Here is a 288358-nt window from a genome sequence, read left to right on the forward strand (position 1 = left end):
ACGAATTCGAGTCTTCCCTGGGAAGTCTCTACGATGTAAATATACATGTCAAAAAGTTGTCATTTGTGTGTCAATCTGCCACCCTTTAACACATTTAAAACAACAACAACAGCCGTTGCTCCTCTCTTGGTCTGACCGTCATAATTTTGCCAGCTTAGATGAAAACCAATCTGTTCGTCGTCAAACTTCTTACCACAGACAATTCTTTATTTAGATGTTCTAATAATAATAATTTATTTTTTATTGTTATCGAGTAGCACATGAAACATATCCTTCCTTTCTGGGTTTTCACAAATGCTGTAAACTAAATAAATGGTATCCTGAAATCAGAAAGAGTAAAATATGTTACTTAAATGTGCAGACATGAATTTATTTAATGCATGCAAGATCAATTTAGCACCATCATAAGTGTTGATTGTTTACCATGTTTATTTTTGTCCGGACGAGACAGAAGGCTAAAGATGCATCTAGAGTGTAACAAACAGTCATCGATGCCACCTTTTCCCAGTCGAGAACCATGGCCTAAGATTAAGAGGATCTTGTCTCTGCTTATTGGCGTACACAAAATTCCTGTGTACGCATAAAAATATGTATATTTAATTTTAATTTTACTGTACTTTGTGGCACAGGAGAACGTATACAAATCCTCCAGTCTGGTGGCTCTGAAAATGCCAGAGAAGTTAGCATCAGCTAGCTAGTTTCCAATTCATACCTCAGACTTCCAGCATCTATTCTCACCAATACAGTTTGCTTTCATTCTTTCTACACCTCAGCCTGCTGACATTGATCCTTGTTAGCTCGTTGTCGAAACCCTTCATTTTTCTATGCTCATGCTTTAGCTAGCTATCCTTCTAACTAGCTGCTGTCTTCTTTTCCTTTCCTCTCTTTGTTTTCTTTTTGAGCAGTAAATTAACTGTCTGTTAAGCTACATTGACTTCCGTGATTTCACATACCTACGTATTTTGTTTCGTTCTTTATGCCAGCTTGTCTGTGTTGCATGTCTCAAATATTAGAGGACTTTCTTTAAATTTTATGTTCCCTATTTTTTTTTATTTTACTGTCTTTTCTTGCTCGGGTTTTCTGTGGTTTAATTTGAATTGTACAGGCTCAGTCATTTCTGTCTGCTTTCAGTCAACTCAAAGCCTGTAGTAAATGTTTTGGTGTGTGGGTTATAGCTCTAATAAGACTCTCACTACTTCAATTTATAGATTGATGTCTTTTGTTGCCCAGAAGTGACCAAACACTATATTATTTCAGCTTAAAGTATCATATGTAAGGACAGTGTTGGAGCACGAAAAAAAGAAACAATACAAACCACTGACCCAGTAAAACAACAGTGTGGGTGCAGTCAACAAGCACATGATGAATTGTTTGCAGACAAATCATACCAGTCTGGTGAGGCAGCACTTAAGAGTACCGATACATCAGAAAAGAAAACAGGATGAAAAAAAAAGACCTTATATATCCTGAGTTGAGCAAAGTCAATTTGAGTTTTTTTCACCCCTGAGGAAATAAGTATGGAAGCAGCAACTATTAGAAATTTGAAATGATGATTCCAACCCAGTGGGTACCTGGACACAGCGACCTTCATTGCACACACACACAGGTACTCTCTCTATTTGTCCTTATCTTGATAGGAATTGTTTTTTATGTATCAATCAATAAAATGCAGGGGAAGTCTGGTGGGTTGTTTTCTAGCTGAAACTGACACAGCAGCTCAAAATACAAACTCCTGTGTCTCAAAGGGTCCAAAATCAAACTAATACACTCTTAACCTCCTGGTTTGGCATTGATTTTCTATTGCACTGGGTTCTTCAGGACACCAGGATACATACTGTTAGAGTGGTTACAAAATTCTTCCCTCATGTACCAATGTTAAGTGCACTCAGTCCACCACAGGGGTCAAATTCTCTGCTGCAGAGACTTGTGACTTTTCACGTATATATTCTCACCCTGCAGCCTCCCTCATGTGCTGATTCTTCATATAATCTGAAAGTGTTAAACTGCCCTGTGAAAATATTGAGGTGGACCTCACATTCAACTTATTTTCAGCTTGTTAAATCCTGGTCATGGCATATAAAGATTTGCACTTTTTCTTAACACGGCTCTGTTTTCACCGCCCACCATTTTGTTTTTTTTGCTCATATGTTTTGTGATGTGGCTCAATGTGGAGGTGAACAAGCTGACCTGATTTAAACAGGAGCAGGAGTGTGTTTGTGTGTGGTTTAAAGGCGATGTTCAAACCACACGCCTGAAACTCACTCTGGAGAAATAGGTCCCTTCTGTTAAAGCTGGGAGACTATCTTACCTCTCTATCTCGCCTCTCACTACAGACACACACACACACGGGTTGAAAATTCTAACTGTGTTGTCAGAGGTGGTTTGTGCTGACTCAGATAAGGTACAACTATCTTATCAGCTCCCTTAAAGTGCAAACTTGTCTTGATTCATTGAGTCTGTTCTGATATCTCTCTCTCTCTCTCTCTCGAGCTCAGTCACACACACACACACACACACACACACACTCACATACTTACACACAAACAGTCACGCACACAGGCTTGAAAAAGAATTGACCTTATCGCCTCTCATATTGAAAAGCTGTCATGTCAGGCTCTTGGACCCAGCCTCAAGTGGACACTCGATGAACTGCACAATTTAGCACGTCCACATCGGCTACATTTGTCAACACCGGAGTTTCCTGCATGGTGTGACATGAAGAGATTTACTGCGTCCCTCTGAAACTGTCTTTTTTTTCTTTTTTTTTACATTCTCCACAGAACAGATTCTCAATAGATGATATATTTCACTTAACTATTCAACTAACGCTGACTGACATACTGATAATTTACCAAATTCCAAAGCACTCCATATTGGGCTGTAATACAACCTAAATACAACCATTAACACACCTTTTTCCCCTGAAGATAGATACCATAGGTTATTTAGTTGAGATTTAGTAGAAAATGGCGCCCGAAATACATTGTGGGTGTGTGTGTGTGTGTGGGGGGGGGGGTTATTAGCGTGGTATCTTCTGTGATTCTGAAGGATGTTGCTTTGATGAGTTGCAAATCATGACTTTTTCCTGGGAGCCTCTGTATCGGCGTCCCTGCTGTGCAAACACAGACGCCTCATACAAAATGAACGAGGAAGCTGTGTGTTCTCAAGCAGCGCTATTGTCAGGCTTACTGTGAAAGGAAGGTCGAAACACAGACAGCGAGACACATTTTAAGATTTAAGCTGCAGTGAGGTCAGTTTGAACAGGCGCTCTACTGCATATATGCAAACCTTTTTGTTCCTTGACAAGGACACACACTGATGTGTAAAAAGACAAATCTACATTCAATTTCATCTGAGTCACTGAAAGAGACGTAGACTTAAGTTATATTGTGTCTTTGTCACTTCTGGTTGGGCTTTAATCTCTCCAACACACAGAGGTTTGTTTTTTTAACTTTCCTTTCATCATGTCAGCATTTTTTCACCTACATTCACTTGCTTGGTTTGGTTCCCCACTCTGTTTATCTAGGCTCATTCATTCACAGACGAAAGAAGACTTTCTGATTACTCTGTCTGAGTCGCCGGGCGAGCCGAGGACGTGAGGCCTAAAGTACCTGTCAGCAGTCGGGGAGAGAGATCACCATTAGGAGAGCACACACTTGTTCGGGTGTAATAAGAGGAGAGGAAACGAGGACTGGAAAGGTTGTAGAGAGAGGAAAAGCTCAGACAGGAAGAGTGGGAGAAAAGGTGAAATTCAATTCAATTCAAAAAACGTTATTTGTCCCTGGGGGGGCAATTCAAGGGCACAGTAAATGAACGAAAAGGAAAAAAAAGAGGAGCTCAGACAATGGGGAGTATCGAAGACTTCAAAAAGGCAAAGTGACGAGGAATGGAGTGAGATTAAAAAACAGGTAAAGGGGAAAAAAGGAGGAAGTATCAATATTAAGAACGAAGAGATACATAAGAGTATGGACGAGGAATGAAAAGCAGAGACGAGGACAAAATGAGATGAAAGAAAGGAGGAAGGTATGTAACAAGAATAAATGAGGAAAGAGGAAGGACAGACGAATACAAAAGGGAAGGAAAGGAAGAAAAAAAAAGGACAAAATGAATTTAAAGGTTAAAATGAAGGAGAGAGAAGAAAAAGAAAAAGTAGAAGGAAAGAATGAAGAGGATTGGAAAGGAAAAAGACGAGAGGAAGAATGTGGAGATGGAGACAGCTGTACACATGGTCAGTTGTCTGTGACGCACTGACAGATCAACACACACACTCTATACCCTTTCGTGTCTAGATGCCTTAGACTGTGTTTATGTCTTTTCTCATATCACTGGTGTTTGCATGTGTGTGCACTTCTGCAGAGGGACTGTCTGCACTGTCCGATCAGCCATGCTTCATTAGTCTCTTTGTGTGCTTTTCAATCTGTTTGAAATTTATGCCTGAATTAGCAGCAGCCAGTGATCCGTGCGTGAATCGCCGCCTCCGCCAGGACTCCATTCATCCCTACCTGTCTGCTGTCACCTCACACCAATCGACCGCTAACCTGATACAACAACACACTGATAACAGGGACCGATTAGCAACAACAGGGGAGAGAGAGAGAGAGAGGGAGGGAGAGCAGACAGAGACTTCAAGTGGATCAAAGTCGTTAAAGAAAGCAAGCTAACAGAGCAAAAGCGAGATATACAGTGAATACATGAAGAATGTTGGCGTGCAATCGAGATTGAACAAGACTTAAAAAGCCAACCAGACAAACGCAAGGTGTGAATTTTCATCTGAAATCGTTCATTGTCTGCTGCCCTTCTCTTGTTAAACAACACTGGATCGGAAAATGGAAGCTGCTTCTATCGATTAAATATCCCGCGAGCAAGCTTTTTGTCATCACCGCGCCACCCGACCCTACTTCTCTGTCGCTTGATTTATTCATGTTGATTTTATTTCTGATGAGAGAGCCATTCGCTTCGCTGCGTTTTAAATAAATCCTGATATATTCATCTATTACAAAGACTCACACAGTAAGAGAGTAATTGCAGCACAGCATTTAATGCTCTTTAATTCAGTGTAATCACATTATTCACTACGGCTATGTCTGGGGATCTTTAAGAGGCCATCTTCCCCTTTATTTCAACCGGCTTTTTCTTATTTCTGTGCAAGGAATTAAGTAAAGAAAAGACTGATCCAGAAATCCTATTTATATGGGTTTATATCGCTTTTGTTTTTGGCAACAAACTAAAATTACGAGTATCAAAAACTCTCCACAAGTGATGAAATGTCTAATTTATATGACGATTCTTTTGTTCTGTAGATGTTTCAGATTAAAGTCAAACTTCAACGTGCACTTTTTTTTCACAGCAGTGTTTCTGTCCAACACACCTAACCCACTAAAGAACAGGAGAAACACAAAACAAACAATGTTACACAACAATCAAAAGTTCCCACTCTAGCATGGTCCCCAAGGCCTTTTCTTCAGGGCAATTTGTCAATACGAGACCTGCCTTTAATTATTTTCAATCAAAACTGCACAGCAAAGATGGATAGCACTATACAATTATTAATTTACCCCAGATAACAAATAATTAACTAAATTAGGACATTGTAAACAAGTGATTGGCTGGCCTTTAGAGCTGTGTAAACATACTATCAGAATGTTTGAAGTTGTTTGGTCAAGTTTAAGTCATACTGTTAAAGTTAAGCATGAGAGATGGGGAAAAAAATAGCTTTCGTAATTTCAACATTTATTTCCATCTGTAAGCTAGCACAAGCAGCCGATTCCTTCTCGTCCCTTCTGTCACTCACTGAGATTTACATTTCTTTATTTCTTGACTCTGTCCCGATCATGATGCAGGACTCTCGAGAGGCAGAGCTTGCATTACAAACATGTTCATCTCCATCCGATTTTTAACCTTCTTTCTCACACTGATACACAAACAAGCTGTCTGTCTGTCTGTCTTTCTTGGACAGATGTTGAAGCTCAGCTTTGTTTTTTCTGTGGGTGTTTAATTGAGACGTGCCTTTCTTTGTCAATGCAGGCTCGTGAAAGGGACTGGGCTTCTATTTGAAGTTTCACAGTCATCATTGTACTTCTCTCATTAACCCAATGACCATGTTCCACAAACTGTTCTTTCTGAACCCCCCCCTCCTCCAAAACCTTTCACAAATGTACTATACCTAGGTAGGCTACCAAATAGTATACGAGCACATTCAGCAGATAAAGAGCTGAACCTTTCTCCAGCAGTCTGTAGGGACCAAACATATCTAAAGGAAGATTGGATTTTCAGGTCTATGTGTTTTTGGGGTCAAGAAAAAGAGAGAAACAGCTACAGCACCACCTCATTAAAACTGCTTTAAAACAGTAAAAGTTTGAAGAGGAAACTCTCTGTAGTTTTGCCAACATCTAACTTGTGGTAGGATAGTTCCGTAAGTTCATGCTGTTTTTGGAGACCACTTTGAATCTGACCTTAAATGGGTTAGGCCAATTCCAATCATTCTCTTATATTTTGAAAGATACAGTTGAGGCATTTTCATTAACAACCAAGATGACTGCTGCTGAATAAAATGCTGAATCTGCAAGTTCACTACTATTTTTGTAAGGACCAATATCCACCACTTAAAAACGTTTCAAGACACACGATTACAAAAGTAAAATAATCAAACTTGTGCTGTATTCTAATTCAATTCAACATACCTGTGTACAAACAGCAGGATGTTGTTTCTGTAAGAGTGTGGAAGGTAGGAGGAGAGGAAATGAATATCTCTGTGAGCTTTGTAGACTTTCAGTGAGACTCCCAAACCCACTTTAATGGCTTCATGCTCTACATCCCTCCCCATCTCGTGTGCCCTCCAACCTCAGGAACAAAAAGAAAGAAAAAAAAACAGGTCTGTGCAATAGCTAGAAAATGAAAGTCAAACTAAATCCTGCCCAAGAGGTTTCCTGTGATACACCTGGACATTTCTGTATAAGATTGTGTGTGTGCTCTCTTTCAGGTTATTATAACCAGTTGTCTGGGGACAGCATGTCTAATTGGGTACAAAATTGGTGTCCCCATTTGAATTTCACTGCAGCTACATTCAGCAGAATGTAAAGTGGTTTCTGTCTTAATTGTCAGGTTAAGGTTAGTAATTGGGGTTAAGTTCAGGTTAACTGTCCATGGAGAGAATAAACGTCAGTGCCTTAAAAGTATGGTAAACCAAAGTGAGTATGTGTGTCAGTCTATGTGTGTGTGTGTCTATGTGTGTGTGTGTGTCTATGTGTGTGTGTGTCCATGTGTGTGTCCTCATTTGTTGTGATGCTTTTTTTGGGCATGAAAAAACTAAAGGCTGTGGCTCTATCGTAGAGTTGGTTGTCTCTCAACCCATAGGTTGGAGGTTCTATCCCCAGCTCCTGCAATCAAATGTTGAAGTGTCCTTGGGCAAGACCAAAGCCAGCACTGTAAGAATGCAAATGATTGGAATAGTGCCCATAGGCAATTGGGCACTTCACGCCCTATAGCCTCTGAAATCAGCATGTGAAATGTGGTGAAAAAAAGCCCAACATGACAATTGAGAACAATCATTGAGATCATTTAAACATTTCATGAGGACTAAACAAAGTTAAAGATTAAACTAATCATCCAATTTGCCCATTATTAACCAAAGTAACAGAAGTTGCTGCTTGTGCAGTACGGTACATTTCCTTGTATGTTTACACCTGGGCTATAATGCTGAGTCATTTTTGACCCACACTCATCAGTGATGAAATAAAACACATTTTATTTGCCCCACATCGTTTCTACTGTTGTTTCATTAGTGTGAATGCTTCAAAGCAGCTTACACAATCTCAACTATTTCTGATGATCAGCCTTTGGTCTCTTTTTTTTTAACGTGTCTTTATGTCTACATTGTTTTGTATTTACGCTTTGACAAGGCCATGAAAGTCAGTAATTCAACAGATCGACTTTTCACAAACGGAAATAAACATTTCTGCATAATTGCCTCTAAAAATAATACATCGTTGAAGCTGTTTGACCTCGACATTTCCCGCTTTAAAAGCCCTGTCTGCATGCTGACTGACTGACATGAAAAACCTTCTTTTTTTTCATGAAAATGATCCACTCTCAGGTGTATGTGGCCCCTAAAGAGCTACGTGTCAAGCCAATCAGAAAGGTTTGACAGTATCGCTTGAATCGTTGTCCTTCAAGACGCCTTTCATCCGTGTCGTGTCTTGTCTCTGAACAGGATATCAGAGATGTGAGAAAAAAGGCAATTAATTTCTCACCAGCAGGAGATTTGGATCACAATTTTCTAGCAGATTCATAACATTAAAAAAACAATGTATTCCTACACCTGCTTGAAGACATGACCTGTACTGTGAATGAGGTGTTTGAAATGAAAAAGTCCTCTTATTTTCTAACGTTTTGTCCTCTGGGCAGACCCGAACTAATAGTACTCACCTCTTCTTGTTCGTCCACTAATGTACAGTGGTCTATTACAGCTATTTTCTCTTTTTATTCTCCTCCAGGGCTCAAATGAACAGAGTTATAATGGGAACATCAGTCGTCCATCCTTCTCCTTGCTCTTTATCTTTTGCTTTCTGTTCAGGGAGACAGACTGAGAAAAGGCTAAAGAGAAGGACAATGAGCTGACTGGCTATCTTGTTACATCAACATTCTTTTCACAAACAAGAAGAGCACTTCCACATTTTGGTCGCTCAAACTTGTACAGAGCTTTAGGCTTAGTATCAATAAAGCACCAAAAGTACCTACAAAACATGCATTTGAAAAAAAAATATTAAATTGATATGAACCCTCATTGTGTCTTCAGGAAACCTGCAGAGAATATTCACATCGGCACAGAGGACAGAGTTATAAAACATCATCACAGGTTTTACCTCAGTCAATATTAAAAGACCGCAAACATCCTTTTTGTGATCAAACATGTCCAAAAGTTATAGATGATTATTATGTCAGATTCTGTCATTTGTTCAGAGTGGTTATTAAACTGAGACTTGCATCTGCATAGATGCCTGGTGTTGTGGTAACAAATGCAGTGATGCAGTTTACCAGAATTTGGCAGGTTGGGGATTGTTGATGTTTTCATATCCTGATTGGTAACACTGTCTCTGGGCTCTTCAGTGAAATATTACACGTCTGTATTATTTCTGGAAAAACAACTTACTGCGTTGAGTTTATGTGAAAAAAGCTGTCGGAAGTTAACTTTTGTATGTGGCAGAGAATAAGTGTTTGAATTTGAATGAAATAAATACTGTGTGTGTGTTTATGTGTAATGTATGTATATTGATTCACAAGTCTGAAAAGCTTGATAAAGAACATTTGAATTCAATAGCATTTTGGGAAACTAGCAACATGAGTGTGTTGGTATAAACTGAAAATGTTGCCACTTTTTTAAATGGCAAAAAAATGGTTGAACTTTAAAAAAAATCTCATCCAATAGTTTAAGTTCTGTATGGAAGCTTTAATATCCTCCAATTTCAGGAAAGCTTGGCTGTTGGGGTCATATATATTACTGAGTAAATGTTTTGAATTCATGTTAGCTGCTCTTGCCCTGTGACTGACTGATGAACACATGGCGTACCCAGGCAGTGAATGACAAAAAGTAATAATGATATCAAACTGTAAACTTAATCCTGGATTAAAATGGAATTATTCCTGCTGAAATATACCAAATTCATCACAGTGTACTGGACATCTTAATAAGCATTATACATTTGTGCAGTTATAAAAGGAAGAATATGTGACTTTTTGATTCAGTAGATGTCGCCCTTGAGCAACAGCATGAAACCACATTCTCAGTTCAAAATAGCTTTGAGATCTGTGTAGATGTCAAAGCAGCAGCGAAGTCAAAATGTGTTGTCTTAAGCTCCACAGAGGGTCAAACACATTTATAACGTGTGGATGAACTGCCACAAGGTAGCACTACAGGGACAGCGGCTATGTTTGCAGGAACAGGATTGAAGCGAGATCACAGGCTGGCAGGGTGACGTGAGAGAGGATTTTAAGTGTAAGAGATAAAAGAAGTTGTGGAGTATAGAAGAAGGTGGAGATGATAATGGGTTATTTATAACTCAGCCATTTGGATTTCATGAAGGATAAGAGTTATTCATAATAAGGCCCATGGCTGACCTGAGGATAGGTTTGAGACAGCATTCCCAATATGGCGACCGCCATTCTTGGGCTTCAAGCACCCTTCAGTAACCAATGGGTGACTTTGCTGAGGCTTCATCCATGTTTTTTTTTTTTTTGTTTTTTTAACAGTAAAATCATAATCTGTAAAAAGAATGGACAGCACAAGAGCTGCTAAGAAATGAAGCCAAAAGCTCTGAAGCTCCCCCTGCTGGCTGGTCACAGTACAGGTCGTAAATCCCGTCTCCTACATTTTAAAAAACGGGACGTGGGGCAAACTTTAACATTTTCTGCCATTAGCGTTTTTCATGCTCATTCATGTCAGAATGTTAACTTCCCTGAAAAGTCTAAGTCAAATGAGTTCTTTGACATTTGAAAAACAACAGATGTAATGTCATGATTTACATCTCTGTTGACGAATAGCATTGTTCTTTACCAGATTAGCAGAGTAGGGATCTGACATTTTACCGACAAGTTTAATGTAGTGAAGGGTAAGTTCTTATTTCTCCGTCTCCAACAGACCCATTATCTGTGTTCCTTGACTTCAGACAAAGTCACTAGCGCAATATGTCAACCTGTGTCGCACGGGTATTTTGGCTTCATTTAATTTTCACAGCACAAGGACATGAAGACGTGTTGTCCATATTCATTTACAGTCTCTGGGTACAAACCGCTCAATCCTCACTGAGACATCAGAGACCAGGCAGTGTGTTACCAGTTGCCCAGCTTTCATCTTTGGCAGATCTGCTTTCTACAGACGGCTGAAAGCTAAATTCTTTCCTGTGCTGCCAAAATTAGAACACCGAGTCTGCTCACACAGGACGCAAAACCACGTTTGCAAAGTTCAATATGGGTGTAACATTGTTAATGGTACAGAAAGGTGAGAGAAAAAGGCTCACAATCACAATTACCATTGAGATAGCTAACAAAAGCTTTACAGGATCTGCTCCCAGATGGGACTTTATACTGTATGTGAAAAAAGGTACGAGTACAGCCAGCATGTTACTTTCAATTTTCAGTCGACTCCCAAGAGTCAGTCCCTTGAGGTTGCCTTGCTTGTAGAAAACTAAGCCGTGAGTGGCAGTGGAGGAAAGGTGATTGTATATTATCAAAGGTTTTAGCCTCTTCGGTAGAGAGTTAAGCTCATTAAATGTCATGAACAACTGTGTTTTAGATTAAACATCATGTGTAACAATGGAAAACTCTACCGAGGTGACGCAAGAGGAAAACTAATGGGTGAACCAAACTTTAAAGGGCGTTCTACCAGAGACAATCAAGAAACAAACAGGTTTCTGTATATCCTGAGTTTGTGTCACATTGATGATGACATTAAGTCACTAACTGGTAAGGATCAATTTATTGTGAGTATGGTTATTACCAATTTTTATCCCATTGCCCCACTCATCTCCTGAGACATTTTCTTGACGTGTTAGATCTTGAAGTAACTTTAACGTAATGTGAAAGTCCTTGTTTAAAACAATAATTAACAGCTAAAAGGGTTATTCAAATAAACATGAGGTATTGTTGCAGATCTTTGGACAGCCAGTGATAACAGGTTATACTGCAGATTATGTTTACATACAGACACTCAATGCTCAAACAGATGGAAACCCAAAAGGGGTCTTCATGAGACAGAATCCCCACTGACTGTCCTTATACATGACCTCCAACCTGGAGCGCACCACAGGGCCAATGACTGATTGAAGCAGATGGGAGAGCTTGAAATGCCCATACCGGTGATTTAGCATGTTCCAGCCCAATGACCAACAAATGACATGCTAATCTATGCTACTGCATTATCTTGTGGTTATCTATGTTGCCTGCATTTGTCCATTTTTCTGACTTTGTCCTCCCATCTTGTGCATCGTCCGCTGACTGCACAAGGGGGGGGAGGGGCTGCTCTCTGTGACCCAAAGGCAAACAGGTCAAAATGTACGTCTATCATACAGTGCACCCCAAGGACGGACAGAAAGAAAGTAAATCTCTCACGTTCTCTTTGTCCTTTCATACGTGACATTATAAAGTGATTAATGTAAGACACCAAACCTTGCTGTCCCCAGTGGCCCGAGCGAAATACACCTACACTCGATCACACGTTTACAGCTAGAAGCACAAAAGATAGCGTCGCACAAACACTCACAGGCAAGGTGAAAATGACTGTTTCCTGTTGATAGGACAGGGCAGAGAAGAAAGGCTATACAGACAAAACAGTGATAAAAAAAACCAACAATAATAAAAGCTATAACCGACAAGGGCTGCTCATCCCAGAGGACAGGACTCAATCAGTCAAACTGTAACATACTGCCTCACTGACCTGCTTGGATTGCTTACGTACAAGTTCTAATGCACCAACTTTTAAAGTCCTGACTGATTTTTGTTACTTTCACCATATTTCATGTCACATATGATAATGATGAAAGAACTTAACGGTTTGTGATTGGACACCAAGATGGTTCGGCTCTCCTTTTTTTGTAAAGAAATAGTGAATACACAAGCAGAGTGAATATTGCAGTATATTATATTGCATATTGAGTGAATATTGCACTGTAATGTTGAAAAGGGAAAAAAAAGGACGCAGGGCAAATACAGCAGACTGAGGAGTCTGACATTGTAATTTTGAAAACCAGTTTGGAGGAAGAACCCAGTTTTATCTGATGCACCCAGTCAGTCTACTTTTTATATTCGGGAAGAAGAGGCCCACACGCTCAAATACAACAACATCTTTCCTGTATCATCAGAGGTCTTGTTCAGGTGTTACCTTTCAAAAACTGATCACCTAAATATGACCTCTGGTTGAAACTTTGTGCTCGAGGTGAATTCAAACCTTTTGTGACATTTAAGAAATGTTTAGGCCTCTTCTTGTCTCAGGTATGATACCAGATTTTTTTACAAACTGAAGCCTAGTGTCATGATTGAAAACATTTCCTGGAGCATTAAAGGGTTAAAGGGAAGAATTTTCATTTATCATAAGTGTGTGAGACAGAATTCATTAATGAAGCAAGATCATCAGAAAACAACTATGAGAAAGATCCCAAATAGCTATCTCTTAGCCTTTGAACACAGGTAAAACTCGGACAATTTCAAGGTAAGGACACCCTCTGTTTACTGTAATTACACACTGGAGTCCTAATTCTACACATGGGTGATCTTAGTCAATGTTCTTCCTGCTTTGTAATCTACAATCGCAGCATCAAAGTTCAACCCCACTGTCAGACAGATGGGAATCCAAAGAAGGAGGTCTTCCAAGAACAGCACGCCGTCTACCCCCACCTGTCCCGATACATGACCTGCAACTGGAGCTCAGTAGAGCTGAAAAATGGCTCTGAGACCACGGAGATCTGGATGAGGGAGGTTATAGCAGTAACTCTGCCCGCTTTGCATATTTTAGCACAAATTAAAAAAAAATTGTGCACGTGATATTGAACTTCTGTGCAGGCTGTCGTTTCAGCTCCAGCAGCACAGAATTGAAATACAGAGACCTGAGAACTTCTTGATTTTAACAGGGAGTTATTTATTTTGTTTTTCATGTGTTTTTCATGTGGTAATCCATTTTTGTCCGAGGGCTATTTCAGAAGTATTGCTTTTTTTTTTTATTCTCCAAAGCTCTACCACTACATATTCAAACCTGCTTTGTTTGGCTTTTGGCAACTAGAGGCAGGAATATTTTTCAAAACAAGCAGGCAACATTTTACATTTACTCTGACATGAAGCAATATTAGCCTTAATACTGAGTTGTAGTTCTGACTTTTTAGGGGGCATTTGTCATCTTGGTATATTTGAACCATGCAAAGCCATGTTTCGATGACAGGGAGTGGATACATACAGTGAGGCTTCCATAATGGTTAACAGACCGCCATGGTAGCAACTTGACAAAACAAAATTCTTTTTGTAATAAGTTTGGTATTTGTATTTGTTTGTACAATCTGGCTTTTTCCTGCAAACAGTGGAGTCGCCCCCTGCTGGCTGTTAGAAGATAAGGTTTAAGACACTTTCCACTTCTTATACGCTCTGTGGTCAGATCTGGAAGGCAGCACTAAACATAAACCGTAACAAAAATTGTTCACTTTTGAACAGTGGGTTGAGATTTAGTAATTAACTGGGAAAAACACACTAAAAGACTTGTGCTTTAACAAAGATATGTGAGCATACATGCTAAAGAAACAAGCAAGGAGATGATAAGTGTGGTTAGAGTGGGGCTCATGCATGACAGATGTTTGACACTTGTTGTCATACAGTTCATCCAGGAGAACGATGACTGACTGCAGCTATTCATACATGCCGAAAAGGGGCATCTTCTCTGTGTGCATTCATTTACTCTCACAGATGAGCCCAAGCTGTCAATTCATTCCAAAAGTGAACAGGAAATAAGCCTCAGCTCTATTAGCTGAGACACCTCTGCTGCCTCTATTACGCAGCTCTCTGTTCAGGTCCCACAAGCAGCCGTCAGATAAACAGTCTGTTCGGACGCACAGCGAAGGTCAGGGCGTGACAGCAGGAGATGAGGTGTTGATCAAAGTGGCAGAGTTAAGGAGAGTTGGGTAACAGGGTAGTAGTCCATGAACAAGGAGCTACTAAAGGTGTTTTTTCCAGTTAATTTACCACCAACTAAACCGTGTCTGACTCAGCAGGATTGCTGTAATGATGAAAATTCACAATCTTTAGTCTTAATTCACTCACACAAGACCAGAATACAAAAGTCAGTAAAATGCTGATTTAAATGTATCTTAGGTTCCCCTTTTATCTGTGTTTTTATTGTTCTGTATGCTCTTTTTTTTTTTTAAACATATTTTGCACGGGTTGTTTTGTGCAGTTTCTTGTTGATTTGTTTGTATTTAAATGTCTAACAAGGAAAGGGAATTGCAAACTAGCCCAGACGGTATACAAACTAAGGACAGTCGAAAGTCAAAAACTGAACATGTGTTGTAGCTTTTAGAAACAGGCGGTACAAAAAGTAAGGGTGATCCAAATTTGAACTGCAGTACCAATTTAGAACTCTGAGTCAGAGCTCCTTTAAATATAATAAAGAGGGGCATACAAGTATGAGAAATAAAATACACGGCTATAAAAAATTTTAATTTTGAATGAATAAAGGATTATCTTATATGATAGTTCTCCTTCTACTTCTGGCCATCCTCCTTTTTGAGCTTTAGTCTGTGTCCACCAGGTGCGTATTTGTTGTGCAATAGGCTGCACTTTCAGGTACATTCATGCTCCTCCATGTCCACTGGATGTTTAAAAAGACAGCCAGTATAACTTCTACAACTTTAGTAGCCTAAGGTTGTGAAGTGTCACCATATTTTTTTTTTCAGTTAGTTTTCCAGCCCCAGGCACATCAGGTAATATTCACCTTAACTTACTGATCTGAATATTTCTTCCATCGTTTCCTGCTACAGATATTTAAAAAGCTGTTTACCTCTCACTGCTGCGGGACAACTTTCAAACTCCCCTTCGCTGTGATTAATATTTTTTGTAGAGGTTTTTGTTTTTGCCAAACTCTCCGACATCAAAGCATCACAACAGAACAGTTACTGTAAAGTGGATCTAAAACGAACACAATCTGCTTCTGTGTCGCCTGCACATATACCCTACAGTCTTCTGCATATGGCTGCTGCACCACCTCAGGACATGTTATTCTTTTATGATACTGTTTGTACATGAATATTATACACAAAACATATGCTTAAGAGCGCACGCAGGAATATATTCTCTCTGAATTAATGATGTGTTGTTTTTAGAGGTCTGCACCTGCGTCAGATGAGCTCTGTGGGCTTATTTGACATCTTAAAATTACTCCTTCTCCTGCCATTTTCTGTAAGTTATCCATATTTATTGTGTTACTGTTTAAGTTGCACTTTTACTTCCATAGCACTGCATGGGTTAGTTTGACATTCAGATTGTTTCCCTCTCCATCTCTGACTCTATCCACTTACTTGTCTCTAAAAACAAAAGGCAGCGAGCGCTTCCATTTGAGAAATGTGTTTCTTTACTATATTTGAAAAGGACATGATCCACCGCTCACAAAAGATATTATTCAGTTGTATAAACATTATCAAGCCACTTTTACTTGTCACAGAAATAACTCTAATATTGTATTCCGAACATAAACTCTGATCTAGATAAATAAAAGAACCTGCTTGTGTACTAATTCAAAATCAGCCAGCTTTGCATCGGGGAATAAATATTTCATCCAGCACTGTGTGTCTGTGTTGATATAATGAAGCAAGCTGTGGACATGAATCATTTCCGTCATCGCAAGTATTACAGTTGTGAGCCTCTGGCAGTACGGCGTGATTGATAACTCCGATGATTGCACTTCGCTGATGGGAGAGAGGAAGAGCAGAAGGATGAGAGGAGAGGAAGAGGCATAATGACACTAATGAGAAGTACAGAATTGGTAATACCTGAATCATTAAAGAAGTAGCTGCAGCCTGTAAGAAAGGAAGATAACCTTTAATTTATCTCGATTCTCTATCATCTCAGTCTGATAAATATTTGATAACATGAGAACTATGAATACTGAACAGCGGTTTACTTTCTCTCAGTGTATTTGTTCGTATTAATTTCTTAACAACCAACATTTGGCAAATTGTAAATCTATCTTGTGATGTGACCGTTTAGCTGATGAAACAATTAAACATCACCTGCACCTGCCAGCACCACAATGACTCATTGATTAAACTAATCCTAAATATTTGTATTATTTATTTGTTTGTATCTGTAGTACAGTTGGGCTGTAGCTCCAGCAGTAATGCCATAGTGCCACACTGCTCTATTACCTGGATGCTAACCAGCGCAGTGGACAGAGTGCACCTCGCAGCCACACAGTTTTTTTTGTTGTTTTTTTTTAAATCTGATGTTAGCATCTCTGTCCCAACAGCCTGCTCCTTCAGCAGCTTGCTCATCACTAGTGCAGGGCCTCTCTCTCTCAAACCAGAACGTGACAGTCGTCAGGGACTCACTCAAAACTTCGCCCCAGCTAAAGTATGTAAGACAAAAACCCCTTGGACTGTGCTATTCCTAATAGCATCTCGTTTTGTTTATCGCGTGTACGCTGGCTCCTGTCAACATGTTCAGTAAAGGTGAAAACTGCTCACCCTCAATAAGCTCATGGTTAAACATTTACCTTCTGCCTGGCTGAACGTGGTAACAGAGCAGGTTAGAATGAGCAGACAACAGTGTGTTTGCGTGTGAATGTTTTCATCGCATATTTGTATACAGCCTTGTATGCATTTGTTTTGACCAGTGATTCAACACTGTGAGTATTTAAGGACACACACACCTGCATGTGTTTGCTGCTGTTGCTGTTTCTCTGTGACAACAAGACAAGTAGCTACCTAAAGAGAGAAAGTCCGTCAGTCACAGTCCAGCGCTGATAATCACCTTCTACTTAGCCAGTCTCGAGCCAGACAGCACCCACCTACCCACACACACACATAAAACACACACACACAGACCAATTTCATGAACATTTCATGCTACATCACATTTTTCTGAATTTTATTTCAAACTCCCGTCCCCCAGCTTTAAGGTGTCTCCCAGAGAAAAGAGAGTACAAGGACTTGTTGAGGCGTTTTCAAAGTTTGAATCAAACTGTTTTCCCTCCAGAATTTACAAATCAAGAACAGGCAACTCAAGCGCAACCCTAAATATGCAAATTGAAGCGCAACCAAAAATGTCCTCCTTCGAAATATTAAAATAAGATCTCTGAAAATATGTTAAAAAGCCCTCCACCAACACCCCAACAAGCAAACACACATTTAACATTTAAAAACATCTATTAAGTGAAAACTGGAATATTTTCCACTTATTTTTAATTATAAAACTGCAGATATCTGCAATATCAGATTTGAAAACTGGATCTCCATGATGATTTTTTGCCGCCAGCTAGCACACCTACAAGTCTTTTTGACTTCTGACTTTCCTTAATTTGTATTCCAGAAGCAACCAACGAAGACTGAAATGGAAGAGGATACAGAGAAGACTATTTAATTCTGCAGGTATACTTTAGCACTCGTGGGTGTGCAAAACACCCACAGAAATCCATATTTCTATTGAGATGAATCAATAGAAATACAGTGTTAACCCACCCACCTGTTTAGAGGGTGAGTAGGAGGTATAAAGGGAGTAAATAATAATGTAAATATATAATATGTCACACACATTATAGGCTTATCTATTTACAGTGCGAGTAAAACTGAAACAGAGATCTATAAGTGACAAGAAGAAATAACTGAATGAATGGAGAGGAGAGGATGATGGGAATAGAAAAAAAAACGTTGTTAAAACGAGGTCAACAAGTGAAGTGAGCTGTGTTTTGGACCAGTTTGTGCCAGATTTTCTCAGACCAGTGCCTCTGTTTTGGCTGGCAGATGGGTCCTGTCGAGTTGCCGCCTGAAAGATGGCACGCTACGACGATGAGGTAACACACACACACACACACACACACACACAATGTTCTCATTCAATTTCACTACCTTTCGTGCCAGCGTGGCCGCGGAGCTGACAGATTGAGAGCAAACAGGCAGACAGGCAATCAGCTCAGACACCTGAGAGCGCCCCGAGGACCCCCACTCTCGCTGGCAGGCGGACGGGACTTCTGGCTACGCTGCAAAACACCAATTAAGGCCTCGATAAAAAAAGCTCCATTCACAGACCAATTAAACAGTGATTAGAAAATAATGAGAAGAGTGGTACCTGTTAGGTCTGAATACCAACGACTCTACACCTGAGCGGTGCAGTTTTGGGCAGACACATTCGAGACGTAGCGCTCGGCTTCTCAGGATGTACTAACAGCTGAACTGACATGACAGACAGCCTCAGGTTAACATGCACGTTGACCCATGACATCCCATTCACTTCTAGCTGTATCTATTCTTCAGAAGATGGCAGGTAAAGATGTCAAACCTGTCAATCTGTCAGTTCAACGTTAAAACAACTGGAATGTAGCCTTTTAACTGTGCAGTAAATGATCCTCTGTGCATTTAGTAAGAATCTCATTTTAATCAGCCCAAATCCAAAAGTAAATCTATTGTCTCATTAGTTTCTGTAAACTGTCCTGAAGTTTGGTTGGAATTGGAAGTGGTTATGCTCAGACATTTATTTAGCCAATTTTTCAGGCACCCAATCATAAATATTGCAAGATTCATTTGGCTGTTAGCAATATCAACAGGTGAGTGAGTCAGTCAGTGAGTGGTAACTCGCAGCAACAGATAAGCTTGTGTTGTTGACCCTCTTTTATTGATGCAGAGTGTGGTACATCATTAGAGGGAGTTTAGCTCCATAAACACGTAGCACTAGTTTGTAAAACAAAGCCTCATTCGCAATGCAGAAGAAAAAAAATGGAGGATGTCAGCTAATGTCGCACGCGTATGCTAACTGCTAACTGCTAACAAGACAGCAAATAAATGTTGCACATAATGGTAGACCTCCATATAAATACTGTACAGTACCAAAATCAAGGTGTCAGGAAACACTTCTTTGCTTTGTCAATTAACAGTGGTGGGTGAAGTTCTGCTCATGTAAAGATATAATTAAGCCATATTAATGTTCTTAAAAAATATATAAAAACAGACTAAATCTGCAAAGCTCTGACTATGAAGACAGAAAGACCCCTGGGTGCTGACTCAGTTGGTGGCAAGTAGTTCAGGAAATATTTCTGTGGCTGTCGATGACAGTGAGCTTGCACCATGGCACCATGGGATACAATCTGACATATGAGCATATCTTTTTTTGGGTCGTGACTGTGATGTACCACACAGTAATAAAATCCTTTATCTGCAGTGGATACGAGATAAAACTTGAATACTGGCATCAATAAGTAATCTGGTCCATCCAAAGATGTTTAATCAACATTTTTCAAATATTTAATAGAAAAATGTCATTTTTGAACCAGTTTTCAACATTTTTAGACAAAAAAAAAAAAAAATCTCACAGGATAATATTTTGAGTTGCAATATGCATATTGTCTTACACATCGTTTGTGTATGTGGAGATTTAGTTGTTAATGAAAATTTGATTTCCACTCTCAAGAAAGAGCGGTTTTTGCTACAAATTTGTATTTTTACTCATATTTTTGTGGGTCAGTAATAAGATTCTTGACTTTGAGATCAAATATGCAATTTTGTAGCTTTTTAAATATCAGGAGGCCTTTAAAGGCGGTTTGTAAAATGACCAATTTTGACATATAATAGACTTTATATTCAGAGGAACAAAACTGTTTCCTGCAGAACATTGAGAGCTGCAAAGTGAGCTGCCACTGAATTCCCTTTCAGTCGTTTAAATACAATGGACATTATAAGGGCACGGCAAAGAGTAGTTCTTAAACTGAACACTAAATCGTCTAATCACTTAACTCTGTGATTACTCTCCATTTCTATCCACCAATGTGGCCTCTCTAGACGAGAGTCTGATTCTGCGTGTGGGTGGGAGTGTGTGTGGGAGGGAGAGAGAGAGAGAGAGAGCCAAAGACAGACGGAGACAAGTGTCCTTCTGCTTGATATCTGTGCCCCCATCAGGACCAATCAATACAATCCCTCAGAATTACTGTCACAACAGAATGGATTACCCTGTCATGCACAGAATAAACACACACACACGGACAGACACAACCTCTATATGCCACTCACTTCTACAGCCACACATTTCCATTTAGTAAGCTCATTAAAGCAAACAGCTTGCCCTCACATTTTGTCTTCTGTAATTTCATTTTATTGAACAACAAAATAACTGAATGACAAAATGGACCACAGGGAAGACAAAGCTCATAAAAGGTTTTTTTGTATTTTGTTCATTTGTTTTATAGCTCTGGCCACTGTCCTGACCACACGTTTTAACAGTGTACTTCCCCTTTAAGGAGAATAACTGCTGCTATAACCATATGCTTACCTTCTTAGTACAATGATGGCCAATATCTGAAAATGCCTCTTTTAATACTTTCAGTGACAATGTTAAACACTATCATCAAACATTTAGGAAACATGCTTGAATACCTGTCTGAAAAATCACTTATTATTAAGGAATGTATCTATGGAGCTATTTTTAAAATATTTAAACCACAACTGTTTGAATACATTTTTGGAAATGTGAACTGATCTGTATGGCTTTTGTGGAAGCATTTTACATGTAGTTTTGCAAATATAATGGCTCAGTAGCAGAGTATGTATCATTAGAGGACTGTGGTGTAGAAAATATTTCTGACATTTAGTTTTTTCTATCTTTCTCCCCTTCCCTGTTCTCTGTCTCCACCTCTCTGTCCTTTTCAGTGAGGATCTATCCTCGTTACATGGTAGCAGATTGACTTTGGCCAGGAAATAGATACCCTCGATCCATAGGGTCACATTTGTCTTCATAGATTCCATTTTTGAGACGGACAGAGAGAGAGAAACATAAAGTGACACAGCGATGGTCAATAAGTAATAAATAGAGAGGACAACAAGATTGAAGGAGAGTTGAGGAATAGATAGGATGAAACAGGTGGAGAAATGGGACACAGAAGGACGAGAAGAAAAAATGAAGGAGATAAGTTAAGACATAAAAAATGATTTCTTGGATTTTGGCTGGCTGCTGTGGGCATCTGGGATGGGAGGATGAAATGGAGGGTAGGTGCGAGGTGATTAAAGTATTGTGTCGGCCTGACGAGGACAGACAGACTTATCTCCTCTAAAATTGCCTTCATCCAAAAAACGCCATTGCACACCTCCTCCTTTAGTCTCAATGTCTCAACAGCTGGACTCAATGTCGCCGGTCTGGGATCTGTTGAAGGACACTGCAAGGAGACAGATGCTGACAATGAAGGGCTGTCATTATGTACGCAGTATTTACTCAAGTCTGTGTACAGTATGTTGTAGGATTCAAAATGAAGAGCTTTATCTATACATGCTTTGTGTTTATACATCGCCCCCTGTAGTGAGTGAAAAGTGTAACCGTGTCTTTCAGGTTTTTCCGGAAATTTTGAAATCGGAAAAATCCACAATACACAACCACAAACTTTTTAAAGGGGAGTTTATAACAGACTGTTTATGTCAAGATAGGCTTTATGTGAACACGACATTTTAGTGTTGATTGAAGGGCTGGGAAATGTGTTCAGTTTTTAAAGATATATTGATATATTTTCAATGAGATGTGGAGTAAGACAATATTATTGGTATCCCTATAGTTTGTTGTGTTAGAGAGAAAAGAGCCAGTTCACCTGTATTTATTATATACATGTATGTTATGAATCATATTTTATAAAGGGAGCGTTTTGATTTACAAATAGTTCAAACTGAGCCATGTCAGGGCTATCGTGCTGAAGTATGATGTAGCTACTGTTATTCTGAAAAGCAACATTGATCTCCGTGATCTGTCTTACGTCTTAAATATTCTTCATTACATGAAGTGAGGCGTGGGGCGTGTGGGTGGTGGTGTATTGATGTGGGCTTAAGAGAAGATTGTGTAGCTAATTATGCTTGCACATAAAGTACAAGGCTTAATGAAATAGTTAGCTAGTTGTTTTTTTTTTGTAATAAAAATACATGGTATTGGAGGTTAATAAAACGGATGCACCGACTATACATGTTTAATTGCTTTCGTGCATACAAACCATGAAAACGTACATGAAACTAAATTTGATCAGCACTTCATTTTTCCTCATTGTGAAACAAACCTCAACCACATCCAGTAAAAAAACCCACAGACTATATAAAAGCTCAGCCACACACAGACATGGCTATGTGAGGATACATAAACAGACCAAGGTCACTCAGAGCATCTGTGTGAGCAGCAGTGTTGAATGTTTGGACTGGAAACTGCACTTGATGCCACTTCAAACAGCACACCAAACAATTGTCATCTGTTTGTTGAGTTTTTTTTTTTTTTTTTTCACTTGTTGTCAGAAGAGCTGCTTTTATTGACTGTAGACAAACTGGAGCAGTGACCAGCAGCATATTGTCTTTGTTTACACGAGAATCCTGAGAGCAGTGAAAGATGACAGTGGAGAGATATGATGTAAAGGAAAAGAGGGGAGGAGGAGGACGAGGAGGACGAGGAGGAAGAGCATTTTGGTGAAAATAGATGATTAACTAAGACAGTAGGAAAAAAGGAAAAAGATACACTTAGTCAGCAAAATACATTAAGAATAACCTTGACTACAATATGCTGCTATAAGTACATTACTCCTTAAAAATCAGGTCCAGACCAGTACAAGGGGATTCAATTCTACAGGAACAACATACATAGTGATGCATTAATGCTGTGCTGCATTAAGGTCAGGATTTTATGGATATTGTGTCTTTCTTTTAGAACTTCACTTATCTTTATAACCTAGGAAAAGGTCTGACGTGCATTTATATACAGTAAATGTTGCTGTGGTGGGAGGGGATAGTATGGAAGCCCTAAGAGGACATTTTATTTTACTCTGCTTTTCTAAGCATTTTGATTATTTTCTCGGGTTCAAAACTAACACGTTGTCACAGGGAAAATAGCAACATTATGTCAAGATAACGACATGAGCGAGACAAGATCTCGAAAAAACAACCAGAGATAACTCTTCAGGAGAAAACAGAGTAAAGTAAAATTAATGGCTGCATGTCCCTTTGAGGCTTCCGTAGATGGAAATAATAACAATAAGTAGTAAGTATTAATATTAATCTACGATGATAACTGTTTTGTACCATGCATTGTGTTTGGTGGTTTTCATTTATTGAACCTGACAAATCTGTATCATCTTTCTTGACTCGCATTTAACATCCTTTTCCTTCCTCTTCAAATCGAGAATATATGGACAGTTTTAGTCGACTTCAGGCTCACACAGTTAATTTTATATAAAAACTTGTCTCTTTCAAGAGTCATGCTTCAAACTGGAGTGTGGCTAAGACAGCATGAGGCAGTGTCTGTAACATCTGATTAAAGTAGAGGTGTAATTTTAAAATTCAAGGTCAAACCTGTTCCTGACTATTAAAATCTTTTAAAAACCACCTGTGCTATTGCTAATGACTACGTGAAGGCGGGAGGCTTTTTAATCAGCAGAAATATTCCCCTCATGCTTCCCCTGTTTTAGCAGAAATGGGGCCTCTCCTCATTTGCAGCGTGACGGCTGTGTTGCAGGGGGGTGTCCCTGCCGGCTGCAGATGACGGCTGCAGAGAGGCTGAGGAGTGACTGACGACTCGGAGATAGTCCGTCTGTCAGACAGAGTGATGGCTGGGAGACACTCTCTGACAGATCGGGCGAGACGAGAAGAAATAAAAGGAGAGGAGGAGGAGGACAGGAAGGGTAGGGAAGCCTGGCAGCTTTGTCTTTCAATCCGTGGAGATATGGGAGGCTGGGGACTGCAGGAAAAACAAATTCAGAAGTCCTCAAGTAGATGAGCGGGAGCCGCCTTTACTTGTTTATAATGTTTTTCAAGAGGGATCAAAGACTGAAAAATGGGCTCCATTAAGCTCCATTAGGCTTGTATCTGTCCCATATTGTTCGAAGATATCAAAGATCTTACGCTGCCGGTGTGAAAGCTTTTACCCTGGGCGGACATAATGAACAGCCTCATCAGAAGATTCTGGAATCAGCCGGGTATCTTAATTAGGCTGAAGAGCAGCACTTAGCCTGGCCTTGATCACTCACACTTGGACTGGAACTTATACGATTTATTGATATTTCTTTTTGATTGAAGGCTAAAAACAGAATGGTTTCTCCAGAGCACAAAACGTTTTTGGTCAAAATGACCCTTTTCATAGGAACCATGATTAGAGGGACCCTGCCATTTTATGTTCAAACAGCATAAAGAGAAACAATATTAACTTCTTAATAACACCAAACAACGACACTACTACAAAAACAAACTCTACCAGACAAAAAGGGACACAATGTGCAGTGATTGGTCCAGACACATCTTTAAAAACATGCGTAACAAGTCCCAACGGAGCTTTAAAATCTAACACAGATAAACAGAACAACAGTTAACATTAAGTTTTCAACTTCAATAAACACACAGATCAACAAGATGTACCAGACAATACAATACAAGGCAAAAAGCTACTATTCTTTACAAGGTCATACTGGTACCACACGATTTAATATGTTTCAACGCGGTACAGGGGGGGATAAAAGGGGGTAAAAGACGAGACGATAACAAATAAAACAAAATGTAACCACGCGATAAAAACTTAAAAAGCCGATGCAATGGGACGCGGTTTAATCAGACATAATACAAGGCAAAAGGATGTGGTACATTAGAAATGCTGAAAGATAAGACACGTTACGTTACGTTGCAATACGTTACGATACAATCAACAATCCACAACTGAAAAAGGCCAACAAGATTAAAAAAAAACAACCTTTAAACAATTCCTCTCAAAGAGTGCCCAGAACTCTGCACATTGTTTATGATCTTTTCTATGTATGTGTCTTCAATGTACAGCATTGCTGCGTAAGAGGTGGCACTAACTTTATTTTTCCTTTTAGTAAAATGTATAATCTGATTTTACAAGATTTGGTGAACTTCTGACTTGTTCTCATGTGCCATCACAAGGTTAATGTTTGCGATTTCGAGTGAAGCATCTTGTAAATTTATGGATGATTGCCCTAAAGGAGTTTCTCCCTCAGGATGAATCATCACTTTAGTAACTGCTCACATTATAAATAACTCCAGTCTTTTCATGCTAATTAGCTGATCCGAGTATGCTGATAGAAACTAAACTTTATTATGTTCATGTTATTTCTAATTCTATTTTTTCTTAATATCAGAACGCATAACTGTGCCTCAAGTCTTACAGAGCTTAAAGACTTCTGTAGGCTTAACAATATGGCGCAGGTACTTGTATTTATGTTGAAGAGGTAAAGGTGACTGCTGTCAGACAATAATGGTCACCTTTACCCGAGCATGCAATATTCTGCTGCCAGTCTTGGCCAGGACGTTGTGTAGATCTACATACATATTTAAACATTCACAACAGTATATAATTTAATTAAAATGTTCTGATCTATGTTCTGTGGCATTCTTAAATTCTTTCAAAGCTAATTGTCCAATTTGGTCCAAGTTTAGTTTGAACCATGCACTGTGGAAAAGTTGAAGACATTAGCATATTCTTGGCTGTGGAGCAGTCAATCATCCACGTGTCAGGCAAAGTGCTTCTCAAGGGGTCATGAGTGGGTTTTGCTCTCAGGTTTGCCTCCTCCAGGCCCAAGATAACCAGGACGGGGAGCAGCACTGAGACACATATTAGCATAAACCCTTCCCTTTTACTGCTCCTCTCCCTCTCTCCATCTGCCCTTCACACTCTCACTGACAAATCCTGTTTCCTCCGTGTTGAAGCTAATTGGCCCCCTTCAGAAGCGAGCCTTTACAGTCGATTACCTTTCCCTCCTTTAGTGTAAAATAAAAACACGGTTGGTTTTATGCGCCCTAAGAGACTCTAGCTTCGGTGCTGAACTCCTGGTGAGTCATTCCTAACAGATGTGTGTCAGCTCAGGTTGCTGCATTTAGTTATCAGCTGCTCTGTATGTCTTTGTCAACTGTTTGTTTTGTTCGTCCGGGATAATGTACAAGTAGTAAGTTATCAAATCAAAAATCAATCTTTACATGGTGATGCAGTTCTTGCCTTACTCTGTCAATGGTTTATTTCGGATATAATGGCCTGCTCACTCTACAGTACATTCATACAAACACTTAGCAGAGAGATCAGGGTGGAGGAAATTTGGCCTTGCCCTGATAGATATTTTTAAGATTTACTTCATTTACAACAACTGGCTGCGAAGTCATCTTTTAGAATTTTTCATTGCTCCATACTAATGTTGTGGTACTCAAATGGTCTAATGGCCACGGTTTGTCTCAGTCTCAGACGGGGTGGACGTATGATTTTAAATTAAGACCGGTCAAGACCGCCACTGATAGGCTTCTTTTCCACATCATTAATGCGAAAAGAAGGAAACCCCCCCATGTCATTAAAAAACTAAGAACTTCAATTCATTTGTCTTTTTTTACTCCTTGTTACATCCGCATCGTTCCCGGTGTTACGGTCTAAATGAGTGAGACGCCTGCTAATAGTCATGGACTTGGTCTTGACTTGGTCCCGACCCTAGATGTCTTGGTATTGTGTCAGACTCCGAGCACTGTGGTGTTGGGTATGCCAGTACACTGCTACGATAACAGCCTGTGACTACAGTGGGGACTCTGCGGGGTCTTAACTACGGTGTGCCTAAAGGGACAAAATAACAGGCTGTTAAACAAATCAATGCTTTAATGTCAGACCTTACTCGTAATGGATTAACACGTTAATGCTTTCAGCCCCAATAAAAATACATTCAAATGGTAACTTGGATCCCATTTTGCTCCTCACTCCAGTAAAAGAGAGTTGAGCAGCGTTGAGCCTGTCAGAGGAGCTGGCTGTTGTAATTTTGCAGCAAATTAATATCCATGCTTACAAATGCTGTCATCACAATTCAGCAGAATGACAGTAGCTGATATTGCACTGCAAACACACAGGCTGCACGAAAGAGTGACTCTGTACACTCCTGAAACAGAAGGCAGGAAAGTGAGTTGAGAGACAACATTGTAAATGAAGAGAAAACAGGGGAGCTTGAAAAGAAAGTTCGAGGATCATTTTTGATGTTTTCTTTGTCAAAGTCTCTATTTTCATTCTGTCTCTCTGCTGCTGCTGTCGTCTTATATTCTTTTGTGTTTGTTTTGCGTGTGACTCATCTTACATTCTGCCTCTATCTTTGTCTTTCAGTCTCAGTCTGTAACTGTCTCTTTAGTTGTTTTCCCCTTGTCAGCCTCCCTCACACATGCAAACACACAGACAAGAGACAAACACGCACACACACACACACACACACACTCACTCATTGCTGTCACTTTATCATTGTTTGAAAAACGTCCCAGAGGTCTCAGCCATAATAAGCTCTTTAAACTGTTTATTAAGTCTGCAGTCTGGTGCTCACAGAACTGCCGCTGCACACCTCCGCAGGTCTGGACTGATAAACACACACTAAACGTGTACCTTTACGCATGGACGCAAAACTGAGATTCCTTCACTCGTCTTATGTTGGCCAATTATGGTCCAAAGGTATAATCTGCAAACAAACCCAGAGAACCAGTCCAACAGAAAAAAAGTTGCATGTTGGGTTATCAAAACGTAAGCTGCTCCAGGCCTCTAGGGGGCGCTGACTGCATCAGCGTGATATTTTTTGATGAGAAATGAACCCCATTATAGGGGACAGAACTGGATAAAAGTGTTAACAATATAAAACATTTATGGAAAATTAGTAAACAACAAGCCTTTCTAAAATAACCTCTGCTGCCATGTGTAGCAGCTGTTAGCTAGCTAGCTAGCTCAATAAGGCATACAGCGAGAAGCACTATTAGCTTACTCAAGGGGAATGTGAGTGTTGCACAGGAGCTAAACTCCAAGGAGATAAGACTTTATCAGGCCCAGGGCATGATGGGACACAGCTGGAGTTAAACCGTCTCCGTCAACTGTTCTTTGGACAGGCTTTGTTTGTCAATTTCGTAGCATTTTCTCTTTTGCGTTCATGAGAGGTTTGTTTTTGAATGATTTAGAATACACAATCAAATATTCTGCCGTGTCATTTCTCGCTCTGTTCCTCCCTTCACCAAATCCAAATGCAAAATGACAATATTTCCTCACAACAGCCATCAAACAAAATGGCGAAAGGGAAAACAAAGTCCATCCTGCACTTCGCTCTCTGACACCACCTGTAACCACAACGTCTATGAGATTTCACGTACTTGTGTGTCTGTGGAAAAGGGCCCACCTGTGATGGAGGTAATAAGCCAGGACAGATGGCCTCCTCCTCTCCCACCAACCCGCTTGCGTTTACTGGCTCACACACAAACACACACCAGCCTGAAGTGCAGCCTCAGTGTTTGGTCGCGCTTGTTGTTGCCTGTTCCAGTACTAGCCTTATTCTGTCGCTCAGAGCCGCAGGAGAGAGATACATCTGTGCCGCGTTTGCTTTCTGATGTTGGTACAGAAATAGAACTAAACGCAGGCAGCGTTTGAACCGACCATTCAGCTCGGTGACATCTCCAAGTAAAAATAAGCTGTCTGTCTGGGACGAGCTGGGCTCTTTGGTGTTTGGTGTTGAGTCCATCAGCCCGTCATAACCTGACGCCATATATCCATGATGTGGCAAACCACAGGTGTGCCAGCAATCAGACAATCTGGATGAGATATCGACTGACCTCATGGCTGTCACATTGAGAGGTCGAGTATGATTTAATTTCCTTAATCATGATCACATTTGGCCCCATGAGCTAAACTGTAAAAAAACGAATTCACCGTAAGCAGAAAGTAGAATTGGGTTTGGCAGCACACAAAAAAGTAAGATAAAAACATCACTGTTTTGTATTTAAAATATGAGATGAAAAGCTGCAGGTTGCTGACTAAAAATGATTACTTTTTGTGTATGAAAGGTAAATGAGTCATCAACATGTAGGATTATAGAATCCCTTTGTTGTGCCTTCAATGACATCTGTCTGGCCTTGTGCTATTTTCAGGACAAAAAAACAACAACAAAAAACCCCCAACATAGATGGGTGTGAAGCAGGTGAACGTCATCAAAGCTTTATTCAGGAAGGTAGGAGCCAGGAGAAAAACTACATGATGTGGCAGTTCTTCATCCACCTTTAGTTCTGCCTAGTCAGTCTCAGAATTCAGGCTTTGTGTGAAGAAGGTAAAGGAAACAATGCTTCTGTCTTTCAAGACAATCAGTTAAAATCCAAACAATACGAGGCATCCTCTGGCTTGGCTTCATTAATTACGATCAGTTTTAATAGAACAGGTTGGGTTTTTGTTTTTTGTCAAGGAACATTTTTATCTGCAGGAACATTTTATTATCAGGTTCCCCTCAATGTTTTTTTAAGCAAAATATTTTCTGACGTAGCTCAACGGTCCAATGGGACAGGCTGTTTATTTCACGTCCCACTTGCTTTTCTTACAATCTTTCCCCACTAAGGTCAAGACCACCATTGTCCTCTGCAAGGCTGGCACACAATACAGTCGAGAGGATCGGGCCCAAACACTCAGCAGCACTTGACAAAGGCATCGATTGGTAAATGCTAATCCCGACTCTTGGCCGATGAGAGTTGCCATCGACCTGTGACAGAGGTCGGAGTTTTGGTGGACTGCAGAGAAAAAGTCGAGGGGCTGAGAATCAGGGGGTCCCATTAACTCATCTGTGTGACAATCATAATTTAAAGACAGAATCGGGACACTCTGAGGTAAATCTATCAGAGTAATCATATTTGGTGTTCCTTAAAATGAATCCATACTGTTTTCAGTTTTAGTGTTAGTCTGTGTTGTTATTGAACATTTTCTTTCTCTTTTTTGTGTGTTTCGTTTCTTTGTCCATATCAAAAAGACAAAGATTGTGTTGTGAGTAACTGAGGTAGCTCATTGTTGTCTCTCGCCGGAGCATGCTACAGGCGAAGAATAATGAAGGCCACAATAGAGAAATGACGAAAAGCCGTAATTAGAGCCTGTGTGCTATGAAATCCTAATGCAATTACATGGAGTTGTTTCTGCACAAAACAACAAGAGGATTAAAGTTTAAATGACTCATTTGCAAAGACAAGCAATAAAACCGTCTTCAGCCATGTTATCTGGGATTGAGGGCATATAATGCAGACTTCGCCATGCATTATTAATGAGTGTTATATTAAAAGTAATATATGCAAGCTTCCTGCGTCTCCCATTACAGAGAGGAAGTGAGGCTATTGATTAAAAACTTTGTCTGACGCATCACAGGTTTGTGCAAAGACAGATACAACTAGAATATGTTCTCTTCAGAACGTGACAATACCTTCTGTCCTGAGAAGATCACACTGTCAGACAAAGTTTAACTTTAAACAGTTCAACATTAAGTACAGAACGCACAACACTTGACATTTGAAAAGGTGAAGCGCCCGTAGTTTGCAAACAGTTTGCAAACAATGGGCTGAAGATGCTTGTAGACTCGTATTCGCACAAAATCCTGTAATATCACACCAACCTTGTCAGTCGACTTGGACGTTAAGCTTCAGACGTCTTTGGTGACTTCACACCATCTGCCTGAAAACAAACGCACGTTGTCAGAGTGGTAGGCTTAACGGTGCAGTTGCACTCTGAGACCTTCTGTGGGCGCCAAAGTGCACCAAGCTAAATTCCTACGTATCGTTGCTTTAACAATATTTCTATCAAAAATAGTTACGATAAGATATTTCTCTGCAAGCAGATGATGAAATGTTTTGTACAACTTTGGAAACAAAATATAAGATAGGATGAATAAATCACACGGTTTACTTGGCATGGGCAGCGCGTGACTCGACTTTATGGCCATCATCTTTTTATTAGGAGAAAAGGGCACAGCCAAGTAAACATGTTAAAGTTTTGTCATTTTTATTGGAAGAGCCGGGTGGTTTTTACAAGACTTTTTGCAGACAGAGGCCAAAAGAACTTATTGTTTAAAGACTGACAGACAAAGTGAAAATATCTGGACATGTGGTGCAAGGACATTTTATGAAAAAAACAAAAAAACAAACAAAGGATGAAACTTTGAGAAAAAGTCAATTTACATTTTCACGCAGTGAGTATTAACAAGGACGTTTTTTTTAAACAGGGAAGTATTATTTGTGCTCAACAAACCTTTGAGCTCTGCCTTAACAAGATTCTCACTTCTGGTCACCGTTTCCAGGCCGACTTACAGAAATAAACCTCACCAACTCAAGTGAGTGTTTTTGTACCATTCATTTATCGGCATCACAGACACATACGTTTCATAAGTAGAAGAAAATGGCCAATTTTAGATTCACAAATGCATTACTCACCTCATTCAAAGCCAATATATATAACTGCTGCCTTTAAGGTGGCTTACCATTTTTTATCACTTACAGAAGTGCAGAACACCAGAGGACAATCCGGTTAATCAGAAACAGGTAAGAGTGCCTCTTGTCAACCAGTAAATAATACTAAAGCCTCTTCTCGATCACATGAAATATTTAAGTGGCTCCGGAGAAATAAAGTTAGGATTGATTAGAGGACGACGCCTCGAGCTGAATGGAACCAATAAGAGAGGTAATTAGAGGAAGAGAAATGAAAAACGAGGAGGATACTCTTTTGTCTATCTTGTATTTAACATATAAAGAGTCAAAGGGTAAGAACTCTGTTTAAGTCAACATGCTTCGACCAACCTTTTTAATATCCAACAGTAAACCGATCAGTTAAACTATCTTTGAATATTCGCTGACATGTTAAAGCTTGTTCTGTCCACGTGTGGGCTTGTGCACAAAGCGCACAAAGTCACAATCTGGGGTTGTAAGTCTTTAATGTCACCTTGTACAAAGATTACAGAGGTTTTACAAAACACATCACTGCCATCTAGTGTTGAACTGGAGTAATTAAGGTGGTTCAGCAGACAACGTGTGTGTGTGTGTGTGTGTGTGTGTGTGTGTGTGTAAGTGAAAATAAGACATTTAGGATGTGTTCGCATGTTTGTCACGTGAAGCACATTTAATAATGAATTAGTTAAAGAGGTTAAATCTCCCTCTAACCTTCAGATTTCCCTGGAGCTAAATAAAACCAATTAAACCAGTTTACAGGGCCCAGTTACAGAAGACAGAACTGTGGTGGAGATCAGCAGTTCCAGAAGTCAGGGTAGGAGACGTAAAAAAACAAAAAACAAATGTAAAATCATTAAAAATGATTGTATTTCTAAATATGCAGAGAAGCTCAAATACAAACGAACCATTAAGAGAGAATAAATATAAATAATATGTAAAAATACTTTTAAAAAACAGTTTGCACATGATGAAAAACGTGAAGGTGTTTTCTACCCTTTACACATAAAGATGAACACAACTGTGTCTACATATTTTAAACTACTTGGTGCGAATGTCTAAAAATGGAAATGACTTGTATTCTGCTTCTAGTCTTTCTTACAATCAAATACGAAATGAAAAGCTTGGGAACAATCTGCTCTGAAGTGCTGCTCGTCAATGGGCAAGGCACGCAACCGCTTGAGGTCCCGGACCACTTCGGGGTACCTGAGGGCTGAAAAACATCAAACCACAGCAGTAGCTCAAAATGCGCACATTTTGCAATGACAGTGGAAAACTTCCCTAAAGGGGCCGAATCTGACAGCACTCACCCTCATTGCCCTGCTTAGCATATCATGTATTAGTCTTGACAAAATGTTTGTCACTGAAAATAACTGGAAGAGGAAAAACACTGGCACACTGATAATTCGGCCCTTCATTAATTAATTCATTATTTTTTGCCGAGAGCCCGGCAGATTTTAAAATTGCCACTGCATGTGTTAAGTGTTAATAAACGTTTATTAAAATCTTTGTCAGTGTTCGTGAAAGGCATTTGTGATCTTAAAGGAACAGAATATGAATACAGTTATTATCACACTGAGTTGCTCTAAGACTGTCGGGGATAACGGATATGTTTAACTAGAAAGCATCGATTACACTCTGGGAAATCAAAGGTAATAAAAACTGATGAAAGACTGGTGGATTTATTATTTAAGGGAACTGTCAGATAAATAAAGCCCAGTGTTCAATATAGTTTGGAAAAGCTGAATTTCCAGTAATGGAATCCGCTGCGCTGCTTTGAAGAAAAGCACACGATCAATACTGCTGCCAAGGTTGATGCTTCAAGCACTTGTGAACGAATCGACACTAATGACATCATCATGGCATTTATATTTAAGGTTGTCATGTTTATTCTCAATGATTTATAATATGTTCCTGTAACCCTCTTTCACTTAAAGCTAAAAATGTGGCGAGTATTTCAAGGCCCATGATACCTGGATCTATGAAATGATCTGTGAATGACTGTTGGTGTGGTTGTAAAAATCCTTTGTTAGAATAAAACTGTCCTTTTCTAACAGAGTAAAAAAATGGAAACACACCTTAAACACAAGCACAAGATATAAGAAGATACACAAGAGGCATGTGGGGACATTTGTAGTTTAACGTGTGCACGTACCCATCACAGTTGTGTTTATAGCAGCCATGTTTGCAGAGGTTGAACTGTCAGAGTAAAGTGTGAAACACGCGAGACCTCAGGCTTTCAGTGCGAGGAACTTTCTTCACAGAACACTTGATCACCTTGTACAGATTGGAGAAGCTCCCCAGGCCGGAGAAAAAGAACCACCTGGCTCCCCGCTTGTTACCGTGAAGGCTCCAGAAAGAGGAGGAGCAGCGCTGGATTACCTCGATTTTGACCGCGTATTGACCCGGCGCCCACTGAGACACGCACACCAAAATCCTGGAGGAGGCGAAACCACATGTGTGAGGAGAGACGCCGTGGTAAACGCACTCCCCAGGCTGCATGGACGCACCCCTCTCCCACACCATCCCGGCCTCCTCTGCCACTCCCATGCCACTGACGTTGCACAGGGCCTGAAGGCACGCCTCCTCTAGGGCCTCCTTATCGGGGAAACGGAGCAGAATGGCGACAAGACGAGGAACCACTCCTCGACGTAGCAGCAGCTCCTGCAGCTTAGCTGGAGAAGAAACAAAAAGATGTTAATGGTGTTGAATGCATCAATAGGTTTTTTTTTATTGGACTGGAAGAAAACAACTGAGACCTTATGACAAAAACCTCTCCCTTACAACAAGCAGGACTAATTTAATCTAATGTATGTTGGTTCACATTCAAAATAATTGTAATGGGTTCACTTTACTTACAGCTGTCATAAGACATGCGTGAGACTGCTCTTGCAGCGTAGATCAGAACCTCTTGGTCTGGACTGGTTAGCAAAGACAGAAGAGCCGTGCCCAAACCGGCGTCGCCAAAACCTTTACGAATAACAGCTGCCAGAAAACACACCGTTAAATGAATGAACTTTTTCAGCGCAAAGAAACTCTTTATAACAACTTTAGAAAATCAGTCATCTTTATTGAATCATAAAATACATACACATATTTGAAGATGATATCATGATGATTCATCAATATCTATAAGGGTGAATAACTTACATTCCTTGGCGAGTTCAGCCACCAGTTTGGCCGTCAGTACTGTGAGTGGCCCCCTGCTCCTCAGAGACAGGGCCAGAATCGGCAGGATGCCACTGATCACCACCTGCTCAGCAGCGCCTCTATCTGGACACATGTGGAATGACACATGTTAATAAAACAGTGACATCAATTCAAGACATTTGATATTTATAAATCATTTTATCCACAAACAAGAAATCACATTTTAACAGTAAATCCAGATATGTGGCCCCCTATTGGGCCTTTTAAGTACTGCATCATTTACTTTAATAAAATACTATAATGTAATTTTGCTGCACAAATAAAAATTTGAATTTATTAATTTTCTGCTTTATAAGTTCAGAGTCAGAGAAACACTTGGTTCCTGTATTAAACTGTATTAATGGTTGAGCAGAATGATCCTGAATTGTATATTTAGCGTGATTCAGTCTTTGCTTTTTACAAGATCTCTCTCTAAACCTTCTTTACCTAACCTGCCTCCTGTATCCCGTCGCTCTCTCACAAGGAGACACAAATGCAGCTTAGCCGTCTACGAAGGACTTACCTCTTGACACATACCTGATCCCTTCACAGCCCCCCACCCCCCGCGTTATAATGCAGGTTTTATCGTTTAAAATGAGGAGCCATTTAAATATGCTGCAATAACAGAGCGTACTGTAAGAGGCATGATGTCTTAAGACACACTTGTATGGAAACATAAATATTTAAATAGCATGTGCCAGCAGGGCAGTTAATTTGCAGTTCAAATCACATCAAGTAAAAACCCACTATGACATAAAGTATCTCCCATTAACATCTTATTGTACCATAAATAAAAGGCTTTTAATGTCAAATAGTTGTATTAAAGGTGACTAAAGGATAATATGGCCTGAAGGACTCCAGTTAGACATGAGATATCTTATAGAGGAGTTGAAAGGCACTCACTCCTCTCCTTAATGTTTGTCAGCACTGTGTTCAGATGTGGTTTAAGTTCGTCCTCAATCAGTTCCAAACCAAGGACTCTGATGGCACCCAGTGCAGTGTTCAGGTTATCTGTTTGAGAAATGTGGGGGAAAAAACACAGAGATGTTAGGAGTTGTACATTGGGTACAAATAAACCCAGAAAGTAAGGATGCTTTATGTTCTTAGGAAATATAAAAATCCTTTTAGTTTAGCGAAGAAACTCTGTTGAAAAAGCAGGAGGACATTTTGAACTGAAGTGTTAACTCTTCCAAGCCTACATTAAGGTAAATATTTTGATTAAACGCAGAAAGATAACTTACGCCGAGACTACTTTCAGTAAATCATCATGTTAAGACAGTATAGACTGTATAAAACATGGACATAGTCTCAGTGACATCATTGGTTTTAAAACACATTTTGAAGCCCATCAATGGCAGTTGACATATTGGAAATGTGGTCTCAAACGTTCTTTCAATCAACCTGTTAACATGCATAGAGGTGGAGCTGTTTATTCATGACACTACGTCGAGGGAGTAAGCAAGCTAAACTTTGCTCCAGACCACAAATGTATGATACTGCCAACCTGCCAAGCTCAATGGAAGAGCTTGGGTCATCATCACACTGTGCAGATCGTTGGATTTGTCCTTGGTTTGCCAACTGACACAAACTGATTAATAGCCGAGGTCAATGTTTTACCTGCTTTTGACTTAAGCCAATCGCACCAAATTAACTTAAGGGAGACATTTAACAGGGTGGTTATACCTGTAGTTTCCCATTTGCTACAAGTCTTGACATCACATAGAACCATTTTGAAAACGTTGCTGTACTATTTAGACACCTTTTAGTTCCCCATGTTGCTGATTTCTTTAAGGTTGCTTTTTACCTTTTAGGTAAGAACAAAGGAAATGTAAGAAATCCAAAACAATCGATAATGCATTGAAAATGTTAAGTTACAAAATCGAAGTACACATTTTCAATATAAGGGATAACAGTCTTGTTCTGGTATTATGCACAAATTAACAGCTCAAAAATCACAAGTTGAATCTCTTCAGCTGTTTCAAAAGTGTACAATTAAGGCATTTTCCCTTCATCAAAACTGTCGCCTGAGGAACTTTCAAAACAAGACAGTTGACGTTTGGCCTGTCTACTTAAGCTGCTCAGTAGCCAACAGTGTTCCCATGTGAGGACATGCAGCAATGCTAAAACTTAGTGGTTCAATGAATAATTAGAAGTACAACAACAATAACTACAAAGTAAAAATGTAATAATTACCACATTATAAGACACCAATCATAACTTTTATCCTCTTACCGTTGGGTTGGTAGGGTTCCAGTCGTCCAGATTTGTGTTTTTTCCTTTGTGAATGTGCGTAGGTGTATATGAGAGGCACATTCGGGTGTCCCATTCTGCCCGTCTCCACACAGCTGGTGGTGAAACTTCGTCAGGGAAACATCTTCATGCAAAATACACAAAATTTCTCTCAACTCGCCCCAAATTTCTTGAGTCATTAGCCTTAGTTTTTCAAAGTCGTTCTTCAACCGCAAACCGTTTTAAGTCCACTAATGTATCCCAGATCCATCCTGCACTATTATCTTTTTTTTTGGCAAGAAAAAAACTGTTGTCCGTCTACGCAGGTCTTTCTAACTTGTGCTCCAGCTGGCTCTCGTGTCTCCTCTCAAAGGGTTAATAATCCTTGCTAAAGCTGTTCTCCCTCTCTCTCCACTGCACGTGTGCATGTGCGTAGTAAAGGTATTACTTCTTGGCTGACTCTGCTCAAAGCACTCGAATGTTCCACAATTCACCTCTGAGAAAATCCCTGTCAAAACAACAACACAGACCGATGAGCATCTGGCACACGCACTGTAGTCAAGTGTTTCATTATAAAGCATTTTCGCTAAATGTGGAGCAGTGTTTATCTTTGTGCTGTAAATTATATCAATCTCAATGTCATCGTGATATTCTAAATAGCCAAAAGTGATCTAGTTTTAACTGATCAGAAAAACAACAAGCTAACAAAGAAAAAAATCCATTGAATTTAAAGAGACACGCACATCAAAACGGAGCGTTCTGAGAGGGTTTGTTTATACAGGGTCACAAACCTCTTCTGGTTCTTGATTCATGTTAGATTTGGACCAAAGCACATTACAGACATTTTTATTCAGAGAACATGGCACTGTTTGAAAAGGTGGAGAAGGGAGATAATATGGCCTCTTTAAAGACATGGTTTTATTTTAAATTGTTCATAATAATGGGTAAAATACGCTTCTTTAAATCAAGCATCTCATGACCCCCCCTGCTTAGTGTCTTGGAACACCCCCCCCCCCCCGAGGGTCCTAACCCTCCCTTTGGGAAACACTGACCTAGAACACACAAAAACTGAGTCAAAACAGTTTTGAAAATGACATCTTTATATTTCACTCATCTCACGAGGCTCAAGACAAGACAGACTTCTGACAACAATCTAGTACAGAACAACGTTCAGATGGAAACCTATGTGTGAGTAAATATATAGGAACACCACCAAAAATATAAACTAGACCTCTGATATAATCTGTTCTACATTATTGTCCTGTGTAGGACAAATGTGTGTTTGAGTTCATATAGACAACGGTGAGGGTTTGTGGGACAGCTGAAAACAGTGTAGAAAAATATATGGTTGAGTTAGACGACATTCAACATGAAACCTGCTTCTAGAGAAAAGGGATTCAGGGAAAGGGAATTTGTATAGTGTAAGAGACTGGATTGCTTTCTTGCCAGGCTCAGAGACAGCATAGATACCACTCTTCTGTCAATACAGTAAATCCTGCAGCAGCTTGCTTTACTTACCATACACTAGAAGACAGAAGAAAAACTTGAGAAACACTCTGAGGATTAAAGCCTCACATCCTGTCGCATCACAAGACATGAATCTCAGATTATAAAGTTCTGCAAAGACTGGGTGTTTCAGGTTTGTCTTTCTGCAAATCCACAGCTGGATTCACAGCTGCACTTCTGTGTGTGGTGATTAACTGGTAGGTCATCCAGTGTTGAGTAAAATGAACTTAGAAAAGCATTACAAGCTAGCAAAGGCTTTCCTTTCTGTCAACCTTAAGCTTTCATTCCTCTGTCTAACTTGATCCAGTCTCCTACATCCTCCTCCTTCAGAGGGATCTCACTCAACGTTGATGAAAATCTTTGAACTCATTATATAAACTTTTTGGGAATTGTAGATTTTGGCGACCCCGGTGGACAAAGAAGGAACTCTTCTAACAAAAACTCGCTGCTCTCCTTTAAATGTCAAATGTATCACTGATGCATCTCATGTGGCACAGTCATCTCTCTAATCTTCAGTTCCACTTCTTTGGTTGAGCTTTGCTTGATGCCAGTTAAAAAAGCTAAGAACGTGACAGCTTATCAAAGTCGCTTCGCTCCTCGTACACAGAGCCGGTGGTGGAGAATTAGGTCGATCCAGTTGAGAAAGTTTCAAGGTGTGAAGACGCTACCGTCCATAAAAAAAAACCTAATTTCACACGGAGAGATGACTCTTGTTAAACAAGCTGTCAGGGCAGAATGCTGGTAATCACCTCGTCTGTCATCAACCACTGGAAGCTGTTTGAGACATTGCGAAAACTTCCTCCATCTTCTTCCTGATAGTTTTGTAGTTCATAAAAGAGAGTTTTCATTCTAGTCTGTTTCCTGATAGTCTGAAAGCTCCTCAGTACAGCTGTAACTACAGTGTTTGCATGAGCTAAAACTTCAACACCATAAACAAAACTAAATGGGAGGGATGACCATATTGCACTGAAACTCTAGTGAATCTCTTATCCGTCATTACATACTGTAACACAAATACAGTTTTCACTGTATTTAGATAAAAGTCTGTTTCCTCCTGTGATGAGGCTCTAATATGCAACATAGTCCATTGATCCTGTAGTCACACAAGTCTTTTTAAAAAGAGTAGCGACCGGCTGAGTCGTGTCCTTGTCGCTTTAATTAGGACCATGATTGGTGGCCAGGTATCAAACAGTTCCAGTTGTATTGAGCCCAGTGGAGACGGCTTCATATCCAACAGAAACCAGAGTGAGGACATTACTCTCCGCGTCATCCGGCTTACACTGCTCTGTATGTGTTTCCACAACACCGGTGGATCCGGTTTCCTGTCGTATCTTCTTCCTGACTCTGCGTGCTTTACCTTTTGAAACCTTTCCCTGTGCTTTGACCCCACCGGACACTTTGTGAGGCTTCTCGCCGTCATTCAAACGAGTTTTGCGGTGCCGCCTTCGGATGCGCCGCATCGGCGGACCCGAGTCGGCCGGGTCTGACGCTGCTGCGCCGGACAGGATCCGGATCTGCTGATCTATCACCATGACGACCATGTCCAGTGCGACGTCCAACATTCCCAGACCGAGGCCATGAGTGACGTTATCAAACGCACCACTGTTCACGGGGTCCTTGAAACATTTCCTCATATCCTCAAGGTGGTTTCTAAGAGAAAAGAAGACAGTGATTATCACTCTTTATATGTGTTTAGAAAGATGCAGATCTTAAAGGTCATGATACAACTAGTTCCTGCATTACTTACTTAGTTTCAATAATTTTAGACCAGTGCTGAACTGTATTTATCTCAGGAATGAGCTGTTTCGCCATGTTGCCATAGTCAATGTAGTCATGGGCAAAATCTTTCAGATCGTCGCACAGAGCTCCAGTGTCGCCTTAAACACACAAACGATAAGCAGTTAGTTCATCTCTCTTTTACTTCATCACATCAGAACACGGCATGACTCGATCACCTTCTGTGAGTTTGGAGAAAGACGAGGACACAGAGGTGGTCGTGCTCGGCGTCAGGCCGAGGACACTGAGCGACTCCAGGAGAGTTTTCTTGCTGGCCGGGCCTCTGCTGACCCGAGTGTAGGCCGCCAGGGAGCGCAGGGACATCTTCTCCGGAGCCTGGAGCCGCCGTTTGATCTCATCGTACGAGATGAGATACTTCCCTACGATGAGAGAAAGATACAAACATACGGCTGTGATAGAATTCAGTTGTATTTCATCAGGTCTGATACATAAACTAACTTATCTATGAAATTTGTTTTACTTATTTGGATCTATTTTTTCTTTATTAAGACGCAGATTTTTCCATTTCTTGGCATCCATATACTAATTTTCCATCAAACATAATCCTTTCTTAAATTCCTATAATCACTCCCAACCATGAAGCACTAGACCCCCAGTCAGCAGGTTTGATAGGTTGCTGCTTTGTTTCCGTTTAAACTGTGTCATATCCAACACTATTTTAAATTTTTGGGAATTCCTGAATTTCCCTCGGGATCAATAAAGTATCTATCTATCTATCTATCTATCTATCTATCTATCTATCTATCTATCTATCTATCTATCTGCTACCACTGTAAATGCCTTTCAGTTAAGGTCCCTCCCAAGCTTCCTGGTTCCTGGTTGCAGATTTAATTGCACTGTGCTCGCTGTTTAACGGTACCTTTACTGTATGTCTTAATGTGATACAAACGATAAGACTTACTTGCTTTGGATCCTTTCATGTTTGGATCCAGGAGTGAGGACACCTCCGCAAAAGGCATCTGTGTAGCCGACTCTGTAGTTGCGTTCGAGTTTGGTGGGGGTTCGTGATTCTGAGACACATTCTCGATCTGTTCTGGGGCAGAAACCTGCATCTGGCTCTGAATATGGGCGTGCATGTGAGTCTGTATGGTTTGCATTTCCACCTGGTTGTGGTCCAGCTGTGCCTGTCCTTGCGATTGCGGGATGATTAGTGTGTTTTCAGATAACGTCTGAAGGCCCATGCTGCCTTGCGCAGCACCTCCTGTTTGATCTGAAGACACCTGAAAGATGCCCATTACAGGTTTGACCACAGTGAAAACCATGTTCCCCTGGGCATCCAGACCCACCACCCTGGTTGAAGGGTCCATACCTTCTCTTAAAGTTCACCTGTCCAGCTGAGGGAGGAGGCTTTAATAATCAGGTCAGGTTACCTCAGAGGCCCATGACCGTACACTCCTCTTTTCTTAAATGGTTTTGCCTCGAGATGACCTGACAAAGGGAGAATGTAAGATGACTCTCCCTGTTCGCAGTGAAGGTAAAACACCCCACACTGCCACTGTTAGAACAGCTCACCTTCTTTGTATAGGCTCATAATGAGACATGGCAACAGCACAGAAGAAGTTCATTCTGAAAGAAAGATGAAAAAAAGCAGTCTTCTTAACACTTTAAGACATTTAAACATGTTTAAAAATCTATTGACAACATTATTTCAAACTGTATTAAAGATACATTTAAATAATAAGCATTAAAAATATAGAAAAAAGTCGTGAAAATATGTGTACACGTCTTTACGGTCTATGGTACACATATATTAAACATAAAGTGCAAAAAAAATAAATAGATGTCAGTGCTACTGAACTCTTCAGAGCACTACACTTATAACAACATAATGTAGGTAAGGGTAAATAAAGTTTACATTTTTTATTCAAAAATATTGCAAATGCAGGAAGTAACAGACTTCAACAAAACATATGGTTTCATACTCTGGAGCAAACGTGGTTATCATACTGTCAAATGTGCAAAAATATCCGTTTACAATGATGGTAAAAAAAATCTGGTTTCAGAGTTTTAACTATACAATATGCTCCAAAAGAATTTTTTTTTAATGGTCCACTTACATATGTAGGCTTTAAATAAAATGCCTTTCAAAAATGTAGACATCTACTAGGAATTAGTACAATTTATTGATCAGGGTTTTACGTTTGGACAAATTGTAAGAGTTTCTCTTGGATTTCAAGCACCTGTTATATCTCTGTTATACACAACATAACTAGAATCTGTTATATCTCTGTAAACAACTACACTGAAATTAACTTTTATGGCGGGGTAATACTAACTTGAGGAAAATGACATAAATCACCTGTCATTCTGGAGACATGTACTTATTTAACTTCGAGGTTCCTTTTTTGAAGTCTCGCACTTTATTTTAACTACAGTAAATGTGCCAACACTGCTGCTTTTATAATCACAAACATCCATCATGGCTGCCAGGGACGACCGTTGCTAGGTTTTTCAGTACCAGCAGGCCTAACGCCTTTCACAAAAAACGACAGAGGACCACCACGGGACAAGACTAAACTACACCGCTAACCTTGAAGCAACTAGTGACGGGCTAGTCCCCTACTCACCGAATCCCCGTCAGATTTCTTCTAAAAGGACACTGATCCTAGAACGGTGCGTGTCGGAGTCACCGACATTTTTCCTCCTTCACTGCTGCTGCTTCGACGGGTTGCAAATCAGCCTTACTAACACTACCGCAAGAGTGCTCTTATCCCTTTGCTCATTGGCCTATCGACCCGTCACTCAAGCAGGATGAGTGGTGGATTGGTGAAGGAGGTTGCCTGTAGAATACAGGAGACGGGACTTCCGGATAGGCTTGCCCAAACAGGGTCGGGGTGTAATATCATAGACATAATATAACTATAGTTGGTCATAAAGTTTCTGATGAAGTAAAGTACGGCCCCACAATAGTAAGGGCCTTTAAAGTTTTAAACTTAGGTATTTATGGAAGAGAATAAATGGATTTCCAGGTCCTATAAGATAGCTTCACTAACTTAAACAAAAATTAATTTGTTTAAGGATTGTTCTCCAAATGTGTATTCATGCTAAAGCTATTATTACAAGATGATGATTGTATGTGTGCACAGGAAAGGAAAGACACTTTAAACTTATCCTCTTTGAATTTATTTGAGTACAAATAAAAAAAAGTACAAAATAAAGCATAGAAAGTATCAATTATGAAAACAAAGCCAATAAAAACAAAATAAAATAAAAGGCAACAGTTAAATAATTCCTTAAAATACAGCAAGCTAGTCTGGAAAAACAGTACTCTACATCAACGCAAAAAGAAGTGACCATTGACGGTCACGTTTTGGTAGGAAAAGGCATAGACTGGGGCGTGAGAGATGAAAACATTCAGTTTGAATCCAGAATTGCTTGAAAAGTCAAGACAATGGTGAACTTATGCTGAAAAATGTGTGTAGGCTTTAACTGAAAAATAAAAATAAATAAAAAAATACGTTTGACAATAGGCCTTCTTTATATACAGTTTTTACACAGCCATTTGTGTAATATCCTTACTGAGATTTAATGGGAACGCTTTATTAGATACCCCATAAACATCCCCCATGAGCTTCTTTTTTCAGCTTTTCTCTCAGTAACAAACAGTGAAAATGACCAAATTCACGGTAAAGCACAAACATTAGTACCATGTTGCATTCATGGGGAGCTTGACACCATCCTGACTTAACAATAACATAACTCTGCACGACAGCAAGCTAAAGTGGAAACACTGAACAGCACCCAAACACACACTGTACATCTAGCAATCTTGCCTCCTGCTCAGTGTCCACAACAAAGCACAGAGGAGACCTGTGTGGAGCTCTCCGTCTGTTCCCTCTTTATAATTCTGCCTCACAGTCTTGCCTGATCTCAGTCACTGAGGGTTTTGCTGTTCATTTAAATAATGACGACTTTCCCGTGCAAGTTTGGCTAGTGTGGGTATTAAGAGCTGGTGTTGTGGATAAAGGTGTGTCGTGGCTCAGTGTCGGCGTGTGCGCTGGCCCCCAGTGCCTGATGTGGTGATGTAGAGGAGGGGCTGTGGCTGCCGCAGCTGAGGCCCTCGCTTCAGGTTATTCATGTGGGCTGTAGAGGACTCGACATTTGAGCCTGTAAGCAGGGCACAGTGGGAAACACAAAACAAAGATCAACAAAGCAGTCTTTTAAAGAGGAAGGTGACTTATCCAAACAGGCAGCGACAGCTGTGTTTACCTGTATGCTGGCTGAAGTGGGGAGCCCTGACTTTGGCGAGGGGAGGGACGCCTCTGTACTGGGGGCGGAGCATGGGGGCCTGGGGAAGAGTGTTGTTGTGGAGATGGGGGTCTGACGTGCTGTCCAGAGGGCGAAACCTCTGAGCTGTGGTTGTCTTGGTTTGAGGCAGCTGGAAGTGAGACAAGGATGAAACAAGTCAAATATCTCCATGAACAACCCGACAGGTGCCGCTCCGAGTCCTCGGAACCAGTCATCCTTTGTAATACTGCATCCAGGGTTGAACTCACTATACATTGTTAATTGATAGTTTTCATTACAACATTTAGGTTTCCTACTGATACAGCTGGTTCTATGATGAGGAATGTTTTAGGGACTGTAATAAATATGAATAAAGATGCTCATGCCTTTTTTTAATCTCATGAACATTTTATTTTTATTATTTTAATAGATTTAATATAATTGCATTATCATACCTAACCCTATCTTATGGCATTGAGATATTTTAGAGTACATTGATTTGTGAGTCCTGTGTAATGACTTTTTTCAAAGAGGAATACAAAGGAATGTAATAGGCTGATCAATGTTTTTCTAAAATACTCACTGCTTGCCCCGTGACTTCAAAGGAGCGTGAGCGCCTCTTCTTCCGGCGAGCCTCAAAGTCCACATCCCGTGGCGTCTGGTTCTTGTTGCTGACCTGGCGGTTCCGCGGCCGCGTCCAGGTCACCTGAAGGCTGGACCCCTCCCCTGTGCTGCTGGACAGGTTGTCGTCGGAGGTGGCGTGTCTGAGCTCGGGGCTGGGCTGCCGGCCGCGCCGCGCCGGTAGACCTGCAGCCGGGGGAGCCTCGCTCAGAGAGAGGTTGCTCTTCTGCTTCTTGGGGTCCAGAGGAGAGGGAGGGAGGTGCAACCGTAAGGCATCCACCTCCAGGGCTTTGGAGCGTCTACGGGCCGCTTTCACGACAATGTTCTGGACCCCCTTTAGGATCTGCTGACGCTCTTTAGAGAAACAGAGAAATCAAATGTTTCACCCCAAATGTTCCTGCATCATTTTACACAGCTTACTAACACCCGCTCCCTCTTACCGCGTCTTGAAAGAGGGATTTCAGCCCCGGCCTCGCTGCTCTCCGGCGACGAGTCCAGGTGGCTGCTCACACTGTGGCTGAGGTGGCTGTAGCTCAGGGAGCCTTCAGGAGCCAAAGGCTGCAGCTACAAACACACGATGCGAAGTGTTGAACAACTCGAATCAAACATGCACTTTTAGCCTGGTTCCCTTTTCAGCGTCATCGTTATCAGCTTTGTGTCTCTTTATTCAGCACCCAGAGCTTTTCTTAATTCTGAATGGGCCGATTTTAGAGGTAAATCTCAGCTTATATTATTGAAGGCATTGATGAAGGTTGAATGATCTCTTCAACGTTGAAAGCTGAGCTGAATGCAAGCAGCTGAGAGTTACATTAGCTGTTGTTGGAGGGTCTTTTCAGGAGCTGCGTGAGCTGAAAATGAAACGTACCAAAGAGTCTGATTGAGTCATATTGCTTGAAGCGCCTGACGAGACCGCATCGGCTCACAGCATGAGGCTCCCGTCTCTGGAGAGGGTTTTTGAATCAGAATGTACCAGGCGGAAAAAAACAGTCTATTAAAAATGTCCTCACCTCTCTGTTGCCCTTCCCATTGATGTGAATCGGGGGCGGAGTCATCACAGCCGAGTTTTTCATCTGCCGGGCGTGAGGGCTGTTCTTGAAAACCCTGTTACTGTCCCTGCCACGCACACAGAGACAGAACATCTTATTATTGCTGTGAATGGATTCCTGTTTCGTGGAGATCACAAGAACAAGACGTCCTCTTACAGCTCCGGCTCGTGCAGAATGGGCGGTAAAGTGTGTCTGCGGGTTTTGGTTTGGCCTCGTCTGTTATCAGAATACACGTTACGCACGCTCTCCTGGTCCGAGTCCATGTCCTGTGTGTTATCACGACCCTGACCGGGTAGAGTGATCCTGGGTAGAGAGCCCTCCTAAAGAGCAGAGTTCTTATTAGGTATGATGTGTATTAACTTTCACACACTTTTCTGAATGTGTTTGCTCCTGCAGGGTTTTACCTTGATGGTGTGTCTGGTGGTCACTTTGTCCAGGGCCATGGCTCTGTCCAGTTTCCTCTCCTCCAGCTCCCTCATGTACATATCATACAGCTCCTGGAGGTGTGGAGGCACTAACAGGCTGTGATCTGCAACACGAACACACGCACACAAACAAGTCAGTGCAACCAGAAACTCCCTGAGCTAAAGGTAGATGCAGCCTTCAGTCTCATGACTCATCATGGGTGTCATTCCCCAAACTCGCTCCGTCTTTGGTTGAAGTGCTTTTAGTGTGTTTGCTCCATCATCTGGGTCTGAATTGCAGAGCCATCTTAAACTACATCGTTTATTTGGCTTGGCAGATTTAAAAAAAGCACAATAAAGCATCATTTGACGATGAGGATTTGTGTTAATCTGAAGTCCTTTATTAAAATGGAACCCTGAAAAAGAGTTACCATAGGGAGCTATTTAAAGGTCCCATATTACTTTTCTGGTTTTCATGTTTAGGCACATCTCTAAAAATTCAAAGTCTGCAGAAATGCAGCTTCTCCTGCCTCCCCCTGTTAGCAGTAGCAATAGCTGCATGAAACGCTCGGTCCCTCCTTTTTTTGAACATTAGCGGTTCACTAAAGTATTGTGAACATACTTTAGTAGACACATAAATAAATATACGATATATGAACCCCCAACAAGGCATCATATGGGACCTTTAAAGTATTTCACATGTCACCTCAACGACTCATCTGCCATTCTGTATCTCTGCGGCATCTTTGTCACGTCACATCTACACCCTGCCTCCCTCCCAGAGATCAAAAATCCCATCTATATGAACGCATTTGGGTGTAGAATCTGACAGCCTCACCATCAATGAACTGTCTCTGCTGCTGGATGATCTCGTCGCACAGGTGTCTGTGCTGCTCGAAGCGCTGCACCACAAAGTTTTTGTGTCTGATGACGTTGTCCTTGAGCAGCGCGTGAGACTGCATCTCTGCGTTCTCAATCTCCAGCTCGTGGACTTTGCAGAGGAGGCCCAGCACCTCCCGTTGCTCCTCTGAGCTCACCCGCCGAGGGAGCAGCTCCTCCAGTCGCCGCGCACGATCCCTGAGCTCCAGGAATCTGCGCTCGAGCAACGCCTTGACGGTGACAGGAGCAAGGTTTGAGTTTTTACATGCTACAGGGATAAGCTAAAGTATAAAAAAACCACTAAAAAAACTTTGCTCAAGAATCCTACCTTCTGTTTGTTGATTCTTTTCTGTTCAGCCATGAGAGTAACAAGGTTCTCCCGGGCCATCGCCACCTGCTCTGTCTCTGTGCTGTCCGGAGGAGACTCAGGCGAATCGGAGTCCTTCTCGCTGTCGTCCTTGTTGACACTTTCCTTCCTCCTCTCAGCCCGCCACTTCCTCCTGCGCCTACTCTTCTCCTGCTCCCAGCTAGAAGAAGAAATACACAAAGACTTTTAACTCCAAGGATTATTTACCTCGATGGTATGATCAATCCTCTCAGAGTTTCACAAACTAAGAAGTGAATATCGAAGCATTTTGGATCACTGACTGTTATCCAAAGGATCACAGATTACTGTGACTATGCTGTCGGGCAGGAGAGGAAAAGATAGATTTCATGTAAACACTGACTCTGCGATGGTAAGCAGGTGTTTTGAGGTGTCGATCTGGATCTCCATGTTGCTGTTTTCCAGCTCCATCAGGCTCCTCCTGATCTCCATCTGTTGGCGGAAAGCATCCAGGAGCTGCTCCCTCAACTGGTCCATCTCCGCCCGGCTCTGCTGGCTGGAGTGAGCCTGGACCTCGGCTACAAGAGGAGAATAAAGTGAACATTCACTACCTTAAAAAAACCACAACATAAATACTAGGAAGTTGGCTTCTTATGGTAGATTTGATCCATGTACGGGGGGAGGAGGAGGTGTGGATGAAGATTTACCTTGAACGTGTCGGATGTCCGTGCGGTCAGAGTTGAGCTGGCGGCTCGCCTGATCTGCGATCTTCTGCTTGAGCCGCTGGATCTCGCTGCGCAGGTCAGAGATGATGTTTGTGTACTGAGCAATGTGGTACGACACATTGATAAGGTTCTTCTTTACCTGGAGCGCGACGTGACGAGACAGAGGGAAGAGTTTGAAAGCTGCTCAACAAAGCCATCATCAGAGTTTGAACTTTCAGTGCACCTGGATCTGCTTTCAGTAACGACCAAGTCCAATCAGTTTTCAGAATGTAAATTCATATGTCATAATGTATGTCCTCATGATCTATGTCTGTGTAAGATCCAAACAGAGACATAAGAGGCTTTGAGATGAAGTGTGGTCTGAGCTCACCCGTGTACGGATGCTTTTGGCACGGTCAGCATATGTCAGCGTGTTACGAGACTCCTCAAACGCCATGGAGGCGGGGCTAATGTGGGCGATCATGACCGTCCGGCTGTTCCCGCCTAACGAGTCCTGTCGGTCAAATTCATTCGAGTAAAAATAAAGCATGAATTACATCTCCTTCATAAAACACAGAGTGGGTTATGAAATGTGGAGTTTTTTTTCACCTTCAGCAGTCGAGTCAACTTGCTGTCCCGGTAGTTGACGTACTTGTTGCCGTTTTTGTCGCTCAGGGCGTTGATGCAGTTTCCCAAAGCGAGGAGCGAGCGGTTGATGTGAGCCCCCTCTTTTAACCGCTGACCCCGATTCTGAGTCTAAAAACACAAGCAGAAACACGAGTGAGAAAAGTAGTCAACGATGGACAGCTGAGTGGGAGTAAGGAAACGTACAGAACGGGATGGGTCCTTTACACGTTTGAATTTAATTTCTAAATACTTTATTCTAACAGTTCTCCGCTCCTCTTCTGTCTCTATGATTTGTGGCTGACTTGAGGTTTAACTGTGGCCGTCAGTCAGAGCTTGAATACTAAATGTAAAAGAGCGATAATTGAGAGCTGAAACAAGGTGCTTTAAACACCGTGACAGAATATTGAAACTTTGTTACGGCTGCAGCCGTGCCCCCTCGTCTTTGTGCAGTAATGTGAGGCCGTGTGTAGTTGTGCGTGTGCATATAGGCATGTGTGTAATTTACTGCTGGCAGCGTCCACCTGTGCAGAGTCGCCACCTGAGAGGTCTGATTGGTGAGCATACGGCTGAAACTGAGCAGCCAATCAGAGGAGAGCATCGCCATCATCGCAGTCATCAGTCCTCTTTCTGTTTTCTTTATTTATTGATTAACCCAGCACTCTTCTGCCTCACTTTGTTAATGTTTCACACTTTTAATGTTTTTCTTCATAAATAACTTTATTAGAACATCTGTTGTTATGTTACTTCTTCTTTCCCGAATGAGCTGGGTGGTACTCCCCCCCAAAAAAAAACAAAAAAAGAAGACAAAGAAAAAACAATGCACTTGATTTTTTTTAAATTCCAGAGTAGTTGTCAAATGTGTCCAGCAGATGGCGCTGCCACCCCACCTCTGGTCTATTGACGTTTTTCTGAAGTAAATCATCTTGAGCAGACCCCTTTCCCTCCTTAAATGTCACCTGCTGCTTCTCTGTTGGCTCTGTGTTCTGCTGGATTCCTAACGGAGGCCGTGCTCTGTGTTCGCCGTTTATCGCTCATTTCACTGTGAAGCCTTAAAAACGGTCTCCGTGGTAAATAAGTGCTCGTGCTGCATGTTGTTCGTGGCCGTGTTCCCATGGTCAATAACAACGAGCGCTCCACTTTACAGACAGAAAAAGACTCAACTGTCAAAAGTGCTCCAACAATCTGAACAAAGGCTTTTCAAAATGTGCACTTGCCTGATTCTGTTCAAAGCAAAAAGGAAAACAATGGACTCTCATTCACAGTGTGTCTGTTATGAAGCACTGATGTTCTTCACATTAGTATTGACTGAGCCGACTGGAGCCAATGTTCCAAATAGAGCAGCTGACAGCGTGCAGCTAGCTCTGTTGATGAACCATTTAATGGACTATTATAAAACTGCTTTTCATCTTCATGCTTTTCCATTTTAAATGTGTGTTTCTTAGTGAAGGGCCAGCCGTTTGAAACACTTAATATCTCCTGTGGTTTTCTTTTCATTGTTCCTTTTTGTTGTTCTGTAGCTCGTGAAAGGTGAAGTCAACACAATAATTATCAAAACAATAAGTTTGATATGACTGTTTCTTTTTTGATTCTTCAAGAGACGACAAAAAGAGAGAGAGAGACGAAAGTGACAACGCTTTAAAGATGTACTTTCATCTCACCGATTTGGAGCTTATTCTTCCTGTAAAATGGAATTGATTTTATTTTTGTGCTTTTCGTCCCTTTTATTTTTTAGAGATATGACAGTGGATAAGGGTCAGAAACAGGGGGGAGGGAGAGAGAGAGAGAGAGAGAGAGAGAGAGAGAGAGAGAGAGAGAGAGGGGGAATGACATGTGGGAGAGCAGAATGGAAGCTGGAGGACCACAGCCTCCGTACGTTGGCGCCCCTCCACATGATTTTTTGGCTTGCAAAATCCTTCATTCATACAATGACAGGATACAGACTGCCAAACACAAGTGAAGGAGAGTAAGTCGTAACAGAGACATTCAGGTAAAATGAAGCTCCTCTTCTCAATGTCAGTGTCTCACCTTTGACCTCTCTTTTGTGTTGCACAGTGAGATGATCCTGTTTACCAAAAGGTTGCTGTATTTCTGTAATAAGCTGCACAGTGGGCTGTCATAGCAGATGTAAAGAGGCTTTCATTCAAGTCTCAGCATGTTTATGAGAACCTCAATCCTCCGGTCTGTTGTAAAGATTATCTGCCAAGCATCCGCAGTGAGCCGACCTCGGCTGAGAGCAGACACTCACAGAGCAGAGCTTTTCTCAGTCTATTCTATACGCTGAAAAAATTGTATGAAAAAAAGGACATTGACGAGTTAGCCAAGGCTATAAGCCTGAAGGTGAGTTCGGCAGAAAAGAAGTTGACAAATAAAAGATCCACGTGTCAAACTATCAATCAAACGTCATTCCTTCTATTTAAAATAGAGCAGAACAGCTACACACACACACACACACACACACACCTGTGCAGCTCGTTCGGAGCCGGCGAGGTCAATCATGAAGAGGCGTGCGAAGCGGACCTCCTGCAGGACTTCTCGACAGCGGCTCTGCTGCTTGACGGCCACCTGCAGCACGGCGTGGGAGCGAGACGACGTCTGATTGGCAGCTGTCGGCTCCTGCGTGCGCTGTTTGTTGCCCCTCATGAGTAATTCCATGATCTGAACGAAAAAAAAAGGATTTATGACATCACAATCACGTCATTTTTAAACAAGGAAGAAGTCGTGTTTTTGGTCTTACCTCTTGTGCATTGACGGTAGAAACTTCTGTGATGCCGGCAACCTGGATGACACCTTTGGAGTCTTCTCTCAAGTCCAAGAAACCGGACGACGGGTTCAGCAAGTCCCTGATCATCTCGTTGTAGATCTAAAAGACATAGATAGACATTCAAAAACACCAGCAGAAGCTTGTAAACAGAGTAACAGCCTGACAGAAGCAACGTTTCATGTATCGTCTTCATATCCTAAAGTCATGCCATTTGGAGAAGTTGACATGAACCGACTTGGAAACACTTGATGTGCATTCAAAAGGCTCCATTCAGTTTTTCAGGCCACCTACACAGGCCCAAACACGGTACAAAAACAAAGTTCTATATATTTAAGCAACCTGTCATTTAGAAACCACAGCGAGTTGTGTGGTGACGGTGGTCAGCAGGTGTCAGTGCTTCTCTTTCTCTAAAAGGAAACTCAGCAGTTTGGACTTCTCTGGACCCACATCGAAGCTCAGAGCAGGAAGTGACACCTGGAAAAGTGACCACTGGACGACAAACCACACGGAGGTTTGAGACTTAATGACAGTTTTTACTTTTCAAGTGGACTTCCGGCACGGTCCCTGAAAGCTTTTACAAACACTGACAGTGGGATATTAGTTTTTCCATTTTGACTCTTTCATGCCTGGAGAGAGTTTCAACAAGGCTTCTGTGCCTAAACACACGTTCTAACAATTTCTCTTTTGAGTGCAACACTAAGTTCACTGACAATCACGGAAAAAAGTTTATTCCACCTCTGAACTAAAGGAAACTGTCAAATATTGCCATCATCAACTGTACACCGCTGGTCACATCTCCACATTCGCTCGCGGACGGCAGACGCTGCTACGTAAAGTGTCCATCAGGATTGAAGTTCCTGTCATGCAAAACACACTTTACCATGCTGTTTGGAGATTTTCCCTTTATGACATCACAAAGGGCAGTAACCCCTCCCCCAGGTGGGTGACACACAGCTCAGTGTTTGTTCTACCCTCTGAGTCTGCCTTCACCGTTTAAACAATTGGACATGGCTCAAGAAAGCACAAGCCAGCCAAGCCCTTCCAGAGGGGGGGCGTGGTCAGACACAGCTCATTTACATTTAAAGCTACAGACACATTTGAAGGGTGGATTTTGAGCGACATATTTCACAAACATGTTTTGCGGAGCTCTAAAACTTATTTACACTTGTTGACAAAGAGGCTAATATGTGACCTTTCACTAATTCCATCCATTTACATTAACACACTGAGGAGGCTGCAGGAGCTGAGGATCGAACCCTGACCTTCTGATAGACTTCTCTGTTATCTGCATACACGCTTACAAGTCTTCACGTGTTTTTCTTTTTTTTATCATTGATGTTAGTGAACAGGAGCTAAAACTGTTTCTTCTTCCATAAAGGTAAAATGTGACAGTGATAGAAAATGAAGAAGGTGTTGTTTGTGTCTGTGCGTGTGTTTAAGAGATTGCACACACAAGGGAGAGTTTATTTGAAACAGCAAAAGAGCAGATGTGCATCCATCGCTCAGTCAGGCTGTAAAATGGAGTGTAACCTCTTTGTGGCGAGGCGGTGGTGGCAACCGGTTTACTCCTTGGAAACAGCAAACACACATGTCACACTCAGCCTGCTGTCGGGACTCTTCCTGAAGAGTTCAATGCAGGCCGGAGAGCCGCAGCGCTCTTTGATTGGCAATTTAATAGGATAATGTTCCTCCCACCTCCAGCGCCATTAAAGAGTAAGGCTTCAATAACATTGTCAATTACTGAACATAATTAAAGGGTTTGGAACAGAAAATCACTAAATGTCATATTATAGCCTGATGTGCTTCTCTCTTTGTACCCAAAAAGTGTCTTTTTCAGTCGTTGATTGAATCTTTTTTTCAGATTTAGACTTTTTTTTTTTTTACAAGGTTACATGCATCGATCGTCCGCCTCTTTCCCTCTTCATCTCTGTCTCTTTATTTCCATCTCGTTTCCTGACATGAAGTGCAGTCTGAATAAATGTGACTCACTCCTCGTTATATTCACGCTGCAAAGCAGAAGAAAGCTACGAGGGACCAAATGTTCCTTTGAAATCATGAACACATCCTGGATGCCATTTCAAGGTTCGTCTGATATTTTTCCAGTATTCCAAAAACCAAGTGGCTCCAGGATGCCATATAACAATTGTAGATGTATAAACGCGATTTCCAAATATTTAAAAAAAAATATATATATTAGAAGCTGTATCAGTATCGGTACATATGTATCAGTTCGAAAGTAAATTATTACTATTTTAAAAAAAGCTTTATTGATTCCTCTTCCTCGACACAGACTGTGGGCAGGCGAATCGTTTCCAAAGTGAATTCATCGTGCTTGACAAAAAAAACACAGGAATCATCGTAATGAAACATACACGTGTGGAATCAACGTGTTGAAAAGTCTGCTTGTGTTGCCAGATAAGTTCATTTCGGATGGAAACGAATGCGGGCTAAAGTAAAAGGACACCGGTCGTATCTGTCTGCAATTGGCATCAGCTAACAAGCTGAGATCTTATCGGTGTAAAGAGACGACGCCGAAATCAGAAGTTCTAATTTAACCGCTGACAAACACGCAGATAGAAAAGGAACATTTCAAAGTGAAGAAATAAACTAATGATCAAAGCAAGCAGGAGGGTAAATGGTGACCACCTTTAAAAGCTTCAGGGGAAGAACAGGATGTTGTATTAACACGATGTGATTTGAGACGCGAGTGTGACGATGAAGTTGGAGATGAAACACCGACCTCGAGATAGGACATGGAGACGCTGTACGACATGTCGTCACTCGTCTCCTCGATGGCACGGAACAGGTCGTTCAGCGTCCTGACGTAGATGCCCGGCTCCTTGTCGGTCCCCAACATGGTGTACGTCTTCCCGCACCCTGAGAACAGACGAGGAAATGTAGCCAGAAATAAAACAGTGACAGCCTGCCGTGTTTAAAACACATCGGGTCGGTTAAAGGGAGGAAAGAGACATCCCTTAATCTCTCATTGTGCTACAGAGTGTTGTCACAAAGATGGATAAAAAACACACAGCTTGTTCAATTATATATTCAGGGACTTGGCTGACTTCTTTTAAGACTCATCATCCTATTAGCTGAAATGTGGATGGCTAAGAGCTAATTACATTCTGTGTTTGTATGCATGTATAAAGTTCTATTTTCATTAGTTATTAGACTTCCTGACCAATCCGACAAATAAAGACATAAACACACACACATGCACGCTTGTTTACTTCCTCACAAAAGGAGGAGCCAATGAGCCGACAGACGGCGATGAAGTCAGCGGGACAGATGGGAAAGTTGACGAGCGTTCGACAATCTGTCACTGCCCACTTTTAACGTGGGAGGGAGAGCGTGACTCATTCTTTAATCACACCTGGACTCAAATTAAACAGCAAAGCAGAAGAGAGTAAGATGTCTCACTGTTTTCCCAAAGAGTTCAGAGCTGAGTCAGACAGAGGCTAATGAGAGATAACACACACACACACTCTCTCTCCCTCTCTCGCCCACACAAACCTGTGGGTCCGTAGGCAAACACGGTGGCATTGTAGCCCGATATGAGGCCCTCGATCAGCTCTTTGGTTGTAGCTCGATACACTTCGTCCTGCGCAGGAAGGAGAAAAAACACACTTTAAGGATTTAAGGGACCGATGAGTCTTTTTTTGTTTCGTTCATTCGTTTCTTTTTTTTTTTTTTTTTTCGACTGACCTGACTGGCTAAGTAATCAAACGCAACGTCAAACATGTACGTCTTCTCCCTGGAGCGGTTGGCACGCAGGATGTCGTCAGGGTCCTCCATGGGGTCCATCAGAACCACCATCTGAAGATGGAGAGGAGGGCGATAGAAAACAGGGGAAGAGAGAAGGACATTTAAAGAAGAGTAAAGACTTCAGATAGATTTCACACACAGGGAAAAGGATCAAACCAAAAGCAGACCTCACTCTGGAGCATTAGTTTGATCTTTGCAGAAAAAAAAAATCAAACCAAAACAAAAAGTTTTAGTTATGAGCTTAAAAAAACAAAAAAAATCAGTTAGAAACTTGTAGCTCGTTGAAGCCTGCAGAGACTTTTATTTTGAAGTGAAAACAATTCACTGAGGTGTTTTTAAAACCTGTCAGAGCCCACCTCAAACACAATAAGAGAAAAACTTGAAATATTCTATTTGACAGGCAGCGCGGTGAAAAACAAGCAATTCTCGGCACAATTGTGTCAAATAGTCCATTTCTCGACTTTCATGTAAATGTTTCTCCCTAAACGGTCGTCACCCATAATCGTTTGAAAATGTTTTAGTTTTTTAAGGGGAAAAGTCGATGAAAAGATTAGCATGTATGCTAATGTGAATCCAGACAAGCCATCCATCAGAATGTAAACAGCACTTACAGAAATGAATGAGTGAAGCAAGAGATCACATTTCGAGGACATTCACACTGTGGCATCTGGAGAAGAGACTGAGAAGCATTTAGAGAAAATGTGTTTGTCTGAGCCGTTCTGCTCTTTACGTGCAAACACTGAGGCTGAGAAGACAAAGCTGAAGCTGCCCTGACAATCATCGATAAATTACAGCTCTCTCAGAGGAACATTTCAGGGACACATTGTGAATGGGTGTCAGAGGAAAGTCTCATAATTGTGTTGACAAAGGGCTGAATCGGAGCGGGTGACAGCGGCTCGACAGGCTGTCAATCGCGAAGGGAAAATCATGGCCATCACAGAGTTGTGCGTTTGGATTTCCTCTCTGAGCATTTGGCAGAACGATTACAGCATCTCCACTAAATCTGGCAGAAATGTCTTTGTCATGGGTCAAAATATATGAAGGTTATGACTTGAAATCAACACGTGGCTGACGGATGGGAGAACCCTTTAACATCAGATTGGACCGTGTAGGAGCTGGGTTTGTGCCAAGTCTCTCCGCTGATCGGCTCGGTCCAGAGCAGGGCCTGGAGAGTCCTCTGAGGCCTGAAACACTGGAGCACCCGGCTCGTTTGATGACCCCCTCAACCAGTGAGCGGCTCACTTTGAAGCCTCTCAATTGAAATTCAAGAGGGCAGAAAGGAGGGAGGGGAAAATAAGAGAGGTTGTGGAGATACTGTTAATGCAACATGTCTGTTTTTTACAAGGATTTTATCTTTGCGTGCGTGTTAGAGATACGGAGTGTGGCAGTGCAGTGTCCCGTCCTCTTCACTTCCTGCTTCTCCTCTGACCCCGCATGTCGTCCAGCTTGGGTGACGTGCGACTTCTGATCGCATTTCACAGGAAAGATATCGCGAACAACCCGTTCCTTCTCTTTCTATCAGAAGCACTTGAGGTCGGAGCCACTTAAGCCACTTACACTTGGCAATTCTGTCGACCTTCAGCAGCAAAAAGGAGTCGGAAGAATCAGCTTGCGGAGAAGAGGCAGAGGCACAAAGTGATGTGCAAAGGAGTTTATAGGTTTGTCAACAGGTGTTCCTAAATGTCACATGTTCAATAAAAGAACAGGCTGGTACGGTTTTCTCCATTCAGTTATCCACTTTAAATGTATGTAGACTGAAAGCTTCTTGTATCTTTTAACCATGTTCCAAATTCTGACATAAGTAAGAGACACAGCAACACGAGGTCAGAGCTCAGGAGGAAGTGGACTGGCACCTCTTCAACAAGTCCCTTCAGACTGGTCCGGGTGAGAAATAGTCGAGAGCTTAGTTTAAATCATATAAAATACCTTTGAATCAGATTCTTGTTTGTCTTTACCGAGCACGGGGGATCATGATAAATACATCCACACCCACACTAATAAAGCAGTGTTTGTCTTACTTTGTGATGGAACGAACTGATAGGAAGCGTCAACCTTCATCTGTGTAGCAGGAACTGTTCTCTGAGTAAAACTTGATCATGACGGATAAACTCCATGACGCCGACTGTTTCAGACAAACTGTTGCTGATCATTCATCTGTTTTATTCCGTCACATTATGTTGGTAATATGAAAATATTGGTATTAAGATAAAGAGGGTTTAACCACTTAGACGGCCATCAGTTCAATATTTGATGTTGACTCTGTCCAATGACTTCACGCACATCAATACAAGCAGAGCTGGAAACTACAGAAAAGTAGCGACTTCTGATTTCTACGTAAAATCCAACTGTGACTGTGAATGATGTAAAATGGTTCGTTGGGGTTTTTCTTCAACTCACATGTCGGTGTCGTAGAGGACAGGAATATACCAGAGAGATCATGAAGTACATTCATAGTGTGTGTGTGTGTGTGTGTTCATTGTGTTTCTAAAGAAAGCTGATGAGCCTGCAACACTACTCTTACATAATTGCATGTATGTATAGAAGGTATCAAGTAGTGCATGCATGCGTCCATGCACGGTGTGCTCCGTGCGAATGCTCTTGGGAAAATCATTAAGGCTCGTGGGTGTTGATGACACCTCTTGTCCCATCTGTCGTCTGTGTTTCTTCTGTTACAGTATGAGCGTCCACGCCCGGCAGCTGCCGCTCGGGCAGATTCTGTACCTCTCGTTTTCTTGGAGTCTCCCGATCAGACTGCACGCCGCAGGCTCTGATGACAGCGCGCCGTGTTGATGTCTGGACCTGAGCCTTGGCAAGCGTTCGATGCCAGTAATGGAGTACAGGTAAACCTCGTGACCTCACACTGTGCCAACATGGACTGTCCACTGTCTGTCCAAGTTAATTAAGAGTTTCAGGTCAGTCTGAGCTGTAAAGTGCTGATGTCTACTGTACAGAACAGGTCAAGGAGCATTTGGCAGTCGCGTGGAAACCATTAAATCTCCCACAAACCCTCTCTTACTACAGTGGCATGGAAACATGTAGTCGCATACTGGCATGACTGACCACGCTAACAGAGGCCAGACTCCCACACAGCGTGCCGTGATGAATGCATGAAAAACACTCTTGATCTACATATATCGAGGATAGCAAGGTTTTATTCTCAAACAGTATACGAGCTACACGGTATGTCATGACTACAAACCTTGATGACCATTAGTCCACATGAGCTGCACACCATCACTAACCGAACATCAACAGGTCTGCTGCTGGAATCTACATTATTAGCCTTAATAAAGCTAAACAGCTGATGGAAGTGAGCTCACAGCAACAACTCGACAAACACAAGTGGTGGAAAACAGCAACCAATCCAAACCTTAGAAGATTAACAGGAATAGGAATAGGCTGTTTGTTAAACGGTAGTGGGTCAGCTGTAACTATGCCAATGATGATTAATAACTGGGACAGCGACTCTGACTCACTCCTTTATGAGCGTCGAGTGTTTCTGCGTCTAGAGGCTCTTATTGAATATGGTCCCAATGTTAACGCTCCGATGTCAGCAGGGAGACAATCGATTGACCGATAATGATGTGACTCAGCGTGAGAAGTCCTCGTCACGATGTTGTTCATTCTCTCTGACCTTCAGCTTCATTATCTGCTCTGCTATAAGAGAAGGAGGAGATGGTTCGCTGGTTCCGCTCCTGATCCCCCCCTGAGATCTGGAGGGATTAAGATATGAGTAGACAAAGAGCTCCGTAAACTATAGTCCACTTCAAAAACATGCCATGCGTTAAGCGATGTCACAGTCCAATTTTCCACTGCTGTCTTGTTGCTCTTTCTACTGGAACTAATCAGTTCGGGGTTTTTTGTGTGTTTTTTTTTAAATTCATGGCGACCACTCAAAAGGGACGTCAGTTTTGAAACAAGCTGGACAGAAGCCCAAGAAGAACAACATGGGGTGAAAAGGAAAGCAATTTCCTGGTCGACAGCGCCTGTAAACATGGTGTCATTTTTAGCACTTTTAATCATGCGGTCGTCTTTCACAATGGACACAACAAGCGGCCGTCACTTTTCATCTGGATACAGGGCTTGAACCCATTCAACTTGACTCCCCGTGGCTGACAAAACAAACTGCCTCAGTGTGAATTTACACACTGTGGCTATGGCCAAAAAAAAGGAGCCTCCTGAAATATTAATATCCGCACAAGGATCAGCCAAAGTCAAAACAACAGCTTGCTTATGCGGCGACATGAAACCAATTAGCGTGATGGAGTTATCTAAACACCATAAAAATCAGCAGGGTGTCATGGAGCACTATTGACCGCCGCCTCCTTTGGCTGATGGGTTTTCTCATCAACAGGAGCTGCTGGTGTGGTCGTTAAAGCAGCGGGGTTGTCTCGGTTGGCCATCTCGCTGATTATGGCGCTCTTAGCTCCCACCGTGGATCCATAATTCAAAGCCTGGATGTGGTACTGTTTCACAAGCCGGGCCTGCCCTGTTCGGATCAGGCAGTGACGAACGCTGCCAAGACGGGCAACAAAAGTCAGCAGTCCTGTCGAAATCAGCTGCTTTTATAGGCAGTGGTTTCATTTCACCTGAATAAGCAGCTCATATAACCAGTACAATTACAAAACATAAAGATTAGACATGCTTCCATTCATTTTCATTATCTTACACTGTGAAGGCTGTACTGTTCACCTCTCACACTGGGAGCAAAAGAAGGTGCTATCAAAAGGAAGCTAAAAGAACAAAAATATTTAATTAAATAACTTTGAATCAGAGGAATATGATCACTATCAAAAATAATCCCTTCATAACTGTTATTGCAAGAAATGAGAACATATTATGGTCGCTTGAAAAGAGAATGAGCAGATCAGTTCAGAGTTACAAACTGGCAGCATATCCAAAGCATTTTAAGTGTAATGAACAAAAAGATCAACAGTCAAGAAAGCACATAAATAAAGCCGCAGCTCCAAATAAAGACTGAGAACGAAGCGATGAAACGCACACGGGGTCTGAATGAGAGCGATAGGACGCCAAACGCGTCACAGTACATGTGTACACACTGCTGTCACGTTTTATTGTTTACGTTTGTGTCCCGTCTTTGTTGTTCTGGTTTCAAAGGTCGAAAGGTGACATCCTTTTTTTTTTAATCTCGTACCTCGGGTTGACCACATGTATTGGAGAGATTACAACACAGTTTTTAGTAAGTGTTATATATTAGAGTCAAATCCAGGTTGCATGTCAATCAATGAATATTGTGTTTCTAAGCCACCATCCTCACTTCAGGCTCCATGTGACATTTGTTGTTTCCATGGAGACAATGCTTCCATTCAAATGCTTTGTGAATGTATGTGCAACTGGGGATATAAACCAAGGATTCATTAAGAATGTAAAATACTGATCTTAAAACATGATGGCCATTTCTCAACTCATCTCTGCCTTGATCTTAAATTGTGAAGGTAAATCAGGATATTAGTGATTTGTATTTGGATGAAGAAGTACATAACAAACACAACTATACCTTTGGGCAAACATGTGAACCAAATCCCTCTACAATCCGTATCAGGGTTAGTGGGTTACTTTTTGAAGCTAATCTTGGGGCTGTGTTTTAGGAGAGGAGAACGTCCTTTTCTTTTGACAAAAACACCAGTTTGGTCCCACCTGAAACATCTCAACAAGCATTGGAAGGATTTCCACTAAATGTGTCACAGACTTTCAAGGTCCCCGGTTGAATCCTCCTGAATGAAATTGTACCTTAATCTTCTCTTAGCATCAAGATGTCGACAGGTGAGTTTTGTATTGAAAGCCTAAACAACAACTAGATGACCGCCGTTCGATACTTCTCCTGCTCCCTGGGATGATTTTCATAAACGTCAGATTACTGTACTTTAAAAGCAGCAGTATAATATTTATGGTCAACATAATGGATATTACAGTATACATGGTTTAACAGCGCTTCAGCACTGTCACACTGACCCAGTTAGCATAATCATTTTAGCATTTAGCCAGAGCAGCTATCACGGCTACAGGATGTAGTGATGAAATCATTCTTAATATAATCATTGAACCGTCGACTGATTGTTGCATCACTCACAGACGGCATATCTTCTAAATTACATCATTTCCAGTAAACTGACGAACATATAATAAAGGTACCACATTGCTAATATGTAAACATTTAAACAGAAACAGGATAGTAGTGCTAACAGCTAATCCATCATATGATCTGTGTGTCTGTTTATAGAGAGCAGATAAAAGACAAATGACAGACAAAATATCCTCTTCCTGTTTGGTAGACATGCAGTGAATTTGATCAGTGACTCTGCGATATGTTAAGAGTCTAAAGATGAGAACCTTCAATACTCTCGTTTCCATTTTTGTGCAAATCTAAAGTAACAATCAACCTCAAAGGATCCATACAATTACAGGAGTGTGTGTTTGTGTTTGTGTGTAAACTAAACAGCTTGGCTCTCTTCCCTTATCTTTAGGCTGCACACTGGCAGACGTTTAACAATGACATCAGTGTGTCACGTCGGGAATGAAGCAAAGAACAAAGTATCAAGATCACTAAAAGAAAGCAATCAGGTCCCGGCGCTGACCTTTACGAGGCAACCTTTCAAGCTGCTCTTTCAGAAACGCAACTGAAGCTTTGGAAAGAACCAACGGGCACAATTGAGTCTGGTTATCTGATAGAAAACCTCCGAGCTGCCCTCTCTGCACCCCAACAATGCTACTGTAGATCCGCTTTCAGGGACTCTGGATGATCGCAGGTGTGTGTGTGTGGGATCACAGTGTACTTGATACAGGGTGCTTGATAGCAAGGCCTGCTCTTCATTTGATGTTACATGAGACGTCTGGCTGAAGTGAACATCTACTGTACACAGTGAGACGAAGGTGGCGGTAATTCCGACTCCGACACCCATTGGAGCACCTTCAGACCAAACACACCCGTGGGTGCTTGCAAAAAGAAATCCTCGTGTAGTCGAGTCAGTCTCGCAATACAACGAGAGATCTTGAAACGTCTCTCGAAGAGACGATGATCAAAGATGATTCTTTCTTACCACCTGCCAATTTTTTTTTTTTGTTTATCTCTAAGCTCATGTTCTTCAACATTTCAGCTCTGAGAGCGCACAGCACGGACGGACTCTGTGGGATAGCACAGGCACAGATGGTTACAAAGGATAAGGAGAACAATACAGCAATTTGTCATCCATGAAAGCAAGTCATTGATGCTCCAGATCTCGATTAAGATGTGGAGGGAGTACAGCGCCTATAAATAGCTGCAGTTGTCACCCTCATCGTGAGACTGCAAAAATATTTTAATGTCCAGGTGCCAGATTTAACACATTTTAATAAGACACCAACTTTTAAATGATACAATCTGCGTCATTTTACTGATAAATAGTATCGAAAAGGTATTCTTTAAATGTAAATAAAATAGATGTTCAGTCAATTTATTCACCAAAAGCTGCCTAAGGCTTTTCTCTTTGTTGTACTTCTATAAAAACTGCATGGTCTCATATCTGAGTTTAGATTCTGGTATGGTGATGAAGCTAGATGTCACAGACAGCACACATGTAACTAATGTCATCAGGTCTGAGCTTTTACTACTCTACTTGGCACTATCATCATCCCCAAACGTCCATGGGTAGATCAACACGCTCAGTAGCTGGATGCCAGAGGGCTGTTAAAGGTCAGGGGTAGCCTGGAGGCCGGAGGCCACAGGTCCAGCACTACACACAAAAAGAGGACAGACACCAATTACCCGGACAACAACACACTTACGTGCTCACGTACACACTATCAGCCCTCCGACCTCTGTGGATGAACAGCTACGTGTTTGGGTGCCAGAGGAACAACTTAAGAGTTCCATCTGCGTCTTTGGCATAAAAAATGAGGTCGAAGAAGGAAATCTCTGGATTAAAATCAGAACCCAGGCTTAGAAAAACAGCTTACTTTTTCGCCTCCTGTAGCTGCAGTTTGAAAACAACGGGCGTGTCCAACTGTCTAAAGCCGGACCACCGTGACATTCACACAGTGACTGAATGCTGGTTTTATTCAGAACAAACAATTTAGGAAATTAAGGATTATATCAATTTAAAGCTCCTGTGAGGAAGTCTACGTTTGTGGATTTTGGCGCCCCCTGTGGCCAAAACAGAATCTTTCATCTTTTATTGATCGTGTCTCCTCCCCCTTTCTTCCGAAAGAAAAATATGTCACTCAGTGTGAATCTTTGTTGTGAAAAACGTTAACAAAAGCTGCCACCTACCCAGTGGCACTTGAATTATAGTCAATCTTGTTTCTGATGGTCCCCCCCCCCCCCAGCCCTCAAAATGAATTATAATCACTTTCATAACATGATAATAACTTCCTGTAGGAGCTTTAACAAAATATTAGTTTTACTTAATGTCAATCTTTTGACATAAATGTGTGATTAATAAAGTTCATCTACTCTTCTAGTCATTCTTAATGCTTTAGTTATATAACAGAGAAACAAACATTGCCTGAAAAATCTACTCTGGTTTTAAAACGAAGATGTGGTGTAAACAGTTTCATATGAACAGACTCCAGATAAAACTAAGATCTTCACACAGACACACTGTGTGTACACGATGTCTTGGTTTTACATCCATCCTGCACACAGTTTTGAGTTAAATAACATTTGCAGATTTGAGCCGTCTGTCTCTGATGAGGTTGGGTAAGGCTCCTCGTTTCCATCAGCTCCAGCTTTAAGTGATGCTGTCATTTCCTTTGAAGGCAGTCTCCAGGGTGAGCCTCGGCAGACAAACATGTTGTGACGGGGGTATTACACAGAGTTCGTCCCTGGAGACTTATTCCCTCCACAGTGGAAGACATACGGGAGGTGTTTTTCTCTGTAAACGACGAGTGACACATCGCTCTATCCTCAGTGCTACATCTTCCCTCTGTCCTGAAATTCCCTCGACCCTCCTTAATGCACCTGTTGCTCTTCCAGCTCGCCACATTCCCACATCCCCCCGTCCTTTATATCTCAGTACTGAAGAAAACTGCTTTGACTTTTGACCTGGACTTTGGCTGCTGTGGGAATCAACTCTTCACTGATTATCTACGTTACATGTCTGTACTGTATATTCTGCCAAGAGACAAATCAGACTACACATCGACGGCACTCGACTGCCCTGTACTTCCTGCTTGTGTAAGAGGTATTAAGTAGCCACAGAGCGAACGGGAACATTGGACGTCTGATTGTATTACACAGAACACACACACACACACAGAGACCAATGTGACAAATTAGCATCAAATAATCATAAAGCTAAATATATGAAGAACAAGAAGAAGAAAAACTTTTTCTGCATCAAAACAAAGACCCTGCACACTGACTCAGTGCCACAAAATGTTCACAAGTGGCGACTTTTCATCCCATGGCCTCGCTCAGTTGAGAGTTAAACTATCAGTAAAAACTGTCAGGTTTGCAAACTGGATATTTCTTCTTCTTGTGGCTATTAAAAAAAAACAGTGCTGAGCTAGCACAGAGCCAGGGAAACGTCAGCTATCAGGGTTTGTCATGCTACAATCATGTATTAGTGTTTCCCTTAATATATATATATATATATATATTAGATGTATGTTTGGGCGTTTTGTACCTTTATTGTAAAGATAGCATAGTAGATAGAGTTGAATCAGGGGCAGAGAGTGGGGAATGTCGTGCAGGAAAGGAGCCACAGGTCAGATTTGAACCCAGGCTGCCCGCTGGGAGGACTACAGAAGCCACCACATCACGTTGAGAACAGTGGACACCTGTTCACATATTGAATAATGAAGTCATTGTGATTCCTAGACGCTCCAATCAGGACGCCCTGAGTGCTTCGTGTAGAGGAACAAGTGTTTACTCGAGTACTCCGAGCTGTTTAGGAGAACAAACTGACGGGCCCTTTAGCATCTAGTCTCCTTCAGAGGCCCTTCATGGGGAGCTGCCACGCCCTGCCCTCCTCTCAGTGAGATAAGGAGTGGGAGAGCGCAGTGGCGATGGAGACGGATCACATGCAAGCATGGAAGGACTGACCCACAATAGCCCTCGTTGTAAAAGAGGCTTGAGAGGAGAAGAGAGGGAGGGAGGGAGGAGGAAACAGAGAGAGTGACACTCGGATGCCGTGAAGGAGAAGTGAAGTTGGAGTAAAATAGGGAAAGCGAGGATTATCCACTCCCGGGGGTCAGACAGTCCTATTTGTGTTGACATATTAACCTAGCTTTGAAAAAGTAGGTCTACCTTTCTGTTTGTGCAGCTTAAAATAAACTCGTGAGTGCTTCTCTGTCATGTTTGTGTCTGTCTGCTGTTGTTGTCTCCTCAGGTTCAGATGGCACTCCTGACTCTGTATCCATGGGGAATTAAATCTTCAGAGTAAAAAAAAAGAGAAGAGGACTTGACAGTTTGTATATCTTGTCTGCCCTCTTTGTCTTACTGGAGAGCTATTTAAACACAGCCTCGTAAAAGGCAGCTCTGGATGGACAAAGTGTGCTCTTTGGGCTCCACCCCAAGATGTTCAACTTGTCCCTTATTCTAATGTGCAGCGGTGTTTGAGGGAACATGATCAAGGGTTCAATCATTTAAAAAACAGATTGTAGTATTTCTGATGCATGTTAATCAGAGCACGACCGATAAATTGGCCAGCCGATAATATCGGCCGATATTTGCATATCCAGTGACTATCAGTATCGGCTAGTTTTATCGCAGCTATGTGCCGATATTAATAGATTTAAGTTATCAGCCGATCTATTGATATCAGATCCCCCTCAACCACCACCACCAATATTGAAATTGGTATCAGCTCCAAAAATCCCATATCAGTCTGGCCCTACTGTTTAGGTAGGGCCAGACGAAGGTTGACGGTAATAAGCCAGTCTGTTCTGTTGATGTGAACACAACACATGACATTTTCACAATTAGCCTCTGCTTTTAGTAATTCATTTCTTGAATCACTCAAAAAGGTCATGTCTTTTTTTCCACTACTTTTGAAACCTTTTAAACATGTATCTACTTTGTAAGATTCATGAAACAGGTGTGATTTGAACATCATATGGTACCTTCACTCAATTTAGGGTAATTACTGTATTTACATGGAGGCAATTTCCGATGTGACTACTTCAAGCAGACATCCAGGCATTGATGAAAAACAGAATCGGGGGGGAGGGGGGGTTCTTTTGCAGTTTAAGCCTTGATTTAAATGACGTTTTGTTGTTACCGCACAGTCCTTGATCACAACAGTGTGTTTTCCTGGGGGAGCTGAAGTCGCTGATTCAGGCTAACTAACATGCAGTCTCTGAGGTGAGGCCAATTTGAACCTCCTTTCACTGGCAGAGCATTGTGGAGAGCAGTGGAAACTCTACACTGAGCCCTCGAGGTGAGCTGCTTTGTAGTCCACAAAGACGCAAAATTTGCCCGTTCATGGCACACTGTGATCAAGTGGACTTGTACTTGGACCGAGCTGAATGCAGAGTACTGTCTAAAAAGACTTGACCTTTAGAAAGGAACTGAGAGGCAGAATGCAACATCTTTGTTTGCACAGTGGTTGACATTTTCCGTCTCCAGGTCAAAATGACCCACCTGGCAGAGTTTGGTGTTTTTCAGGTAAAAATATAAATAAATACACCATAGAAAAGACCTTTTTTATAAGGGCTCTGCCTGTATTGTTACGTCCTTCATTATCTACGTACAACAGAAGCTTTCTCTGCAAAAGGCGACCATGAAGTGCCTTCTTTACACCTTTTTGTGATACATTTGTTACCACTTAGAAAAAAGCATGCTACATTGCAGCTAACAAGCCTGCCAACAATCAAGCCGAACAACTGTTCCATGAAAGAGTGTGTTTGTAATAGCCAATTCATCTGACGACACAATAAGAAAAAGAAGAAGAAGAAGAAGAAGAAGAAGAGAGGTCTTGTTGCCCTGCTGGTTTTCCCTTTTTCCTCCATACTGCTGAAGAAGAGGAGTAAAAAAAAAAAGAAAAAGAAAAGAAACACTAAAATAACAAACAATGGCCCTGACCTTGTCTAGGTGTCTCTATGGAGACGAGGCCTCACTATAAAGCATTCCCCACTGTGTGCTGTTGACAGACCAGCCCTATCGGAGACATGCTCAACAAGTTCGAAGGACTGAGCGAGACACTTCCTGCAAGTTATAAACACATTTCTACTTCTCATACACTACAATAAAAAAAAAATTACTGCACTGACTGTATCACAACTGCTATGAAAACAGATTCTCTTGGTATAAGAAACCTGAAATCTCTATGTATAATTAGACCCTCAACATAGTGTAAAGTTGTATTTAATGTTAACAACCATTGGTACCTTTAGTGTTCTGAGCATAGAGTGATTATTGAGAGAAAATAATGCTCTCAGGTGTCTCATTTAGGAGGTAGGGTGACTGTGGTTATTCCCCAGGGGATAAGAATAGTGTTCCCGTGAGCCTCTTAAGGAGGGATGATATCACCTCCCTGGGTTTTTTACTCCAACATGTTAAAGTAAATACTGTCTGAGGCTGCTCTCACTCTGATCTGAGGTCAGGTAGGAACATGAATAAAAACAAACCACATAATCACAAATGAGCATCAGCTCTACATGTTTAATAGATGAAGAGAATCAACGAACCAAGAAAGAAATCTGTGTTGTTGAGACGAGGAATGAAAAGTTCTTTTTTTGGTTTAGCTTTGTTTGAACAGCCATTAAACTGGAACAAAATAAGTCAGAGAAAAGAAACCTTAAAGAGCTGACCTTTAAATGAAACCAATAAACTACAATTAATTAAGTGATAGTAAGGAGTGAATGTCTGGTGATAATGACCATGTCTGACTCAGAGGCAGCAGTTTCAGGCATCAAAAACAACTACACAGAAATAGGCCACCTTCTCCCTGATAGTGTTGTTTGTTTCTGCACCTGTAAATAAAGATGCATCGTTTTGAATGACTCAGGAACACTTTGCATCTCTCTGCAACTCGCCATTCTTTAGCCTCGTTACTGCAAACAGAGGCGGAAATAAAAGCATGGCAGGCTTTAACCGTCACAAGTCCAGTTTGTGTTCCCTGTCAACAAAGCTTTTAGATCTCCTTTGACTGTCAAAAAAAAACTGGCCAAATGACTTTAAAAGAAATCCCAGTTTGCTTTAAGGTGAGATGTTCACAGTCATAAGATTGTTTTTCAGAAGCCACGGTCCTCCTCCTTAAAAACAAACAAACCAAGTTAACTCTCAAACACTGAAGCAGTTGACTTTAGACATCACTGACACTCTCTGCTGGGGCTTTATGGGGCTGCTCGCTGAGCTGCTGCTAACATTATCTCACCTTGTTGTTCTGATAACTTTGAATGAGTCCTTTCATCCCCCCCCACTGTGACATCATCAAGTTAGAGACGATGGTTGCGTGACTAGTGTGACAGGTTTTTAATTTTCTGGCTGACAGCGAGTGTCTCATGAAATCTCTGCTGAGTGTATGTCTTCCAGGTGAGGTACAACAACATCATGGAGCCCAAAATAGACAACCGAGGACACGGATCAGAACATAAAGAAACGATTAGTCAAATCTTGTTACTAAACTGCCAAATCCAACTTGACACAAACAATTATAATTGGGTCCAATCCAAGTGTTCGGAAGTCTCAGGAGGTATAATGTGACATCAAACTGATTGTCCACGTCCAAACAGTATATAGACTCTCTGGGAGTTTTGTTGTTTTATTTGTCCAAAGTGTCCAAGACAACACCGGTCAGGCCTGTTTCTTAATTTCTCCTTCCTGCGTCATTGAAAATCCGTGCGGTACAATTACTCTACTGGCTCTTTGAAGGCTTTCTGAAATTATAAAACTTAAACAACTAATGCTGATGTTATTCTGACATGCATCAGTTTCAAAGCCAACTTTGTATTTTGTACACAGTTTTGAGATAAAAGCTACTTTTTAATGATTTTTTTTACACTTGTTCAAATCCAATGACTGAGTTCATCTAGAGGCTATTCCATATCTCATTCATAAGTCGAGCGCACCACAGTGTACTACTCGCTCAAGTCTAAGAAAAGCCCATTGTATGTACACTGCAGCAGGTGGTCACTGAAAGGCAGCGTCTGACTTTCCAGGGACGGTCTCTTTGAGAGGGGGAAGAGAGCGGAGGAGAGCAGGTGGCAGCAGGCTTAACCTGAACTAAAACCCCTCCACTGAGCTCATCTCCTCAGGCTTAGCTAGCTCTGCGATATCTGCTTTCTGCGAAAACAGCCAGATCTGCAAATACCCACCCAGTCGGCCAAGTCGTCCACCAGCGTCCTCCTAATCTGTCTGAGCGCTACCTCTGAGCCAGATGGTTGGTTGTCTGCCTTAAAAAGCTAAGTGTTAAACTCACTCTTGTATGTATTAATGGAGTGGCTGCGTGAAAGGGTTTGTAGATATTATTTATATGTAGTTAATTTCCTCATATATTTGAGAATTGTTCCAATACCAATCCTGATATCTATCATACTGATACCAACACTGATACTGATAACAGAAACATTATATGTATCAATACAGATATTAGTATTAATACCAATGTCAGCATTAGTAGCGGCTTCAGTGTTTTTCCACCATTATCTTCTTCTTCTTTTATTTAAACCACACTAGTGTCGGAGGGCGGCTGGGTTTCCTGGAATACTCAAGTCTAGGTTTTAGAAGCAGTAACAGGAAGGGAAACGTGGTTTCTGAGATTACTAATCAGTCACTCTCAAGCAACAACACAGTCATCCAGTCTTACAGATGACTTGAGTAGATCCTGCAGTCTGTACACATTCAAAAATAGACTTTGACTCCAGGGATCAATGAATCCAGAATTATTTTGAATCAAATTGTTAGCCAAAGAATTGAAATTTAATTGAATCATGAGACACCCAAAGAGTCCCCGCCCTCATACTTATGTATATGTATGACTTGAGGCTTTGGTTTTCTACTCTGCTCTCTCTTTACAGTATTCAGTATCTGTATTCAAAACTAGGTCTGTATCGACAAGACAGAAAATGGTATCAGTACTTTATTAGTGTCTGTCTTGTGTGAATTATAGCGTAACAGATTCAGCCATGCCGTGCGTTATAATCTCATCAGTGCGTCGATGTATCCGAACTCTCTTCATCCTCTGCATTCATATGAGGGCAACCCCCTCATAAGTCCATCTCACGACATGGGTAAACAGATTCCCTCTGTCTGAATAACAAGGGTGTGTTGTAAGCTCTGCTGATCCCACACGGTGAGTGAACTTTAAATAACCTCATCCAATGATCTTCCACTTTGTAATTGTGTCCACAGACATCACTGAGACAATCCGCAAACTGCAGGTAAAGTTGAACAGGAAACACTGAAGCTCACTTGTTTCAACCAAAACCTCGTCACGGCGGTCGTGTCAACAACATTTCTACCTGCCTGCCTGCCGCTCCGCTCTAATCCCCTGCGTCCACGCCTGCTTTAATTATGTCATGGCACACAGAAGTGCTGATGTTGTCTTTAAGACGGGATGCAACCGAATCACTTTTGAGAAGACAGAAAAACGAGTCAACCCTCAGCATGGTGGGCTATCTGTTTCGGGGGGGGGAGCTGCCTTCAGCTGCAAACACAACCTGAACTAGACACCCTGGTCTATGGACATAATGTTACTATGTCAACTGTTGCTATGCTGTCACTTTATCTGTGCTAATTAAGAAAAGCTGCTCCGTACTAGTCCGCCCACTCCAAGCGTCAATCAGGAGACGGTAAGTGGGGAGACACCTCAGCAGGTTCCCAGTCAAGATGCTCATAATCATTTGCACCACCTTCATCATCATCATCATCATCACACTCTCACTGCAGGTCCCGCTAAATGCTCTCCAAGAGGGACCTCGAGGCCTGCATGGAAAACGCCGTCCTCTATTCGATCTTGTTTCTTTCCATACGTTCAGTTCAGACACATTCCAGTCCTGCTTTTCTCTAACAGAGAACACAGTTAACATAACGGCTCCACTGAATGTCCACAAGTGATGCGTCGCACCCATCGCTGCTGAGAAGCTGGAACCAGAACATGTCTGCATGAGTGAAGATTTCCTGATTCAACACTTTAGAGTCCAGCTCATGTGGTCATAAACCATCAGCTTTAATGAGAATAACACAGTTTGGACCTCGGGCTGAACTGTCTGTGTCAGTGTTGCATTGTGGGTAATGTTGATGGCACATTCAACTCTCTGTTTTTGCTTCATCAATTTTGGAATACTGATTGGACAACATGGACAACCAAAGCGTTGACTGAAAATTACAACATAATTGATAGATGGAATAAACAGAATAGAAATAATTAGTGCTTTGGCTCTCTTAGATACTGATTTACCTCTCAGTGCTTATGTGTTATGGATGTCCAATTAAAACGCAGACATTCACCAGGGCAAACCGTTCTGCCTTTTTGCCTTTGAAAGAATGTGACGCTCTCTGTGAGTGGTTCGAAAGGTCAGTCGTTCTGCTCCACGTCTGAGTCATCCGTAATTCATTTACAAATGAAATGTGACATTTGAGCTTTACAAACGAGTTTGTTTTTAAAAAAAGAGCTTCTGAGGTCCCTGCAGATACCTTATCTGTGCAGCCTCCTGACAGGCAGGAAGAGGCTCCTGAAACAGAGACAACAGCCCTCTCCTGAAGGGCAACACACACACTGACCCCGTCACTCACTCACTCACATGCATGTATACTGTATGTGCACAGAGGCAAACAGTTTACTGACACACACACACACACACAACGGTTCTCACCTGGTCGTCCAGTCTGTGGGCCACAATTGTAGCCGCCTCCTCCTGCTCAGCATCACTGAGGGGTCGGATCCTCAAGGCAACCTGCAGCACACACAATGACTTTAATAATGAAGTGGTCCTTGGATTGAATCCACGCACAGATATTGAACTAGCTGAAATGATAGGTTAGAAAATGAACCGAGCTCGGCCTTTGTCGAGTAGGAACAACTCGCAGCACAATTTCCCTTACTGTGAAAATAAATGAGTTTGTATTTATTGGATGTTTGTGATGACTCTAGACTCTTAAGGGGGTTGTATTTAGAAATGGATTTTTTTTTTTTTATGACACCATTTTCAAGACCATTTTCATGCAATTGTGATTTTCTTTTCTTGGTAATTACAAGCAAATGATGCAAGACTTGTTTTCTATTCAAACAGTGCACGACGCAGTCCGTCCTCATAGCTCGCTGCAGGTGTCTGCCTATCAAAGTGTTTGACTTCATGTGTGGGAGACTGGGGACAAACGTGCGTGCGTGCTGGGGGACCAAAGTGCGTGCGTGCGTCTCTCTGACTGCGATGCACAGGGTTAGAGAACAGATGGATGAATAGATTGATTAACATTTTCGTTCCCACAATCAACCCTTAATCGCTTCACAGCCTGATTAATGATCAGTTGAGAAACAAATTAGAGCGGTGACACTTTCAGCACAATTAGCAACACTCATGTCAAATGTGAAACTAAACCCTGTCGAGGGTGGCCTGTCCTTCCCGAATGAGCCCTGGGTAGCATTCAAACCACTCATTTAAAAGCAATCTCACAAGGGAAATAAAAGTACATACTCCAGGAATATAATATGTTAAAAGTCTAGCTATCCTCACTATTATCAGGTAACTGTGGATAAAACCAGTTTATATGACATCAATTACATAGACGTTAGTGGCAGCTCAGCGAGCAGCCCCCCTCACCAGCAGCCAGTGTCTACTGAAAAGTGCTAGAAACAACTATAAACTTGTATTTTCGCTTGTTTTAACCCATTAAAATACCCAAGCACATCAATTTATTTCCTGTCTTTTTTTTCTGAATCAGCTTCATTGATATTGAATATTCCCTTTCGATCTTTCCTGTAATACTTAACACGTCAAATATTGCTTTTGAAATGCCTGATAGAGAACTTTGGCTTGTGATGGTAAACATAAATCGTGTGCCATCTGTTTACTTCAGGCTTCCTCCTCACTATCAGGACACCCTTTAAACGGCGATATCTTTTGAAGGGAGCCGAACGGGTTCAAAAGAGACGAAAACAATTAAGGCAGAAATATAATTTACAAGTGATTTGAAGGCATTGCTGCCGTGGTTTCGTAATTATAATGGCAAAGGGATCTAACGTAGTTTCAGAGGGAATACATGAGTCACACTCTCTGTCAGCACCCAGAAGAAAGTGTATTAAATGCTGGACAAGAGAGGGGCCATGCGACTGAAACAGCAACTTCAATTATTCAGATATGAGCTGCAGCAGTGAAGGTGGCGTAAGGACAAAAAAAAATAAAAAATCATACAGACAGCATGTGGTGCATGATGTCAGGGTTTAGTAAAAAGCATTCAACATTGTTGATTCAGTACCTTTTTTGGTAAGCCTGTATTAGTTAAGAAATTCTTCTGTGAGAAATTCTTATTCTACAATTTGATGTTACTAGACTTCCTTCTATACAGATGTGATTGCAGGTTAATAGTCCATCCACCTCAAAGTAAAACAGTTACATCAGTCAGTGATAAGGATATGCTGAGTGCATGAAGGTAAAAGAGACAATATGGGCAAAATGTAAAGGGATAATTAGATTGAAAGTAAAACAAACACAAAAGCAAAAAAACATTGTATTGGCATTGTATCATTATGTTTAATAATATAGACTAGATATATTTATATACCATATCAACAAACAATTTTATAGAATAAGATTGTGACAAAGTACAAGTGCTGTAGAAAACTACAATTAGAGTAATGCGCATGCCTGTCACTAAAAAGAAACAGTGAAGACAGTGAAGTAAGTTGAACTCACAGTTAGTTGTTGGTCCTTTGATTCTCCTGTTTCCTTCATGGTCACTTTCTGTGCGCGTGAAGGGGAACTGAGGGAGCGTCAACAGCAGACGGGACACTGCACCAACCTCCTCACTGCACCTACCTGCATGCCTCCTGTCTGTACAAACACACCTCAACTTATTTTTGCTCCTGGCGGGCTCTGTTCAGCGTCCCTTAAAACAAATACCTCTGACTGTTTCTTCAGCACCTTTAAGCGAGCCAACCATGCATTTCCGAGCTCCTCTGTCTTTTTTTTTTTTTCTGTCCTTCAAAAACTGCCTCGACGCTCCGACGCTTGTTCCAGTGTTTCCGCTCAGAAGCAGGTTAGCAACATGGTCCTGAGAATAATTCAGACAACAGAGAGAGAGGTGGGTAACACCACCAGCAGCAGCAGCCCACCTGCAACGCTTACATCCCCGAGTGTCCCTCCTCTTTCTCCGCTGCCCTGCTCTGCATGCGTGTGCGTATGTGTGTGTGTGTGTGTGTGTGTGTGCGCGCGCGCGCGCGGGTTTTGTTTATGTGATATTTGAGCGCGTGAGCGTGCGTTGCCTTTATGTTGTCCTGGGAGACACGCTAGCATAGGTGTTGCTAATCAAGCTAGCTACTGTAAAAACAGAAACAAACATTTACTGTCTCTACCCCTGTTAGAAATCTTGCAACCGTTTTTAAAGTAAAAAAAAAAAAAAAAACGAACTGTGTTACAGTGTTATATTTAAACAAATGTTTTTTCTTCACATTTGAACGCATATTTTTCACAACTTTTTTTTGTTTTCAACACTTTATGTAGGTAGATTACCATTATATATACGTAGCTGATGACTATTAGTCAACAATTTTTAACGTTAAAATGTTTTCATAAAATATAACTAACAATGGTTGTATGTTGTGTGCAGTTGCAGGGTTACTACAGTCTCCATCTGGCAGCATTGTTTTTGATGATACACTGACATCTTGTGGACGAATTCAAAATTGTCTTTATATGCTTTAAAATAAACCAACAAACTCACTTTTGTTCAGTTAAATCAATGTGATGGGGATGTAGGGTAACCCGGATAAAAACTTTAATTTCAAAAATAGAAAACCAAGTATTTTTCAAAGACTATTGTTTTCGCCTTAATGTTGGTAGCCAAGACTGTAGGCAAGCTGAAAGCTCTTCACTTGCAGAGCTATGTACAAGTTCACATCACTGGCTGTGATATGAATTTTACCACATAATGTTTGAAAATCAATCATTTCTGCGGGCAGGCCTGCTTTACACAGAGAAGATGATCAACAAACAGAAGACACATTGAGTTTTACTCAAAACTGATTTATTGAACTCACAGTTAGACCTCATAGTTAAGGTCGCACACAAAATTAAGCACCACAGTTAGTGCCTGTACAATGAAACATGCTGAAAGAAATGACACTTAGAAAAATAATTAATAAACAAAACCTTGTGTATTTAACACCCTTACAGAAAATCATTGTTAGTCAGTACAAACCTGAACTGCTTGATGGTTTGAGTTGATAGAAATATTACCTGAATATTCTAAGTAATCATGGTTAAGAGGAGCACAGCTTCCCAAGTTATGATAGAAACTACATCTTTGTTTGTTTTAGCAGGGTTAGATATGCAGAAAACATGAAATATTTGCCCTTTAGAAAACACAAGAAATAAAAAAAAACAGTGAGCCTATGTGACATTGCCACACAAAACTAGAAAAAAATATATAAAAATGGCACATTTAAATCTTTCTTTTTTAAACCAAATCAAAATAAACCACATCAGAATGAGACACCTGTCTGTTCATTTACATTTTATACACAGAAGCCGAAGTCTCAGGGTGGTGTCGTCTCCAGAAACACAAAGCTTTACTCGAGGCATGCCTGTGTGTGAATGTAAATAAATTATACCTCAACAAAGCCTCCTCTGCCCGCTGTGTGCTGCAACTGCTGGCTTTGTGCCTCATAAATAAAAAAACAAGCACAGGGCACAGAAAACAATATGACGCGTTTACACCACCTGTCATGCTCATGTTTTTCTCTTTGGAGGTTCAAATTAGAAATTTTTGAAAAATTTGTTCCAGAAGAAACAAATTATTTCCTTTTTCATTCTTGAAATCGATTTCGATTTCTCCGCTCGCGAGATGAATAAAGGATTATCTCTTACCTAAGTGAGAAATGAATACTCCAAATTGTCTCCTTTACTTCTTGAATAAAAGTCATTAATCATTGGTTTCATTTTTAATTCAAACGAAAACTAAGGTAGAACTAAGGTATGAGTCAAATGTCCGCCATGTCACCTTCTTTCCCGTTATACTTCGTCAATTGATGACTCGGCCTGTCAAGCCAAATAACACAACACGTTAAGAGCAGGTTAGAGTTCAACGGCGAGTATCAGAAAGATTTAGCGAGGTCCTCCAAATGTGTCTCCATCCATTGTCCTGACACAGAACCGTCCTGGACCAACGACATGTCACACACTGTCCTCTGTGATGCTCGGTACAGCCACACAATCTGTTTGTTGAGTGTGTGTTTATGTGTGTGTGTGTGTGTGTGTGTGTGTGTGTTTGTGTGTGAAGCTGCTTCCATCGCCGGACAGCTTAAGAAGTCTATGCTTGGAAGTCGTTCCCAAAGTGTCTTCTCTGTTCCTCGGTCATGGACAGATAGGTGGCCCTCATACTGGGGGAGTACTGTGGAGGCAGGGGGGGGGGGGGGGGTAAAGACACAGACACACGAACAGAGAATGTTACGAGCTGATTTTGTTTGCTAAAGGTGCTAATCATTAGCTTAAAGGAAAACAAATCGTCACAGGAGGTTTAAAGGAACAGTCCACTGAAAATCTCATTTGCGAGTATCAATATCTCATCACGTGTAGCTTCTGAAAAGATTAAAGAGGAACAGCAGCTGTATTAAGCTTTGATTCACAGAAGTTAAAATCCTTTTCTGCAGCAACCCCAGTAATATTAGTCCAAGGATTATGGGATTTTCAGACTTCCAAGAACCAGTACCTGCAGGAAATTGATTCTTTGTCAAACTAAAATTTAGAAATTTTCGTCATGTTTGACATGATTGTGTTTTGTCCTCAGACAACCTCTACAGTTTCATTTAGCCACTTATTAGCAACCTCCCTTTTTGAAGTCCCTCAAAAACATGACTCACAAGGATGCTAAATGTTGTTAGTCTAAGGCTTAAGGTAAAAAAAAACTTTTTTTTTTTTTTTTACCCTAACAAATAAGCAACCCACTGATATCTGATCCTATCCACTGTCCTGAGCTTTTGAGCTTTAAAGAACATGACAGTAGATGGATGCTTGTTAGCAATTTGTTAGCTCACCGCACCAAGCTGGGCTAGATATCTTCCTTATGTTCTGCTAAGCTAACTGTCTCCTAGCTTTAGCTTCATATTTAAAAGGATTATTAAAGAATCAATCTTTTTATCTAGCATCCACTAAGTAAGAAAAAAAGGTTTGTACAAAAGGTCAAACGCCTTCCCGCCGTTCCCTCCCTTTCCAGTGGTTCATCCCCATGTGTCACAGATTTTCTGTTCTCATCCTGAGCTACACTCACTTTTCCCTCATCAGCTACATTATATTTATACCTGCCCTTACCTACATAGCTTTTCCAATGATTATTTCACCCCCGGTTAAAGGGCAAGTATGGCTTTTGTGCCTTCCTGCCAAAATGTTTTAGCCTTTTTAAGTTCCTGCCTGTTTGGATATTTGCCCATTATGGGGTTGCCAAAGTGATTGCAAAGTCTTGCTTTTTCTGCTTGTTACGAGATGCTGGAGTAGTGATTCAAGAAGGTTTTCATATACTTTACAAAACTTGCAAGTCTTGCCTTTAACGCCGCTGTAATTGCCTTGAATCTTAGCTGACCACAGGTGCAATCTGAGTGTTTTATGATCCATAGATGAGATTTTCTGCGGACTCTTCCTTTACCAGAAACAAGGTTAAAGGCTGCATAAGACAAATGCAATCTTCAATATTTTTAAATGAAATTTAACCATAAGAAAAAGTTACATTTATAGTCAACCTGTTAACTCAAACATAACTGTAACATCCCTCTCAATCTGTCCATACACAGACTGAATTAGTACAACAGAACTACACTGAGCCTGGTGCTTCCACAAGCTGTGAAACTAAATGACTGGAATAGAACTGCATGCACTGGGAGGCTAACAGTGGAACAAAAAAAAAAGAAACCCTGAGACGCAACTACAGTAGCACCCTGTGAACACCAGGGGTAGACAAACCCTAACTAACTCAAACAGACCGTAATAAAGACTAAAAAGTGAGTTTTAAATCCATGCCAACTTAAGGGAAAACTGCACAAAAAATAAACAAAGTGATGTGAGGAGAAGGAGAAGGAGAGGTAAAGACAAGAGATGCAACAGAGGAAAAGTGATAGGAGTTAGTCCTGTTGAAAAGAGTTGAAAAGACTTACTCGGTTTCTATACTGCTGAGAGTATATCTCCAAAAGTTGATTAAAGAAAAGAGGAAATATAGAAAATGAAAAGATACAAACAAACAAACACATGACAAACAAACAAAAAAATACATAAAAGAAGCTGTTAGCCGCAGACTACTGCATGATGCTGTACACTTGTAGTCATGAGGGAGAATGTCATTCAACAGTGCTGCCTGCTTTTAATTAGGAAAGAAGTCATAAGGCAGAGTGCATCACATTTTTTGGTTAACTTAAATTAGAGCTTCAAACTGAATGTTAACGAGAATGATGACTGACAAGAAAAACTGCAAATTACAAATAGAAAAAAATATAGTTTGTAAGCATTTTGGTAAATTTAAGCCTCTTTTTACATTTACAAATAAATAATACAATATTTATATATTAAGTTTTTCTGTCCTGAGTGAATGATCACAATATTGCATTTCCTCTGCATCAAGAAATGAGTAGCCCTAAGAGGAACTGAATGAGTATGTTGTAACAAGCAGTTAGGTTGAGCTACAGCACGATTGGGCCGTTTCATTGGATTACTGTCCTCGTCTCCAAATTCAAGTACCGAGGAAGAATCTTTTTCCACTTGACCTTGCTAACAATTTAGAAAACTGAAACTGGTTGTAAGTCGAACGGTGAAAACATTGCCAACTTTACAGTTCTGTACATATATATATATATATATATCCCTCTTACCCCTTTGGGGTGGGGCTTGCAGCACTGAACATTTGTTTTTGTCTTGTCTGATCGTCACAGGTTTTTGCACCTTGGAAAACGATGGCTGGAGGAACTTTTCAATCCCTAAGAAGAAGCACCTGGAACTCTTGAGAACTTTATTTTGGGGGAGACCGCTTTTTCTCGCTCCAAAAAGAAAGTTACAAAACACTAACTATAGTTTACTTTGAGTGTTTTTGTGTTTATCATTTACTTTTTGAACATTACTACTGTATATAATTGAACTGACAGATACTAAAAGTATTTCACTTTGTATTTTACTATGTCCAAGGATGTATAGTATGTGACTAAAGAGATATATGCATAATGCATTGAATTGCTGCATTTCATCACACACTTGTGTGCCTTGTTATTTCGAGGCTGTGTACGATGAAAAATTAATCCAAAATCTTTCTATTTTTAGCTTCTTGATGTAAAGTAAGAAGGGACAAGTGGCCCAGCAGGGGGACAAATTGTTCATTCCAGAAGAAACCCTTTAGTGTCAACTCTGGAGCCTATGGGTTACGATCTGTGTCAATTCCTCCCGGGAGTCTGGCCCAAGAGAAGCTAAATGATGTTCAGTACATGATGAAATATTAACTTCATTACTTCTCCTCGCCTTGGTTTGGTACTGTAAGTCAACCTCCGGTAAGTTATGGAAAGCAGATGAAGGCACAGGGCACAGCATCTGAGAATGTAGTTAAATATTGAGAAATCAGGTGTTTTAAAAAATTCTTCTTTGGAGGTCTTTTTGGAGCATGGCTTTATATTTTGGAGATATGCAGGTGAAATTTTAGGATTAAAGTGAGCTCTAACACTGAGTGAAGGTTTTATTATGTATTACTGTATTTGGATGGAAGGCATGAACTCTGATATCATGCTCACGGTGGGAGGCTCAAATTTTGTTATATTGATAGACTGCTTTGTTCAAGAATTTTAGATGAATAAATATAAGGAATATGACTGCTACTCTATTGTTTTGCAAAAGACAATGAACATTGAAAATCTGGAGTTAAAAGTGGCAACATTTCCAGAGCAATCAATTCATATATTGATGCTTTAGCTACGTACATACAACGACTAATGATGGCATCAGACACTTCCTCCATACAACCGCAAACATTATATTGAAATTAGTCTGAAAGTGGCTGACAGCTTATATTATCGTTTGGAAGTGTTACATAATGTAAAAGAAAATGCTAACATTCCTAGCTAATGAAAGTGTTAGCAAGGAAAAGTTTGTTGTAGCTGCTTTTTACGCTGTATTATTACAACATATACTCTATGTCCCTCTGGATTTCTCCATCAGCTGTCTTTTCAGTGTGACATTATATCAACAATACTTCAAGTATCAATTTATTCAACCTCAAACCTTGAACACAGCAGCCTATTAGCAGCATTTTAGCTTTTAGCGCAGAGGAAAACGGCCACTGAGTGAGGTGACTTTGAGGTGAGTAGCAGCAGTTTTTCATGATAGGACATTTTTTTCTGTACTTTCAAGGCTAAATCTGTAAGTCTTTACTACAAAAGGAAGTGAGATCATAGGAAGGACTTGGCCTCTGGGACCCAACGCACCGAGGGGGGTGGAGAGCCTCGTCCTATCAGAGGCACATTCTCGTACCGTGGATTTCCCCCAAACAGAACTGTGTGGTTCCTTTAAGAAGAAAGAAAGAATAAAAGAGGCTCAGATGCAGAGATATTAAACACATTAAAATCAGACATCTGATTTCTATTCACTCACATGTACTCAGACATGGGGGCATTTGTGAGAGCCGGGGCGGGCCGGTGCAAGCTGCTCTGACTACCCATGCTGCTGCTGTAGCTGCAAAAGCTTTGCATGTTGGTGAGGTTGGGGTTGTGGGAGCTTATCCTCCTCCGAGGGTTAAATGGGTCCTCCTCGTCGATGTCGTCATAATCTCGTTCCCTAAACAAAAAAACATCAGAGGAGAGGAGCCAGATGATTAGCTTAGGGTGGAGATGTTTAACCTGTGAGCGATCATCCCAGGGTTACTAACACTAGAGTAAAGGAAACGGTCAGTAGAAATGTAATCATTGTAAAAAGACCCATTTTAGATTCAGTGTTACATACATTGTAAAAGGCAGACATTGTCTCTGAATCCACAGCAAAATAATCCATATATAGGCTAACTGAAAAACCAAAGGAAACAAGATTCAGAGATTGCCAGGGAACTATTACCTTCTTAATCTTTTTTGGTCATATCAAAGTAATGTACATATTTACATGGCAGCATTCCAACAGAGGCAAAGCAACACCAGGCTTACGTCATTAGCCACAGCACAAGTCAGAAATCTGTCACAAAACTAGTGTGTGTCTGAAGTTGATGAGTTATTTCAAAATGCATGGGGGAGGTTAACAGTTCAACTTCCTCCCTTCCAAGTAGCAATGTTTTTTCTTTAGAAGTTTCTGAAAAGCAGCTGATTGAGACTTACATGTGATTCATCATAGCTGACAGTAAACCATCTTTTTTTAACATGTGATTGTGATATCATAGCTGTGAGCAGGGACTTTCCTTCAGGGATCTTTTCTATGGGAAAAAAAACAACTTCTGGGTAGATTACATTTGAGGTATCAGTTCATCTTCAGAAGAAGTTTCAAAACAGCCCTTGCTTACATCTTCCTGACTACCAAATGGAAAAGTTACTGACAAAGACATAAAGGTTAAAGATAGTTCATTGTAATGGTTAACCTTTAAAAGTCTCAAAACTCTGCATGATATTATCAGTTGTTTTCTGAAAGAAAAATGTGAAGCTCTGAAGGACAGGTACATAATGTCTTTGATATTATTAAACACTTTATGTTTGTCAGGTGAAAACATGTCAAAGCAGCCTTAACAGTACCTGCTACTCGCGAAGGTATTTTGCCTCTCTGCACTCACATATTAGTATTTTTGCAGTAAAACAGATCGGCATATTTTTTTAAGATATCAAATTATTATCTGTTAGCTCATAGAGGACAAAACGTTGCATGGAGATGGCTGCAGGAGGAAATGAGGCCGCTTGTGCAGGCATGCAGAGAACAAACTCACCTGCAGGCCATTTGTCTCCACGCCCGGGGAATGGCACACAGCATGACAGTGAAGGCACAGGCTGCCAGGGCGGAGAAAAGGCAGAGGTAGAGCATGCCCTCCACCCCATCATAGCACACCCCCACCATTGCATCCAGGTAGTCCTAAAGAGGGCAAACACATGAGGAAAGAAATAATGCTTATAGGAGGACTCTTGCTGCCATATTTGAATTCACAGCAGACAAAATGAAGCAAAAGATGAAATGTACTTGAAGCAGTTGAGCGTGACATCTTCAGGAAGACATATATTTCATGCATATCCAGTGGGAAGTCCCACATTATTCATATGAACTCGCAGCAGTTATGAGCTACACTAGACAACTAAAACTCTGCAGGAAACTAAAAAGAAAGAAAAAATGAAAATAGTTTTAAAAAGTTAATTTCAATTTTGTGTTGAGGATTTCCTTTGCTCGCTTCTAAGTTCCACTTTGGTTTTCCTGCTGTTTTCCTGTATGGCCATTTGCTCCCCTGTTGACACAGTTGTGCTGCTGTGATGCCAATTAGAGAACAAACCTTGTTGAGCCCCCTGCAGTCCAGCAGGGCGGTCAGCTGGTGCAGACTTGCCTCAGAGGAGTTGAGCAAATTCTGGATACCCAGCAGGTCTCTCTGTAGACAATTCAGCATAAGTTGCAGAAAAAGGGCTTATTATACAGTAGAAGGTAATCGATTTCATGCTTCTCCTAAATTTGACACTGTTATACTGTAGCATAAAGTCAAAACATGTGTGTATGTGATACCTCAGCTGTAGGAAAGAGAGGCACAGCAAACTGCAGCAGTCCCTGGATCTGGATCTGCATGGTGGTCAGGGACCTCTGGAAGATGGTTAGAGGCTGCAAACAAGAAAAAGCATTTACATAAAACTCAGAGTAAAGAGCATGCAAATCAAGACAAACTGTGATCTTTATGGAATTTTCTACAACAAGTAAGGGGAGTAAGGAAAAGCTAAGATAGAAAACTATTTTTTAACACTCAAGTCATATGACAGTTGCCTCGTCTTTTCCCAAACTGAAAGCAAATGAATATTAGACAACAAGATACATTATGGATCTAATTTTCAGTTGTTAATTGAGTATAGTTGAAAGGGACGGAAAAAGAAAGAAACTATATGCCAGAGCTAGCTTAGCACAAGCAAGACAGCAAACATCAAATTATGATGGAATTTCCTCTCAAAGTTGAAAAACAGCAAGCCTATGCGCAATACAAGCCTATGCGCAATACAAAAAGCATTTTTACATCAGAGGACTTTTAATGTGAACAGAGACTGTGAACTTGAGACAAAAGAGTTTGAACTGTAAAAGCTGTTTAGGCCATGTGTGTCACAGGTCTATTAAACCTTAAGTACATGCTACTATCCCCCTTCAAAAAAAGAAAACAAGTCATTGTCAGATTAAATAAAAGCTGTTGTCCAGACAATCAAATAGTCAGCTAAGCTAGGCTAATAAGCTTTTAGCGGGATTAGCTAATCAGCTGTCTTCCTTTTCTTGCTCCATAGCAAGTAGTTGTAGCAACTGATTTACGAGAAACATAATTCCCATGTTATTGGAACTTATTTTAAAATGGTTAGTAAGTCTTCTTCAGTTTAGGCTAGCTGGGTGCAGCTTGGCTAAGCTAAAGCCTGAGTTGATTCACTTTATAGAAGGACTGTTGACATTATAACTATACATTATCCAATTCTTAAATGAAAAAACAATACAAATTCTCTACCTGTTTGTGTGTGAAGTATTATCTCAGAAAATGAGTTTCATTTTAGTCCTTTGTTGGTTTAACTGTTGCCATGCCTTGGCTAGTAAATAACTTGACTTAAACTGACTAGCTAGAGTGCAACCTACCAACACTTAAGCTAACATAGTAAACAGACAGATGAACTGGGGTACAGTTTAATATCTCATTTAAAAACTGATTTTTGTAATACTATATGATGTAATACTATAGAAAAAAATTAAACCAAATACGTCACTGAATTATGGCTCTATAGGGCTGTGACCTTACACAAGTTTAGTCTTTTACAGCATGACAACATGCTTCAACATACAGCCTATGGCTTCAACTGGTGTCTCTCAGAGTGGATGTGTACAGAAGGTCTTCCAACCGACCAGGGGAAAAATAAGCCCTCATATTCATTTTAATATAGCCTACAGCCCATTGATAATCACATCTATCTAAAAGAGAGCGGCTTCAGCCACATGACTATTCTTAAATTAACATTTAAGTATAACCATAAATGAATCAGTCTGCGACATCTCAAAAAGAAAATTGTATCTTCACAGTCATTCAACCTAGAGCAATGTCATGGAAACCCCCTGGCCTGCAGCAGGATGTTAAATTGAAACAGGATATGGTCAATTACCCCAACCATCCACAAATGTAATTGCCTTCCTTTGATCTGACATTTCCTTCTGCATCTGCATGAATGTCTGTGGTCAAACTGCTTGCTGATGCACAATCCAAGCAACCTGATCAGATTTTACTTTTTATTTTAGCTTTGGTGAGCTTTTTCCTGAGCCAAATAGAGTAAAAAAAAAGGCAGTAAAAGTGGATGTAGGAGAAAAATAGGATGATGATGATAAAAATAGAAAAAGAGCTGAGGAAAGGGAGCAAAGTTGACGCAAGAGTGATGCCCAAAGAAATACAAGTTAACCACGGGTAGAACTACAGGGCACAGCTTTGTTTCAGGCTGAAAATAAACAGGAGCGAGAACGAGAAACACTGGAGAGATGGAGGAAGAGAGAGAGCTTATATGTTTGCAAATCTATGTGAATTCCTGTATCTGCCAGTTTGCTAGTGAACTTTGCACCTGTTGGGCGTCTGTGTGGCAGAGAAAAGAGAGCTGACTTTGTTTACCAGGCGGGGTGACGGCTGTCAGACCTCTGCTGCTCTGCTCTTGTTATCCTCAGGGTATCTCTACCAGAGCCAGATAATAGGATCTGAGCTCTGCTGAGCCACAGCATGTAGAAATTGACTTTACTGCTGACTGATGTCATCAGCAAAGTCAGTGATATGACCCACAATCTCGACTCTGCTTTTTCTGAACAGATGAATTTCAAAAAATGTTGAAACTATTCTGCAGTTTTATTACACAGGTCTCGGTCTGTATTTTTTTTGGATAGTTTTCTTGAGAACTCCAGAAAAAGTCATCCTGACAGCCTCAGAGATTGCGTTAGAGCGTTCTGCCAGACTCACAAGGTGAAATCAGGATGTCAATCAGACAGATGGGGCTGCATGGAGAGACAAAGATGAGGCTTGAAGGGCAGCATAATGAACCCTCCATTGAGTGCTGATTTAGCAAATCGCAGGTTATAAGATATCCTGACATCAAGTTTAAAATGAGAAAATTGTGGTTGAAAAGAAAAAGTTTTCAAATGTCAAAAGTTATCAACAGCATATTAATGACTATATTTCAATATGTAGAAAATAACTGTTCTCAATGTAAATGCACGGACTGAAATGCTGCTTGAACAAGGAATATATAACCTTAAAGAGGAATCCTTATTTGATGTGATGCAATATTATACACTTTATTGTCCCCTCATGGATTTTTGCCATAGACTCTATTGCTGCACACATAAAGATGCCAATGTAAACCACAAATAGTCAACACAGTAAATTATTTTTGTACAAAAGGTACAAGAAACTACTCTTTTGAAACTTGGACAAATGCACTTCTTGTGACCGGCAGAATATCAGTCAACATTCAAAGGGCTGTGTCCTACCTGCTGGAATGGGTTGGCTATGGTCTGGTTGCAGTACATGTAGTAATGAACTATATCTGTGGAGAACACAAACAGGCAGGTGAACATAATTCAATACATCTCACTTTTACAACTCTATAGTGCACATGTTCACGCTAGAACTCACCAGCACCAATGAAACTCTTTGTTTGGCTCAAGACGAACTTGTCCGGGCACTCACAGAAATCACTCGTGCCCTGAAATGAAAGAGGAGAGCAGTGAGCAGACAACAACAATATGGCAGACAATAAATAAACAGCTCTTGAAATAAGGAGGTTAAACCCATATGTCCTTAAATAAGCATTTAAAGAAGAACAAAATGCTTTTATAATTTGTTAATTATTCAACACATAGTTCGGAACAAGTAACCTGATTGCACAAAATGCATTTACAAGGAGCGCTATTTTTGAATAAATCAGCACTGGGACTTTCAGCTGTACTGTAGACTCAACTCTGCCATTGTCACATATGTAGCTTTTTTTAAACTGGGTAAAATAAGGATGATTGGCCAGCGCTGATAATCATCTTTATTACGTCTAGACAGAAATACTTCTCCATTCTGTCAATCAGACACTTTCCCTCCACTGCCCAGCACTAACAAGGAACCTGTCTTGGCAAAATAACAAAAAGTGAGGAGCGCCGGTCTCCTTCTAGCTGTGCGGTCTGAATGTTAAACGTCTCCCGGGCTCAGGCCAAACACACACTGAGTGAAGTCAAACCTTCTCTGAGGGGGGCACTAATGAGCCCCACGCAGACGAGATAAAACAGGCTGGAGTTGGCTCCTAACCCAAGCTAGTGTGTATTAAACTAGAGACACCAGGAGCTCTAACACACCAGGAGCTCTTCGTTAAAATTCCTGATGGAAGCGCAGCGATTCTCTGAGAACGCACGCCGCTGTCTGTAATGAAGAGTTCTGCAACAACATGGCATTCATTATGCATTAATTCATTCTGATCTGAGGCTGTAATCTAACTGTCGACTTCACGCACACGTGCAATTTAAAGATTCCCCTGCAGACACACAAACATCTGCACTCCGCAATGCACATAAACAACCTACAAACACACTTGACAGCAGCCACACAATCATGCAGATCCTCTGACAAATAGACACTTCCACACACTGATGCAACACACTGAAGGCGCGAAGGTTGTCTGGCATCGTTCTCATCCAAAGTGGCACACAGTCGTTTGGCTGCAGTACCAAATATACAATCAAAACTCCGACCGTCAGTGATTGCAAGAGTGCGGTAGGTCTGACTGTTATTTTCACACATTGGCAGATTGCAGGAGTGAGTCTGGGCTGTAAGGAAGTGGCTATCAAGCCGACAAGTTTCCCAAAGGTCTTTTTATTTCAGCCCGGCTGCAGACTGATGACTTGCTCTGTGTTAGATTCAGTCTGTAGCTCCTGAAAGAAATATCAAAGATGGACGACTTGGGTTTGTGTGACACATCGAGCCTAAGCTGCATATCTGGAATAAAATGAGAGACTTGCCTCGACTGAAGCAACAATCTTTCAGAAGTATTAATAGCACTCCATAAAATATAAAAAAACATCCTTTTTTCATGGATAAAGCATTAACAGGTAAAGGCAGACTTCTTATAATCCCCATTCATAAAATGTATTGGTGGGTCTTTCTTCTATCCTCATTCGTATTAAGATTTCGCCCAATAGTTTAAGGACAGATGTTTTGTTTGCCATTTTCTTATTGCAGACTGCTCATTTATTGGTGGCATAAAATCAGTTTTCGGACGTTTGATTCCAAAGAGATGAAACTTTATCACTAATCTGTGGACAGAGTGTTCTGTCAGCGCCACTCTAGGTCAATTTCTAGAACGTGGGCACAGCTATACACAGGAGAACTACGAGATCTTGCAGGAATAAAGAGAAAAACTTGTAATCAGCACATTATTTTGTCCTCCTGGGGATGATGTGCTGTTGATTCAGTGGCTATTTTGACGTGATGTTTGATGAAATAAACCTATTGGGAGTCTTTATATTTTGTTTTTATTAAAAATAACTGGGTGCTCTTTAAGTTTCCTTGTATGACTTCCTGTCCGGGTCGATCTATTCTGTTCAGCTTGAGTCTTTCTTGCAGATTGCTCAATTGACTTATTTGAAACATTCTCTACTTCTGTCCTCTAACTTAAAACATGTCCCTGAACATGGTGTATGCAGAATCTGATATCTATGTAATGATGTGTGAAAGATTACATTTTATCTCCCCAGTCATACAGCAGCTCACTCCTTCAGGTCTGGGGTTCAAACCCCAGTACTCACCAACGTTTGGGACTGGCAACTGCTTGTGGCCAGAAAGGCTAGAAGATGTCCATATGATCCTGTGTGTGTGTGTGTGTGTGTGTGTGTGTGTGTGTGTGTGTGTATGTGTGTTTTCTCCTGGTCTATTGATTGCATCCTCAGTACCAGTTTGAATTATAAGGATAAGTATGTCTTCTTCTTTTTCAGGTTTTTTTGTAAAATGTTCTACCCTTCTTTATCTTTGGTTACATTTTCAGTATAGCTGCACTGTCGCTCATTTACTGCTCTGTGTGCTTTTGACTTGCCCCCCCCGAATTAACCTATGGTCGTGGTTTCTATATTACTAAACATTCTCCAGACACTGCATATAACAGTATATACTGTCATTCAGGAAAGACATCTTGACCAGAGAAAGTGATAACAAGATGCTTGTTGTCTGCAGTTGATCACTTCTAATGATTTATATGTTGGTTAAGCTAGTTTAGAATTTCCCCTCTGACAAATACCCGGGACATCAGAAATTGATGGTTGCATGAATTCCTTATCGCCCGATGATTGATTGATTTAAATCTTTGATGACCCCCCAGATCTTTAACAGATCTCAATTTTACACAAGTATGATTAAATCTAATGGATAGACTAAAGTGAAATTTGTTGAAAGTCTGCATGCTTCTATAAGGGCCTCCTCTCGCCTGAGCTCCCTTCTTAATAATGACCAGGTAGCTGGTTTTGAAAATTGAAGCCACTGGCAAAAGCCAAGGGATCCTCATTAGGTGCCATGTACAGCAGAAACAAGCTGGTTTACAGCCTGGTTAAAAAATATATATTTTTGGTCTGGGCAGATCATTAATTTATTGTGGGGAAAAAAACTGTATGCGGATGGTGGGCTCAACTCCCCCCCGTTGTTTCAAGATTCACCAAAAGTTCGGTGGAGAAGGCGAGAGAATATTTCCAATGGCAACTACCACCACTCGACTCCCAATCACCTCTTCCAGAACCAGTGGGTAACGTCACTGAGTCTGATTCCATGTTGTACCATATTAAACGGTATTAACTGGGCTGCAGTGACCTTTGCATGAAATATTGTTGCAGAGGAAAAAACGTGATTTTGTCAATCAGATTGCCTCCCCTGGTGTCGTCCTGCACATCCCATACTGTACCTCACCGTGCAGCAGGCTTATTGAAGGGCAGAGCATTTGTATGTTGTTTGTTCAAACTTCTGTTTTCGTGCAGCTCTTTGAACATTTTGTGTGCTCGCAGGGATCTTTCAACTGGAAGTTTTTTTTGTGTGTGTGTTCTTGCTTTGACATCAAAAGGAATCCCGAAGGAGTTCTCCCATTGATTGAGCTCGTGTAGACCACAGAGAGCGGAGTCTTAGCAAAGGACACTTTACACCAGCAGATGAAAAGAGAAAGATGAAGCTGGAGTCTAAAACCTTTTAACGGATCGTGTCCCCCCCCCCCCCCCCCCCCCCCCCCTTTGCTTTCTACCCGATGCTAATTAACTCCAACTTTAAATCGCACACATGTTATCAATCCTCTACTGCCCCGAGTCAGAACACAACATCCTACTAGAAACCTGGAGAGAGAGAAAAATAAAACACAGCCGCACACGCCTGAAGCAGGTGAGTCAAACACTGACGTTCCTCTATCCGATCATCTTTCTTTGTTAAATATCTCTTTATTCCCCCATCCGGCTAAGTGTCACACTCCTCAATATTTCAACACTTTCAGTATTTGGCATATCTGCGTGTGTCAGAACAAAACACTGAGATAATTCACATTTTCTGCCTGATAGGCTTTAACAGCTGCAACTGAATCTCTTTATTTTTCTAATCCTCATCCCTGAATACAGTTATTCAGTCTGAATAATCATTGCTGGTGTGTGGATTTTGATCTGTTATGCTCTTCTCTTGGTCCATTTTTAGAAGCTTGTTGTTTGACAGCAATGATTGTATGTGTATGAGGTGACAGAAAGAAAAATAAAGGGCCTGCGTCCCCCCCAACACTGGCTGGTTCAGTATCAACAGCACTCAGGGTCCCAAGTGTAAAAAAATAAATAAAAAAAACGCCCACAGTGTCAGCTGCTGTTTTCTGTGGCTGTGCTCACAGCACGCTGAGGTTGCGGACACATGGCAAAAATCCAAGTCATCTAGCGACAGGCTGCCCAGCTCCACAGCTCACTTCACTCCACAAGTTAAAACTTAACTTTACACCAAGGTTTTCTTTTTCGGGATGATTTTGACAAAAAGAGGGAAAAAGGCAGCGCCAGGAGCCTGGTACCTCCGCTTCTCATGAAGTCACAATCATGCATTTAAAGGAAACGGTGACTTGTTGTTCAGTAAATAATATATTCTGCTCAGAAGGGTTTTTTTTTTCTTTTTTTTGCTCTGATACTTCATTAAGGAAAACATGCTGAATAAGCAGATAAAAAGCTAATGATGCAGAACTTTGGAGGGAGTAGGCTCAATGTAAGAAATTACACAAACTGAACATTGTTAATGCATGATTTCGCACATGCAGGTCGAAGAACATGCGTAGGTTCATATGCAGCAGTGCATGCAGTGCAGTCATGTCCTGGTGAAGGCATTTCTCAAGCGTAGTGTGCGTGTTGTGAAAGCAATTTATCACCACTGACGAGGGAATGACAAGAACTGATTACAGAGCAGTGGATACTACGGTTGTTATCATGTCAGTTAGAGTGTGAAGAAAGAAGGCCAAGCAGCTCACCACAGCAGTGGCCAGGTCGGCTCCCAGAGAGGTCCAGCTCAGGACCAGCGTCAGCACGCCAAACACCATCATCCTGCAGGGACACAGAGCAGCAGCAGCAGCGGGTTCACAGGACGATCACAATCAATCATGAAACGAGGATGAACAGAAAGCTCGACAACCGCAGGACGATGGCTTGGTGAAGCTGGCCGTCGATCCAAATGAATTAAAGCCTTTCATTTCAAACACAATGATTGATAATGTGCATCAATTGTTCCCAACCTAGAGTATGTGTTTTTTTTTGGGGGGGGGGGGGTGCGGTTTCGCAATTTGAATTGATTATAAATCACATCATTAGAAAACTGGCAGAGAAACTTAAGTTCCTCATTTAAACTCGCAGCACAAAGAAACGAGACGTAAACAAGACACAAGGTCCTTTTTCAAAGTCTGGTGGGATGACTCCAACATTTATCAAGTGATGTTGCTGAGGTTGTGTTTTTTTTTCCCCCACTCAATTGACTGAACACTTAGTCTGTGTTAAAAAAAAACAAACAAAAAAAAACGTTCCTGCCAATAAAGCAATCAAACTGTAATGTAAAAGTTTGCTGGCTGATCTGAGACTGACTCCAATAGTATCTGTGTTTAAAGTGTGTGCAGGGAAGTGTTGGTGTACTTTTATGTATGCATGTTTCATTTCAATGAAATACAAAAGTGGAAATCATGATGAATGTACACTTTGTGGTTATTACAAATAACAAGTCACCCAATATGATGTGCCTCGTACTGCTGTTTTTGTTGCCGTGGTATCGAAACATGTATTCACATCATTTGATTTTACTGGGACTGTATCACTGTTTAAGAGTCTGGGCTTGTGACCATCCTCAAATGCAGCAAAGTGACTCAAATGATTCCTTTAACAACTCCTGCTCTTAAATCTGAGCCCTGCTGTGCAAGAGTGGTGACCTCAGAGGTCTGTCACCAACGACAAGTCGGAGGTCATGTTTTCTTCTTCTGCCGGAGTTAATTCGGCGGCCTCGTCCAGCTGCAGCCCTGTGGCTCCATGACCTGGTGATCAAGTGTGTATACTGTATGATCTGCTAGCACTACATTGGATTACAGTACAGCCCCCCCCCCCGTCCTCCCCCACACCCCTGGGTGGATGACTGTTATGTGCACCCATGAGGAAAACGACCATGTGGTTTGGTTTAACGGTGTGCTCCCAACCCTGATGATGTCATAGCATCTGTAAATTAGATCAGAGTAGTGAGAATAAATGGGGTGGGGGGGGGGATGGAGAGATTTGGGTGATGAATTCTTGCATGCAGAGGTCTAGTGATGGGCCTTTCTATGAGTGTGCAAAAAGGGACTGATGGAGATCAATACCCATTAAAAGATGAACTCTGGTCCCATCAAACCTCATCTCTCATTGGTTAATATATCCAGTAGAAAACTCCTGCTGATTTGACATCAGTGGCACTTTTCCAATAGTCCCAAGTACAGCATGTGTTTCATTATAATCTGCATGTCCAGGCCTTTTCATCACGCTATCTTTTACTCCCTCTCCTCTTTTTCTGGCTTATTCGTATCAGCGTGCAGAGAGGATACTCAACTCACAACATTTAACTTACAAGTCACCACTTGTCCTTTTTATCTTGAAAAAAAAAAAATGCTGTTGTTCAGTCTGTCTCTCTCACCTCTCTCTCTCTCTCTCTCTCTCTCCCCCTCTATCTCCTCTCTGCCTCCTGCTTCCTTCTATATCAGCTCTCGTAGTCTGTCTCCTTCCCCTCTCACAGATACGGAGCCCTCACACTTCACAGAAAGACAGATAGCAAAGAGAGCGAGGGATGCTGCACCGAGTCCTTGTCGAGGTTTATAATCAAAAGAGCAGAACGGATGCAAACGCTGCTTGAGTTGAGTGCTGTTTACCACAACACCGTATACACTGCATACAGTAAAACACAGAAAAATGTATAACTGAGAAATTGGACACTTATATAGAAATTTGGGACCCATTTCGAATATAGACACAGGAAACCACGACATGTAAAACACAACCTTCTGTACCTGCATTGTTACCTCATGTTGGATTCATGTTGGGTCTGTGTAAATGATTTTTTTTAAAGAGTACATTAAGAGCCCCGGACAGCCCACCATGTATGGAGGCGCTCGCTGATTTGTCATGGAAAACTCATACGTGCTAAAATAATCCGCCCGTTACGTTTACTAAAAACACTGTTGTTCAAGTCACACTTGGCCCCTGCATATCCTGTTCCACAGAGGCCTGTGCCTGAGCTTCTGTTTGAACATGAAAACATCTGCATGAACAAGGTTACTGAACCCCCCCCCCCACACACACACACACTTTTTTTTGATTTAACTATCACCTAAGTGTGATGTCTCTTTGTCTCCTTTGAGATTTGTTGCAAACCGTTCTTAACACTTGTTAGCGCTGCCCCGTTCTACTTGCAAAGATCTTCAAACTCCGCGAAGACTACAACTTGACTCAGAATGTTTCATTCAAACAAACTCTTGTGCACAGAAATCTCGATTACAGAAGCAACCCAGGGTTCAAATCTGATCCCTGCCCTTTGCTGCATGCCATCCCACCCCTCTTTCCTCCCAACATTTCCTGTCTCACTTCAGCTGTCCTATCTAATGAAGGCGAAATTATCTATTTATAGGACTATTTATTTATTTTTGTATTTGTATTTAATGTTTTCTATCAATATAATAACGTGGGAAAAAAAGGAAAAAAAAACACCGGTGAATAAATAAATATCACCTTGGAAAGTTTCTAACAATCTGTCAAATACAAGCTGAGCATAATAAATTCCCTCTCTGTTGTCGTTGGTCAACACTTGTGTCCTTCACGAGACAGTGATCAGGAGCACAAGCCCACATTGCGTTGGTCCTACGCCAAAGAGTTTGGTAGCTACTGGCGTGTCCTCCAAGTCATACATATTTGACAGTTTGTAGTTTCAGGGAGCGTGACACTGGACTGTGTGAGCAAACTATGAGGCTGGTTTATTGTCAGGGCCTCCTCAGTGCCAGCAGGTCACATCCAAACCAAGCCAGACTGTTTTCAGTTTTGCGCTCTGATGAGCAAGGGGGGATTCACTGAGCTATAAGGAGAGGCGGGAAATCGGGTGTAAACGTAACGCAGAGCAACTCAAGTGAAATAAGCCACAGAGGCCAATGAGCAGGGCAGATGACAAAGTATGAAGCCTAGTCAGCCTGAACTAAGTCAGTGTGGGAGGAGATTTTCTTACTAAATGTGGAACTGGACTCTTGAGCATTTAACTGCTGTTTTAAAAGTCTATAAAAAAAGTTCTGCTAAAATTACATAAATAAACTTCCATTGACATGGACATTTTTATTTTCTAACTCAGGAGAGAAATAATAATTCAGTTGTATTGTTTTGCTGGTCTTCAGTACAATGATAGTTGTTGTCAAACTAAACAATGGAAATTACGGCTTCTATTCAGTTCTTTACTTTTGATACGTAACTTTATTTTTCCAACACTCTGCTTTTTGTACCTACTGTCGTTGTCTTATTGTTAATTAATTCCATTCATATTTCTATTGATACTTCTGTTTTTGCCACAGACATATTGTGTGTAAAAGGAACTGTAACTTTCCAAAGTTCCCCTCGGGATAAATAAGTTATATCTGATTCTTCAATGTGAATGTCATCTAAACAAATGTTAAGCTTTGATGGTGAACTTCCTCATTAAATTGTACTTCTTTTTTGTCATGAAGAAAACCAACTCTATGATTGATTGTGTCTTTGACGTGCAGAATTTCTTACACTGGGTCGAAGACTTAATGAGGTTTTCAGCTCTTGAGCTGGCTTTCGCCTTTTTTTCCACCTGAACTTGTTCACAGTTGTTTGTGTGCCGACCACATATTCACTCGAGGTAATTGTAAACTTGATAACTCTCGAGCTTTGTGCAATCTCCTTTAAGAGCTTTAGTTTAATGCATCATCAAAGAGCCAAGACGTTTGCCTTGAGTTTGAGTTTCTGCAAATACACAACATCCCATGTGCTGGATTTTAAGAAGGATCCCTTTATTCATTTTTTTACACTGTATACAACTATAAAGATCTGAGTACACGTCCTTGTGGAACACCATAAATACACAGGTCTATGTTGGTCAGGCGAACTTTGAAGTTCAATCTTGAAATCATTGTACTATTAATAGTTTCATATTTTGAATCTTTATTTTTTCATCTATTTTTCTGAAACCCTGAACAAAATGAAGAAAAATCCTTATGTAGCTTACTGCAGCTCATAACTGGGGTGAGTTTGCTGTGATGCAATTGCAGTGAACTGCATCATCATGCCCATTTCTTCATGCTTGGAAAGGCTTGTCTGCAAGATGAGACATGGAAACAACTTTAAGGGGCTTGCTTGTTGAATGGTTCAGAACAGACGTTTGTTTCAGTCTCAGGATGTCAGGGCAATAACCAAAATGAAACGCTTCACTGCACACAAACCTTTAAAATGAAATGGTAAAGTGACTTGAGCTTGTAAAGCCATTCAGGTTTAAGGGGAAGAGAAAAAAAAGCAGGTAAGATAGTTGCATTGCATGACTCATGCACTTAGTGCTGCTGATACAACCCTTCAGTCTTTCATTTGGCTCTCTGAAAAAAAAATCTGTTCTTGAAAGTCTTTGGAAATTATATAAAACTATTTGGTTCTCTTATGGTTTATCATTGACCAGGAAGAATTTTCTCCTAACTCACTTATAATTTCATGATGCTGTGATTTTTGTAGCATCGATATCAACACACATTATATACTCATGTTTGAAACCTCAGTTTCTCACATATCTGCCACCCAGACAAAAACAGAGTATGGAAAATTCATATATGATGTTCAGAGCATAAACAAATTGACAAAAAAGATCAGCGCCAACATCCCCCCGCAGGAACAGAGAACAGACCGAAGAGAAATCCAAATAAAAACAGCTGACAGCGAGGTCTATGGATGTGGGCGTATCTTCATGTCAAAGCTGTAACTGCATGTCATGCTAACACACACTGCAAGCCAGATATAAGAACCAGAAAAAGTCAGCGGGCCCCCAGAGTGTAATCTGCTCCCGAATGCCTTCAACCACTTCCACTCTACTGGAAAGGAGCGCGCTTTGGGAGTGCAAACACTGTTGACACTGACTCATCTTGTGTGAGCGGAGTGGTGGAAGGATGAAGAGTGGGGGGTGGGTTTGTGGTTAGTAGGGCAAGTTTAGCACCCTTCACACCCTAAAACTGAGTGATTACGAGAGACGTGAAGGCTGCATAAATGGAGGCTTGGGTTGGATGTCATGCTTTGTGTACGATCTTTTGCAACAGGAAGAAAAGAAGCAAAAAAATACCAAAGCATCCCATTCTCTCCCTCTGATCCTTCTTGCGAGTGTTGATGTATTTTTTTTTTATCTGTAAAGCACATTTTAAACAGCTGTTTTTTTTCTGCTTAGATGAACATATTTGAAGTAAAGTGCTTGATATACTTTATATATAGTCCATTATCTGGGTTAGGGTCATTTAGTGTGCAATGTGTCAGTCATATCATCTCACAGTTTAACGTAATGATGTTTGGGAGTGTTTTATGCCGTAAGAGCTTATACAGAGTATTTTTATGCTTGCAGTGCCCATGACCTCAATTTCATCGCGCTTCTCACCAGCACTTACTGTTGCTAGGTTACAAAGTATGGTGGTACTTGCGCCTTCCTTCATATTGACCATTAGGTCCTTAAAATTGTTTTGCATGGTTAATGTTTTGTTTCACTCAAGACAATTTTACAAAGTGAATGAAAAAAAGGGAAAGGACTCTTGCAGCAGCTCTACACCCGGAAAAGTGTCTGGTTGCGGGAGATAAACCGTGCAAAGAAGTTCATTAGTCTTTCCTCTGCCGTTTTTGTTGATTCAGTTGATAAAGGGTCCCTCCTTGATTGATTTTCAATTAGGCGGCCGGGAGAAAGGGACATTGACGAGTGTGTCGCTGTTCCAAAAGCCTAACTATTTTCGAGTTACAAAAAAATAACTGAAACTGAGGGAGGTTTTGATCTGTGGAAGCTGATTGTTCAAAAACTGCGCTACATTGGTTTTATACAGAAATAAGGGCTATACAAAATTCTCACATTTTAAATGTATTTAAAATATCGCTAAGTATATGAATTATGTTGCTGTTTCCCATCTAGAAGAAACTGTACATGTTTTTCTTGCACTTAGCTTGTGTCTATTTCTGAGAACCAGAGTCAATGTTCTTGCATTTTACACATCATACTGATAAAGCTGATTCTGATTTTAAAAAAAGTATCATATCTAATATTTCTCAGGTGTTATATTTTGATTTTAACCTGCACTTCTAGTATTTTATGTTTTTTTTATCATGGTTTCTTGTCATTCAAAAGGTCAAATCAATAAAACATTGATCCTAAAAAAAGGTCTTGAAACACAGAGCTGAATAATTAATGACCTTCTACACAAGGGCTCTGAGAGGCAGTACATTGTGTCTGTTATCAAATCTAATTCATGTCTGTGGCCATTTAAAGCAGGTCAAGCGTTAAACTGGAATAACAATCTCCAGGAAGTTATATTGTAGATAACATCGAATGTCTGCGCTCCCATCTCTCCACGGCTCTCCGATCCAATTTGTGGAGCAAAGCTATCGAGACGGCAACACTGAGAGTGAGACCAGCCCAATGCTGGCAGTGCTATGGGCAAATGGTGAAATACAACAGGGCTAGCAGGGCAGTGTTTGTACAAGCAATTTCCCATGGGAAGAAAAAACAATCCTGCCTCCAGCACTCTCAGTCTATACTAACTTATAGTATTTCATCTCATTCTATGTTAAAAGGAATATTTTTTGCAGTTATGTAAAAAATAAAAAAAATAAACCTAAAGGATAGATTTGGATTATTATGACAGGGAAGATTTGGATTATTATGACAGGTAAGAGGTAGAAAATCAAAATTCTAGGATTTTCGGTCTCTTAGATGGAGTTGTTTTTCTACCTACATAAAGATAAGTAAGACATGTAGAACAAACAACAACAAAAAAGATAAAAATGTGATCCAGTTATGAGAAGGAAAAATTATGAATGCAGTGTTTGATTTGTGCCATTAAGTCTATTATTGTGACATCTGGACAAATGGAATCAGCAGCAGCTGTTGCAGCACGAACGTGCCACAAATAAAATGAATGTATTTTGTTTTGATGTTGTCTTCCACTTAGATGTGATTTACTGAGTGTGCTAATCTGCTCCCACATATTCTGCCCCAGGCTTTTCATTCTCTGTCCCTCCTTCTGTTGTAGAGGGTAGAAAGAAATCACACAAATAAATGGAACAGATTGCCTATCCTCTTTGTAAACAAACACACTGCTCTCGTCACTGGAAGGACTTTTAGTGTTAGAGGGCGAATAAGACTCACGTGGTGAGAAGCCAGCGAGACTGCTTGGCCAGCCCCAGGCAGGCCAGCAGGCAGATGATGAGGTCCACGATGAGGAGCAGGAGGTACATGAGCCACCTGCAAACAAACACAGATGGATATAGTTCAACTATATCATTTTTGTTAAGCACTTACATGGACTTTTTTCAATTAAGGCTCTCTCAATCAAAACAACAACTATAAGGACATAACTTTATAATGTCTTGAAGTGAAGTGACACCATGAAACTTGTTTATCTGTAATATTTAATAACCACCGTCACAATGAAAATCTGACCCGACTTACAGAAATCATGTTCATTCATCATGTTGTATATTAAAATATGTTTTTGTCAGTTATACCAAAAAAATGTCCCTCTTTTCTTCGTAAGACATGTGACAAATTCCTTCCTTTAACTGATATTTTGGTTTTGATGATCTTTGCTGGGAACATTTAAGAGAGTGTGTGTAAAGGTCAAGTTGTTTTTAGACATTTGACTTGTGAACTGTTACATGTTATACATTGAAAAATGATACTCCTGTTATGTAAGTGTAGCTCTTGTCTTAACCTCTCCTCCAAAGAGCCTTTAAACACTCACAGTTTGTCAACTTAGCTCATGCTAGCTAGCTAATTAGCTAATTTACAGTAAGCTGCTACATCCAGCATGCTTTGCTAACTAGCTTACATATAACTTAACATCATTTTATAAGTCTTGTCTTTGCAACAAATCCATGGTGGTTTAAGAGTTACAGTAAGACCAACATTAGCAGCCATGTGGTCAGAAAGTTTGACAGTAATTAGCTAAAAATGTGAACCCTGGATTCATCTAACTTTGTCAAAAAAAGACAAGGACCTATTGTTTTAGGAACTTGTGCAGGGTTGCGAGTGGTAATTTTCATCATGATGAGGCTATTTTAACCTTTAAATCTATGGGTCATGCAAGAAGAAAACAATACTGACAGGCATAGCAACAGAAAATGATTACATGAAGCACCGGGTCCATTACATGACTGAGTACAATGTTACGAGTGAAGAAAACTTTGGCTGGACTTTAAGTCCTTCACGACCTTTGACTTGAGAAACATCACTCAGAGAAAACAAGTTGGAAGCAGAAGGAGGAGAGTGTCCCACTTCTTTAAATCTTAAAACAAAATAGCTGTTTTCTGACGTGTGTGTGTGTGTGTGTGTGTGTGTGTGTGATTGTTGCTCTAGTGTACACTCCTGTCCAGTATTGCCTTGTTCATCGTGACCATCTGTTATGCGAGTGGTGGTCAGTCCTGTCCAGATGGTGAAAAATGAATGGACTCCAATCCATATGGCTGGATGTCTTTTGTTTAACCTGTCTCATCACCCTTTCGGTAATATCGATCTATAGCTCGTAAAAGTCAATCTCCCCTTTGTTTGCCGTCAGACCTCTTTTTTTCCTTTATTTCTCCACTCAGCTGGGTTTTCATCACCCTTCATCTTCTTTCCCACATCTCCCTCATCTTTCTCTTTTTTTTCCTCCTCCGCTTTTTTTCCTCTTTCTTTCATCTCCCTCCCCTCGGTGTCTTTGCCTTCAGTCCTCTTTTCCCTGCCTTGCCCTCCTCTCCCTCACCACCACCTCCTTACTGTTTCTTCCTCGTTTCATCTTTCCCCCCTCCTGGCACGCTATGGTACAAGAAGCAGGGACATCAACATGCACATGGATTCTCTGGGGTGACACAGCCACCATGTTTGTCTGTGTTATTTCAACGCAATTAGAGTCAAACCTGAGTGCAGAATAAAGACATGCAGATATGGGGGGGGTTGAATTTATGTATAATAGAAAAGTACATGTCCTCAAGAGCTTGTATCTGTGACAGGAGGAAGCAGTTCCTAATGGGCTGGTTTCAGTTTAAAGGTTGATAATGACCCTTTACTGAACCTCATCAAAGAAAGGTCAGAGATCGCAGTAATCTACAAAATGCAGACATTTGAGTTCATTGTACATTTTTCAAATTATTCCGACGATTAGTATTCAGTAAGGATGATTAGCCGTCTTTTCTTGCAGCAGTGTGGCGTTAAGAGTTTTTCAATGACTTTCTTTCTAAAAGTTAAAATCTCAAGGGTGGTTTATCCACAGTTTAAGTGAAATGACAGCAAATGCTAATTTACCCTTGGTACCATATCTCACCAGACAAAAGTTTCATATTTATTGGTAAAGTTGGAGACGTGGAGAGTCCAAAACCCGAAATCAGATGCAGATCAGTGACATAAACTTGCCATTGGCTTTGCACATTTGTACTAGTTTTTAGCCCCTATTCCAGCAATCCGATGTAAAGTCCTTGTTTTTTAATGCTTCTAAAGGTTATCTTGCAATACTTTCCTACAGAGTGAGGTATGTTGAAATTGATCCAATCTGCTTGGAAGAATGGTGCTGCACTGTTTTTTTAAATTGCAAATACATTTCATGTTATATGGTGTGAATATGTATTTTTTAAATGCTTCTGCATTCTGCACATTTCCATAGGCCGATACTAAAATATACATACTCTGTTTATGGCTCATATCTGTCGAAGAGATCTACTTCCACATGTCTGTCAGGCTCTGTAAAGAACCAAATGTTGGGCTTTCTGGCCAATGTGGCACCATTCCTGGTGCAAAAAATTTTTCCATTCCAATGTCATCTTTGTGATGAAGTTGAGTAACACAAGTAATACTGTGGGCAGGCTTGAAGAGTAAAGGACATTTTCTGTGATGAGTTTTTGATGATGCACAACACAGACAGAACCACCTTAAGCCTTTGATGTATCAAATTGAAAACAGCGGCACACGTGTACTCTCCAACCACACGCGCACACAAACTATTTATTGGAGGGTGACAAGTGATAACAAGTCCATTAACAGCTTTCAATGTCTGGCTGTCTGCTCTCCGTCTGCCTACTTCATTAGTGCTGAGCTTTTGAGGTATTGAATTATCGACAGAGCGGAGGAGTCCCATTACAGATCAATGAAAACACAGCAGCCGTCTGTAACTGCAGACGAAGAAAGACTACACAAGGACAAGAAAAAACTGACAATGGGCCTTGTTCTGCTCTATGATGCTAAGAATAGACGTTTGATAATAATGAGACGATAGAAAGTCTCAACCCACTGTAGTTAAGATGGTTGTTTCTTTGTTGATGCAATTATTGCTAATGTTTTAATAGGATAGCCCTATTTTTCAAAGTCTGCTGTGGACGTCTTTTTTCACACAAGTGGATGATGTACACAGGCAACCACATTACTTCACCTCATCCTTTTAAATACCGTGTGATATATCCAGGTCATCATGTGCAGGATTTAACAACCTACAAACAAATTATCTACTAAACTGGATGCTCAATTAAAGAACCATTCAGTGACTGCAGCTACAAAACAAACGTGACAGTGAAGGTACGTTTGCATCTCCAAGAAGCAAACATATCCTTTTAACCTTTACATTTTGGAGTTCATATACGTTTTAAATAATTGTATTCATCAGTCCTCGTTAGCCAGCATCAATATTTTACTTTAAAGACTCCAAAACAAACTGGATACACCACAGATGGCTCTGCATGCAGACGGGTCTTGTTCTCATGATAAAAATAACTGTGCTTATAAAAAATGTTCTCGTCTGATTTGCACTTAGAAATGCTTGTGTACATTTTTGCCTCCCACAAATATGTGGATGCTCTACATCTTGGAACATATTCATGGCAACAGCAAACAGACTTTAAATGTGAGAGGGGAAAAAAATCCCATATTTTGCCCTCTCTGCTCTTGCTAGGGGTCCATTTCATCTTCCCATAGCATCTTCTCATTAATCCATCAGTGTTGCAGCGTAGCATTGACATAATAACCGTCCAACACCGTACAAGAAAAACACATGTTTAATGCGTCTCTCACCTGTAGTACTCTACTTGTGCTGTTTGATCAGCAATGGCTGCCAGGTCCACTTTAGCGTCCTCCCAGTCGGGCAGCCCCAGCAGCTGTTTGATCACGTTGTCCGCCATCTGCTGCATGAACTGAAGGGTCTGCACGTAGTCGCCCCGCGTGGCGAAGATCTCATCCAACCTTGCGAGGTGCATCTGCAGGCCGCTCTTCATGCTGCCCATGGTGCCAGTCACCTGGAGGGCACAAGAGGAGTGAAGGAGGAGGAGAAGAAGATGAATGTACAATCCTGCTGCACGAAGGACTAGAATATAAACCACAAAAGTCAGAGTAGGAGTTTGGGATTATTCTGGAAATACTGAAAAAAAACAAGGAAATAAATCAAGAAAAGACAGCAGCTCATAAACTCCTTCATGGCTTTATCACATTTATTAGACGCTTATAGTCCCCAACAACATGATTGCATCATCACTTGTCCAGCACTACAGTTGTTCTGATACAACCAGTATTGGTATTAGAGTCCTTTACAGCCTCCAATACAGTTGAATGTATTGCCAAGTATGCCCTTTCAATATTCTGTCAATGCTGATCTAAAACTATGAAAAACTAATCCCCAAAATTCAACAGGTTTCAGTTCAATTGTTGCATGATTATAAATCAAAACAGAATAGTACCAAAGCCATCAAAATGTTGCACGCGAGCTAGTTCGGGCAGATGACTCAAGCTGCATTGACCTGGTCATTCCACACCATCAACGTCTATTAAAACTGACCGATCTCCCACTGCTCTTTCATTGCCAGTGCTGCTCTGAACCAGTACTGCTTTCGCTTTTCAGCTCCACCACCACTCCAGCATCCACCTGTCTGGGCACCTCACGGGTGATTCATTCAGAATCTCATCAATCCTCCAATTTCTGCACGTCAAATGGATCCTTGAGGAGTGGTGAGGTTGAAGCCTGGATGACAAACACAATCTATATTTTGCTAGAATGAACATTTGAAACCATGACACGTTTGTCTGACTGAACCATTTATATGTTTTGTTATGACACTACTTAATGCTAGGTTACGCAAGATTGGCCATCATTGAAGTCTAGGTATCCAAATGTGTTTCACGAAAGGAAAAATGGGCTTAGGATGATAACCAATTACCTGCAAAACTAATGACTACCATCTGCTACAGCTTTGTTCCATCACTCCTTGTTTCAAGCACATGTAAGCATTTTCACAAGCCAATCTAAAAACAATTGCCAGCCATTGTGCAACACAAGCCTCAAGAGCTGGTTCATTTTAAAATAAACCAAAAAAATAAAAAAATAAACTCTTCGCCCGCAAAAAAAGAAGAAGGGGGGGGGGGGGGGGGGATTGAATACGTTTCTGTTTTCTACACACGTATTACGTGAGCTTGGAGTGAAATGCTGTGCAGAATTCTGCTCATGTGTGGATGATTTTGGTTGACTTCTTTCCCCAGAATCAGTGTCCAGAGGTGATATTAACATGAGGCTGCTCTGTGCTGCCAATCAGCAGTAGAGTCGAGACAGTGTGGTGGAGCTTGAATACTGAGAGTGGGTTGTTGGTGAAGAGGGTCCATTTTGAGCAAACAGTTCAGCTTGGAAAACATCCAAAACTTAAGAGCCTGGAGGTGAAATAATGGATTTGCTTTTGCTGGAGTTTTTCCATTCCATCGTTGCTGTTTTTGTGTGTGTGACTTTTATACAAATTGATAGCTCACTAATGAACCGGATAGTTTGTTTACTCATTTCAGCCATGTAATCATATGGTGACTAATCTAGTCCCTGGAGGGCAGATTGGGATTCTCTAAGGCAGACAACAAACCAAAAGAATACAGGCATAGCAATTTATTTTTCAGAATTTTTTTTGACATTTTTCGGTCAAACACAGCAAGTTCAGATTTTACGTTTGGAGTGAACCTTTTCCTGTATGGGCTCTAACCATTTCCTTTGCTTAATTACTCCGTTGTTTTTCTTGAAGGGAGAAGTTGTTTACAAGGGAATGTCGTTCACTGAGATGTCCTGCTATTTGATGATCAAAAAGGCTAATTAATGCTTTCATACAGCTCTGGGTACTTGGCATTCACAGGAGAGAAAACTCATATTGTTGTCGTGTTTGTCAGGGATTGAGTTTGCTGAAGCTGAGGCAAGGAGAGGTTTGGGGGTGGGGGATGGGATGGGGGGGGAGTAATTAGTTGGGTTTGCATTCAGCACACAACAAACGGCCCACGAATAAGCCTGAGAGTCTACAGCCTGTGGAGCGCTATTCTTGGGAACAAATGTCCTTGAGCCGGCGTCGCAGAGCAAAGATGCTCAAAGGGACAATGCTAAGTTTGATGTGAGTGTTGAGTCTTGAATGTTGAGCAAGAAATACTTATCAGGTCCAAGTTCACAGTTGAGTCTGTTGGTATCCACATTATGCTTATCAGCTCTAAATAAGAAGGAAAGTTTGATAGGAATTCCACTGCGGTTTGTAACTACTTTTGGACCCTGGGCACAAATACATAAATGTCACATTTTTTCCCTCCCAGTGTTCAGATATCGGACACAAGACTTTAAACAGGGGGGCTGGCATGTCAAAGGTACAATTAACTTCTAATAGATAGATAGCGAGATTCATTATCGACCCTGAGGGAAATTTATGTAATATACAGAACCTAAGCGTATTGTCTGGTTTTGGTAAAGTGTAGGACATTTCATAGGGGCTTTATAATTGAAGTAAGTGATGACAATTGTACTTTAATAGTCTCCAGAATCACATGAAGAACCTGCACAGAGTGGCTTGTATATTTTTTAAGAAAACAACAGAACCTTACAAAAGCCTTTCACTGAGCTCACGTTCACAGGCCTGGGGTGCTCTGTAGTTTGCTATCTGATCACTCAGTCACTCTCACACTGAGCAGATGAAAACCACAGATGAGAAATGCAGGCTCGTATCTGATATTTGCCTCGTGTGTGAGAATCTTATCTGTAATGCCTGGGGAGACATCCAGTCCTGCTAATCTCTCCTCGTCCTTGCCTGGGTCTGATCCACATCATGTAAGTGATCTGCACAGATCAAGAAGATACGATTCCCAGTCGCAGTCTTTCTTGTCTTTATCTCAAGTCTGATGTTTTGAGGCCATGGAGAAGCATTCTCTGCCTTACAGGTTTTTTTTTCTCCTGAACAAGCAGTAGAATGGGTTTTATGCGTGCGACTATTTTACAGTGGGATATTCTTCTCTTCGTGCCAGAGGGTAATAAACAAACAAAAACCATGACAAATCATGAAAAATGACTGCTGTGACAAATGACAAGAGGCCTTGGGCTGAAAACATGACAGAGTTGTCAAATATCAAATGTGTATTCCAGCTTAAAGAAAGGGTAGCACATACATATCAACGGGAATTATGTAAAGGTTCTGGTTTACACGAGCATGCATTCATTTGTAGGCAGCGTGGGAGTTGGTAAAGTCACGTAGTCTCCCATCTTTCTCCTTGCCTCATTGGCTCCATTATACAATGATTCAAATCTTATCTATAATTACACATACAAATTTGGGATTCATTAATTCTGTCATTCAGAGAGGCTTAAAAAAAGCCACGGCATTAAAACAGACCTGAGTACTGGAATGATGCATGACAACCAATTGAATTATAATTCACATCAGACCATATACTTTGTTCTTAGACTTAATTGTGCAGGAAAAGGGTATTGAGTCTTTGGTCTTTTTTCAGAAAGTCATTATAATACTGTCTCTCAGGCTCTAGAAAATAAAAAGTTTCACATCCTTCTCTGAAATTGGAGCCATTTGGGATTTGTGACATCGTCTTGGGGGGAATGATGATGCTTGAAAAAGATGGATTTGGGAGCAAGAAACAGAGGTGCAAACCTCCTAGAGATTGTCGATCTCAGAGTCAGGACAGGAAACGGCTTGCTAAAGTCTCAGAAAGGCTGCAACAGAGCTATCCATCAACAAGTTCATTAGGGGCTCATTTTAGCGGTTCAGCAAGGATCCAATAATCACTTTCACACTACTATGTACTGTTCTGGTAATTCCTTCATGACTGATAACGAATGTATCATTCAAAAAATAACAAAGGTTTGGACATAGGATTAAGCCTCTTTTCCTGGTCTTAGTCCTTGTCCGTGTTTGACGGTGGAAAGCCTTTCCTTAATTAAAATTGAATGAGGGAGCTAGAGCGTGAAATGGAACATGGATCTGAAGTGCCTCGGCCGCTTATTCAGCCCCAAAGATAGAGACCATCTTTAATGCTGTGTAATGAAGCTCAGCAGAACATCTCTTTAAAAATATATTCTTTCCCCCCTTCTTGTTTCTGTCTTGACTGTCTGGGTTCCCTCAGAACTTTTTTTTGGACTGCAGGGAGACTTACAGGTGTTTATGAGTTTTTTGATGAAACCATTGGTTATCAATAAATAACCATGGGTTATTGTTGTGGAGACTTAAGATATCAAATCAATGAACCTGGTTGGTATAACCGGCCCTGCTTTGATCTGCCATGACAACAGGTTATGTTAAGTAGAACAGTAGCTTTCTCCCGTACACTTCTTTTTGGAGGATCTAAAGGGACTAAATCAAAAGCATCAGCTTCTGTCAAAACATTTTTTTTTTCCTCCATTTCTCCTGAAAACGTAGAAGCTTTGCTTGGTTTAGTTTAACTTCCTGGCTCAGCAGCCAATAGGCAGGTGGTTTGGATGCACTTCACAGCACTCCACGAATTCATACATACATCGCATTCATGACTGATTCATCAGACATACATATTAATGAACATTTTAACTTCCGTCTATAATAAATGAACTTTCTTTAAACCTTGTTTCTTGTGTGATTCCCCTTTTTTGTCACTTACAGTACTTTGAGCCACTTAGTGACATGAAGTATGTTAAGGTGTTACATAACAGTGGAAACACCCATCTATACTGTATCTACATGAAAGCTTCAAGGAGATACTTACATAACTTGTATCCTTCAACAGGGTTCTTCCAACACAACAAATGAATAGTTTTGGGTTAGGGTTAGTGTATAATGGTGCACTCCATGGATGACGCTCAATCCTGCCATGGATATCATGTTCATGCAGTCCCAATATTTCTTATTTTCAGATGATTTTAAACTTTGGAAAGTGTAAGTTTGTGTTAATGCTCTGTTTTGTCATGAAACCCTCCGATGATGTCAAGCGTTGAACCATTAAACTTGAAACTTCGAGGTCACTGTAACCGACATGGGAAGAGAAATAATGCTGAACTTCATATCAAAAAACCTTTGCCGTAGGCAACATGAGCAGAACCCCAATGTAGCCTTTGCAGTGAACATAAATCCAGCAAAGTCTATTTGATCTGATCTCCCACTCATTCTAGGTATATTTAGACACAGACAAGTTAATGAAAAAAGACGCACAGCATGATGGCTCAGCGATTTGTCGCCTCAAAGGAAGAAAGTCTGAACTCCACCTGAGCGAAGTGGGACTGGCTGAAGTTTGAAAAACTCCCAATGTGAAAGCAGGTTTTCTCCAATCGAATCAAATATAATTCCAGCCACATGAGGAATACTTAAATCATTCCAGTATTTAGACAAAGCTCACTATGTTAATGGTGTAGAAACGTGCACGTTTATAATTAGGATATGGGCCGACTTCCAAACCGTGATGGAGTTCTGGCCAAATGCTCAGCGACTGACCCAGACATCGACCCAGTCCGCTGGGTGACTGCTGGCTGCCAAAACTCACACACAACCCGCTTTTCCAAACAATAGAGTTATTATTAGTGTGTCGAAAGACTTCAAATGTCACAACAGTCCCATTACACCATGGATTAAATATCTCAGTTGGCCAGTTTACAGACTTTTGCAGCCCTTTTTTTTTTTTGCATCTCTGTTGAAGGCAACGTGTTGTAATTGCAGCACACTTAGTATTCAAGTGCTTCGTGAAATTCACATGAAAGACTGAGTGTGTTTCTGTGTGAATAGATGTGTGTGTGTGTGTGTGTGTGTGTGCGTAAACACATCATAAGAATATATTCCAGACTGTAACTAATCAAGGCTCAGCAGAGGCAGAGTAAAAAAGCATCTCCTGATAATGAGTCTAACAGCTTTCCTTTCCTGTCTCTTACACTGAGTCTTTAGAGCCGGACTCACTTCTCAGCCATCTCGAATCAAGGCTAAAAGGCATTTGTGTGGGCCAAATGGCAGCGAGGCCTTCATTGTCGACGCTTTCAATACAGATTTCAATCTGGACCCTGCCAATCAGACAGGCCGGCATTGCTGCTTGTCCCTCCCTGTCAAACGGCTTTGTCTCCCGGCCTCATGGTTGATTAGGTGGGGGGAGACTGGGAACTGTGTGTGGCACACTGGGCTCTTTGTCCCACTCAAGAACTAGACTCCTCAACAGTCCATAGATGCCTGCAATGAACTCACTCATGCACATGCACTGACACACACACACACACACACACACACACACACACACACACAAATGTGGGCACTCACACACTGAAATAAAGGCCACCATGTCCAATCATGTGTTTGCATGAGTTCACACATCCTAGAGGGAAACTCTGACAAGCTTTCAAATGAGCCAGAAGTTAATGATTTATTTCCTTTTTGCTAATAAGACTTGAGAGTTGACATTGTTAAATGCTTTAGCAGAATAAAAGGAGACAATTGTTGAATGATTCACACAATCTAGAGACATGTCTGTCCCTTATAATTCAGAAAACCCAACCGTAACTCATTAAAAGGAGTAAATCAAAAAGAATTCTTTGAACGCGATGGTCATGGTTTATGCTAGCTGGTTGATGCACGCCACAGGAGAACTAATCCCAGCTGACAATCTACAGCAGCCCTACAGATCTTACTACATCTGTAATTGCAGACCTCTTACATGTTTCCACTTTAAATCTTTCATAAAGTGCATCAATAAGAGCCTGACAGCTAGGAACTGCTCGCCAGGAAAACCAGAGACAGTTTTCCCTCATCATTAGCGTGTGAAGTCTTAACACAGTCCCGCAGTAAGTGTGCCGTGGTATCTATACTCTCTCAGCAAAGTGTTTATTACTGAGGCCACATTAAGTCACAGCAGTGAGTGGTTCACATACCACCACATTAATCTCCATTAACACAGATGGAGTCTTAATCCCCACTCTCCGACAGAAAGTTAGCCAGAGTTCCCTCCTGTGCTGACACCATCACCGGACACAAACGTTGCTCATCATACATCGGGACAACACACAGCTTATGTTCACCCATATTTCATCACGAAAACCCCACTGAACATCTTTGATTACAGTTTACAAGCAAGTCTCAAGTCATTCAATAAATGTCCCAATTTGAATCCTGACACAGCGAAAAGTGTCCAGAGTCAAGTTTAAAATAAGGCTCTACGAATCTCAAGGTAATCATTCGAAACTTTAAGGTTAGTTTCATGGCAATCTGGAAAGTCCCACATCTGAAACCACTAGTCAATAATCAATGACCTGGTCGATCTAAACTGGTCCAAAGGACACAGCTCAAATCGATGTCTACAAGTCTCAAGATGTTCTTTACAAGTATCAAGACAAGTCTTAAAGGAATCTGTAGAAGTCACCTCTACAATTGAGTATAAAGTCAACTCAAGCCTTAGAAATATATTCTGTGTAGCCTGGAAATCCCTCCAAATCCCCCAGGAGGACCTGGAAGACGCTGTCTGGGCTGACTTACTGCACTCGCTTCCAACGCGACCCGACCTCCGATCAGTGGAAGAAAATGGATGGATGGATGGATGGATGGATGGATGGATGGATGGAGGTCTGAAGTCAAGTTGATCTTCACAAGCTATACAACAAGTCCCAGGTCAAGTATTAGGTCAATCTAAGAAGATCTCAGGCAAGGCTTTGAAGTGACTTCTTTTGTGAACCCGTCTGATTCAAACCAAAACATGGGTACGAGCTAAGTCATATCCGGATTAGTCTCAAATTGCACCAATATTGCTGAAATGTAATTCATTTTTACTATTAATAAAACTTGAAAATATACTTTTTCAAAAATGTTTGACAGAAACATCAAGAGGTAGAAGTAGAAAATCCCACTACTCTTCAAGTAGAAAAAACCGTACCATCATCCGTTTGAAATGTTCCAACAGAGAGAGCTACATTTGGGGGTTGTGTGTGTGTGATGTGTGTCTATTCAGACGGCAGTCGAGGCTGATAAAAATAGAAACAGATCACACACACACACACATACTGAGCTAAAGTGAGCACAAGAAAGACACGGGACGATTCTTTTATTCTGAGGAGGCCACAGCGGGCCCAGGAGAAGGTTGAGCCGAGAGAGAGAGAGAGAGAGAGAGAGAGAGAGAGAGAGAGAGAGAGAGAGAGAGAGAGAGAGAGAGAGAGAGAGAGAGAGAGAGAGAGAGAGAGAGAGAGTGTGTGTTGTCTGTCTGGGGGGAGAAAGACTCGTTGTGTTGAGAAGCTTTCAAATTGTGTGTAGCAGTAAGAAGCCATAAAAGAACCATAAAAAAACATTTAAAGGCATACTAAATTGAGTCCTCGGGGCTTTCCTCCTCTGTTGTGCGTCTGTGTGCATCACAAACAGCTTCTTCTTCTTCTTCTGTTTTCTCTCTGAGCTGTTTGTTTCTACCTAGATGGCTCTATAAACTTCACGTGAAACTGAAAATGATCTGGTTGTAAGCTAGCTTATCGCCCTTCAACTCTTGGACACGTTCATCATCAGACGCTAATGTTCCACCTACCAGACTGTCCACTCCGCCCAGAGTGTGATTGGCGTTGTACAGGGAGTAGGTCAACTGGTACACGCCATCATTGGTCTCACTGTTGCCATAGAAACCCACACCCACTGCGACGCTGCAGAGAGAGAAGAGACATGGGAAGACGGGTGAGCCTTTGTTAAATTAATGAGAGGAGCAGAGCACAACAGCAGCTCTGTGTGGCGTGTAAATCAAATATGTACGAGGTGAGGTCCTCGTCTGTCACCGGACTCAAAGTTTGCCAGCTTTAAAAATAATAATAATATAACCATTGTTTGGAAAGAGAGTCCATCATGAACCTATAAATCAGGGTCGTGGTTCTTCTTCTGTAACATTATGTCATCCTACGAGAGGCACAGAGAGACCAGGAATATGAATGATGAGTGTTGTTCTTCGACACCTTGGTATTTGTGAATTTGCTATCATCATCATGTCCATCAAACTGGACTTTTTTGACAACCAAGAAGAAAAAACAAATGTAATAAAAGCACTTTGGAATTCTCCCTATCCAACGGCACAATTTTTTTTCTTTTTTTTTCTTCCGTCAAGTAAATAGATATTTGTCAAGGTAAACACAGTCATCCAGGCAGAATGAGTGACAGTGGATTGGAAAGGCATGCTTACTCTGTCTTTATGCACAATTAAGGTTGTAGGAGGGATACAATTACAGTTTGTTCTTCCGTGAAATGTTTGCGCTGCCAATTCAAACACCATGTCAAACTCCTCGCTGTAGTTCTCAGAACAATAAGAGACTGAAGGAGAAATCTGCCGACAGCATGTGTGGTAGAAATGTTTACACACCTCAACTGTAAACGGATTTCTGCAGCAGACGAAACCAATAAACTGGATCTATTGAGCTGCCGAGGCTGCAGGAAAACTGTTTCCGTTTCTCTGCTTAATTATGCAAACTAAACTCTTTGAACCGGGAATTATACAACTCGGTGTATTGGAATGCATCGTCTCAGATGTATTTTGCATATTCCCTCATCCGAAGGTTTTATTTGTTCAGCTGGAGCATCGGCACCGCGGGAAACAATCACCCACATAAATTCACACTTTTCAGTAGCCTCTCTGAGCTTCGTGTCATATTGTACTGCCAAAGGATGAAGTTTGAAAACATAGCTTCTAAATGGTTCACACACACACACACACACACACACCAAAAATAAAACCCAGTGAGGACATAAAATGCTTTTATTTAACATGTTCCAACAAAATGTGAAGGTCCTGGGACTCTGGCCAGAGTAAAGAGCTGAAGGTCTCACTGGTAAACAAATAAACAAACAAACTTTCCCAATGCCAAGTTTCCCCGCCTAGAGGCTTCCTCTCCTGGGAGGACAGTGTTAGTGTTATATCAAACAGGAAGAGCAGGACCCTAAAAGCCTACTGCACCCTTCTGGCCAATCACAATCGTTGCTGAGAACTTTGTCACCATGTAACCATGATTTTTACCAAACCATTTTCAAGCTAACAACTTTCTTTCTTTCACTTTCAGCTTCCTATTTCACCTATGTAGCCATTAAGCTAACTGCTTGCTGGTTTTATTAACGTTAGGTACACTGTGTTCATGTGTTAAAGATAACACAAGACAAGTTTCATTTTGTGAGTTCTGACCTATAAACTTTCCACTTATAGGCTGAACCCCAAGTGACAGGTGGGAACCCCCTCGTGGATGCCACAGCTTTCCCATCTTTAAACGAACTCCAGATCAAGGCCAGGGCACGTCAGGTCAGCACCAAAGGGAAAGTAAGCAGGAGTCAGCCTAATTAATACTTTGTAGAACATCTTTAACCTTGTTGATTTCTCCCTGATGTTCTGGATGAGTGTTAAGAAGAGGAGAGAGGATATAAAACCATGGTGAGCAGTGTTGCCTGCTGCCTCTTTACCTGGAAGCCCCAGAGCTGAGAGTCAGAGTGATGCTGATCACAGGAGGCGCATAAACAAAGGGTCTATTTTGCTCATTTGAGGAACAAGGCCACAGTCTCATTAAATGAGCCCCTGCAGGTAAACCACCCACTTTGCAAGTTTTAACACCATTTCTAGGGAGAAGCACAGTAAAAGAGGAGTACATTAAACTTAGAGTTATAAAAAAAAAGAATATCGATGTATATTAGAGACAAGAAAAGAAAAAACTAACTCGTGGATTCGTGGAAACCTTGGCAGAAAAAAAAAAGTAAAAAAAGATTTTTCTTGCTTCATTTAAAATCACACTTTAGACACTTTTGTTAATTCAATAATGTATGTTTCTCTTACATGAGTCTTATTTTTTCTTCAAGAAATGGGCTCTAAACAGACGAAACCTAAAATTGAAAAAACTGGACTCAAACGTAAAAGTCTCCGAAAAATGTGTTTTCTTATTTTAAAACACGTAACATGAAAAAGTTGAAAAAATGTCTTGAAGTTGTTCGGCAGACTCATAGGCTAGTCTGTGGCCTGATTCATGAATAAAACGTGTGTTTTGCTTTAGCTGTGTGAGTGTGATTGATGGTGTACAAACGGATGGTTGTGAAGAAAATACGTGAACGTGTGAATTGTTCTGAATGTAAAGGGAAAAACGAGCGAGTGAATCGCTGTCATTTAGAAACGGCATGTACGCTTGAATGGAGTGATATTTTTTTTTAATGAATCATTATGCAGCTCTAGTTGGAACTAAGAATCATTTCTTTAAACAATGAAAATACTTTCTAGAGTAGAATCTCATTAAAGTAAGAAAAAAGGGGGAACACTGTGACGTGTGCAAAGGGAGAGACTTCCTGCTTTTTTTCCTTTTCTTCCCCTCTTCCTCTTTCGGTGCCTCCACTTCCTCCGTGCTGCTCCCTGAATTATCTACGGTCTAATTCAAAGAGAAAGGACATCATAGATTTGAGCAGGCATGTCCTGAGCAGAGGTCCAAACTGTCACGTTGATAAATGACAAAGTGGATAAAGGACGTTGAGGGGAATTCGGAAAAGGAACCAAAAGCATCAGCCTGCAGCAAATTAAAAAAGAAAAAGGAAAACTGCCCACAGCTACTACAGTGTGAATAGAATCAGACAGGTTTGAATATTTAAGCTTTTGCCCTAAATCGGCAGCAATGACTCTCCTGAGATAACAAATATAGACACATGAATTTTAAATTCTGAATTCTCAGCGAGGACCAAACCAAAAAAAAAAAAAAGCCCTTAAAATAAAACACAACCAGCTGCTTTATAAATGTTTCATAGAAAGACTCCAGGAAAACTTCTAAAAAAGCCTGTTTAAGGCAGAGATGCAAAAACAAGTTATTTATGGTCAATAGCTAAAAATTGTTTACCCCCAAAAAAGTGTATAATGTCTTTCAAACACCCGAGGGCAACTAACAACTTGTGATTTATTATCAGACATCCTACACACACTAAGGCCCAATCCAAAACTGATGCTAAACAGTTTATCCTTCTTTTAGATGCCAAACACACACCTTTACTAGATATTCATTGTGCTTTCACACACACAACACAAAAAATAATTTTTGGGGGGGTGGGCTGCATGTGTGAATTTCTCCTGCTGGCCACCCAGTACATTTTTTCCATGTAACTTGACGGTGAGCTGATGTGTGGACGCAGTAGCTAATATTCAGGAAAACTTCTGGATTTGAAATGACACTGCATCGTTATGTTTTCTGTTCGTTAGCATGTTCTGTTTGTTTAAGCTGTGGATCAGTGAAATGACACATAGCATTGGTATGAAGGCAAACATCGTCACAATAATGCTGCACTCTTTTGTTCTTACGCAAAGTTCCTCTCTGTGAAGTGCACGTGTGAACATCCCTCTCTGGGAAATTTCAGGGGCCTTCGGCTACACATTTTCCATAAATCTAAAAGCAGCTTTTATTTGTCCTGGAGAGGATAATAACTTCCAGTGAGCCACTTGTAACTGAAATAACGTTAGTTAAGCTCCTTTCAAGTATATTGGAGACAATGTCATTGCCTCTTACAATGGAAATATTTTAATCTATCAGTCCAAAGCACGTAGTCCAGGTACTTAATCTAAACTCTGGAATAACAGGAAAAACATAAGACTCCATTGTACAGATTCAAACTGAACAAGTTTGAGTAACACAAACAAACAAACAGCTTCTTGTCTAATTACCAAACTCTATTTGGCCCATTGTGGACTGGCTACTAGCATTGTCATTCAAGTCCTTGTGTCTATTTTATAACTATGTTTACATGCCTTTCTAATTACCTTTAAAAGAAACAAAAGAAAAACCAAAATGTAAACTGTAATCCATGTGCAATCTGTTTCCCAAAAACTACAATATTGTAGGTTTGCAAATTATGCTGAATTGGATTTTAAAAGTGCATTATGTAACTCTCACACCCAGTGTTTAAAATGAGTACTGCAGTCTGAATTCAAACATTGAAGAGAGAAGTCTGCCCCCTCCTTTCGTATAGTGGGTGTGCACACAGGTTCCCACGTCCCTGATACTGTAGCTTCAGTATTTAGCCAGCGAGGTCTCAAAACTTTTCTGTGTTCTAACCTCTCTCCGATGTTCAGAAAAATCTCCAATATTTATTTAGCTTTACCACATTTCTGGTTGTGAAACTTTTTTGGAAAATGCTGAGGCTTTTTAGGTCGGGTCAGATGTATCTGAACCAGTGTGCATGCTGGCTTACATCGCTACAACACCTGTTGGTGGCCTGGCAAAGTCTAGACGTCCTCGGCAGGAGCAGTGAAGTCAGTTACAGTACAGTATAATCACAGTGTAATCACACATGAATGTGCTTCACCAGGCAGCACTCCAAAACACAGCTGAGTGACATCTGTTCTGTTTTCACCAGTGTTAATTGGGATGGACATCACAGCGAATCAGCTTCAGCTTCTGTCAAACATCATTAGAGACGGAGGACGACGGGGAGGAAGAAGGGACTAAGTTTAGAAAGCGAGGGGGTAATAAAGGATACAGGAAGACAGAGTAAGGGTAAACCAGAGGAACAATCTGGACTGATGGGATTAAAATGAAACCCGTTTTCCATTTCCCAGGTTCAATGTAAAAATCTGCTGGGAGATCACTCCGATGTATCCAGTAGATTGACACGATTAAATATCGGAATCCAATGAAGGAGAGCTAATTTCCCGCAGGATGTTTTCCGCCTACCTCATCCATCTCTCAGTATGAAGTCTAACAACTTATCAAGTCCAACCACGTAAGCTCTTCAGATTTACTCCGGACGGCAACATGTCACTCTAATGGGATTTCCATCTATAAATAAACAAAACTGAATTTTCAAATGTAAGCACATGATACCTTTTAAAGCACTGATGGGTTTTTGGGTTGGTTTTTTTTACAGAGTTTAAGACGACAGAAGTTACAACTGAAAGTCTGAGCTGCATCTAAGAAGAGAAAAAGAAACAGACAGAAATAATCTCGTAAAGTAGGAGGGAACTTTGCAGAAGTTGCCAACTGTGACACTGTCAAGGAAGTGAAACTAGATTTAACTTAATTTCCTCTTAGACATAGTAAAGTCTTTGGAAAAATACCCAGCAGAATGTTGTGCGTAATCAAGTTTTTTATTTAGGCTTTTTTGTATTTATTGACGGCTGAGTGAGTGATAAAGGAGCCACAAGTTGGATTCGAACCGAGGCCGCCCGTTGGGAGGAGGACGGCCTCGGGGACCTGCAACCTGCGTTAATGTTTTTATTACTACCTGCTTCTTATGTCTTTGTCTATCCTGTGCATTGTATCGTCATGTCTCCCCGTCTCCTACATAGTATTGTTGCTCTTGCTTTGTTTTTTCTTGATTAGACATTTAAATCAAAGACTTCCTGAAGACGTCATGATTGATCTGCTGCTCAGACTGTCTCTGTTGAGTTTTGTAACATTTTTTTTCAGGTTTAAACTTGTTGTTTGAGCACTGGTCCAATTTAAGAACATTTAATCCTATATTCACAGATTTGCTTTGTGAGATTACAGATATGTACATCAGATTTTTTTGTTTTTAACCTGGCCAATCACAGAACAAAATGGGTACAGACTTTCTAAAAGCTGTAATTTTTATTGAAACTATATCAAACATTAAGGAAAGTCAGCCCGAGGCCATGGACATAAAGCACATCTTGTTCTTATTTACTAAAAATATTTGCCGCTTCTAAACCAAAAGGACTGAAGGCTGAGAGACATTTTTTTCCAAAGGGTTTCAAATCTAATCCCCAAACAATTCAAAAGGGTTTTTAATCCAACAATCTGTCAAAATGCAACAAGACTTCAATGTATTGTTTGTCATTTAGTGTGTGATTACATAACAGTGCCCACGTCCCCTCAGTCGTCAGCTAAGCCATTTTCTCCTCTTCTAATTCTGATCTCACCTCTTTAATCTTTAAAGCGAGGAGGACTGCCACTTTGGAGTCTCTCTGTGTTGTAAGACATGTAAATTATTAATTATAGCGTAATGAAGAAGTTGTGGAGAGCAAAAAGCCATTTGCAGCTGGTGATGGAGAGAAACCTCTGAATAAATGTGACATCTCAGTAAGTGTTTTATCACATTTGCTTTTGCACTCTTTTTTGATTATCAAATCAAATGTATCCTCGTGCTTTTAGCAGTCGGTGTTGAAATTTGAAGACAAATGTGTTATATAAGTATTATTTAAACAAGGCGTTGCTTTTCATTCTTTTCTATTCACACAATTAAACTTAATTTACTTAAAAGTTCAAATAATCCCAGTTCAATTATTGGTTATTAGTTGTTGACTGAATTGAAGTAGTGGGAGGAGTCACTGTGACGTCATCCATTGGTTTGCTGACTACCGTTTGTAGCCGAGGATCTGGCTTTAACGCTGTCAAAATTTTCACCCTGACTTAAAATTTTGGCTTTCTAACATCCAGCTCATTTGAAAGATTTTGGGAAATGTTCAGTAGTTTTGTGCATGTGTGAAAACAGCTCAAGAGTCTACACCCACAGTCCGTATGAAGAAGACAAGCTTTAAGGATAACTTACAAAACCCTGACATGGCTGTGTGCTTCCATTTAAAAATTACCCTCCTCTGAAATAAGATAGATGTACAATAATGCTTGAAGCTTAATCTAATACTGCTCACTGGTTGCTAAACATGACTCGTCACATGGTTGGCAGAAGTATCTACTCCTCTGGCTACAAACTCGATTAGCTACTTTGTGGGGGAGAGCACATCTCATTGACTGACTTAATTTATCCTAATTTGTGATGTAAGCGCTAACACTGCATCAGTCCGGGCGTTTTGAGGAGCTTTAGATCCGGCTGCAAGTGGATCTTTTCCAGTGTTGTTAAAGGGATTTGCTTGTTAATGATTTGAAGTCATATTTAAAGCTCAATGTGAATGTTCGACACATCAGAATACTGTTCCCCGAGTTTCAGAAAATGTTTGATTCGAGTAAAAGTTATGAAATCTGTGTGGCAGCTTGCGGCAACAATACTGCATCATTTATCTTTATTCCAGCTAAATATAATATGACATCAGGATAGTTTCGAGTTCAGCATAAATTTGATAAGATTCAGCAGCCTACAGCCAAAACAAATCACATCTACTGCACCACTCCTCCCCCGATAAATCATAAGGGACATACTGGGTCAGATATCATCTTAAATATCAGGAGATATTTCTCCTCCTCCAACCATTTAAGGGTAATATTCAACAAATGTAGTTCTCTCATACATAAGACATTATATGAGGGCTTGAAAGTCATTCGGAAATCATAATCTCCCGGACACAAGACTGGCCTTAATGAGACGAATAAAAAGTGTCATTTTACTCACCATGAGGAACTACAAACTAGCTAGGAAAACCATAATAAATATGATATAATAATAAATAAATAGGCTATGGTTGATAAGCTTTTTGGTCTGTAAGTATTCAGCCGAGGAAAAATGTTATTTACCAGTGCTGCAAGTATTGGGTTTCAAAAAATCCGTTATAATTTCTGAGCTGTATTAGTTCAATATCCATCTCATAATCCTATGGAGACTTAAAGAGTGTGTGTTAGGGTCCAGTGGCCTTTATTACTTTACGTTTTTTCAATTAAATGTTGTTGATCCGCATTATAAATGAAAACTTTCCATAAACTCACAAGGTTTCTTTCTCCTTTTGTTTTTTATGCTTCTGAAATCCTACATTTAAAAAAAGAGGACTACAGCACAGTCTCAAATTGATTCATTAAATAGTTTGGCTTCTTTTGGCAGACTCAGTCAGGGATGCTTTCCAGAGATCCAACGTCACAAGGTGATAGGATCTGTGTGCTAGTTGGCTGTCATTGGCACTCATGCAAAGTGGTTGTAGCATATTTTTTCTCTCGGTTACTTTAAATATGCCCACAACAAAAATGTTGCTGTAGAGTCAGACTGAACATCAGTGTTTAGTCAGGGCTTGTCACTTATTGGCTGATTGTGCACAATTTCTTCAGCAACTATTCTACAAATATGTCTGGTTTTTAAAACAACTAATCATACAGAAAGTGTAAGTTTTATTAAACAAAGTTGGTCATCAATGTCAGACAAAAGCAGTAAGTCTGAGTTCAGACTGATTTAAGACTGATCTCATCAAAAGGAAAGAAACTAGAATGATGTAGACTAATTGCAAATATAAGCTCAGGGGCTTTCTAACGTGTGATGGACTGAACAGCTAGAAGACAACAAATAGAGACGCCTTAAGAACGCCTTAAGAGTACAAATTAAAAAAAGGTAGTATGGCAGGTAAACAGACGTGCAAATAAACAGAAAGACAAATCACACTAAACTTATACGTTTTGGATTTCAAGAGGGAATACAAAAGTTCAGAGACATATTAAGAAACTTTTCTGTGGAGACGTTGTGCCATTTACAGCTCCCCTTGAGGAATACTGAATGACCAATAAAGAAAATGAGTAAAACAAACAGCACGGCAGACAACAACAGAGACTGTGCACACACTACAATCAGCAGTTAGTCATCTAGTCTACGTCTTGTTTTACTCACCATGTGATGAGTCCAGCTGCGACAGCGGACCAGGTGACGCAGCAGGAGTTGGTTCTCTTGCTCTCCTCCTCTTCTTCCTTGCGGCAGCAGCACAGACAGCTCAGGTAGATGGCCAGGCAGAGCAGGTTAAGGCCAAGCCCTGCAGCTGCCACACAGCCCAGGAATATAAGAGACTGTGGAGAGACAGAGAGAGACAGGAGTGGATGAAATGACATGATGCAGTCACAAACAAAAAGCTTCATCATGTTTTTCTTCAAGCAAAGAACAATCAATTTGACGAGGAATGAAAGGTCACTTATGACTAATGCTTTCCAGAAAGTTCATGTAAATACGTTTAGGAACAGTATTTGCTGTAAGTAAAATTACTCATTACAAAGAAAAAAGCCCCTGTGACAAGTCTGTTTTTTATAGATATCAGCCTTTCATTAGTGATGCATTAATGTGTAATGAGTTTCTAGGAATTGTTACGCTGGAACAAGGAAAGCTTTTTGCAAAGTGAAGTGGAATAAAATTAGCAGGACAAAATTGAACAAGACAAAGAAACAGTGTTTTAGCATTGCTTGAATAAATGTCAGGAAGCTTCAACCACAACATGGCCGACATAATACAAACAATGAAACAATGAAAAACAAAATCAAAAGAGAAGTTAAGAAAAAACAAGAAACACACAAAATCTGTAAATATCTGTAGATATCTTTCATGTGTAATCTATACCTGTATGCAAATAAATACAGGATACATATCTTTTTAATTCATGTTGGCTTTTTTAGCCTCTTTATGATCTTTTTTTAGAAGTGCGCACTTCTTAAGACAGCATCAGAAATATATTTTACAAAACCAGTTTAACCAAAACATTTAAAAGAACCTACTCTGCACTCACCCAAACAAATAACATCTAACTAGCTAACATCTAAGCTAGCAAGTAAAGAAAGTTTTCTCTATTGCTGGGTTTAACGAAAACCGCAGACAATGTTGTATTAACATCTGTTAGCCACAAAAACGACTTGAGATGAATGCTAATCTTGCTCTGTGTCATTTACATTTATAAGTTAACTGTTTTTGGGAAATGTTGTTCATGTTAGCCATAGCAATATTATGTTATTGACTTTGTTTGCTTTTATTGTGCTTTTGAAAGGACAAACTACATCTCAATAACACACCAGAGACCTTCAAATCGGTTTTGCTAAGTGCTAATCTGCTGGTTTTGCTAAGTGCTAATCTGCTGCCATACTAAAATATTTAGGCTAAAAGTGTAAAGGCACATGTTGCACACTATCATTTTGAAATACAGTTGAAGGCTAATGATTGATCTTGATGCATTTTCAATGATTGATTGGGTTATGACAACGTTATTTCCCATGAAGCCCAGTTTCAGACAAAATTTCAAAAACGAAAGTTAAATAAATGCAAAATCTTACTAGCCTGCTTGTCATCCCCAACATTCCCCGTCTCTCTTTAGCTGTCCTATCCAATAAAGGCAAACATGGCCTCAAAATACAGAATATAACTACCAAAAAAGCTGTAAAATCTCTCAAACTAACTTCCAACAATTTCTGTCACAGGTGAAGAAATAGGACAACAACAAATGAATATGTTATCAGGAGATGTAGAGTCAAGAGCAGCTGAATCTACAATCTCCAGTTGAAGAGCATGCACCTCCTCATGCATCTCTGCATCTTCTTCCTCTTTTTCCTCCTTTAGCCCCCTTCCCACCTTCTGTGAGAGATAGAGTGCTGTGACAAAAATAGCAACAAGACTGTCCTGACAGTCTCTAATGAATTCTGCATCTATCTGAGAGCAGATGGGTTTATTCAAGCTTCCCCCCCCTCCCCCCTCCCCACCCTTACGCTTCCTTTTTAGTTTGTTTGAAATCTTCTTGGTGCTGAGCCATCTGCTCTTACGCTGTGAAGTGATGTGTCCCACAAGTCAAGTGGTGGGATTAAATTTTAGAAATGGGAGAATCTGCAGGATTATGTCAATGACTGCCATAAAGAGAAGAGTAAATCGAAAATTGAAAATATCCTGGAGAAGCCTAAAAACAGCTGTTTAAACGAGCTGACAGGATCACATTTCCGTCAACTCTGCTAATAAAAGAGCAAAAATACGTCTTCAAGAATTATTTCTTTCTCGCAACAACATTTCTTTCTGCATTCTCTCCCCATAAAGCTCAATCCGTTGGGTGCAATCATGTTGTTTCATTTCACGGCTACATGCCTTTCACACTGAATGCCAACATCTGCTGACAAATTAAAGAAAAAAAGGAGGTGCAGGAGAGGTGTAAAAGGAAGGACGGGCAAATCTCCAGCCATTGATCTCTGGACTTCTTCGCGTTCTCCAGGTGTGGAAATGAGAGGAAATGCAGCGCCTCATCTTAAGAGATGGGACAGTAAATGTGCTAATGGTCTTGCTGAGACAGATGGATGGCAGTGTGCACCAAGGTGAGACAAAGAGATAGAGGCTGAAGGCTGGATGGTGGGCTGATGAGTGTTGGCATAAACTGGGTGTAATTGAGGTGAGCACAGTAAATGAGATGGAGATGTAGGACGCAGGTGGATCATTTAAAGGGGGGAAGGGTAGGGTTTGAAGACTGCCTCTGATTGTTGGACAGACGGAGAAAAGGGGGGCGGGGGGATCCCGCTGACAGACAAACACAAGGCCACCCAGTCGCTCTTACAGTCATGGTAACATGCAGGTTAGTTGCTGCCCTTGCAATAGGGGAAGGAGATGAGTGAAAGGGCGAGATACAACAGCCTATTTGAATTAAGCAGCCTGCTGACAGGCCTGCTTTAATTGCTGTGCCTGTGTCTTGTGATTCTCCTGCAGCCGGGCAATGTAGTGAAAGAAAGGAATTTCAAGAAAAGGAAAAGATCTAGTAAACAGTTGAAGGATCACGTTTTGGCTCATATGTACCAAAGACGGGAAGAAAACACATTCTTAATCTTTATTACGTAACTATGCTTTTTTTTGGATGCCAGCATACAAACAAAACACAAGTAAAGTTTTTGCAAAAAGGGAGGAGGAGGGACCCCAGAATGGACACGGTGGTTGGCCATCGGCTGTAGTCTTTGAAATGTGTTCAAGTGCAACTTTCTGGCTAAGTCAAATGGCAACTGGTTCTTTGCCCTCTGCTTGGTGTGTCATGGCCTTAAGTTGATACTAAGTGCTTTTGATACAGCCATGATGCATTATCAGGGTACTACAGGCAATTTAATGATCTGATACCAAGATGAATTTGCCTTGGGGTAAAAAAGATGCATCGTCTTGTACACAGAATTTTCTCAGCAAAAGATATTCAAATGGATTAAATTAACAACCGCTATCTTTCAGAGCAGCAACGACTATTAGCTGCTGCTATAGAAGAATATCCTCTTAGCTTAAATTCAGCAATACGTAACTAATAAATGCTTTCTCATTACTTTGGTTAAAAAGTAAATACAGTAAAAAGAGGTAAAAACCCACAAGATGAACAACTTTCTTGTTGTTTTTTCTTCTGCAGACACAGAACATCAGGAGAAACAGTGGGCTAACGCTAATGTTAGCTTGAGGTGCTTCGATGGGTGTTCAGCTTGTTTTCAGACTATAGGTTTCCTTTGGCGTACTGTTCGTAAAGCAAAGATAGAACTTCATATCACAGCCATATAGGACAGGAAAGCTACAGTTATTAAATAATAATGATTTTTTTTCCCGCCCTACTAAGACAGGGGTTCTCAAGGGTAGGTATCTGAAGGGTATCAAAAAAGGAAAGCCTACTGTTGGGTAAAAATCCTATTATTTCAAAACTGTGACTTCCTAAGGAAATAAAAAGTCAATTTCTTTGAGAAACAAATTATTTCAAGGCTACTTTAAAAGTAAATGTGGCCAAGACAACACTCTCCACTCTCTTCCTTTCTTTCACTCTGCTGTACTGGTCTTCTTTTCAGTTGTAGTGTGCGAAAAAAAATGGCTCCTGAATTATGTACAATCCATTCAGCGTGAGGTAGCACACAGATAGTACGTGCACAAAAAGCCACACCACGAACCCATCACTCGCCCAAGTACTCCAACCTTCCATTATGTTTCAAAACACCATTTATTTCTCGCCGACCGGAGTGTGCACACATTCACTCCTTGGTAAAAAAAAATCAAATCGACAGCTCTGACCACTTAACTGCTGACTAAATTAGGTCGGTATAGCTTCTCCACAGAAGTAGGCTCGATGTGTTAACAGCCCTCTTCTTACTTACTCATTCCTAACTCAAGAGGCCCGCTTCATCCACTGTCTTTGCTGTTTTGTTTCCTCTCAATCGTCCCTAAAGATGTGGTTGGGGGGTGGGGAAGGCTTGAGGCGATGACACGGGAAAGAGAGGAAGGAAGATCTAGCAGAGCGGAAAGAAAATCCCTGAGATGTGGAGGGAGGCAGAAAAAAAAATAGAAAATAGGAAGAGGGGGTGAAAGAGTGATGGGAAAAACTGTAGGTTATGAAAACGATGAGACAGCAGGGTACGGAGGAGAGAGTGAAGACATGAAAGAGGAAGACAAAGACCCGGCTGCCTCATCCACATGGCTACCTCAAACAGCCTTGTCATTACTCAAGGTTGGCCCACTTTTCTCCTGTTACAAGTGCATTGTAGATGTCTTTGCCCCCAGGCTTCAACACTGCATAATACTACAACTTTCCCCAAAACAGAGAGCAAAGCTAAGGACCTCACTGTTTAATGTAGGATAATGAACACACACATACAAGCCTTAAGCTCTGCTCCAAAGGATGACTAATGGAGTAGTACAAAGGGAAGTGAAGTCAGCAAAGTTAGCACAGGAGGAGGATTTTTCTGGGGAACTTTGGAGCCATCTGTTACTCTCAATTATTTGTGTCCTGCGTTTGAACCCGAAAGAATCGTCCTGTTCAAGAAGTAAGAAGTCATCTCAAATGTAAACCTGTACATTTAATTACTGTTTGTTATATCTTGGACGCCAGCCCTTTCAAGTCGACTTTTTGGGGGATTTGTGGTGTAGCCAGCAGTGGTGAAAAAGCACTTCAGCACCTTCTTTTTCCTGTGGGTTTGTCTTTGTTTACAGTCGGACTGCAAACTTGGCAAGCAAGAACGGGGTTGGTGTTGAGAAACCACATCCAAGAAGGAATCTATTGGCTGCACTTTATTCATTGGAGCTAAATAGTAGTTAGATGACGGCAGATGGGTTGCTCTCCATGCTGAATCAATGCTTGCTGAAACGCCAGTGGACGATACTTGGATAACAGATGCATACCTGAACACTTCAGATACCAAAATCTAGCTCTGCGCCTGCAGAGTCTGCATATCTTTTACTTACACCAAATCAATGAAGGAGTTTTCTTCATGTATGCAAAATACATATCTACCCAGTTAAATGGTAGAGCCAGGAAGCAGAGAGGAAAGAAATTGACAAAAGAAGATGATGCTAACTCACAAGCATCAAAGCGGTATATAGTTTTTGCCTTATGAAGAGCATCCATTAAAAATCAATTTCTAATTCACAAGAAGTGACCCTGATTAATACATTGAGGCATAAAGCACTTTAATTTGTTACAGCACATCTGCAGAGCAGGACGGAGGTATGTATGAGTGGAATTCCACAGGCTTGGAGATGTGCTAAATGCACACTAAGCGATATGAAATGTCTTCCCCAAGCATGGCTGCTCCACAGCAGGTGGCAGGCAGCTGTGCGGAGGTGGAGAAGGTCTCCAGGCGCAGCGTGCGCACTGGAGTGCAATGTGTGTGAGTGCCTGTGCGGCCTGAAAGGACAGTGACATCCCTCCAACATGATAGGGGTTAAATGTGTGTCAGGACAGATAGAGGAGGTAGAAGAGATATGGCTAGAAGAAGAAGAAGGGAGGTTTTGCCTTTTTCCGTCAGAAGTTGAGAACAGCAGGAGACTCTGTGCTCTGTGTGCAATCAACAGAGAAAGATAATAGTCCAGATTAGCATCAGCACCGGAATGAAGCTCCGCCATCATTGCGCCTTCCTATTTTCATATTGATTTCACCAGGGAGTCCTGGTCTGGGATTGCACATTATGTTTTGACACTGAGGAAGCCCGGCATGTACAAAAACAGAAGTACTCCACATACACACACTCTCAGATATGCACACACACACACACACACACACACACACACACACAACGCTGTCTGCTTTCCAACTATTGTCATTGTCTTTATTTTTTTCTTAAAGGGGCATTTCATACATTTATGATTGCACTGAAGATACGATGTGTCCAAATGATGTCCCAGAATTCCTGGGTTTTAATACGATATAGAATTCAAAAACCTTTTATACTTTTCTTTATCTTAACAAAACCAGAAGTTGTACATCAACGTTAAAGCCACCTCTGAAAGTTCACGCCTTAAAGTTTCTGTAAAAATATCGAATATTCTGGTGTAAGCCGCTCCAAGGCTCGACCAAGATGATACCATCAGAGTTACACGAAACAAAAAAAAAAAGCTCCCACTGATGCAAAGCAACCGGGGAAAAAAAAAAAGCTGCTTTCTTCATGATGAGTAAGCTGATGGCAGTGAGGGGGAAAAATGATGGATTGCACTTTAAAGCACGAAAACAAAACACAGATTCCTTTAAAGAGAACTGTGTTATGATGCCGCTACATCGCAATCCTCTGACATTTCCTTCTCTGAAGCACTTAACATGCTGCGCTGTGAGAGAGCTCACTTCATTTCTACAAGCAGAAAACTTCTTAAATACAGGCTGCTTTGAAAAATGACATTACATAGATCGATGGAGCAGTCGGACTCAGTGTCTCCCCCCCACCCCCGCCCCACGCTGCCCGTCCCTCCCTGACACACGGGTTAACGCCCCAGGGACCAGGACTGTTTCCGGCCGAGTGCACTCGGCTGGGCCTGCTCATGTTCACAGCTGTGACGCCATTAAGTCCCAGTAAAGACTCCCCTGGGTTACGGATGAGAGGAGGAAGGAGAGGGAGAGAAAGGGGCGTCATCGCTCAAGGATCTGTAATACCTGGTGTCCCTCAACACTGAACTGTAACAAACTGAAGATCTCAGGAGCTTTTATGATGCGTGGTGCATGCTGCTCATTCATGCTTTATTTCCATCGTTCTGTGTGTCTTTCATTACTTTCTTACGAGTAACCATTCTTAACAGGACATCTTTGGGGTTGAGCTTGACTGATAAATCAGCTGGCTGATACTATCAGACAGATTTGGGTCTATTACTGCTGAGACTTGAAGCCCAAATTTAATCAAAAGGCTTTCTTGTAGTTTTTATTGATGTTGAATCTTGATATTTTATAGAGTTATCTTCATTTAACCAATATTTTAAGTTCTTCTGGTTTTATTCTACATCTCTTTCTATGTTATTCTTCTTGTTGTGGTCTTATGTTTGGCACAGCTCTTCGTAATGCTCATTTTACACATTATTATTAGCATATCGGTAAAGCTGAATATCTTCTTCCAATATGTGACAAAATAGACTTTTTTTATGAATGAATATAATGCAGACATTTTCTTTATGGTAAGTTTTTAAACACTACACTGTCCCCTGATCCCTCTTTGTACACTCTGGGAGTCTTGAATGTTTTCAGTAAAAGTTGCAGATTTGCATTTGTGCTCACAGGAGGATTACGCTACTGTATTTCAATGTTGGCAATAATGGTGGTACTAGGAGAGCCAAAGCCATTTCTGTGGTGGTACTTATTGTGATAGGTTCGAGAACCAATACTCACTTTATACCTGATACATCACTGTATCAGCTGCAGTATCAGTAAATGATTAAAAATCGGTACCAACCACAAAAAATCCAATATTGATCAGTTTTACTTTGGAGTGCATTGAATCACGCTCTCTCCTGTTTTATCTTGACACCTCCCGTGAACCCAAAGCCCCAACCCTTCCCTGAGGGGAGTCAGGGGTCGTGATTATGACGCTACAACCCCCAACAACAAAAGGAGCCCGACCCCCCTCTCCAACCCCCCAGCTTCAAATGGAGGAGTAGACTCTCATTATGGTTTCTGCTGCAGGGGAACGTGGCCGCTTGAGTCCACTTGTCCCAGTCCCTGCCGCCTTGGAAGGTACAAACATTTGATCTGACCTGCTGAAGATTCTTATTGTGTTCTTCATCACCAAATAAAATTCATAAGAAAACACAACAATTATATTGGATTGCAACAGAGTATGTGGCATTCAATGCTGTCATCTCCTGTTGCAATGTTGTTAGATCAGCGTTAAGGATGGACATATACCGCCTTATTAGCACACACCATGGCCATACCATCCAGCCAATCAGGTGGTGCTAATTATGACTTCAGGCGTAACAGAGACAGATTGGGGTTAATGACCTTCTGGAGAGCCAGAGGGGACAACAAGAGAGCCTCTTTCATATGTGAGCCGGAGACAAACAAAGACTAAGTAGATGGGTTCATTAAAGCCTGTAGAAAAATTGGCATGAAATAAAAGGCAGATAAATATGAATATGATATCAAAGTTAAGAGATTTATTAGGAATCCAGACAAATCTGAAGGAAACAAAACCATTTTCAACTAGAACGCAAAGACACAAAGATAATGAATTTAGACAACGTTTATGACTTTCAGCACAGTGCAGAACTTTTAAGTTGAGATGTCTCAGATAGATTTCAGAGTAGGAAGCAGAAACTTGACATGGGAAAATATTAATTTCAGAGATCCAGGATGCCTTTTAATCCATACCAAAGTTAGCAGCAGTTAGCAACATACACGAGCAAGGTTGGCTAGGACGTCTCTTTCTGTTCTCAAAAAGCTTTGAAAGAAAAGACAGCTCTTCGCTGGTGTGAATATTCAACACCTTACAACTATGGAACAAAATGAGAAACTGGTTCACCACAATTGTAATTAAATGCCAGAGGCAAGAGATACTGCTCAGGTAAACAAAGCTAATGCTAACAGCTTCCATGTTTTATAGAATCGCAAATGAGAGGTAAAGTTTAATGCCAGTGTTTCCATTTTGGATTGAAAACTAGGTCCGATACTTTCTAGATGCTAACTGTTGAATACAAAAGAGCCTCCACTACGAGAAGGCTATTGGGGAGTCGGGTTTCTGCAGATTTAAAAAAAACATAAAAAAAACTAAAGGGAATCATGAAAGCTACAGAGGCCGAGTCGAGATGAATCCCTGTTTTAACAATACTGTTCCAAACTCTTTCACTCCATCGTGGAGACGCTGGGGTCAGACAAGGAGCGTGGAAATCGAGAATAACAGCTTTAAGATTGATTTTCTTCAGGGGGAGGGAATAGGAGTTGGTCAATTTCCAATGCAATCAGAGCAGTTGCTGAACAGATAATGGATTTTCAGCCCTTTGTGTGCATAAATCTCCATTTCCCTCTACACATACTTGACACAGCTTTACACAAAGACATTTGCATTCGGTTGTTGGGATAATCCGTCAAGTTTAGCTGCCTGCGATGATCGGGTGCTGTGGAGACACTATCCAATATTTTACAGCAAAAGAAATTACAATCGGATTCATTAAATGGAATGAAATCTAATAGTATTGAAACACAATAAAAGCATCGCTTGCAGGAATCACTGCTGCAGTAAAATCAGACTGTAAGTATCGATTAAAGGAGAAAATATTTTTCTGCAAGGGGGGAAAACTATTTTATCCTCAAAATGTCATTTAAATTCTCTCCGTTATCCACGCTGGAGCTTCTACTGACAGAATGGCACTTCCATTTATATTGGTACAGGATGGTCTTACATGGATGCACACAGAGGAGAAGGTGAAGAAACTGCTGATGAACCAGAAATGGGGAAAACAAAGACAAAAGGAAAAAAAAAAGAGAAAGAGGAGGAGGAGGAGGATGTGTGTGTGTGTGTGGATGCACCCGGCTGGAACGTTGTTTTCAGGGGATCTCTGTCAGAAACGCCACTGAGGCAGGAGGGGAGTGTGTTCGGAGTTTGAGCTTGTTCCTTTAATTAAATAGTATGACTACTATACTATAAGTTCATTTATCTCACCTCATTCAAGGGCAAGGTAAGAGCAAGTTGACGGCTTTCAATAAAACCTCGTCTGAGCAGCAGATTAAAGTGAGTTAAGAGGAAAGAGGGCGAGTTATCAATAACAAATAAAGCAGCTATGAAGTCATAGAACATATTCCTCTGCTGGGTGATTAACTAATGTCCTTTAATATCTGTAGTTATGCACAAGACGTGTAAAAACTACATTAAAGGTCCCAAATTATAACCTTTTTGGTTATTGTGTCAAGTCTGATCTGATTGGTCGGCCAATCTGCTCTCTCGTAATTGGCCAGTTGTTCGGTTTTGTTCTCGTATATGTCCCGCCCCTTTTACCATATTGGTAATGCAACAGTCAGTCCGAGGGGGAGCTTGTGCTTGCTTCGAGCCAATGGGCTTGAATCAGTGACATCATGGGTTTGTGATGTCGCAAACCCATTTTCAAGGAGCTGGGCGAGGGACCGAGCGTTACATGCAGCTACTGCTACTGCTAACAGGAGGACATAGGTTTTTTGCACATAGGTGTGCCTAAACATGCACAAGACACCTTGAAAACACACTGAAGAGCTTATAAAACACCTTTAATATCCATGTTCACAACATAAAGACAGAATATGTAAGGCTGTTAAACCGTTGAGAGGCTGGAACGAGGCACATTTTTCATCTGCAACGTTACGCCCAAGGCCTTGTTACCATTTTACCACCTTTTACTTTTTCAGAAAAGTGCTGGCTGTGCTATTTGTGTATAAGCTAGAATTATTTTAGAAAGGACTGTTTTGGGGTCTATAATTGGTTCTAATAATGGATACACCACAGCCTGGACCTGTAAGACTGCCATGCACAAAATCAACAACACAAAACAAACAGAAGCGCAAAGGTCAGCGTAATGCACATTTTTCCCACACTCCTCCCACACTCCCAGCAATATACTCTGACTATACTCTGCTCACCGAAACAAGTTCTGACTATACTAAGTCAGAACTTGTTTTGGTGAGCAGGAAGTAGAACGTTAGTAGAACGTAACACACACACACACACATACACACACACACTTACAAGTAAGCTTGCACACAAATATCATAAAAACTAGGCCTTTGTCCTATTTCTGGATGAGCATTTCAGTTTTTAATGTTTTGCCCTCTTTCCTTGCTCCAAGCCTCGGGACAGGGAGACGAGCAGAGAAACACATTTTGAAACGACAGAGAGACCAGGGAGAGGAGATCAGTAACCCACACACAGCATGCCTCCTCAATCCTGGGGTGTCAAACATTAACCACAAGGTCAGTGAAGGCAACTGTATGCTTACAACTTCTAACAGCAACAAGATGTACTTTTGACTGTTTACGTTTGTTTTAATGATTGGCTGATTAATCTTTAAAGTCATAAAATATCAACAAAAAAAAAGAAGTAAAAATGTCATCACAGATATCAAGAACTCAATGAGAGTCAATTTGTTGACGACATACAATGTAAAAACAGACACTAACTTTTTGAAGTTCAAACAACTATATAATTTACTGCAATAAATGTCAGTAAAAGCTGAAAATCCTCACTTTAAAGAGGATGGAACTATCAGATGCTTTCCATGTGTGCTCGACAAAACACCAAAATTATAAATCAGTGGAAATCGTCAGAGATTTCTTTTCAGCCTATATGGAGTGATTGATTGACAGAGTAATAGTTGCAGCTCTATTCTGAGCCGTTGCCTCATAAAAACTATCAACACTTCTCTGATAGCGGGCAACACTTGGCAGTTTTGAGCACAGACCAACAACAACAACACAGAGCTCTCCGGGAGGCAGTGTGATGCAGTCAACAGGAGGCCACAAAAGTTTGATTTTACAAAATCAGGCCCACATGTGGAGTCGGTGCGAACATTTTTTTGCCTTCAGCAGAGATCGTACGTGTCGTACGTCTTACTGTAATTTGTCTCACACAAACAGGACTTTTTACTCAGCATTTTGTTCGAGCTCTTAATAAGATTTAGCTAAATATGTTGAGCATAAAAAAAAACAAAAAAACAAGAAGACTTTGCTTATTGTCAGGGAACAGAAATTACAGGAAAGACTCGAGTCAGGTGATTCAGCTGACATAACAGAGGATACCAATGTCCAATAGAGGGTGAGAAATCTACTACCAACACACACACACACACACACACACACACACACACACACACACAAAGAACAGGGAAAGATCACAACCCCTCACATTCCATTGCACACATTCACTGGCGCACAGCCAGCAGAGGCATTTACCACGACTGCCCGCACTACAGCTCGCCAAATCACCCGCTCATCTGGGACGGCTTACAGAGACGTGACAATCTATTGATTCAGCTATTCCTATACAAAAGAATGGACTCAATATGAATGAATGAAACAGGTTAATTATAAAGCATGAGTGGGACCCAGACTATTAGATTTTAGGTTCAATACAAAGATTTGACTTTTCTTATAATGAAACGCCTCGCCACACATACAGCAATCAATACGAGCATCACATTGGATTCACTCCATTTACGTGACAACGGGCTGATGTCCGGCTGTTTTCTCCCCAGTTAGTGGTGCAAAAGCACAAAAACACACCCAGACACACGCGTCACTAACCTCAATAGTGTTTTTTTCTGAATCATCAGAAAATGTGACCTGTCATCACGAGAAAAATAAGCGAATAAGCAAGTCGAGATCGTCAGACAACAACCACAAAATCAGTTGTTATCAAGAAGCCAAAATGTATGCATACATGTGGGCTCAGGGATTGTTTAATGTGAAATTGCTTTTGGGAGACGGGGAAGCCTCCGCAGATAATTCCGCTTTTCTCATGAAAATGAACACTGAAAGCTCATTTTGATACTTCATTTTTTAAACTTTACTGCCATTCTGTTGCTACTGTAAAGCTCTGTCTAAGCTGATAAGTGACTATTTATGGATAAAGTGTGATTTTAAATGGGCTCTTTTTGACTAATTTTTTTTAATACCTCTATTCATTGGGGGGAACCTTAGTTTATTTACCAGAAAACACTTTTTTTTTGCTTTGAAACAATACAAAATACTCCATGAAATTAAGTGGAGAAAATGTTTGATATTTTGAGGTGACATAAAACACTCAAAGTTCCCAAATTCCCTCGACAGATCTTAATTACCTTACACTACTACCACTGCAACTACAATACACTGTACATGGGGGTCATACTGTATTAAACTGGCTTCTGATCCATGAGTCACCTTATTAGCAGCATGAACACCAGCCTTAAATAATTCACAACTTAACAACTACACAAGCGCACCCAGGGGCAACAAAACACCTGTTTTCTCAGACAGCCTTCCCCTTAATGAATGTACAGCACATTATCACTCCTAACAGGATGTGTTGATCAGAATTAAGCTCGCCAGCCCACAAAGGACAAGAAACGTAATGGCCTAGATAGCGTTGCATTGGCTTGAAATTGTGTCATTAGCTCCGGTGCTTCAAAGGAAATCGTTCTACAAAGTGGGAGCATGAAGGGCTTTGACCTATATCTGTGACAGACACACAAAAGAGGAGCAGGAGGCCGGTGGTGTTGGAGACAAGAAAGTGCGAGAAACCCGAAATAAAAGTCACAGAGCACAAGAGCGGTTGTTGATGGTAGGGATGATAGGGGGTTTCCCACCCCTGACTGGAGGGCCTGTCTGCCTGCGGTTGACAGTTTTCTCAGGAGGAAGCGCCTGCTCTCCCACTGAGACTCACCACCATCTCCCCCCCACCCACCCACCCCACCCCACCCCCCACCCCACACACACACACACACACACACCCTGTGGTCATGACTGTATACTTCCACTGTTCTACGCAGAATGAAAACTGGCAGCATGAGAAGAAGAAGAAAAAAGAAAAACTCTCCTTCACTTTGCCTCAGTCCATCTCTCCCCTGATACCAGCACATCACAGAGCCGCCGTGCTTACGATCTGACATCGAGATCAGACAGGTTTCTCACTTTTCCTGCTGCTGAAGAGATAGAAAGTAAAATCCAAAAAGGGTGATATCACAGCCAGGTGGAAACCTTTTCTTCCACCCATGATCACAGCCATTGGCTTAGTGCATTTAGAGGCTACAGGGTCAAATGGACAGGTCACGGAAAATAATCTGTGTTCAGCTTGTGGCACAGCTTAATTTTTTTCCCCCTGTCGTATGCCACCTCTCTGTACCAAAGAGCAAATTAACACTTTTCTTTCAGGTGCAGATTCTGTTTGTTGAAGGTTTTGCTATGAAACAAAAAACTACTGAAGTCTTTATTTGACATTTCTACTCATTGTAGTGATGTGTTCTACATTAATACCTCCGTTCATACTTTTTAGAGTATTTCTATTCACTATTATAGTTTATATTAAAGTTGGATTTGGCCTGCTTTGAGTACACACTGATTCAGATGTTGGTCAGGATTCATTGAGCCATTCTGGGAAACATTCCCACCTACTTATCCTCACTCTTAATCTTGACGGATGGAAATCACAACCTTTGTTCTCGGCACGTTTTGCAATTTGTTTTTCCTCACAGTCCAAACTGTGAGTGTGAAAGAACTTATTGAACGGGGGAAAAAAAAAATCATCAACAGACTGATCTAGAACTTCAAAACTTTGCAGCCCTAAACATTTTTCAAACTTATGGTGAAATATATTGAGTCAAAGTGAAAACGTTTTTAATAAACTGTTGATTGTCGAACAGAGTCCCCCCCAAAAAAACTGCAAACAAGTTAATGTTACTTTTCTTTAGTTAGCTGATAGACACATACTAAAAAACTGGCTACATTAAAGTCATGAAGCGAACATTAAGCTTTTTACTTCTACATTTACATTAACGCATGAACTGAACACTGCTTTTAAGTAAATACTGTAAAGCTATCAACCTCATGTAAACTAGGCCATCTGTTACATAATAACAGTATTTATCACCATGTTTGTTTAAACATATTTTGCTCCTATTAGCTTGTTATTTTTGTTTGTTTGACTATTGTTTCGTAAAGGTTATACTATCGTACATAGAGTGAACCGTTGATTAAAGTCATTTTCCTTGGATGCCAATAAAGCTGATTCGGAGGTTTCTTGCCTGCTTTACTGCTGTGATCTCCAAAACTAATGATGCATAGTGTGACACTTGACTACTGAAACTGTCACACTTCCACATCTTAAAATATCTCTCTTTGTTTCTCCCTTGCACCCTGAGAGTCCCCTCACCTCACTGTGAAACCCGCTGTGCTTATAGTTAGACACTGCAGCAATGAACTGATCATGTCATCTGTACCGACCTGCACTAACAAGGGCCTAAACCTGTAAGCTTGAAAAATTAATCAGAGAAATACTAAAACATTCATCCAACTTGACATGTGTTCACATGCGGGTCATTAGTCATCCAACTTGTAATCACAGCAGAAGTGTTTCCACCCCTTGGGATTAGAGATGAATTTAAATCCCGAGAGTGAAACTCGTCTACACCAACATCAGCTTCCTGATTCTTCCCTACAAGTTCATATTGTTTTTCCTACCAATGAGCAAGAACCATAAACTCATATTACAACACTGTAAAACAGCTCTGCCTACTCACTTGTAAAATGATTGTGTAAATCTCATCTATTATTAAGTATAATATAAGTAAATATAACACACAGGCGACACCGTTTAGTGCAATACAGTATGTTTTAAAACATTTAGTACTAATACTGTATAACTCAATGATGTATTTCTACAGTGTATGGGGAAAGATGTGCTTTCAGCTAACATGGGTGCATTTTAATCTGTTTGAGAATTAATGAGGATTAATGAATTTAAGAAACACACAGCATGTATTGCCTGTGCAATGACTTGGTTCCCTGATGCTGGATATGGCTCCTTACAATTTTAAAGGTTTTGCACACTGTGATGGCACCTGAAAGCAATCATAATAAACGTGCACAATATCATTGTTATAAGCCAACTCTTTATTTTATAGGCTGGTTTTAATGTGGTCCTTATAGGTGAGCTCCTGATGATGGAGCCCCGTGTCTCCTCTCCCACTGACCTGCTGGTAGTTGGTGTCTTCAGGTTGGAAGGTGTTGTCAATGGGCTGAAACCTCAGGTTGATGTGAGGGAAATTGTGCAGCCAGTAGGTCCACCAGGGCTGAACGTACTCCACCCGAGCCGAAGACATCCCTGCGCCGAGAGGGGAAAAAAGTTCAGCCTAAATTAGCCTCGTTGAAGTGGAAGCGGGCTGCCTTAATCCCGTCTCCTATCAAACAAAGACAATGATAAGAGCATGCTCGTCTGTGGAAGCTGGACTCTCAGCCACGCGTGAGGGGAGTGAACAAGGCGTGCAAGAAAGTCCTGTGGAGACGGGGAAGTTGTCGGGAAGTAAAAGTCCGGATGAGGTTTTTTCATGAAAGAAGAGATAATCACAGTGCGCTCATGTCCACGCGCCTGTGAGGACCCACAGACAGCCGTCCGATAAACTGCTCCAAACGACTCAGTCACAGACATACAGGCCGGGGACGCGCGCAGAAGAGCACGGGAGCGCGCAAGGAATCTCCCCATAAGGAGTTCAGAAATACAAGTCTGCGTGTCTGCGTGAGGTTACACAAATAATCACGCTTTTTGTGTCAAGTTATGCAATTATCATATCAACATGAACGAAGCGTTGTCTAAGTTGTTATTTCAGTCTCTGAGCGAAGCTAGTCACCGCACTGCCATCTAGTGGCCAGCTGAAGTTATTACAACAACCTTCAGTCAATAAGGGGACGTCCAAGCCGAAGTGCGTCTTCATTACTTTGGCTCACATGTAGTTTAAAATAATTTTCACAACCAGTGTGCTTCGTTTCACGTGTTTTCACTTTACATTTTTGAATTTTGAGCACATCACCGTTTACATGTAATTCTTTATGCCAAGCTAAACCTTTTCGTGGTAGTATTGTTAAGCATTTACAGCAAAGAGACTCACTCCATTGACTCATACTATAGTGCTTAAATGAGGGACATTATTTTTACAATAGAAAGTTTTTGGTCAAAATGAACCGATACTCATGAAAGCTTCACAAAAAACTTCTACTCAAGGCTTCAACTATGGAAGGTTTCTAAACTCCTGGTAACGTTTCCACTGTGAATTAACTTATTTCTTTTAATCCATCAACAATATTGTTGTTCATCCAAGTATTAAAATTTACCTTTGCACTCTGACGGACAGGCTGGTTTCAAGAAATTTTACCACCCAAGACGACAAATTCAATTTCCCCTCAGTGATAAACTGATTCAAAGTACTCAACATTTAAGCTAGCAGCAGCAAAGTATACAGCTGAGATGCTTCACACTTCATGATGTAGTTTAAAATTCAATGCTGTTGGGATTTCATTGTGACATGACAAACGACACAACATGAAGGATTTTCCAATTTTTATTACAATAATCTGTACATCACTGGTTTACTTCAGCTCCTTCACAGCCAGACCTGAAAAAAAGGGGGAAAAAAAGGAGGACAGGTTAAGAAAGCTGGCATTAAAACATTACAGCAAGAAAGGGCAGATCAGACCCTGAACCTGGCACCTGTGAATGAAGCTCAAACACTCAACCAGGAACATGAAACACTCATCTGAAAAAGTTTGAAAATCTTTATTCGTCTTCACTTGACAGACAAATTAACATGTTCAGCTTTAGTTGGATGTTGACCCTTGAAAAAGTTAATGGTTATATTTCCATTGAAACAAACCAGTAAGCTCTGAGCTCCTGTATTATTGTTCACTGGCTACAAATCAAATGTAAAAGTTATTTGCTCAACATGTTAAATTTATGACATTTAGAGCATAAAAACGTTGAGTTTTCTGATTGTCTGAAAGATATAAAATACCAAAACCCCTGCGTAAGCCTTCATGTATCAACAGTTATCTTCATTTATTGATAAACCTGTTGGAAACCAGTCCAGCAGCCAAATGGATCCATTCTGTCTGACCAAGACGCCATGCTGAGAACATTTTAAAACCAGTACATTGACTTATTCAAACTCCAGTGTTCCCAGTAACAGCCAGTCTGAAACAAGAATAGCTCTGTGTTTTGAGCATGTCAGTCTTTGGAGTAAAATCCATCCCGTCCAACTTTCCTTCCTCTGGCTCCCTTTAAATCATGGTTATCACTTTGTTGTGTCACTTTAATAGACTAATTGTCTTCATACAATAATGAAAATGTTGGCAAATGTATTCATACATGGTCACTTTCAGCTTCAACCAACCCTAAGCCATCTTTGTACTGTTTATCTTAAAGACCTGTTGACAGTTCTAAGCAGTGAATATTGTTTCCAGGCTGAGTTGTGGCCGTTTCTAACTGATGGATTTGACTTGGACTGAAGGCTCAGTGGTCCTTATTATACCAAAGACATGTGGTTCTCATACTGTATAACACTACCCAGACAAGTTCAACACTTTAAAGGAGCTAAATGTGTTGACGTCTCTCCTGATTGGACAATCTCCAAAGCAACCAAGTCGCTGCTGTAAACAAAGACAGTTTGTATGTTTGTTTCTGCTCCTTACAAATAAAAACATTTATCAGTGAACATTTGTTTGATGTTCTAAGCTGGAGAACACACAAATGCTTTTTATGTTTAAATCCATTCAAGTTATTTTTAAAGTGCATTATAAGCACCAAAACCACTCATGGATCAATAAGTCTGCCTGCCATCCCACATGCACCTGTTTGCACAGAAACAGTCAAACCTCTAAGAGAACACTGTCCAGACTTCTGGGAGTCCGGCTTCTTGCCCCACTTCGTTGTTCATGAAACTGACCTGGAGGAAGGGACTGCTTCAGCTTCTCGGCCTTCTCCTTGTCTGTGATGACCAGGGTGTACAGGTATCTGCTGCAGCGGACCTTGAACTTAACGTTGTCCTTGTTCTTCTTGATCTTTACGGCTGGAGGACAGATGAAAAGACAAGTTAGGTCCGACGTCTTCATGAGGAATTGAGATTGGATTTGAGATCTCAAAACCAGAGACACCAACCGATGGATTTACAAAGAGAGAACGTTAATCAATTCAAACATTTAATTATCTACATACATTACTGTAAACCAGTTTTTGAGGACTTGTATGCCGGCCTAAAAATATTAAGTCAGAACATAAGTGTGATTTGAACACAGATCTCGTGTATAGAAACCCATCTGCTCATTATCACTTATTTTCTCTCATGCATCCTTTGTACATTTTGTTCTTATAAATTATTTTAATATTTGACAGTTTGTGTTCGTAATTGCTTCGCACGTTATTTTATGCGAGTAATTGTTATTTTAGCCTTGTTTTTTCTTACACCAACACAAATTCCTCGTAAATGTACTTGGCGATAGAACAGATCCTGACCGATATGACAATGAAAAGTCAAACTTACACTTGGCATCCTTCCTCCTGGCTGTCAGCAGGAAATCTTTAATTTCTCCTATCATGCGAGGCTGCGAATCAAATAAGAACGGCGATTATTACTCAGGAGAAGCATCAAGCGTCACAGATTCAACAGAAACGGGTTTTGTATGTTAGGGGACCGGTGGAACTGATGTTTCTGTTTAGAAGCGAAACCCAGCACTAGGTCCATCATTATTCTAGCAAGACTGTGATGCATGACGAGCACAGCAGCCTGAGATGCTTGGACGTCTTGCAGAGTAGGAAAAAAAAAACAAACGTGTTCAGACAAAGTTGAAGGCTGTGACTAACATTGGCACCCAACGGTTAACATCGCATACGAAAAAAATGATTCAAGATTTGTATTTGTCACATGCTCATACAGATGTGAAATGTTAGGACTGTTCTGCAAGGTCGTGCAATAACAAGAAACAATATTTAGTAATACACTCATACAGGACAATAGAATACAGAGCATGGTACATCAAGTGTACGTACAGTTATGTTAATGTACAAAATAATACTGTATGAAGTGGCCAGGGTCCAGTAAAATACTGTACAAAAGGCTAAAAGATTATTAAATGTACGAAATCTAGATTAACGTAAACGGTACCACTACCCTACAACTAGGAAAATATACACTACTTTAATTATATTTTAAATGTCGCACATGCAATTAAAAAAACAGCCTAAATTGATTGTTTTAAAGTTATATTTCAAACAGGCAGCCGGATGGCCCACAGTGAGAGGCGTATTGCTAATGCTAAAAAACAATGCTAACCACTCAGAACCGGTCTGCCGATCGATGAGACGAGGATGAATTTCATTTTACAGTTTATAGACAACAATTAGACACAGCTGTGTTCGGGAGAATCTCTGGTTAGTGAAGGTAATGAGAAAAAAGCCTTACCATGTTGCCGGTTCAGCGGACAGAGCGCTGCGGAAGAGCAGAGAAAGATCATCGGTTATAACAACGTGAATGTAAGTGTTATTAAAGAAATAAATTCCTCATTATCGAGGTATCGGTGCGAATATGTCGAGGTTTACTGTCTTAGCGTTTTATTTACGGCTCAAAAGAGGATGGATGATGATTGAAATGTGGATTTTTGTTTGTGTGTAAATGTGACACTCACTCAGTCTGCCAGAGAAGGGGATGAAAGGGGTTGGACTTCCGGTTCAGAAAGTATTTATACAGCGCTACGGGAAGTAGAGAGGGACAATGTTAAGAAAGAAAAGCGCATTGCCGTTATTTATGTTAGAAACGTTTTATAAATCGCTTTCAGTATGTGTGTGTAAAATTCGTTGACTGTGGTTGAATGTAAAATAAGAATAAGATGTTGGAAGACTTTTGGTTTGGTTGCTGAATAGCATGAACTAAAACTAAAAACTAAAAGAGCACAAAACACGAATGTCTGACAATACGGCCTACTTGCAGATTGTGAGTAAGGCAAGTTTAAAGCGCTGCTCAGACCATAGACTGTAAAAGACACAGACACAATTCCCAGTGCTTTACAGACATAAAACAGAAATACATTAAAACAAAGCTTAAGGAAAGAATACTACAGAATTATTTTTTTTTTAAACTGAGCAATAGAAAGATTGTGCATCATTAACAGACAGAATGAAGTAAAAGTACTCAATAAAGGAACCACTATTAAAAACTATTAAGAAAGGAAGAGTGTGTTGCAGTATGACAGAAACTATATTTCTAATGAAAAGGCTGAATGAATAGTTTTAAGGCCTGAAGCGGAGGCCGGAGCTGAATGTGCCAGCAGTCTTCAGGTGTGCATCAGGTGTGGTGTGTTTGCTTGTTTGAGTGCTATGTTACCATAACGGCAACTTAAACCTGCTTCTTTTTAGGCCTCTTAACATGTCAGAGAACATTGACTGGGCAAACAGATTATTAAAATAATTCAGAGTTTGGGCTTTTGTCACTTTACCTCATGACTGAATAGTGATAGGCTATAGTACATAAAGTTGGCATTGACCTTGTTGATTTCCATTTTTATTGGTCTTGAATTTCTCTGCAGCCTGCATTCCCATTACAGTCTCTGCTGCATCAAGGCCTCTGTACAGATATAGAAACCCATGTGATATTCTGTACCACCGGGCTGGTTCAAAAGTCAATAACGGCCTCCTTTGTGTTTTTAATTAAACACATTCAGGAGCGATGCCTTCATCAAGACGCTTTTGTCTGGAACATAAATGAGTCAACAGCAATGAAGGCTGCTGTGAAAGTAAGCGTCAGTCAGTCATAGAATAATCTTTAGTTTTTAACAAATGATTATATACACACACTATGGAGAGATAGGTACAAGTACTCACGTGTAACTTAATACTGAAGAATACTGTCCTACAGACACACCGCAGGAACACGGTGTACCACTGGGAGGTCCAACGTTTTTTTTGGGGGGGGGTTTTATGGCAATGAATATGTAATTAGCAAATGCTCAAGTACTTGTTCTCAAAGTAATGAACATTATTTAGTATTTAGATTACTAATATCCAGGATTGACTGACCCCTGTTCAGCTGCTGTTCCCATGGAGCCCTTCTCCACTTCGGCCTTCACAGTTCTCTTTGAATATTTGCTTTATCATGTTTTGTCCTCTGCTGTTGTTTGTGTGTAAAAGGAAGCCGACTCTCTCACCGCAAAACCAAATCTACCTACAGGTACCAATAAAGCTACCTTACCTTACCTGACATTAAATATTGTCATCGATTGATACGTCGGTCCACTATTCAACCATCCATCTTTCCTTTTCTTTGTAATGTATCTGCCTTTTAATGTCATTTTAGTTTTTATTTAAGCTTTACTAAAAACAAACAATAATGTGAATAAGAGGTAGAATGTAATACAATTTACGATCAATGTAAAACAAAGTTCTCCAAACTTAACAAGTCACACATGAAAAAATCCCACCAAACCTACATTTTAATCGGCACACAAACACAGTTATAAAACTTCCTGTTAAACCTCTTATATAAGCCATTAAAGCCTTCATTGTTGCTGTGGATGATCTCCAGTTTGATGATCATGTTGAGGCAGCAGTCTCTGTCTATGAGTTTTAGCTGCTCTGTAAACTCTATTTATGTTAATTAGCCTGGTCGCTACAATGCAGCCTGTTAAAATTCCATTGATGCATTCAGACTGAAGTAATGGGGGATTCAGAAAGGCTTAAAACCCAGAGGCACGATTACTTACCTTCAGGATGGCGTTGCTCTGAGTTTTACTTCTATGTCTCTCCCCCTCCGCGCTACCTTTAAATTATACCTGCTCAAAGGTTTGCCTGAGACACCTCTGAGACTGCACATAATACAGAGATATACCTGCTGACTTATGGGTTCAATTATCTTTTACAGTGGAGATAGATAAATCCGGAGGGGGGCCTGAATAATAAGCCTGTAAATATATAAATGGTTCACGCCGGGTAAATTCTCATCTATTCTCCACAGAAGTTGACAAAAATAACTCAACAACAGCAAAGGAGAGTTAATGGGACTCTCCTGTTGCAGTCAATTTATGCTCAGTGGTTTGTTGTTTTCCTTAATATACATCTTCACGATTCCATTTTTTTTTTTTATAGATGTTGGTCAGAGAAGTGTGTTCATTATTAACTTGGAAGTCTATTTTAGAATTTAAGTTTCAAAAGAGATGATCCCAGTCAATAATTTACTCCTGGAGCTCCGTGAACGACAAGCATATTTGGCCTTTAAAGTTTGAGTGACACACTCCCTCCTCCGTTTTTTTCCAAGGAGACAACACTTTGACCTGGCATTAATTCCTAAAGACAGGAAACAGCAGATCATTCGATTTTTAATTAACCTCCCGTCTACCTGTCTGCCCGCGTCCACAGGACATCCACCCCCTGATACCCAATCAGTGCTCGAGCTATCGGACATGTTTCACTCCCCATTTTAAATATTCAACGGTGTCATGTCAATCAAAGTGAAAGATGGAGGCTGTTTAGACGACGGAATCAAGAATTCATCCGCAACACAAGTCAAGGCTGAATGAGTCACACTGGAAGTGTCCTGTTTTTTTCATTCCTTGTTGTTTTTATGTACTTGTTTACAGTCAGGAACAATTTCTCCGACAATTAGGGAGGGACTAAATTGGATACTTTAATTCAACTTGGTTTCTAGTCTTTGCCGCCAAGACAATTACACTCTATTTGTCCAACTCAGGCTCACAGTTAGTGTTAAAAGATGAAGGAATATGAAGCAGTCAGCTCCAGTAAATGGATTCTGGTCTTTAATTTACGCTTAAGATCATTGGGGATGTTTCTAATTACTGTTCACACTGCATGGCAGCATGGATCTGCTGGATTTCATTGCTTTCAAAAAGAACAAGCACAATAAGAAATTGGATTTCAAGTGCAGTGAGCAGCTGTAGAAACAAGATGTAATGTAAAATCAGCATGGAGAATTCTTTAAGTTATGAGTATATATCCACCTTCCATCTCTTTTTAAAAACATTTTTTGGAAGAATATTTCATGACATATTTACCATAAAATTGGGTTTTGTCAGCTTTTTAAAAATAAAGAAATAAAATGGAATCATTATTATCCACCCACCCATTACATATCTGTTTACATGTATTCAGGTGAACTCTTCACGAGCTGGCACTGTAGTCCTTTCTGTTTGTCACACCACAAAAACACAAGTGGATGTCTTTAAAAATATATGTTGAGACTGGGGTCAACACCATGTCAAACAAATACACGTTTTCTGATAAACCACAATAACAGAAATACAAAAGTAATTAGTGTAAAAAAAATTCAATCCAAAGCCATCATGAAAATAATCAAAACATGTTTGAGCTCAGGTATCTGAGGCCCCAAAACGAAATAGGATTTTAATGCTCAATTCTCATCAAGAAGTTTTGTGGATCTTCAAACTGAAAGAATTTTGTTTCATGGTTTTCCTTTCGTTGTATTTTACATCTTTGTCATCTGCGCTGAATGACCACATTTATGAGTGTTTACATGTCTGCATCAGCTCTGCCTTTTACTTTACACAACAAATGACTCAGGTAAGGTTTAGAAAAATCTCCTCTGTCCTGGATCCTCTTTATTCCATTTTCTAACTCAGCAACCAAGCTTTAAACATCAGCCCTTTTGACCATTGCAATTCCAGTTTTCTTCCAGCAGAGGTCAGTGAGGAACTGCTAATGATGAATTGAACTTTGTTTTCTCATCCTCGCTGTGACAATTGGAGACGCTGTGCAACAAGGAATGGATTTGTCACCAGTTCTCAGTAACTTGAAAGTGGAGTGATTGCAGAAAAATGGAGTGATTTTGATCAACTTAACCTTTTTATTTAATTAAACTAGCATATCTAATTGCATAGGAGGGGAATTAAATCCCATTATTTCAGGGCTGATGCCTCAAAAATCCAATGTTACTTAGATTTTTACCTCAGGACTGTACTTGTCAATAAATCCAATCTGTGTTTTGATACGATTCTACGTCATGAATCTTCACAAAAAATGACTTTTTCTCTCTTTTTTTCCCTTTATGATTTCCACTTACACATCACAAAGTCTACTCCAACAGAGAGGGAGTCAATAAGCCTGCCTGGGGCAACTCTTTATTTACTCAGCAGTGTTTTTTTGTTGAATCATTCCGCAATCAAAAAAAATCATTGAAAGCCCATCTTTTGGAGACTCATGCAACAACTCTTCCCTCGTCTTTCTGTAAAGGTAATTACTGGAATAGAAAATTGCACCCTCAGGCTGAGGGATTGACGTACTTTGTAACTGTGCATTGGCTTATTATAAAGGCAAAATGGGATCTCCACTCAGAGCTCCTCTTTAACTGTAACAGACACGTAAAGCGTGCATGGTGGAATTTCAGGCGCTCAGGTGAGTAATGTTACACATCATTCTGCCTGCAGCCCTGTGGGGTCGACAGCGGAGCTGCAGATCTACCTGAACTCTAATGAGCGATGCTGCGGCGGCCTTTGTGATTAATCCGGATAAGGTCTATAGATGAGAAGCGAAAAAAAGATTGCCTGAAATACTTTATTCAACTGTCATTATTGGATTTACCTCAGCTGAGAAGTGTGCAAAGACGTTAAGGTTTAAAATACATGTCCAGCGTAAATGTACTGTAAAAATATGATTCGTAAGATTAACTGTATCCAAAAAAACATAGAAGGCAGTCTGGCATGAATGCTGGACTAGCTTTTAAAATCCATGCAAGAGATAATCAAATTCATCTAATTGATTAGAATTCATGTTAGATTTCAGAGTTTGTTGTTTTCATCCCAAATTGTTTCTGCCTACCTGTCAAAAACATTGACCTTTTTACATTGCACTCTATGTTATTTGCAAGATAAACTTTGTTAATGAAAATAAAAAATAAAAAAAACACTGTAAGAAATGATTCACATATATTTTGGAGAGCAACAAATGGGTGAAGAATTTAAAATTAAATAGACATTTTCAGTTTTATTTCCAGTATTAAAGCATTTAAAAAATGGATTTGCAAGAATAACGCTAACTTACTCAGAAAAGATGTAACTTGAAGAAAATAAAAAGGCTAAAAAAAAAGCAGATGTAAAATGAAAGTGAATTTGATTTACTCAGTCTGTGAAGTATGTGAAAAGGTTTTAATTAAAAGGTTACCATATACCGGTATGTTATGATGTGATTTCTAAGGAATTCACTAATTGTAATGTGGAATGAAAAAGAGATGCTTAACAGCCCTTGTGAAAAGAAATTAATTAGATTTCCCTCTGATGTGAAGTTAATAGACGTTTTTAAAAGTCTAGCATGAGTGGACTGTAAGAAAGTGTTTGTGTAAGATTAATTATTTCTGAAAAGTTGTTTTCTCCAGTGAACACCTTCAATGATTTTTGGAAGGCTTAAATATTCATGTGAAATTAAGGAATACCAGTGTCAATAAAGTTGCATTCGAGTTCGCCAGTCATCAGAAATTCAAGAGGAGAGTACTTTAGAATCCTCCAGCACTGCTTACTTAATCTTCCTGTTTATTGAACAGATTGATTGGTCAAGTATTGATCACTTTTTCCCCCGAAGCCTTATCAGAGGCGAACTTAGAGTACATCTGCAGATGAGGGAAGATTATTAGAGAGTGTGAGGGTTTTACTCTGACAGAATCTCAATATGAGTGTGTCGAAGCAACAAGCTGTTGAGGAAAGTTAACTGCAAAGTTTGGGATTTTTCACATCCAAGACCACACGCTTGTTTCTTTGCAAAGTACTGGCCGAAAATAAGTGCCACCTTTGCCATGACTATTGATGCTTCCAGTTACAAATATAAAATACAGGACCCAGTGCTTGAAAGAGGAAGAAGAAGAGCTTCTCTGCAGGTCAGGGAGTTGACCTGTGGTTATGTGTAGATTTGAATGCCACATTCAGAGCTCGTTCCTGTTGTAGAGGTAAAAGTCACAATTACAGTCACGACACAACCGTGAGCTCCCTGAAATCTTGAAGGTTATAGAAGGGGTTTTGTTTTTTTTTTCAGAAGGAAAACTGTCTTTTTGATAATCGAATGACAACGTGTTAAAGACGAATCCATGTGGCCATCAGTCCCTCTCGGTACCCCTTCAGGCCATTTCCACTTTCCCTTCCTTTAGGGCCTCAGGGCTTACCAACTGCCCCTTCCACATGAATTATGAAGACCTTGTGGAGGTGGATGGATACAATTCAAATGGACTGAAGACTGAAAGGCAGGATTTTTTTTTATTTTTATTTTTTTAGTCAAAACAAGGTCAATGATGTAAGCAAGAGCGACTTTATGAAACTAGCAGCTCATGTTTTCTTCCATCCTTAAAGCCTTTTTAAATAGTATTTCAATCAGGAGAGACTAAATTGAGAATGAATATTTATTAACAATGAAATGTGTGACCATTGTAGAATGAAATGTACTAAGTTTTTTTGGGGACTAGAATGCATCATGATGACTTCATGTACTCGGAGGGGTAACATGGTCGATGCAGGAGAAGATGCCCCCTGGAGTCGAGACACTGGTGGTGGTGAACAGGATTGGAGGCTGTGATGAGGAGTGGGTTTCAGTCTGAATCTGTATCGGGGAGAGTTTGAGGTTAAATGAGGAGGTGAATGGATCCGTTAAAGAATTCCAGTCTTACTGCTTTAACTTCACTGAACTCCATTTTAAACTTCGGCCATCTTTCTAAGTATTCTGATCACATAGATTTTTTTGTCCATAGAAAAATATTTCTGCATGTATAGGTGTGTTGTAAAACTCTGCAGATAAGTCTTCACTTCCCTTCTTGAATGGACTGGGATTCTAATCCACTTTGACTCCGTCTTGGTTTGCTCACAGACTCTTCAGGACAATCACGATGTGTGGGTTAAGAAAATGATAATAAAAGATATATCATTTCAGAGATAGCCATAGAATATAGCAGCTGGAGGCCATTTCTCGCAGAGTTTTACAACTGAAGTGTTCTCTATTTTATGAAGGAGAGTTAGAAGAGATAATAGAGGGAATACTGTTACCCATTGACGAAAGCACAAGCAGAATAACAAAAGGGACCTGAGTTGCAACTTGACACATTTTTTCCTCATTCTAAAAGTCTAACTATAAAAAAAAATGTTAATCATTGCAAACTTATTTCATTAAATTGCTTTTTAAAACTTTTTTTTTTTTTTTTTACAATTTTCTCAGATTTTTGGACTGATCAAGACCTTAAGAAAAACCTTTATCATTACCTTTATGAGGTAACTATAAAGATGGATCCATTCTTCACAGCAATTGATGAATCCATCTCACATTTTAAACAGCCTCACAACACACCAAAAGCTTTCCAATAAAATACTAATGGTTGAGTGACCACAAATATGTATGTGGCATATATTTTCATCATCAGATTATTTATTTTAAGTACTAGAAATCATAGTTGTTGTATTTTTGTGAGCTGACGATTGTAAATGGATGCATGATATCAGACCAGTGCACAGGTGCCATAATGTCCAGTATGATGCATTTTTAATACATTTTAGATGAAAAATGCCAATGACAATGAAGGTCCCAAGATTGAAAAACATCAGATTTAATCATGTCAGACTTCAAAATACATGTTTTATTAGTATCAGAGGAATACTCTATATTAGCTAATAACTAGGTCTAGGTATCAGCGTCATTAATGATCGAGACAAAATGTGTTGGAGCATCTCTCATTGTATCTAATGAGACTGTGATATACTGTGCATATCAATGTCTATTTCCTGAAAAAGTCAAGTGGTATCACAAGGTAATTATATTAACATGTTATCTTGTAACAAAGCTGAAGCAGTTCTATTTTGATCTAGGTCTGACTGTACACACCCAGGTACATCCTAAACAGGTCTGTCTGTCCTCTGGTCCATGACTGAGACCTAACACACATGTCACTCAGTGCCTGTACAGCCATCTATTTTCACTTGCTCCCCTCCAGCCAGCCAACCAGCCATCACACACACACACACACACACACACACACACACACACACACACACACACACACACACACACACAGAGATTCATAGACACACCTGCCAGCCTGCAGTGCCAGGATGTCTATCGCCCCACATGCCCTCAGTCACATTGCCCTTGCCTGCACTGCTCTGCACCCACAGCGTCAGTTTTGGTTGACAGCAGGCCTGCATTAGCCAGCTAACAAATTCCTGGCTTCTGTTTGCTCAGCACAGGAAGAGCTGTCGGCTGTGTGCTGTTTAGACGATCACCTCTTAGCATCAGAGCAGCTTACACATGCAGCCATTAGATTGACAAATTTCACTGGTTTCTGGGTTGGTGTTTCTGCCAAAGATTGTGCTCTCTGCAAGGACAAAGATAGGAGTTAGTCCCTCGAGTCTTGGAGAAGACAAACGTTTAGTGATCATTAGTACGTGCATGAAACTTAGCCTGAAGTTGTACATTAGGAGATTTCGGTGTAAGCCTAAGAACCAAGACGAATAACACCTGTTGCTATGGTTTCAATGAGTTACGAACCCTTTAAATGTAATATCCATATGTTGTTATAGAAATGGCAATAACTGCATGTTTTTTTGTTGTATTTGCATCTAGAACAGTCATCTGAATGCAAACTGTCTGCTTAACCCAATAACTGTATTTTATAAATATGGAGGTAAATGCTACAATTGCTCCAAGTATACTGTATGTTCTTAGTCGGACAACAATGCTGTATTTGTTCTACTCCTTTGTGCCTGCATTACCAACATTTTATGTACCTCAATGGAAATGTTAGTCTTGTCTTCTCTTTCACTGACCTCTTCACACACTGATAGCAGACGTTGCTATGTGAAGTGACCATCTGAAGTAAATAATCCCATTTGTGCACAAACGTACGTCCCTGACCAAGCCTGCTGGAGTAACTTGGTGTTATGTGTCTTATCCAAGGACACATCGTACACGTGACTGCATGCAACCTTTCGGTTGAGAGACAACCGACTCTAACAACTGAACCAAAACCTTCCACGGTTTATTATTTTCTCTTCCATTAAGCTTGGGAATTTAGAGATTTAAAATGGGAAAAACAAAGCAGCAGGGCCAACAGAGTCCCGTCCTAAACAACTAGAGTACACATTTGAACATGTGACTCAACACTGTCACTCATTGAGCCTTCCCTGTCTGCCAGTAATAAAGTCTTTCTTTTTTTCTCCTCCTCACTTGACGTTAACTTTAACATAAACTTGGTTTAGGAATATCTGCAGTCTCAACCCCAAAAAATCTGATGACATCATGATCATTATCTTTCTAACTTTTTATAAAGCTACCTTTTAGGATACATAAAACAACAAATAACATTGCAGACATGAGTGTGATCAATGGCGTTCCCATCATCAGATCTAGCTTCATGCTTGTTTCTCAAGCCATTTTACTTTTTTCACTTTAAAGCAATCAATCCAGTGGGTGTTAAAGTAAAATTGTATTTGCAATGGAAACTAACCAATCCTAGATTGATGACATGACTAAAATGGACCCTTTGCAGTACATACACTCCTCCCCCTCAATTGGTTAGACTTCTTTTTTTTTTTCACATACTTGAAACCAGTGTGACCATGACATTGATTCCATTTGGTTAATTAGTATAGTCCCTATCCACATAATGCCTATATCTCATCATTACCATTGGATCATTACTTCCACTAATACCATGTACCTTCCAGCAGCACTTTATCAGCGCTAATTAGGTGATGATCTGTAGAAAAAGATATTAAGATTAACTTTGAGGGCAATCGATGGTGTCAAAGAAACAGATAAGTCCGTCTACAAATGTTCTGAATATGCGAGAAAATTGGATCGAAGCACTCCAGGAAGACGAGTCCCTGGATCTATTTTCAAATTAAAAAAAACCCCAAAACATTCACCCACATTTGCTATTTTTAGAGAATATTGCTGCTTGCTTCATGCTATTGCTTTATGAAGGTACATTGAAATCTGTCACTTTCCACCTATTGCATCACATCGTTGAATATGTATCCGAATCTCCGCCACAATACCATTATGGTTTAGATGAGATATTTATGATCCTAGAAAAAGAAATGAGATGTACTAATCTATTCTGTGACACGGCCTTCTCTCACTTCCAGTCTACACTTTTCTTTGGAAAAGTCGCGGAAAAGCTCTTCCAAGCCCTGCATTAAAATAATCAGTGCGCTTCAGTTGCTTTGACATTCCTAAAATTTCAGACATATTTTCAGCTTTTATAATCATTGCCTTCCGAACAGATATTCAGAGAGGATGTTGCGACAGAATATCACCTTGACAGGCCAAGGAAATGTCTTTACAGGATGATAACTGTCTTCTTTTTTTCCATTACTGACCCAGTCTTGACCTCCTTGCATTGAGCTGTTTTCTCCATGGCAACACAGATGAGGATCGACCTGCAGACACTCCTAAACTCCCACACGTGTTAACAGTGCCAAGTGGCTATAAGCTGGAGAACCTTTAACTTTATTGTGAAAAGACAGGGAAAAAAATATACGTGGATGCAATTCCTTGTCCAATAACTCTTGGTTATGAGGTTGATCCTTTTGATGTTTCTCAAGTATAAATGTCAATGATGCCTTTAACCTGCAGAGCAGAACTCTTTGTGTGCATATGATATATGACCTCTTCTCACCTATGAGGAAAAGCTACACCAATGGTTGTTTGTGGAAATTTTCTGAAAACTAGCATGACTTTGAAAGTAGCATCCTCTCCTTCTCAGTATTCACCCACCCCCTCCTCTTCAATCTCCTCACTTACATGCACTAGCGCCATTGGTCCAGAAGCGGATTTCAGCTTATGCTTTCAATGTGGGCTCATGCATGCATGCATGCGGTAGAAAGGCTTAATTGGTTCATAAAACGTGGTTGAATGCCGACATTGGTTGAAGTTTTTGTGTTTACAACTACAGCAGATGAAGGATTTTTTTCAAATTTTTTTTTTTTCAGCACATGAATTATTAATTATTGTCAGGCCCTAAAGACAATTTCAACCAAAATCCGAAAAAGTGTATCTGGAGTTAAAAATGACCTATACCCTGCCTTTAACATGCTTCTCTATGCTGACTTTTGAAATGCTAATTTTTGGGCCTTATTTAGAGGTAGGACAGTGGACAGCGTTAGAAATTGGGGCGAGAGAGAGTTGGGAGTGACATGCAGGAACAGAGACCCAGTCTTAGAGGTTTTCCTGTGACTCAGAAATGAGATACCTGCTCGAGATATTGTCTTTTTCCATTCCTCCTTCAGGAGTTCATAACGTTCACAGTGAGTTCTCTTACACTTTATCATCAAGAATTGCATGTTTAACATGCATGCACACAAAAAGGCCTGGCTTTGCTTGCACTCCAGCTTGACTTCACGATGCAGACAGGTGAGACACTGAGCAATACTTGGTTCCTGCTGGAAGAAGCATTAAATAGTGTTTGCCATCCACCCATCCCCACTTCTCTTTGTGGAACTCACTATACAGAGTCACTGTGACAAGTGCATGACTCCCACATGAATTATGTATCTTCCCGAGGGGCAAACACTGGGCCAAAAAGCTGTTAGGCCCTGCAGCCCTCTATGTGTGACATCCCTCACTCCATACAAATTCGCTTCCAGTCAAAACTGAAAATGGTTTGTCCTTGGTGATCCAAAGTTAAGGTCCTAACTCTTCACGGTATGTTACCTGTGAGGTTAAATGGTGAAGTACTTTTTGACAGGCGTGACCAGTTAAGAAAGTGCCAAAACAATAGAATATAGAGCAATGAAAGTTATAAACCTAGTTATGAAAGCTTTGACATTATTTTCTTTTATATTATAAACGATATGTTCTCTCCTGAGACTTGTTCCAATATCAGCCAAGGGTATATCTCTAAGCAAACATTTAAAAGTTGGTTATGAGCAAGTACTTTATTGCTTAAAAAAATTAAGATAATGGCAAAAGGACTTCCATGGCCATTCCATTTCTCTATGCAGTTCCATGTGTACCAAGGATACATACTGTACGTATGGCAGGACTCTTAAGGGTAATCAACAATTTTTTGCTGCGCCAAAAACGTACCCAAAACAGAAAATCTGCCTTGGATTGCCACCATAGATGTATAATGACCTCAATCGAAACAGTTTTTTTTAACGTGGAAGGATGGATTTTAAATCATTTAAAATGAGGATATAACAAGAACAGTATTAACAGATAAAAAAGCATACTGTTGACCAGAGCGACACTGAATAGAACAGTGTCCCTTTTTTTTAGCTCCATATTTGATGCAGATAACTTATCCAGGGGGGCAAACAGCTTGGCTCCCACCACCATAAGCTCACATATGTGGGCTGTTCCTGATTTGAGCTACGATTCTTACATCTTTCTATTCGCTCCACACAGAATTGTTATGACCATTTTTTCATTTTTAACAAACTCAGAATTTCAATGTGGAACTGGATAGTTGAAAAAGTCTTTAATGTGTTTGACAGTCACCAATCTGAACTCCTCTTTTGCCGTAAGGTTGCTCTACTACATTGAAGATTCACCTGCTGTTGCTTTGGTTGACACCTGAGCAGTCTCTTTCCTTTCTGAGACTGTAATAAAGGATAACATTGAATCAGCTAAATGTTTTCAGTGAGCACATACTGTATGACACCCTGGATCAAGGCTTCTGGCCCTGTCCCAAACCATGACACTATCTCTTTAATGACTGCAAGGAATTGGCAAATAACTCAGAGCAAAATGGTTCTGCTGCCCAATGATTCATGATGCCAAGACTCTGCAAGCTGCATTCTCAGATACACAAGTTTTACACTAACCGGAGTTGACACTTAAACTGGTGGCATTTTCATGCTTTCGCACTTCCTTCATTACATCTACAATGACATGAGTGAATGAGCATAGTATTTGTTTGTGTAAGAGAGGGAAATGATAGATTAGGAAAGCAGGACGAGGCAGGGGAAGCCTGTGAGCCGTAGCAGTGGGATTAATTCCCTTATTAGTTACTCTCTGCAGTGATGCTACACCATGAAAGTCTAATACCATCTTTTTATGGATTTGACTCAATTTAGATTATCTCCTGTACATGGATCACAGTTTTTCCTTTTGTTTTTATATTTGATTTAAAATACTCCTTTTGGTTTGGCACTAAAGATGTAGACAGACCGGTGAATAATATTGGAGATTGACAAATGCACATGCTTTAAAGGATGAACCGTCCCTATACCCCAAAACAGAAACACACAGACAAAAAAACAATATCATTCCTGTTCTTGAAAGAATTATTAAGTTAAACTGAGAAGTTTTCCTACATGTTAAAGAACGCCAGTTTTTGCAGTGGTTATAGTGATTTCTAAAGTGATTATAAAGCTGTTAGCGGTATGGCTCTCGCAGGTAATTCACAAGGTAGTCATTCAAAACCCAGTTAGCAACCAGAAAGGACTCAGACTGCAGGGATGACTGTTATTACAGAGGATGAAGATAGATCAAATTGGCTGTGTGAGGAAGCTCCCCCACATTCAGCCAAATCATTGTCATTTGGATTGATTGGCCATCATCTCTTTTGGAAATTCTCATCAAAAGTAAAAACGTATTTGTCAGTGAAACCTGAGACAGATTGAATTAAAATCACTGGGTTCAATTCAAGTAATATATGGTCTGTCAGTTTGCTAGACTTGCACATTTAACAGATAAAACAGAGCAAGTTTTAAAAAGTCCAGAGCCGTTCTCAAAATGATTTCTTCTATATAAACATTTGCAGGCATTAAAAAAAAATTAAGCTTTTCTCCCACAGTGGAAATTATTACAGAACTCTAAGAAGCCATTATTTGAGTGTCATTCAGGGGGTGCTTATTGAATTGTATGCAGTTTGCTCTTCTAATGAGTATTTGTACTTAACATTGACCATAAGCTCTGCTTCTATTTTAAATGATAATCACAAAGTCAATCTTTTACTACTCATGGCTTATTGGCTTCCATCCTTTATGCAAAGCTCCATTATTTTTGAGGATTGCTTCTTGCTATTTGATGATAAGAGTTCACTAACCGATAAGCAAGAATTGGAATGTATTCCACAAAAAAAATCAGGAGGTCATTCACACTGAAATTGCTATATTTCCCTTCTCTGCACAAATCAACGTAGTCCATTAATGTGTCCCTCATACCAAAGTTAGGACAATCTCAAGATCCTATTTCTTTCCTCCTTGTGCAGCCTGTTGTTTTGTTTGATCTGTTATCTGTTTTTACTTCAGCAGAAATGGACCAGAATTTTATTTATTTTTTGTCCCCCAGGATCTTTGCTAATTGTTGAGACAAATGAAAGTATACACCTTGACAGACTGACAGCCACGAAATCGAAACTATCGTCCTAATTTGCAACATTTCAGATCAGTCATGCTGTCAAAAAGTTTTCATCTGCCTCTGTTGGCTCTAATTGGTTGAATTCACAGAGCAATTGGCAAAGTCTACTTTTGATATCTCTGTCAAACCTTCCATGCAGAACATTGTGTTTCTCTATTTTGTCTTGCCCAGGCAGAGATGAAGGGAGAGTTGTTAAAATTCACTAGATGTGCTTTTGCAAAATATTTTCAGACATCCATCGCAGTAGATTTCTTTGGCTAGGAGGTTAACTCTGCCAAGCCTTAACTCAGCTTCCATCCTTTAAGTTTGTCTTATCCTTGTATCATGGCCAGGTTTGCACTCTGGGCATGGATGACATCTGACCTCGGCACAGACAGAGGAAAGAGATTTACTTCTGGAAAGCGAAATAGCATTCAGTTGTTATTTCAAGGATGCCAAGTCTTCCTTATATTTTCACAAGACAGGCCAGATTTTTATGTGGATATGTATGTCATGTCTTGGCCTCTGTCCCATAAAGAATTATTTTATTACTCATACAAAGCGTAAGCCTTACGAAGAGTTAATGCCTTGTACCATCTTATGATTTAAGCTGAACCATTTATAACTTATTCCCTTGGCTGCACCATTGCACCAATTGGAAGGTTCTTGGTAATTATTTTAAAGGGGAAAAATTATGAAAAATCCCCTTTTACAATGTTTTTGAACATATATTTGGGTAACCTCAGTGTCTACTGACCCACACAATTTTAAATAAACCCATCTAGTCCTTTGTTTGTAGCCTGAATAGGTCTTGCAACACAGACAAAAATGCCCTCCTTGTGATTTCACAGTGGGATTATTATTATTATTATTATTTTAAAGACTTCCCTCCCTTGGTCTCTCCACCCATGGACTCCACCCCCAGCCTCGGGCAAAGCTTTTGCACAGATCCGCCATTTTTTGTTTCCCTACAGAAGAGTCTACCGGGAAAACTCAAGGGGGGCTCATTGCATTTAAAAAGACACACACACCAAAACGGAGCGTTCTGAGGGAGCTGGTTGATACAGGGTCACAACCCTTTTCTGCTGCTTGATTCATGTTATATTTGGACCAAAGCACAGCACTGATGTTTCATTTAGACCACAGGGGACAGTTTGAAAGGCTGGAGCATGGGGATAATATGTCCTCTTTAAAGACATTTCCTTAAAAGTGTGATCAGACATCTTGGTACCTGAAGAAAAATTGTGTTCATGTCTAGAATTTAAAATAGTTCTTTTGGTCTAAGCAAAGCTTTTGGAGTATGACTTTCTGATGTCTGAGCCAGTGGGTCAGTGCGGTTTAATTAAAATCTCCCAGGCTTATCAGCTTATTTTAATGCTCAATGGTATGGTATCTTTCATTAGATCAGATAGAACTCAATGGCAATGCAAGAGAGAAAAGAGAATACTAAACAACTAAAATGAACTTGTTGTGTTCATGGTACTGTATGTAACTTCCATACAATGATGAACATTTTTTTCTGTCTTTTTAACACCTGTATATTATCACTTATAGGCATAGATCTGCTCCAAGGGCTCAACATCATCCTTTCATGGCACATAAGGGAAACCTTTAGTTTGGGATTTATCTTTTAGCGATTTGTTCCCCTGAGGCCAGTTGTTCCATTGTTCAATATGTTGAAACCACTCATCTGCACGCCTCATTTTCATAATAAAGACATATTCTGGTCACACAACGCTTATCTATTCTTTACATGTCGAGGGTTCTTTCCCGTAGTAGAGGTCCCTTGGTGCTTAAGGACAAGTGCACACATAATATTATAATTTCAAACACAGAGCAGCCAACCATAACAGCTTCGTTGTTAAACTGTAACTTATTCTAACAGTCTCCAGGGCTTTGGGAGATTGAACCCTGTCTGGTTCGAGGAGACAAAACTGTTGATTGAGTTAGTGTTAGATGTGTGTATGATGTATGAACGGCACATAGAGAAAAGACTCAGGATTTTTTTTTTTTTTTTTTGACCGTGGGAGATATATGACCAGAGTGATTCCCCTTAGACTTCCAGTTTTTATTAATGTCCAATTCCAGGTTTTCTCTACGGGACGTATGACCGAAAACCAGGCCCCACTTTCATCTTCCACTTAATGAGAAACGGCCAGATAACCACTGAGCCCCTTTAGGCTTTGGGCACAGATATGGAAGCCCAGCTCTTGTTGTAATCTCCTTCCACAAAGCTTCACACTTCCCTTGCTCTGAGATCTACTGTAGGACCGCTTCAGTAGGTCAATATGTACACATTTAAACATTGTGTAATAGAGATGTCTTTGCTTTTGTACTTCATATCAGATGTTCTGTAAGGGAGTCGGATCACGATGTTCTTGCTAGATTCATTAGAGGAACAACTGGGGAATGACTTTGATTATTTTTTTTGTAGCAGTCACAAACAAATTCAATCTACTTAAAATTAAGCATTTCAGCTTCTTTCAGAAGATTTTTCTTTTAGTGAACTTTCCACAACACACAAAGCCTCAGTCTCAAAACATGACAGAATTATTGGTTAGTCAATGGACCCAAAATTAATTAAAACTGAAAATTCCCGTTGTCATGTCGGCATGAACGCCAGAAAGTGACTCATTGACAGGAGAATTCTGGGGTCTGACATTTTTCTAGAGAAATTTGTTGGAGTTGAATATAGACCATGTTTTGATTGATTCTACTACAGAGTCAGCTCCGTGTGTGCAAAACTGGAATCCAAGACAAACTTCCCCAAGGGGACAATAAAGTGTATTGTATCGTATGGAATGGTATCATGTATTGGACTGCCTCTTAGTGGCCTATTTGAATATAATAGCCCTGACAATACTTGGTTAGGACTTCTGCTTAGAGGAATATTGCATATTATGAAGCTACAGGGTTTTTTATTGAGGCATTTTTTTTGTTGGTTATTGTTCCTTACCCAAACATTTGCTGAGCTCTAGGAATAAAGCACCATTACTATAATGATAACAGATAAAGTAAGAGTCATACAATAAGACATTCAACATCTATCCTGGTGGTATGTTAGAATTGTTTCCTGCACAAGAAGAGATTACCACATTACTTGCCTGAAAAGGTAGCCTACAACAATCTTATTCTGTGAGCACTTTGTCTCTGCCAAATTAGTCCTAGCTTTGCAGTGTTGCCAGTTTGTTTCTCAATGTTTTAATAGTGGTATAAATGATGACTCAAACTTTCCAAACAGTCATCAGACTTCAAATTGAAAGATGTGTCTTTTCTCCCCTAGAGATCACCCAGTACAGAATGATGTATTGAAGAGAACGCCCTTTTCTCTTTGTCATTATTTCAATCTTAATGATTGCTCCTTTTGTGTTGCAAGTGATTTATGGGAGAGCCCTTTGAAAACTTGGTATAAAAATACAAAAAGAAGTACTTTGGATGTAATTTCCACAAACAAATTCATGAATGTCAATTATCCAACAAGCCGGAGGAAGGAAATGTCGCCTATTTCCAAGAACTTCGGATGATTTAAAGGCCATGGCAAAGTCAGATCACAGACTAATCGCTTCTTCAGGCACAGAGAGGGACATTTGGCATTAACATTTAACCACAGACATCATTATCAATTATCAGTTTTCTGACTCACGTCTCCTCTGTATCCCCCCAAACTGCTTCATTTCCAATCTTCCCTCCCATTAATGCTTTCCTGTAATTGCATTAGTAGCGACAAAGAGGAAAGAGATGTGTGAAAGGTATGTTCTAGAAGAAAAGCCATTTCATCCCATCTGCAGGATATTGGATTTTAATTGTTATGCAGAAAGGACATTTTCTATTTAAAGGGTATGTATAAAACATTAACGCAGAACTTGTTCCTGGATTCACCGGGCAGCCTTAGGTACCACATCACAGATTGTTCAAAAACACAATACAGACCTGCCCTTTCATACAGTTACACAACCTTTGCTAGCACAGGCTTGTACATAAACATTAGACAGAAAGATTATTGTGTGGCCTTCTAAAGGAGAGGTGCTAAACATGCATTTATTGTGTGTAAACATGTTTGAGCTGATGAACACATGGCAATACGTTTTGCTGCATTTTAGATATCCAGTTATTAGGTCGAAAAGGCAATCAGCATTGTTCTCAGATGTTAAGCAAGTGTGTAAAAATGTGATGAAGTGCAGAGTTAGGGGAGCTTTGTTGTACAACTATTACCCATTTTCAAATTGCTCGTCTTCAATGGCACGGTAAATAAGCTCAGTCATCATGACGTCTTTGTCTACTGTATGGGTACCCAAGTTGCAAAGCCTCTAGAGTGCAATTTGTACTGCTTCCCATTCTTATGATTTCACTTTTAAATTAAACATGTATTCTATATTGTTTTTTCACTGTCACCTCTATACTATCATCTTGTCCAATAATGGTACAAAAGAAGTTTTATACAAGTTTCTGAGTTTTTGATTCTGCAAATTACCCAGGATGATTACTAATTTAGCATTAATAAAACCAAGTTAACAATGTTTAATACAATTAGGTTATTAACAAAGCCAATAGGGGATATGGAATATAAAATGATGTATATACCATATCTGCCAATATTTCCCCTCAACATTAGTCTGCTATGGTTCTTTAAATCAATGTAGGCTACTTTCCAAAAGCATTCATTTTTTTGTCATTTTCAACTTGCAAAATATGTTGTTGTTTTTTTTCCTTTTGTATTTGCAGTGCCAACAGAAAGCAGTCCCAGTGGAATACTTGCATTCAACCCAAGGTTAAGGTGGGCTTTCTAACAAATTGGTCAACAGCTCAACAAGCAAAGTGAGCTTTCACGGTTGTAAAATCCCTCCTGAGTTGTTCTTATAGCAGTCAAAGCCATGAGTCCACATCAGGGTTCAGTTTTTCATTTATTTCCATGGGCAAAGAGGCCCCAGAGAGTTCAATGAAAAGTTGCTTGAAAGTTGTGTTTTTTTTAACTATTTACTTTTAAATTTCCTGCACTTGACTTGTGTGAAGTCAGAAATAGATGAAAATCATGTGTCTTAAGTACATCCCTATAAAAACCTTTTTTTATTTTCATCATCTTCTCCATCTTAAAACTTCTGTAACTCACACGTTGCTGTGAGTGATACTGTCAAAAACAGACACATATATGCAAAAATGTCGACATTTTTTTAACCATATTTGATATCTTAGATGGTTCTATAGTCTGTATTTACAGATGCAGACTTTCATTTCAAACGTTTCCACTTCATATTTTTTTTATCACCCTGATAATCTTGAAGAAACCGCAGAACATCGAGTGCAAATATAAAATGTTCCAAACTGTGAAATCACTTTGAGAGACAGATAAATATGACTGGCACAAATGTGTAGGTGTTGGTCCAGAAGTTTGTTTGTAAACCTTGACATTTTGTCCTTCATTTTATACTCAGCTCTCCTTCGGTGAAAGCAGAGGTGGCGAGCGGTCAAGTTAAACTGTGTTTTTGTGATGTGTAAAGCGAGAATGAAATATATATAAAAGTTTATTATTCACTCTGAAGTCATGGAACCTGTTTTTTCAGTATACTTTCAAGGATCTTGTGGGATTGTGCGCCTGCTGCTTCATCAGGGGAGTTTGAAAGCGACGGAAAAGAGTCATTTATGACCTGCCAGAAGGAAAACGTATCTGTCTGAAGACTATGATTATATATAGTATGGTATTTATTATTACTGGAATCTACTTAGCTTAATGTCTCTGGACATTTGTTCAAACAAGCGCTGTTTCAATAGGCAGATGATAAACATTTGATGTTTTTCAACATGCATGCTCTGTCTGCAGTTGTGTAGACTGTGTGCACAGTGTTGGGGAATTATTATTGAATTTTCATGTAATGCTATAATTGCTGGTTAAGTATTTTTCTAACATAAGCATGCAGCTACATGAAATGCTACAAAAGCACCCTACGAATACAAAGTTGGCTATGTGGTTTTCTGTCTTATTTGGCGTCATCAAAACTCGTGTTGTGTGTTTCCCCTTTGTGTTAATGTGTCCTGGTGTTGATTGTTTACTTGGTCAGTCTTTAGTGTTACCTGTTTTGTGACATTCTTCAGCTCTCTGTTTTTCTTTATGTGTTTCATGATTTAGATTATGTGTCTTTACTCCTACCTCTGTGCGTTTCCCTGCTGTTGATTGTCCACACCTGTGTCTTGTTGGTCTCGCCTGTGTTTAATTACCCCTGTCTATCTAGTCTCAGTGTTCCTCATGTTGCTAGTTCATTGTTGTATGTTGCAGTTGTTGCTCGTTGTGGATGTCATATATAGTTGTAGTTGCCGTATGTCACATGTAAGTTTTGCTCATTGCTCCCAGTATTTTTGACCCTTTGTGTTTTTTCAGTTTGGAGATTTTCCCATCTTAATTTTGTTTTGCCTTTTTTCCGTCTTTGTTTAATAAATCATTTGCTCGTTCTGCGCTTGGGTCCTCTACGTTGTTTAAGCTCGAACTGTGACAAAACAGACCACCAGAAATGTTTGTGCTCCATCCTCCTCCTCAACCTTATTACTCCCCTGCACCTCTGTCATTCAAACATTCACCTGTTTTGAGAGTCTGGTGTGGACAAATACAACCAGATGTTGGTGAGTCTTTTGGAGCAGCCTACCCTGCCCTCGGGATGAACCAGGCTACAGAGAAAGCCGGAGCTGGATTGCTGCCATTCACTTTCTGCTTATGCTGACCTTCTATTGCTGGGTTGGCCCTACCATTAAGTCAATGATACTGACTTTAAAAAGTAATGAAGTATAACCATGATAGAAAATCAATTGATCCTACAGTGTTCCATCATCGTCAGTCCCAAAACTGCATCCAGTCTGCAAAACACCCCCCCGTTCATAAATGTACCAAGATGAGTAATTCACTATGATTTACAGTTAACCCAAGTACAACCAACACCCATTAGCTTCCCATACAGGACGACCTGGATGCTTTTGTATCTGCATGAGGTGCATCAGGACACCAATTTACTTCAATGTCAACCAACAATGTACAAAATCAGACACTTCCACGTAGTAGAAAGACCAAGTTATCTAGAGATGCCTATAAGGGGGGTAGATGGGTCAGATAACTAAGGTTAGGGTGAGGCGGCCTGTTCATGATCACTGCCCTTAAGATTCCACTTCAGAGTGCTGTTTATGTTCTTGAAGCATGAGGATCACATGGCTTTATGTCTGAGAAGTAGTTTAAGTGTTTGCTTATTTTTAATGTCAGTGTGAGCTTTGGTTAAATGGCACTTACATACAACATTTGATTTGCTTTAATGTCTTAAAGATCTATGATATCAGTAGATTAACTGACTGATAAAATATTCTTTTGTAGCTCTTACGATGCAGAGGCCTTAAATGTATTGCCATTTTGCAAGCCACATAATGAGCACAAGTAAGTGGCCAAGTCCTTTGTGTTGCACTTAATACTTCTGATTCTTAAAAAGAAAAGCTTCTTGAATTGATATAGAAAGGTAAGCAAAAGACCAGTATTTTACCACGAGTGTGGTTTTCTTATCGCCTGGGAACTGACCTTGGAAGACCACTGCTTCACTTTAGCTGTGGCCACCGATATCTAAAGCTCCAATTGGATTACAGACATTGAACCATCGGAGTTGAAATAGCGGGGATAGAGCAGCTATGAAATAGGTTGTATTTCTCAGAAGGCATTAGCCCGGCCCACAGGGAGAAGGGAGTATGCTGCCGGCATGTGGAAGAGATCAGAAAGAGGGGGATCCTCCTCGGCAGCTCCATTGTACTCCAGGTAGCATAGATCAAACAGAGAAATCCCCACAGAGCTCCTCAGAAAGTGCTTACCGGGAGGCAATCTTAGGCAGCCCCAAAAGAGAGGCATGGCATATGGCCTTTTGAAGATAGTGGTTTGAGATTAGAGCATATCCCCGAATCAGGAAGCATTGAAGAGGGGGTTGAACTGCACGCGTGTCAGGAAGAGACGGGATGACAGATAAGGGAAAACTCTTAATGCGGCTGTTTCAAAGTACACAGAAGATACAGTATAGATATTGATCTGTGCCGTCAATAAAGGCTTGAGGCAAAAATGTTGTCAAGAGCTTAATGGAAATCATTAAAATGAGGCCTCAAAGTTTAACATCAGGCCTTTAGAGTTTTCTTATTTTCTTGGTATTTTCACTTCTTCTCCTTTTTCAAATTTGGACTGCCAGAGTCAACTTTAATATTTTTTTAAAGATAACAGTAATGTGAGTTTTCTCCCTTCTCTTAATCTCCATGGACAAAAAAAAACCCCAAACGCTTTAGAAACCCGAATCCTGATTTGTATTAGTTAGCCTTTATTTTAGCTTACTTCCCAACCATGTCCCTGTTACATCTTTTAGTTAACTAATATTGACACATTGTTACAGCTAACAATTTTAAACATGTATGTCTTGCTTAGTACTGAAATAATCCTATACTGCAGCCATTTCCTTACGACTTGTTGCTCCCTCTAACATCCATTAATACAATGATTTGAGGAAACTTTCATTTCTTTTATTAAACTTTTTGAACCATATATCCATAAGGTTCAGCTTAACATGATAAGAAGCACATTTGGTAAGTTGAAAAACATTACATTAGCATTACATTTACACAATTTTAAGAGAGGAACATAACACATTTTCCATTAGGACTCATTTCCTCTGTACTTACATCTAACCTACTGAAATAAAGAATTCAACAGCATCATTTATGACATACTATCACTTTGTGTGCTCGGTCTCTCTCGTCCAGCTCCGTTTGTGAAAGCTCTTCCCTGGGGCTGCCTGGAAAGTCGACCACTGCTGCGATGCCATTTTATCTTCCAAACATCGCAGTAATGTAAAAACTGCATCATTGTACGCTGAGGGGAGCTGATATAAGAAGGCACCTCACTTGACCGAGACTTATTACCACTCTATTTGTGAAGCAATGTCTCGGCGATATTTCGCCTGATAAGATGGCAATTTCAATAAGAGGCTTCACTGGCTTTTGGCCCCTGTGGGCTTTGGCTCCAGTAGGAGGGATATATTTCACAGGGGAGAGCTTGGTGAAATGAGAGCCAAGCATTTGCAGAAGTGAGAAAAAAAATTATCTTTTTTTTCCTGCCAGGGAGTCATAAGTTTGCTCTGTGTTGATTGGAGAGAGAGGCACATTTGCGTCTCAGTGGAACAGTGTGTGGTTGGTGTCCCATCCATTTTCCACTCTGATGAAGATGCTACAGTGGAAGCTATTGGTGGTGGTGGGCTGTGTGTGTGTGTGTGTGTGTGTGTGTGTGTGTGTGTGTGTGTGTGTGTGTGTGATGGTAGGAGGGTGATTTGAGGATGTGCCAAGCCCAAAATTAAGATGACAGCAATGACAAGGCTCGATGCCGAACAGATCTATCCCACTGATTCAAGCCGCAAGCTTAACAACCCATGTTGGCTCAATCTCTGTGTGATGTGTGTGTGTGTGTGTGTGTGTGTGTGTCGAAGTTTGTGCAAGCATGTGTTTGTTTTATGTAGCGTGCAATATGTGCGTCTGTTGACAAGATCACAGAGACTCAGTGTCAAACTAGACAGTTGATTTCAGGCAGGAGTAAACACCTAGGCATGATGCTTGTCTACTGCTGAGGTGACTCACTGCACATGTACGTCTACTGAAATGTCAAAATAAAGGCATACAAAACAATATCTATGAAAGGCCTGGGGGTGGAAATTACGGCATGTGGACAATGTTGTTTCAACACTTTGATTTGTTTGCTTAAGTCCAAAAGTTTCAATTTTATTTCCATTCTCTGAAGCAAAGATTTGAGGGTTACAGTCTTGTCAGATGCACAGGTATCACTGTATCTACACTGCAATGTATATAGTGAATTTGAGCTTTAGGTTTGTACCATTTCACCCAGTATTTTAAGCCACCTAATGGAATAATGTATCCATTGTCAGTTCTTTGTTAGGGTGCTGTTATGTATACATTCCTTTAAGCTAACAATGTGAACGTTTCATTCAGTAACTTTAGCTAACTGTTTTATTATTCCTTGCTAACAATTTCAACCGTTTGCCCATTATTTGAGCGAAGGATCCTGTAGATCCATGGTAGATTCAGTAATCTTTCAGGTAGGGGGTTCGATCCCCAGTTTCTGGTGTCCCTGGACAAGACACTGAACCCCAAATTGCTCCAGCTTATGTGTAAGCAGCATGTGAATGTGAATGCTAACTTCTTTTTTTAAATTGAATTAACACTGATGGACACTTTACATAGCAGGCTCTGCCATCACTTTTTGAATGGTTGAAAAAAAAAACACTTTTCGAGCTCAGGTCTATTCAGCTATTCACTTCAGCTAAATCTATGATACTGAAGTTATTTTTGTATAGAACTATTTCCATTTCTTTTGCAAACTACACAGAACATTTATCAATTACTTTATACTTATTTTTTAATCATTTACCCACATCTTTGACCTCACTATTCCAGCCTTTTATACATTCATAACTAACATTAATCTAAACCACGTCATTTAATTTTAGCTAGCTATATACCACTGATCTAAGACTTTAAGCTAATTATTTATACACTATATGCTTTCCTTTTGGTTCACCTTCAACCCCTTTTTAAGCTTACTATACAGCCATTAGCTGTTTGTCAAACAGGTAAAATTGCTTTTCATTTGAATTATGTATCCAGTGTCTTTTGGCAAAATTTTTATTTAGACATTTCAATGATTTGTTCAATGCTGTTAGGTGATTCATTTAACTTCATATCCATGACCTTTAAATATCCGTTTGAGCCATTTTCAATTATTCACAGCCAACAAATCTATGTTAAAAATTGAAAGCAACTCTCGATCCATCACCTTGAATTATTTTCACCATTTGTCCATCTGTAATGATGTAATCAGACTCATTATACTGTACATCAATCATGATTCATTTTGTTTTTGAAAATCTGTATCGCTGCTCTAGCATCTTGCATGCAGCAGAATGATCATGATTATTTAGACAAGAAAACCTTTCCATACAGCTGAATTTGAAAAAGGGTTATAACTTTGTCTTTGCCGAACATGATGACTTTTATATTATTATCAGCAATTCAGTCTGAGCTATTTCACCTGAGCGGATAATTGACAATCACCTTCAATTCAGCTGAAATTTTCAAGGCTGAAGTCATGCAGACATTGGAATAATATTCATAAATTAACCTGAAAGTTCTTCCATTTTTCATTCTCAAAGTAGTTTTTTTTTCCGAAATGGTTTGACTGAGAGATTAGAATAAAGTGAAAACCAAGTTACCCTTTCTGACCTTCCGCTTGCAGTCTTGAAGATAGAGGTGCGTAAGTTCTTCTAGCTTGGCCTTCCTCGGTTATACATTGTCTCCCATCTCTGCTAATGGAGAATAATTATGCAAAGCTAACAATAGGAAAAGAATTATTAGGGGAAAAATCGCCTCTCTCACTCGAAAAAAAAGACTATTTTTTTATGATAAGAGAGAAGAGCTACTTATTATCTTCACTGGGAGCAAAATGGATGTGAATTACTGATCACATGCCTTTCCCTGACTGTGAGCCACTCGCACTCTCGTCAAATTAACTATACAGTCAGTCCTGCCCTAAGTGAAATGTAGAAACTAATAAATGGGATTTAGAGGAATTTTTAATTAAAAGTGTGTTTCTGTTTCCAAGACATAAAACAGTGTAAAAAAAGAAAAAAGTGTCTGAAAATGTGAGGATCATCATTATAAAGGTGTTACCTGTTGTCATGGGAGGAGGGCACATAAGAGAGTGGCTCTTGTTGATGCAGGTGTTGATGAAAGTAAGACGTGAATGTTAGATAGAAATCATGGAGTGAGAGGTCGGATTTGGACCTGGACTGCCTGTGCCCACCATGACTCAGACCTATTTCGTTTTTTTTTTTGTGTACCAGGCTGTAAAGATTATTTCTGCAGTAAAAACGAGTTTTCCATGGCTGTGTCGGTAAGTGACTTCCGGTGTTCCCTAAAGTCAGCCTCAAGCAGACACTCAACAAACTGCAGGACGCTGCACTTCCACATTCGCTTCATTTTTCAAGACACCTTGAACCTTGAAACCATGAAGTCACGTTTTGTAGTAATCAGGTCTGGATCACGTCTATAGCACTGATGAGGTCAATGCTTTTTTTTTTAATATTTGTTGATTACTGCAGAGAAAAGAGAAAACAATAAATGACAGACATCCATGTTTTTCTGCCGTGAAAGGATAGAGGTCAAGTAGAATTGTACACTGGGGAGACAAACGCAGTGCTGTCATGGGTCGTAGGTCAAACACTAAATCAACGCTGTTGGCGTACAAATCCTGAAAACACGCCGCAGAAGCAGCTGAAGTGACACCTATGAGATTAATTAGTCCCTAGTTCTAAAAGCAGCAGAGTTTACGTGGTCTAGCAGCAATTATTTGCTAAAATACTAGTAGTGTGCTTCGTGGGTCATGTCAATTGGACTCTAAAATGAAAGAAAAATTAATAAGAAAGTTATGGGTGTTGGTTTTCTGAAACTAAAGGGAGTTGAGAGTCCCCTGACAAGTTTTCAAAGCGGTGTACAATTTAAGCATAATGCTGATTTCAAGGGAGCATGCATTTGGAGCTCGCTTAATTGCCTGCTTGACAACAAGGGTATTTAAAAAAAAAAAGAAGAAAAAAAGCCCTATTTACACGATCTACATGAATGAGTTTAGCTTTTGTCCAACTTCTGCACCCTAGTTTTGAGTTCAACTCGCACACACTGCAATACACCCTCTCTTCCTTCGGTGGCTCAGCCGTTTTTCTTCCTCGGCGGTAACAAGGGAGTCTTCAGGTCACGCATCTGCGTAATTATAAATAAAAGAAACTAAAAATGCGGAAAAGTCAAGTGGAGCTGAAACTCCGAATGTAAGTGAGGAGAAGGTCATGGCTGAGGGCGGACAGTTCCTCAGAGGAGATTGGGAGTTCAGCGACAATGAAAAAATAAACCCAATAGATCTTATCGCCCATGCATTGTCTTGTCTTCCATTGTGATAGGGCGAAATCACGTCAGGGATAAACACAGTATGAATTTTTAAGAGGCATCGCTCCTTATTTCTATTCTGTCTTATTTCGCCTCTGCTCAAACGACCTCCAGTAATCTTCAGAGGTGAATATCGCCGCTTCCCAGAAACCTGAATATGAAAGGAGATATTTCAGACCCACCAGGGGAGTTGAAGCACAGGTGTTGAATATTACAGTATATGTGGATTTCATTAGCGTTTGGCGGTTTGAATGACGTGTTTGGAATTATTAAAAGTGGCAGAGGTCTGTTTGCATTGATCTGAATCGTAAAGACCACCTTGGCTGTGAACAGAGGGAAACAAGGAACATGAACATGACACATCCAACATATTGTGAAACTGATCAATGAATATTTGATCAGCAACAGATCTGATGCTATGAAGGATTTTCAGCTGAGATCAGCGATTTCTTTTACATAAAGAGTGAAGAAACTGCATTTGAATGGGGCACAAATAGTGTAATATATGAAAAGGCTTCATGTATATATAGTACATGTATAATGAAACTAATGTATGCATGCAAAGGCTGTCAGATGAACAGGCAATTTGTCACATATTCATGGTGTGATGCCGGGAAAGGCTCATAGGATGAAATATACAAATAGACAAATATGGCTCACTCTGCAGACTATGGCTCTACAACAAACATGTAGCTCACACATCAACCATATTCACAGCATCACCCTCTCAGAAATATAATGAATATTATACTTTTCCTTTTTCATACTTGCTTTTTTAAAATCTGGAGAGATGGTGGAGCTCTGGATTTGTTGAGTTGATAGCTGCCTTGGATGTTTTTCATCGTAGAGCCTGTTGCTCAGAAAGTTCATGTGATGGTACGATTCATCAGCTGATGCCAAGAATTTGAAATTTGTGCATCTGATCATGCAGTTTCTGGGGACCTTTAGAACAGCAATTTTTTCGATTGGTGTTTTGTCCCAAGATGTCTGCCACATTTACACATTTTTCGCTTGAAAAATGAGCGACCATCAACTTGGTTTGATGCTGACTTAAAACAAAGAATGCAGAATATTCCATGTATATAGCAGCCATCTTGGTGGTTGAAATTCCTCAACAGTGCGTCTCTCTATAGCCATTACATGAAACGTGCCCATAATGGATAAGTGGTTTTGATTGGAGGGAACAGGGTCACGTCAGCTGGAAATCCTTCAAATCAGAAGGCTAACATGACACTTCTGTCAGAGTAAATGAGACGTGTGCCTGCTAATTTGTGTAGCTCCTATGCTAGGGTGTGGTAAATCCATCCCATCTTCGTCATCGTCAAAAACGTTGACAAAATAATGTACATTTTTTACAGCCGCTGCATACATTTGTGTCAGGTAATGCCATTTTGTTGCCATTTACATCAATCACAGTGCGCCTTCACATGACATAATTATACTCTGCATTGGTAGCATTGGAAGCAATCAACTATCTGAGCTGACAATTCATAGCATCATGGAAGAACTTCAATAAATCACTCCAAAGAGGAGAGTCGGAGGGACTCAGCGATCCCGAGGAACCTCACGAGACAGCTCAGGATCTCTGAGGAAAAGATGTGGTTACTAAGTACGATTTAAAGATTGTGCCATGTAGTAATATCATGTGAATGTAGAGAGAGAGAGAGAGAGAGAGCGAGAGAGATAAGAGCTCAAGGTGCCGGTTCCCCCGGTAGTCTAAGCCTATAGCAGTCCAATTAGGAGCTGGTCTATACCTGCACCAGCTCTAACTATAAGCTTCATCGAAAAGGATTTTTTTAAAGTCTACTCGTAAAAGTACGGAGTGTGTCTGCCTCCCGGACCCTGACTGGTAGATGATTACAAAGGTGAGGGGCCTGATAACCGAAGGCTCTACCTCCCATGGTACACTTAGAGAGTGCAAGAACAGCAAGCAGACCTGTAATAATGTTCTGAAAGGGTAATACGACACTTTATCATCAGGAATAAAAAAATGTTTTTGTGCTATGTAGCTTTGTTTTAATGCCTTCTTCTGCTGCCACTGGAATGCTGTCGATTCCATTTTGAAGGCAACGATTCAAGGTGGGTGATGTGTAAAAGGGAGCAGGGTGATATAGTTAGTCAGAAAAAGAAAACATGCACAGTTCAATGTTAGCAAAGGTGATAGTGGTACCGCTTTGTCCACGGGAGTCACCAAAATGAACACAAACAAAAATGTATTCTCTGTAGCTGTACAAGTCACAGGCTATATATAAGAAATGACCATGGTGTTTTTGAATCCCCAGTAAGGACATAAAGAAACAAGAAGAAGCATAGTTCTTTGTGTCAATTCTTCCCTTGGTCATACGTCCAGAAAAACAACGAGGAAACAGATCAATAGATCACTAAAATAAGTGTTCAATGGGAGGCAGCAGACACTAATTAAAATGACAGTTTGACTCTGTATCGGCTTGCTGTCTCCAGGTGAAGCACTGAAGACATGACCTCTCCTCGCAGAGTGGAAATGTAATTTCATGGCCTGTTAGACACTGAACTCGGGGAGTAAACAGAGCGGTGTTAGCGCTAAAGTCGGACGGGGGCACGCTCGGACCGCCGCACCACTCAGCTGGAGGCCTTTCACCGGTTCACAGTGAATCCTCCGTGGTTCAGCGGCCTTTTGCATCAGACGTGTAACTAACAGGGCCGTGAACTTTCTTTTAACGCTTACAGTAATTACACTCCTGGAGATACAGCGCGTGGCATGTGTGTTCGTCGGGGGACATGGACGAGGGGTTGGAGAAGCCTGAGAGTGACAGAAACTGGAGACATGCAAAGCAAACTAAAGGTGTTTATAAAAAGGGAAAAAAAAGTCACATGTTTTGTAAGTCACACTTGTGTTTTAATACTTCAATGTCAATAACATAGAATAGGATAAATAAGTGAAATGAGAATTTTTGAAGGTTGTAATCAGGCCGACATTGAACTGTAGCGCTCACATCACTTTCAAGAGGGTAATGAGTCAAGAAAATGATCATTTTTACAAGTATACAAAAGGAGATTTTTAATTGATAGGTTACAGGCAGTGTTCTTGTGGTTATTTAAAGAAACGTATTTATCTTATCAAATAACTTAATCAGTCTGATATAAGTTTCTAAAATGACGTAAATCTGTATATTGTGTGTTCAAAAACTGCACAGAAGCAAAAAAAAAGAAAAGAAAAGGTACCAGTCCAGTGAATTTTAAGTGAAACTTCCAGTTCAGGTTATTCTTGATAAAACCTTGTTTCTGAGTTTGCTTTTCGAGTTCCCACACTACTTATTTGGTCACGTCCTGCGGAAATTGTTCGGGAATATTGTTAAGGAATGATTATTGTGCCTCTAATCCTAATCAATAGGAAGGGTTTTTGTTGGACTCAAATACACACTCTCAGTTTTCTCAGGAGGTTCTTCAGGTTTTTTCTTTGTTGGTATAGACTTTCATTCCTTTGCTGAACACTTTTTTTTTTTTTTTTTGATTATGAATTGATGACAAAAACATCCATCAGCCTTCATCTTCTTTTGGCCGTGTGAAAAGTCTAAATGAACCGACGTCTTGTAAACTGCCTCCAGGATTTCTCTTTTTGTTTCCAAAGAATTGTCGAATGTTAGACTAAGGGAACCTTGAACACAAACATTGTATCATTCAATCTTTGAGCTTAAGGGAGAGTTTGAACCCACTCGTCTAACACCTCCACAGGCCCCTTGGATGTCAAATTCAAAAGAAGACGGAGCACTTCAGTAATTATTTGGGACATTATTGGGGAACACAAAGTTGACCTTGAACTATCCTGATAATGTTTCTGTTATTTAATTTATATCCTGTTCAAGAAATCTCTGGATTGGAACGTTGAACACAATATTTTAATCAGTGTTTTAATGACTCCAAGTGTCAGCCTGTAAGATAAACCAAACTCCATAACACTATTTTAAATTAAGACGAACATCAGGATGAGCAACCCAAAATCAGCACGTCTTTGACCACGACTGTCAACCGCCCAGACATTGTTTTAGATTGTTCAAGGATTTTTTTTTTAACATATATATTTTTGGTAAAAAGAAAAAAAAACAGTAAAATCACTCACACTGCTGCACTGTAAAGCCCATGTCATTCCCACTCCAAGTCTCGCTCCATTTATTATGTATAGATTAGAGATACAAAGCATTGCATACTCAGTGGGTTTGAAGACAGACGCAGCACCTGAAAAACTGCTTGCCTTGTAAAAAATTCATCCAAGAAGTGAAACTAGCATGCGAGCAAAGGGAAATTCAGAGTCTATAATGAGTCTCTCAAGACATCAAAAGTGAGTGAAAAAACACAGCACACACATAAAACAATTGATTCTGCTTCCATCCCGCAGTCTTTCCATCAAAATCGCCAAATTAATCATCTGGTAGGTTGGACTTCCCTCATCTCTCCGATGATGGACTGTGTTACCATGCTGAGATAAAGAGATTAAATAATTCACAGATTTGACCTTTGTTGAACCTTTTCCTTATTCGCTCAGGGAAGGCTGACTTTCATTCCATCTCTTCAAGCCGACCGAGTGCAAGACAATATCTGTCTGAGTGGAAAAGACGAGAAGGCCCCAATCAGAAAGGTCGGCAAAAAAGAGCTCTGAATGAGATGTGCTATCTCCCAACTCTGAACGGAACATTATACAGATATAGATTATTGTATTGATTCCCATTCAGTTCTAAAATAGAAAACAAGGAAGCAAGAATTGATTCAATAAAAAGATAAATCGGGAATAAATAAACCACGTTCTCTGAGGTGCTGCTCGTCACCAGGCAGGCTGGTTGGGGCAGTAGCCCCCCCCCCCTCAGAATTTGCAAATTTTGCAACAACATTAAGAAACCTGCCTAATCTGTAATCTGCAGTATTATGGAATTTTTGATTACTAGCATATATCCGTTTTTTTGGTTGTTTTTTTTAGTTTAAAAGTTGGATTCATGGCTTTTACACTGCTGAAATAATGTTTACTTTATTCTTGATTCTTCTATTCTCCAGCTGTAAAATGTTTATGCCTATCATAGCAGCAGCAATATGTGCACACATTCATGACTTTTGATTCTACTGTATCTATTTCATATGGAAATCAACACCTAAAATAATTCACTTTTGATATTTCTTCTCCCAATAATAGCTTGCGTTTGATTGCTCTGAGTGTGTAATGCTTGAAAGGCTTCTTTGAATCTCTGATTACAAAGACAGACACACTGTACTCGAAGCTAAAATGCATCTGCTTCAGATGAATTTGTTCTTCAAATGAAGCTTATTTAGAGGATAAGGTCAAACACATTTCACAACATTTCCTCACAACAGTCAAAGGATTTCAAATGGATTCATTGTTGACTTACCGTGTTGGAAGCAGTGGGCTTCTTGTTAAACACAAAGTGAATATTTTAGCACTGTGAGTTTTCATACGTGCCTGTAAGAGGAGCTTTTAAAGGAACTCTTCTACTTTAACATACACAGACTGACATAAGAAGGTTAATTTTGAGAGGTCAGTGAATTAAATGTGAGCCTGAATCATATGAAAATGTGTTGTTGTGGATGAAATTACAATCTCAAACAGTACTTGGTGAACAACAGCTGGGCATGGTGATTGTCTGCAGCTGCTCCCAGTTGTTTGATGTTCTTTTTAATATTCTGTGACAAGCAAACCAAAGCAAGAAGCTAAAAGTGTGAAAAGTGTTGATTTATTTCGAAACCAGCAATACTAGCAACCACCCGTTTGCTTGAGCAGTTATTAATACAAACTTGAACTCAGATGTGACCAACAGTCATGGCCGCAGGAAGTGGGGGTGCTGGGGGTGCACCCCCTAGTGGCGAGGGGGCTTTTTAATTTTTATTAAACAATTATTTAAAATATTTTTGCACAATTTATAAATTCCATTTTACCATTCCTTTATGAATGGGAAACGATTTTGACATGCGTAATCTATTACATGTATTTCTTGATTTTGATTCAATTATTTTTAGGCATAATCAACAAGTTCACGGAAGTTCCGTTGTCAACGTGAGGCCGGCTTGTGGTTACAGACGCCGAGTGAAGTGAAAATGTTCCCCGCTCGCTCCATGCTCGGTCTACGAGTGGCACATTTCAAGATGTAGCGTCGTGTTGGACTAAGCTCCAATCACAAAGAACAGCCACGTTTTCAGAGACAGAAACATTGATTGAGTTACGTCTGTGCCTCCCCGTCTCTGTGGCCTCGTCTGAGCGCACTTTCTCAGCCTTGCGTCTTTTGAAGACACGCAGCACCATGATGACCCAGAAAAGACTCACAAACCATTAATTGATGTATGCCAACACAGACATCATGAACTCTCTGTACATTCGTCCCCTCATTAGAGACTTTGTTTCCACGACCCCAGAGCGCACCTGGACATTTGGACACCTGTAACAAGGGCACCCTGTCTGCAGCTCAAAGTAAGATCATGGTGCCGCCGCGCACTTTCATATATGCAGTTTAATGTCACACTATCGTATTTTTGCAAGGTGGTGGGGATTGAGAGTGTTACTTTGATCGTGTGTTCTGTGCGTAATGGATTTGGAGAACTGTTTAATAACGTTTAAATGGTTTGGATTGTTTCCTTGTGGCTTGCGTAAAAAAGGTTGGAGATGGAGAAAAAGGTGTGATTTTGTGCGTATGTTTGCGGAATGAATGTGGAGAGCTATTCAATAATGTGCTTATTGAGATGATTTCTTTGCGCTGTGCGTAAAAGGATTTAGGAGCTGATAGAGTCGTGCTTGACGTAAACGTGGGTGCAGTGACTCAGGTTGATGCCAGCTGATCAAACCTGTTGCATTGTTAAAGTGTTATTGTGAAGTTTAAGTATATGCATATATGTGCATATATTCCTCTGAGAACTGAAGATGTCTGTGTGTGGCCCTGGCTGTGTTCACTGAAGAGTGTAAAACAATGACGTGGTGAATCTTCATCTTTTAAAAAAAATATTTAAATGTATTATAAATGTATTTTAAATAGGCCTATAGGCTCATAGATTATTTTTTTTGTCCAAAAAAGAACAAAAGATTTTTTACAGCACCCCCTGTTCAAAATAACTTCCATCGGCCCTGCCAACAGTGAGGTTTTTCCATCTTGGTATTTTCAACCAAGCTCCCTCTACTGTGCTGTGATTGGCTGGTACACTTAATCTCATAGTTTACCTTCAAAGCTTTCTGTCTGGAATCGTTTTCCCTCTGGAGAACACGAGAGGTTATTTAACCTCCCTGTGAAAGTCCGAGTTGGTTATTATTTTTTTTTCACTCTTAATTCCCAACCTTTTGCTCAAACCTAATGCCTCGAACGTACAAAACTGCAACTTCTTCACCATGTTCACTACTTGGTTTTGGTAAGAACAGATGGTTAAGGGTCGGCATGACACCATAGTGTCAAGAGAGCTTCAGTGGACTGCCAGTCTCACAGTCCTTTCCAGCTACATGGGGGAATTTAATACATATATTTGTCTGTTTTCTAATAATAGCTCACCTTGGTCAATGTGTGGAAAGCGTGGAGTGGAAAGCATTTGATGATCAGTTGATGATGGGCAAATCAGGTTCGACTTTGTAAATCCTTTGTCGGGGGACGGGCCTAGTTTGGGGAACAATCAGCGGTAATTAGGGGAAATATATGATTTTAATGTTCATGCGTGTTCAGGCTGCTGTTCAGTGTATTTATTCCCCTCCATTAGCTCATTTCCACTCTTCCTGTTGTACCTCTTATATCGCTCCTCTGGACACTCCAACACCCATGACCTCATGGGTGGAAGGTATAGGGGATATCAGAGAGCACAAAAGGATTGGCTGCTATTAATTTTGCCCAGGCAACCTTCACAATAATCCGACGAGACAGCCGTTTAATTGCACTAACCCTGAGCCCGCGGCAAGCCTGCCTTTCCCAGCATCTTCCTTTTTCTCACTGAATACCAAGAAGACGTCTGATTTCGCCTTTATTAGAGCGGCGGAGAGAAAGCGGTGGAGGTTGGGTGTGAGGCTGAACTTCTCCTCTGCACTTTTCTTTTGGCATAGTTATCTAAACCCTCCATAGAAGAATGAAACGACATGTCAGTGAAGGTTATCGATGGTTATTGTGACGTTGGTTTATTTCTGGAAAGAAACTCTCGGAGTATTGTTCACTTTCAGCAGTGAGTTACAGCTTGCTGGAGGGAGACATTTTGGAACAAAGGCTGAAAATGACATGCTGTTTTGCCCCAAAGGCTAACTGTGTTAGAGCTGCAGAGGGCATAAAAAAAAAAAAAGCAAGACGGTTACTGGGTCTAAATATGGGTCTGAGTAAATGGAAATAAAAAGTATGGAGTATAATAAGATACAGAGACTTTATTTCATTTGCTCAGACTCAACCAATTAAGCCTTTAAAATGGAGAAATGTCACTTCTATGAAATCAAACACTTTTACTTTTGAACTGCAAATTTGCAGCGTTGACCGATTTGCTTCTTGACCGTAATAACCTTCGAGAGAACAATGAGTTAAGGAAGGAACAATTAAAACAGAGGCTCCTTCTGTATAAACTATTCAAACGTAACATCCAATAAGTGAAACATCTAAGCTAGCTCTGATAGTGAGTTAGCTAACTGAAAGTCAAATTTAAACATAGTGTACAAAGAAGTGTATATTGTGTTTAACAAAAAGCATGGTGGACAAAACGTAAAGACACATGAGGAGTGGATTAAAGGAAAAAGGTAAAAAACCAAAAGTTACATTTTGGAAGCAATAAAATGTGTATGATATTGTGGTTTAATGACTGATAAGTGAGAATAGAAGAAAGCAGAGATTGGAGGCTTGAAATAAAGGATAACTTCACAGGAGCACTTTCTGATGGAGCCATCCTGAACTTTTTAGACTGAGTGATTCCAGTCTGGTTTTATCATTATGAGGGATTATAAAATACATGCGATTTGAGCGGTGGAGTCAAAAGACGTTCTGATTTACGAGCTAAAGAGGGAGTTAGAGTCCTTCACATGGAACTCGCTTCCAGTTGTCCTATAAATAACTTAAAAAGGTCATAAACCTACATCAGATGAATCAGGCCATTTATGAACTCGTACAGGATCCTCCTGCAGGTTCGATGGCTCGACAAGTGCTCCTCCATCCTGTCACTCTTTACCCACATCCCCTCTATCGGCTATTTTTCTGCCCTCTCTCTTTACAGCCTCCCCTTCCCTGCAGGTAATTACACCACGGTCAGTAAGAGGCGAGGCCGACCACTCTAGGGGGAAGAGCGCATGATCCATTAGCTGAGCAGCGGGCTGGACGGCACATTCCTCACCGCCATTTGTCTTTCCCTAAAACCTACCTCTGCTTCCTCCATCCCACAACTCCCCCCCCCCCCCCCCTTCTTCTTCCTGGCCTCCATCAGTGATACGGTGTTGAACTTGTGGAGAGTTTTTTTTTTTTTTTTTACATACCTGGACAAAATTGCAGCCTGATAGCAAGGCAGCCAGCCATTAAGGTTCTATATGCTCTCTAACTGAATCATTTACTGTGAGAGAATTTTGGCAAAACAGGACTCGGCTGCCTTGAAATTCAATAAAAGGCAAATGTAATATATTTTTCATATGCTGATACTGCTCTAGTCCAAATAATACAACTGGCCCACTGAGAGGTGCGGCTTAATGGCTTTGCAAAGTTTTCAATTTCACGTCCTTATTCATTTGGCATAACGACAAAGACGGCGGCAAACACGGTATCAGAAAGCTCCTCCAAGGAAAACCCATAAAATTACACATTCTTTTAGTGTTTGGAGAAATAAAAGTATTTGAATGGAGACTTCAGGGAACGAGTTACGATTACTCCTCCAGCGATGAATCATTCCAATGGCAATTTTCAAAACAATTACACTAAATTTTCCACAACTGTCTGCGCCGCCGCCGCTCAACTGCCTGTCACAGAGAAGCCCATGTAGCCCTTTGTGCTGACGCAAATCTCACTCGTGTAATTCTTGTCATTTTACCACAGGCAGAAGGGAAGAAGAAGGAAAAAAAAAAGAAAAGAAGCTAATTCATGTAATGACCTTCACCAAAACTAATAGGTAGATCCATTAGCAGAGCAAAGACGGGGATTGAAACAAAGCCAGTTAGGCTGCGGCTCTCCGTCACGTAGCACTGTTAACGCCTCTTGTCTGGTTTCATCAGGCGCACATTGTGCACTGATCGATAAGTCTTCCTGCAGGTAAACGACCACGGGATCACATGTTCTATCCCTCTCAGGCTGCTGGCCCTGATTAGCCGCCTTGTCATCAGACTGCAATCTCATTCCAGCTCTGTAATGGCCAATGTAGTTTATTTCCCTTTTGCTATATTGACCTGCATGTGTGCGACTGCTCATAATGTTTCGACACGCCATGTATACAAGTATTACCTTTTTCATAATATAATACAAGAACACTGCACATGAAAACATTAACATTGAAATATGCTGCATTTAACGAGCGTATAAAGCTAACTTTACTGACAGTATTGATGTGCTATATATTTTTTTCTAGAGTTGTTTTGATTATAATACCAGTTTTAAAAATGTCTAATGAGGCATTCGATAACAGCACCTATGACTGATTTACTCATTTAACCGCTGCACAAGTAAAACTGCAGTACTGTTGCTGTGTGTGCTGATGTGATGAAAACGCCACTTACAGTCAACTCTGTGTTTCTTTTAACCAGGGGGGGAAGTATCACACAGAACTCCCATGATTCCCCCGCTAGCCTCGACATCATTTATGTCATCCCTTTGATTGAGAGCCCTCTGGTGGTGGAATTGACAAACGTTGCCTTTTAAGTAAATCGTAATTAAAAGTTGGCAAAAAAAAAAACCTAACAGATCAGTGCAGTGAGAAAAGTTGCTGGCACATGAGAGCGAGTGAAGTCAGCACATAGAGTAAATACAACACATATAATAAGATAAGAAAACAACAACATGGCGTCAGTGCTGTTATAGTCTTCCACAGCCCACATCAGAATCTGATGTCCAACTTTTCAACCAAGGAATGTTATGAGTGGCTCCAAGCGGTGACTTTTTGACCTTCACGTTGTGCTCCATCTCGGGAAAATCAGCAAGTCACCGCTCGAGTGCATGCGGCCCTCTCTTTGTGTCTGGGATGAAGGCAAATGAAAATGCACTGAGATTAAGTTCTCTTTCATGTGAAGGACTACGAACATACATCAGACACACTCGTGGAATTAGTGCTCGTGCTGACGTGGCCCTTTTTATTTCAAAGAGTGTTTCTTTCATAGGAATCCTGAGATCGTTTCCACACCAAGCAAAACACTAAAAGAGCCAATAATTGTTTTTCATGTAGTGAATGGAACGACCTTATTGCATATATTCATACAGTATATGCATTAATGCATGTGAATGAATATTTTCATATGTATGTATCCCACATATGTGACGATGAGAAATGATAGTTGTTGGTGAGCTTTCATCTTCTGCCCAGGTCCCCTCGTTCCTCGTTTCTTATTTCTCTTGCTAACCTGCACAGAAGAAATCAATTCTGCTGACCCTAATCTAAAAGCATGACACCAGGATTAATAACTTGCCTGATATGGAATATGCACAACTTTCTGTCAAACAGATGAATAGGCTGCAGTCCAATTGAAATAACATATGAGGGGCTATTTAATCATTGGGTCAAAGAATGAAACATTTCTCTGCTCCTCTCACCTCAAGTAAGGGACAGAAAAGCCCTGTTCAGGGTCTTACACAAATCAGAAAACAAACAAAAAAAAACCCCCTGCTAAGATTTGATGCTAAATTTGTAAGATTTTCTTATTACGGCTCAGTGTTTGCACTTTCTTCCCGTTTTATAAACACGGGTACCAGCGTGTTTAGGAACAGAAAATGAGCTTTAAAGCTGATAACATTTTGACTCTTGGCCATGTGGAGGCAGCAAAACAAGCTGCAAAGGAGAAACTAACATTTTTAGGATTTAATGATATTATAGTTTCAATGAGAATTTGTTTGTTATTTAGCCAGCCAGCATGGAGGAAGATGCATCAGGAGGCAGGGAACAAGAAAATCAGTTATCTGGTGATTGACTTCCTCACTGTTCAATAAACTCAGCCTACTTTCATTAGTGTGCGTTTAAAGTGCACACAGAAATATTCGGCCTTAAAAAAACACAATTCTGCTGCTACTTTCTAGTCAGCAGTTCAGCACCACGTCCGGTGGACAGCTCCCTTAAACCTCAAGCCCCCAGTGTTGGTTCAGACTCTCAGATCAGTAGGAGGGTTTGAGCTACACTGCCTTCCTCAAACACTCACGGGTTCTCACATGAAGCTGTCCTCTGGGCTTTAGAAGAGATGAGGAAAGTTAGTTTATCCAAAGACTAAAGTTTCCTTTTACTGGTAGCCAACAATTTCCATCTAGCAGAGGAATAAAAATGCCTGAAGTCCATGTGTGCTCAGAGTCCAAAGCATTTCAAATTTAACTTAACCGACCAAAAATGTTATAATGCTTGAACTTTACATATTTAGTTTAAATGAGTGTAACATGCCATGCAAACTTCTAATTAATTTTCATGGAGCATTACAAAGAACCACATTCAGTTATTTTCAGAGGGTTTGCTGTAGTGTCAAGGATGAAACTACACAGTGTTCACTCTCCGTATGAAGCAAAAGGAACATAAATAAAACAAATCCACTACACTGATTACACTTACATATTTTTCCTGAGGCTCACCATCTAGATTGGAAAAAAAATGAGCTCAATGCTGTGCACTGCTTGTCATGCAACATACCTACACAGCACCTGTGTCATCATTTAAGCTAGCTTTTTTTTCCACATCTGTGACCCTGACATGATCATTTGTCACTCTGGCATTCAGACACCTTTGGGCAATTTGTTCAATAACTAATCAGCAACCTGACCATGCCAGCCCACACAGTTACCATTGCAATGCGTGACCATGTTGTTGTGTAATTATGATGCAGCTCGTACCGGACATGTCAGCCTTGAGAGTCTGAAAGCACACACATTAACTTTAAAAATTATCTGTTTATATTTCATACCAGTAAGAGGTCTGTTATAAGTCAATACAAATCTTAGGTTTTAAATCATAATGAAAAGCAATTTCTGTTTAACTTGGTCATAAATTGTTTGACCAGATGAGGTTGTTGGTTAAAAGACATCCCGCATTTTGGATGCCCCTCAGTTTGCCAGGCAAACGACAAACCATCAGGTGTTGCAGCAATGGAAGTGGGCAAGCGAACTGGTGCAGATTTTACTGATTCCACCCGTTGAAAAAAGTCTTGACATTTTCTAATAAGCTCTATGACCAGAAACGTGGTTAAAGGAGGATAAATATTGGGGAAGGAAAAAAGAAAAGAGAACGTTTTACACACTGATGCAGAAGTGGCTAAACACTGAAGCTTCAATGTCTCTCGACTCGGGTGGGGGACAGCTCATGTTTTGAATTGGAACTGCAACACCCATTTTAAACGCGGTGCACAAATGCCTTCTTTAAACATCCTCTACAATGACAGTATTTTTTCTAAGCTTAGCCAAGCCAAATGCTCATGAATTGTGTAAGTGTTTATGGGATTCTGTACATACATATATTTACATTAATAAATGGTTCAAACCAACAACTAGCTCAGAAAGGACCTGAGGGCAACCTGTGACGGTCATGTCTCAAACATTGAAGCCAGTCCAACAGGACAGAGAGGTAACAAACTTGAAAAACCCTTTTGGCAAAAAATGGTCACTTCTGTTTGCAGAATACTAAAATTGGTGACAGCCAACATGTCAGACTCAATAACTGTGTCCCAATTAAGGAGTAGCACCCTTAGAGGACCCAGCCTGTGTAATCTGCATAGACTCAGGCTGAACTGAAACGAGATGGTCCGATGCAGCCGGTGGTTCTTTTTTGGACCATGACAAGTGGGACACATTTGTTGGTTTCATTCGATGGAGACTGTCTCAAAGCTCCAATATAACACAATCGCTCTTCAAATGCGCCCTTAGAAGAATACATTCCCTATATTAGGACACAGCATTTACAACGTACAGCACACATTTTCTTCATTTGTTGAATCATCCCCACACAGATATAGACTCCTACTTCACACTGACGTTTAGAATAATTGGGAGCAAGAGTTCTTTCCCTCACCGCTGTTCAAGGAAATGTCAGTCAGCATTACCATACTCATTTATAGAGTGCTACACCTGTCCCTGGCTGCTAACTTGCCGACCCCCGCTCACTGTGCACCCAGCCAACCCTTTCAAGGAGGGTTATCTTAACGATTATGAAAAATGACTTCTAAAAAAACCTAATGTGACACATTATCTCAACATTAAGGGAGTTTGAGCGAATAATAAGTTTGGCTTATTAATCAAGGTATGAAAGGGTAAGAAGCTGCCTGGGGAAGTTAAATGCCACTGTCAATCTCAGCATGAGTCACTTTTGACTTCAAAGACATTTCACGTCGTGTCAAAGTATCTGAGGACTCGTAACCCTCATGGGAGACGTGTCGAGATTAATGCAGAAAATTCAAGATGGAAAATTGCTGGATGTAATGATCTCGTTCATTCTAAGCAAGCTTGTAAAATGAGATACTTCGGCATACCTGCTCAACATTTTACCTGTGTGCATGTATGAATATTCAGACTTTTCATGGGCTCCGACCGATGCATATACATTTACATTCTAATTTTACCCATGAGCTCATTAGGAACGTCAAACGAGAAGCTGGAGCCAGATAAACCCCCAATCACACGACGAGAATTTTATTATTCCCCATAAGTCCGCTTTAAATAAAAGAGAGAAAAAGCTTTGAATTCCCTGCTCACCTTTCATGAATAAATGATGAATCCATGTCCTTTCTTGGTGTCCTTTCCAAAGTTCCCTAAATGGCAACCACAGTGGTACATTCCCTGCTACGAGCTAGGTGCGCCTAATCTGATGGTGGAGCATCATTAGGCTGTGCTTTTCAATGGATCTCCTCGTTACAAAAGCTTCTTTGTTTGGAGGCTGTTCAAGGTCTCATATCAAACAGGCTAAATCTGAATTGAAGTGCTAGTGTAGCGATTATTCCGAGCTTTCTATGCCACAGGATAGGATGGGAGAAGGACCTCTTAAGCAAACTAAAAGTTAAAACTAGAGCTTATTCATAGAGACACATTTTGGTCTCTTTCACGTTGGTATGATGTACATTGGATAATCTACAGTTCGATCTACACTTGATTATTTTGGTTGTTTATTTTTGCATTCTGGCACTCTAGATTCTTCCGAAAAGCAAGCCTGTTAGGTCAATTGGGGACTAGTAGGTGATTGCCCATAGGTGTGAAAGTGAGTGTGGCTGGTTGGCTGTCTCTATACAGTACATCAGGCCTGTGATTGAATGGAGAACAGTCCACGTTGTACAACGCCTTTCGCCCAATGACGGCATGGGATCGGCTCCATCACTCCCGCGACCCCAAATGGTAAAAGCGTAATTAAAGATAGAAGATGGATGAATTTTTGCTTGCTTCTCGAAGCCCCATGATGCATTAAACAAGCGTCTTGTACGAATGGTGGTTCGCTAACGGGAGGCGGCAACATTGCATGCTCTTCATTCAAAAGGCTGAATAGCAAAATGCTAGCTTGTTACCTGTGCTGTTTTGTTTGAAGCTCCTGTGGGGAAGTTTTGGTAAGTCCATTTTGTGTGAACAAAGCAGTAATTCTTATTTCCTTGCTGATTTTATTTTGTACAAGTGTAATTCTTTTTTTTTTTTTTTTTTTTTTACCCAAAAATTCTCCTCCTGCTTTTTCAACAGCCAAATTAATCTCGAATGAAGAAGTCTACCAAAGGCTGTTTCAGCAGTGTGCTTTTAATCAATATGTCTGACACCTACCCTACAGCAGCGTTTTTAGTTCTGATTAAATAACATGAGAAAATAGAAAGAGTCGATAATTTCTACAGCTGGATTTGTTTGTTTTTGTCGGTAAAAAAGAGGCATCAGTATTAACCATTACCAGTTAAATAACCAGCAGAAAAAAAAGTTTAAACACAGTACTCCTAATGTCAGCTCAAAGGAAACTAAGCGTTTGCAGTAATTTAAATTAATTTGCATTTATTTCACTATTTAGATTCAGAATGTAAAACATTTATTTAAAATACTTCTGTTTAATTATGTTTATGATTTGAACAGCACTCGTTGGCCCTTTCAGTTTGCCTCACCTTCGGTCAGGTTTAACAGTTTGCTTCTGTTGTAATAAATAACTTTTATTTACCAAAAAAAACATCTGGCTTTATGCTGCTTCCCTTTCCCTCCACGAGCCGGCTCGTAACACCTTAGAAAAACAGTATAAAGATAAACCTTTTAACATCTCTTGGACCTTTTTAAAAGCTCGTCTGTGTGAACCATTTCCTTGACACAATTACAATGACATCTGTATTGTCTGTCAATTCCTTTGTCCTATGAAATAGAGCTGTTCTCAATGAGAATATCTGTAACACATCAAGGATTCAGTCCACTTCAGGCTGTTTTTCTATTGCTCGCTTTACTTAAAGGGGAAAAAATGGCGCCCTATAATGAGAGACTGGAGGCTATCTTTACAAAAAAAAAGGTCACCCTTTCACATTTCTCGAGGTAAATCCCCTCCTGTTATTATCCTATAACTTTCGACTTATTCATTTATTGTAGGAATATGACTGGCGTGCACTTCACACATCACATTTAATCAGTGACTGTCATTAAATGCTTAAGAAGCTCAGAGGGGCACATTAGCCCACAGACATCTTTCAGGAAAAGCAAATGAGGACATACAGGGCATGTCTCTGAGCTCCACGGAGTAGACACATGAGCGAAATACAACCAAAGGGTAGTGCCAGTAACAGCTCAAGCCCGAGCCCCGTCACACAAAGTCATAGCCCCGAGCGAAAAGAGAAAAACAGGGCGCTGAGGAGAGAGAAAGAACGACCCGCTCAATGAGAGTCTGGGGCAAAGATAAGAGAAAGAATTAGCACTTAATTTGCAGAGAAATTAATCCGTTTCCAGCGTGAATCAGAGCCTAACTCTGTGGCATTGTTCGAAGTGTTGAGCGCTCCTATCGCGTGTCCCCAGACACTTGCAGGTCACCATAATAGAGGAGAGGATTTCAATTTGGTCACTGATGTGGGATCAAGAGAGGAAAAGAGTCGCAAGAAGAAGTCTTTGTTCCCGCTCTGGAAATGGCAACGTATCATCTCGGGAAGAATTTCACTGCTGCTGCTGCATTTATGTGTCACTTTACACGAAGGCCACACAACAGGCAAAAAAAAAAAAAAAAAAAAAAAAATGCACCGACTGTAATTGGAGCAGCCTCTATTTGATATTGAGCATTTAATTGTGCATCATTAATGCAGTGCCATTTAAAAAGCCTCAGCGTCCCCCAGAATATAGAGAAGGTGACATTTAAAAAGCCCCCGGTTCTCCGCTGACACCAAACATTTTTCACCAGTTACTCAAATTAATTCACTGATGACTCGCCTTTGGATAACAACATCACAATACAGAGGAATTCTCAAATATTATTATACAGCAGGCAAGGTTATGGCTGAAGCACCATGGGCTTCTGTTTTAAACTAAACACTTTAAAATGACACTGCAGCACCCTGGTTAGTATTAGAGAGAGAGAGAGAGAGAGTGTGTGTGTGTGTGTGTCCTTGTGGAATAGTTCTGCAGCTTGATTGACATTCTCTATAGTCCTCTCACCTTCTCCAGCCAATATATGCAGCTTTACCTCATGCATTTTAAGTATATTTTAAGCCTCCACACTGTCCAGACAGAATATAAAGACAGAGATATTATATATCTGAACTGTTGAACTCTGTGTGTGAAAGTCAAAGCCCAGGGCTGCTCTTGTTCACTCATACACACAGAAACAAGATGACATCTGGCCTTTGTGCGACAGCCTCCGTGCAGAGACGCCTTAACAGAATGCTTTTGAGCCGTACTTGTTGTGATGAGTTTTGTGCCGTTTGTTGACTTTTTCATTTCTGCGTGGCGAGCCGGTGACAGCTCGTGACAGAACGAGGCATCTTTTATTTATTTATTTTTTCCCCCCGTAGAGGAGGCGAGCTCTCCCTCAACACCTTCCTGCAACAAGGGGATAGATTTGTGGGAATGAGTAAATTAAATGTCGGAGATAATCTGGGCCAAAAATCTGTGCTGATTTAGGCCCCGCCCAGTTTGTCCTCTGATTGCCAGGAGGGCCGTCATTCTACGTACTTCCCGTAGTCTGAGCCTGACTTTTAAATGTATTTCGTAACACTGAGACGAATGAACCACACAACAAATCGGGATGAATAAACATGTTGATCAGTTCATCCATGTTGCTTCTTGGTGTTTTTTTCTGTAGTTTTTGGACAATGAAAGAGCTCCATTGTAAGATAATAAAGACATAGAATGAAGTTCAGTGTGCATGGTTGTCAACACAAACACACCTTCTACTCATTCAGCCAGGTGGATCAAGCAAAGGGGTGGGAATCCATTAACTTCCATTATCAGAAAACTTTTCCAGTCATCAATTCTCGCTCTCAGTCGATGTTGGCGAAGACGGGCTTTGTTCTCTTTATTACCTACATCTCATTATGACAAAGAACAATGACAAGGCGTCCAAAAGCCAGAGCAAGGTAAAGGCATTAAAATTAATTCGCAGCACCTGCTTGGGAAGACATTAAGCCTCCGTCGACACGCTGCTGAGGATTAAGTAAAATTGATGGCAACAGGTGGAAGACAGTTTAAAAAAACAACATCTGAAACAACTTAGCCTACCTACATTACATACATTCACACAGCTCATTTGCTGGATTTAGTGAGCCCTCCCAGAAAACCTTTCGACAAGGTTTAATTAGCAAGCGTTTTACACCGTTTTTCATGTTTAAAAGGTGATGAATTGTATAATTAAAGGACTCACAATGTAAATCAATGGGGCAGAAAGCGAGAAGGTAATTAAACAGAGCCCTGGCTGGCATCATAATGTTCCAACTTCCATGGGAGACGAGACAAAACCCACCTCCCAACTCAGTCCCAGGCCTGTTGACTGTATAAATGAAAGAATACGCACACGCAGATAATCCCAGAAAGGGAAAGCTAATTAGCGTCTTTTTCATCAGGCTAATAAAAAGGACTACGGGAAGTCCCTTCAGGATTTGGCAGGCGTGGTTGTTAGGGTCTCAATTGCATCATTTCATGGCGGATTTCTATTTGAAAATTGCAAGTTACAATGTTTTTCAGCTTCCCCCCCTTCGAAACCATAACTGTGAGCGACTGGGACAAACACTCCAATGAGAATCAACCATTGGCTGAGGGTGTTTTTTTAATTTATTTTTTATCATGACGTGACATCCTGTCTATGTCCATGGCAAGGTGCTCAATAAAATAGGTTAAAATCCAATTACACTTTACCGAACAGCCATTGGAGGCTAGATCTGTGATTCACGAAAATCTACACATTATTTCTTAACATGTATAGCCTACTGTTCTACTTATGCATACACATATACTCAACAAAAATATAAACGCAACACTTTTGTTTTTGCTCCCATTTGTCATGAGATGGACTCAAAGATCTAAAATTCATTCCAGATACACAATATTACCATTTCTCTCAAACATTGTTCATAAATCTGTCTAAATGTGTGATAGTGAGCACTTTTGCTTTGCTGAGACAATCCATCCCACCTCACAGGTGTGCCACATCAAGATGCTCATCAGACACCATGATTAGTGCATAGGTGTACCTTAGACTGTCCACAATAAAAGGCCACCCTGAAATGTGCAGTTTTTGCTTTATTGAGGGTCTGGGGACTCAGAACCAGTCAGTATCTGGTGTGACCACCATTTGCCTCATGCAGTGCAACACATCTTCTTCGCATAGAGTTTATCAGATTGTCAATTGTGGCCTGTGGAATGTTGGTCCACTCCTCTTCAATGGCTGTGCGAAGTTGCTGGATATTAGTGGGAACTGGTACGCGCTGTCGTATACGCCGGTCAAGCACATCCCAAACATGCTCAATGGGTGACATGTCCGGTGAGTATGCTGGCCATGCAAGAACTGGGACATTTTCAGCTTCCAAGAATTGTGTACAGATCCTTGCAACATGGGGCCGTGCATTATCTTGCTGAAACATGAGGTGATGTTCATGGATGTATGGCACAACAATGGGCCTCAGGATCTCATCACGGTATCTCTGTGCATTCAAAATGCCATCAATAAAATGCACCTGTGTTCTTCGTCCATAACAGATGCCTGCCCATACCATAACCCCACCACCACCATGGGCCACTCGATCCACAACATTGACATCAGCAAAGCGCTCACCCACACGACGCCACACACGCTGTCTGCCATCTGCCCTGAACAATGTAAACCGAGATTCATCCGTGAAGAGAACACCTCTCCAACGTGCCAGACGCCATCGAATGTGAGCATTTGCCCACTCAAGTCTGTTACGGCGACGATCTGGAGTCAGGTTAAGACCCCGATGAGGACGACGAGCATGCAGTTGAGCTTCCCTGAGACGGTTTCTGACAGTTTGTGCAGAAATTCTTTGGTTATGCAAACCAATTGTTTCAGCAGCTGTCTGAGTAGCTGGTCTCAGACGATCTTGGAGGTGAACCTGCTGGATGTGGAGGTCCTGGGCTGGTGTGGTTACACGTGGTCTGCGGTTGTGAGGCCGGTTGGATGTACTGCCATATTCTCTGAAACGCCTTTGGAGACGGCTTATGGTGGAGAAATGAACATTCAATGCCCGAGCGACAGATCTGGTTGACATTCCTGCTGTCAGCATGCCAATTGCACGCTCCCTCAATGCTTGCGCCATCTGTGGCATTTTGCTGTGAGACAAAACTGCACATTTCAGAGTGGCCTTTTATTGTGGGCAGTATAAGGTACACCTGTGCACTAATCATGGTGTCTGATGAGCATCTTGATGTGGCACACCTGTGAGGTGGGATGGATTATCTCAGCAAAGCAAAAGTGCTCACTATCACACATTTAGACAGATTTATGAACAATGTTTGAGAGAAATGGTAATATTGTGTATCTGGAATGAATTTTAGATCTTTGAGTCCATCTCATGACAAATGGGAGCAAAAACAAAAGTGTTGCGTTTATATTTTTGTTGAGTGTATATATATATCACATACTGTGCCAGAAACAAACGGGGGATATTGGTGCAGCAGTGTGCATTCAACATCACAAGCATTGAGGGAAATATTTAAAGAAGAGAGTCCCTGAGTTTTAATGAAAACAGGCACGGGGGAATAGTAGCTGTAATTGAAAAAGAAAAACTGAATACACTGGACTTGGTGGAGTACACATTTATTGCTTCATTTGCGACACGACTTGCAACTTCCTGGAGGGACTGTAAAGTTAAACGACTTGAATCACAGAGCCTTTCTTTTTGGTGGAATTGGATTTATGGTAAACTAATCTTTAACTAACAAAGTTTATATTCGAGCCGCTCTTTCACAGCCGCCATAACTTTCCGGACATATCTAGAGCTACAGAAAAGGTCATCATCTGCGTGCAATTGATTTGATTGGTTGATTTATAATTTATGGAAATCGTTTTCTCTTGGCCTCAAGGCCTCCAAATGAATCCACCAACAGTATCTTCACTGAGGTCGCAGCCTTCAACGTTTCCAATAACAGAGCTGCATATTTGCCTCTGCAGGCTCGAGGGAGGGAAAGAAATCGCTTCAAGACAAGCAAATGTTAGTATTTTGCTCCATGCTCATCCCTCTTCCGGCATGATGAGAATATGTCAAGACTCTGTGCTGTCCTGCTGTGTTATGTGTCCTTCCTTAAACTGCATCTCCCTTTCAAATCAATCTTCCGCTGCGTCTATTCTCCCTGGATTTATGACACTTTTGAGCTATGAAAAGCTGCAAATGCTGATGTGACAGACCTCATTTGCAGTCTCAGTCCCAGCACACAGCAGACTCAAAGCCTTAGGTGTACTGCTACTTGAGCAGCCAAAGATAAAGCCCCCCCCCCCCCCCCCCCCCCCCTCCTTTTTTTTTTTTTTTGGCCAACCATCCCGTAGTTTCCTGGGATTGCCAGGGCTGGCGGCAGGGGTGCAGATGTGTGGTAATTGAGTTTGGGATGGGCTGTTTGAGGTGGAGCTGCTGCCACGCCGCTCAGTCATAGCTATCCTACCAATTTTCTCTCTTTAAGGAGCTCTCGCCCTGGGGAGTTTGTAAAGAAGTGGACTAAAGCTGACTGTTACTGTGTTACAGTTGCACGGCTTTACACAGGATACTCTATGCTCACTGAGACACACATCCTTCTCTCAAATACTGTCGTGAAAAGTGGGCCAATGTGATAACTACTGACTTACATTAAGCAAATCTGATAGTTTCCTCCTTTGGCTATATCGTTTTATATGAATGCTACAATTTTTTTAATTTATTTTTTATGTGTGCATCGTCTGTCCGGAGACAACTAAGACAGGGCATAAACATTAGTTGACATAAAGTCTGAAAGGTTGTAAATAACAGCAAACACCTTTATTTGCACCCATCAATCTTCATTTGGATAGCCCTCATTACAAAGTTATAGACACTTTACAAATGCAGGTAAAAGACCTTACTCATTGCTGTATTACGAAGACCCAACAATAATCCATCTTGAGCACAGCACTTAGCGAGGTTACAGTGCCAAGAAAAGACTTCCTTTTAAGGTGTCACTGAGAAGTAAAGTTTAGAGGACACAAACATACTGAAATGCCAAAGTTTGATCAGTCTTTCCAAAAAAAAGGAAAAAAAAGTGATGGGAACATTTACTTAAAGGTGCACTATGGAGAGTTGGTAGCGAAATATGGAAGTTTTAAAAGTGAAACAATTATATGTGAACTCAATGTACAAACTTTACTGAAACACATAAATGGGTCCCTGGAACATTGTTTGGAGCTATGAAGCTAACAGGAGAGTTCTGGTTGCGCTGTTGTGAGACCACCACATCGTCTCATGTAGCATTTTATCTTCAGACAGTGTTAAAGGGACCACATTTTCCTTTGAGGACAGTTTACATATTTCGTTATGAACACATACCACAGCACGTGTCCACTTCTCCAACTTTCACATTTCTCTACCAAAACTCCATATTCCACCTTTAATTTCCCCAAAAAGTATAGACGGACCCTTTTTTCTGGATTTAGGAAACATCTGAGACCTTGTTAGTTCAATGTATGCAGGACATTTCTGGACTATCTGTGCCAGGGAATAAAAGGACCGTCTGATTTAGAGACCTTTTTTTTAAATTTTCTACTTAATGATCTGTTACATTATGTTACTTACACTTCTCAAGACAGACATGTTCTGCCATGTTCTGAAAACGTGAAATTCCCATTGCACTCGCTGGATGATGGAGATAGTCCTATATGTCGCCCACGTTGAGTGTGGGTGGCTGTCACCTGATGTCAGTTAACAGCAGGTAGGGCCTACATGACCATCTGTCACATGAAGCACAATGTGCATGAATTTATTTATTCAGAATGTGAAACCAATATCCAAACGTAGACATGACACCAGTTACGTTTTACTCCTCAATTAGTAAAACAATACATAGACAATAGTAATACAGTATTAAATAGGGTTCAGATAGCTCTATCTCTAAAGATCGAACATAGATGATATTGGCCTGTATAGTGGTGTCAGATTTATTTCTTTTTTTATTCTTGAATTTGAAACCTAGAAGTGTTACAAAGTAAGGGGCTGTTCACTTCTAGTTTTCACATTGGTGAAGTGTCAGTAACATTCTGTAACGGATAATCATTCATATGCATTTGAGAATGACTGTTTCAACTGGGTCACTTTTGTATTTGTTTGCACTGACACAGTGGAAGTCACGCTGCAGAATCCGGAGGTCACAGCTGTTGGCTGGCTCTTTTAATACGCCTTTGACATCTGAGTTCAATTTGATAGCGCTTAATGGTAGAAATTCAGATATACTCAAACAAGCCTGATGAGGAGGTATATTGTATCCTAATAGAAATAAAAGTATTTCAACAGGTTATTAGGAGTAGCCAGTTAGTTTAGCATAGCATAAACAATGAATGCAGGGGGATACAGCTAGCTAACTGTTACTCTCTTAATTTTAAATACTTTTCGAGTAACAGCTTTAGCAGCAACACCTTTTGAAGAGGCATTCTGTAACTTAATTGGCCCTTTTCCATGTTGCAGCTTCTTTATTTCTGCTTTACGCCAATATAGCTTTGATCTTTGTTCCTTTTTTTAATCTGGCGTTCCTTTTCATTACACTATTGTAGGTGATGTGTCATTCAGACAGCTAAAGGCCAAGCCAATTACAGAACAATCTAAAGATTACACACAGAAACACAAATTGAAGTGATCACTGAGTTAAAGCTCAGCGGAGGTTACATTTTCATGATTTCTGAAGATCTTTCTGTTTGAAAGAAGACAACACTATGAAAATGACTCGCAACCTGACCTTACAAAACAAAAAAACATTTTCCTTTTAAGCAAAGGATGTGGAAAGTTGCCTTTAAGTACCTACATGATAGCGCAGACAAATACAGAACTACAGTTTTTTTTTTCCAACTAGTGCACACACTCTTTGATAAACCAAAGCTCAGATATGACTTTATAACAAAACCACCCACCCTGTCGCCTCTTTATTCTCAGCCAGGTATCTCCCAGAAACATAATGTACAACAGCTGTAAGAAGAGCACAAAGCAGGCGATAACTGTAAACGGAAAACATCAAATGACCTCCAAACTAAAAAAAACTAACTTTTTTTTTATGACAGATGAAGGGAATAAAAAGTGTTTTCAGCACTTGCAATCACTGCAACAGATTATTCTCTGCAAAGTAAACATAATTTGTCCAACACTACAAATCAGCAGGGGCAAAGCTCAGAACTGTGTGCAAATTTGATTCCATATGCTTCAGGGGAAGTAAATTAAGGCTGTTGATGGAAGTGGCGCAGAAGGGGATGGTGGGGTTGGGGTTTAGGGTGTGCAAGAGTAGCCAGCCACCATTTCTTGGAGGGGTTACAATTTAGAGGGTGGAGCAGATGGATGGAACAACAATCAAACAGCTGCTGTAATCATTTCAGCAGGAGAGTTCATCATGAGTCTGTTTGAGAGGGGAGAGTGGGAGTAGGAGCAGAAGCCTCAGAAAGAAATGGACTAAAGGTTTGCTGCACACAAAACAGGTTTCATATGATAGCGTTGTGTAAAATGCAAAACAGCCAAAGACTGACATGAAATTGGCTTTCCATAGGCATGGAGTGCAAGCAGTGAATAGCCTTGTAAAGAATGTCTTCCGGTTATGTCTGGCTGCCAAGAACAATATGGTTATGACCACAGTGGTGTGTTCCATGTTGTAATGGATTCAAACCAAAGGCCAATCGGTAAATCCAGAGAAGCTCCTTTTATTTCTTATATGATCTATAACCCAACCCAACCCCTGCTGTGACCAGGGAAGAACCAGCCAACCATCTAAGTTCCGATACCCCTTTGATAGCTGGGCTTTGGGTGTCTGCCTACATCGTGGAGGGTTACATAACAACCACTAGAGGTGGGGAAAAAAAAGTTATAAATACATTCATAACTTCCAAAAATCTTTTTTTTTTTCTTTGGCTAATATGTCACCCCTTGCTAAGACCTAAGGCTAGCGCTTTAACCCAGTATGCCAAATGAAGCAGCAAGAGCCAGTCTTACAGATGACTAGAATAGATCCTGAAGTATGTACGAAATAAAAAATACACTTCATGTATCATGTATCAAGAATCGTTTTAAATCAAAAATAGATTCTGAATCGAATTGTAATGGTTCCCAGCCCTACCGTTCACCACCTAGACCCCACATGTAACTTATATATGAGGCGCACACACACACCTACACACACACACACACCAGTGGTTCAACGTATAGTGAAATGTTATACCACTTGTGACATTTACCAGTAAGTGTTTGTTTTAAATGGGTGATTATTAAAGGCTCATGGAATAACTATCCACCCTTTTAGCTCATTAATATGGAGTCTAGCCTGCCTCCTGAGGAGTCTGGACAAGTCTACAGTAGACCCATAAAGAACTGGATGGCGACAGCGAGCAAATCCAATATTATGACAGAGGATCAAATGTGGGACGTGCAGAGGATGGGAAAGAGAAAAGAGAGGCTACACACGAGCGAAGCAATGAACAAACAAGAAGAGTGATGTCTTCAGTTAGTGTGCTTTATAGATGATATTCAAAGCATGGCCCTGCATTCATCATCGCTCTGCTGCTGTGGGGGCCCTCGCTGCTGCACATACAGGTAATGGTTGCGAGGAGCATAACGGTGCAGGAGATGACAACTGGAAATGGATGAAATGAGGGAGGAGGGGGGGTACAAATGTATGAGGAAGCAGGCCTTCACATGCAGCCAAATGACAAACATGAATTGTGAGAAAAGATAAATGTGTGAAGTGAGCAAACGTAAGGAGAGCCCCCCCATTCCTTCTAAAATGAATTTTTGCGAGAAATACTGTTAATCCGTAATACTTACACAGTGGCCAGTTGTCTCCGACATGCCTTAGGGTTGGAAGCTCTTAAAACATTGTAAAACATAAAGGAGACTGAAAAGAAACATACAATATTCTATAAACGACACACAGACAAGCTAACATATCATACTGTTAGCTTGGGATACATAATATCTAACTTATTTTCTCGCACGCAGTAAGCTACTTGAATGTTAGCTTGGAGTTAATTTCAATTCAGTCAAAAGGTAGCTAATAGGATAAAATATATCACTTTAAAATATAAGGCAACATTTCCCCTCAGGATTTTACTCTCCAGTGGTTCTTTTCGGTTGCTAATTCATTGAGAAGTGGTCTGTTGCGAAAGTTTGTCTGTACCTCAACACATACAGTCCTGTATAGACGGAGGGAAAGGGTTGCTGTGTGAATATGACCTCCCACTCCGAGACGCTCTCTTCTTCCTCTTCTCTGGAGGATGCAGGCGGGAGCACAGGGACGAGGCCTCTGAAGTGGTAATCATATGAGTAACACACACACACACACACACACACACACACACACACACACACACACACACACACACACACACAAAAAAAAGGTGAAATCAGCTTGATCCACTGGCGTGGGATGACACAGGTGCAGCAGCTCTGGGAGCCTTTCTGTACATGTCATCAGAGCTGGCACCGTGGGAGGTGAGTGTCAAAGAATAGACGTTCTCATTACGGTTTGGCGATGACGAGCCATGCTGTTCAGATGGGCTGTCACTTACAGTGAAGCTCAGGGCCTATAGGAGACTACGAACAAAGAGGATTGATTAGCATTCAAGATGTTCAGGACTGCCAAGAGTTTCAGAGCAAACGGCGTCGTGCTCGACTGCAAAACTTTACTTCCATGATAGTTCTGTTATCTGCATCATTACAACATCACAATAATCATGAATAATCCCTTTCTTGATCAATGATTCAATGTTAATTTAGTTGTTAAAGGTGCTCATTAAATATCCAGTGGTGCCTTTGAAATGCTTCGTTCCCCCCAAAAATCCCTTACCTAAAAACACTCGAGGCAAATAACCAATAATTAAAACCAAAGAACGTTTGACTTCGTTCTCTAGAAATGACATCCATTATAAATTGATTATTTCAACATTTCATACTAACTGGTTAACTTGCGATATTGAAAGAAGTAGACAGAGTCTAAATTGATTTTTTCATTTCAAACTTGATAGAGAAAATCGAGCCTCAACCAGAATTATTCCTCACCAAGTGATTCCCATTTTAACTTGTGTGCGACTACTTCAACTTGTTTACAACCTGTTTACTAGTATGGTCAAAAACAGCTTTTACTGCTCACTGGTTAAGGCTTTCATCATTCCACTGGGGAACTAGAGATTTTATAGATTGAATTATTCCAGGAAATTTCAAGGATATTGAAAAAATGTCAGAATAAATGGATCTGGTCGGATATTTATCGGGTATTGGTCTATATCACATTGTTTCTTTAAACGTTCTAACATTTATATTTATATTTAATCACCTAATGTCAAGTCATTAATATGTCTCGGTGGCCCACCCAAGAGTCTATATGTGGGAATATAGAAAAAGTTATACAGCAAGCTGGCTGCTGCACCAGGTTTCCACAACTCTCATTAAACAGTCACTTGATTTTACGAGCAGTTTTATCCATGCCTCTGAGGTGCCATTGATGTGGCATATATTGCTGTCTCATAAGATATTAATGTGCCCTCTGGCTTTGGTTTCCAGCAAGAAGTACTGTATGTTTGCGTAATTGATCCAATCAAGAAGCCACGCCTCCTGTGAGTAGAGGGAAAAACCTGCGACAGTTTACATTTGATTGACTGAACCTCTTTCTTCCATTGGCTCGAGCAGCAGCTCTGCAGTTCACATGTGGAGTCTCACTGGATTTACAGCTCCAGTCAAACATGTTCTGCAAACATGAGATCTTCCTATGCTGTCACTCAACTGAAAACCAATAAAGCCTGTATGCCATGCTCATATCAAACAGCAGACGGGTTCACACACAACAAAAGCTTCCCCTTGCATTAAGCATGTGACAGACCCCGTTTGAGTCTCCACCCTTAAACCTATCAAACATGACATAAAGCAATTATTGTCAAACACCTTTCTCCACATTTCTTGTGGTTAAACCACTTAGAAGACCAAGCGGATCATTTCCCAACTCAAATCAACACAGCATATGCAGAAATCAGTTTTGTACTAACAGCTGCTGCATGGTGTTCGGAGATCCATGTGTTTCAGTTGAAATAAGAGTGCTATCCTTATTTCATTCTCCTAAATGTACTGATATTTTAAATGGTAGGCAGACATCTGTCTGGATATTACTGGAAAAATGTTTTAAAAATCGAAAACTTGCATCATTATTTTTTTCGTGACGAGGTACTTGGCATGGCCAGACTGTCGATATTGATATAGGTACTGGATACACTGAGTGAATAATGTATTCAAAGGATCTGCAGATAAAACTAACTCAATAAATATCCGATGAGTTAGTCTGCCACACTTGTATATACGGTTCAAATTAAAATGACTTTGATCAACCTTTTTCCATGGAGGGAGGGCTCCAAGTACACCACTGCTCCTGCTTTAAATGTGTCCTCCTGACAATTTGGGGACTGTTTTAGATTCGCTTCTTGAAACTTATTAATGGACCGAAATAACAGGTCAATTATTTCCCTCACAAGTTGCCAATGCTGGCTTTGAGACCCACTAGGATGCCCTGGCTTATTTGGGATTTGGCACACAGACTGGCTGTCCGAGCTTGCCTTCAATTGTGCCCTTTTGTAAAGGGTATGAAAACCTTTGCCTTAAGACATGACTAGAAAATGTGTCTCACAAACTACTTAAGCCACCAATGGCCTTTCTAAGGAGACAGATGGTGGCCATTCAAACCTCTTTGTTGTCAGAATCCTGGCTGGGAAATCGCCAATATGCAGCCATGTGTCCATTTGCCGTTTAGTTTCCATAGTCTGTGCTATTCAGTTTGGACCAACATCATGAACTCCATTTAAGGATTGCTTAAATGTATGTGTGGCTGTTCAAAATTAAGGTAATGGGTTTTTAAATTTTGTCACAACTGATAAACATGCCAGTCACAAAATAACACATTGTGCCCTCTGATCCTAGCTCAGTTTGGGATTACTGCCATCTCCCAAAATGCCGGTTTCAATTACTGACATTCAAATTGCCCAGTAGCCCACCATGTTTTTTCCTTCACCTCCACCGTGAATTAAAATAAATAGAAATCCCTTTCCAAAATGTCCTCAGGATGACTCTACCACAAGACTTGAACTGAAATCAAGCAGTTGATTACGTCATTTAAATAAATTAAGGCTGAAGGTTTGTTCATTATTCCTTGACAGAAATTGTTACACTTATTGGGGAAAAAACAACATACTTGCTAGTTATTCTCTCCTAGGGAAATTTATACTCTGAACACAGTATGAAAGATATTTGAGTGTTGAAAACGACTGAATTTGCCTTTTTATTCAAAGTGCTTACCTTGTGCATAATATGCATTCCTAATGAAAGTGTACCAAGACCCATTACAGGCCGTGATCATAGAAGAAACCTTCAGGGAACAGCAGCTTACAGAACAAAAATCAGGGTTATATTTCGATTCGCTTTCTGACTTGAAAAAGCATTTAGATTTCATCTGATCTGTTCAGCTGTTTCTAGTTTATTTAAAATTCACATTTCTTGGCTTGGATCCATCTCAATACAGCTGCGATTTATCTTAACCTGTGGCCAAGGGAGCAGGAAGAGCGATTACCATCTCCCCCTACCTCACTACCACCTGTGTATCATGCCAGCTTGCAGGTGACAAAGTGTGCCTGATGGTGCAGTAACAGACAGATGCACTGTGTGTGAGTCTGTGTGAGAATCACATAAATTTGCTTCTTTTTCAGACCAGTTGCTGCCACCTTCCCCCCGCCCCTGACAGCTCCATAGATTAAGCCTGTTTAGTATTCAACATGACCAATCTAAGCCGCCTGGGCCACAACCAAAAGGAAACAGTAGCTCAGGTGTTTTCTACCCAAATGAAGAAAAATGTGTTCAAGCTGTTTTTTGAGTTCTGTGAGTAATTAAAGTAATGATACACACTTTATTTCTCTGCCTTGAATAAGAAGTTTCAAAGTTGCTTTCAAACAATGTTTTCGTATTTAGCTTTAACTTTCAATGTTACAAGATTACTTCAATGCTTCAAACAAAAAAACTGAAGTGTTAAAGGGTAACGTCTCTTGGAGCGCCAGTGGCCGAGTGGTTAAAGTAATTTCATGTCCAGTTCTGTAAAAAGTACCTTTTTTAATATCAGTTTTCCTTTTTTAAGCAATATTGAAATTCTTCATACATCTTAGAACATGTCAACAACATACACTAGACTTAATGTACTTACTGTATTCCACCTGGAGCTACAAACGTACAGTTTGCTATTGCATGTAAGTGGCTCTGACTGATGGTTTTTTTTTTGCGTCAGCTTTGTAAAAGAGACTCCTGCAAGAAAAAAAGTTTTTTTTCATTCCACAAGCAGATGGGCTTCTACAAAACAAAAAACAACAACAAAAAACAAAACATGCTTACTGGCCTTGAAAGAGTTGAAACCTACCTACCGCATAGTTACAGGCATATTATCTGAAGGACGCATTAGTAGCGAAAACTTGGTTTTGGGTTTATGCCCAAAAACTCTTTTAATTTATGCCAAGTGGATTCATTTCATGAAAGCTTTTTCATTATTTTTATCAGTGTAAAAACTGAACAAAGAACGTATTTGGGGTTTTTAAAATGTGAAATGCTGTAATCTACTGCAGGTCTGTCGTTAATTAATGTGATCGAACAGAAGCAGAACATACAATCTTTGAAGGACGAAGGAGTCTGATGCTAACCGTTTGATTTCAGACTCGAGCAGTAAAAAAATCAACTTTTTGGTGTTTCCATTAGTGAACTGTAGACGGTGAGTGCTGAAGATCAAAAAAAAAAAAGTGAAGTGAACACATCAGAATCCTCCTGTGGGTGCACAGGCCTCGTGGTTAGGTCGCATCCCATATACAGAGGCTAAACAAAAGCTCTTATTAAATGGCTCTATTGTAAAAAGTTAGCCTACCATTAACGTCCTCCAACATTGTAAGCTTTCTCAGCCACATGAATGATTTTAACACCCTTACAAAATCCATGACTGGTCGTGGCTTTTGGGATTTGAACATCATTGGAGAAAAGTACTTCTACTATCAGACTGGATGAGAGTTTATTTTACATCATTTCTAATATGGACCTTAAAGGTGATTTTTTTTTTTTATAGATAAATGTTCATGGACTGTTTTATGACCTTCCCTTGGCTGGTTTTTGGCTTTTATTGAGCGGTGAGTTAAGGAGGAGAGAGTAAGGAAGCGTTTTTAAAGAGTTGGGGTTTAACATGATGTCTCCACTAAAATCAAGAAGGGAACAAAAGGATGCTTTTGATAGATTTATTTCTGAAACAGTCGTAGCTCTCCAAAGTTTTAAAGTTGCAGACCCCGTGGCCAACTAATAAAGCTCTCAAGCTAATGCTAACTAACGGAAAAGTCTGAATAATGGTATCCCCAGTAAGTTGTTTTGAAGTCACTGTGTGACTGATATGAATGTTTCACATCAAAAGCAGTCATGTACATGTCGGACTTAAGACAGTGAGGAGTGAGTTTAAACGCACCTTCAGCAGGTAGACTCGCTGTGGTGATAGCGCTGATCTGTGCGGCTGTCGGCTATAGAGACAACGAGTCAATCGATTCCAGCACATAGCCTGTATTAGTAAAACCCTGACAGGAGGTCTGAGCGTGCAGGACCAGCTGGATCTGCTCATTAAGTCAACAAGCACAGGACTGGGATTCGATTTTACGTTTATTTTCTGCTAAAAATCCCTCTGTTAGCCTATGCTGCTTATGACTCCTCACCATCGTGGCTGGTAGGATGAACTAACTCACTCGACGCTGTTGGCAGATCCAACTTACGTGAGCATCACTTCCGTCCTGTCCACGTCTGCATCGCGGTGCATCGATTGAACAATTGAACACCAATACAGTCATCCCTTTTGAGATATTTTGTGACATAGAGGGAAACCAATGGAACACAACGTTCTGTTTGATTTTTCTCTCATTGCCTGTCCCGCTTTAAGTATGAGTGTATGGCGCGCGGTATATCACAAATTGCAGGAGCCCTCCTCAGCAGACCTATTGAAAAAAAATAAAATATACAGTGTCTGGAATCTCATTTTGACTCCACAATGAGGCTTGTGTCAAAGTGTAGCAAGGACGGCAGCAGGCTTTGTTCTCTATGTGTTTGATTCAGCATGTGTGTAGGTGTTTGTGTAGGCATACCGATAGGAATGTTCAGGCGCTCTATAAATGTGTGTATGTGTGTGTATAAGGTGGTAAATTGTTACATGAGTTTTTTGTTTTTTTTCTTTGGAATGGCCAAGCCCGAGCAGCAGCTCTCATCAGCGGGTTGTATATGTGGTGGCGTAATGGGGTCACTGTCGATGTGCAGGACGGGCAGGGGCTCTATTTCACAGGCTGAGAGATGAAATGTGCGAGGCGGTGGAGCTGGAGCAGGCCGCGCAAGAGTCTGAATAATGAATTCTCGCTCTTCGCCAACTGTGTGCTTTGTGCCGTGCGGTGTCACAGCACAGCCAGTGGTCATATACAGATACAGTGACAGCGTGGAGTGGAGAGGTGTGTAGAAGTGGAAGGGGACTGGCACGGGATGAAGACTGACAGAATGAAATGAGAAGCCAACTGTTTCAGCGATCACTTGCCAAACACAGCGAGTTCTGGTTTGTGCAATTATGGGAGCTCTCTCCTGATGGGTAATGACAGGATGGGACATTGTTTGTAGCAGACAACATGCAGGGAGAAGCCAGGTTGGTCGCTAGCATTAGCTGGAGATAGAGACAATCCCGCTGTTTCCACCAGGTGAGACCCCACCATGACAAACTGTGCCCCCCTTATTTCAGGTGACAGTCGAGGAGTATTACTAAGCAGATTAGATTCAGAAACACTGTTCACAAACTTGAGTTTCTACCTGGGGGAAATCTGTTCAGCAGTTCTCCCTGCATAAGCACAAAAATGACTTTGCTTCTCAGTGCCTTGTCTGCTGCAGTGTTTTACAAAGCATGAGCCAGAGTTGGTGCATTTTTTTCTCTCAATTTGAAATACACCAGACACGTGTGTGGAAAATACAAAACTGACAACATTTAAGTTCTGTGTTGAAGTTAAAGCGGACAAGTAAAGGATCTTAAATGCATTCACTGAATAAAAGTATAAAGTTTCCGTCGACAGGATGTTTCTTTGCAACTCCAAATGAACTTTGAGTCCCATTTGGAAGACTCCTTTAAATTTAAATAATACTCAATACAAATGGTGGGAGAAAAACCGTGCAGAATTATTAATCCGTGACTCCTTGAGAACAAATATGGACGTCAAGGCTCTGTCACCCCCAAAGACACTTTTTTACGCAGATTGGACAGTGACTGTATTGATGGTCTTAATCTATCCGGATGTCGGATGGCTTTGTTGGCTGCTTGAACTTCATCGTCTTCACCCCAACTTCTACCTGCTGTTCACAACATCAGCAGACACACGACGTGCATCTTTAGTCATCACACTTTCTTTTGAGTTTCCTCGCTAACGCTGTTTTACTTTGGGATTAAACACCATGGATTAACTGACAAACTGTCTTTTCTTTGTCTTTTCACGTCACTCTTGATGTTGGGAAGGTAGCACCTATTGATAACATAACCAACATCAACATAATCAATACTTTCCCTCAGTCAAGAGCCTGTTTTTAAAATGTAAGAATGCAAGAGAAAGTGTTGGTATAGAATACAAAAGTGTCTTTGGGGGTGACAGAACCTTGACGTCCATATTTGTTCTCGAGGGGTCACGGATTAATAATTCCACACGAGCTTCACAGCTGAAAAACAAACTGCGTATTGGAAAACAAACACAGGGAAGCACATTTATTTTAATTAAAGTTTTTCCGTCATGATGATAAGCACATCCACGGGTCCTGCAGGTTTTATTTAAAGTCAATTTGAAGAGCAGATATGAGGGTCCAGTCCCTCTTGCTGTTTCTCTGGAATATGAGAGGATAATTGCTGAATGTATGCGTGTGTAGAGGTTTGTATTATGTGTTTGCGAGTGATAAGGGGGGACGAGGTGAACGAGGACAAGCAATAAAGAGAGTTAAAGCTGTTTTGCATCATTAGTCCACCGACTCGGGCACTTCGACTCGGACTGGAGACTTTCATTATTAACCAAGATACTTAGACACAAGTGGAGGTTTGGTATGAATAGGACTTTTTGATGTTGTCCGTTCATACATGTTTGTCTGTATATCTATCCAGTTACACACTGGTGGCATTTCACAAAAAAAACACTCGTACTAAAACCTGATCTGAATAGATTTTTATTGAAAGAACCAAACTTCAAGGTCATGTTCAAGGTCAAACAAAATCAGAATCGATGTTTATTGCCAAGTACATTTACACACACACACACACACACACACACACACACACACTGAATTTGACTTGGTGTTTTGGTAAAAATAAACAATTAACGAGGAAATGTAAAAACAGGAGAGCTGAAATGTTTCCTGAACATCTCAACAGAAAAGGCTGTCAATGAATCCCCAATTGTAAAAATGGAGAATCACAAGAACTTCAGTGGCAGAAAAAAAACCCTGCTGTGAATATGCAGTGTCTAAACCATCTTATCTTATTTAGCATGCTAACTAGAGGACAGCTACAGCTCGTTTCCTGATCGATAAGGGCAAATGTTTGGTGAAAGTAGTGAACGCCATAGCCTTTTCTTTTTTTTAGAGACAGGATGTAATGGGAATTTATTCTGTTGCTTCATCCATGAACTGATGTGAAGTGAAAGTAGAGTTTCTGTGTGGTATATTAACCAGCTACTTAAAATGAGAACTGTAATTAAAAGGATGACAGCTTTATTAACACATGCAGAGGAGTGAAGTACTTGATTAGCACAGAGCTGATTTGCATTCTCGTGTGTGGCCCACAATGCTCTTTAAAATTGGAAGCTCTGGAACTATTTTCCCAGGACACGTCGTCTGTAGCTGTTAACAGCTGTTATATTATTTTGTGGCTGTCTTCAAAACTATGCTTGTTTATCGAATTGACAGCTTTTTGCAGTGAGTGGGTGGCCAGCAGTTTATGATTGTTGTGCTAAAAAAAATTGTTATAGGGTGCAAAAAACCTTTACAATTGCCTTCTCAACTGTTCCCTCAGTGGGGGTGTTTTCACAGCATTTCATTATTATAGAAAGGGACTGCTTCTGTTTTCATCTTGAACTGAGTAAAGCCAAAGAAAACTATTTTTCCACCAACAATGATGGGTTCTGTTTATGTAATTCACTGTGAAATCTGACTAAAAGTATACAAATAAATATATGAAAATAATAATACAAAAATATTATTTTATTTTTTTTGCTGCTTTTCAAGGCAGATCGAGGCTGTCAAACACCCTAAGGAATCATTTTGACTCTTGTTCAGACAAGGCAACATTCGACTGACCCTTTTATTGTGGCAAAAAATTACCATTTCACAAGAATTAAACCTCAAATATGTGTACATGTTAACTAGAGGCAAGCTGATTTAGTAGGACCAATTAGTTTTGAAGGCAAAACCCCACTAACTGAGACCAGAGTGCTCTGAAACATTTTGGGATTGGGACCAAGTCAAGACCAAGACCATAAATATTACTGAAGAATCATCATCTTGTGTGCACTCAGTGTGTCACTCACTGAGACTGTAACACCAGGAATGTTGCAGCTGTTACCCAGGGGATAAACATCTAAATGAATTAAATATTTGATTAATCTTGATTTAAAATCCAGAGTCCACCCAGTCGGAGATCCAGAAGAGCCAGAGTAAAAATGCATTCAATTGCAAGAAGAGACTGAGGCCATCAAAAACAGGGGTCTCAATATCGATAATGAGACCAAGACTGTTTTCAAATACCACAACACTTGTACACAATTCAATTCCAAAGAGTAAACATTTACTTACAACCAGTATATGGTTACGAATGTCGTGAATTTGCTGGATTGAGAAAAAAAACAACAAAAAAAGCCAACAACCTTAGCCCCCAAAAAATTAAGCACTTGTGTATCACAATGAGCTAATATCAGCTAAGCTATATTGGCGTGTTTTATTTAAAAAAGAAAAAAGTGATTTTTTTTTCTTGAAGTTAGTAAAAAGAATTTAAAAAAACACTTCCACTTTAACTTGGCTTGAAAAACACTGGACTGCTAGGATAGAAAGAAGAGAAAAAAAACAAAGTAAGCTTCAGTTATTTAAGGGTTTGTTCTTCTCCCGGCTCGCCAACCTCCATCAACCCGTCCCCTATGAGATTGAGAAGTGCAGTCGAACCCACTGTGGAGTCAGGCAGCTACTTTGAGTTTGCTCCTCTCATTAATGTCTAAATGGTATAGCTGATGGGCTGGGATGTGTGGAGCTTGGCATGGTGTTGCTCTCTGGGACTCACCAGGTTCACTTGGGCAGATGGCTGGAGGAAGCAGCTGTGACTTAGGGATACACAGGCTGCAGGGCTGTGGCAAAGACTCAACGTCAAGATGGTAGTTGATACCAAAGTAAATATTAAGCTCATGAAAAAAAAAAAAGGGAACCCATATCACTGAATGTTTCCCTTCTGTTCCACATGTATGTGGACAGGAGAAGGAAGAAAGAACACGGACAAATTAACATTTTGTTTATAGGAAACTTCTTTCATACTCCTTTTGGAAATATGCAATAAAAAATGTATAAAGCATATATTTACACAGTACAATGCAAAACACTTAAATCAAGTCAATACAGAAAGTGGCTCACTTGAAACAACTACAAGGTTTCCTCTGTGTCCCATAGATTTTTGCTCCTCTGCTGAACTTTAACAAGTTTGTTAGTTATAACAATTAAGTTAACGTGTGAAGTAAAAATAATAGCTGAACAATGGGACTAAATATTCAAAATGATGATAGGGGTTTGTTCCCTCAATAACAAGATAAAGACTATAGCAGATCACAGTTCATATCTACTGCATATTTAAATAAAAACGGATGTAAAGTTTTCAGTCAATCCTCATGACATTTGCCTTCTTAAACTTGATCTTGATCACATACACACACTTGCAGTGCCTTGTAACTTTTATTACTTTAAATGTAGTCTTTAGACGTGCCGTAAAAGGAAAATGAACAATGGAGAGAAAACTCTGAAGCTCTGCTGTGTCAAATACACAGCTGCTCCACACAGGCTTCAATCACACGCCTCCCCTTTCTTTCCATTTCAACCATTGAAGTCTTCAGAGCCCCCAAAAACCAATCCAATATCATCCTCCACAAAAAAAAAAAAAAAATACGTTAACTGCTTCCTCTGATATCGCTGAGCAGCACAAATATAATCCATGAAAACTTTACACTCTCTCTTCATCCCAGTTGATGTGTTGTTTGGCAGGAGAGATGCATAAGAATGAGCAGTTAGCAGCGTTTGGAGTCCAACTGGGGGACCCAGCTTGAGAAATGAGCTGGCATTTAGAGATAGGCAAGCACAGACTGATGGAGTTACTCTGAGGGGCTCCGAAGGAGATTTTCATTGCTCTTTCTTGGGGGGTAAATCAAACTGTATATGCTAACGGGGTGGGAGCATTGGGGCCTGGGACTTCTGGGAGATCCGGATTTGCATTGGATTGGTTAATATCTGTAGCCTTTCTTTAAATTCTTGCATGTAAGGTTAGAGAGGGAAATATGCAGTGACACAGAGATCTGTTAATGGTTGACCACTTTAATGGTAACAAAGGGAAGAAGAACCTCCACCGAATGAGCTAAGCTTGCAGCAACTTCGAGCTAGCAAACACAAAAAAAAAGAAGCTAATGCTAGTTCATAGAAATCACTATATTAACTAATTGTAATAGACAACCATGTGTGAGTGTTTGTGCGTTGCCGTTAGTGGGGAATCAAACATAAGATTGAGACAAATAAGAAGATAGATATTAGCTTAAATATTTAGCCTAAATTAGCACAAATAAATGACACTAAACTCTCTCACTTTGGAATCGTTTAAAATGGAAATACTGTCTGTTAAAAGCGGAGATTTGATGGAAATACATTTACAGTAAACCATTCTTTCTACAAAAAAGTGAAACAACCAAACCTGAATTCTAACCTTCTATTGCCCAATAGCTCTTTTATAAGTCAATACAATACAAGCAGCTTGTATCAGAAATAATATAAAGGGGAAATTGTACTTAAAAATATGAACAATAAAATGTTAAATCATTCTATTATAAATATTTAGCCTTGTTCTTTAGTCTAAAATACCTTAGCCTAAATTTAATGACACGCTAAAGTACTGTAAAACAGTAACCACTGCACATCTATCATGATTGCATCCATGGGAGTTCTGTATTATGTGTTTGTGTTCATGTCTTTATGCCGTTTTTATGACATATATAGTTTGTGCTGACTTCTGTTGTGAACCAAATTTCAATTCGGGGACAATAAAGATTTTCACATCCGATCCAATCCCACGCCATGAAATAAAATCACTAGAATAGATGGCTCTGTTACATTTAAGACTTACCAAACAGGATGATTCTTTCACCTGCAAGTTTTTCACAATTTCCATGAAGTCCTCGGAGACAAAAACAAAAGACTGCGTCTTGTCTGTTTATGCTAAGTGTTCTGTTTGATTCAAAGATTTGATTTAGAAACTTCGCTCAACAGAAGAAGCAGAAATCAGCGACAAACCTCCGAGCTCCTCTCACAACAATCATCACAACTCCTGTTTTTTCTTTGCTCTTTTAATCATTTAAAAAAAAATGCAGCAGATGTCTCCCCCCCAAAAAACCAAACAAAAAACCAACTTGTTTAAAGTTCTTTTGGGGACTTTTAGGATGATAGCGTGAGTTAGTTTGCAACCCCCCCCCCCCCCCCCCCCCCCCATTTAGAAAGCCATTTCTAATTAAAATGCTTTCCAAACAAAGGGGTAAACAGAAGTGGCTCCAAGTGATCGTCATTAGGGGGCTTGTGTTAGAAACTCACAGGTTACGCCCCCCACTCTCATTAAATGTGCTTTGTTCTCCGCACACATGAATAATCTGAAATGGCTAGTGTTTATTTGTGTGTTTGTGAGAGAGAGAGAGGGAGAGCATTTTGCATGCAACCATGTGTGTCCTATTGTGTTTATGTGCCTGCCTGAGAGAACAGCCTGAATCTCATTTACAGTCCGTGGGGTCACTTATTGACTGAATCAGACCCCCCTGACAGGGCCCAGACCGAATGGAGGCTTAACAAGATTACTGTTATATATAGCAGCGGTAATGGGAACCTCTCAGGAGATTCTGGTGCTGCTGATTTGTGCCCTGCTGCCCAGATTTGAGCAGAAATGCTGTCCATTCTGCACACATTCTGCCTCTCTCCACCGGGAAACTCTTGATGCATTACGGCTGCAACGGATCAATCAATCTACCTACTCCCAGCTCTCCCATCTCTCCATCTGATGCCTGCCAGGATAGCCATTCCTCCGAGGACAGTGCCTGAGGCTGTGATGCCCATGCATGCTCGTCCGACTCCGACACTAGTTAAAGAAATAAGCGGCTCTCTCCTGTCCGTTCTCGGCATACATTCACGGCTTAAATCAAATCGTGCAACGTATTGTCACTCTCCAGCGTGCCGGTAGTCACATCAGTTTAAGGCAGAGGAGCTAAACAGAGGCAAAAGAAGGTGGTTTGTGTTACAAATGTAGCGCCGTTTTGATTAATGGACCCCTCTGTGTCCGTGAGTGACAAATTATCTGAAGGCTGGATGGCTCGTTCATCACTGTCAGCCGAGGCCTGCTGGTGTGGCGTCTCCAGTCCACCAGCAAGGCCCATTACCATCTCGGCCTTATCGCTCCCACCTGGAACTGGAGATTCGCACGAGAGGAGACTTGAGGAAGAGGCCTGAGGGAGCTCCAGTCGCTGAGACGTTGAGGTTAAGTCGAGACGGTGTTCAGAAAACATCGTTGCAGTTATTATTGCAGAAGTGAACCCTGCACTTATCCAGAGATTTACGACAGCTTTATGCAGATAATCTGGCTTTACTCAGCTCCAAGATGGCTCCATTACCCACAATCATTATCATAGTGACTTTACTATGGAGGAAGGGAAGGAGAGGGATAACACGAGTCTTTTCATTGAGCAATTATTGATGGAATAATCTAATGTATTAGTGATGTCACACGTAGGTTTTCTTTTGTGAGGATCTTTCCCCTTGTGGACGAAGTGGTACCTTTTTATTCATTTGTCGGATTTGTCCTTTACCTGAAAAGAAAGTTTCAGGGTTGTTTTTTTTTCTCACAAAACATCTTCTTCTTCTCTCTTTCTTTTAACATACAAATTTATCATCAGTCATCAATAATCTTCACAGCGGTAAATGTAATACAGGCAATTTGTGCAGCATGCGCTCATATTGCCAGACACCTTTCAGACACAAGACAGAACTAAAACGTCATAATTAATCTTCATGCTGATGTATTCATTTGCATCTGTAGAGCATACAGAGGCATCGATAATAAATCCAGTCTGTTTCATAACCAACAAAATATTTAAAGGTACAAGACGTGCAACTCATGTTAAATTGTTTTGTTAAGTTCTTACATTTCCTCTAATATTTCAAAAAGTTATGAAAGCCAGAGAAATCCATCATTTCGTAGTTGTAATGGGATGTGTCGTGTCGCGGCGGCCACCATGATGAGCTGTCATGACAGACGGAATGTTTATCGTTGCCGTGGAAACAGATGTTAGGGAAGCGAAAACTGCCACCGTGAACTGCTGTATGTGCTGCTTTGATACAAAACATTATTAAAATTATACTTTGATGCATCATCACTAAAACTCTCTTTCTCAGGTGGGTTTCGCCCATATTCGTCTTTACTTGGTAATAACCAGTGGGAAATAATGTTTTGTGTGCGGGACAGAGAGAGAAACGCGTCATCTCGTGAAAAAACTAAAGCCTATTGTGCTGTCGTTTCAATTTTTTCTACAGCTGCCAGTGTGACAGTTGCAATGTGTGTCATCATCTTATAATCTCCACGCATGTGGATCACCTGATGTGATAAAAGAGTTATCAAGAGGAACATTTCGAACCCAGGAGTGTTTCTTTTTGAGCGTCTTTAACGTAGAGCTGATAAAAATAGAGTGTGTGTGTGTGTGTGTGTGTGTGTGTGTGTGTGTGTGTGTGTGTGTGTGTGTGTGTGTGTGTGTGTGTGTGTGTGTGTGTGTGTGTGTGTGTGTGTGTGTGTGTGTGTGTGTGTGTGTGTGTGTGTGTGTGTGTGTGTGTGTGTGTGTGTGTGTGTGTGTGTGTGTGTGTGTGTGTGTGTGTGTGGATAAGACAATGGGAAAGGGAAGTCAGGTGGGTTAGTAAAACACACATAAAAAGTGACCTAATCTAACAAGGGTACCCCTCCAACTCTGTGCAGCCTCCTTCTGTGGTTAACTCTGGTAACAGATATCTAAACCAATTTCACTGAAATAGCCAAATTTTCATTTCATATTTATTCTCAAAAGGACAATGAGGTTTCCCCTCATTTGCGAATACCGTCGAGATTACAAGCGCAGTAAAAACAAGCAAGAAAAACACAACAATCTGTGAAAAACCACAACAATGATGAGATCTGAAACGATCACCAGTTATGAACCTGAGGCCGGACCGAAGTCCTAGAATTATGGTATTATAATGCTCAATTTGACTGATCGATTAAACACAGAAGTGGCACTTACTGAAGCCTGTATAACCGAATATCTCAGCTCGGCCTCTTATTACACACGTGGGGAGCGCCTCAACAACAGGAATCTTATCTCTTCTTTTGCCCGGCGACTGAGATAACACTCTGAGGCATGAACACCAATTAATTAACAAGACTGAGAGGGAGAGCGTCTCTGCTGTCGTCAGTCGTCGTTGAGGATTACAGAGACACAGATGGAGACGGACAATAAACACTCAACGAAAAGTATGGAGAGAAAAAAAAACAACCTCATTTCCATTTCCTCCCTTTGTTCCCTTTTTATATTCCCTCTCTGTATGGCCCGTACAAACACTCCCACCTGGACAAGAAGAGGAAAAGTAAAGCTGTTTTTTTTTTTTTCAAGTGTGGTTCAATCCTTTGACAAATCCAGGCCAGTGATGGATGGGAAGAGGACAGCTGTCGACAGGCAGGAGGGACGGCGGGCAGCGGGCACCCCGACAGAGACACACCTAATTCCCAGGTCTTATTTTGTCAATAAACAGCAGCCAGTGGCACTCAATTAGAGCACTTTATTGACTATGCTGCCTGGCCTGTGTCAGATGTCAGCCGGTGACACAGCGGGATAGACGACTCTGACACGTTCTCTGAGATTACAGAAAACAAGAACAAAAATCAAACACAGGAGCTGAGGAAATAATAAAGGCGGAAGAGCGTGCGTGTAGGAAGGAGGAGACGAGGGGGGAGATTAGAGGAGATAAAAGTGAGTGATTGAGGGTTACTTTAGTACTTGAGGTGTTTTTCTCAAGTGCTCAGGCTATTGTGTCTCTGCAGGACCAGGTAAGGTGTCCTTTAAAATATAGAAGTATTCAAGAAACGAATCAGATATGCAAAAACTCGCAGTAATTGGCAGCTTTCTCTTTGGTGCCTTTCATGTTTATTCTCACCACAACACAAGTCAGGATAAGAAAAACTATCCTCCTCCTCCTCCTCCCCATCTCTTTCTTGAGAGCGAACAAATCCTCTAACTGGTGTTTGTTTTCACTCGTCGTTCCTGCAGTCTGTCTTCTTTTGTTTTACTTCAAACGCAACAGCGTCGTCGTCCCCCCCCCCCCCCTCTCTGTCCGTACAGGTGGAAACAAACAGAACCAGCAGCTTAGTCGGCTTTCCAAAGTAATTGGTTTGGAGTCATTCCTTGAAGAGGAAGAGTTTTTTTTTTCTTGTTTTTTTTCCAAACATGCTGATCCTGTTTTTTTTTTTTTTGCTCTGCTATTTATTTGTAGTTTTAAAGCAATCTAAGGGAATGAAACAGACATCTTATTAAAGCTGCAGGTAAACAAACTGGTCGCACTGGAACGTTAATCCTGTGGATTCTGAGCAAAGACAAACCTTTGAGGTGTGTATTATCATTTCGAACAAACACTTAGGTACATTAATTCCCCCCCTGCTTGTTCTATCATGTAATAACAGCATCGCTGGTGTAAGGACAAAAACATGTCTTTCTTCTTCTTTTACAATTTGTTCAACATTTCCCACTTTTTCAACATTTGTAAATGTAATGAATTTATTTTTTAAATTATAATCAACATCTTTAAAGTACTTGAACAGAGTATGTTGTTCAAGGACTCAGAAGGAAAGGTTTAGTAAATCACAGAGCTGGCATTAAAAGGGGCAAACTGAATACAAGAATATTGATGAGAGTAATAATTGTATTGTATTTTTAAAAAAGTCCTTTCCTCATTATTATTATTATTATTGTTATTACTAAAGGAGGGTGTACTTGAGCTATGTGGTGATGCAGTGGTTAGTTAGCGCGTCCCCAAATATGGAGATTACAGTCCTCAACGCGGGCGGCCCTGGTTTGACTCCAGCCTGTAGCTCCTTTCCCGCATGTCAATCCCCACTCTCTCTCTCTCCCTGATTTCCACCTCTGTCCACTGTCCTATTAATACCATTAAGAATGCATTTATTACAGGAAGTTATGTGAAAGCGATAAAACACGATGAGGTGTCCCAAATATAATGGATGCTGCAGAGGCTGAGCCCCTCCTCTTCATCATCCCCTCCACTGACTTGATTATTTCTTCATGTTGTGACTCGGGACATTGCACTTCTTGTGCTAATTAAATGCTCCTTCTGTAACGTTACACTTTCTGCTTTTCTTATCATTTTCCGAGTGGAGCATAACCAATGAAAAAAGTCCAGTTGTTTTTAGACAAAGATGAAACCATTTAAGATCTATCCCAAATGAGCCTGATTTGAAACACTTCACATTTGTTGGTGTTTATCCAAGAAAGAAGTCGTAATTAGTGTCAAGGTGGAAATAAATCTCTTCAATATATGGATAAAACTCATTGAGGAAAACTTAAAGTTGCTGGTTCTTAGCGTGACTTGGGGCCAAATCTCCCCTGTGCAACGTTAATGTCATGTTAGAGGTTCGTCTTCTTTCTCTCTGTCAGAATAAAACATCAGCTCTCACAGTGACACAGATGTTCTTCACTATACTCAACAGGGATCTCGTAGCTAACATTATGTGATTAAGATCATTAGCTCACAGCGTGATAGGCTGCATCTGCACGGACACCCGACAGATGGTTGGGCTTTAAATGCCAAAAACTGGCCAGTGGTTTCTGATCCCAGCAGGGACATGGCCTCATTTAGAACCTCCTATCTGAGACATGAAACACAGTAATCCAATTCCATTTAATGATTTATCTCAGTTGTTATTAATATCACAGTTTTAAAAACAAACAGCAAAAGCATTACGTCCATCAGCCTCTGTTGGTACTTTTTGACAGGTAAAAGTCTTTCTTTTCATTCCTGGGTGCTGATCAGTGTAAGGTTTGATTGAATATTCAGTGTAATTAAGGCTTCACTTGTTGGCCACTTGGGGGAAGAACAACTCCACAACAAACTAAAAATCCGTCGAGTTTTACCTCTATTTTGGTCTCCACCAACTTCTAAATATCTATCAGTCCTGCTGGATGCCTCTCCTTCTGTGTCCGATTTTTTGCACAAACCTTTTTGTCCTGCTTTTTGGCTCTTGAAAAATAGAAACCGTTGAATTGTTGCGTCTGACAACCAAAACAAAACGATTTAAAAAAAAAAAGAAGCTTAGAAGTTCTGGGTTGAAGTGCAGACATTCTTACGTCTTTTCTGTGGGCTTTATCCAATATTTAAATAAAATATATATCCAAAATTTAAAGGAAGCCACAATTTTGTCTTTTATATATACGACCCTAATTATATTCCTGAATAATGTATTGGAATAGGTAATAAGAAAGACATTTGCCCAATGCAAGTGTGAGGGTAAAACTGGATTTCGTGAATGTCTCAGACCAGCTGAAGAAGAAATGTTAATAAGGCAGGAGTTTTATAGCTTGTGAAGTTTTATTCATTTTATTAGGGATGAAATTCATGGTCGGGCTGAGGTAGTAATTATAGTCAGTGGACTGTCCCTTCAAACACTGCTGCACACAGACGCCTATGGAGCCACTATTTTATCCCCAAACATTGTCATTGCATCTGAGTTAAGATATAACAAAGCCCTGCGGCTCTCAAACGCCGTCTCTGGCTGGGAAAAGTCCAGATGTACAGGTTGGGACTTTCATGGGGAGTAATTCTTTGAGCGTATTAGGCAAACAATTTAACTGCCAGCCATGTGCCAAAGTCACAAATGAGCATCAGCTGCAGCCAAGTGGACATTCCTTTTGCCAAGTTCGTCTAATTATAGGGTGAGTTTGGCCGGCTTGTTCAAATGATTTATGATAATGAGGATGACAATGAAACTGCTATTTTCAAACTGAGGGTCCGACCGCGGCATGTGGCTCTCACCTGCCCTTTCTTCTACGTAGTTTCAGACAGAGGATATGTGAGGGTGCAAAAAGCTTTCCTGCACCTCTGACCTTCAATCCTTGAACACCAACTCTACGGTTTTAATTACAATACAACACAATGTGACTCATGAGAAGCCGTGTCCACCTCGTACTTCTGAGAGCTGAATCCTCTTCCAGCGCTCGTCTGCTCCTCACAGTTCGAGTGTCGGGAAGCACTGACAGAGTTCTCGCCTCATCACCTCTGCCAATTAGACCGCAGGTGAAGACTGCAGTGGGAAGAAAAGGAAAATGAGAGAAAAAAGGAACATGAGAAATAAATACTTGATCTTTTTTCTCCAATGGAAATCAAGGAACAAATTTGCCCAATGGGCGACCAGGAAACAATTTAAAACTTTATGTTGCAAAAACAGTTTCTTTCTACTTTAATTACACACACACTGAAGCATGACTGTTAACATTGCACAGTTGTATAGTCTTGTCATCCATACTATTAGCTTTCTGCACTTAACTAGCCTCCGCACATTCCTTCTGCACAGTTTCAGATCTCACCCTGTACATATTTTTGATATTTCCTTGAATACATTTTTCTGAAGTTCCTCGTCACTATCTCACTTTTGATTTCATCCATCGCCCACACTCTGGTTCTGAAGAACAGTGGGAGACAAAGACATGATGTGAAACAAGCAGCGTGATCATAGAGCATCACAGATTCACGGGTGTGCATGTGTTTCAGGTCCGACGTTGAAAACTACCAGCGCATGTGTAAGCGGCTTTCTTACTGTGTGACGCTGAAGCCAAACGAAACTGTCTGGCGAGTCAGTTAAAGTGTCAGAGATGGAGAGATAAGATTATTTAAAATTAACTGATCAGATACCCGCTGAGTTTATGTCTATTAATTCAATTCACAGGGGCAAAAATAAGAGCCTGTGTAGAAGCCTACAAAGGTCTTAAAAACCACACCCAGAGGACACATGAAAACAAAAAAAAACAAAAAAAGATTTCAGGCATCCCATATCAAGCAAGTAAGTATAAAAAAAAAGAATAAAAATGAAAACAAAGGAAAAACATTCCGTCGTCATAATTTATCAAGCTAGGCGGCAGGACGAACCAGAGAAACTAAAATTGGGACTTCAGAGTTGTCTGACAATTTGTGTCTTCTTAATTTTTCATGCTAATGTTAAACCTATACAGCAACAAATCTGTCATCGTGAATTCTTCTCAACGGTTGTCGATGACAACAGTCCTGCTCGCAGAAGACTAGAGAAGCCCAGAATAGTAACAAACAAGACATTTGAACGCTGACCCTTAGCTGCGCTGTTTGAGGTCGTTAGTTAAAGCTGTAGAGATGTAAGAGATGTCAAGTAGAGAATTGGATGAAGTGCAGAGTGCCAAGTTCACTCTGTAATATTAGAACTTGTTGAGCAGCTGAACGCTCTGTGATGCTCCTTTTAGTCTGCAATGCTGGGCATTCTGTATCTGCGGCCTGAGGTCAAGGAGTACGTATATTCAGACCAAAGGGAATGCAGTGAGTGTGCTGAGATTTCTCTTTTTGAAACCCACAGAACGGATGTCCAAAGTGGAGCATGTAGAAAAAAGGGGCACTGTCAGTTTAAATGTTGAGGGATTTAATTGAACTATAGCAGTGAGCGTATCCAAGGTCTAATGCCTGGGCTTGACCACCTACGCATCCCATAATAATGGAAACAGGGAATGATGTATTTAGTGATGCATTTTCATTGTTCCATTGCTCCATTGTTTTATATTATTGTGTGCTGTTGATGTCTTTTATCATTTGTGTTGTCATGCTCTTGGAGCAAAAAGGAGGGTCTATTCATTCATTCATTGATGAACAATTGAAGAAGTAGGAACTTGATTGGAGTAATTTCCTCCAATCATCATGAAGTAATACTGCAGCTGATCATTGAAAATGCTTTGATTGACACTTATAGTGTTCCTTTACTGAAGGGGATAAACCAGCACCTTGTATGTGCACTTTTTATCCGTAGCATTGGACATGTCTTAGTTATGTGAGGGCTAACTGTATTTGCATTTGACAGGAAACAGATAAAAGACCAGACAGGACTTTGTTGATGTGAATACACACAGTGTGACTGACTGTAAAATTACAATTCACTTCCAATCAACCAAAGCTTTTTTTTTTTTTTTTTTTTACATTTTGTGTAACATGGTTATATTTATACTTTCATTGTTTTTGAAGTCTTGTTCCGACCTAATTTAAATGTAATCACATCTTTCTGTGTGATGCAAAATGCAAGAATTGGTCTTTAAACTATGGGAGGCTACATTTATTTTCAGATCTGAACATCTCTCTGAGAATCTGCAGTTCCTTTCCGATTAAAAGACAGATGCACAGGGGAAATGGGAAAACTTTACTACCAATCAAAGCTCAAATAAAAGTTGCGACATGGATTGTTGCGTCGCAATTATTCTGAGGATGCAGCATCCCGGAAATTGTTTCATGTCCTCGGGTGTGGGAGGCGGATGTTACCAAACAGGAACAAAGTAAGTGCAGGAGAGATAAAGTACACTTTTATTATTTATTACAACTTTTATTATTTGATTACTTTATATTCTTTGCAATATATATAATAAACGATAACCTTTTAGTACATGACTAAAATGTGACGTCACTTGTCTGTAGTGGCTTTATTTGAGCGTGTGAGAGTACCTTCCCTGCTGCAGAGCAATTGAAACACAATTGCCATTCTTTACAGTCTTCCATTGCCACTTGTTTCCACTTCATTGTCAGGACGATGGGTCAGAACCGTGTTTCAGATTAACTCTGCAAACAAATAAGAAAAGGCAAGTGAGCAGGAGCTGGGGTTTGGGGCAAATCGATAGGGTCAAACGAGGATGGAAAGCAACGAGAGCAGCAGAAAGTGAAACAGCAGGGACGGAAGTGGAGGGAGCTGGAGGTAATCAAGTGAGCCATCAGCTGCATGTTAAACCCACAGGAACCATTTTCCCTCGAGGAAATGATTGTTCAGGAGCACAGCCAGGGCTCATCTCCTCTCACTGAAGCCTGCTTTAAGTGTTCCTCCCTCGGCCCTGCATGCAAGACCTGAGAGGGGAAAAGAAGAAGCTCGGAAGTTGCGATTTATTGATTCAGCTGCTCTTGTGATTTTGCCGGTTTGTCTTAAGCTCATTTAGTCACTGTAAAGGCACAAACAATCCCTTGATATTTGCTCCAGCTCAAGTGACAGACTATGAGTTATTGCCAAATGAAGTAATTGAGCCAAATGAAGTAAGAAAGTTTTCTAAAGCACAAGCCAGCTCTCTCTCTCTAAAGGAAAACACATTATTCAGAAATAATAGCTGAATTTGCGTGAAACTACATTTCAAAATGAAATGGTACTTTTTTAAAAAGCCCCAAATACTATATATATTTGGATCCATCTCTCTGCCATGTTACATCTTAAAGCAAACATCACATTGACAAGCAGAACACCATGAAGTGTGTTGTCTCTGCAGAAGCCCAGAGCAGAGACATAAATTCAATTGAGATGAAATTTTGTTTGTGGCCTTAAAAAAAAAAAAAAGAAAAAACAATGAGCTGGGGCTTATTAAGTGAGAATGGGGGAAACAGTGAGAGTGGAAAAGCTCTTCCAATTCTATTAGGACCGGATCTGGGAGGGCTGGTGCAATAATGGCGTGGAAGGCTGGGTCAGATTACAAGCGAGTGCTAAAGGGTTTAGCGGGTTGGAAGGCCCAGAGAGAGCAAAGGAGGCTGATGGAGAGGATAAACAAAAAAATTATGAAAGATGGTGGAAGGATCGAAAATGATGCAAGTGGGAAATGGAGGGAGACACAGAGGTAGTTAGAAAAGTTGACTGGTTTCAACTACAAAGAGGTGTTTGAAAGTTTCGAATAGAGCCCGACTGATTTATCGGTCAGCCGATAATATCAGTCGATATGAGCTTACCCAGTGACTATCTGCCAGTTTTATCAGTATTACTAGATTCATTCACCAGTCACATAGCATTTAATTTAAGTTTCGTTGTATTACACTAGCTGTTCTCTTTTACCTGAAGAGTGCGCTATATGGAGTACGTCAAGCATTATCACTCTCCAGACAAGTTGAGTAACCATGTTTTTAGGTTATATATATCTACAAGTGGTAACTGCTTTTACGGGATCACAGCAAACGTGTAGATGTATCAATGTCATTGATCTAAGAAAGATATTGGCTGATGTATTGGTATTTGATTTTTCTTCATCCAAATATCAGGGTTGGTAAAACTTGTTTCCTGCTTGTTTCCTTCCTGGTTCCCTGTTTGTCATGCAAATGACGGATATACAGCACTGTGTCACGTCAACATCCATATCCTTATACGTAGTCTGACAAAAGAGTTTCAAAGCATCTCTAAAACTATAGAAAAGTGCAATAGTTCACATCCTTGGCTCAATTTATTGTAGCATCATGTTAATATTAGCTGTGTCTAATAAGGCTAATGGGTTGTCAGAAGGTTGTTTTTCCTTTGAAAAACGATTTGATGTTGCTCTAGATTTTTGCTTTCCATCATCTTTTAATTGGCTGATCAATCTGAAATCAATTAAATGAAAGTAATTTGGGAGTCTACTTCAGCTTATATGATTTAAAATCCGTGAATACAGCAGTACCACAGTATAACAGAGTTTGACTTCTGAACACAAAAACTGCCATGTGAATTCAAACAAATCTTTCTTTCCCACTAACCTTCAGTGGATCAACTTCTAACCTTTCGACAAAGATTTTCCTTTCAACCGACATCCTATGCATGTATTTGGTTCTGGGACTATTTTGCTATAATCATTTCCATTTGTGTCTTCCAATCAATGGACAACATCTTTAAAAAATAATACATTGAAGAAGTTTTATACCCAAGGACATCCCTGTTGAGTGTAGTTGCAGAACTTCTGTTAACACTGAACACTTCCATCAGTGATGGTAGACGTTGCTGAAGGTGGAACCCTTGGACTCTGACACAGCATTGAAACTGTTTTTATTTAGTTTTGCTTTATACACTTCTTTAGTGCGACCTTGATTTAGAGTCAAAACTAAGGGGTATAACACTAAGAATATAGCACAGGAGAAGTTAAGTAAGAGATAGGGAAATTGATATGTACAGCAAATGGGTAAAAAAAAAAAGCGTCACCCAAGGTTAACGTAATTCAGTGAATTATATTTATTAAATATTCAAGCTATTGACAGACAGAGGCAACCTGTGCAGCTGCTTAGTAATCCAAGGAGACTGCAGACTCATTAAGCTGTACTATAAGGAGGACCTTGAAAGCACAAAACGGCTCCATCGATGGAGTGAATTAGCCACAACGATGCATCCCTGTAGAATGACTCCGGTTTCTCAATAGCATCCTGACGTCTGACTCGCCGGCTGGCTGGCTGCACCCTGACAGTGGAAGTGGCTAAGAGCCACTCACTCAGTGCCCTTGCGTCTGCCATGGCGCGACACACACTCATCGATAGGTAGAAAGATATTGTGTAACGGCTGGGAGTAAAATTGAACTGATTTAATCAAGGCGTTCGATACTCAACTAACCTTCTGCTAAATGACAATGTGATTGAGGACATTAAGCAGCAATAACAGAGAGCAACTGAGTGAAGTTGAGCTCCAAGGCAGCTGTTTTCAAATTGAAAACTTCATCTCATTGGAGAAAAAAAAGAAAAAAAACGATGTTTCTCGATTGTTTCTGATTTGAGGAATGGACGTATTTGCATAGTATAGGTACAAAAGGCTGAAAATAATGATCATTGTGTGCATTGTTTAAGTCCTTTAAACATCTTGTCTTCACAGTTGTTGCTTTGGGAATTGTTTTTTATTCCAGACGTTACAAATTCAATAGTCCTTCAGGAAAACAATCTCTATAATTAGACTGTCATCGCATAAAATTATAAATGTTAACCTTCGGGGATTTTCAAGGTTGTTGTTGTTGTTTAGTTTCTGTTTAAAGCTACAGAAAAGTTTTTAAATAAGAAGTGTTCAACGTTGCCACCTGGGCTTTTATTCGTAGTGAGGTTTCTCAATTTACCGTCTCTTAACAAAATTGATACCCTACTATGTCTATTTCCTAACAACTTCCTCACTCGACGGATTGTTTTGTGGATGGTGGCTATTATAGGTTGTTTGGTGCCGACCCTTTGGGTGGTGTGGTCTCTCATATTCCTAGCTCTTATCCAAAGTGATTCCGACAGGCACATTAAAATGCAAATTCTTGCCCGTGCACTCCTTGCCATTTTGTCACTTCCTTTCTCCTTCTGTGGCATGTTGAGGGGAAAGGAATTAAGAGTGTTGGCCCTGGGGTTGCATATTCAAATGGCCACCTGATTTCCCAATAGAGTTGCGCCAGCCAGGTTGCCATTTACATAATTCCCCTTCCCCATTTACGGCCCATCAACGCTGACTGACTCAACCAAGACTATCCACAAAATCACCCAGAGAACTTCCGCCTCTGAAGAAACTGTAAACTTGACCCTGTTCCATTGACCGCGTCAAGCTTCTTAAAACACCCCACATTTGGTTAGCTTGCATGGCTCATGTAAAGAGGCTTAAGTCAAAAAGGTTGGCGGCCTAGGTTCAAATCCAGAAGACTCCTTTCCACCATGTCATCCCGCACTCTCTCTCTCTCTCTCTCTCTCTCTCTCTCTCTCTTGTTTCCCAATTTTCATCTATAGATGCTGTCCTTTCTTTTTAGAAAGGAAGGACAGGAAGGAAAAAAAAAATAATAATAAAAAGAAACATCTCAAAACTTCAGGCAGCCAAAAGGGCACACAAAAGTCATCATTAGGATAATGCTGTGGGTAATGGCAGCTCATTACCACTACTGGGTGTGTGCTGTTGTTGCTAGAGGTCAGCACTTTTATGTAGTGCTGGAGGGGTTGCTGGGGTTTGACCGGCCAATTAGATATAATTAGTATTTAATGCTGAATATGAGCACAATAGCATACTATCGGTAATCAAGCCTTTTAAATGAACCAGAGCTGAGTGAGAAAAAAAGATGCCCGTCAACTGACTGAACTTTTGTCTCCTTGAAAGCAGAGGCTGTTATATTTACTACAAGCTAATGTACTTTCACTTTCTTGTTGGGTTGCAGACCCTCAGCAGCATCCCATGAGCATAAGGTAAACGCAGTACAAAGATGCATAAAGCTGGTAAACACAGCTGATGCACTTTTTCCAAAGTTCCGCAGACAGAAACAACAAATGGGGGGCCAATCGACAAAGACGAACCATTTTTTGGAAACAATCACGAAAGTGGAACTTATCTTTTGGCTTTGGTGAAGCTCTGCTGTACCCTTGTTGCCTTTCATAGACAAATGGAGAGTCACTCATAGCTGCAACTGAACACTCGCCTCTCCAGACATCCTGATATCTCGATAAAGGATACATTAACGTGTTGTGTTTAACTAATTCAACCGAACACGCTGCTCCAATGGTTGACCTTGGGATGCCAAATTCGACTTCGCATTTGGAATTCACTGAGCGTAACTTCTTCCACCACTGAGTACGTAGCTGCATGTAAAACAGTATACCGGTATACTGTATGTATTAACAATAAGTGTAAATGCGTCCACAGCAAGCTGTCTCTGTCAATGCCGGCCTTCTTCTCGAGCACGCTCAAGCTGAATGGCTAATTACCAAGATGAGGTGCACTGGGAGCAGTTGACCACAGCAGCCACCTGTCTGCTGGAGAACCTCCAAATGACAAACGCCCGCAGCGCTGTGCTGCCCAGGTTGAGTCTGTGTTTTCCACTCTGTCGCCTTGCACCGCACCTCAGCATGGCAGCGTCAACCTGGGGAGCAACTGTTGTCTTTACTAATTTACCCAAAATAGCTGCCTGCCGCAGGCTCCACTATGTTGCCAGTGATGGTAAAGAGCATCTGTTTTGAACTGCAGGGGCAAGCGTAATCACACTCTGTGGTGGCTTTAGGCATTAGCCAGACTCCTGGCTAATAATACTGCATGTCTGGCTGCTCGTGACACGTCACACTTCCTGAAAAGACTCCACATTACACGCGGTGAATCAAAGGAAAAGAGCCAGAAAGAGTAAAATCAATATTTACTATCTGCTGCCTCGCCAAAAAACCTTTAACTTGTCACTGTGGCCAGGGGTATTCAGGGTCATTCATAAATAATAATCGGGTTAAAGTTTCGACCGACCCCAGGTCATGGATTAAGACACATTTACAGCCCTGAATTAAACTTTAAAGTACATCCACTCTAAATTGATTTAAGCTATTTTACAATTGATGGGCTTTCAGCTTATTTGCCAAGAGGATTTTGTGTGTGTGTGTGTGTGTGTGTGTGTGTGTGTGTGTGTGTGTGTGTGTGTGTGTGTGTGTGTGTGTGTGTGTGTGTGTGTGTGTGTGTGTGTGTGTGTGTGTGTGTGTGTGTGTGTGTGTGTGTGTGTGTGTGTGTGTGTGTGTGTGTGTGTGTGTGTGTGTGTGTGTGTATGTGTGTATGTGTTTGTGATGTGTGACTTGCTGTCTAACCAAAGGAAAGTTTAGAACACCTTCTTTGAAATCAAATGATTGATATTTGACATGAGTGATTTGAGAACTGAACCATGGATTACACACACAAATTATCAGTCAAGACATTGGTGTATAGCATGTTGATATTTGGTCCTGTCCCCCAAAACATAGTGTGCCCTTCATCACTTAGTTTACTCATTGTCATCTTATTTAGTGGATTATCTTCTCTTGTTTCATATCAATCAAATCTGAACAACAAATGGCATGTAACGTAACATAATGTCACTGACAAATGTTGGATGTGAAGAAGCAAACGATGGAAGCTATACCTGTTGTGAATTAAAAGAATCGGCGTTCCAACTTTTTTTCGTTTTTCGTTTCAAACAGAATCACGTAAAAAAAAAAAAATCTCCAGAGAACACATAAGCCAGCTGGCTAAGTGGTGGTTGCTCTCAGAGAATTCGGTCATTTGTCATAGTTTTGCTCAAGGGTATACAGTTCCACACAGTAACCTTTTACTAAAAAAAAAAGAAAAAGGAAAAAAAAAAGGCATTTTGTGGAGGATATTTTGATATTAATGTGTTTTGGTCAGGCAAGCGAAAATGAGTTTAAAATCTCTTGACGGTACCGCGATGCTACCAGAGTACACTTTTATTGTTTTGTTATGAAACCCTAATTGTGCAATGTGAGGCTGAAACGTATCAGCAGTGAAACAGAATTACCCTACCATTATCTCTAAAGCGCACACGGATCATTTCAGCCGGGGATGAGATGAGGGAAAACATCAGGACTTTGGAGAGAGATAAGTGTTTGAAGAGCCTTAATAAGTGAAAGAGAGCAAACATTCGCACACATGTCCAATATGACTCTGATGGGACGAGCCTTCAAGACTCTTACCTCTTTGGTTATTGCACACAGACACATTCACACACACAAATACGATGCCTAAGAGTCCAGCGGAGAGGCCATCGCAGAGTCAGAGTGGAGGGATTTCAGAGGCAGGTTGATGGCAGAGACGAGCGCTGCTTAATGTGGCATCTGTCGCACGGTACAGTGTTCCAGCTGGAACGGAGGGGCCGCCGAGGGGCCTTGTGTAAAATATACTTCGGAGAAGGTCACTTTCCACGGCTCTACTGAACCAGGCCGCCATCCAGACTGCTGCGAGTGTTGGCTTACTGTGCTGCCCCTCAAACACAAAAACAACATGTTAAATTTTTGAGGTAATAATGCGCCCCAGGAAACAAAAGGACTGACGCCATGAATAACAATGAGGTATTTATAAACTAGAAAAATCAAAGCATGATGTAATGTACAGTATGCATTGTACCTGTATTGATATACTGCAGTGATTAGCATGTACAGGGGTGATTTGAGGGTCTGTTGGAGCCCTAGGCAAAGGTTCATCGGGGACCCATTCCAATAAATTTTCTTCAATTTTTTTTCCACTCTCAGACAGATAATTTTTTTGAATTGACAAATGTTGGTTTTCACAGGAATAATGTTTGTGATGCTTTCGCAGGGCATTGCGAGTCTGTGCTGTCAGATTTAGGCAGATTTACTGTCGTCGCAATATTTGCACAATTTGAGGCAAGGCTGTGGTTTCAAAGATTGTCAGCCTTTGAGGGGCCCATACTGGCCTGGGGCCCCAATCTGTTGACTGCAGCGCCTCATGTAGCATGTAGCACATTCTGAAAACAGCTTAAATGTACTACAAATTATGTTCATTGGTCCAAAGATGGCAGTTTGGAGCCATTTACAGTAATTTTATGGAAAAAACAAAACAAAAAACCTGACGCATCTCCGAGTGCACAAAGTTTAAAATAGGACTTGGAGGAAGGGCTGCAGTAGCTTTTTGCTACCTCCCCTTTCCTTGACACAAAGCTCCTGTGATGATCTTTTAGGTTTTTGGCAGCAACCCATTTTTGCCAAATGGGTTGCTATATATTTTCACTTATCAATCAACCAATCAATCAATCAATCAATTTTTATTTATATAGCACCAATTCACAACAAGGGTTGTCTCGAGACAATTTTCCGAATCAGGTAAAAGACCTTACTCTTTGTTATTTAATAACACAATAGAGCAGGTAAAGGACCTCACTTATTGCTATGTTACAAAGACCAAGCTTAATCCATCATGAGCAACATTCAAGCAAAAGTTACAGTGGCAAGAAAAAAAACTGCCTTTTTACAGGCAGACATCTTTCAGGCAAATCCAGGCTGACGACAAAAAACAGCCATCTCCCAAAAATGGGATCTTGTCCTTACATGAAATGAAGTCCGACAAAATCTATCCTTTCTATTTTTTAAATGTTTAATGTGCAACCTACAAATAACTACCTTGGTGCAGATGGGACTGGCATTAAAAAAAATGCATACAAATAACCCATCCTCTCTAATGGTCTTGTTTGCTTTGGTAGGATCTAAAAGGACATCCGTATTAATTTCTGTCTTTTTCATAAGCAGCTAAAAATTCCTCACCGGAGCTTTGATTGGAATTTATTGACACTTATAATGATCATCATTTTAATATCTCCATGGAGAATTAATTACACAACATATTCCTGCCATATCTGCAGAGACAGCCGGTTTGCATTTTATCTGTCTGCATCAATGATTTTATCACTGTATCTCAATCTTTCACTCTCACTTTGTTTTGGCAGAATATGCACACCTCTCGATCTCAAAGCAACGTCCCTATTGTGTCCAAATGCCTCTGACCTCAGTTGGGAACACGTTTGAGAGACAACTTGGTATGCAAAAGCTAAAATAAAATCAAAATCTTCCATCATTAATGTATCAGCCACTGCATGCAAAACTTTTTTATCAGCTGTATCCCGACTCTGGTCATGGATTTCATTTGCAGAGTTTCAGGTGTGTACATATCTGTGTTTCTCTGTAGACTGGTTATTTAAGGATGCTCATATCACAGTTGCTAAACTATAAAACCCAGAATTAAATGAAACTAGTAAATGATTAAAGAGAAAACCCAAAGAAAAACACTTGACATTGAATCCCTGGATGTACATTTGATTACAACTCTCTGGTTTATCTCAACAACCTGGCAATCTATTCACTCAGTTTCTCTTTACATGCTATCCTACAAACCTTTAAAAAAAACAACATAGTCGTGTTTGGGGTTGTGGCAATGCAATATGAATGACATGATATTTAATGACAAATAATACTGAAGGCTGTAGCACTCTAAGCAATCTTTAATCAAAAGGAAAACATGAGCTCATCCAAGCAATTTAATATTCATACACTTCATGGATATGCAGTATTTTCTCCAGATAAACATATGTTAAAATGATCAAGGGTTTCTGTAGAGGATGGCCCGAAACGAGCTGATGCGAAAGGACCGCTGATCAAACGTGATCCGTTTCACCACTACAAAGCAGATTCTTTAAACAGCAGCTGACGAAATCAAGGTCCTTTTTATTTTACAGCTCTAAAGCTAACTAGGTGTTCTTGTTTTGACTACGACAGAACCATTGCAAATCAATAATTGAAAGTTCAATAACACTTGTGTTAGTTTTTGTTAGGTGTCCTCTCGATGTTCCCTTTTACTCTGCCCATCTGGTAAATAAATCTGCGGGAGTCACATTTGTCCACAGAGCTTTCAATCATGACATTATACACACTTCACAAACTACACAGTTTAATACAGCCATCACGACAGAATCTGTGTTTGATTAAAATGTATTTTAATGTCAAAATTTGTCCCTTGTCCCTTCTGTTAACATGGAGGAGGCGGGGTTTATGAGTTATACGCCAGCCAGTCAGCAGGGGGAGCACTACTTTTTTTTGGCTCTTGTGCCGTGCTTTCTTAAAACAGTGTATCGCCCAAACTCGGCAAAGCCACAAATAACAGAACGCTCCACTCTGTGTTGTCATTTATGAGTTAGTTTTTACGTCATGGAATTCCCTGCATCTTATTCTAACTCTCCATGGATGATTTCAAACAAGTTGGGTCATTGTACTGTAATGTTAATATCAATGACATGCTTTTATATCTAGTTTTTCCAGATCATTCACAGATCCATTTTGAAACAGCTTTAAAATGGCAGGAGACATTATAACATGTTTGAAGAATGTGAAACTCAGTCTATAATTGCTTTAAAGCTTTTAGTGCGTCATATCTGATTTGATGGTCTGCAAGGTTCTTCTTATTCTGGGAGTCTTTATTTTTTGGCCTCATAGTTACGTAACATCTTTAAATCGCTGTATCAGAAGGCTAACAATGCCGAGTACGAGTGAAGAAGCAATAATCTTGGCTGTAGTTAGAGCTATTCCCAAATGGTATCATTCCTTCAACAGGCCGAGACTGCTGGGGAAATGAGAAATGGAGTACAAGAGTTCACAGCGTCCTCTCCCTTTTCAAGATTAGAGTGTGTGAAACATTTCCAAAAGTCCTTATTATATCAACATTTAGCACAAAGGCACTTCTTAAGAATTACAAATTCTGATTGCTGTGTGGTTTTGAATGATATTGAGATTATATAACGGCAAAGGAATCTGGACCAAGCAATCATTTCTCTTCTTTTTTTTTTAATCAAAATGAAGCGTTCATATTGAGTATCACAGGCAAACAAATTAAAAAATAACAGCAAAAAAACAAGCAATAAAAAAAAGCTCAAACTAATAAGCAATTGTAAGTGCTGTTATGAGTGGCGCGCCTGAAACTGCATTCATCAGATTTCACCTCAAGTGGAATTCATCTTCTGTTCAAGGAGTGTTGGACACACTCACCTCTGATGGGAATCTCTCTGATGTTTTCTTGGCAAATTAATTTTGGAACAGCTGGACTCCTTTTTATAAAAAAAAAAAAAAAACTCCAAACAAGTGATCTTTTTTGGAGGGAATTTTTCATTTCATTTCTTTCATTTTCATTTGTTGGTGAAATCTAAATGGGTTTTTGATTTTTGTTTTTAATGGCACTGTTGACTTTAAAAGACACTAAATGGGTTTTATTTATTTCATTGTTATTTAATGTTAAAGGTTTAGGTCAAGATTGGACTCATTCATGTTGTTAGAGATTTTAAAGTCAATTAAAAAAGCAGTCAGTGTAGGTTGTTGTTCAGCCATCTGCCACGACTGGATAAGGAATGTCGGAGAAAGGCAGAAAGAGAACGATGCAGAAAGACAGAGGGAAGGATGAACGGATGGCAAACTAAAGGAAATGGGAGACTCATATTCCACTCGAATCCTAAAGATATCATATTAGTTATTTAAAAAAAAGCAGAGCAATGACTGATAATATGACTGATAATAGAAGTTGTAGCAGCCAATCAGGTCATCAGCAGTATACAGTCATCATGAACCAAAAGAACGTGCAATGTCTGCAAAGAAATTCTTTTTTTTTTTTTGGCTAACAATGGAATTGCGAAAAACCCTAACCACGTATAAAAGTGGTTAGGGTTAGGCTACGCATATGTAGAAGAGAATGACAACTTTTAGAAGACATAATGGGGAAAAGACACATTTTCAGCCCTACAAGTCACAGATTTTACAACTTACTTGTCGAAAAAGCTGCAATCCTCTGCTGTCAATGACAGCCATCTACTACCACAAACAGAGACTGGAAAAAAAGGGTGGAAATGTCTACAGTGTTTTGCTAAAATCAAGGTTTTTCTTTTCGACTTCATGGCTCTTTCAAGCCTCTTTTATATAACGATTGAGTGAAAGCACGTCTTACCTCCTAGAATGGGCCTTGGGTGACCTTTTTTGTTGCTTTTTCTAATGGCAGTGAATTATGCTGACAAAGTAAAGTGCTGTAAAGGCCGTCAGCTAAAAGACAAGGCTTGTCAGAGTTTCAAGAAAATAACCCGAAAAATGTTGAAAAGTATACGCTGAATCGTCCTCCCACAATCCCTCAGGTTGAGAAACAAAGCCGGTTGTTAAAGTGCTGGTCTCGGATGTGAAAATGTGGCTAAAGCAGCCCAGCTTATCCTGCAGAGAGCAATTGTAACACCAATGATACAGCGGGTGTGTTTCCTCGGTCTGGTCCAACTGACCCTCACTTGTTCTGATCAGGCTTTAGGGAAGCTGAGGATTACATCAGCTTTGTTTGTCTGCTGGAAGGGAAAAAAATGCAACGTACAGAAACCTTGTTCTTGTTGTAATGCAGCCAAGGGCATCTCCCAGAGCTTTCTGCCAAACAGACAAAAAAAACCAGCTGCTGACCTCCCTTTATATAGATTGTCCATGGTTTATTCGTGCTACAGCAATGTATTACATCACAGCAAGGGCAGGGTGGCCATCCAGGGGGTTCGGATGATTTCTAATCCATCGACCCATTCCAGGCCGAACCAGCCAGGGATCGTAGACTTTCTGTTTTTCTGGTCTTACATCAGTCGTTGCAGTCATTGGGCGGACGTCATGCGAGCATGTCTGTCTTAACGCAGAGAGCAGCGCAAAGTGGAACGCTGCCCGTGAAAATGGCTCAAATAATGAATTAAATATTGAGGGGGGGATACCAGCAACCCCTCCCAATTTGGACTGATCCCTATTAGTTTATTGACGTATGATAACCAAAGTTGTGAAACTTGATGCAAGTGCTCATACAAGATGAAGCCAAATGCGCAACAATGACAGATATTTTCCATGCTGGAGGGCTTCTGTGGTCATGAGACTCGCCATGAGATGATGAAGCCGAGCATCAGAGAGAGACACAAGTGGGCATATTGTGTGCAGTCCTGATGCTGGAAGCAATGGATTTTTTGTGACCGTTCAATATGGAAAAATATATTAAATATATTTATTTACTGAACAAAACAGCCCAAATTAATTCATTATGAGGGCATTATGGCACACCTGTGACATGTCAGCTTGGCAAAGAAAATGATTGGCTCGTAACCTAATTTAAAACTGGGATATTAAACGTTTCCCGATGTACCCAGTCTGAAGGTAATCTAAGCTCACAATCTCCTAATTAGCGCTGAATAAATGGTAGTTCAAAGGAAGAGATGACTAACGAAGATGTCATTTTTCTGTATCTGGGTCACATGGGTTTTGCCTCGATCTCACTTTGTCAAGAAGACCTTTGTTCACAATGAAGGCCACTGCTAATAAGTGGTAGTGTTTAAACCCTTACCTCAGGGCTGTAATCAAGTCCAAGAGAAGGTGAGCGACTTCCACACATTATCTCTTCAAGTGTGCATCATGTGTATTTGAAATGCATCAGAGCCTCCCATCCATCTGAGTTTGAAGATGTCGCGATGGAGATGATTGACGACAGTAAGGAGCTGCTCTGAAGAGAGGCCCCGGGTGAACAGATGAGATCACAAATCTCATCTCTTTCTCTGTCTCATTCCCCCACTCATACCTTCCATTCGGTCTCCCCTTTACTTTCTCTCTACAACACACACAAACAGGGAATATACTAACATTTTCATCACCCCCCCACCCCCTTTCATTTTCATGGTGGCAGTAAAAGAAGTAGGGAAAAAAATGTTTAAGAGGAGGAGGGGAGTGCTAGACAGAGTCTAGACAAGTGCCCAAGGTTTCTGGGTAAATTGAATTGTGGATAGGGGTTCTGTATAAATTAGGAGTTTGGATATTTCAATGTTCTCATTAATTAAAAAGAGATTTCTAGGCTGACAGTTCAAAGGCTAAAGCTTTTGTACATGGGATGGGCAGTCTGACTACTTAGCCAAATCTGCACCTGAATTTGTATGTGTGGTGTAATATTTCCTGAACACCTTAAAGAAAATTAAATTGACTCACCCAGCACTTCAGGTTGGACAATAATTTACGTTTAAATCAAGTGGTTTCCTAAAAAGTTTGTTCTCATCCATTCACCTTGATAAAAAATTCCGCCAGTTACAGTCATGAGCGCAGGACGTACAAGCTAGCTAACAAGTTGGCTAGCTTGTTAGCTTGCTTACTGTTTTGGTTTACCTTCCACTTTCCCTCTTTTGTCCGTGAGATTGTATTCTCCCAAGTTTTCCCATATCAAGCACAAGTGCTTCTTTAAAGAGCAATCAATATTAAAGATATAGTCAAAGTCAAACTAGCGCTGGGTTTGTTGTTCTGTTGGTCTGTGTTCACGCTGACAGGATGACACTCTGCTTGTTTAGAGAACTCTTTCTCGTCTTAGCCCTGCTACCATGTGGGGGGAAGAGCTTTGGTCTGACTTGTTCTATAATGCAACATCTACGGGACATCTACTCTGAAAGTTCCATGTTATACCTTCACAGAGCTCCCTAGCATTCGGTTCATAAGGGAACCTGTTAATAGGCAGGATCAAATTGCATTATAGTAGCTTTATGGTAGGGTGCACTTTTAAGATCTATTACAGGGGGAATAACGGTGAAAAGACCTTTTTATGTAATATGGCATGTAATTCCTTTTCTCAAGAGTGAGACCAAGTCAATAAGTGCTTATTGATTCTGTGCTTCTCGTCTCTGAAAACAGATGGTAATTTGGGCTTTCATGGGAAGGTGAACTGGGAGTCAATCCAAAAATGGTTGGTGGAGTTGTTGTGTGCAAGTGTTGAGATTAAATACACTTTAAAAAACAGGAATTGCCACAAGCTGGATTCAGGGCCATTTTCATTACCAATCTTCATAAATTTCAATGATTTAGTGTTTCTAAAACATTACACTATCTTGGCACTTGACCATGACCAGAAGCTATGAAGAACATTGATCCAAATAAAGTATCATGTCCCTCTGTCAGATCATTCTATTAGTTTAATGAACTATCAATTCAGCATGTGTACAACATTTCATATTAATAATGGCTAAAGGCAATATTAATCACAGGCAGAGCTGGCTGTTTGTATTGGCAACAAAAAAAACATGAACAGCACAGTTTCTTTGCGCCAAACCTGAAAAGCAGTTTTTGAAAAAAATTTTTTTAATCTAAGCTGCTAGCAGCTTGCACGCCTGATTGAGTTTCTTTATTTGTCTTCTTTAGGGTTGGAAATGAAATAAGTAGGTGTGTTTCACCTCCTTAGTTGGCACATTAAGCCTTTTGAGAAATTGAGCAGGGAGGTGTTGATAGCTTAGAGCTGCAGCAACAGATCTGGTATCACAGGTGAGAGCAGCAGTTTGTTCACAACAGGAGCAGCTTCATATCCTGCTCGCGCTCACTGTGAATTACTTCTCGTTGAAGTAGATTTGGTTTACTACAAGACTAAATATTCCTCGCCCACCAAACCACTGCTCTCTTCTTTCTTTTATGTTTACATGTTCAAAGTAAACTAAACTGAAGTCATTGTCAATTGTGTTAATCGGCTCATTTTAGATTTTATTTAAACTTTTATTCTTTTAAATTCTACAAATATGTGAGGATATTTTTCCAATTTACACTCATTGTGAGACAGTTTCCATGTAAGTGTGTGGCCTAAACAAGCATTGTTGTTTCCAAAGCAAACCCTTGGAGACTGCTTTACACATTATTTGTGTCATACAAACTGATTTGTATATGATGTGTGCATTTGCCTGCTCCACTTCCAAAACCTGTAAGGCATTACATCTGCAGCAATATCAGAGAAAAAATAGAAGTCAAGATTTGAGCCAGCTTAATCCAATAGAATCAGACTATAGAAAAAAAATAAAATAAATCATTACCTATTAAATTCTTATCTTAGAATTGCTTCTATCAAGCAGCTTCCTCTTTGGGTCACCAGTTCAAGGCAGGACAAGTACGCCCCCGCAATGTCACACTTTATATAAATGACATGGAGGCATGATGGGCGGGACCAAGTTGGTGCACTGGTAATCCACCATCACAGTTGGTAGTATTAGAGGTCTAAGGTAGAGGGTGAGTCAGGATCACTGGAAAATTTCAGAGCCGGCAGGACGGAAAAGACCTCTGTGTGTTCAGGCCTGAGTGGGTTTATGGAAAACTCCAGCTGTGTGTCTCTTGTGCTTCTGCAACGCCATAACGGAGTTTAAAATCACACACTACTATGCTGATGGAATGTAAAATTACAGAGGTGTAATGAAAGCAGGGCCTGTTTACGCGCCTATATAAAGAAAGCATGGCTCAGACCATTGATGGAGCTCAACTGAAAGCTTTTACATGTGTGATAGGGATAACTCAAAAGAGGAAGACTTGATAGAGTAACTTATAACAGGTTATAAGTAAGGGATATAATGATTGAAATGATTCGTTCAAAATCAGACAATTGAGGAAAATGCATTGTTTGGTTTGTGAGCAAGATCATTTATATCATTTGTCTTCTATTACTTTACCATTTATGTTACAACTTAAATTTCTAACCTCAATGAACGTGACCTTTTCTTAAGTGTTGTCTGGGATTGGATACCCACACACATGCCTGTTTCCCTGCTGCGTGTGCAACTATGAGGCCCCTCAAAGAACGCCGTTTGTCCCCATTCATCTCACACACTGCTTCCACTTTAACATATTGGCATTTCTGAGGTGCTTGGCGGTAATTGTCAGCCACATGGCGGCTCCTCGTTTGTTTCACTGACATTTTGCCTTTGGTTGATTGTGTATTTAACGCGGGAGGGAAAGCAAAATTAATTGGAGAGGAGCCCTAATCTGTCTGCTTGAAATGTCACCCCTGTATTGTGATGCACGCTGACACAGCGCCACACGAGAGGCGGCGACAGAATGGAAAGAGAATGAGAGAAATACGATATAGTAAGAGGGAAATAAAAAAGGAAATGAAATAATGAAATGCAGAAGGGGATGATGAGCGACTTATAAATCATTCTCAGAAATGATGACGTGAGACGTTTCACAGCTACTTCAGACAGTATGAAATGGGATTTGTCTACACAGGCAGCTCTGTAATATACTGTGTAATGTGTGGAGTAGCATTCAAGTTTGCATGCAGGCACAAGAAGCAATGCACGAGATGATCAAAGCATATAGGACATCATGGAGTTTCTAGTCGGTCTTTATCCAGGGAGTAATTTTCAAAATGTCAGTACTTCCTCACGGGGAGCCCGTGAGGAACAGGGGGGACTAAGACGAACCCAGAAAAAAACATTTTTAGGTTTCTGCTCTCACTTTCCTGCTTACTTATCTGTAACAAAAAAGACATGTACGTTTCAACTATTTAAATTGTGTGCTATTGTGGCAGTTTTACTCAATAGGCTGAATTGGATTAAGATATGTATATGTATAACCCTAACCCTAAATGAGGTAATTTGGGGCTTACCAAAATTGAGCTAGCTGCTTCTAAACAATTTCTTCATATCAGTTCTTGGACAACATGGGACTCAAAATTGCAACATGAATTAAAAGTCTTAGTGTCTCAACATCTTATCATCAAATGTCATAAAATGTCTTACTGAATCCTATTGATTAAAGGTTGAAGGTAGGTTGATGCAAACTTTAACCAGCAACAAGACCAACTAAATGTATCTCTGTTGTGTTCCAGTTCTCTTCGTCTGCCTGTTTTTTTATGATGCTTGAGAAATCCTCAAACTCTGCTTTCATTGTCCATTGAGTCTCCTCAACAGTCCTCCTTTACCGAACCAAATCCAATTACTGTAACACTTCAGACTCTCTTCTCTTCTTCATAGGCATTATCAACCATTATTGTTTCATGAGTCATGTCCCCTCATACATCTGATCATATTTACAGAAAAACACCCTTTAGTTTTTAAACCCTTCAACAGCAAGCAGAGAAAGAAAACAGTGAGCAGAGCACAGTGAGGTTAATGTGCATTTATTTTATTTATTTATGCCTTTGAAATGTTATACGGTCAAGTTACATTTCCAATAGTTTTGTTGGACCACATTCAATCACATGTACAGGGACGACAATGATCAACATAGCACAAGGCACCAAATTAATTTATTTTAACCCGCCTACATGGCGATGCATTCCACACAGTTGAGGAAAAGGTTACAGGTCAAAAGGCAGCACTGGCAGCACCACAGACATGTCAGGCACTTGATCTCTGAGCTCGTACTGCTCGTCTCCTCTTTTTGACTTTGAGGCTGACTTTGGACCGTGTCAGGGTAATTTTCGCTTTCACCTTTTCCCATGTTGCCTGGGTGTTTCGACAAAAAGTAGCAGGAATATAATGGACGTAGGTCAGGGGGTTTAGATCTGTGGAACCAAGAAAAAAAAAAAAAGATTGTAAACATTTTACGGTAAACATGCCAGATATGAGCGGCATGGTTTGCTGAATCCAAAACTCTATGGCTTCACAATACAGACTGTACCTACAACAATAACACCCAGTCACCAATGTCTTGATGCTGGGATTTTTTTTTTTTGGATGAGACATGGCCGCTCCTGCTGTGTCAGTGAATGCTGAGATTCATCCGTTCTGATCTTTACTTTCCAGGGAGTGTTTTATTTATTAAAAAAAAACAGATTACTTCAGTTTTAGGAATGTTTGCAACTTCCCAGGTAACATTCCTGCCTCAGACACTTAAAGCAGATAACATTTGGAAACCCATGAGAACAATTAGCATACTAAAACTTCATGTCCTCAGTATTTAATTGATGATTTGAATAAGAAGTTTACTCTATTTTGCACAGCGTGTGTGCATTTTATTTTTTGTGGCATTTATGAGAAAAATAATGGCGGGCAGTTAACCTTCACAAACAAGATCACTATAAACTGCTACACATTCTGAATGTGTACAAGATGCCAAATGATCAAACTCTGAATATATGTTTTGAAGGCACATCTGCAAAGACTATTTGATTAACTGATAAATCGTGATAAATTCCAAGTTTCGGTTTCATTAAAACTTTTCAGGTTTATAGGAATGGAATGAACGCCTCAGAATCCCGAATTAAAGAGGAGAGTTTTTAAGGATTTATGTCCCATCCAAAGCCATGGTTTCTGTATCAACAAACTGATCTCAGGTCAGTAATATAATCTAATCACCAAACAATTCTTATCAGTATCAAATTAATACTTAACTCAAATTGATTTAAGTCTTAAACAGCAGATGAATAAACAAACATTTCTTACATGTTCAGTGCTGTGTGTCAGAGTGGATGGAGAGCTGAAAAAGTCTGTGTGACTTAAACAGTGTCTGCAGACACACAAGAGTTGAGATGTTACACCGCTGTAAAGGGAGAAACACACATTACATTTTCATTTTACACAATAATACACTTAAACAAATAGACATGCAGTGTAATCCTTCTTTAAACTGTATCAAGTTACTGCAAATATTCAACTGACAAACATAAGCCTGATATGAAGGCTCTCTCAAAACAGACTGTTCTTATTAGTCTCGAGCATAAACACAAAACAGAAACCACATTCACACTCAAACTACTCAGCAAACAGTCAACATGTTCCTGGGAACTTACAAAACATCTGAACTTAGTTGTATTCACTTTTAAACAGTATACCTACCTGGAAGGGCGGAAACACTGAAGACTGAAACAAAAATGCTGCTGCTGCTTTTTCTTCTTCTTAATGACCTTCTCTGGAGCAGGTTATGTCGGGGATAAGAGATAAAACTGTGCAATTATCCGCCCATTGACCAGACAGATCTTTTGATCGTGGAGTTACCGGAATTGATTGGGGGGGGGGGGGTTATGATTTTATGTTAGACTATAGTCCAATTAGTTAATGATTATGTTTCACTGATATCCTTCAACAGAAACTGAAGAAAGCGTTGTAACATTTTAGTTGATGTACAATTACAAATATTTTCTTGTGGCTTTGATTTGTATTTTCATTCATGTTTAATGTCTCAACGCTGCTCTGTTTGTGATGGTCAGAGCTGCAGTTTAAATATAACTTCTCAAACCTTTTCTACTCTCCACTTTACAGAGTCAGAGCAACACATTCAGTTCTGAGAAGAAACACGAGTTATTATAGTCAGTTCTAAGGTGAACTAACCATGGAACAAATATAAGCTTCAGTTTTTTAGTCGCAGATTTTCCTTTTTTCATTTCTTAACATTACACAGAGTTCTCAACTCTCACGCAATGAGAGTGAGACAAACACATTTCAGGCAATTCACACACCCCACGCCATACCTCGCATTTCTCACGCAAATTATAACTCGGCCAAAAAATAACTTTTACTATTGACGTTCTTCTACAGAGAGTGATGAGTAAGGAGAGAGAGGGCTTGGAAAAGAGCAGAAGAGGAGAGAAACTGCTCTAATGTTGAATGGTGCAGATGTGCACTATACTGCCTTAATAGAGTTGTTTTGATTAATAATTTAATTCTTTAATTAACTACTTTTTTTATTATTATTTAGGCACTCCACATCTGTCTCACCCTAAACAATTTCCAGAAGTTGAGAGCACTGATTACAGTATAAAATAAATCTCCTTCCCTTTGTCAACCAAATGAAATTGTTGAGTTAAATCATCCGCACTTTCTTTATGTTTCGTAACCAGACGATAGCTGCTAAATTCAAAAGCAGAAAAAAGGCGCAAAATGACAGGAAGTGCTCGTCAAATAAAAACTGGCTAATTCTATTAAATTGAATTCATTAAAAATTCTCTTGATTTAGAATTCCATGAACAAACTCAAAAACTTTTGTTTGAAAGTTACTTACATAATTGCCAAAAAATCAAAGACGCATTTATATTTGATACATTTGATCAGACATATTAAGTTAAATGTACATGACTACGTAATCATTTTGTAGTGGAACAGGAATGTGGATGGCAAATCAAATCCCAAACAATCTATGAACCAATAAATAACACGACTCGATTGCCCTTTATCTTATCATGACCAGATGTTATTCAAGCACTGTCATTGAACCTTCCAGTAAAGAACCATTTATTGAATCAGTTCCTCAAGGAAGGTGCAATGTTGTGATCGCAACAATGGGGATTCAGATTTTACTTCAATTAGTCGGACTTGAGTTTTTGACAATATGAGAGCCATGTGTTAATGTTAGCTTAGCATGACTAGCAACGAGCACTTTGTGTGAATAACTTCTGATCAATCTTCAGAATAATTACAAAATACATTTACAAAATACTTCAAATTCTGTATTTTCAATAAAAAAAGCAACATTTATTGTTACACATCAAATATATCTTGTCAGTCACCTGTTGCTCAACAGCCTATGTGCTCTCCACCTTCTCCACCAGGAAGTGTGGAACAGGGCTGAATCCTGGCTTGGGTTTATATTGGGGTGTGTCCATTGGTTAAACATATTATTTAAAAGGCTGTTGAAGTATTTCCTTCAAGGCTGGGTAGGTCATTTTCTCCACATACACTTTTTAAGTTTTTGGTTGAAATTGTCTTTAGGTCCTGACAATAATTAATCATTCAATATAAACAAGTAAAATGTCTTAAATATGTATAAATGTTTAAATATTACATTTTTATACGTGAGATTTTTTCTGATGTTTCAAAACTACTTCAGACATTATGAAATGGGATTTGTCTACACAGGCAGGTCTGTAATATACTGTGTAATGTGTGGAGTAGCATTCAAGTTTGCATGCAGTCAAAAGAAGCAATGATCAAAGCATGACTATACGACATCCTGGAGTTTCTTGTCAGTCTTTATCCAGGGAGTCATTTTCCAAATGTCACTACTTCCTCAGGGGAGCCCGTGAGGAATATGTGGGACTAAGACAATCCCAGAAAACCATTTTTTGGTTTCTGCGCTCACTTTCCTGCTTCCTGTGTGCTATCATGGCAGTTTGACAAAATACGCTGAATCTTCACACCATCCACACCTTTGGATTACCATTGCTGAGCGAGCTGCTTCTCAACTATTTACTACATAATAGTTCTCTGACAACTTTGGATTCAAAATAGCAACATAAATTAAAAGTTTGAACTAATCCCTCAACAGGAAATCAATGAAATTCTTCTTATCATAAAATGTATTACTTTTGGTGCAATTTTCAGCCAGAGAACCTTTTTAAAAGTAGATTCATCTCTGTTGTGTTCCAGTTCTCTTCGTCTGCCTGTTTTTTTATGATGCTTGAGAAATCCTTAAACTCTGCTTTCATTGTCCATTGAGTCTCCTCAACAGTCCTCCTTTACCGAACCAAATCCAATTACTGTAACACTTCAGACTCTCTTCTCTTCTTCATAGGCATTATCAGACATTATTGTTTCATGAGTCATGTCCCCTCATACATCTGATCATATTTACAGAAAAACACCCTTTAGTTTTTAAACCCTTGCACAGCAAGCAGAGAAAGAAAACAGTGAGCAGAGCACAGTGAGGTTAATGTGCTTTTATTTCATCATGTAACAGGATGTTTATTTATGCCTTTGAAATGTTGCACGGTTCAGTTACAGTTACAATCATTTTGTTTTACCATATTCAATCACATGTAGAGGGACGACAATGATCAACATAGCACAAGGCACTTAAGGGTGAGACAAAAGCTAGTTAGCTAACATATTGTGTTTGTAGTAAACGTGTAACTTCTTCCAAGTGTCCTTTGATCAAGGCATTGACAACACAGAAGGTCATTTATTCATTTTAACCCCGCCAACGTGATGATGCAATCCACACAGCATAAACACATCTCAATGCACAGGCACGTCCCACCGCACCCCCCGCACCCCCCGCACCCCCCGCACCCCCCGCACCCCCCGCTCCCCTGACCCTCCCCCCTCTCTGAGCTCGCACTTCTTGTCTCCTCTTCGTGTTTTAAAGGCTGACTTTGGACCGTGTCAGGGTGCTTTTCATCCCACCCCTCGCTCTCACCTTGTTCCATGTTGCCCTGGGAATATAATGGATGGAATGGATGGAGGTCAGAGGGATTTGATCTGTGGTTGAAAAAACGGCAGGATGGTAAATGTTGTACGGTTTACATGAGCTACATTTCACAGCAGGGAACTTGAGCAGCATTGTATGCTGAATCCAACACTCTATGGCTTCACAATACAGACTGTACCTACAACAATAACACCCAGTCACCAATGTCTTGATGCTGTGATTTTGTTTTTTTGGTGAGACTTGACTGCTCCTGCTGTGTCAGTGAATGCTGAGATTCATCCGTTCTGATCTTTACTTTCCAGGGAGTGTTTTATTTATTCATAAATTACAGCTTACTTCAGTTTTAGGAATGTTTGCAACTTCCCAGGTAACATTCCTGCCTCAGACACTTAAAGCAGATAACATTTGGAAACCCATGAGAACAATTAGCATACTAAAACTTCATGTCCCTCAGTATTTAACTGATGATTTGAATGATAAGTTTACTCTATTTTGCACAGCGTGTGTGCATTTTATTTTTTGTGGCATTTTTGAGAAAAATCCCGGCGGGCAGTTAAACGTCACAAACAAGATCACTATAAACTGCTACACATTCTGAATGTGTACAGGATGCCAAATGATCCAAATTTAAACTCTGAATATATGTTTTGAAGGCACATCTTCAAAGATTATTTGATTAACTGATAAATCGTGATACATTCCAAGTTTCTGTTTCATAAAAACTTTTCAGGTTTATGGCAAGGCAAGTTTATTTATATAGCACCGTTCAGACACAAGGCAATTCACAGTGCTTTACAGACATAAAAACAGAAAAACATTAAAACAGAGCTTAAGGAAAGAATGCAAAATACATCATTAAAAGGAATATAGGAATGGGATGAACGCCTCAGACTCCCGAATTAAAGAGAGGAGAGTTTGCAGTTTTTAAGGATTTATGTCCCATCCAAATCCATGGTTTCTGTATCAACAAACTGATCTCAGGTCAGTAATATAATCTAATCACCAAACAATTCTTATCAGTATCAAATTAATACTTAACTCAAATTGGTTTCAGTCTTGATGAATAAACAGACATTTCTTACATGTTCAGTGCTGTGTGTCAGAGTGGATGGAGAGCTGAAAAAGTCTGTGTGACTTAAACAGTGTCTGCAGACACACCATAGAGTTGAGATGTTACACCCCTGTAAAGGGAGAAACACACATTACATTTTCATTTTACACAATAATACACTCAAATAGACATGCAGTGTAATCCTTCTTTAAACTGTATCAAGTTACTGCAAGTATTCAACTGACAAACATAAGCCTGATGTGAAGGCTCTCTCAGCACAGACTGTTCTAATTAGTCTCGAGCATAAACACAAAACAGAAACCACATTCACACTCAAACCGTTCAACAACCCAAACTACTCAGCAAACAGTCAACATGTTCCTGGGAACTTACAAAACATCTGAACTTAGTTGTATTCACTTTTAAACAGTATACCTACCTGGAAGGGCGGAAACACTGAAGACAGAAGCAAAAATGCTGCTGCTGCTTTTTCTTCTTCTTTGGCATCTTCTGGCGGTTGACATCTGTAATCGTTGCATTACTGCCACCTACTGTGATTTATTAGCATAATTTTCTCTTTCTACCAATATGCAATGTTGAAAGAAACAAGCAACCAGGTCTATGGAAATTAGCCCAAAACAAGCGACTAAGCTCTTCTAGGCGGTTCTACTCAGCCATGCCCAAATCAAAATCAAGGTTTTCACAAACATATAGGCTACTTAATCATTTTGTGTCACTTTTTTTGCCGTTATATATGAAAGCATGCATTAAGTTCAAATGTTATTTACATTTCTACTCTTAATCATCTCTGCTTTTGAACCGTAGTCAAAGTTTCTTCACCTTTACGAACTTGGTGAACTATCACAGGAATGAATGCCCCGGCTGTCAACTGACACGTTCATGTAAATCTTGATTTTTGGGAGATTGGCACGGCTGGATAACTTGCTATAGGCTATAGTTGTTGGTCTAACTATATTTACTATTCGGTAATAGCGAACAAAGTTATTTACTTTACATTGTGCTAGAAAACATGAGCGTTCTGGCTCATTTCTTTCTCCCACTCTTCATATTTTCTCTATATCCGGGCATTGTCACTCTGTCAGGTGTAGCTGTCCGTTTCCGCGTAAGATGTGCCGGATCGGGCACACGTGGTAATCATGGAAACGGGATTGTAGACACTAAACTTTGTGTTTCGCTTTGAGGAGAGAATCAGGAGGAGTTCATACAAAGAGCAAAGAAAGCCCAAATAAGCAACTACACTTAAAGAAAACAACAAAGTAGTAAATATGCAACTTCTTCCTTGGAACATGGCATTGACAACCAAAAGATGTCAATTATTTACATAATGCCCCCCAGGGGGTCTCAACTCTCACTTTGGTAACCACTGACCCAACAATTAATGAGTGCCTGTGTGTGATACACAGCATTTATAATACTTTCAGACATGATCAAATCCATTTCTTTATTTATGTAAAATCTCTGTTTATTACATCATTTTACACTTCTTAACATACACTATTTTTTACAACACATCTAGTCTGATTAAATACTCTTGATAAAAGTTATATTCTTGCATAATTATTGACCTGGGTAGTTTTATGTACAAAATACAGACAGTTCATTTGTATTTCTTAAATACATAAAGATAGGAAGAGAACTTCAGGGGCTAAACCTGAATAAAAACATGCACACATGAAAATTGGTGGAGTGCGCCAAGAATCACAGCAGCTTGTAAAAGCCGTTCTTAAAATCCAGGGTTTGGTTCTATAGTTGGAAAAGGAAAAAAAGAATTCAAAAAATTAGTACTCAAGTCACAAAAATGGGTCTCTCAGTATAATGAGATACATTCACACCATACTAAACAGATCATTATTTAGAAATATAATAACACAATGGAAAAAGCCATCAGTGTTAGAATTTGAGCTGACAGCTTGTGAGACTTACACATCCACATGCGGATGCACATCCCACAGAAGGAGACGACGCTGGCGATCTGAAGGCAGCGGCCACACTCCCCGCTCATCAGACAGTCCCTCGTCTTCAGGCAGCACGTGGGACACTTGCTCTCTGAGCTCCCACTTCTCGTCTCCTCTTCGTGTCTTCGAGGCTGACTCTGTACCGTGTCAGGGTGCTTTTCATCCCACTCCTCGCTCTCACCTTTTCCCATGTTACCTGGGCGTTTTGACAAAAAGCAGGATGGAGGTCAGAGAGATCAGATCTGTGGAATGAAAAAAAAAAAAAAAAAAAAAAAGTAAACATTTTATGGTATACATGCCAGATTTGAGCTACATTTCACAGCAAGAAACTTGAGCAGCATGGTTTGCTGAATCTAACACAATGGCGTCACAATACAGACTGTGTATACAACAATAACACCCAGTCACCAATGTCTTGATGCTGTGATTTTGTTTTGGTGAGACTTGGCCGCTCCTGCTGTGTCAGTGAATGTTGTGATTCATCCGTTCTGATCTTTACTTTCCTGGGTGTGTTTTATTTATTCATCAAACACAGCTTACTTCTGTTTTAGGAATGTTTGCAACTTCCCAGGTAACATTCCTGCCTTAGACACTTGTGTTAAGTAGATAGTTAGTAGTTGGAAACCTATGAGAGCATGCTGTAACACAATTACCTCAAACATTATGTCACTCAGTATTTAATCAATGATCTGGATTACAAATTCACTTTCATTTTCAACAGCATGTGTGCACTTCACTTTTTATGGCACTATTCAGCTAATCAGCTAATTCAGCATGGCAGGAAGTTACACGTCACCATTGCCACGGTTTCTGTATCGACAAACATCTCAGATTAGTAATCTAATCTGAACACCAACAAATTATTATCAGTATCAAATTAATAATTAATAGAAAAAGCAGACAAACGTCATATCTCACACGTTCAGGGCTCCATGGCAGAGCTAGTGGCATAGTTGAGAAATATGAAAGTGTGTGTGAGGTTTAAATGGTGGCTGCAGATACACCTGAGAGTGCAAGCACACCTGCCTACAATAATCAATCCAGCAGGACAGTGAACATGATGTGACATATCTGTCCACCAGAGGTCGCCATTGAGACCTCCATGGAATTCTTATCAAGTTTGTTTACATATCGAAGATCGTAACAGAGTTTCTTTGAGTTTTGGACAAAGCGAGGCTTTTGAAGGAATTTCCTCTTATTATTGGAAAAACACTGAACAACATTTCACAATGTCTTATGACACTTTCTATACCACACTTTCTATATCTATTGATTAATAGAGAAAATAATTTACAGATTTAATGACAATAAAAATAATAATTCAAGGCCTTATAGGCTACATGCAGGTTGGCTATAAGGTAGGACCCTCCATAGGATAAGGAGTGTTTCTCTGATGCTCTTCAGCTATGAAGATGACTTTTTTTGCTTATACTTTACATGTCATACCATTGGTTCATTGTAATGATACAAATCGACTTCTGAGGTTAGTTAAACATACAGTATGTAAAATTCTCCACAAGGGGGCTCCACTAGATGATGTCAAGGATTTGCGGTGTATCCTGGGAGTAAAAACAAACAAACTCTGTGTTGAATCAAAACAAACAAAACCAAACTGAGAATATAAAATACATGTACTGACAAGCCGGGTTTTTTTTTAATCAAAGCAGTACAATAGTGACAGAACAGTAGCTTTTGGTAGCAGCTAGCGCTAGCTTATGCAGCGTCTTTAACGTAACGGCTTTAATAACCCTTGGAAATATTTGATGTGATTTAAGTACTGATCTAAAAAATGTAAATTACATGGGTTTACTCCATTTTAATATCAGTTAGATATTCTAATGTAAACATTAGCGTGCAATGTTACATACTGTACTTTTAACTGTCATTTTGGTTCCTATATTGTGCTCACTTATTATGGAGCTGTGGACACATTATTGTACAACAACAACGCTGTTGTGTTTGCTGAATTTTGAAATAAAATAAAAAGTTGGATAAAATATTTAAATTTAAAGAGAAAACAACTCTGATTAGAGCATGAATGTCAAAATCAGTGTGTACTGTTACTGTACCTACTTTAGCTCACTAGTACCAAACTAAGTCTGACTTGTGTGAAATGATAATAAAGGCAGTGTTGGGACTTGAAACATTGAGGAAGTAGTTGATATACTTGTGTGAATCTCTGGCTGACTGTCCTGCTTATTGAAAACTATTGAACACAATATTTCTCCAAGTAAAACATGTAAGTTCACATATGTTGGTGTGAGACTAAACTGAAAAAAAGAAAAAAAAAGAAACACAAACTCTAGGCCTTGTATTGAACAGCCAATATAATTAGATTAACACCACATTGGGTTAAACTCTGTCGAAGTGTGAATACAATGTCTGCTTTCAAATACATGTGAATATCTTTCAGTCCTTTCAGCCAAACAGCAACGAACATGTTAGAATGTACAACTGCTAAGTTTCATTAAAGAGAAATCATGTTCCACCGAAGTGACTCCTTAACGCTGCAGTCTAAACTTTAGTCCCTTTATGAGCGCTTTACTGAGTGAAGTCATGTTGATTTGACAGATTAACGATTCTTCTACAGCAATGATCATTCCTCATGCCAGGATCTGAGCCCCCCCCTCCCCTCTTCTCTGTTATAACTGTCAGATACAATCACTCCCTTCAGACATTATCAGATATTAAGTGATAACCCTGATGGTGAAATAATGTCTTATTTTTGCCATCTGGTGGCTCCACATTTATAACCATCGACAGTAAATTAGATTGCTGGCATCTGGAGGGAACACTGGCTTTTTTGGGCGCACCTTTCAATCTCATTCTGTTTTAAAAACTGCATTGGTTTTCAATCATAAGTAATGAAATTTCATTAGGCCCTTTGGCATAGAAAAACGACTTGGAAAGGAAGTGATAGACAGTCATTGGGAGAATAAAATAAGTAAGATTAATGGGTCATACCTTTTTCCTTTCAGTCACCTCTCTGTCGGTTTGAATCTCTTCTTTTTATGGAGTAGTCTTTTACTTAAAGAGAAGCAGTACTTCACACTTGTTCCGTCACAGACGCTCAAAATGTTCTGAACAGAGTGTCAGCCTCAGTCATGTAATCGGAGCAGGTGTGTATTCAGGTTAAACTAGTTCGACGAGTGGACTGCTCTGAAGAAAATGTTCACTCACAAGCTATTCAAATTTCGCTGAGCTTAGAGGATAAACATAAACATACAAACATCAACAAAAAGTTTCAGACTTAAAAAAAAAAAAAGGAAATAAAGGATTGTAATTCTCGGTCCTCCAAAGACGATTGACAGTTTGTTCTTATAAGGGCTCAAAGACGCTTCTATGAGAAAGCATTTTCAAAACCTGCTCATATCTTCCCCGTGTAAACACAGCTGTCAACACTTTAATATCTTTTTTTTTTAATTGTGATCTCTCGAGAAACACATCAATTAATAGATATCTGTATTCAGCAGCAGTGCTTTTGGATTACACCTCAGCTTTCAAGGGAGCTACATTTACTGGCATGCATTAATGTGGCCAAAAATAAACGGCTAATTAAAACTGAAACTATTGAGTCAAAAACAATGACAACAACTTTTCAAAGTAGTAGCGAGGTTTGCAAAGAGACACTGTCCCGAAGACACTCTGGGTAACATGATTCTACACGACAAAAATGCAGCCTAACAGGAGGATCAACCAACATTTCTGTGTTTTTCCTGAAACAAGAAATGCAGTTGTAAATCCCCAAAGAGGCCCTTAAGAATATGTTTTAAGAGGCTTATATCGCTCTCAGTAACGCCAAACAATAAACAATTCCTAATGAATGTATTTAGGGTCAAAGGTTAAGATGTCAAATGTTCTGAGGAACTGGGCTGTGTATCTTCACTGTTCTCACCATTTGATTTGATTCAGATCATCCTGTCAAAGAGTCGATATCATGGCGCTTAAGGCATCTTCAAACGTCTATGTTACGGTGGTCGGTAGGGGTCAAACACTCGGCAACTGATGAAATGACAATTATTAAGAAAAACGTGCAGCTTATCAGAAATGCTGCACGTTTAAAAGCAAACGTAAACTCCAAAACAAATGCAAAGACACAAAAGCACTGCAAAAACACAAACTCGCTGCGAAAAGGCAAAACAACTGCATGTGCATCAAAAATATTTGCTGCACTATTACTCACAGACCTTCACAGTTTGTGTAAACTGTACTGAAGTCAGGAATGAGACGGCACCTTTAAAGTCAATCTGAAAAAGTGGCTGAAAAGAAACCAGATCTGTCAGCACTCATTTTAAATGGAAGCTTTTATGTGTCTTCTCAGTGTTCTTTGCTACCGTCATTGGTATGTGTCAGTTGTCCAGTTCTTCTATTGTGTTGTAAATCTTTTTTGTATTTCTTATTGTGTTGTTGTTATTGTAATGTAATGTGTTATTTCTTCTGACCTGCCAGGGACTGCAGATGGAAAGTAGCCGTTGGCTAATTCTGGCATATTTACATTTATATGTTCATTAATATGCACTGTCCCTTTAAATAAAAAGAAAGAGAGAAACAGCTTCTCTGATCTTTAAAGTTAAGAAAACGTTCATACAGCGAAACAAAGCAATGAACTAACTCGATAAAAAGCTTGCACATCTGATTGGTTTTGGTTTTGACTTAAAGATGTCACATCCTTGAAGATGTACAGTATAAACTAGTGATGGTCCTCTGACACCCGAGGCTCCGACACATGTGCGGTAGCTCATGAATCAAGTTTGTCGAACCACTTTAGCGAGGCGCGTTTCGGTCACGTGACTGGTGAAGTTCAAAGTACTCGAGTTATGTGTGAACCACTTTACTGCTTCATTCAGTACAGAAACCCTGTCACTGGTTAGCTTGTGTCGGCTCTCAGGAGGAGCTGAGCTGCATGTCATGTAGCTAAATTAAACATTAGAAATGAGATCATATTTCACATTCAGCCTGCTGAACACTTTAAGCTATGGACTATGTAGACGTGTATGGTCAGTGATGTCTCTCACTGTGTTCTCTTACTGTTAAAAAATCTAAGAAAGGCTGTTTCTCATTGTGTTTGACACCTTCGAGTCGTTGCAGGTACTTAACATTACTATATCAAAAGGATCATTCTTGTCACTGATGGTTTTGCATGGTTCATGAGAGGCATCAGAATTCATTTTACTCAGTTTCACAAGCAGAAAAAAGAGAATCCTCACAGCAGCTTTAAGTCACTGTGTTACTGGTTTGTTGTGTTTCTTTTCATGGAGGGCTGGACGGACAAATGAAAAGATTGATAGTCTTAACTGATGCCTGATGTGAAATGAAATTTCAGCATCTCATCATGCATAATTCTTTCAATTAATTCCTCTCCACACAGTTGTATTGTCATTTAATAGCCAATAACTAATATATCTCCCAGCTGTGTGATGGAACATGTTCAGAAAGTGTGTAGACAATGAAGCCGTGAAATATGCAATCAAGTTTTTATAAATAATTATGGAGAATAATTAATTGATTCGACAGCACATTTCATTACGCGATGAACAATGATGAATAGAGAAAAGCAATTTAGGACTGCAATTAAAGCACAAACAATTTGAATATTTTCAAAGGACCGCATTCAATTAATAATCAGAATTACTCAGTGATCTCCTTTTTAAAAAAAAAAAAAAAGAAAAAGCACGGACGTTTATTATCTCTGTCGCAACAATGAATATAAGTTGGTGAATAGGAAGAAAAAGCAAACTTAAAGTACAGATGTGTGTGTTGTTGTGTTTGTGTATCTAAGTGTTTTTTTTTCTCCTTTTGTGAATGATTCTGAAATAATCACACGTATAATAATGGTTATTCTTCCCTCGGAGGTCTTGCTATTGTGCTAAGTAGACCAACAATACACTGTGACAACATGGATTCAGTGTTTTCCAGTTATTTCCAATCGTCTTTTCTTTTCTCACAATTTTGTCAACCAAAACAACTTTAAATAAAAAATAAAAACTTATTACCAGGAGGAGATAGGGTACATCGAGTTTTTAAGATATCAATTTATTTTCAAAAATATTGGGTAAGACAATATCATTTGTATCAATATTGTTTATGTGACATTAAAGTAATGTCTTGTAGAGCTACCAGTTTGCCTACTTTAGTTTATATTAAAGTCATTTTTCATGTCCACATGCAGATGTGGATTTGACTCAGAATTACTTTTTATTAATCATTTTATCATTTCTTTATAGAAAATAATATCTCCATTATGCTAAACAATATAAAGATATGAGTTTTGATCTGTATTTTCTTGCAGAAGATAATGTGACTAAAAACCTTCTCCAAATGACCGTTTACAGCAACCTTAAAGCTCCTGGGAAGAATTGTGTTGATCGTGGCTCCACTGTGGACAGAGCAGTATCTCCTATCCCTTTGCTGATTTTGTCCACAGCACTTGTAAGTAATGTTTGGGGGGGGGGGGCTGTCTGACAGTGAAATGTGTCAGTTATCGTGAATCGTTTCCTTGTCAAATGTAGATAAAGGCTGTTTAGACGGTATGAAGTTAATCACTGTCTGACACTTACCCCTTCGTTCATATTCAGGCATTTAAAGTAACCATTAAGAAACCATCAATCTCGTCCCTAATGGTTGTATTTGCTGTTGTTGCTCATAAGTAAAATGGCAAATGGACTTGAGTTTGTATTTTGTATTTTCTGTCTTTTGACTACTCAAACCTTCTGTCTGATTGGACAGCTAAAAAAAAAGACAGGAAAGGTTGGGTTGCAGGGTCGGGGGATGACTCATGGAAATGCTTGGATTAGGGACTGTGTCTACAGACGGCATCGTTTGATCTTTTGCACTGGCAGCTATCATTTCTAATACAAAACCAATATAGCTCAGCATTTATAGAGCTAAAATGCCCTTGGTGGTGGCAGCTGTTTTTTTTTATCACTGCAGTCAGGACGCTTTCTGTTGAAGGTAGTTGAACTTTTGGAAATGTGCTGCGCTTGTCAATGTCCCTTCTCCCTCATTGACAAATCAAAATCGAGAGGGGCGGGACTTCAGTTATCAGCTTTGACAACAAAAACAGCTGAGGAGACACTAGCCCGACTCCTCTTTTCGAGTGTACAATTCCCAGGTCTCGAGCTGCTGCTGATGCCAGGACACATTTCATTTACATCATTGTCACGTCTTCGGTGTCATTTCCTTGAATTAAAGCCAACACTGAGAACACAAATCTATCTAAAACACACCTAACGGTCATTACAGAGAGAATCGGAAGAACATTTTTTTTCACAGAGCAACAATGAGCACTGGTGAGAACCACTCTGAGGTTATTTGTACTGCCAGCTCAAAAAGCGTTGTCTGTGGACACAGGCTCTTGTTCTAAAGTAAAGCTTGTATTGTTAATGGCAAAGTGCTAAATTGAATCCTGCTTGATCCACAAAAACAATAGAGAGGACAATAAGGCAAACACTCGTGTTCTGTATTGATTAAGGAGATAGTAATTCATATGGACAGCAAGGACTGAATGGGTAGAGACAATAAGAATCTGTTTTGCTGTTCTTAAGACATGCACATGCTGAGATTTCAGTGATGGGAACAAAGGGAAAGGGGGGTTGGATGTTAACATGACACATGCCCGATTTAATGTTCTGTAGCTTAGTAACCAAACATTGTTAAATGATTGTGACTAACTAATCAATGCACATGGAGAAGCAGTAATTAGGAAAAGAAAACTTTAATCATAACCAGTCATTTGCACCTTCAGAGCTCGTGGCTTCTTGCTAAAAGCTCATATTAAGTGGAACAAATATCAACATTAATCTCTGGTTTTATTCATTTATCCTGATGTGTGTCATGTTCGAGTAACAACATGTGCATTTCAGTTCTTAACTGCTTCTGTTAAATGGTCAAACGCAAACAAGGTTTATTAGCAACTATAATGGGGATATTCTATTAATCAACTTGTAGATTCTTTGTGAAAAAGTGAAAAGTGGTGGATTTATTGACCAAAAATTTCACGAAAGAGCAAAAAACAACAACAAGAGACCCAGGTTAATCAATGTAAGCCAAACCCTAAATCCACTTTAGGAAATAAAATAAAATAAAATAATTTTCCTCTTCCACACGTCCTAATAAGACCTAATTTAAAAAAAACCTGCTTACACAACAAGATAGCAGACCAACATTTACATTTTTAAATGGAAGTAATTGGTTTGAACGAGAACAAGAATGGAAACAAAGTAAAAAAAACAAACGAAAAAAAAGAAGCAGAAAAACTTGTATGCCAACTGTGTTCTGGGCAGCTCATGTGTATCAGTACCACTTGCTATAATCAGTGCTGTGTTTGGCAGCAGGACATGATTTGGCATTTGCATTTTCCCTTCTTCAATTTTTCTTCTGTGTGTTCAATTGCTCGATTACCCAAGCAAGCAGTATCTCTCAGAATCTGGCAGAAACATGACAAGCAGTCCATCTCATCAGAGCACGAGCTCAGGCAACCAGCGCAGATCCCACGATGCACTCTGTCAGCTGTTATTGTACACAGCCACATGAAACGTTTTAGAAAGCACCAGATCCAAGGCTGTAGAAGTATATCCTCAGCAAGCATTGGTAGAAAATGTTAAGCTGAAATGTTAAAAAAAAAAAAAGAGGAAAGAATTAGATGAAGGAAGGATACGCTACCCTTGACAGTGCATTATTCTGGGTGATGGTGCACCTGTCACCTTCACTTTTTGAACATTGAACACCACACAAGATGACAAGAAACTGTCTGGAATCTGGTTTGCAGTTCTCTAAAGAATCACACTTTACCAAAGTGTGACTGGATTCCATCAGCACTTGTCTGTCAAAGTGTCAGAATTGGATACAGGGTTCTGCTTCGATGTTGTCCTTATTGAGTCCTAAAAAATATCCGTTTAATATGATTTGAAATCACATTAAATGTATGCTTCATTAGTTATTTGCTGTGGCTAATTTGAGAACAAAATGTGACATCCATGACCTGAAATGTAACATTTTATAATCCTTTAACATTATTTAAATACATCATTCTTATTTGTAAAGTGTCAATGTGTAACAAATGTTATCTCAAGACACTTTACAAAAAGCAGGTGAAGGACTTCGTCCATTGTTGTTTCAATCAATTTTTACCTCAAATTCTGAGGAGCAGGTCAATTTGAACTTATTCTGATCACCATTTTTGGAGCCCATCCCCCTTTCATTTGAAAAACCACAAAAGGAAATTTAACTGGACTTTGAAGGACATTTTCACTGTACACTTTAAAGGTTTTAAATAACCGATGTGTAGGTCGAGTGCACTGCAGTTACTGGAAAACTCTTATATGGTTTTATTACGTCTAAATTCACGAATGTAAAACATTTTTACCTAAATATATAGATTTCATATAATAACATGAACGTGAATCGGTGAACGTTTAGCATCTTTTGAACCTTTGAGTCATTTTTGAATCAAAGGTCTTAAATGCAGCTGGTTTCTGGCTTTAGCCTAGCTTGTAGCTGCTAACTAGCCAACGCTCTCAGTAGCTGAGAATGTTTTTGAGACGCGTTATCGGTGCATTAGAGACCTTCTTTATTCACTGACAGTCTTCAGCCCTTTCCACAACAGCTAAATCTAAAGTAAACATCAGGCTGCATTCTGTCAACAAGTGTTTTTTTTGTTCATTAAGCTTAAACCTTTCTGCTACATTCTTCACGATTACACCTTCAAAACACGCACACAATCTTTCAATATGATATTCAGCTAATTAGTTTCTTAAAATGGAGCCTAAGGGAAATGTCTTTTTTAATTCCACATATCACAATGTCAGTACACTTTATATAAAAAGTAATGAAGTGGGATTGCTATAGCTGAGTGCAGTCTCTTGTGTTTATTGTCATCTGATTGTCATGCAAGGAACTGTTCAGCAGAGAGTTGTTTCCGAACCTCGGCTTAATTTAAAACACTTATTTTCTCTGGTTATTGCCTTTTATGCGTGAAAAAAATGTTTGTTTTTTTGTTTTATTACATTTTGGTCCTTGTGTTTCATTAAACTGAAACTCATTTGGAAATTAAACAGAGGGAGAAAATTCTGTGTTATTAACTTTCCGTCATGGGAATTGGCCTTGAGAGGGCCAACAACTTTGGCTTGCTTTCATCCCATTAACCCAAGATTGTTATTCACTATACAGTATGTCATTGTGTCCTCTTTCTCTTTCGTTATTTGTCATTCTTGTCTTTATTTACCTAAACGCCATCTTTCACCTCCAATCCTTTTCCCCCCTTTCACGGCAAACATTTTATTCATAATTTTTTCCAGACTTGCAGTCACATCCTGTGTTTTCATCTTGCACTTTGTTATTATCATTTACACACATTTCCTTACAGATGTGTCTTTCAGACACATTAATCCATACCTGCATTGTAGAGCTTTTGCTGCATCTAAACAAGGTAGGGGATAGGAGCAGTGGCAAAGATGTAGATGTGACCTTGATCATCCTTAAGTCAAAGAAGCCGTCATAAATCCAGCTATCATGCAGAGGTGCCTAACAGATATAAAATACAACCCAAACATTTGTAGGAATATGAAAGTGTAGCATGACTTGTCTCTGTTGATGACATGGTTAAACATCTAAAGGTAGATCTGAAAGTATGTCTAGCTTTAGCTTAGTTGTTGCTGTGAAGACAACTCAGTCTTTTGGCATACTGTGAATAGACCAGGACTTAAATCGTAGAGATTCAAAGTCAAAGCCTGTGTGAGGAGTTTATAGATGGGTATTAAAAAGACTGAAATGTTAAGGGAGGTGATTTTATAAGCTACAAAAGCGACCAAGACCATCAGGGATATGATTGACTGTTTTTATATTGTATGCCTGTATCTGCTGCCACAGAGCAGTTACAGGAGGCTGTTTACAACACACTGCAGAAAAACACCTTTTTCTTCTCTTTAAAAAGACATTTCTTCACGCTCAATATTGACATTAACTGATACATTTGACTGCTTAAAGGAATGATGATTGAACATTTTACCATTAAACACTTCCTACACTTAAGCTAAACGTTCTTCATAGAAGCTTCTAGGGACATGACACATTCTTGTTTTTCTTTCATTCAGTCAGCATTAAAATGATTGGAGAATACAAGGCATTTTTTTTCCAGTAACGACAGTGCTGCCTTTCAGTGACACAAAAGAGCTTTAACCGCCCCCCCCCCCCCCCCCCCCCCAAAAAAAAAAAAACAACAAAAAACAACAACATAGAACTGTCTGTGTTAACCATGACATGTTATTCCTAAATTTCCTTGAGGGAGTCATCCCAAAAGGATCAATAAAGTTCAGTCTAAGTCTCTTATTTTGGCCAATGCCATAAACTTTTTAGTTTTGTATCTAAATCTATGTTTTACTAAACCTATTGCCATAAATAAAGAAACATCAGGCACATTCAGGAAACTAAATCATAAGTCAATTACGTCTTTAATTCAGACTAATTCCCATAAATGAATCAACTTCTGTCTGAAAGTCCAGAGCATGTTTCATCTGACCGAGGCCTAATCCAGAAAACTATTAGGCTCTTCGTCCAACATCACAAGACTTGGTATCCGCTTTCATGTAGCATGAACAATAATATACTCATACATAAGCTTACAAATTAATAACACAAAAACAAAGAAAAAACTGGTATTTTCACTTTAAACCAACCCAAACACTGTTTTTTTTCTGAACACCTGCAAAACAGTGTTAGTGGGAGCCCAACATAGTAATTGTATAATTTATCATAATATGAAAATATGAATCCTTATCACAGTTAATAGAGAAGATCTATGAATACGTCAATGGCATCACATAAATTGTCAAATAGATACTGTTAGGTAATGATACCGATTTTACTTTCATGCCAACATGTTTCTTGACATTAATTTGGAAAAAGATAACACCTTAAACCTGACTAGTAAGCCAGGCAACACACGCCATGTTTGACCACATATTAAACGCTCCATTTAGCCTGTTTGCCATTCCTCCCTCCAATTATCACAAAGATAATTGGATATAAAACATCACTGAGAAGTCATAGCTCTCCTCCTTCTAGTCCTTCATGGCCTAACAGGTTCAAATCACACAATAAAACACAATTAAACCTCATCAGTAGTTCCTGAATGTGTTGGAAAGAGGGAGACAATTAGAAATCCATGTTATAACTCGTGTGGATGCAAACCTTACTGGCCAGTTTTCCAGCTCTCTTTTTTGTTTCTATCATTGAGTTAGCTTTTCTCATTCAATTCTATAGATTATGTTACTTTGGAAGAAATGACTATACACTTGGTTAATGTACACAATGGAAAAATTGCAAGGGCTGAATTGAAATCACTGACAAGGTATGTAAAACTAATCAAACTGAAAAATTAGCACCATACCTATGACATACTTTGTTGTGTGTTCATTAAGGTGAGGCTAAAATATAGATTAATATGTATATATACATGTACAAAGTCTCAGTTAGGTCACTCATTGGTTTTTGAAGAGCTGTTGTGGAATCTCATCGGTGGCGGCTGCCATATTGGAAATGTTGACTCTTGTAGATTTACTAAAACTAACAACAATCAAAGAACATTACGCCTCCTGACAGATCGATCACAACTCTAACCATGCTGTGCTTATTTCTGCTGCCAAATTGTTATTTCAATATGGGGTGTATATTGATGCTAATGTTACATAGCTTATTTACTATATTGATATGTGGTAAGAGATATTGGCATGTATGGTATGTAAATTACAGGGTTATTTATCTAAAACATGACCCATTTTATCTTCAGAAGAAGTTGACTTGTCAGCATTGACAATTTCAGTTTGATCAGCAAGTGCATCTAATCTCAGTCTTCTGAATGAAAGTCCCATGTGTGTGTTTGAGCTGACCATCAATCCCGGCTGTACCTATAAGCTAACGATTGATCTTTAATCATACAATTGCAATCAAAAAAAGGCTTGAGGACAGTATCCATGAATTATATTGGAAGGATACTTGCAGTTTCATATTTGAAATGTGCTGATTGACAGGCTGGGATATTTGAGTTTGAAGTGGGAATAGACGAGTGTATCTGAAATCCAACCCATCTAAAGGTTTTTCGATGGAACATGCACACTGTTGGATTTCACTCAAGGTAACGAAGCATTGAAATCCAGACGTTAAAGGCCTTACACCCGAACCTTCTCATTAGGTTATTGGGCATTGCAACCCTTACTGGAAATAGAAAAAGGTGCTGTTGCTTAGTGTGTGATATGTGAGTGTATAGCAGGTGTAAAAGCATGAAATATAGTGGCAGTGAAGGGGGCAGCATAAACCTGGCCACTCTAACTTTTTTAATTTGGATTGGCAACTCAACTGCCAGGATGGCCATATTTTATCTTCAAGTCGTTTTCTGAGTATCCCGCTCTGAGGCAGAGTGGCTCTCCATCATGTTTGTCAGAGGGGACTTTATTGAAGAACACTGAGACCGGATTGGATGCTTGGCACACATGGATATCTTGATGTGTCTGTGTGTATGTGTGTGTGTTTATATAGGGGCTGATGGGTGGAGTGATTATATAGAATTTGAAGCCATCTGAGTTTTGTTGGCTCTAACAAGCCTTGCCTTCAGTTGGAAGCTTAAGCACACAGTTTGTATAGAGCTTCTGTGTCATGTCATCAAAACTGGCTGACAACATAGACTTTAAATCTTTAAGCAGTCAACAATAACATAAATGAAACATGTTTACACCAAGGCTTTGTCCATGGAGGTCTATAGATCATGTCCTTGCCCACAACAGCATAACATTTCTACATAGATACCAACAGAAGAAAGAGATATGAACACATTCAACAGTTCGGCATTTAACAACCCTTTTCCCGTTCATTAAAAGTGGATTTATCTGAACCAATACCAATGCAGGATCTGACATTTTTGTTTTATATTCCAAATCTGCGCAATTAAAATAGTAAAGAGTTAAAAAATAATGTGATGTTTGAGAAAATGTGTGCTCGAACAGGCAGATTTTTCCTTTGTGACTTCACCAAGGGCAGTTACCCCTGAGGTGGGTGACCGGAGTATGATAACCTTATGTTTTACAGCTGACATAAACCCAACAGATGGGCTTAGGCTTGTTCCCATTGTACTGTAGCCAATAACCATTAGTAAAAAGATGACTCAGTCAGCCTGATGAATGGGTTTGTCTTTTTATTTTTATAACAAACTGAATTTTTACAGTTAAAGACTAGTCATTCAACCATGTGTATGCCAAAAGCTTTCCTGAAAAGATTGTTTAATTGTGTGTAATGAACATGAGGCTTAATATTATTTTTTTCAAATAAACAAGGTTAGTGATGTCACAGGCCTTGCTTATCCTCATGGATGATGTTCTTTCTGGTAAACATGTCCAACCTACTGCTCACTCAGATGGATGTCAGAAGACCCAAGGACATCTTTTTTTACTTAGCATTGCTTTAAAAAGAAAAAAAGAAAAAAAAAAGAAGCACATTAACAACATTCACACTCTGCTGTGGCTCAGAAAAATAAGTTTTAATTGCGGCATTTCATGAAAAATACAGGGAAGTGCAGCAGAATTATTTAGGTTTTTGTGTCTGTCCTCAATTTGTTCAAGGACCTCTGACTGAAATATAGCGCTTATGAATCTCCAAGGTAATGGAAAAGATGCTCTGCTGACAGGCAGGAGAGACTCGGGGTCATGTTTTTCCTCGCAAACATAAATCTCTGTATCCTCTTGCCCCCTGCCCGCCCTTCTCGTACATCTGTAGCAGGAGCCGTCTTTTGGCTATCTTGACTGATTGAGAGGCATGATTTATATCCATGAGGCCGGGATTAGAGCGGAAAATTCAATTAAACGCAGGAACATAAATAGAGGATAAATGAATGAGTGCCCTGACTTCTCTACATTGCTATTTCCCAAAGGCCTCTGTCCAATTGAGAATATGTTAAATGTATTTCTGTAAAAAGATTGTTTTCATGCGACTCTGTCTGATATGTTTATTATGCCCACGGATTAGTACATTGGTGGGTAATCGAGGTAAAAGGCCGTATTGAGACATTCATGCATATTCATACAAATGCAGAAAAGTCATTGAAGAGAGACAAGGCAACAAGCAAAGACAGAGAGAGATTTCATGTTTGTCCTTGAGAGATATGAACAGTCGAGACGTAAACAGTGGTTCTTGTAAAACACGCCATGTTCTTTTCTTTGGATCGGGCGAAGGAGTGACTTTATTTTCTTTCCATTGTTTGGTTAGGCAGACAAAAGAATCTCCATCACTCTCCTCGATAAAGGTTGCTGAAGTGACTTTTGAGATTTGATACTTAAACCTTGAAAGATCTGTTTCCCCAGTCCCAATTTAGTCCTGACCTTTCCCAAGCAGCCAGTGAGACTCTACCTCTGCACATGAAACTCACGAAGGACGCCATCAGTCTCGCCACTCAAAGGCAAAACAGCTGATTGCGGTACAGCATGTGCACTTTTACAATATTGACATTGCTGGTTGTTTTACTGCATAATTTGCCAGGCTGCTGAAGTATTTATAGACTCTCCCCGTCCGACTGCACCTCATGTAAATTAAGCTTCATCATAAATAATCCATTGGCAAAATATGGCTCTGTATAATTGGAAGCAGGTACAAAATGCTTGTTTCCTGACTCCACAATGAGCAAGCGTTTATTTTCTGCCCTGCAGTGTAAGGGTTGTTTTCCTTCCAGCGAGGATCATTAATATATGACTCCCGGTTTCTGATGTCCTTGCTCGACAAGGAGTTCTAAATCTGTACAAGTGGCTTAGGAGGACACTCATCTTAGGTTTGCAGGGCCAAGCCTGTCTACCTACTCAAAGAGGGACTAATTTATGCCCGGTGATAACAAATACATAAAATAAAAGCAAGGAGCAGCCCGGGGCAAGAAATGGCAATAAGAGGTGTGAACCCTCAGCATCAATAACTCAGAGTGATTTATAGCTTAGTGTCGGGAGGGAAAAAGCTTCGCCAGCATGTCAGTCAAAAGCAGTCTGTCAATATAAACATGTTGGTGAACCATATGTGTGTGTACAAAAAACACGTGATTTACGGAAAATGTGGATTCCTTCATTTTGCCAAAATTGAAATGAGTTACTTCTCAATCGGCACACTGTCAAAAGAAGTGCAAACAGGTGCAGTTCCATATATGGTCACTTGAGGCTGATTTTCAAAATCCAGTCAGACACAGACAGCATGAATTGAAAACTTCAAAACCAATGCGGAATAGTGAAATCTTTTTTTTTTATAAATGACACCATTTAAATTTTATGAGCGATACTTGATGATGTGATTGAAAGGTGGACGCGATGTAACTGTTTGTTCAGAGGCTCAAAACCCGCCTCAGCTAAAGCTCTTAGCTTGTGAAGGTTGACTGAAAGTTAGGGTGAGACAGCATGGTGTCTGCTGCCGATGAGCCTCTGGAGCCTCCTGCAGTAACAGATGGGTGATATCACTCAGGCTTACTCTATTAACATTAACAGTCTATGATCAGACCCTTTAAAGGCGTGTAGTTTTACAGCATTCCTTTTTTCTTAATTACATTTTCAAGCCTTTTACAAATATGATTGTTTCTTAAAGCCACCCAAACTATACATGGACTAAATTACAGAAAACTCACTTTTTTAATTGCTTTAAAAACTAAAAGTTTTCAGAGTTGAAGGCATAACCACTTTGAGTGGGAGTGGGAGCTGCACGCCGCCTGCTTTGAGGACAATAACCTCCGTACATGGGGGCACGACCTAAACGCTAGACCATCTGCGTCTCAAAATATGGTCCCTTCTGGCTCGCCAAGAGAAAAGGTGGTGAGGGCCTTAGTGGCTTTAAAATGTCAGTCCACTCACCAATAGATGACAACACCGTGGTTGCACCCACTTCTCCTACACCATCTTGGTGTTTTTGTGTTAATATATCACTCTCACAGTCGCCTATGTAATGGAATATAGCGAATCACAGCCTTCATTTGCAGGATTGCAAGTGCTTTCATGCGCCGCAATTGACAAATTAGAAAGTGGTCAAGGGGACACCTGCAGAGGCTGAAAAATGGAAATGAAAATAAATGATATGCCTCCATCTCATTCACATTACTAGGCTGATAAATATACATTTCACTTTGCTTTATAGCAGAAGCAGGCGCGTCAACTGAGGCACTGTCATATTGGCAACAAGTAAAAAAAATCATCAAATTAAACTGAAAAACGAGTTCACTAGAATTATTCTTTGAACAATTTGTTTTGCAGCGAGTAAAGTACGCAAGGTATGAAAATATGTTTGCATGTATTTATTGAAAGCATTATTTTCTCAACCATATTTAGGGATTAAAATGCCCAAGGGTCCTTTTGCTCATCTCCAGCTGGCAGACTTTCTGACTCACGCCTCTCTTTCTTCCTTTGTCTCTGTCAGACACACTCGCCGAAAGATCAGCGCGTGGATGCTCATGACACACACTGTGCAGGGTTGTGCACACCCCTACGGTCCCCAGCCAGACGAACCTGACGCAAAGTTGAAGGAATCGAGTCTGCCGCTATGTGGGGTAGCTGATAAGAGTGCCGTTCCCTGCTTTACTCCCTCCGTTTTGTACCTGCAGCAGCTGCTCTGCCGTCATTAATCAAGGGAGCGGTGGGCAGGGGGTTGCCTCTTAAAATAAAGCTTGATCCTCACATGGAGCGATGCGGATCACATCATGGCATTTAGCTCAACTGTTTTTTGCCTTGTGCCTATCCCTCCTCCCTCAAGCCTTTACTGCTTGTTAGTTTTTTTTTTTATGCCATCATATAACTAGCCTGACATGAGCTCAATGCCATCTGTTGGCAGATGTCCCCCTGCGACCTCCTGGAACTCATGAAGGCTGTTAACCCCCCCTGTCCATATGTGCTGTTTAACTCAGGACTGACAAGGCAGCCGCTTCCAGGTATCCTGAGAGGGGTTCTGACTTTCTACAAAACATGAGTGATGGTCAAGACAGCGCCGCGCCACACTGATGTAGTCCCTCAGCGGCCTGGTGGGAGCGGCAGACTGTGTGTCCCGCATTTTGCTGTTCATCTTTTATTTCACAGGAGGATGTGATTTCCTTTGAGACACTGTCTTGCCGTCTCATCCTTTCAAATAAAGCCTCACTATGTTGTGTTCTTGGCTTGCCCGAGGCTACCTAGACTCATCATAGACTTGCTCGGGTCGACACATGCCAGCAAAGACACAAGGAAGGGCATTTGGAGGCTCAAGGACACCATTAGAAGGTGTCTCTGCAAAAGCTAAATAAATCTGGGAGAAAAGGCTAACAGAAGATCCATGCTGTATTTTTTTTTATGCTTAAAACAATTTCCAGCGTCTTTGATATATTTACTCAACAAATTCCTGAAAATCCTCAAATTTTTTAAGTTCTCCTAAATAGCCCAAAAGTTTAACCATATTTCCAATGAAGTTGTTGCTCACAACAAGCAACACAGACCAGATTGTTATTTGTAGAAATAGAACAAATATGCTTCTGTTTTGGAGGCTGCATTGCAAATGTGTTGGGGAAACCTGGGAGCAAAAAGGCTACTCATACGCACGGGCCTAAAAAGACACACATGAAAATACACAATACAATAATGCAAACTCCATCCAGAGAGGCTCTGAAACAAGAATCTCCTTGCTGCGAGACATCAGCGTGAACCACTGCACCACCGTTACGCCCTCGATGAGCTTGAATATTTAAAAGTGTAAAATTACATGTTGCCTTCACATTTCCTTTTTTTCAAAAGATATCCAGTGGATCTCTTCATCAGTGCTCATATACAGCAGTAACCTGGGTGGGTTACTATTCTCTAAGGTTTCAAGCCCTGGATGTATTTTATTTTAGAATTCATTATTATCTTTAGAAATACAACATGACATGTCAGTTATAAGTTCACTGCTTACATCTGAGCAACACCATTTTCCCTATGATCTCCACGAGTGGATTTGTTTGTTTTAATGAAGGCCTTGAGAGAGAGAGAGAGAGAGAGAGAGAGAGAGAGAGACCTTTTCTGTGCTGCCAAACAACCACTCAGTGTAGCCACTGCTCTTTTCAGAGTTACAGCGGGGTTTAATAAGCAAAAACATCTTCACTTTTAAAGACCTCACACGCTCAAAAGTGGCTCCTATTTGGATCCATAAACCCTGTATTTACATATTAACTTCCCAGTGTGACAAACATGATGGCTACAATACAATTACCAGTGGTGTTACCTTGACGGCTAACAAACTTTAAAACACAACATTGCCAGTAATGACAGTAGGAAGCCTCCCTAATGGGGCCCCATCTCACTCTTAATGCCCTGTGCATTATTATTGCTGTGAGAATAATAATGGACTCTGGTTGTAGGGGCCGCCAATTGAATGTTTTCCCAGGGCCCCAACAGACCCTAGAAACGGCCCTGAGATTTGAAGAGGAACCAAAACGAGGTAGTTTATCACATGACGTTGGGAAACTGCAACATTGTGGCGCTAAAACAGCATGAAAACGCAGTCAGAATTAAAAAATATCTTCAACTTGGGAAAGACAATCCCATAGAGAAAATGGCATGTATCCAGTACTCAAGACTCCATATTCAAGCGGTAGCACTGAATAGACATACTAGTACTAACAGTGACTGAAAGGCGAGGTCAATAAGGAAATTAAACTATTACATTTCGAGTGTAACATCTCTGAAAGTCTAAGAGACTAAACATCCACAAGCTCCAAAGACATTATAGCAACGTGTGATTCCCAGCCCGTTGATAACAAAGAGCCCACAGAGTGCCTTGTACAGCAGGTGGGGTGAGTAGGTGTTATCTTTTAACTAGTCGAGAGGCGCACAGTGACACCTCTCTGAGACCCTCCATCATGGAGCACCTCTGAGGCCTGTCATTGTCCTGACACAATACAGCCAGGAAGCATTTGTATCCAATCATGACAGCTAATGACAGATGTCCATCACAGCGAAGCTCCAACCTGATTATTGTTGCAGCATCAAGTGGCTTTGTAAGGACGTCGCTTGATTGCGGATGGCTGCTGCGCTTCAGGTCCCGGACACTGTCATGTTTGTAATGACGTGTGTTTCAGAAGGCTGACTAACAACCATGTTATGCAGTGCATCTAGACATGCGTTATGACAGTAGGTACACACTGTTGTCCTCGTCACTGTGCTTCAATTCAGCTTAGTCATTTGGGCGCCTCAGAGGCGAAGGAGATAGGAGAGGAAGGTTTTAACTTTGGCCTTTGTAGAACCAACAAATGACATTTATCTCTTTTTTTAGGGTTAAGGGTTTGATGGAAAAAAAAGTTGAAAATGGTACTGGCATTGTCAGCCAGAAGAGGCGGAGCAACACGTAAGGAGAAACCACACTAAATTGGGTGAAAGCATGGATACTACAACAGCATGCTCAAGGTGCTTTCCAGAACCTGTGTCCAGATCTGGAGCTTAATGAAGCCTCCGAACAGCTAATCAGAGAGATTCCTCTCAATGACCGCCAATGCCCGTTCAACATGTCGAATCGGCGAAAGAAAGGCTGACGGGGACCGTGGGGTAGCAAGGGAGGCGGACACATCGCAAAAACAACGGCGACGTCCGCTCACGGAGGGTCCAAGGACCGACAGCTGTTGATCTTGGTGTGTGAGGGTCCTACGACATGTCTATTCATAATATAAAAGTTCAACTAGAACTGCTTCCAATTTAACACACACTGAGTGCCTTTTCTTTGGCCAGCTGTGCCTACATGTTTGGGGGTGGTGGTGTGGCGTAATGTATTCTTTACTTGTTCCTCTGGTTGTCTGTACAAGACGCTTTTTCTGTGATCTGAAGAGGCTATTAACAAATAAAGCTGCACTTCAGAATGCATGCAGCGTTTACCTTCTTTACCTGGTAAAACAAACAACCCACATTGTGCTTTATAGATGAAGGTCGAATTAATACAGATAACTCTCCATTTCTCAAGCCATATAATTAAGGTAGGCATTAGGCTAAAAATAAACCACACACTGTTATTCTTAGGCAGCTTCATACGTCTACAGCAAATGGGGTCTAACAGGTTCTCCCACTCTCTCTAAACTCAGTGTGGCAGGCTGACCGCTCCCAAAGCATGATTTCTAATTGATATTTTATTCAGCAGCCAGGAAAATATTCTTCCTGCTTTAAATCAGCAATTTATATTCTTCCCCATCATTGCTGTGCAAAAGTTTTGTACAAAAACAAAGAAAGTCCAGTCTCAAATAAGTCAAGGTAACTTCATAGATTGAAGTAAATAAAAGCCCTGGCTATTCTTTATTAAATGTTAAAGTAATTCAGTTGTTCACTTTTTCCAGGGGTGATTTGTTTTCCTCAACTATATGCACACAGTAGATTTTTCCCTTTAGAGCTCAGACAATCCAGCCCTACATATTGATTAGAAGATGCCATTTGCGGGGGCCCTGAGCAATAGTTAAGGATTCAAGCCCTGCCTCTTTTTTTTTAATAGAAATCAGGGCTGAAGCATGTGTAATCCATACACATGCTTTGAATGATTTATCACCTATTATTTTGGTATGGAACCAATTTGTTTCATTACATTCATTTGTTTATTTATTGAGCTGTTGGGACGCAGTTAAAAATTAATAGGCAAATAATTGGCAACAAAAGCAAGGCTTCATGCAGGCTGCTTGGTGAAAAATTGCTTTGTAAAGTGATCCTGAGCGACCCACACACACTTAATATGCAAAGAAAAATGCTCCCTGCACCCGTTATTAAAAAGCCCTTACATGGCTAATGGAGGATATCAGTCGCAGGTACTCCATAACTGATGCTTATTTCATGGACTTTGGTGTTCAACATACAAAAAGCCCAGAATACTTGATGAAAAATGGCATTTTATTTTCCTTAAAACCTCAGTTTTGGTGTTTCCGTGTGTGGGCACGACTTTTATGAACAGGATAGTATACTTTCCTATGAATCCTGTGTGTTTCCTTGTTTTCCTATATTCATATAGTATGTAGCTGAATGGGACAGTTGTATTTCATTTTCAGATTCCTTTGTTGTTGGACAGTTGGACTGAACCTAAAGTTAAATTAGCAGACGCTTTTTATCCAAAGCGACGCACATCCGAGAGTAAGAGGAGGACACGAAAAGCTTTAAGTCGGATCAGACACACAGGCGCTGACGTGCTGAGCACATCAACTGCTGTAATCAGCATCAAAACCATCCTAAAATTGCCCGTAACAAAAAAAACCTTCATCGTCATCATCACCGTGGTCATCAATAATATGTATGTGATGAGCCTACATAAAAATGTGTCACCCTAATTATTTATAGTTTTATTCATTCAGACCTGTAATGCCATTCAAATGTCTTCACTCTATCATACAGCAGTTCCCATAGCGAGGGCTGTAGGTCTGGTTCACAGCTTATTTCATACTGCCAATGCTCTACTAGCTGGATATAAACCAGCTGAATGGGCAGAATGCAAATTTTTTTGTGGGAGCTGTTTTGCTGTATTATATAAAAAATAAAATAAAAACTGGACATACGTCGCACCTGTGGCACAAAGGCTGACGGTGCTTGCACTGATTATGTTTACCGCACTTGGCATAGCCAATTGAGAATGTACCCAAAGAAGCCGCCCCAGGCTTCGCTAAATGGTGTTTGTTTGTTTGACTGGCAGTTGCTTCACAATGATTCTGTTTGACTGACAGCAAGATGTGCATTTCTTTCATCATTGCTGGCTAGACGAGAGAGGAATTATTGGCACACCTTTTTTGTTGTGTATTATTCAAAACCACTACTGTTCAGACGAATGTAAAAGAAGATGTACTTTATTGATTCTGCGAGGGGGGAATTAAAATGTACACAGTGAGTCATACAAATGCACATGCACTGAAATGAACTAACAGAAGCCAGCAGAGATGTTCGGTGCCTTGCTCCTGTCTTACCTCAGCAATGCTCAAGAAGTGACATGGCACCTCTCCAGCTACCAGCACAACATGCAGGTTTGGTCCGTCCTGGGACTTGAGCCGATGACCCTCTGGCTCCCAACCCAGGTCCCTGCTGACTGAGCTACTGCTGCCCCAATTTTACCTGCAATATTGTAACTGTTTATTTCAGTACAAAAAACCCCCCCAAACAAAGGATAGGCAACAAATCCATTCAACAGAGGGAAAATCAAGTTAATATTACTTTCTTTGTGTGTGCGTGTGTGTGTGTGTGTGTGTGTGTGTGTGTGTGAATAATTTCAAGGGCTTTTTCAGTGACCTTTTAGTCCCTCTGAAAAGGCCACCTCTTTAAAGAGAGTGAGGGTGGGAGGCTTTTTAGAAAAGTCATTTCAATAATAGTTTGGACTTCTGGTAGCTGCTGTTGCCTTTTCACGCGAGGAGGCCGATGCTTCACCATCAAGGTCTTACAGTATATGATAACATGTACTTATACATTACCTTGCTGACCCCAAAAGAAGAAGAAAGTACAGGGTTATTGGACTGTACTTTAGGAATGGTGTGACTTTGGTGACAGCCAGCTTTGAATGTCACTTGAGAAATACTCTCTCAGTGTTCCGCGATTGGAAACGGTGACTGCTGCGATCTGTGTTGTTATTACAATGTAAATCTAATTAAAAGGGACTCTTTTGTGGAATTAAATGTTATTTACAGACTGGAAGAGTTCGCACAGCTGGTAAAATGTCAGGCTGACAAGTGCTGTTTTTTTTGTTGTTTTCATGCAGCTGAGGAATGTGTGTGTTTGTTTGTGCTTTTATACTGGTGAACTGATGTGTGAATCAAAGAAGATAGTGGATGCTGGGAAGGGCTTATCGTAGATACAATTGAAATCAGGTACAGTAGGAGCTAACACTGATTCATTTGTTCTACAAAAAAAAAAAAATCGTGCTTAATTCCTTTATTTGTGAAGATCATTGCAGCAAAAATAAGGATATCTTTGTTGATTCTTCTAAGTAGTGAATCGAACCCTGAAATTTCCCCTGTTCCTTCCCTGACCACTGGACAGGATCATTTGAGCTCTGTGACTTTCACAGAATTAGATTGAAGTCATGCTCAGATGGACCCGTCTCTTACCGAATGTCATTGTTGTCATCGGAGGCGCCCAGGAATCTGCTGTAAGAGGACCTGAATGCCAAACTCGTCTCAGGTGTCACCGGGTCAGTCAGGTTTCTGTGTTCTTACTGATCCTGGTGGTGTTCTGGGATTTAATCTGATACAACATGTTTGGTGCTCATATGAAATACACTTTCTGACTTTTAACATAACAATACTGACGTGAAGTTGAGGCTCTTGATCTTTATTAATTTTTAACCCAAGGGAATAGGTGGAGCTAAGACTACTTGGGTTTTGGGTTGATTTCACCCTTCAAAGAAGTGTAAGACTGTGCCTAAAGGGGTAAATGGTATGTAGTGTTAAGCTCAATGACTGGTATTAACACTTGATGAGGGTCCATTCAGCCAATTTGCCATGTGCCCCTTTTAAGGCTGTAAAGAAGGTTTCAAAAAGTGAATGTTCCTTTCAAAGGAGATGACTACAGATTCTGTTTTTTACTTCAGTAACACCACCTATATTCTTAATCATCTCCACAGGCATCTTAAAGTAGTTATTTTTTACCAATCATGAAGTAAGTGTTTTAGGTCGCAAGCATCAGCTACGAATGCTAAATAAGCTCCAAAGTTAGCTCGGGGAAGCTATTCTATAACACAAACCCAGCCTTACCCCTGCAGAACACAGACTACAAACAATACAATACAACACTAAACTGGTGCTTATTTGTCAGAAGGAGAAAAAAAAAACATGATCCTGGCTGTCAAATACAAACTGTGCAGCACACCTGACTTAGCTTCATTAGCATTTACAGGCAGCATGACTCGTGACAAGCTCGGGCTTCATGTGAAGCATTGTGATGGATACAACCATTAATGAATTGTTCTCTGCAAAAGCTGCTCCATTTTTCATCACTGTTGGGCATCCTTGTGTGGCATGATAATTCATTTAGTTTTTTAAATATTTTGTCTAAAGCAGTGGGGTGATTTGATTGAAGCTTGTTGGCGATGCACTTAACTCTAAAGCTTGTCTGCTTGTCACGTCTGCCGTCTGCCAAAAGGATTCAAATAACACCAGCAGGTCTATGCTTTTTCAAAAGCCACTCAGATCACTACTGTTGATGTCCTCGTGGATTACATTACAGAAGCATTTGCCAAACTGCTGTCTTCAATCAAGGCTTTTGGATTTGTTGGGGTAGTTTTTTATTTGAGATGAATTAATGTTTTACTTTAATGTTTTCACTCACCAAATAAATACAGATTCAGTATTGCTATAATAAATGTGTTTTATGTGGTTTCTACTGATGGCCTATGTTGAATAAGCTATAGCACCAAGCTCACTTAAACACAAGGCTGTTTATACCTTTCAACAGCGTCATATACGTTCATTAAATAACCGCTACCGAGTTATTTGAATTTTATTCACTCACTTATAAAATAAACCAATAAACCAAAGTTCAGCTACACTGCATGTTGAATAGCTGCTGAACTCCATCATTGGATAGTCTGAAGAGCTGCAATTCATTGGTGGGCAGCTGAATATAACAAGTGAGCTCTTACTTAAAGGATCTTGGCTGATGGTTTTTATCCAGGATTTATGTGCACTCGCAAAATTCCACATTATAAATCAAATTGTTATTATTCACAACTCTGCATAGACATTTTGAATTTTTTGTTTGATTAATCAATCCAAAAGGACATTCAGCTTTTCAGTGTATTATTTTCAGACACACTTCACACAAACCTGAAGCCATGAGAAGGACTTGCAGACGTGTATACAGTAAGGAGCGATGTCAGAGTGAGGGGACTGGAACCTGGAGTAGACGGGGGTTCAGTGCCTTGCTCATGAGCACCTCAACAGCATGTAGGGAGTGTACTGCCACCTCTACATTTGGTCTGTTTCTGGACCTGAACCGGCAACTCTGCTGTCCCTACCCAAGTTGCTTCAGACTACTGGGTAGAGTTACTAACTGAGAGGACTACGTAAAGTGCACACCTGAAGTCATATAAAGTCATTGTTTAAGGAACATTAACATACTTGTAAACTTATCTACTACTGACCACTTCGTCAAATAAGATGTTTGAATTCAATCAATTAGTAGCTTGACTGTCAGTTAACATAACATTTAACTTGCAATTGGTTATTTGACTGTTAGTGTACACAAGTGTTTGCTAGCTCATATGACCGTTAGCTAGCCAACATCTCTGTTAGCTCACTAACATGAACATTAGGTTGGAAGTTTCACTGTTCATTTCATATTAAGTGGTGTTCTGTAAATGTTACGTTAGGAAGTGGTTAAGCTAAGGTTTTGCGGAATGGTAGCCAATAAATTATTTGGTACGTGTTTTTATCTTAAAATATTCATCATTCCTCTCAACATTGTTATCTGTCATTTGGTTTCAGTTTAGGCGCAGCAATGACGCAGCAACATTTTTAAGAATTTATTATTCCCTATGTTGGAAGTTACTTAAAAGTCACAAACTCAGCAGCACATTTTGAACACATTTTGTAGCGCTCCCTTTTAGAGAGAAATGGCAACTCAGAGATCGGTTAAATAGAAAAAAGAAGGACAAATTGCTTCAATCCTTTAAGTAGTTTAGGTATAATCTCATAAATAAAAAGGTGAAGGAACAGGACACAGATAAGGTCAGTAAAAGCTGACACCTATGCTTAGCCTGACAGCATGAAAATATGCAAAGGAGCATCCTCCAAATCCATCCACCACCGTCATTATCCCTCCATCCTGCCACCTATTTCTCCATTTCCTTCATTTCTTTTATCAACGAAATTGAGAGCTGCTTCTCGGAGCAAGAAAAAAAGAACTTGGTCTCACTCCACTGACCAAAGTAATAGAGAAATGAATGAAGCAACAGGCGACGATTATTTACAGCTTTTATTTATTTATTTGTTTAGACGTTATCTAGTGCCGGGGCTGAGGAAGGGGAGAAAAGCAATATTCATTTTTTTTAATGGGGCTGCCCTCCACAGATAATGTCCCTGTGTTATTTCCGTTCTCCTGGATCTCTCGTGTGACAAAGTGTGCCGGGAATGCAGAGTGCTGCTCTTGTTCTTCCTCCCAGAAGAAAATGAGACTTTTTTTTTTTTCTTTTTTAAATCACAAACTCAAATAACATAAAAAAAAAAAAAAAAACCACAAGGAACTCTTCTTCTGGTGTAACAGACTTTAATTATGGAGATGAGTTGGTTCTGTTCCGCAGTACCTCAACTATTAAAGTCATATTGCTTTGTGATATCTTATTAGAGGATTGGGAGTCTGTGGAATTATATAGGCTTTCCTGACCAATAAGCTCTACATGTCTAATATATCACATGTGATAATTGCCCTATTGTAAGGAACATACCCACATTTAGAGACAGACCACATTTCATAACAACTTTAGACATGTCCACTTGTCTTCATCCAGCTGTGTCTAATGATTTCATGCAACTTCTAGAAAGAGCTTTAACACATTGTGCGGTCGGACCGCTCATTAAGGCTAGCTGCTGCAACACTTAAAAACTAATGACCTACTGTGCACTAAATAATGTACTTCTGAAGATGACAGCCTTTTCTTTTAATGAGCTGCTTTGCTCTGCTCCTTTGTGCCGAGACGTCGTAAAAGCTAGATAGAGTGACTGATTTCAGGTTTTGTCATTTAACTCTCTTTCGCACAAGTTTTTTTTTCTTGTCTTATTATTCTCACAGTTTCAGCACTGTGTCTCTTTTTTAAATCATACTCTGTTTTTGTTTTCTTATATTTTCACGTTCTTCGCCTGCATGTTCTTGGATTTCATCTCCACTGCACCTTTTTTCTTACACAGTCCAATGACATGTTGTCTTGGTAATTTGTCACTGTCATTGTCCCTAGGTGTGAGTGTGATTGGTTGGTTGTCTCTATTCATCAGCCCTGTGATTAACTGATGACCTGTTCGGGGTGTGACCCTGCCTCGTTTCCGATGACACTTGAGATCTCTCTGAGCCTTCTCGGTATGTATAATGGAAGGGTGATTAAAACCTAAACAACTTGCATGTGGCAATCACCATGTTAGAAAATGAAAAAAAAAAAAAAAGATAGGGGCTTCCTTGCCCATCTTTTTGACTGGCAGTGACTAACTTTAATTGCAACAAACTATGCCAGTATGTCCCCTGCAAGCGAAAGATGACAAAATGGTTTAAGGGTTGCCACTTCAATCCCTGGACGAGCAGGATGGATCAAAGCTAGAAAAACTGAAAAGAAAAGCAACTGGGATAAAAGGCTGACACTAATTTTGAAAGATGATTAGTTTGGGATGCTTAGACATACAGGGACCCAATGAAAACAAATACTTTCTGTGTCGCTCTGCTGACAAATTAAAAGCAGGAGGTATGCTTTAGTCCAGATCTTTTTAGGATCAACGTTTTATCTCCAGTTCCTACTTACCAAGTAGCGTATTGCTCTTCATGACCCAAGCCATGCCTTATCTAAAATGCATGATTTATCTCCAAACAACGCAGCAACTTATTCAATTACATTTAGCAAATTGCAGATCTTTAATCTACAGGGTAGGAGTTTATATTTTCTTCCTTCAAAAGAAAGCAAAAGAGTTTTAGATGAACAGAATAAAACAATTATGCGCCACAGATTTATTTACTGATACCGAGGATTATGAGACCACATTGGTTGTTCAGGCGTATACCTTTGCACTTCATAGACAGCTAACGATTTTGTTTGAAAGCCAGCTTGCTGTTCCTTGGTGGGAAGCAGGAATAGAAAAGAGCCAAGCAGACATGGCCAGCCAGGTGTGCACACTGCGAGTGGCAACGAGATGGGACCAGCGCCACAGAGCCAGCCGGCATGGCATTCACAAAGGTGTGAGAGGTGCCCTTCTCTGCCTCTAATGCATCCGGGGGTGGTTGATTGATTTTCTGCACAGAAGCGGGTGTCTTAATGTCCTAATGCATTGCTCTGTCACAGAGGGCTGCCTTGGCAAGCTGCCCTTTCCACAGACTGATCTGCCGCTCGATTGGATGAGACCAGGGTAAATAAATAAAGAGGGAGGCTGGGAGAGGAGGGGCTGGAGGAGGAGACTAATAGCCAACGAGCATTATTAAACCACACACATACAGACACGTTTCCATTATGCGCCTGAATAATGTGACTTAAAAACAGTTGTCAAATACAAAAACAAGAAGATCATGCCCAAAATATGTTTGTTGTTTCTTTACTGGATATTGATTTGACAAGGTGAGGCCAGGATCATTCGAGGCCACCGGCTTCTGTTGTTGTTCTGCTTCCACAGATGGACAACACAGAAATCAATATTATTGTTTGACAGCATTTTCATGTGTATTTACTTTGAGAGAATAAGAGGCAGCACTGGATAATACTCATGTGATTTTGCAGTTGTCACATAAGTTGCATGTATTTACTGAATGGTTGAAAAATGTGTTTTTCAACTTTTACACATATTTTACAGTTCTGTAATTCTGTATTTTTAATTTTACAGACTGAACACATGCACATGACATTTTCTCTGATTATTTTTCATTAAATGGAATTTTCTCAATACGGGGATCATTCCATATAAATTAAATTGACCTTCTTTGTATTGGGGTTGCTACAGAAAGCTCTGCCTCAAAAGCCTGAGCTGCAAGGATGGCTCGAAGATTAAATGATTCTGGAAAATTAGGTCAACCAACTTTTTAGATTCTGAAAAGTATTTTGCATCAATAACGCAGAGTGTTCTTGATCTAAGTGATCTTATCTTCTTTGATTATTTCTTAAGCCTTTAGAAATTTGGGCTTTAAAATGAATAAAGATCCTTAAAGCTGAGTGCGAGGCATTCACTAAGTCTTCTATGGTGGAGTTTGGTTCAAGGTATAAAATGTGGCATTCTGACAATAATAGAGCAAACATCAAATATACTGTATGTTATGTACTGTAAATAGGATGTGAAGTAAAGATGTTTTTCAAAAGAGTGAGAAGTCAAACTCCCTGTGCATTTGTTGTTTTGAGCTCTGTGTTCACACTGACTGAACAGTGTTTAATCAGAATGTTTATGTTTCACTCAGACTCAAACAAGTTTCATATAACTATGACCAGTTTCCTTGCATCCAACGAGAGGGAAGTTAAATGAACGGGGTGCTGAGGGATGATAAACCAATTGTTTGTTTAAAGTTGCCTAGTAGACCTTTAATATCAGCCTTAAAGAGCTGCTGTGTGATCAAAGCTGTACCTCAAACGTCTGTGCCAATCGAGTCCTGTAAATGTGCTTGAGCATGTATCGCGCCTGCTGTCGGCGTCATCTGAAATGCTTTTTATGCCACATGTCACGTCTTGCTATGAGACCAGCAGAAGTATCTACCCCATTCATACGCGCCCATATGCCACCCATGAAGCAGCAGGAGCAAATCAGGGTTAAGTGTCTTGCACAAGGACATATCGGACATGTTGTTGCAGGAGCTGGGGATCGAACCCTCGACTTCTCGGTTGCAGTTATGTTCTCTGGCAAAAATCCTCATCCTGAGTCAATGCAAACGGCTGTTTTGGCAGCATGCTGCTCAACGCTTTGTCTGCCAGAGACCAAGTGGCGGCAAAAAAAAAAAGTCTGCTCAAATCAGTCAATTGTCACGCTTATGGTCTTGGTTGTGTTTGTAAGTCACATACAGTCTTCAATGATAAATTGCAGTGATTACTCAACCAGCTTAAATCTACTGACAGGACCTTTGAGAACAAACATGAATAATTAACAACCACAAATGTAAGCAATGCAAACATGTTTACCAGACAAAAGAAAAAGCTTCAACATGAACGTTGTATTGTGAAGAAAGTGAAGTTGCTTGATGTTTTCCTCGAATGCACGTCCCTGAATACTTCATTCCATATGGACGTCATTAGTATGTGCGACATAAGGTTGTATCTTTTCAAGATGATTTCGTGCAAGCAGCAGAAAAGTGAACGTGGCATCGCAGCTGTCTCTCTCATTATTCAGCTCTTCCTCACTGTAATGTTAAACTATTAAAATAAATGAGCACCACTCAAGTTTTTACTGTTTATGGGTGTTCATTAACAGCTGTAACTTCCGTGCCTTCTAATGAGAAATTACAGTGAGAAAAAACGCCGATCCGTCATAAGGCATGTTGTCTTGGAGACTTTTAGTGAGGGAAATGTTCACCTCTTGCCACTTCGGTCTGACTGAGATTGTTCGGGACACAAAGATGACAGCGTTCATACACATTTCGGTCGTACAGTACATCGTGTGACATAACTGAGAGGATTTTAAGATGTTTGCTCATATAAAGGTGTATCTCATTATTTATGGTACAGCGACCATAATGAGTAATGATAATGAGTGTGATACATATCAAGTCTGCACACTGTAGAATCTGGCATCCTTATGCTGGCAGCCAAGGCCTACAAGTGCCAATTTCTTTCTCCAGAGAAATAGCTCTTCAAATATAGCATTTATGTTGCCAAAAAAACTGTAATTTGCAGCTTCAATGGAGTGTTAAAATGTAATGACCCAAGGTGGTGCAGAGAATGTGTGTGTGTGTGTGTGTGTGGGGGGGGGATGCTTGCATCAAAGGAGTCTTTCTAAGCTCCTTCACCCCTCCCTGGTTCACTAACACACAATGAATATCAACAATAATTCCTTGTAAATGTTTGTACACACTGGCATCCGCAACGAAAGACACTTAAACAAGAGCAGGCTAACTGCTGAGCTCCTGATTGGATAAAACACAAACTAGTCTAATTTGTTGCGTTCCATTCTCTTTGCCCTGCCCCTGTCGCCCTTTAATCTAAACTGAGCTGTTCTCATAGAAACAACAGTCATCTTCTTCTACAGCAAACAGCCCACTCACTCAACTGCTCCCAAGGGTGCTGGAAGAAAACCAATATAACATTTGAGTGCAAATGGCAAACTCTCACCAGAGGAAATGTAAACTGCAGGGCGCTGCCTGCCTCTTCTTCGCTGCGATGTTCAAGTGAGCACTGAACCCTCAACCCACAATCATGCTAACCACCTCGGCCCTTGCTTTTTTTTTTTTTTTTTTTTAACGCCTCTTTCATTTTTTTTTCTATTCATAGTCTCAGGAAAGTCTATAACAACTGCAGAGTAAACAGAGTAGGTCAGGTAAGAAAGGGTTCCTCTGCTTCTTTGTACTTTTAAGAGTAGCGAGAACGTTTCCACATCCTCACTGCAGACGCTCACTTTAGACGAAGAAGCCCTTTAGGTGCCGGCCCGATTGCAGCTTCCTGCATAATTGCTGCCTTTGTACTGCAATGGTTGGTGAGAATATGCTAAGAACAAGCACTGTGCATGTTAGTGTGTGTGTGTGTGTGTGTGTGTGTGTGTGTGTGTGTGTGAGAGAGAGAGAGAGAGAGAGAGAGAGTGGGGGCAAAGTGATTTTCTTCTCTCTTGTGCATCAAACACATTACAGACTCTGTCTTTCTCTGTCAGTAGCTGCCAAGGAAAAGCCTTCCCCCAATTTTGCAATGACAAGTGCCAGTGGTTAGGCGGTATCCCTGAGTTCAGTAGCCTGACATTAATGCCTTTTATTCAAGGCTCAAAGTGCACTCTGAAGCACTCTCATCCTGACTGTTCCGGAGGCCGGGCTAAACAGGTAGCTTGAAGAACAAACCGTGTGTCAGCTGGGATTATTGGCCGGGCTTTAAAATAAATATTATTTACAATCTACATTTCGATCTGTGCAATATCCTTTTATATTTCTACAATAGTTTACATTTCATACTGTGCAAATATTTATTTTATATTTCTGAAATATATTTTATGATTTATCAAGCTGCCACCTGTAAATAACTCCGACCATAAATAGCCCATTTTACCATTTTTTGCTGTGCGTACTTTAAGGTGAAGCAAGATAATTGTATTGTACGTCAGACTTTTCCAGGCATCTGATAATTGGTCCTGATTCAATTAAAGCTACTATAATGAGTTTTTATGAAACAAAAACGGGCCACAAGATTCATTAAATCTTGTTTAAATGCCCGAAACCATCGTCGGGTGTAGATGTAGAATTGTGATGAAAAAATCTGCCAAAAGCAGAAATTCTTAAAACATTTTTTAAAAAGAAAGCCGGGTGTTTGTTTCTTATACAGACACTACATAATCATATACAAGACCTGAGACCAATACACAAAAAAATCCTGAACACACCAGAGTGTAGGCAAAATATTTGACCTGGGCTTGTCCTTTACTCATGCTGGGCTTCTGTTTAATGTCACCAAAGTCCTGCCGCCAGCTGAGATACAGTCCTGAGCCACGACAACTATGGCTACTCAGTTATTGTTGTCGTCTTGTTGATGCTGTGGAATTCCCTTGGACTGTGGGAAGCGATCTTCTGTCCTTACGCTGTCATAGCAACAAGGCTGTTTGCTGCTTCCAAGCCCGCGAGTGACATGTCATCGTTCAACTCCACTCACGCAGCTCTCGCATGGTTGAAGTGGTTATGGACGAAAATGGAGGTCAGCTCACACAGGGTCATTATCTACACAGGCACATTAGATGATTATCTCTGCAGCTGTTCTTTACGGGTCACTGCGACTGCTGTTATAGCTGTCTGTCAGAGAGGAATAAGTCAGCTCCTCCCTGCAGTTAGGACTCATCTACAATACCAGCACCCACGCACTATAGTAAATGTCACCCCTAGGATTGAATGCAAAAATGAAGGCTCAGAAAAAAAGCATTTAACCCTAAATAACATTGGCGGGCATTCTTTTGGTATGCATGCTAAACATGTTGACCCCAGTTTTCTTTTGAACTTCATGTCCATTTAAAATAGCATGTAATTGGACAAGATCATTCAGCAACTGTCCAGGCAAAGTCAGTTAACAAACAGAGGGAAAGAGTAATTGGAAACTATATGGAGTGCATAATCACTAGCAAGGCACTGCGACTGTTTCTACATCTTCATCAGCCCAGCCACTAATTAAGACTAATTAGCCGGCACTGGGGGAAACAGGCAGGCTGAAAAACTTAATTAATGTGAGGACCCATGACGTCTGGGCATAACAACTTCCTCAGCACCTGCTTACTACGAGACAGCGCATTAACCGACCGTTGCTTACAGGTCTCCAGACAGTTCGACGATATACGGCAGAATCTTTAACCAGCTGTTACAACCTTTAAATTAGCAATGTGATGCCGGCTGGTCATGCCAAAGCCAAATTGATTAGTTGAGCCGAGCTCCGTCCATACCAATCACCTCTGTCATTATGAGGATTATCAGACAATATCTTATAAAAATGTGTTTCTCTTCGTATTTTTTTTGAATCGTTGAAATTCCTCCATGTTTAAAATGTGTGTTAAATAGCTAACCTGTGTGATGAGTAATTTATTTTCCCTCGAAATGTTCAGGTTTGGAGCATTAGAGAGAAGTCTGTGTTCCATTGTAAATGTATTCAGCTTCATTATTCCAGTTAGATCAGAGCTACTTTTTAATGCATACTGTGCAACAAAATGAGTTTGAGTTGGAGAGGCTAACGTCTAAAGAAGTCATACATTCGAGTGGCAAATGGTTTCCTGATATTCTAGTGTCTGGGCAGATGACTAGAGTCAACAGGGTTTAGGTTTGATGACAGTTGGAGAAGGCCAAAGGTGTCTGAAAGCTGATTTTGGTTAGCTGATGTAAGGACTGTCGTAGCCAACTTTGAAAAGTAAATGAAACTGTTCAACCACGAGGAAAAAAACGAATGATTCGAATCAAATATTCAATCAATCAATCATTATTTGTATCGCGGTAATTCATAAGAAGTGTCTTCTAGAGACGCTTTACAAAAGACCACCACGGGAAAATATACAGGAAGGATTTCTGCGTTTCTTATGTCTTGACTTCCTTGCTGCTGAGGTGGAGGTCGGAGCAAGATGGACACCAGTGAGGGCTGAAATTGTACATCAAGATTATTTTAATAATAGGGAAATCTGTTTAAAGCTGAAGAATTTCCATCCGCCAGCAGATAATAAACATGCTATTACAGTTTGCAAGCTTGGCTAACTCCCTTTGAACCTTGCTCGATACCTCTTTGCCGACTGTCAAGACCCTCAGCTCTATCTTCATGAAAACAAGTTTTATAACCAAAATTCTCTCCAGTGTAAGAATATGGGGCCCTGCTGGGATCAAGTGAGGGGGACAAAGAACCTCTTGGTGGGTTGACTGATGCAGTGGGAGACAAGGTCAAGGAGAGGAGTGAGAATTGACAGCAGTGATGTTCCTCCCACTGTGTTTTCTGGGCCTGACAGACTGCAGAGTCACAGGGAGGCAGCTCTCCTTTTAGCTCATTCAGGAAGTTATTACACCAAGCCTTGTCATGAGGGCACCTGCTGAGACAACCTCCCTCCAACAGGAAGATCTAAATGTTTATCGGAAATTGTCCCAGAGAAAGCATTTTACAGGGTCGGCCATGACGGCTTTTAGATATGACTGTACGCCGTGATAGCAAAATAAAGTCAAGGAATAAAACGAATAACGACATTTCGTAAAGTATCCTCTTAAATGGATAAAATGTAAGTTCTCATGCATCTGAGATTTTTTTTATATGATTATTGAATAGCTAATGATGTTTAAGTAATGGTTTAACATTTATGGGGGAAAAAAAAGTTTAGTCGAAGTCTGTGTATTTTATTAATGAATAAAAAAAGAATAACAATGACGTCAAATAGGATACTTTAAACAATGTTTAGCATCAAGACTGGAAACGTGGAAACAGCTGTCCTGGTTCCTTCCAGGTGTAGAGAACTGTCTGGGGCGACGGTGGCCCAGAGGTAAGTCCTGATGCTGCATGAACACAGGTTGTAATCTTTGAAACCGGCTCTTAGTTCAAGTCCGTTCCAAGGATCTTTCCCCGCCTGTCATTCCCCAAACCCACCTCGTTCTGTGTAAAAACATCCCATTGTACAATTAGCTAGATGGAAGAGTGACAGAGTCAACCTGTCAAGACTTTCTGCACAACGTATTGCTGATTTTTGATCAGACTCTGTATTAAGACTTTTGAAGCTCAGATAGTAGCTGAGACCACACAGTTCATCGTGTTCTTTCATGACATTGTTTGGACCTTCAGGCACTGGCTGTACAAGATTTTAAAAAATGATTCCTTTCGAGGTCGTAGCTGAAGTTCAAGAACAAATTTCACAAACTTCTAATAAGTTTGTGAAGTTTTTTTTGCTTTTACTTTAAGAGTGTAATAAGAGGGGGATACAAACTCAAGAGTTTGGAATATGCTGTGTTGCAGCTTCATGCCAGTTTTAGCTTAAACATTCTTCTGGTAGCTTATTACAGCGTGAGTGTTTATGTCCTCTCCATAAACCCTGTTGTGAGGAGGGTTGGGGTGTACGAGTGGAAGGAGTCTAGCTGTCAGACTAGCAGCTGAGGATGATGGGACGTGATGACCTGGTTCTTGGGGAAGGGGGTTGAAACCGTAGTCCTGTGTGGTTCTACGGCTGAGGATCGTGTCGGGCCCTGAAGCAGAGAATCAGCAGGGGGTAGAGGTTGGTGTTATTAGATATCATTACATGTGATGCTGCACATTCTGGTTTCTTGTTGAACACAGCTCAGGACAGTTGGGACCTCGCGGGAGTACAGACGTTGGCTTTTGATTGACAAGCAGGCAAACTTTAACAAACATGTGCTGCGATGAAATCAGTGCAAAACAAGAAAAGGGTGAAGAAAAAGGGTGCCAGAGCTGGAGGTCAAATGTGCTGACTGAATTGCCAAGTAAAAACAGATTGCTTGCTGTGGACTTAATTAAGACCCAAAGGACCATGGTGATTATCACAATATTCAAGCCTGAGCAGTAAAATTTGCCAGATTGTGATTGGAACCGATCATAGGCTCGCGAGTTTCTCTCTGTCAACTTGTTACCCACGTATGATCCCTGATATCCCATAAAACGAATTCATGCTCATTTTCGCAAATTGCTGCCATATCCTGGCGGCCTATTTTCCGCCATTCCTCCCACAGCGTGCGTGGCAGCAGGTGACAGGTTTAAATAGGATTTGCATCTGAAACCAGCGGGATTGTGAGCGTTATTCGTGCGGGCAAGATGGCAGGAAGATTGTAATAAAAGAGTATGGGGGGAAAAAAAATAAAAAATTGGAAGGCACTGCGTTTGACCTTGAAAACAGAGGAGAGAGAGAGAGGAAGAGAGAGGACAGGCTGAATTGAAACACAGATTTCAAAAGATAAAGGTGAAAGGATTAAGAAGGAAGGCTCCCAATAACACTGTCTTGTAAACAATAGCTTTAGGAGGACGACTGAAAAAAATAACGGAGACTATACCAGGTCATGGCCTCCAGTAAATGTTAAATGAAGACATTTAAAATATGTGTAACGCTCACATCTTTGAGTAGTATGTACAAATATCTCTCTCAGTCTGGTTTAACACTGGATGAACCAGACTGAGATCCATTATCACTCTAACTCCGATAAATCAGTTCTTAACTTAGACCTGAACAACACGTCATGTTTTTTCTTTTTTCTTTTACAAACACGTAACTTAAGACATGCAATGTGTTGCTTTAGTGTTTGCCAGCTCATTCTTCAACCTGACTGGTATATTTACATGCACAATTTAGACAGTACGTTCTCGATAACCTTTGGTTAAAACTTTGGTTTAAGTTCTTTTTAAAGCATTTCTCTTCCTTCACAGATTGGATCAGAATGGATGATGGCGCTTCTCTATTGGTTGGAATCAGAGGTCGGGCGGGGAACGTGTTCTTTCCGTTGGTCCCACTAAACAAGACAAAAAACTTTACATGTCAATGGGGTACTTCTGGTCAGTAATTTTTTTGAGCTTCTCAACAGACCGAACTAATCAAGACCCAGAGAAAAGTTTCTCTTCATGAAACTTTGTGATGGCAGCACACGTGTTTAAAAGCAGATAAAACACTTTTATCAGTAAAAAAACAAGAGGAGAAACTTTTTATCTGGAAAATACTGTGAGCCAGGTTAACATAGCTTGTTTCTCTGTATTCTCTCTCTTGGTGTAGAATGATGGATGAGACCATTTTTGAAGGTCTTTCTTGACTCCTTTTAGCAAAATACTGTGTCATATTTTCCCCCATTGTCTGCCTGGAGCTGGCAGGTGGAATCAGTATATCTCCTGGTGACTCCTCGTGACACCTTCATCACTAGCATCTCCTCCGTCCTTGAACATTGATTGCACCACAGGCTTAATCTAAACACTATATAGTTCCTGCCAGAAAACCTTTCAGACTATTAATGTATTAGCCCTTTTTTTCCCCTTTAGCGTTTGTGGTCATTCAATCTTTGACACTGTTTCTCCCATTGGTTGCTCAAGTGTTTGATATCAGAAGAATTAAGGTTAAAATTGGCGACATAAGACACTCTCGAGGGAACAATGACTCAACATAAAATACGAGTGTCAAAGAGCACATAAAGAACTCGGTTACAAACCGACGAGCCTCGTAGAGATCCTGATTCAATTAAACAACAAAGTCAGGGTGGATGACGAGGCATCTCCAGAGGAAACGTGTCAGGAAGTCAGGCTCTTACAAAACAAATAACTTCAACTGTCCATAACCTTGTCAGCAAAAAAATGTGCCATTTTGTGTGCAAGTTTATTTCTTACACCTCCTCAATAAATAAGATACTGGGTTGGCATTAAATTTGAGATGAATACACCTACGTAATAAAAAAGGCTGAGTTATGAATCAAAATACATTCATACAGAAAAGGTGGGAAGAGAAATGAGGCAGTTGGAGGTGCAGAGAGATTTAAAATTCACTGTCACCATGTAATGATAAAGCATGGTTACACTGGGGCAAAACACAGTCTCTCTCTCTCCCCGCGCATATGCTCAGATCAAGTATTTGTCAGACCTTGTTTTGCAGGCATTTCGACTTATTCTCATTCCCTTTTTTTTTCCTTTTTTCCCCTTTTTTTTTTTTGCTTGAACACAGCCGCGGTCCCATTTTCCAACAGTAAAATTATGCTGAGCCCAGCAGGAAGGTAATGAAGGTACTGCAAACCAATAAGAAACTCAGAATGAGGGGTGCTTGCGAAATAACTATTCGAGGTTCAGAGACCACGGGATGTGTTTGTGAGGACTGTGTTGGAAGTGTAAATTTGAAGGACGCAGGAAGAAAACAAGGAGATGGGGAAAAGCAAAAGAGTGAACCTTAAAAAATTTTTTAAAAAAAGTGGGCAGATTTGAAGCAGTGCACGATAGGGAAGTGAGATGTTGGAAAGGGGAGAGGTTTTACTTCCATTGGACAAATGAGTCTGAATTCTTTCCCTGTGGAGGGATTGTGTTGCCTAAAAAAGAAAATCTAATCCTTCATTTTAGTGCTTGGTAATTTCTTAATTGGGCCCTTCACAAAGCTTCTTCTTCGCTTAATATTGACTGCTTTTTCACTTTGTTGCCAAAATCATTTCCTGACTTTTCTTTTTGCCTCCCTTAACGTTGAGTAATTCAGATACATACCAGCATCTCGCTGTATGACCGGTTGATGTACCAATAAACACACTTATCAAATTCAGTTAGCAGAGCTTCTTTTCTTTCTGTTCTGGTTCTTCTAAATTGTTCCTCTCACCACCTTTTCCGCGTCTCTCTCACTCTGTCTTCTTCTCGGCGGTGCAGAGGTCTAGTAAGATACAGGGAAAAGAGGGGGGATTAGTGTCTGCATGGTTCATTTCAATGCCTCCAAAGAATCAGAGACTAATCCTTGCCTCAGCTGCCCAGATGCTTCCGCTCTGTCAGTACTCAAAGGCTGCGCCAGCGGGGCGCCAGTGTGCCACTGATGTACCCCAGAAACAGCCAAATAAGAAGCTTTGTTCTCACACGTGGTGCTAATTTCTTCTCCATCCAGGTCTCCCTCTTGCCTTATTTTTCTGAAGGTTTAAGCCAGTTTGTTCGGGGGTGTAAACCCCAGGAAAAAAGGCTGCGATGTAATCTCAGGGATGAACATGGTCAGAGTATTGTCTCAACGATTTCCTCATATTCTCGGTATTCATTCTTTCATTTTTGATTTATTTGCTCATTTCAGTGTCTGATTCCAACACAATAACGCTATACTGTTATGTTGTCATGGTAGTTATACACTTTCTCTGAGCAAACAGGAGCAGAAAGAAGAAAAAAAGATAAGTGTCAATGCAGAATCAGGCGGCTAACCAGCCGTTTATTTTCTTCACAAAAACACAACAATACACACAGAAACACTCAAACACAATCATCGCAGAGTTATATTCTATAAATTCCTGAATTCCCATAACTTGTTCATGAAGCATTCTTTCAAATGGAATAGTATTTGAGCAGTTTATCGACGGCAGTGGTTCTCATACTTTTCCCTGCGAGTACCACCACAGAAAATATTCATTACGAACAACATTGATATACAGTAGCGTATAGGGTTCTTTAACTACAGTTTACACAGGAGGCCATTTTATTCCTCATATGCATATTATTTGATTTGTACAACTTGTTTCTTTAAGGAGGTGTTCGCACGTTCAACTATCTCAAAAAACATAAAAACCTAAGCCTAACATGATCACAGCATAATCACATGACCTAAACAAGTTACCTGTTACTGAGGTTTCAGACTTGTTGCGTATATAATATTCTAATGTAATTCAAAAAATGAAAATGTCATTTCAACTAGTTTTATATGTTAAGTAAAATAGACCAGTAATCCAATCGAAGATGAAAATTTTGTTTCTCTTGCGAAAGGGCATATTAATCAATGGAAAAAAAGTAAAATCCCAAACATTTTTGTTTGGTTGTGATTAAATCAAACTTTGTAATTAGGAAATGGCACATTTTTGTATCATGACTTGTCTGTAGAAAAAAACCCTGCACACTACTATCACTAATTTATTAGAAAAATCGCCATATTTCTGTCCCTCTGAACCTTTTTTGAGTATGTTCTTGACACACGAAGGGTTAAAAAAACCATTTCATGCAATGATGATTGTCGAAATTATAAACCAAAGGTCAGACCTTATTCAAACGTGTGTATTTACAGCAACGTTACAAATAAGAAATGATATCGAGGTTAGAAATTCTTCTTTAAATTCTTGATCCTTGCTCAGCTGTGACTGATCTTTAATGCCATGTACCACCGGTAGTTTAAATTAATGTCCCCACTTTTTATATTGCAAAAAAACACAGTCCTCTTTATGTCAGACAAACCAAAAAGTAACAATTGACAATCCTTGTTAGTGAGATAAATACGCTGTCTTCTTATAGCCATAACAAATGATGTCATGCCAGCTGGAGCCTAAAGGTCATACATTTTGTTTCACCTGATAATGTGTGTGGAGCTGCCTTGTTCTACCCTGCTTTACCTTTTTGTAAACCATTTGTCAGCGATGTACACTGTGTATATGTGCCTGCATGTGTCTATGTGAGCGCAGCACTGTCTGCAATCTTTTTGCACTTGTAGTCCTTGTTGGGTTAAGTGGATGATTGTGTGGAGAGATTGGGAGGGAGGGCTCATGTTCCCCGGACACACGGCCAGTTCAGCTCGTGTTTTTCCCCTCCTCCTCTTCAGACCAAAGTTGATTTCTTGTAGAAGAACAGTGCCTTCCCATCCATATAGCGAGGGTGAGACCAAACACACACACACACACACACACACACACACACACACACACACACACACACGATATAAATCACAGTTTTACCCTCAGCAGTTTGGGCCCTAAAGGCTGATGAACAGGCAATAATTCACTGGCTTCTCTGTGACTGGGCAGGGACCTTGTTTAATGGGCGAACTGTTGCCAATTACATACCGTCCTGGTGCATCTTGTCTTTTTTACTGGCCTTGTAGTCCATAAAGTTTAAACCTTCTGATTGAACCGGGGATTGGTTTTAATTTGAATCGGACTCAGGAATCTGCTTTTAAAAAAAAAGAAAGACGTCTCATCTCCAACTCTGTCCTTACTTCTGAAGGTGCTTGGTGGACTGTTATCAAAGGAATTTGGACTGTAATCAATTTCAATGTTCAGAGGAGTTATGTCTTAAATTGGAAGCCCACGAAAACTTGCCTGCTGCTCCCAGAAGCAATATCATTGCCAGATGATAGCCTATTTTGTTCAGAGATTGCTTAACATATAATGAAATAGCCAATTTAAGGAAAGCACAGAAAGGAACATTTCTCTCATTTTCCAGCCTTATCTGTAGCTACTCATGTTGGGTTTATAGAAATGAGCCTGCATTGATTGCTGATGTTCTCACTGTGTCTGCTGTGTAGCTCACTCGTTCTCTTTTCAGCTAAAAGGCATGTTAAATGGAAGTGTAGGCAACGTTAGCTTACTTCCTGCTGTAGCCTAAATGAATTGTGTTAGTCTCGGGCAACAATAGAATCAGATTTGCTCCATGACTAAGGCAGTTGATAGACATTGTGTCAACTTAAACATGGTTTAGCATTAATGCTAATCAAATAGAACATCTGCTTTGAACACGATCAAGTAGTCTTGTCTTTGATGGCAGCCGCAAGTTTTTGTTTTTGATAAATAATACTGATTGGGGAAAAAAATAGTGGTACCACTTGTATTAGTTCTAGTAGCTGAATAACGCACCCTCTTTGGAATGCAAAAAATAATTGACTTAATGTCTCCTTCCTCACTTCAAGGTTCCCAAATAAATGACATAAATGGACTCTATTCAATATCCCCATTTCAACAGAATGGCTTGGGTAACAACTACATTCCTCCATGCCTGAACAGATCTTAATTTCAATACATTTTACAGAGCGGCTGCTGATGTGTTTTAAACCAATTAAGATGTCATACACCTTCGCAGGGAAGGTCAGTGTCTGGAATCTGCATTGACAACACCACATTTCTAAATCAATTTGCAGCTTTAGAAGCTAAATTGCAAAAAATGGAAATGAACCATTCGCAGTAAGGGATTTGATAAGTCCAGCAAGAAGTGCAGCCAGTAATTTAATTGTTGTTTCATTCAAATGAAGCACTTGCTGTCCTCTGGGGTTGGCTTATTATCAAAGGGTCTTTTCACTCCTCCAGCTATGCAGCTCAATGTGTTTCTGGCTAATGGGATTCAGCCAGACAGATATTGGTAATGTATCTATCTTAAGGAAAAAGAAAAAAGAAAAAAAAGCTTTCTAACATACACACAGAGCCCAAATACTCAGTGAAATGAAATGGGCCATTTTATAAATGTTTAGCTTGGTCCTTCAAGCAAATGAGTCTCTCTCCCTGCATCAAAAACGCTAAAGATAATTTCAGTGAGTCTTTAAAATAAGTAACCAGGGGGACAGAAATGATAATGAACAACTCTGTAGTGTAATGGTGTTTCTGTCCTCTGACTTCCTGTGGTTCTGTTTCTCTCTGGCATTGTCTTGCACTCTCTGTATCCCTCCCTCCTGACTCTCGAGCTTCCATCCTTCTCGCTGCAGCCCTCTGATCATGTTTAATTCCCCACCTGCACTCCCTAGATTAACGTCTCCTTGTGTAATCCCATTAAGTGCCCCGTGTTTCCGCCTAGTCCTCATTACTCCTGCAGCACACCACTGCGGAGTCTGGAATTGACTCAGGCCTGACATCCAGCCCGGTGTGAGGCCATCCGGAGTTCCTTCCCGCAGAATTCAACATCCTGGAAACCCAGCTGTCCTCCAAACTTCACTCTGCTTTGTCCTTATTATGGAGAAAGTTCTGAGTCATGATGCAGAGAACAGTCTAATGCAGGGAGGGAAAGGGATAAGGCTACGTGACAACTGTCTGTCTTTATGCTAATTAACCGTAACTGTTAGCCTTAATATAGTTCAAATGGATAAGCTATAAAGCAATTCACCCCTGACTGTTTAACCAGTAGAGAAATGATCTGTCTCTACACCCCCCCCCCCCCCCCCAAAAAAAAAATATATATATATAGCATTCTTTATAATGTGTTTATTTCTGCTGTAAAAATGTGCATTTGGAGCTAGCTAAAAATGGATCCGTGAGGAGCTGCAGTTTTTTTGTACTTTTCCAGTGGCTTTATTTTTCAACACTGGAGGTTTCCCACAGTGTTTCATGTGGCAGGAAATGTTTTTTTAACCACAATATGATTGACAACAAGTCACATAGGAGCGAAAAAATGGCTGTACTAGTCCAATTCACTTATGATTCAACGGCTATCAGTAACGCTAGCTTTAATCATTCTTTTGGTTCTGGGTGCAACTCGTTGATTCACTGGGGTCAGTCGGTTGGATTGCGTTTGCTAACAGAGCCTCCATGCATTTCATATCATTCCAAAGACAAGCCTGTTTAGTTCATTACAAACACCCGATGTGAGTGTGAGCTTCATAATTTACTGATATAATAGTGCAGGGTGTACCTGCACATAAGTGGGTGAAGCTAATGGATGTTTAAACTCCGGTCTTGTGTGTGGTCTTGTTCATAAGTTGTCACATCATAACAAGACCATCCCCTCCAGATTTTTCATTTGAGTTTTTTTGAATGTCAATACGCGCTGTCGGACAGGGAAAGGAAATTGCCTGTGCTCGATCATCCGGCCGTGCTTATTGAATCAATGGATAATCAACCAATTTTGCTTTTGGGGGTCGATACAGAAAGTGATAAATGGCTGTCATAAACGACTTTAGTGGATGCTGCCGACGCTGTTGTTGGTGACCATACAGCCCGAGGGGGGTTGGGTAGCATTCAAAGACTTCTTTTAAAAAGAAAAATTGGGATGTGGGTATGGAAGCCACCTCCATGAGTTCAATAAACTCCCCATTGTGTTATATAATAAGCATTTATCAGCTTGTTCTTTTTGCCACTGCTCTCTTTAACGGATGACAGTCAACTCCCATTATCTCTCCCATATATCTGTCTTTTTGTCCGTGTTTTTCCCGAGGGTCTCAGAAAGAATTCAATGTGGACACACTAAGACATGTGCCACAAACTTATCTGCTTGGGAGTGCTTATGAGACACTGTCTTTTGGTGCACTTGGCAGAAACATGATAGAAGATGTTATTGGCAGTATATTATCTGAGCTGCAATATGTTTACATCTCTGCATGATTGGGGGAAAAAAATCCTCTGTTTTATCTGTTATTATTCTCTGGTTGTCCTGTTTTTGTTTTTGTTTGGTTTTTTGTCTGATGATAACAGATAAAAACTCTCAGGCATAACAATTCCTGCAAAACTCTTGTTGGCCTCCAAACTCAGCCTTGCAGTCTTGCAACATCAGATGAGCATACCAGAGTGAATCGTGCTGGGAAAACCAGTCTCC

The 288358-nt window shown here is 40.2% G+C and overlaps 5 protein-coding genes and 3 long non-coding RNA genes across 13 annotated transcripts; 1 reads left to right on the forward strand and 7 right to left on the reverse strand.

Annotated features, from left to right (window-relative positions):
• Window positions 1-32767: 32767 nt before the first annotated feature.
• Window positions 32768-38313, reverse strand: LOC306817253 (rap1 GTPase-GDP dissociation stimulator 1-A). Of its 2 annotated transcripts, XM_079333995.1 has the most exons (6): window positions 38081-38313; window positions 37341-37845; window positions 36012-36119; window positions 35070-35192; window positions 34779-34904; window positions 32768-34594 (listed from the first exon to the last, which is right to left on the reverse strand). In XM_079333995.1, exons 2-6 carry the CDS (start codon window positions 37432-37434, stop codon window positions 34122-34124), a joined length of 924 nt encoding a protein of 307 aa, XP_079190121.1. In that variant the 5' UTR covers window positions 37435-37845; window positions 38081-38313; the 3' UTR covers window positions 32768-34121. The 2 variants fall into 2 exon arrangements, with proteins under 2 accessions (XP_079190121.1, XP_079190120.1); XM_079333994.1 differs by having other exon boundaries at window positions 37341-38313.
• Window positions 38314-39155: 842 nt separating this feature from the next.
• Window positions 39156-39885, forward strand: LOC306817255. Its single transcript, XR_013778001.1, has 2 exons — window positions 39156-39427; window positions 39471-39885. It is a non-coding gene; the product is annotated as an uncharacterized lncRNA (long non-coding RNA).
• Window positions 39886-39951: 66 nt separating this feature from the next.
• Window positions 39952-43488, reverse strand: LOC306817250 (uncharacterized protein). 3 transcript variants are annotated; one of them, XM_079333990.1, is made up of 6 exons: window positions 43208-43488; window positions 42153-42206; window positions 41542-42068; window positions 40799-40999; window positions 40591-40720; window positions 39952-40493 (listed from the first exon to the last, which is right to left on the reverse strand). In XM_079333990.1, exons 3-6 carry the CDS (start codon window positions 41945-41947, stop codon window positions 40028-40030), a joined length of 1203 nt encoding a protein of 400 aa, XP_079190116.1. In that variant the 5' UTR covers window positions 41948-42068; window positions 42153-42206; window positions 43208-43488; the 3' UTR covers window positions 39952-40027. The 3 variants fall into 3 exon arrangements, with proteins under 3 accessions (XP_079190116.1, XP_079190117.1, XP_079190115.1); XM_079333991.1 differs by having other exon boundaries at window positions 41542-41860; window positions 41950-42206; window positions 43208-43486; XM_079333989.1 differs by having other exon boundaries at window positions 41542-42206.
• Window positions 43489-43747: 259 nt separating this feature from the next.
• On the reverse strand, window positions 43748-75435 carry kif19 (kinesin family member 19). The gene is made up of 21 exons (XM_079333612.1): window positions 74999-75435; window positions 74792-74929; window positions 72755-72835; window positions 55940-56050; window positions 55748-55835; window positions 54975-55111; window positions 52208-52333; window positions 51934-52128; window positions 49456-49602; window positions 49238-49360; window positions 48850-49006; window positions 48546-48720; window positions 48146-48344; window positions 47777-48047; window positions 46939-47063; window positions 46691-46854; window positions 46496-46601; window positions 45929-46052; window positions 45451-45842; window positions 44850-45018; window positions 43748-44747 (listed from the first exon to the last, which is right to left on the reverse strand). Exons 2-21 carry the CDS (start codon window positions 74828-74830, stop codon window positions 44620-44622), a joined length of 3057 nt encoding a protein of 1018 aa, XP_079189738.1. The 5' UTR covers window positions 74831-74929; window positions 74999-75435; the 3' UTR covers window positions 43748-44619.
• Window positions 75436-76104: 669 nt separating this feature from the next.
• On the reverse strand, window positions 76105-137441 carry ttyh2 (tweety family member 2). Of its 2 annotated transcripts, XM_079333987.1 has the most exons (15): window positions 136748-137441; window positions 120740-120912; window positions 111783-111894; window positions 103065-103285; window positions 99180-99275; window positions 91768-91840; window positions 86907-86976; window positions 86762-86817; window positions 83789-83881; window positions 83565-83657; window positions 83013-83155; window positions 81707-81889; window positions 81541-81619; window positions 79240-79266; window positions 76105-77486 (listed from the first exon to the last, which is right to left on the reverse strand). In XM_079333987.1, exons 1-15 carry the CDS (start codon window positions 136874-136876, stop codon window positions 77406-77408), a joined length of 1629 nt encoding a protein of 542 aa, XP_079190113.1. In that variant the 5' UTR covers window positions 136877-137441; the 3' UTR covers window positions 76105-77405. The 2 variants fall into 2 exon arrangements, with proteins under 2 accessions (XP_079190113.1, XP_079190114.1); XM_079333988.1 differs by lacking the exon at window positions 79240-79266 and having other exon boundaries at window positions 136748-137439.
• Window positions 137442-138093: 652 nt separating this feature from the next.
• On the reverse strand, window positions 138094-141303 carry rpl38 (ribosomal protein L38). The gene is made up of 5 exons (XM_079333805.1): window positions 141225-141303; window positions 141002-141028; window positions 140084-140144; window positions 139490-139612; window positions 138094-138163 (listed from the first exon to the last, which is right to left on the reverse strand). The coding sequence occupies exons 2-5, from the start codon at window positions 141002-141004 to the stop codon at window positions 138138-138140; spliced, it is 213 nt and encodes a 70-aa protein (XP_079189931.1). The 5' UTR covers window positions 141005-141028; window positions 141225-141303; the 3' UTR covers window positions 138094-138137.
• A 94110-nt stretch (window positions 141304-235413) lies between these two features.
• LOC306842156 lies at window positions 235414-236906 on the reverse strand. Of its 2 annotated transcripts, XR_013781680.1 has the most exons (3): window positions 236806-236906; window positions 236413-236509; window positions 235414-235532 (listed from the first exon to the last, which is right to left on the reverse strand). It is a non-coding gene; the product is annotated as an uncharacterized lncRNA (long non-coding RNA). The 2 variants fall into 2 exon arrangements; XR_013781681.1 differs by lacking the exon at window positions 236806-236906 and having other exon boundaries at window positions 236413-236649.
• Window positions 236907-242481: 5575 nt separating this feature from the next.
• On the reverse strand, window positions 242482-244137 carry LOC306817254. Its single transcript, XR_013778000.1, has 3 exons — window positions 244058-244137; window positions 243108-243381; window positions 242482-242927 (listed from the first exon to the last, which is right to left on the reverse strand). It is a non-coding gene; the product is annotated as an uncharacterized lncRNA (long non-coding RNA).
• Between the last annotated feature and the right edge of the window lie 44221 nt (window positions 244138-288358).

Source organism: Symphodus melops (assembly GCF_947650265.1).
Source record: "Symphodus melops genome assembly, chromosome: 21".
NCBI lineage: Eukaryota > Metazoa > Chordata > Actinopteri > Labriformes > Labridae > Symphodus > Symphodus melops.

Coding starts and splice junctions, on each gene's coding strand:
- LOC306817253 (XM_079333995.1), bottom strand. CDS start 37,434: ATGGGACACCCGAATGTGCCTCTCATATACACCTACGCACATTCACAA. Junction 36,120..37,340: donor GGAACCCTACCAACCCAACG/GTAAGAGGATAA, acceptor TTTCTCAAACAG/ATAACCTGAACACTGCACTG. Junction 34,905..35,069: donor GGCTGAACTCGCCAAGGAAT/GTAAGTTATTCA, acceptor GTTTTCTGGCAG/CTGTTATTCGTAAAGGTTTT.
- LOC306817250 (XM_079333990.1), bottom strand. CDS start 41,947: ATGGACCCTTCAACCAGGGTGGTGGGTCTGGATGCCCAGGGGAACATG. Junction 41,000..41,541: donor CATGAAAGGATCCAAAGCAA/GTAAGTCTTATC, acceptor CTCTCATCGTAG/GGAAGTATCTCATCTCGTAC. Junction 40,721..40,798: donor TTTCTCCAAACTCACAGAAG/GTGATCGAGTCA, acceptor TGTGTGTTTAAG/GCGACACTGGAGCTCTGTGC.
- rpl38 (XM_079333805.1), bottom strand. Junction 139,613..140,083: donor CAGGAGGAAGGATGCCAAGT/GTAAGTTTGACT, acceptor TCTGTCCTCCAG/CCGTAAAGATCAAGAAGAAC. Junction 138,164..139,489: donor GAAGCAGTCCCTTCCTCCAG/GTCAGTTTCATG, acceptor CCTTTTTTTCAG/GTCTGGCTGTGAAGGAGCTG.
- kif19 (XM_079333612.1), bottom strand. CDS start 74,830: ATGAAGGAAACAGGAGAATCAAAGGACCAACAACTAACT. Junction 48,345..48,545: donor CACCTGCTTACCATCGCAGA/GTCAGTGTTTAC, acceptor TTCTTCTTCTAG/CTGGGAGCAGGAGAAGAGTA. Junction 46,855..46,938: donor CCACCAGACACACCATCAAG/GTAAAACCCTGC, acceptor TCTGCTCTTTAG/GAGGGCTCTCTACCCAGGAT.
- ttyh2 (XM_079333987.1), bottom strand. CDS start 136,876: ATGTCTTCGGCTCGGGTGGAGTACGTTCAGCCCTGGTGGACCTACTGG. Junction 83,882..86,761: donor TAGCCAACCCATTCCAGCAG/GTAGGACACAGC, acceptor TCTTGTTTGCAG/CCTCTAACCATCTTCCAGAG. Junction 77,487..79,239: donor CTCAGCAGTATAGAAACCGA/GTAAGTCTTTTC, acceptor CTGCCTCCACAG/TACTCCCCCAGTATGAGGGC.